Consider the following 270458-nt stretch of genomic DNA (forward strand, 5'->3'; position numbering starts at 1 on the left):
GGGAGACTCCTGAATCTCACGTGGCTCTCCCAGATACCTGAGTGAAATGGGCGGTCTGGTTGGTTGATGACGCAATTTGCAGGGGCAGTCAAAAAGTTGGGCAGAAGAGTGTTATTTATAATGCTAGAAAATAGTAAACGTATTTTTAATGTGCAGTCACACCTATGTTAAAAGATCTCAGATTAGTGAGCTCATTGGCTACAGAGCACACTTATTGGCCACCTGTGCAGGCTCTTTCTGTGACCATTGCAGATTTTTTACGCTTAGTTGGCAAAACTTTGTATGCAGCCACTACTGCATATCTGTTCACCTCTGAATCAGGCCCAAAGTCATATATTTCCAAGTACCCTTCCTTTAGCATACAAAGGTGTCAGCAGTCCTTTAGTGTTCGTCACATGATGGAAGATTCTGTGGCATGAACAAAAAGACATGCGCCCAATAGTGTAGTACTTATAACATGAAGGTGACAAGTGCTCACGTACAAAACTTGAAAATAAATCAGGCTTATTTGTTTTGTGATGGCGTGTGTGGATGCCGTCAATTTACTGGTCCTGGATACTGTTTGGAGAAGGGACCTGGTATGCTAATGATATGCAAGTAGAGATGAGCAGTCTGGGTCAATTTGAATCCAGACCGCTCTGAACTTGTTAAACAAAGCCGCATCCTAGTCCTGGCTCAGGGTTTCCCGCCAGGCTTGGATGTCAGATCGAGGTTGAACATCATCCTCCCGGCATCAAATTCTTGCAGGTTTTGGATTCCATATAAGGAGACGTGGGCAGCACCATTTCACTCCAGTCCAGTCAAGCTTCTGCTTGCTGCGCTCTGCTATGGAGTCTAATTCGATCACAGCAGTACTGCACTGACTCTGCATTGCCTCACCCACTGCATTCACAGTGTGACTCCATATTTGTCAGCAAAAAGTTTAAAAAATAAAAATAAAAAAATAAAAGTTTAAAAAATAAAAATTGTATTAGTACTTTTCAGAGCACGGCACCTCAGTACGTTGTAGTGCTCCAGAGCGTGTGCGTAAAAGTGGTCTACCTCCACACAGTGTGAGCCAAGCTGATAGTTTAAAAAAATAAAAATTGTTGTATTTGTTTGTACTGTGCACTGCACCCCAGTATGCTGTAGTGCCGCAGAACGTGTGCTATAAACTGGCGTGTGTTTGTGCCGCTGTTCTGTCGCTTAATAACCAGCCAGCTCGCTGCAGCCTTTGGCCAATAATGGTAAAAACAATATTGTGAGCTGTGAGGTGGTCAAAATTTAAGGAAAATTAGTGGAAATTAATGTTATTGAGGTTAATAATACTCTTAAGAACAAAAAAGGCCAAAATTATGTGATTTGAGCTTTTTTTGGTCAATTTAAAAAAAAAATGCAATTCAAAATCCCAAACCAGTCACAACGGTTTGGCAAATGAAAATACAAAGCCGGATGACAAATCAGAGCCAAATCCAAATCCAGCAAAAATGTTCCAGCGCACATCTCTATATACAGAGGATACCAAGAGTGTAATACTGTAAAATCACATACTGTATGTGCTGAACTATGTTACTGCTTTTATTACTCACTCTGCGCATAGGTGTTGTTCTTGTAGTCTCCCTGAAATACTTCTTCATACTGCATGTAGGCAAGTACATGATGTGTTTATTGCATAAGGTTTACTGGGAATTATTTTTTTTTTCCTCCCCCAGATGAAATACTTTCAGTGTTTATTCCCTGCTTTCTAGCTATGACTCACAATTCATGTCTGCTCAGTCTGTAGTCATGCCTTTGAAATTGTGCTTACTTTGGCATCGACTTGCATGCAGGAAGTAATAATAAACTGGGCACAAAACAGAGGAAATAAAAGTCACATGTATTGGAAAATATTAGTGATGAGCGGGTTCGGTTCCTCGGAAACCGAACCCCCCCGAACTTCACCCATTTTACACGGGTCCGAGGCATACTCGGATTCTCCCGTATGGCTCGGTTAACCCGAGCACGCCCGAACGTCAACATCCCGCTGTCGGATTCTCGCGAGATTCGGATTCTATATAAGCAGCCGCGCGTTGCCGCCATTTTCACTCGTGCATTGGAAATGTTAGGGAGAGGACGTGGCTGGCGTCCTCTCCGTTTATTAATCTTGATGCAAAAATATTTGTGCTTATTCCTTAATTGGGGGACTGGGGAGCAGCTGTATTATATAGGAGGAGTACAGTGCAGAGTTTTGCTGACAGTGACCACCAGTATACGTTGTCTGCCTGAAAAACACTCCATATCTGTGCTCAGTGTGCTGCATATATCTGTGCTCACACTGCTTAATTGTGGGGACTGGGGAGCAGCTGTATTATATAGGAGGAGTACAGTGCAGAGTTTTGCTGACAGTGACCACCAGTATATGTTGTCTGCCTGAAAAACACTCCATATCTGTGCTCAGTGTGCTGCATATATCTGTGCTCACACTGCTTTATTGTGGGCACTGGGGAGCAGCTGTATTATATAGGAGGAGTACAGTGCAGAGTTTTGCTGACAGTGACCACCAGTATATGTTGTCTGCCTGAAAAACACTCCATATCTGTGCTCAGTGTGCTGCATATATCTGTGCTCACACTGCTTTATTGTGGGCACTGGGGACCACCAGTATATTATATTGGAGGAGTACAGTGCAGAGTTTTGCTGACCAGTGACCACCAGTATACGTTGTCTGCCTGAAAAACACTCCATATCTGTGCTCAGTGTGCTGCATATATCTGTGCTCACACTGCTTTATTGTGGGCACTGGGGACCACCAGTATATTATATAGGAGGAGTACAGTGCAGAGTTTTGCTGACAGTGACCACCAGTATACGTTGTCTGCCTGAAAAACACTCCATATCTGTGCTCAGTGAGCTGCATATATCTGTGCTCACACTGCTTTATTGTGGGCACTGGGGACCACCAGTATATTATAAAGGAGGAGTACAGTGCAGAGTTTTGCTGACCAGTGACCACCAGTATACGTTGTCTGCCTGAAAAACACTCCATATCTGTGCTCAGTGTGCTGCATATATCTGGGCTCACACTGCTTTATTGTGGGCACTGGGGACCACCAGTATATTATATAGGAGGAGTACAGTGCAGAGTTTTGCTGACCAGTGACCACCAGTATACGTTGTCTGCCTGAAAAACACTCCATATCTGTGCTCAGTGTGCTGCATATATCTGTGCTCACACTGCTTTATTGTGGGCACTGGGGACCACCAGTATATTATATAGGAGGAGTACAGTGCAGAGTTTTGCTGACCAGTGACCACCAGTATACGTTGTATGCCTTAAAAACACTCCATATCTGTGCTCAGTGTGCTACATATATCTGTGCTCACACTGCTTTATTGTGGGCACTGGGGACCACCAGTATATTATATAGGAGGAGTACAGTGCAGAGTTTTGCTGACAGTGACCACCAGTATACGTTGTCTGCCTGAAAAACACTCCATATCTGTGCTCAGTGTGCTGCATATATCTGTGCTCACACTGCTTAATTGTGGGGACTGGGTAGCAGCTGTATTATATAGGAGGAGTACAGTGCAGAGTTTTGCTGACAGTGACCACCAGTATACATTGTCTGCCTGAAAAACACTCCATATCTGTGCTCAGTGTGCTGCATATATCTGTGCTCACACTGCTTTATTGTGGGCACAGGGGACCACCAGTATATTATATAGGAGGAGTACAGTGCAGAGTTTTGCTGACCAGTGACCACCAGTATACGTTGTCTGCCTGAAAAACACTCCATATCTGTGCTCAGTGTGCTGCATATATCTGTGCTTACACTGCTTTATTGTGGGCACTGGGGACTACCAGTATATTATATTAGAGATGAGCGGGTTCGGTTTCTCTGAATCCGAACCCGCCAGAACTTCATGTTTTTTTTCACGGGTCCGAGCGACTCGGATCTTCCCGCCTTGCTCGGTTAACCCGAGCGCGCCCGAACGTCACCATGACGCTGTCGGATTCTCGCGAGGCTCGGATTCTATCGCGAGACTCGGATTCTATATAAGGAGCCGCGCGTCGCCGCCATTTTCACACGTGCATTGAGATTGATAGGGAGAGGACGTGGCTGGCGTCCTCTCCATTTAGATTATAAGAGACTGAGAGAGATTTACTGGAGCTGACTAGGAGGAGTACTGTTACTGTAGAAGTGTAGAGACTGAGTGGAGAGAGTTTACTAGTGAGGACAGTGCAGTTTACTTTATAATCCGTTCTCTGCCTGAAAAAAGCGATACACAGCACACAGTGACTCAGTCACATACCATATCTGTGTGCACTGCTCAGGCTCAGGCCAGTGTGCTGCATCATCTATTATCTATATATAATATTATATATATCTGTCTGACTGCTCAGCTCACACAGCTTATAATTGTGGGGGAGACTGGGGAGCACTACTGCAGTGCCAGTTATAGGTTATAGCAGGAGCCAGGAGTACATAATATATTATATAGTGAGTGACCACCAGACACACAGTGCAGTTTATTTAATATATCCGTTCTCTGCCTGAAAAAAGCGATACACACAGTGACTCAGTCAGTCACATACCATATCTGTGTGCACTGCTCAGGCTCAGGCCAGTGTGCTGCATCATCTATTATCTATATATAATATTATATATATCTGTCTGACTGCTCAGCTCACACAGCTTATAATTGTGGGGGAGACTGGGGAGCACTACTGCAGTGCCAGTTATAGGTTATAGCAGGAGCCAGGAGTACATAATATATTATATAGTGAGTGACCACCAGACACACAGTGCAGTTTATTTAATATATCCGTTCTCTGCCTGAAAAAAGCGATACACACAGTGACTCAGTCAGTCACATACCATATCTGTGTGCACTGCTCAGGCTCAGGCCAGTGTGCTGCATCATCTATTATCTATATATAATATTATATATATCTGTCTGACTGCTCAGCTCACACAGCTTATAATTGTGGGGGAGACTGGGGAGCACTACTGCAGTGCCAGTTATAGGTTATAGCAGGAGCCAGGAGTACATAATATATTATATAGTGAGTGACCACCAGACACACAGTGCAGTTTATTTAATATATCCGTTCTCTGCCTGAAAAAAGCGATACACACAGTGACTCAGTCAGTCACATACCATATCTGTGTGCACTGCTCAGGCTCAGGCCAGTGTGCTGCATCATCTATATATATTATATATCTGTCTGACTGCTCAGCTCACACAGCTTATAATTGTGGGGGAGACTGGGGAGCACTACTGCAGTGCCAGTTATAGGTTATAGCAGGAGCCAGGAGTACATATTATATTAAAATTAAACAGTGCACACTTTTGCTGCAGGAGTGCCACTGCCAGTGTGACTGACCAGTGACCTGACCACACTGACCACCAGTATAGTTAGTAGTATACTTATATTGTGATTGCCTGAAAAAGTTAAACACTCGTCGTGTGACTTCACTTGTGTGTTTTTTTTTTTTTTTATTCTATAAAAATAAAACTCATTCTGCTGACAGACAGTGTCCAGCAGGTCCGTCATTATATAATATATAATATATACCTGTCCGGCTGCAGTAGTGATATATATATATTTTTTATATCATTTATCATCCAGTCGCAGCAGACACAGTACGGTAGTTCTGTGTCTCTGCACTCGGCAGGCAGTCCGTCCATAATTGTAATACCACCTAACCGTGGATTTTTTTCATTCCTCTTTATACATACATAGTTACATAGACATCTTCTCTTTATCAACCAGTCTATATTAGCTGCAGACACAGTACAGTACGGTAGTTCACGGCTGTGGCTACCTCTGTGTCTGCACTCGGCAGGCAGTCCGTCCATAATTGTATACCACCTAACCGTGGTTTTTTTTCATTCTTCTTTATACATACATAGTTACATAGACATCTTCTCTTTATCAACCAGTCTATATTAGCTGCAGACACAGTACAGTACGGTAGTTCACGGCTGTGGCTACCTCTGTGTCTGCACTCGGCAGGCAGTCCGTCCATAATTGTATACCACCTAACCGTGGATTTTTTTCAGTCTTCTTTATACATACATAGTTACATAGACATCTTCTCTTTATCAACCAGTCTATATTAGCTGCAGACACAGTACAGTACGGTAGTTCACGGCTGTGGCTACCTCTGTGTCTGCAGTCGGCAGGCAGTCCATAATTGTATACTAGTATCCATCTCCATTGTTTACCTGAGGTGCCTTTTAGTTGTGCCTATTAAAATATGGAGAACAAAAATGTTGAGGTTCCAAAATTAGGGAAAGATCAAGATCCACTTCCACCTCGTGCTGAAGCTGCTGCCACTAGTCATGGCCGAGACGATGAAATGCCAGCAACGTCGTCTGCCAAGGCCGATGCCCAATGTCATAGTACAGAGCATGTCAAATCCAAAACACCAAATATCAGAAAAAAAAGGACTCCAAAACCTAAAATAAAATTGTCGGAGGAGAAGCGTAAACTTGCCAATATGCCATTTACCACACGGAGTGGCAAGGAACGGCTGAGGCCCTGGCCTATGTTCATGGCTAGTGGTTCAGCTTCACATGAGGATGGAAGCACTCAGCCTCTCGCTAGAAAAATGAAAAGACTCAAGCTGGCAAAAGCAGCACAGCAAAGAACTGTGCATTCTTCGAAATCCCAAATCCACAAGGAGAGTCCAATTGTGTCGGTTGCGATGCCTGACCTTCCCAACACTGGACGTGAAGAGCATGCGCCTTCCACCATTTGCACGCCCCCTGCAAGTGCTGGAAGGAGCACCCGCAGTCCAGTTCCTGATAGTCAGATTGAAGATGTCAGTGTTGAAGTACACCAGGATGAGGAGGATATGGGTGTTGCTGGCGCTGGGGAGGAAATTGACCAGGAGGATTCTGATGGTGAGGTGGTTTGTTTAAGTCAGGCACCCGGGGAGACACCTGTTGTCCGTGGGAGGAATATGGCCGTTGACATGCCAGGTGAAAATACCAAAAAAATCAGCTCTTCGGTGTGGAGGTATTTCACCAGAAATGCGGACAACAGGTGTCAAGCCGTGTTTTCCCTTTGTCAAGCTGTAATAAGTAGGGGTAAGGACGTTAACCACCTCGGAACATCCTCCCTTATACGTCACCTGCAGCGCATTCATAATAAGTCAGTGACAAGTTCAAAAACTTTGGGTGACAGCGGAAGCAGTCCACTGACCAGTAAATCCCTTCCTCTTGTAACCAAGCTCACGCAAACCACCCCACCAACTCCCTCAGTGTCAATTTCCTCCTTCCCCAGGAATGCCAATAGTCCTGCAGGCCATGTCACTGGCAATTCTGACGAGTCCTCTCCTGCCTGGGATTCCTCCGATGCATCCTTGCGTGTAACGCCTACTGCTGCTGGCGCTGCTGTTGTTGCCGCTGGGAGTCGATGGTCATCCCAGAGGGGAAGTCGTAAGCCCACTTGTACTACTTCCAGTAAGCAATTGACTGTTCAACAGTCCTTTGCGAGGAAGATGAAATATCACAGCAGTCATCCTACTGCAAAGCGGATAACTGAGGCCTTGACAACTATGTTGGTGTTAGACGTGCGTCCGGTATCCGCCGTTAGTTCACAGGGAACTAGACAATTTATTGAGGCAGTGTGCCCCCGTTACCAAATACCATCTAGGTTCCACTTCTCTAGGCAGGCGATACCGAGAATGTACACGGACGTCAGAAAAAGACTCACCAGTGTCCTAAAAAATGCAGTTGTACCCAATGTCCACTTAACCACGGACATGTGGACAAGTGGAGCAGGGCAGGGTCAGGACTATATGACTGTGACAGCCCACTGGGTAGATGTATGGACTCCCGCCGCAAGAACAGCAGCGGCGGCACCAGTAGCAGCATCTCGCAAACGCCAACTCTTTCCTAGGCAGGCTACGCTTTGTATCACCGCTTTCCAGAATACGCACACAGCTGAAAACCTCTTACGGCAACTGAGGAAGATCATCGCGGAATGGCTTACCCCAATTGGACTCTCCTGTGGATTTGTGGCATCGGACAACGCCAGCAATATTGTGTGTGCATTAAATATGGGCAAATTCCAGCACGTCCCATGTTTTGCACATACCTTGAATTTGGTGGTGCAGAATTTTTTTAAAAAACGACAGGGGCGTGCAAGAGATGCTGTCGGTGGCCAGAAGAATTGCGGGACACTTTCGGCGTACAGGCACCACGTACAGAAGACTGGAGCACCACCAAAAACTACTGAACCTGCCCTGCCATCATCTGAAGCAAGAAGTGGTAACGAGGTGGAATTCAACCCTCTATATGCTTCAGAGGTTGGAGGAGCAGCAAAAGGCCATTCAAGCCTATACAATTGAGCACGATATAGGAGGTGGAATGCACCTGTCTCAAGTGCAGTGGAGAATGATTTCAACGTTGTGCAAGGTTCTGATGCCCTTTGAACTTGCCACACGTGAAGTCAGTTCAGACACTGCCAGCCTGAGTCAGGTCATTCCCCTCATCAGGCTTTTGCAGAAGAAGCTGGAGGCATTGAAGAAGGAGCTAAAAGGGAGCGATTCCGCTAGGCATGTGGGACTTGTGGATGCAGCCCTTAATTCGCTTAACAAGGATTCACGGGTGGTCAATCTGTTGAAATCAGAGCACTACATTTTGGCCACCGTGCTCGATCCTAGATTTAAAGCCTACCTTGGATCTCTCTTTCCGGCAGACACAAGTCTGCTGGGGTGCAAAGACCTGCTGGTGACAAAATTGTCAAGTCAAGCGGAACGCGACCTGTCAACATCTCCTCCTTCACATTCTCCCGCAACTGGGGGTGCGAGGAAAAGGCTCAGAATTCCGAGCCCACCCGCTGGCGGTGATGCAGGGCAGTCTGGAGCGACTGCTGATGCTGACATCTGGTCCGGACTGAAGGACCTGACAACGATTACTGACATGTCGTCTACTGTCACTGCATATGATTCTCTCAACATTGATAGAATGGTGGAGGATTATATGAGTGACCGCATCCAAGTAGGCACGTCACACAGTCCGTACTTATACTGGCAGGAAAAAGAGGCAATTTGGAGGCCCTTGCACAAACTGGCTTTATTCTACCTAAGTTGCCCTCCCACAAGTGTGTACTCCGAAAGAGTGTTTAGTGCCGCCGCTCACCTTGTCAGCAATCGGCGTACGAGGTTACATCCAGAAAATGTGGAGAAGATGATGTTCATTAAAATGAATTATAATCAGTTCCTCCGCGGAGACATTGACCAGCAGCAATTGCCTCCACAAAGTACACAGGGAGCTGAGATGGTGGATTCCAGTGGGGACGAATTGATAATCTGTGAGGAGGGGGATGTACACGGTGATATATCGGAGGGTGAAGATGAGGTGGACATCTTGCCTCTGTAGAGCCAGTTTGTGCAAGGAGAGATTAATTGCTTCTTTTTTGGGGGGGGTCCAAACCAACCCGTCATATCAGTCACAGTCGTGTGGCAGACCCTGTCACTGAAATGATGGGTTGGTTAAAGTGTGCATGTCCTGTTTTGTTTATACAACATAAGGGTGGGTGGGAGGGCCCAAGGACAATTCCATCTTGCACCTCTTTTTTCTTTTCTTTTTCTTTGCATCATGTGCTGATTGGGGAGGGTTTTTTGGAAGGGACATCCTGCGTGACACTGCAGTGCCACTCCTAGATGGGCCCGGTGTTTGTGTCGGCCACTAGGGTCGCTAATCTTACTCACACAGCTACCTCATTGCGCCTCTTTTTTTCTTTGCGTCATGTGCTGTTTGGGGAGGGTTTTTTGGAAGGGACATCCTGCGTGACACTGCAGTGCCACTCCTAGATGGGCCCGGTGTTTGTGTCGGCCACTAGGGTCGCTAATCTTACTCACACAGCTACCTCATTGCGCCTCTTTTTTTCTTTGCGTCATGTGCTGTTTGGGGAGGGTTTTTTGGAAGGGCCATCCTGCGTGACACTGCAGTGCCACTCCTAGATGGGCCCGGTGTTTGTGTCGGCCACTAGGGTCGCTAATCTTACTCACACAGCTACCTCATTGCGCCTCTTTTTTTCTTTGCGTCATGTGCTGTTTGGGGAGGGTTTTTTGGAAGGGACATCCTGCGTGACACTGCAGTGCCACTCCTAGATGGGCCCGGTGTTTGTGTCGGCCACTAGGGTCGCTTATCTTACTCACACAGCGACCTCGGTGCAAATTTTAGGACTAAAAATAATATTGTGAGGTGTGAGGTATTCAGAATAGACTGAAAATGAGTGTAAATTATGGTTTTTGAGGTTAATAATACTTTGGGATCAAAATGACCCCCAAATTCTATGATTTAAGCTGTTTTTTAGTGTTTTTTGAAAAAAACACCCGAATCCAAAACACACCCGAATCCGACAAAAAAAATTCGGTGAGGTTTTGCCAAAACGCGTTCGAACCCAAAACACGGCCGCGGAACCGAACCCAAAACCAAAACACAAAACCCGAAAAATTTCAGGCGCTCATCTCTATATTAAATAGGAGGAGTACAGTGCAGAGTTTTGCTGACCAGTGACCACCAGTATACGTTGTATGCCTGAAAAACACTCCATATCTGTGCTCAGTGTGCTGCATATATCTGTGCTCACACTGCTTTATTGTGGGCACTGGGGACCACCAGTATATTATATAGGAGGAGTACAGTGCAGAGTTTTGCTGACAGTGACCACCAGTATACGTTGCCTGCCTGAAAAACACTCTATATCTGTGCTCAGTGTGCTGCATATATCTGTGCTCACACTGCTTAATTGTGGGGACTGGGGAGCAGCTGTATTATATAGGAGGAGTACAGTGCAGAGTTTTGCTGACAGTGACCACCAGTATACGTTGTCTGCCTGAAAAACACTCCATATCTGTGCTCAGTGTGCTGCATATATCTGTGCTCACACTGCTTTATTGTGGGCACTGGGGACCACCAGTATATTATATAGGAGGAGTACAGTGCAGAGTTTTGCTGACCAGTGACCATCAGTATACGTTGTCTGCCTGAAAAACACTCCATATCTGTGCTCAGTGTGCTGCATATATCTGTGCTCACACTGCTTTATTGTGGGGACTGGGGACCACCAGTATATTATATAGGAGGAGTACAGTGCAGAGTTTTGCTGACAGTGACCACCAGTATACGTTGTCTGCCTGAAAAACACTCCATATCTGTGCTCAGTGTGTTGCATATATCTGTGCTCACACTGCTTAATTGTGGGGACTGGGGAGCAGCTGTATTATATAGGAGGAGTACAGTGCAGAGTTTTGCTGACAGTGACCACCAGTATACGTTGTCTGCCTGAAAAACACTCCATATCTGTGCTCAGTGTGCTGCATATATTTGTGCTCACACTGCTTTATTGTGGGCACTGGGGACCACCAGTATATTATATAGGAGGAGTACAGTGCAGAGTTTTGCTGACCAGTGACCACCAGTATACGTTGTCTGCCTGAAAAACACTCCATATCTGTGCTCAGTGTGCTGCATATATCTGTGCTCACACTGCTTTATTGTGGGCACTGGGGACCACCAGTATATTATATAGGAGGAGTACAGTGCAGAGTTTTGCTGACAGTGACCACCAGTATACGTTGTCTGCCTGAAAAACACTCCATATCTGTGCTCAGTGTGCTGCATATATCTGTGCTCACACTGCTTAATTGTGGGGACTGGGTAGCAGCTGTATTATATAGGAGGAGTACAGTGCAGAGTTTTGCTGACAGTGACCACCAGTATACATTGTCTGCCTGAAAAACACTCCATATCTGTGCTCAGTGTGCTGCATATATCTGTGCTCACACTGCTTTATTGTGGGCACTGGGGACCACCAGTATATTATATAGGAGGAGTACAGTGCAGAGTTTTGCTGACCAGTGACCACCAGTATACGTTGTCTGCCTGAAAAACACTCCATATCTGTGCTCAGTGTGCTGCATATATCTGTGCTTACACTGCTTTATTGTGGGCACTGGGGACCACCAGTATATTATATAGGAGGAGTACAGTGCAGAGTTTTGCTGACCAGTGACCACCAGTATACGTTGTCTGCCTGAAAAACACTCCATATCTGTGCTCAGTGTGCTGCATATATCTGTGCTCACACTGCTTTATTGTGGGCACTGGGAACCACCAGTATATTATATAGGAGGAGTACAGTGCAGAGTTTTGCTGACAGTGACCACCAGTATACGTTGTCTGCCTGAAAAACACTCTATATCTGTGCTCAGTGTGCTGCATATATCTGTGCTCACACTGCTTAATTGTGGGGACTGGGGAGCAGCTGTATTATATAGGAGGAGTACAGTGCAGAGTTTTGCTGACAGTGACCACCAGTATACGTTGTCTGCCTGAAAAACACTCCATATCTGTGCTCAGTGTGCTGCATATATCTGTGCTCACACTGCTTTATTGTGGGCACTGGGGACCACCAGTATATTATATAGGAGGAGTACAGTGCAGAGTTTTGCTGACCAGTGACCATCAGTATACGTTGTCTGCCTGAAAAACACTCCATATCTGTGCTCAGTGTGCTGCATATATCTGTGCTCACACTGCTTTATTGTGGGCACTGGGGACCACCAGTATATTATATAGGAGGAGTACAGTGCAGAGATTTGCTGACCAGTGACCACCAGTATACGTTGTCTGCCTGAAAAACACTCCATATCTGTGCTCAGTGTGTTGCATATATCTGTGCTCACACTGCTTAATTGTGGGGACTGGGGAGCAGCTGTATTATATAGGAGGAGTACAGTGCAGAGTTTTGCTGACAGTGACCACCAGTATACGTTGTCTGCCTGAAAAACACTCCATATCTGTGCTCAGTGTGCTGCATATATCTGTGCTCACACTGCTTTATTGTGGGCACTGGGGACCACCAGTATATTATATAGGAGGAGTACAGTGCAGAGTTTTGCTGACCAGTGACCACCAGTATACGTTGTCTGCCTGAAAAACACTCCATATCTGTGCTCAGTGTGCTGCATATATCTGTGCTCACACTGCTTTATTGTGGGCACTGGGGACCACCAGTATATTATATAGGAGGAGTACAGTGCAGAGTTTTGCTGACAGTGACCACCAGTATACGTTGTCTGCCTGAAAAACATTCCATATCTGTGCTCAGTGTGCTGCATATATCTGTGCTCACACTGCTTAATTGTGGGGACTGGGGAGCAGCTGTATTATATAGGAGGAGTACAGTGCAGAGTTTTGCTGACAGTGACCACCAGTATACGTTGTCTGCCTGAAAAACACTCCATATCTGTGCTCAGTGTGCTGCATATATCTGTGCTCACACTGCTTTATTGTGGGCACTGGGAACCACCAGTATATTATATAGGAGGAGTACAGTGCAGAGTTTTGCTGACCAGTGACCACCAGTATACGTTGTCTGCCTGAAAAACACTCCATATCTGTGCTCAGTGTGCTGCATATATCTGTGCTCACACTGCTTTATTGTGGGCACTGGGGACCACCAGTATATTATATAGGAGGAGTACAGTGCAGAGTTTTGCTGACAGTGACCACCAGTATACGTTGTCTGCCTGAAAAACACTCCATATCTGTGCTCAGTGTGCTGCATATATCTGTGCTCACACTGCTTAATTGTGGGGACTGGGGAGCAGCTGTATTATATAGGAGGAGTACAGTGCAGAGTTTTGCTGACAGTGACCACCAGTATACGTTGTCTGCCTGAAAAACACTCCATATCTGTGCTCAGTGTGCTGCATATATCTGTGCTCACACTGCTTTATTGTGGGCACTGGGGACCACCAGTATATTATATAGGAGGAGTACAGTGCAGAGTTTTGCTGACCAGTGACCACCAGTATACGTTGTCTGCCTGAAAAACACTCCATATCTGTGCTCAGTGTGCTGCATATATCTGTGCTCACACTGCTTTATTGTGGGCACTGGGGACCACCAGTATATTATATAGGAGGAGTACAGTGCAGAGTTTTGCTGACAGTGACCACCAGTATATATAGCAGTACGGTACGGAAGGCCACTGCTCTACCTACCTCTGTGTCGTCAAGTATACTATCCATCCATACCTGTGGTGCATTTCAGTTGTGCGCAGTATATATAGTAGTAGGCCATTGCTATTGATACTGGCATATAATTCCACACATTTAAAAATGGAGAACAAAAATGTGGAGGTTAAAATAGGGAAAGATCAAGATCCACTTCCACCTCGTGCTGAAGCTGCTGCCACTAGTCATGGCTGAGACGATGAAATGCCATCAACATCATCTGCCAAGGCCGATGCCCAATGTCATAGTAGAGAGCATGTAAAATCAAAAAAACAAAAGTTCAGTAAAATGACCCAAAAATCAAAATTGAAAGCGTCTGATGAGAAGCGTAAACTTGCCAATATGCCATTTACGACACGGAGTGGCAAGGAACGGCTGAGGCCCTGGCCTATGTTCATGGCTAGTGGTTCAGATTCACATGAGGATGGAAGCACTCATCCTCTCGCTAGAAAAATGAAAAGACTTAAAAGCTGGCAAAAGCACAACAAAGAACTGTGCGTTCTTCTAAATCACAAATCCCCAAGGAGAGTCCAATTGTGTCGGTTGCGATGCCTGACCTTCCCAACACTGGAGGGGAAGAGCTTGCGCCTTCCACCATTTGCACGCCCCCTGTAAGTGCTGGAAGGAGCACCCGCAGTCCAGTTCCTGATAGTCAAATTGAAGATGTCACTGTTGAAGTACACCAGGATGAGGATATGGGTGTTGCTGGCGCTGGGGAGGAAATTGACAAGGAGGATTCTGATGGTGAGGTGGTTTGTTTAAGTCAGGCACCCAGGGAGACACCTGTTGTCCGTGGGACGAATATGGCCATTGACATGCCTGGTCAAAATGCAAAAAAAATCACCTCTTCGGTGAGGAATTATTTCAACAGAAATGCTGACAACAGGTGTCAAGCCGTGTGTTGCCTTTGTCAAGCTGTAATAAGTAGGGGTAAGGACGTTAACCACCTAGGAACATCCTCCCTTATTCGTCACCTGCAGCGCATTCATCATAAGTCAGTGACAAGTTCAAAAACTTTGGATGACAGCGGAAGCAGTCCACTGACCACTAAATCCCTTCCTCTTGTAACCAAGCTCCTGCAAACCACAGCACCAACTCCCTCAGTGTCAATTTCCACCTTACACAGAAAAGCCAATAGTCCTGCAGGCCATGTCACTGGCAAGTCTGACGAGTCCTCTCCTGCCTGGGATTCCTCCGATGCATCCTTGAGTGTAACGCCTACTGCTGCTGGCGCTGCTGTTGTTGCTGCTGGGAGTCGATCGGCATCCCAGAGGGGAAGTCGGAAGACCACTTGTACTACTTCCAGTAAGCAATTGACTGTCCAACAGTCCTTTGCGAGGAAGATGAAATATCACAGCAGTAATCCTGCTGCAAAGCGGATAACTCAGGTCTTGTCAGCCTGGGTGGTGAGAAACGTGGTTCCGGTATCCGGTGTCCTGGTATCACAAGTGCTTGGACACACAGCACAGTATACTAGTGGCACAAAAACATTGAGCCTCTTGACTGAATCTGATTTCCTGATTATCACATGCTGGTTTTTTAAGATTGATCAGGTTGGAAGTTACTTGAATTTTCTATCGATTTTGAATCCATAAATACCATATATTTACATCTTCTTAAATCTCCTGATTGACCAGGCACTATTGGATATTTGCCCATAGTGGGTGATCCACTTTAATGATGTTAGTACCTTAGAGCAATTGCATCTACTGACTTTTAAGATTAACTACGCAAATAAGCCTAAAGCCCAGGTGGATATCAGAAGAATTCAATAGAAACATTTTCCTTCAAGTTAAAGTCTCATTATATGCCTTCAACCCATTGACACATTGTGAGTGTGGTGTATATATAAAAAACCTTTTGGTGTTTTTGAATTGGATGTCTGCACTATTGTGTTATTATTTTTTACAGTTCAGACAATTCAATATATGGTGGTACCCGAGAAGTTATTGTCCTTCCCATAAAGAAACAAAAGGAAAGTAACGCTCTTTTATTTTATGTAATCATTTAGGACAGAATTTGCGCAATCTGTACACCAATTTATTTGTAAACAGTCGTGTGGCAGACCCTGTCGCTGAAATGATGGGTTTGTTAAAGTGTGCATGTCCTGTTTATACAACATAAGGGTGGGTGGGAGAGCCCAAGGACAATTCCATCTTGCACCTATTTTTCTTTCATTTTTCTTTGCATCATGTGCTGTTTGGGGACAATTTTTTTGAAGTGCCATCCTGCCTGACACTGCAGTGCCACTCCTATATGGGCCAGGTGTGTGTGTCGGCCACTTGTGTCGCTTAGCTTAGTCACACAGCGATCTTGGTGCGCCTCTTTTTTCTTTGCATCATGTGCTGTTTGGGGACAATTTTTTTGAAGTGCCATCCTGCCTGGCACTGCAGTGCCACTCCTAGATGGGCCAGGTGTTTGTGTCGGCCACTTGGGTCGCTTAGCTTACCCATCCAGCGACCTTGGTGCACCTCTTTTTTTCTTTGCATCATGTGCTGTTTGGGGACAATTTTTTTGAAGTGCCATCCTGCCTGACACTGCAGTGCCACTCCTAGATGGGCCAGGTGTGTGTGTCGGCCACTTGTGTCGCTTAGCTTAGTCACACAGCGATCTTGGTGCGCCTCTTTTTTCTTTGCATCATGTGCTGTTTGGGGACAATTTTTTTGAAGTGCCATCCTGCCTGACACTGCAGTGCCACTCCTAGATGGGCCAGGTGTTTGTGTCGGCCACTTGGGTCGCTTAGCTTAGTCACACAGCGACCTTGGTGTGCCTCTTTTATTCTTTGCATCATGTGCTGTTTGGGGACTATTTTTTTGAAGTGCCATCCTGCCTGACACTGCAGTGCCACTCCTAGATGGGCCAGGTGTTTGTGTCGGCCACTTGTGTCGCTTAGCTTAGCCATCCAGCGACCACAGTGCACCTCTTTTTTTCTTTGCATTATGTGCTGTTTGGGGACTATTTTTTTGAAGTGCCATCCTGTCTGACACTGCAGTGCCACTCCTAGATGGGCCAGGTGTTTGTGTCGGCCACTTGTGTCGCTTAGCTTAGCCATCCAGCGACCTCGGTGCAAATTTTAGGACTAAAAATAATATTGTGAGGTGTGAGGTGTTCAGAATAGACTGAAAATGAGTGGAAATTATGGTTATTGAGGTTAATAATACTATGGGATCAAAATGACCCCTAATATCTATGATTTAAGCTGTTTTTGAGGGGTTTTTTTTTTTTTAAAACACCCGAATCCAAAACACACCCGAATCCGAGAAAAGATTTTCAGGGAGGTTTTGCCAAAACGCGTCCGAATCCAAAACCAGGCCGCGGACCCGAATCCACAACCAAAACACAAAACCCGAAAAATTTCCGGTGCACATCACTAGAAAATATGAAAGCATGATGTACCCATAATAAAAATGCAATCTTAGGGTACATCAGATGTCCGATGGTCCGCATAATGTTCCCGATGTTGATCTCCTGCTATGTCTTTGGACGCATGAAACAAATCTGAGAAGTCGATAGTGCCAGCCTCATTTTAAAAGACGCCATCGGCTGCATTTACATAACTTCTCAGATCCGCTGCTACCGATCCCTCTTGTGTCCACCCTCTTAATTAACCCCATTGTCCTTTACTGGGAAAGACTGAAGCATTGAATGGTCTGATCGCTGTTCTAAACATGTCCACCCAGACAATGGGCCTATTTCGGTGATTTACGCAAACCCAATGGTTTGCATACAACATCGATTGTGAAAGATCTATGCATGTCCCTCATTTGAAGTTCACTCGATCAGGATTTTCACCCCCTTCTCTCTGCGTGTTGCAGCTATCTATCGCCCTCCTGGGCAACCTAAACAACAATTTCTAGAAGATTTCTCTGCCTGGCTCCCACACTTCTTATCCTCTGACATCTCCACCATCATTATGGGCGATTTCAATATGGCTCTTGACAGTCCACAATCTGTTCATGCATCCAAACTCCTCTCTCTAACCTCCTCTCTTTACCTAACCCAATGGTCCGACTCCTCTACTCACCATGAGGGCCACTGCCTTGATCTTGTGTTCACCAGGCTCTGCTCAGTTTCCGAATTCACTAACACTCCTTTCCCTCTCTCTGATCACAACCTGATCACCTTCACAATCTCTTCTATTACTTTAAATTCTAGGACACTAAAACCAAGCAAGCCTCCTCTAACCCGCAGAAATACTAACAATATACATTTTCAACAACTTTCCACTTCTCTGCAACAACTGCTCTCACCAATCTCTACATTTACTACATCTGACACTGCTGTATCACACCTGCACCAGACCCTAGAGAGTGCCCTTGATGAAGTGGCTCCAGCTACCCATCACACTCCACGTAGGCTTAGATGCCAACCATGGCACTCTAAATCAACAAGACACACGTAAAGTAGAACGTCAGTGGCGGAAATTTCAGAATCCAAGTGACTTTCTCACATATAAGACTACCTACCACTCTTATCGTCAGGCCCTGGACACTGCCAAACAAACATATTTCCAATCTCTCATCTCTTATCATGCCAACAACCCCAAACGACTTTTTAATACATTTAAATCCCTTCTTTACCCTCCCTCACCTCCCCCACTAGCTACTATCAGTGCACAAGAATTTGCTTCCTACTTCAAGGATAAGATTGATAAAATCCGAGATGAAATGGTATGCTCTAACTCAGCCAGTGACCTGCTCAATTCCCTACCTGAACCCTCTGGCACTTTCTCTTCATTTGATCCCACAAGTGAAGATGAAGTATCAACACTCTTTTCATCCTCCTACTCCACTACCTCTCCTCTTGATCCTATACCCTCACAGGTCAGTAAAACTTTGTCTCCTGTGCTTATCCCAACCTCAACTAAAATCTGTAATCTCTCTCTCTCTACTGGTATCTTTCCCTCTCTGTTTAAACATGCAGTCATTACTCCCATTCTAAAAAAACACAACTCTGACCCAAACACACTCTCTAACTAACGTCCCATTTCTCAGCTACCCAGTCCCTCCAAGCTACTTGAGAGGCTTGCCTACACTTGCCTTACACACTTTCTTAACTCGCACAACTTATTGGATCCACTTCAGTCAGGCTTTCGTGCCCAACACTCCACAGAGACGGCACTGACCAAAGTAGTGAATGATCTAGTCACTGCTAGATCAAAAGGCCATTACACACTACTTATTCTTCTAGATCTCTCTGCTGCTTTTGACACTGTTGACCACTCTCTTCTCATACAAACACTACAATCCCTAGGTCTTCTGGACACAGCCCTTTCTTGGTTCTCATCCTACCTATCTAATCGCTCTTTCAGTGTTCACTTCTCTGACTCTACCTCCTCTTCTCTACCTCTATCAGTTGGAGTACCGCAAGGCTCAGTCTTAGGTCCTCTGCTTTTCTCAATCTATACCTCCTCTCTTGGTAAACTAATCAGCTCCTTTGGATTTCAGTATCATTTGTATGCTGATGATACTCAAATCTACCTATCCTCCCCAGATTTGTCACCACCAGTATTGGCTCGTGTCACTGGATGCCTGTCTGCCATTTCATCTTGGATGTCATCTCGCCACCTCAAACTCAACATTTCCAAAACCGAATTAATTATTTTCCCACCAGCTAAGAGTAGTTACCAACCTGATATCTCTCTAACTGTTGACAATGCAACTATCCACCCCACCCCACAAGCTCGTTGCCTAGGTGTCACCCTTGAGTCTGAACTGTCCTTTGTTCCACACATTCAATCTGTCTCTAAATCAAGTTACATGCACCTTAAAAACATATCCAAAATACGCCCTTATCTTACACAAGACACTGCAAAAACTCTAATCCATGCACTCATCATCTCCCGCATTGATTATTGTAATAGTCTCCTTACTGGTCTTCCCAAACATAGGCTATCACCACTTCAATCCATTTTAAATGCAGCTGCGAGGCTAATCTTCCTCGCCAGACGTTCTTCATCTGCTGATCCGCTCTGTCAGTCCCTCCATTGGTTACCGGTATTCTACCGTGTCAAATATAAAATACTTTTACTTACATACAAGGCTATTAACCAAACTGCACCATCATACATCTCCTCACTCATCTCAAAATATCTCCCCACCAGACCTCTCCGCTCTGCACAAGATCTGCGTCTCTCATCCACATGTATTACCTGTTCCCACTCAAAATTACAGGACTTTACCCGGGCTTCACCCACTCTGTGGAATGCACTCCCACGCACAATAAGACTCTCCTCTAGTCTCCAAACCTTTAAACGTTCTCTGAAAACTCATCTCTTCAGACAAGCCTACCAAATTTCAGACCCACACACATAACCTTCACAGCTTCCCTATCAAGTTACATCCCCTCTGTACAGTCCACATAAACTCACATTTTGTCTTCCAACATTGCTGGGTGATCATATCATATACAACCCATTAAGAACCTAGCAACCTGGGGAACCATTATGTAACAGGTAGCATCTATCCTTGTGTATCACTATCAATGCCTATTTCCCTATAGATTGTAAGCTTGCGAGCAGGGCCTTCCTACCTCTGTCTGTCTGTCTTTGCCCAGTTTTGTTCTATAATTGTTGTTCCAAATTGTAAAGCGCAACGGAATATGCTGCGCTATATAAGAAACTGCTAATAAATAAATAATAAAATAAATAATGTCCCCAGCCTGGACTTTTACTAGGGGCCTTTTTATTTCTAGAGCTGGCATAGGCAGTTTAGGTAAATGCCTAGGGACATCTGGAAAAGTCTAGGGGCACCTGGGCAGGCTGGACATCTAAGCTCAGCTGCGCTGGCTCCAGAGGGGCTGTCCTCCAATGGGATGTACAGGCTTTCCGTAACTGTTGTGCCGTTGCCTGTCATGTTATATGACATGCAGCAGAGCAGTAGCAGCAACAGAATGTCTGTACAGGCCGACTCTGATCATACAGCTTCTACAGCTTCCATCAGTGAGAAGCTGATGTGACCTAAGGTGAAAGGCTGAGGGAAGAAATTATGAGAGCTTGTTAAAGAGATAGGTAGGGGATTGGATTGCAGGAGCCAAACAAAAGGAAGATGATGGCTAGAGACACAAGGTGGAGGGAGACTTGATGGCTGGAGACACACCAAGCGGAATGTCTTGATGGCTGGAGACACAAAGACAAGATATTTATGGCTGGAGACACTGATACCATCATATCACTAGGTAACTGTGGAACTACCGCTCCCAGTAAACTCTATTGCATTTGTTTAATAGCATAGATTGAATAGCAGAACTACATATCATTACGTAACTGTGGAATTATTGTTATAAGCAGACTTTAGCCATTTTTATTGTAAGTTAATTGGGAATCTGTGATGTTACCCTCCCCTCTCACCATTTGTTTGTTTTAGATCATTTTATTGCTCTCTTCCTAAAGGGTGATGGGAATAGGGGTGTGGGTCCATCAATGTGCTTACAAACTTTGGTTGTAGGTTTAATTATTAGTGTTTAGTAAGGCTGATTAAGCCTTGGCTAATTGAATTGGGGCAAAGTTATCAAAGAGTGAAGTTTTAAAGGGTGACGCCTGGACTTAGACTGGACAAAAACTGAAAGAAAACAACAAACAAATGAGGAAAAACATCCTACAACTACATCAGCACTTGGACTGCTTCAAAACTACAAATGTATTTTCATTTCTAACATCCTCCAATCCTCATTGTATGTAAACACTATATAACCAATTTCTGTAGACAACATTAGAAATGCAATATTTTGCTTGACATTGTAAATACCTGGGATACAATTATGGTCTGAGAATCATAGTTAATGAACAAACAAACACTGCAATTTTTCATCCTTCATCAGCTAACATTTGCCTTACTGTTAACCTGTGTACATTGGGCCTAATTCAGACCTGATCGCTAGGCTGCGTTTTTGTACAGCCTGTGATCAGGTCTGAACTGCGCATGCACCGCAATGCGCAGGTGCGTCGGTCTGCAGCGTTGGGGATCAGCGGGCAGCGACGGAGTGGTGTGAGAAAAGCTGAGGAAAATTACTACCACCTTTACGCGCTATCCAAAACAATACATTAAATATACAATAATAGAGTGTACAAACAATGTGATTATGATGATAAATGGAGAGGCGTGAAAAGTCAATATTCCGAATAGTGTAAAAAGGTGGAATCCTGTGAGGTGGATGATCAAAGAGAATGTCCTTGAAAACAAGAAAACGTTCCACGAGGTACACACCGTACTCACGTTGAAGTGGAGTGACCAATGCTCATAAAGGTTTCTTTTCCAGTCAGGATCTCGTTGAGTCGATGTCTGTTGAATGAGACCTCTTCAAACTAGTTGCATCCTCCCATATGGAACCGGAAATATAAACCGTAAAGAGACCAATGGTGTAGTATGTCCCAACCAGTGTGTAAGAAATAGGTGGTGGAGGAATACTTGGGACTATATAGGCAGTTGAAATATTCCCAATGTACCAAAGTTACGTAGGCATGTGTGTGGAACCTTATATAAAGGTATCTTTAACAGGTGAAAGAAGATAAGGAGAGTAGAAAGGGATCTCTCTAAGTGAAGCGTACCCAACTCACGTTAGGAGGGTGATCGACAATGCTCATAAAGGTATCTTTCAATCTCCTCTTCCTTGTGGATTCTATTCATCCAGAACCAGCACTGGCTATCTAGCAGGGTATCTCGTTCCAGTGGTCCCCTCCTTACAGCTTTTTCTCGTGATGACCACAAAAGCAAGCAGAAAATTGGAACCAATGGTAAAGTATACACTGGCCAGTGTCGGGTTACAAGGTGAATGGAGGTTAATTTCCCTCCTTCCCTCCCAAATATACCCTTTAAATCTCAGGTAAGAAAATCAGGAAGGGGTAATCCAAAAATATGTGAAAAAAAATGAATTTTAATAATACAGACAATTAAAACACATCCAAAGTGATGTATGGTAAAAAGGGAGACACATGCAACTTTGGGGGGCAGATGAAATAAAACAGAACCTGGATAGTGGTAAGGTCCGGACTGCCACGCTCCTAGGGACTTAACCCCCAAGAAATCAAGTGTCCTCCAAGTATAAAACCAACACGTTTCGACATGCAGTCTTTATCAAGGTGAGTGTCCATTGTAGATAATGTCGTCCTTATATACCTTAAGCTCTCAGTCCACCCCCTTGATGGGCGGGGGAAGGTAATTGATTCAAATTAAAGATGTGTGTATCCCTTGTACCGGGATATCACTGGTATTAATATAATATATCCATAAAGAAAGTAATGCTGTATAATTACACTTACTGTACCTAACATTAAACCATACAGTGATCTCAAACAACATTAATCGGTGGTTTGCGTTCCAGCCCTTTGGAACGCAGACCATTTCCGGCGGATATCCGGTCCTGATCTTATAAGGTCCCGGAAGTGACCGGACGTGTGGCTATGGTGCTTAGTTTTAACCGCAGACGCAGGAAGAAGCCTGCGTTACATAAAGGGGAAGGGAGGGCCATCATGTACGTCACAGACCCGTGACGTGAGAGGAGGTGGGAGGGTGCCGTGCTAGGCGCTACATCCCGCACGTCCTATCTATGTGACGTGGGGCGCGCAGCGGGACGGATGACGTGTGCGTTCCATGAACCCGGAAGTACCTCGTTGAAAATGGTGCTTGCGTTCAACCCACATAGCAAGAACATAAACAATGACATGGTGAAAAATAAACTAACAACCAGGAGTATATAAAAGAATGCATAAAAAAGCTCTGGTGGAGAGACTTGGGTGTAATTGGATTATGTATGGGGAAGAGGTAATATCTACACTCCACGGGCGCATCCTGTGAAGATGGCGCTTGGCATTCCACATCTATTACTCGACAAAAAGACATGGGCGGCCTTGAAGGGTATTAATGAAAAAATATTATAAGCAGACTAGAATGCAATATAGATGTGGTAAATAATGTATAAATAGTATTACACTCAAGGGTAATATTACACCTATAATCAAGGACATGAAAACAGATGTACAAATTATGAGGCCTGGGTTAAGAAAATTACCGGTGAACCCAAAGAGTCTAAAGATGGAAAAAAGGTTTTTTTTGGTGGAGATCCAAACTCTGGGGGGTATATGATGTAATTAGAAAAAGATCCTTATAAGGGAGATTTAGATTGGTTTCAAAGTCTAAATTTAGACTAGAGATGTGCACCGGAAATTTTTCGGTTTTATGTTTTGGTTTTGGATTCGGTTCCGCGGACGTATTTTGGATTCGGACGCGTTTTGGCAAAACCTCCCTGAAAGTTTTTTGGCGGATTCGGGTGTGTTTTGGATTCGGGTGTTTTTTTACAAAAAACCCTCAAAAACAGCTTAAATCATAGAATTTGGGGCTCATTTTGATGCCATAGTATTATTAACCTCAATATCCATAATTTCCACTCATTTCCAGTCTATTCTGAACACCTCACAATATTATTTTTAATCCTAAAATTTGCACCGAAGTTGCTGGATAGCTAAGCTAAGCGACCCAAGTGGCCGATACAAACACCTGACCCATCTAGGAGTGGCACTGCAGTGTCAGACAGGATGGCAGATTTAAAAAATAGTCCCCAAACAGCACATGATGCAAAGAAAAAAAGAGGTGCACCAAGGTCGCTGTGTGACTAAGCTAAGCGACCCAAGTGGCCGACACAAACACCTGGCCCATCTAGGAGTGGCACTGCAGTGTAAGACAGGATGGCAGATTAAAAAAATAGTCCCCAAACAGCACATGATGCAAAGAAAAAAAGAGGTGCACCAAGGTCGCTGTGTGACTAAGCTAAGCGACCCAAGTGGCCGACACAAACACCTGGCCCATCTAGGAGTGGCACTGCAGTGTCAGAAAGGATGGCAGATTTAAAAAATAGTCCCCAAACAGCACATGATTCAAAGATAAATTAAAGAAAAAAGAGGTGCAAGATAGAATTGTCCTTGGGCCCTCCCACCCACCCTTATGTTGTATAAACAAGACATGCACACTTTAACAAACCCATCATTTCAGCGACAGGGTCTGCCACACGACTGTGACTGAAATGACTGGTTGGTTTGGGCCCCTACCAAAAAAAGAAGCAATCAATCTCTCCTTGCACAAACTGGCTCTACAGAGGCAAGATGTCCACCTCCTCCTCATCATTCGATTCCTCACCCCTTTCACTGTTTACATCCTCCTCCTCACAGATTATTAATTCGTCCCCACTGGAATCCACCATCTCAGGTCCCTGTGTACTTTCTGGAGGCAATTGCTGCTGGTGAATGTCTCCACGGAGGAATTGATTATAATTAATTTTGATGAACATCATCTTCTCCACATTTTGTGGAAGTAACCTCGTACGCCGATTGCTGACAAGGTGACCGGCTGCACTAAACACTCTTTCGGAGTACACACTGGAGGAGGGGCAACATAGGTAAAATCAAGCCAGTTTGTGCAAGGGCCTTCAAATTGCCTCTTTTTCCTGCCAGTATACGTACGGACTGTCTGACGTGCCTACTTGGATGCGGTCACTCATATAATCCTCCACCATTCTTTCAATGGTGACAATCATATGCAGTGACAGTAGACTACATGTCAGTAATCGTTGGCAGGTCCTTCAGTCCGGACCAGATGTCAGCACTCGCTCCAGACTGCCCTGCATCACCGCCAGCGGGTGGGCTCGGAATTCTTAACCTTTTCCTCGCAGCCCCAGTTGCGGGAGAATGTGAAGGAGGAGCTGTTGACGGGTCACGTTCCGCTTGACTTGACAATTTTCTCACCAGCAGGTCTTTGAACCTCTGCAGACTTGTGTCTGCCGGAAAGAGAGATACAACGTAGGTTTTAAATCTAGGATCGAGCACGGTGGCCAAAATGTAGTGCTCTGATTTCAACAGATTGACCACCCGTGAATCCTGGTTAAGCGAATTAAGGGCTCCATCCACAAGTCCCACATGCCTAGCGGAATCGCTCCATTTTAGCTCCTCCTTCAATCCCTCCAGCTTCTTCTGCAAAAGCCTGATGAGGGGAATGACCTGACTCAGGCTGGCAGTGTCTGAACTGACTTCACGTGTGGCAAGTTCAAAGGGTTGCAGAACCTTGCACAACGTTGAAATCATTCTCCACTGCACTTGAGTCAGGTGCATTCCCCCTCCTTTGCCTATATCGTAGGTAGCTGTATAGGCTTGAATGGCCTTTTTCTGCTCCTCCATCCTCTGAAGCATATAGAGGGTTGAATTCCACCTTGTTACCACCTCTTGCTTCAGATGATGGCGGGGCAGGTTCAGGAGTGTTTGCTGGTGCTCCAGTCTTCGGCACGCGGTGGCTGAATGCCGAAAGTGGCCCGCAATTCTTTGGGCCACCGACAGCATCTCTTGCACGCCCCTGTCGTTTTTTAAATAATTTTGCACCACCAAATTCAATGTATGTGCAAAACATGGGACGTGCTGGAATTTGCCCACATGTAATGCACGCACAATATTGGTGGCGTTGTCCGATGTCACAAATCCCCAGGAGAGTCCAATTGGGGTAAGCCATTCTGCGATGATGTTCCTCAGTTTCCGTAAGAGGTTGTCAGCTGTGTGCCTCTTATGGAAAGCGGTGATACAAAGCGTAGCCTGCCTAGGAATGAGTTGGCGTTTGCGAGATGCTGCTGCTGGTGCTGCCGCTGCTGTTCTTACTGCGGGAGGCAATACATCTACCCAGTGGGCTGTCACAGTCATATAGTCCTGAGTCTGCCCTGCTCCACTTGTCCACATGTCCGTGGTTAAGTGGACATTGGGTACAACTGCATTTTTTAGGACACTGGTGACTCTTTTTCTAACATCTGTGTACATTCTCGGTATCGCCTGCCTAGAGAAATGAAACCTAGATGGTATTTGGTACCAGGGACACACTACCTCAAGAAATTCTCTAGTTCCCTGTGAATTAACGCTGGATACCGGACACACGATTAACACCACCGAAGCTGCCAAGACCTGAGTTATCCGCTTTGCAGCAGGATGACTGCTGTGATATTTCGTCTTCCTTGCAAAGGACTGTTGGACAGTCAATTGCTTACTGGAAGTAGTACAAGTGGTCTTCCGACTTCCCCTCTGGGATGACGATCGACTCCCAGCAGCAACAACAGCAGCGCCAGCAGCAATAGGCGTTACACTCAAGGATGCATCGGAGGAATCCCAGGCAGGAGAGGACTCGTCAGACTTGCCAGTGACATGGCCTGCAGGACTATTGGCTTTCCTGTCTAAGGAGGAAATTAACACTGAGGGAGTTGGTGGTGTGGTTTGCAGGAGCTTGGTTACAAGAGGAAGGGATTTAGTTGTCAGTGGACTGCTTCCGCTGTCACCCAAAGTTTTTGAACTTGTCAATGACTTCTGATGAATGCGCTCCAGGTGATGTATAAGGGAGGATGTTCCTAGGTGGTTATCGTCCTTACCCCTACTTATTACAGCTTGACAAAGGCAACACACGGCTTGACACCTGTTGTCCGCATTTCTGTTAAAATAATTCCACACCGAAGAGGTGATTTTTTTTTTGTAATTTGACCAGGCATGTCAATGGCCATATTCGTCCCATGGACAACAGGTGTCTCCCCGGGTGCCTGACTTAAACAAACCACCTCACCATCAGAATCCTCCTTGTCAATTTCCTCCTCAGCGCCAGGAACACCCATATCCTCATCCTGGTGTACTTCAACAGTGACATCTTCAATTTGACTATCAGGAACTGGACTGCGGGTGCTCCTTCCAGCACTTGCAGGGGGCGTGCAAATGGTGGAAGGCGCCACCTCTTCCCGTCCAGTGTTGGGAAGGTCAGGCATCGCAACCGACACAATTGGACTCTCCTTGGGGATTTGTGATTTAGAAGAACGCACAGTTCTTTGCTGTGCTTTTGACAGCTTAAGTCTTTTCATTTTTCTAGCGAGAGGATGAGTGCTTCTATCCTCATGTGAAGCTGAACCACTAGCCATGAACATAGGACAGGGCCTCAGCCGTTCCTTGCCACTCCGTGTCGTAAATGGCATATTGGCAAGTTTACGCTTCTCATCAGACGCTTTTAATTTTTATTTTTGGGTCATTTTACTGAACTTTTGTTTTTTTGGATTTTACATGCTCTCTACTATGACATTGGGCATCGGCCTTGGCAGACGACGTTGATTGCATTTCATCGTCTCAGCAATGACTAGTGGCAGCAGCTTCAGCACGAGGTGGAAGTGGATCTTGATCTTTCCCTATTTTACCCTCCACATTTTTGTTCTCCATTTTTTAATGTGTGGAATTATATGCCAGCAATATATCAATAGCAATGGCCTACTGTACCGTACTGCTATATATTATATACTGGTGGTCAGCAAAATTATGCACTGTCCTCCTACTATATATACTGTGCACAACTAAAATGCACCACAGGTATGGATGGATAGTATACTTGACGACACAGAGGTAGGTAGAGCAGTGGCCTACTGTACCGTACTGCTATATATTATATACTGGTGGTCAGCAAAATTATGCACTGTACTCCTACTATATATACTGCGCACAACTAAAATGCACCACAGGTATGGATGGATAGTATACTTGACGACACAGAGGTAGGTAGAGCAGTGGCCTACTGTACTGTACTTCTATATATTATATACTGGTGGTCAGCAAAATTATGCACTGTACTCCTACTATATATACTGTGCAGAACTAAAATGCACCACAGGTATGGATGGATAGTATACTTGACGACACAGAGGTAGGTAGAGCAGTGGCCTACTGTACTGTACTGCTATATAATATATACTGGTGGTCAGCAAAATTATGCACTGTACTCCTACTATATATACTGCGCACAACTAAAATGCACCACAGGTATGGATGGATAGTATACTTGACAACACAGAGGTAGTTAGAGCAGTGGACTACTGTACCGTACTGCTATATATTATGTACTGATGGTCAGCAAAATTATGCACTGTACTCCTACTATATATACTGCGCACAACTAAAATGCACCACAGGTATGGATGGATAGTATACTTGACGACACAGAGGTAGGTAGATCAGTGGCCTACTGTACTGTACTGCTATATATTATATACTGGTGGCCAGCAAAATTATGCACTGTACTCCTACTATATATACTGCGCACAACTAAAATGCACCACAGGTATGGATGGATAGTATACTTGATGACACAGAGGTAGGTAGAGCAGTGGCCTACTGTACCGTACTGCTATATATTATATACTGGTGGTCAGCAAAATTATGCACTGTACTCCTACTATATATACTGCGCACAACTAAAATGCACCACAAGTATGGATGGATAGTATACTTAACGACACAGAGGTAGGTAGAGAAGTGGCCTACTGTACCGTACTGCTATATATTATATACTGGTGGTCAGCAAAATTCTGCACTGTCCTCCTACTATATATACTGCGCACAACAACTAAAATGCACCACAGGTATGGATGGATAGTATACTTGACGACACAGAGGTAGGTAGAGCAGTGGACTACTGTACCGTACTGATATAATACTGGTGGTCACTGGTCAGCAAAATTCTGCACTGTCCTCCTACTATATACTACAATGCAGCACAGCTATGGAGCGTTTTTCAGGTAGAGAACGTATAATACTGGTGGTCACTGGTCAGCAAAACTCCGCACTGTCCTCCTACTATAAAATACTGGTGGTCCCCAGTCCCCACAATAAAGCACACTGAGCACAGATATTTGCAGCACACTGAGCACAGATATGGAGCGTTTTTCAGGCAGAGAACGTAGATATTTTCAGCACACTGAGAACAGATATTTGCAAGCACACTGAGCACAGATATTTGCAGCACACATCTCCAATGCACGAGTGAAAATGGCGGCGACGCGCGGCTCCTTATATAGAATACGAATCTCGCTGTCACAACTGAGGGCCTGAGCTGACGGGAGGCAGCCTCAGTTGTAGGGGCTGAGGTGTAGTGGAAACCTGGAAGGTTGTATCAGACCCCTGGACATGTAAGTACACGTAGAAGAATTGCCCGAAGGCGTGACCACGACAACCAGAATAAAAGTCAATGATGTTTATTATGACAAACTCCGTATCACAGCAGCAATAAAATGAAAACATAAAATCAGCAGTGAAATAATATAGTTCCTGGGTACTACAGGGTGGCAAGGGCCACAGGGCTCTGGTAGTATGAGACAGTTCTTATTATCTTCTAGTTGGAAAGTCCTTACCAGGCCCGACTGTAGCAATGGAGATAGCCCAGGATCGTACCAGCTGGTGTTCCAGGAAAAGCTGGGCTGCTGTGGGTAAAATGGCTGCTGTGGGTACTGGCTGGAACCAGACTGATGAATACACGGAGTGGGTTGCTGGATAGAACCAGCCAAATAATAAATTAAGCTTGAGAGCGATGAAATATGATGAATATATGGAGCTTGAGAGCGGTGAAATAATAGTACCGGTGGTGAGTGGTAATCTGCAGAAATGATACCGGCACTTTAAGAAAAGCTGAACTCTGCTGGAAGCTAGGCTGGAAGCAGGTAATTCTGTAACTGGAAACAGATGAGTCCCAGAGGACTGGAGAGTCAGGCTGCACCGCAGATGGTAAACTGGAGCGGGTCTCTTTAGTGGAGGTTTGGAGATGGTAACTGGAACCTGGAAAACAACCACAGGAGAGAGAGACAAACTGGAACTAGGTTTGACAACCAAAGCACTGACGCCTTCCTTGCTCAGGCACAGAATACTTATACCTACAGCAAGGAAGGGATTGGCTAGGCAATTATGCAGATTACAATGCAAACAACGGATTGGTGGAATTAAGCAGGTGACAGAATCCAACATGGCTGCGCCCATGCAGACACTTGGAGGGAAGATTGGTTTGTAATCCATGTGGGAACTTTAACAGTAATGGCGGCGCCAGCCACAGTAAACAGGAGACGCCAGACTGATGAGTGCACATTTGAACCACGCGGGCACAGCGGAGGCCGCGGCTGACGTAAGCGCCACTCTGACATCCTGCATGCAGAAACTCAGGGACGGTGGCGGAGGCCGCAGGAGACGCCATTCCGGATGTAACATGGCGCCGCTGTGACAGCGTCTCAGAGTGACAGGATAGGAGGCAGGAATGTGGACATCAGTATAACAGATGGGATCCGGTCCTGGAACGCTGAGCCAGCCTTAGGAGGCATCTGAAAGGTAAGTAATGGCGTCCAGATACCCGGATCGTGACAGCACCCCCCCCTTTAGGAGTGGCCCCAGGACACTTCTTTGGCTTTTGAGGAAACTTAGAATGGAAATTCCGGACCAAGGCAGGAGCATGGACATCAGAAGCATTGGTCCATGAGCATTCCTCAGGGCCGTAACCCTTCCAGTCAATGAGATACTGTAATTGACCGTAACGGTGACGTGAGTCCAGAATCTTGGCCACTTCATACTCAACGCCTCGTTGAGTTTGGACTTTCGGAGCTGGAGGAAGTGTAGAATGAAACCGATTCAGGATCAGCGGTATCAACAGGGAAACATGGAATGTCCTGGGTATTTTTAAGAAGGGAGGTAACTGGAGTCTGTAAGCAACAGGATTGATGACTTGTTCAATTTTGAAAGGACCGATGTAACGAGGTGCAAACTTCATGCTGGGAACTCTTAACCTCAAATTCTTCGTGGACAACCACACCCGATCACCCACCTTGAGAGCAGGAACCGCTCTACGCTTCTTATCAGCAAACTTCTTGTACCTGAACGATGCTTTGAGCAGAGCCGCTCGTACAGTCTTCCAGATGTTTGCAAACTGATGCAAGGTGATATCCACTGCTGGAACAGAAGTTGCTGGAAGCGGTTGAAATTCAGGAACTTTAGGGTGGAATCCATAGTTAGTGAAGAATGGTGTTGAAGAAGATGAGGAATGATATTGGTTGTTATGACAAAACTCGGCCCAGGGAAGTAGTTGAACCCAGTCATCTTGAGAGGAAGACACGTAGATACGGAAAAAGGCCTCCAAGTCCTGATTCACCCTCTCAGTTTGACCATTGGTCTGAGGATGGTAAGCCGTGGAAAACTTTAGTTTGACTTGGAGGACTTGACATAAACTTCGCCAGAATTTGGCTGTGAATTGGACTCCTCGATCTGAGATAATTTCTTCAGGAAGACCATGGAGTCGGAAGATCTCTTGTATGAACACTTGAGCCAACTTGGAAGCTGACGGAAGACCGGTGAGAGGAATGAAGTGTGCCATCTTGGTGAACTGGTCAACTACCACCCAGATGGTATTGAACTTGTTGCACATAGGCAAGTCCGTAACAAAGTCCATTGATAAATGGGTCCATGGTCGACGGGGAACGGATAATGGAACCAGTTGCCCCGCAGGCGACTGGCGGGATACTTTGTGTTGGGCACACTTTGGGCAAGATGCGATAAACTCCATAACGTCCTTTTTCAGAGTTGGCCACCAATAGGACCTAGAGATAAACTCCAGGGTTTTTTGGATACCTGTATGTCCGGCAAAACGGGAAGCATGGGCCCAATGCATGAGCTTCTTCCTTAGCACCGGCTTCACAAAACTTTTCCCTGGTGGGGGCGTAGAGTCCATCCCTACCGTGGAGAATGCCAACGGATTAATAATAGGATGCTTGTCTGAAGACTCTGACTCATTCTCTTGCTCCCATGAGCGGGAAAGGGCATCGGCCTTGCGATTCTGAGAGCCCGGACAGAACTGGAGTTTAAAGTCGAACCTGGAAAAGTGCCCATCTGGCTTGACGAGGGTTAAGACATTGTGCGCTTTTCAGATATAAAAGATTCTTGTGGTCGGTAAGGATAGTGATTGAATGAGAAGCTCCCTCCAACAGATATCTCCACTCCTCTAGAGCGAGCTTGATAGCTAGCAACTCCTGGTCGCCAATGGCATAGTTGCGCTCAGCTGGGGAGAACTTCTGGGAGAAGAAACTGCAAGGATGTAGATGGCCATCTTTAGCTCTCTGAGATAACACCGCTCATACTCCAACGGAGGAGGCATCCACCTCTAAGATGAAAGGAGAGTCGATGTCGGGCTGTTTCAGAACTGGTGCAGAGATGAACCGTTGTTTTAGGAGATGAAAAGCTTGCGTAGCTTCTTCAGACCACTTGGATGGGTTAGAACCCTTCTTGGTTAATGCAGTGATAGGCGCCACAATGGTGGAAAAGTCTCGTATAAACTTTCTGTAGTAATTGGCGAACCATAAGAACCTCTGGACCCCTTTGAGGGTTAAGGGTATCGGCCAATTCTGGATTGCTTGTAGTTTCTCAGGATCCATCTCTAGTCCGGAACCGGACACAATGTAACCTAGAAACGGAATGGATTTGACTTCAAAGACACATTTCTCTAATTTGCAATAGAGATGATTGACACGGAGACGGGACAGAACCTCCTTTACCCAGAAACGATGTTCCTCTAGATTATTGGCAAAGATGTGGATATCATCTAGATAGACCACGACATGGCGGTATAAAATGTCTCTGAAGATCTCATTCACGAAATGCTGGAAGACAGCTGGAGCGTTGCTCAATCCGAAGGGCATGACGAGGTACTCATAATGTCCGTCACGGGTGTTAAAGGCGGTCTTCCACTCGTCACCCTCACGGATACGGATGAGATTGTATGCACCCCTCAAGTCCAACTTTGTAAAGATGGTGGCTCCGCTAACTCTATCAAAGAGCTCAGTAATCAGGGGTAAAGGATAGCGGTTCTTGATGGTATTGTCGTTCAAACCTCTGTAGTCGATGCACGGCCGCAGACCACCATCTTTTTTCTTTACGAAAAAGAAGCCTGCGCCGGCTGGAGAAGAGGAAGGTCGGATGAACCCCTTCGCTAGGTTCTCTTTAATGTATTCCTCCATAGAATGCGTCTCAGGCAGAGACAACGGATAAGTTCGGCCTCGAGGTGGAACCTTCCCTGGAACGAGATCAATAGGGCAGTCCCATTCTCTATGAGGAGGAAGGATATCCGCAGAAGCTTTACAGAACACATCCGTGAAATCTTGATATGGAGGAGGTGGAACATCAGACGACCTGGAGGAGGAAGAACAAACAGGCAATACTTTAAACAAACATGTCTCAGCACAGAAGGGACCCCATGCCAGAATTTGCGTAGTCGTCCAGTAAATTGATGGATTGTGGAGACGGAGCCATGGAAGGCCCAGAACCACTGGATGTGTGGCTCTTGGAATCACTAGAAAAGAGATAAGTTCAGAATGAAGAACTCCCACTTTCAGACGAACTGGTAGAGTCCTTAGAGAAATAACTGCATCAAAAATCTTGCTGCCATCCACGGCAGTTAAGGAGATGGATGAAGGAAGTCTCTCGGTGGGTAGGGACCACCGTTTAACATAGGCTTCAGTTATAAAGTTCCCAGCTGCTCCGGAATCAAGGAGGGCAATGACGTTCCTGTAACATTGAGCAATTTGGAGCGAGACTGGGAGATTACAATCATGAGGAGATGGAGAGGAGATCATTACTCCTAGCCGGCCTTCTCCTTGGCAAGCTAGGATTTGGAGTTCCGAACGTTTGGGACAGGCATTGATGGTGTGAGACGGAGCTGCACAGTAAAGACAGAGAGACTCAGAGAGACGTCTTCGGCGCTCAGCAGGAGTTAGACGGGAACGACCAATTTGCATGGGCTCATCTTTGGATGGTGACAGTTGGCGAGGAGGAGGAGCAGAAGATTTTGGAGCAGATGATCTTCCACGCTCAGTTGCTCTTTCTCTGAAACGTAAATCAACTTTCGTGCAGAGTGAGATTAGCTCATCTAACTTAGAAGGCAAGTCTCTGGTAGCTAACTTATCCTTTATACGCTCAGATAAGCCATGCCAGAATGCAGCATACAGGGCCTCGTCGTTTCATGCCAGTTCGGATGCCAGGATCTGGAACTGTATAAGATACTGTCCTACAGTACGCAATCCCTGGCGTAAACGGAGAATCTCAGATGAAGCTGAAGTTACCCGGCCTGGCTCGTCGAAGATACGCCTGAATGTTGACACAAATTCAGTGTAGGAGGATAGCAGGGTATCAGACCTCTCCCATAACGGTGATGCCCAATCAAGGGCTGAGCCACTGAAAAGAGAAATAATGTAGGCAATTTTAGTACGGTCACTGGGAAAATTGCCAGGTTGTAGCTCAAAATGAATTTCACACTGGTTGAGAAATCCCCTGCAGAATCTTGGAGATCCGTCAAATTTTGCTGGCGTTGGAAGATGAAGACGTGGAGCAGAAATGGGTAAGGTGGGTGGGGTTATAGCTGGAGTCACTGTGGGTGACGCACCGGACACGCCTGATCCACGGAGGGTTGTCTGAATCCCATCCAGCCGAGTAGAGAGATCCTGGAGACAGCGGATGATGTGGCCCTGTGCAGCCTCCTGATGTTCAAGTCGGGCTGCCAGTTCTTGCATCGGCCTAGCCGCTTGATCCTGGTCTCCGGCTGGATTCATATGGTCAGTGCTTACTGTCACAACTGAGGGCCTGAGCTGACGGGAGGCAGCCTCAGTTGTAGGGGCTGAGGTGTAGTGGAAACCTGGAAGGTTGTATCAGACCCCTGGACATGTAAGTACACGTAGAAGAATTGCCCGAAGGCGTGACCACGACAACCAGAATAAAAGTCAATGATGTTTATTATGACAAACTCCGTATCACAGCAGCAATAAAATGAAAACATAAAATCAGCAGTGAAATAATATAGTTCCTGGGTACTACAGGGTGGCAAGGGCCACAGGGCTCTGGTAGTATGAGACAGTTCTTATTATCTTCTAGTTGGAAAGTCCTTACCAGGCCCGACTGTAGCAATGGAGATAGCCCAGGATCGTACCAGCTGGTGTTCCAGGAAAAGCTGGGCTGCTGTGGGTAAAATGGCTGCTGTGGGTACTGGCTGGAACCAGACTGATGAATACATGGAGTGGGTTGCTGGATAGAACCAGCCAAATAATAAATTAAGCTTGAGAGCGATGAAATATGATGAATATATGGAGCTTGAGAGCGGTGAAATAATAGTACCGGTGGTGAGTGGTAATCTGCAGAAATGATACCGGCACTTTAAGAAAAGCTGAACTCTGCTGGAAGCTAGGCTGGAAGCAGGTAATTCTGTAACTGGAAACAGATGAGTCCCAGAGGACTGGAGAGTCAGGCTGCACCGCAGATTGTAAACTGGAGCGGGTCTCTTTAGTGGAGGTTTGGAGATGGTAACTGGAACCTGGAAAACAACCACAGGAGAGAGAGACAAACTGGAACTAGGTTTGACAACCAAAGCACTGACGCCTTCCTTGCTCAGGCACAGAATACTTATACCTGCAGCAAGGAAGGGATTGGCTAGGCAATTATGCAGATTACAATGCAAACAACGGATTGGTGGAATTAAGCAGGTGACAGAATCCAACATGGCTGCGCCCATGCAGACACTTGGAGGGAAGATTGGTTTGTAATCCATGTGGGAACTTTAACAGTAATGGCGGCGCCGGCCACAGTAAACAGGAGACGCCAGACTGATGAGTGCACATTTGAACCACGCGGGCACAGCGGAGGCCGCGGCTGACGTAAGCGCCACTCTGACATCCTGCATGCAGAAACTCAGGGACGGCGGCGGAGGCCGCGGGAGACGCCATTCCGGATGTAACATGGCGCCGCTGTGACAGCGTCTCAAAGTGACAGGAGAGGAGGCAGGAAGGTGGACATCAGTATAACAGATGGGATCCGGTCCTGGAACGCTGAGCCAGCCTTAGGAGGCATCTGAAAGGTAAGTAATGGCGTCCAGATACCCGGATCATGACACTCGCGAGAATACGACAGCGGGATGATGACGTTCGGGCGCGCTCGGGTTAACCGAGCAAGGCGGGAGGATCCGAGTCTGCCTCGGGACCGTGTAAAATGTGTGAAGTTCGGGGGGGGGGGTTTGGATCCCGAGGAACGGAACCCGCTCATCTCTAATTTAGACCTTTGGGGACCAAAGTGCTTAGGTTGAAGATGGTTTGCATTTCTTTGCGTGCTAATCTTTCTTCGGAGTCGTTCTTTCTCCAGTTGTTTTGAATGGAGTGGATCCCACAAAAAGAGATTAAATTGGTAATGTTACATTCATGTTCATTCTTGAAGTGGGCTGACAATCCTTGTGCGACGAGTCCCTTCTTTATATTCCGCACATGTTCACCCATCCTCTCTTTTAGTTTGCATGCGGTCCTACCCACGTATTGTTTTTTGCATACGCATTCTAGCAGATAGACCACATTTCTACTGTCGCAAGTAATGAAGTCTTTGATGGGGAATTCCTTATGGTTGGTGGTAGACGTATATTTAGTGATAGCGGAATTGGTTCCCTTACAGTTTCTGCACATTTGACAAGAACCGCACCGATAGAATCCTTTGGATTTACTGGGGTTCTTTTTCTTCCCAGTATCCAACATACTAGTGACCACCCGTGACAGTATATTATTGGCTTTCCGGTAGACAAATCTTGGTTTCTCCATGATATATTCTCGCAAGATGGGATCTTGTAACAGCACATTCCAATGTCTCTTTATAATGGATTTGAGATCTTTATATTGACTGTTATATTTGGTGATAAACATAATTCCAGGTTTCTCTTTGCTCGGCCTTGTCTCCTTATTTGCTATGGGGCCCATGTTGGTATTTGTGGTGGTCATGTTGGTGTTTGTGATGATCATATCTTCCCTATTGATCTTTTCATATTGTTCAAAAGGTTCATCTAAAGGTTATCTCTTGATAACATTTATTAAGGAATTGTCTTTTGAGTATTGATCCCTGTACTTGGTAGTCCTCCATTCTTGAACAATTCTTTCTGACTCTGTAGAACTGGCTTTTGGGGACCAATGCTAACCAATTGGGATGATGGTTGCTAGAGAATGGAATAAAAGAATTGTAATCGGTGGGTTTCACATATGTCTTTGTCTCCATTTTACCATCCTTGATAAAAATGGTCTAGGAAGTTGATTTGTTCTTGACTTTGGATGAAAGTAAGTTTAATGTTCTTAATATTGGCATTAAGACATTCACAAAACTCATCTAGTGAGGTATGGTCTCCTCTCCAAATAAATAGGACATCGTCAATATACCTGACCCATAGTACCAGGCTTGCCTCCAAGTCATGGCCCCCATGGACGGACAGTTCCTCCCAGTGGGCCATGAACAAGTTGGCATAACTGGGGGCAAACCTGGTACCCATGGCTGTCCCGTGTAGTTGTAAATAAAAGGTGTCGTCAAAGCTGAAAAAATTATTCGTGAGTATTAATTCAATACCCTCTGTGATGAAAGTTTTCAGATCTTTGTTAAGATTTTCACGATTTAAAAAGAAAGAGGTTGCTTTGACACCATGTTTGTGATTGATGGCTGTATATAATGAGGTCACATCTACAGTTACCAAAATAAAGTCTGTCTCCCATTGTACCATGTTGAGTTGTTGAATCACTAAGGTGGAATCCTTTAAGTGAGATTTGGTATTTTGGACTAGTGGTTGTAACAGATGATCAATGTACTGGGATAAATTTGAAGTGATGGAATCAGTACCTGCAATTATGGGTCTCCCTGGTGGGTGTTCCTCATCTTTGTGAATTTTAGGGAGGGTATATATTACTGGAATGGATGGATGCATGATGTCCATGTATTTCCGTTAATTTTCTGTTATAACTTTCTTCCGTTCATATTTCTCCAATAGATGGTTGAGTTTCTTTTTCACCCCCTCTGTGGGGTTCTCTCGTAGTTTTTTGTATGTTCTACAATCATTAAGTTGTCTCTCGATTTCTGTTTTATAATCCTCCACGTTTTGTATAACCACAGATCCTCCCTTATCTGCTGGTTTTATGATGATAAGTTTATTATTCCGTAGATCCTTAAGGGCTTCCCTTTCTTTATGATTGAGATTTTGTTTCTGTACGTCTCTAAACGGTCTGTTTTCAATTTCACCCTTTACGATTTTTTCGAAGGTTTCGATGAAACAGCCTTTCTTGTGTGCTGGATAGAACACCAACTTTGGTTTGAATTTAGTAGAGGTGATGTTCTCTGGTTCAGTAGTTGATGGTTGGTCGTGGAAGAACTGAGCTTCCTAATGAACTTTTGGAGGTCCACATATGCTCCTTCTGGCTTGACGATATTTAAGTCCTTTCTTCAGCACGTTTTCTTCATCTTCTGTTAGTACATGGTGGCTTAAATTGAAGATTTTTATATATTCCATACGTACTTCCTCTACTGGGGCCTTGGGATCAATGTTTTCTTTTTAGAGAGCTATTCTGTTACGTTTCTCTCTTCTTTTCCTCGTCTGATATATTTTGCGGTGAGCTTTAAAACTAAGCCCCATAGCCACACGTCCGGTCACTTCCGGGACCTTATAAGGTCAGGACCGGATATCCGCCGGAAATGGTCTTTGTTCCAAAGGGCTGGAAAGCAAACCAATTACTGTTGTTTGAGATCACTGTATGGTTTAATGTTAGGTACAGTAAGTGTAATTATACAGCATTAATTTCACTATGGATATATTATATTAATACCAGTGATATCCCGGTACAAGGGATACACACATCTTTAATTTGAATCAATTACCTTCCCCCGCCCATCAAGGGGGTGGACTGAGAGCTTAAAGTATATAAGGACATTATCTACAATGGACACTCACCTTGATAAAGACTGCATGTCGAAACGCGTTGGTTTTATACTTGGAGGACACTTGATTTCTTGGGGGTTAAGTCCCTAGGAGCGTGGCAGTCCGGACCTTACCACTATCCAGGTTCTGTTTCATTTCATCTGCCCCCCAAGTTGCATGTGTCTCCCTTTTTACCATAAATCACTTTGGATGTGTTTTAATTGTCTGTATTATTTACATTTTTTTTTCCACATATTTTTGGATTACCCCTTCCTGATTTTCTTACTTGAGATTTAAAGGGTATATTTGGGAGGGAAGGAGGGAAATTAACCTCCATTCACCTTGTAACCCGACACTGGCCAGTGTATACTATACCATTGGTTCCTTTTTTCTGCTTGCTTTTGTGGTCATCACGAGAAAAAGCTGTAAGGAGGGGACCACTGGAACAAGATACCCTGCTAGATAGCCAGTGCTGGTTCTGGACGAATAGAATCCACAAGGGAGAGGAGATTGAAAGATACCTTTATGAGCATTGTCGATCACCCTCCTAACGTGAGTTGGGTACGCTTCACTTAGAGATCCCTTTCTACTCTCCTTATCTTCTTTCACCTGTTAAATATACCTTTATATAAGGTTCCACACACGTACCTACGTAAGTTTGGTACGTTGGGAATATTTCAACTGCCTATATAGTCCCAAGTATTCCTCCACCACCTATTTCTTACACACTGATTGGGACATACTACACCATTGGTCTCTTTACGGTTTATATTTCTGGTTCCATATGGGAGGATGCAACTAGTATGAAGAGGTCTCATTCAACAGACATCGACTCAATGAGATCCTGACTGGAAAAGAAACCTTTATGAGCATTGGTCACTCCACTTCAACGTGAGTACGGTGTGTACCTCGTGGAACATTTTCTTGTTTTCAAGGACATTCTCTTTGATCATCCACCTCACATGATTCCATCTTTTTACACTATTTGGAATATTGACTTTTCACACCTCTCCATTTATCATCATAATCACATTGTTTGAACACTCTATCATTGTATATTTAATGTATTGTGTTGGATAGCGCGTAAAGGTGGTAGTAATTTTCCTCTGCATATGTTCTTTTGGAGATTGTATGACATCTCCCTCTACACACCCATCGCAGCAATCCGGGGGGCGCGGTAGGATTTTCTCCATCTTTTGTACCACTGGTGTGAGAAAAGCGATCACATGGGCGATCGTAAAGGTGACTAACAGGAAGAGGCCATTTGTGGGTGGTAACTGACCGTTTTTATGGAGTGTCCAGAGAAACGCAGGAGGGACCAGGCGTTTAAAGGGAGTGTTTCTGAAGCCAGCCTCCGGTCCCCATCATCACACTGGAAGAGTAAGTCCTGGTCTGTGCAGAGACTGCACAAACTTTTGTTTGTGCATCTCTCCTGCACATGCGATTGCACACCTGCACAGCGATTTCCCCCTCCCCCTGTAGGCGGCGGCTACCTTATCGCAGGGATGCAAAAAACGCACCCTAGCGATCAGGTCTGAATTAGGCACATTATCCACAGCTTATATACTTGCAAACTGTGTCTGAATTACCTTGGTATTACTATCTCCTGCAAGTCTGAAATTCTACTGCTCTGTCTCTCATTCTGTCACCACTCCTTTTTTCAATTTACTTCCCCTATTTACCTCATCCACACTATGTCCAGGCTGACAACACCCCCCATCCCCCCCTCAACACTCCTTGTCTACCTAATCCTTTATTTTGCCCCCTGGTACCACTAACCCTATTATTCTAGTCTCCTACTTCTCATCCTCTCCTCTGTCTCCCATCCTCCCCTCTGCTTCACTTCCCCTCTTCTCCTGTTACCCCACTGTCATTCACTGCTGCCCCATCATTGGCACTCTACCCCACCATCCATCCCTTCTGTCTCCCTCCTCTCACTGTCAACTCTCCTCCACCAGTATCATACTGCACTCCTTCCATGCCCCACTCCTGCAGTTTCCCTTCCTAGCCCAGGACCCAGCACCATCACTACACCCTCTATATCCCTTTCTTCCAAATTCATCTCACCTCATCGCTACAGCAACCCTGATAATCTCATTCACATCACCTCCTCAGACTATCTCCCTCTCTCCTGTATCCTCTGGAATGCCAAATCTTTCTGTAGCAAACTGGTTCCAACCCATGACCTCTTCATCTCCAATTCCCTGCATCTCCTAACCATCAATGAAACCTGGATTATTGCGTGATACTGCCCTCTCCTGGCTGTCCCCCTACCTCTCTGACCATTCCTTCTCTCTCATCTCATGACTCCCCCCCCCCCACACACACACACACTTCCACTAACTGTAGGTGTCCCCCAAGGTTCTGATCTTGGTCCTCTCCTTTTCTCTCTCTATACGTCCTCTGTAGGTGAACTCAATAGCTCTTTTAACATCCAATATCATATCTATGCTGAAGATACTCAAATCTACCGTTCCTCCCCTGATTTCATCCCTGCTCTCCTCACTCATATATCCAACTGTCTCTCTGCTATCTCTTTTTGGATGTCCCAGTGCTTTCTTAAACTTAACCTGTTGTCAAAGTCAAAAATATTACATTCACACAACATGTAAACTCCAAACAGAGTGGCCTCTGTGCGAGCGCGTTACCGCCATGCGTACGCATACTCGCAAGTTACGTACACAGGTTCGTCATGCATTTTAATGCATGGCAAGAGTATATACGGTAGCAAACGCACTCGCACAGAAAAGCCACAAAGACATATTCACTACTTTATTCACATAGTGCATAATTCACACATAGTCTCCATACACATTGTCAGCAAGTTGTATACACTTTAAAGGTAAAACAACAGAGCTATTTATCTTTACATGGTGTGAGGGGATGGAGCAGTGTTAGGACTTAGTGGGTGAGATTCAAATGAGAGATCACGCCCAATTTCCTTTCTAAAATGATCTCCGTTATCGTGCATATTGCGCCCATAGTAATCAGGTTTAGCTGTGTAAAGGGTTGGGTGCCTCGCTACTCTGGGGGTAGCGAGCTGAAATAATGATACAACATCCCTGAGGGCAGAAACAGAACGAGTGTGGAAAGGGGTGAAAATAATTGAATTCCGCCCACTGTTTATTATTCAGATCTGCAGTATTTTGTGATCCACATTCCGGTGGCTATTTACAGTTTATCGCATGTTTCTGCGTGTAGCTATATGCAGAAATGTAATATTCGCAAACTGCTATTGTACTGTAGTTATGATATTCGGCAGGAAACTAAAGGCTAATATCTGCAAGTGCACCCTGGACCAAAACATCACCCATTTATTCAAGCCAACCTATGACCCCTCATGTACTGTAAATGACTTGCCCCCTGACCTATGAAAGAAAAGCTTACATTCACCTTTGTACTCTATTTGGACAAATTGTATAAAAGAGAGGCCTCCTAACCAGGCTCAGATCCTATTCTCTGAAGTCAACTTGCCAAGACTGACTGAGGCCTGGATCCAGGATCGCTCGCATTTAAAGATATGTATTATTGGTTGTAGCTCTTCTCTGTATATTGTTGTACCTTTTTATCTGTATATTCTTAAGTAAATACTTTTGATGCGTTGGACCACAACATTACATTTAACTACTGGTGTCGCATTCCATTCTTGTTTGGGGTAAAGCGTATTCAGCCACACTTGTCACTATATCATGTGCATAACGTGTCGGCGTGTATACGCAACGTATATGCACAATTTAGCTGTTGTATGTATTTGATTAGCGGCCGCAGCGGCTCAATCCACAGTGTGCGTATGTAATGCTTTTCTTTGTAAGTTAAACGAACTTAACAGTTGGGGGCTCATCCGTTTCACCTCACACTCACGGACTTGCAGGGCCTTACAGACTTTGGTCTAACAACAAAGGGTGGAGGACGCTTCTAAAGTAAAACTATTTTGTTTTGTGCTAAAACTACCTAATGTTGTTAAACCACATCTGTCCTGTATAGTCTCAGAGGTGCTGGTGCGAACCGATGGACAAAAAAAAGCTATTTTTGTTTGGGTCTGTTGGCGCGAAAATACGCACAAGCGTACAGATATTTTGCGTATATTCTCATACATTGTTGCCATAGGTTGTAGTAGTCATTATAGATCTGTACAAAATTGGATACGTTGCCTGTTTCCAAAGTGTTTAAAATTGATAAAGTGTTTAAAGTGTTATTGTTAATGTAAATTCGCTAAATATTTGCATTTTATAAGGGAAGCTATGTTCCTGCCTAAAAGTTTAGGTAGCTTGAAGCGGAAGTTGTCCGGCAGGGGACTTCCGGTGCTCGAAGGGAACGTGGAAGCATTTATCTAACTGCTACAATACAAGTACAGTGTTATTGTTGTATTACTAGAGTTGGGTAAGAGAGTGTGGTAAACCACGTGCAAAGGTACGCAGCGATACACACTTGCATATGAAAGTATACACGTGTCATAGTAAAATAGTATGTGGACGCGTATACAGCGACACACGGGTACACATGTGGATGCACAGAAGGCGGGAAACGTGAGTGCATATTTACGCAAGCGGAAGTTAGCCGCATAATAGAAATTGATTGTTAAGGTGGGATAAAACATACAGTAACAGGTAGCTATCCGATTTTAGAAAGATTACTCAAAAATCTTATTATAAGTGTACTACCTCTGGGGCAAGTTACCAATCAAAGGGAGTGATTTTTTTACTGTACAGAAAATCTAAAAGTGTAGATTGTTGAAAAGTAAGTGTGAGTGGATTGAACCCCGAAAAGCGGGATCTCGTCGGTGAGGCACTGAGTAAGCAGAGGCTTGGTGGCGTGGAGGTTAGCGACCTCCCGTATTTATTGGTATTGAGGCATGTAGTGTGTGTGTTTTTAAAGGTAAAAGGTGTGGAGGAGCGTGATTTTTTGGTGTTACGCTTCGGCTGTGGAGCGCAGCTAGTGAATTTGACTCCCGTGATCGTAGGGCGTATAGATAACAAGTATCTATAAGCCGTGCGAATGGACCGCACATGTGTGTATGATACGCGGCGCAACGTGATACCATTTGCATAATTTCGCGCAATTGCGGCATCATACGCGCTGTGATAGCATACGCAGACGTGATTTGTGTAAAGAGAAGGAATTTTCGCTGACTCTCTCAGGAAATATTCCTGGTGGAACTCCATAGGAAGGCTTGGTGACGTCTCCCAAGCAGAATTCCTGTGGAAAGAAACCAAAAAGATCAGGCTTTTAACCTCCACTGAAAAAGGTGGGGTATTAATTTATTGCTGTTAATACTTCATACTTCCAGTGCTGAGGGATCTGGTAGGGTCCTCACTGGGTACGCAGGGAAATCACTACTGGAGTGGACCGTGGTACTGTCCAGAGGAGACGGAGCGGGTGAAAAGCGCTCAGAGGACTTTTCACCGTCGTCTTGCGTTGGCCACTTAGTGCTTGTGTTTAAAAAGTCCACAATGGGAGCTAAGTGTGCATGTGAGAGGCGTTCAGAAGCCAGGGTTCAGGCTGAGGAACAGGGGGCGAAAGGGTCCGCTGGTTATATTATGTGTAGTGAAGTATGGTCCTTACACAGAGGCTTTTTGTGATGAATGGGCATGAATGACTGTTGAAGATAGGGCATCATTTCCTAGGGTTTGTAGTTTTGACCCAGAGGTGCTGCAAAATGTTAGAAATAGAATATGTCTGATCAAATCCAAGAAACGGAGGATCAGACATAACAACTGTTTAAACTTATGGCAACAGGAAGGAGAAACGCAAAGAGAACCAGACAGGAATGTGAATGTGAGTGCACCACCACCGCCATATGTCGATGGAGAGAAGGCTGCTACAACCAATAGCATACTAGGAAATTATAAAAATGAGACTGTAAAATGTATTAACCCTAACCCTTGCAAATTGTACCCTGTCCTAAGTTCTTTCAAGGATCATAGTTCAGAGGAGGAGGATGAACCTAGCCTGATCTCAGCCCTCTCCCAGGCGGCAACCATGCAGGAAACCCAGGTGGGCACAGCCCAACCGGTAAGAGCGGTGGCTGTGTCTTCCACAGGAGGGATGGGTGAGATCATAGCCACTGGTAAGTATGGGACTGTTCAATACGCAGAGACAGTAGCTCCCCACAGTGAGTCAAATAGGAATGGAGTGGTTGGGTTACACCCTGTCTGAGTAATAGCAGTTCCCAATTGGAGAACTGATAGCCAGGGAGAAACCCCTATCAGGAATATTGCAATGTATTGCCCATGGAGCAGATCGTAACTGCAGTCAATTATTTCAGAATTCCCCAATCCCAGGAGAGATTTAGCCGGGGGCCAGAAGTTTATTAAAGATCTGGGTAATGCCCATGAACCCACAAACAAAGATTGGCGGACAGTGTTAAGCGCGTGCCTACCCCCTAATATTGACACCCAAAAAATTTGTAACGGATTGTAAGATAGAGGCAGACAGTCCTCTGACTGATGAATACAACCAGGAGAACGGAAAACAAATCAATATACAACTAGGATTGTATTTCCCCACAGTTATAAAATGGAATAAAATTTTCACTATCAAACAGAAAGAAAGTGAACTGGCATCCGAATATTTTCATAGAGCTTTACAAGATATGGCTAAATACACTGGGATAAGGGATATAAAGAATGATGTGAACCACAGGGAGGTGGCTGTCTCTGTGCTGATTGACGGACTCAAAGAGGCATTGAAAGTCAGGGTACAGACTTCTTTGCCTAATTGGAGAGGGGTCACTGTAGATGCTCTGAAAGAGTCTGCTATTGAGCATGACAAGAATATCTTTAAACATAAAGAATTGCAGAAGGAGAGGTTGATGATGGTGAGTATACAGGCTCTGGAAGGTCAAACTACACAACCTATTCCCCAGGTATTTGAAGAACCGAGAAGGAGAGTAAACAGGTGTTACACTTGTGGAAGGGAGGGACATTTCTCCAGGGACTGTACACAGAAAAGACAACAAGCCCATAGACACGAGCCATGTACACAAAACTACACAACACATAAACGGGACCAAGGGACATATAGGAGGGATTTCGAGCCACATAGAGGGGAAACACATAGATTTCCCCCAAGGAGGGATCGGCAGACCTCCAACTCATCACAGTTACTTCCATCACGATAGCTGCCAACACCTTCCAGGGAAACCAACAATACAGGCAATAGGAAGGGGGTCACACCTGCATTCTGCAGCCAGTAAGACTGACCAGTAGCCTCAGAGATGAACCTGAAGTCATGGTCAATGTAGCTGGTACAAGACAACCTTTCCTTGATCTGCATTGACCTCTTCGACAGGAATAATGACCACGGGTAAAACTATTTCGGCAATGGGAGTAATGGGAAAAGTGCAGCAGTATCCTTTGACTAGACCTACAGAGGTTATGATAGGGCCATTGCATACCAAACATTCTTTCTTGTTGGCTGCATCGGCTCAGACTAATCTACTTGGCAGAGACTTATTATGTAAGATGCGGTGTGTTATATATTGTACCCCTGAGGGTGTGTTTTTAGATATCCCTGAAAACCATGCACAGGAAGTACAAGATATGTTAGACACCCCTCATAGGCTAATATTGCACTCTACCGTTCTAGACACATGTCCATCGCAGGTAGAGGAAATGATCTCGCAAATACCGGGTTCCCTATGGACTAAAGATGGACAGGACACTGGATTGATGGCAAATGTAGCCCCAGTAGTTGTGCAAATAAAAGATGGCAGGATAGCTCCAAAAGTCCCCAGTACCCTCTGAAGCCAGTGGTGGAATTAGGAGTATACCCTGTCATAAAATGGCTGCTACAGCAGGACATCCTAGTCAGGACATCCAGCACAGCCAATACTCCCATCTTCCCTGTGAAAAAGAGTGGGGGGGAGGGATTACAGGCTAGTGCAGGATTTAAGGGGAATAAACAAAATAGTCGAGAGTCAATTCCCCGTAGTGCCAAATCCAGCTGTCATTCTCATGCAGATACCCTCTACCTCTACTCACTTCACTGTAATTGACCTCTGCTCGGCTTTCTTTTCTGTTCCTCTTCACCCCGACAGCCAGTACCTCTTTGCTTTCTCTTACAGGGGAGTACATTATACCTGGACCCGCCTTCCCCAAGGTTTCATTGACAGCCCAAGTATTTTCTCCCAAGACCTACATGACTGTTTGCAATCATTTCAGCCTGAGAATGGGTCGGTGCTGATACAATATGTTGATGACTTGTTGTTATGCTCTGATTAATTTGAGTCATCCCTGGCAGATACTAAACAGCTTTTGTTTCACCTCTCCCAGACAGGACACAAGGTTTCTAAGGATAAATTACAGTTGTGCCGGACAAGGGTTAAATACTTGGGACACTGCTTGACACAAGGACTAAGACACTTGACCACAGACAGGATCCAGGCTATCCGTAACATGACTCTGCCGCAGACTCAGCAACAAATTCGCACATTTCTAGGAATATGTGGATATTGTCAAAATTGGATTCCGGGTTTCTCTATTTTGGCACTACCACTGCAAGAAATGGTCTCTTCAAGTAAACCAGAACGGGTAGTCCGAACTGGCGTTTGAGAGACTGAAAGAGTGCTTGTCAAAAGCACCAGCATTGGGGATGCCAGATTATGAGAAGCCTTTTGAATTATATGGTACCGAAAGTGCTGGGTGTGCGGCAGGGGTCCTAACACAAAAACATGGTGATACCAGCAGACCGATAGCCTACTACAGTGCACAGTTGGACACTGTAGCCCGGTCTCTCCCCACTTGCCTACGAAGTGTTGCAGCAATAGCTTTGTTGGTAAGTAAGAGTGAAGACGTAGTGCTAGGGCATAACCTGACAGTCCATACACCTCATGCAGTATCAGCCTTGCAAAACTCCACCCAAACCAGACATGTCTCATCCACCTGGTTTACAAGATGGGAACTGTCACTGATGGCCCCTGTAAACATCACCATAAAAAGGTGTAACACCCTAAATCCTGCAACGTATTTGCCAAGTGTGCCTGGACAGGCACAAAGGGTGGAGGATGAGAATGATGGTGAAAGAGGATTTATTACAGACACTGATACGCGTGACTGTATGGAATACTTGAATCAGACCTTCACCTGACATCAGTGACAATCCACTAGAAGACGTAGACCTTACCTTTTACACGGACGGTAGTTGTCACAGACGGATTCAGGAGACCTGTGCACCGGATACACACTGGTAGATGACGAAGGTATTATAGAAGCTGAACCCCTTGGCCCACCTAACTCAGCACAAGTCGCTGAGCTGGTAGCACTGACCAGAGCATGTGAGTTGGCAAAGGGTAAGTCAGCTAATATATATATACGGACTCTAGATATGCTTTCGGAGTAGTGCATGATTTCGGGGCCCTGTGGCACCTCAGAGATTTCATGACGGCAGCTGGCACACCTGTGGCGCATGCGTCACACATCAAAAGACTGCTGATGGCCATACAGGAACCTGACAGAGTGGCTGTTATCAAGTGTAAAGCACACAGTTACAACCAAGACCCAATTTCACTTGGTAACAGCCGGCGGATGAAGCTGCGAAATTGGCAGCAAGCACCACTACACAAAGTGCCACCACACAACTGATGACATTCAGTACAGTAAACACACAACAGTTAACTCAAATTCAAGAATTGTGTTCCCTACAGGAGAAGGCGGTCTGGAAGGCGAAGAGGTATGGTCAGGAGTCTTCAGGACTATGGAGAGATGGACAAGGTAAGCCAGTAGCCCCCATGGCGTATCTCCTAAGCCTAGCTGGTCTGACTCATCTGGTCAAGGAAGGTATGTGCAAATTGGTAAGAGCTTACTGGAGCGTACCAGGGTTCTCTTATCACACAGGCAAGAAAGCAATGACATGTCTTACTTGCTTGAGGAAGAACATTGGTAAGACAATACCGATGGAGCTATCCCATATCTCTCCTACAGACGGACATTTCCAGGTAATACAAATTGATTTTATACGGCTACCACCCTGTAGGAATTTGAAGTATGTATTGGTATGCACTGATGTTATCTCAAACTGGGTAGAGTCATTTCCTGCCGCCACATATACGGCTGTGTTTACCACAAAGAAAATTGTGCAAGAATTTGTGTGTAGGTATGGTATCCCTAAGATTATTGAGAGTGATAGGGGTACCCATTTTACAGGTGAAGTCTTTCAGGTTATGTGCAAACTTATGGGTATTAATAGCAAACTTCATACTCCCTTCCGACCACAGGCCAGTGCGAAGGTGGAGAGAATGAAAAGCTCTATTAAAAACAAGCTGAGCAAAGTGAAGCTGAAACTGGATTGTTGTGGACGGAAGCACTGCCACTAGTGTTGTACAGCATCAGAACCACTACCACATCACTGCTTAACCTATCACCCTTTGAAATTCTTTTTGGACGACAGCCCCATGTAATGATAGATCCCCAGGATGATCTGAAATGCAATAATGAAATAACTGTGCAATACTTGGTTAGAATAAGCCAGCAATTGAGAAATCAGCAAAGGAATCTGAAACTGGCAATTCCTGACCTAACAAACAGAAACTGTCATGAAATTGAACCTGGGGACTATGTGATGATTCAACATTTTCTACGCTCAAGTTGCCTAATAGACAGGTGGGAAGGATTGTATCAAGTTTTGTTGACGAGCACGACATCACTGAAGGTTGCCGAGAGACTTGGGTCCATTCATCCCATTGCAAGAAAGTCGCTAACCCGGAGAAAGCTCGTGAGAAAGAGAAAGGTGAAGAAAACCTGATATCACTGGAGAATCTGTTCCAGGAAAGCTGAAAGGCAGCACTGTCGAACTGTACCTGAGCGTGGTGAATAACAAGATCAACAACTGTTGTCTTATTATTATTTTTTTCATCTCCTCTCCAACACCCCCTCCCTTTTTCAAAATGGATTTGCATCGAGATACCGTGTTATCCCTATTCCGGATTTTGATTGTGACTCTATTTTTGATCAGGACAATTTGTTTTTGCAAGGGCCCCCGAGAAGTTGAGCAAGGATCTGGAATGGGTTCTGATGAAGAGGATGAATTCGTAGGATCCCAGGATCAGTCCATCACTTTGGTCAAAGCTGGTATAAGTAAGAGATCTGGTAGTCACGGAGCTCGGAGACAAGGTGAGGGGTTGTTGTCTGATGAAACTGCATATATAAGTACTGCGATCCCTTAATTGAAGATGAGTGCATCCAGAGATGTCAGTCAAACAATAATATCGATATTGACGGACATCCTTTGAGTGATTATCACTCACTAGTGGGTACGGTCTTAAACCAAACAGAATGCTGGGTGTGCTCACAAGTACCTCAAGGACAGAGTAAATCGGGATTAGTGCCGTACCCATTAACAGTAAATGAGGTACTCAAATTGCATGAGGGGAGACCGGTGGACAGAAAATACAATATATCTAGACCCCTAGCCTAAAGCTCAACCAGTACCACGTAGACAGATCCCTACTGTGTTTCAACGTAACCAATTTTCAAAAACCAGGAAACTGGGAAGTGACTTGGAATAATCAGACAATGACCTTCTCACACATAGCTGATGAGGAGCCCATCAACTCTGAACTTGTACGTGGGATAGCCACAAGTGGGAGGTACTTCCGATACAGGTATACACGTGGTACCAAAACCATGTGGGCTGGAAAAGTGTCACAGGGATATTGTGCGCACATCATCCAGCCAGATACATGTGTCAAGCAGATGGAGAAACTGGGGACAGGTTTCTCTGTGATAATTATCTGTGACATGATATTAATGCATTTTGTCCCCTATGTTCTCCCAGATGACGCTTATTTTATATGCGTACAAGTGGCTCACTCTGAGCTCTGAAGGGTTTACGTGACATAGGCAGAGTACTACCAGAAATCATGACCATTGCACATGACCAAATGAAGGACATTCACCGCAGCGCACCGCCTCCTTATACTCACACCCACTACGAACACGTTTTTAAGAGACACCTCATAGACAGGGGAGAGCCAGCGGCCTCAAATTTGATTCATGAATCCACCGGAATTCAGATTCTTCTTGCATTAGACATCACCCATACTGCCAGAGGAATCATAAATTATAGGTATATCCATGCACTAGCGAACTTGATAGACAATATCACTGAGATGTATGACAACATCTTCAGATGTACGGGTAGGGAACTACAGGCCTACAAAACGGAACTGGTACAACACAGATTGATCTTGAATTACATCACGGCTGTGATGCATTTTAACGCATGGCAAGAGTATATACGGTAGCAAGCGCACTCGCACAGAAAAGCCACAAAGACATATTCACTACTTTATTCACATAGTGCATAATTCACACATAGTCCCCATACACATTGTCAGCAACTTGTATACACTTTAAAGGTAAAACAACTGATCTATTCATCTTTACATGTTGTGAGGGGATGGAGCAGCATTAGGACTTAGTGTTTGTTATCCAGATGTGCAGTATTTTGTGATCCACATTCCGGTGGCTATTTCGTTTATTGCATGTTTCTGCGTGTAGATATATGCAGAAATGTAATATTCGCAAACTGCTATTGTACTGTACTTATGATATCCGGCTGGAAACTAGAGGCTAACATCTGCAAGTGCACCCTGGACCAAGCATCGCCCATTTATTCAAGCCAACCTATGACCCCTCATGTACTGTAAATGACTTGTCACTATATCGTGTGCATAACGTGTTGGCGTGTATACGCAACTTATATGCACAATTTAGCTGTTGTATGTATTTGATTAGCGGCCGCAGCGGCTCAAACCACAGTGTGCGTATGTATTGCTTTTCTTTGTAAGTTCAACGAACTTTACACTGTCTAAGACTGAGACAATCACCTTCCCACCCTCCTGCACAACCTCACCTCCCACAATTTCATTATCTATTGATGGCACAACTATCTCCTCTAGTCCCCAAGTGCACTTGGAGTAATCAATGACTCCTCCCTCTCCTTTAAACCACACATTCAGCACCTCTCACAAACCTGCCATTTTCATCTCAAAAATATTTCTCACATAGGATGCTACTAATTATCCACTCACTGGACATTTCCAGACTGGACTGCAATAATTTCCTTCTAACTGGCATCCCTTACAAATGCATCTCTCCACTCCAATCTATCCTCAATGCTGCAGCCTGGGTCATTATCATCTCACTGGACATTTCCAGACTGGACTGCTATAATTTCCTTCTAACTGGCATCCCTTACAAATGCATCTTTCCACTCCAATCTATCCTCAATGCTGCAGCCTGGTTCATCTTCCTCACCAAATGCACTACATTCACCTCACCTACAAGTAATTTACTGGCTTCCCTTCCCTTTCAGAATCCAATTCAAACTTCTCAGACTCACTTTCAAAGTCCTCACACACTCCTCTCCCATTTACATCTCTAACCTCTTCTCCCTCCACACTCCCACTCATTCTCTTCACTCCACTAATGCACGCTGCTCTCATGCTTACTGATTACTTCCTTCCACTCCCACCATCAAGGTTTCTCACATGCTGCTCCCTTTCTCTGGAACTCTCCACCTCTTCCCCTCAGTCTCTCCACCCCTCTACAAAACTTTAAACTGGCTCTGAAGACCCACTTCTTCACCAAACCCAGACTAATCTCATCCTAACCATCTGGTCCTTGCTCACCGTCTAGCCCATCTGTGTCACCCCTGTCTGCCTGCCCCTCCCATTTAAAATGTAGGCTCATGAGCAGGGCCCTCAACCCCTCATGTGCTTATCCTTCTCTTACTTGAGCTATTTTTGAGTGCACCCTGAAACGTATGTCACTGTTGTCTGCTGCTGTAGTTATGTTTATTTAACTTGTACTTGTCCTATATTGTCTTCAACTTTGATTATTTTGTTTATGTACTCTGTAATTGGGCGCTGCGGATCCCTTGTGGCGCCATATAAATAAAGATTAATAATAATACCCCCTGCCTCCCCAGTCACCCACTGTCATAAAGTCTTGCCCCATTCTCGGCTGCCTTCGCGTTAGGAACCTTGGACTCACTTGACATCAAGACTTTAGGACTTGCCTAGAATTGTGGTTTTGGACTTGATGAGTGATGAACCACTTGGACTTGATAAGTGTGCTGATGCTTGGCCTTGCAGAATGTTGCGTGGAACTCCAGACCTATTGGGGTGAGACTACTAGAGCCCTCAAGAGTGTCTTCCACCAAAAACAACCCCCCCACTGTTCCCTTAGTACTGGACACATACACCGGTACTTAGGGGGCCATCTGGACTTAATACCTCCAGCCATAGGAGCTCACCCAATACTCTGAAGACCCAAAGCTGTACTGAATGACTGCTGAGGATGAGGCACACTACTGCCAAGGTATGAGATGGATAAGCCTCCGTCTATGGTTGACAGATGGTAACACCTCACGAGACCAGGGTTAAGCAGGCAGAGCAGGATACTGGACACTGACAGACAGGGATTCTGGAAGAGTATTCACAGAACAATGACCAAAACAGAAACAGGAAGCAACAGTTTAGACAGCAAAGGTAAACTATAACCAGCAAGGAAGGAGTGGCCAGCAGGGTATATAAAGGGTATCCTGAACAATCTGCAAGCAGGCAGTGAGTGAGCAGTGATTAGTAATGACATGCAGCTGCACATCCACTCAACCCGGCTGAGGGCCGGAAGTTATATGTGGGCCGTTACCTAGTAACCAGGAACGCCGCCTGCATCTGGCGTCCCAGTTGGCAGGCACCCGGCGGCTCCCAACAGGCATTGCGGCCGCCGTGTTGCTAGGCGCCGGGCAGGGGCTGTCAGGCCAGGCAGTCGGAAGACCCAGCATCCCAGGCACCTGGCAATAACCGGTTCCTGCATCTAGCACAGCCCACCTGGTGAGCTGCAACACTTTGGCGTGTGCAAAGGGTCCAAACCTTTGTTTCTACGCCTCTTCAAGTTTTTCTCATATATCATTGGCTGGTCTAAAATAATCCTTTAACATAGCTTGTTTTTTTTTTGTGCTTGCAATGATGGCCTTTTTGTGATTTCATACAATGCCTGCAGCATGAGCCACCACACTCATGCTGAAGCTTCACTGTGAACTTCACTGACAAATGCAATCCTTGCATTTTTTTAAGGACAATAAACAGAAGTATTGGAGACTGGCTATTTTATTTTATTGCTTTTACCATTGAACGTTTGGCTAAATGTAGTGTGAGCCATACATCTACCCATCAATTCCCCAACGCCAATCAGCGGACTCCGATGATCAGCAATTTGTCTGGGAATTGGCAAATACAGTATGTTAAAAAACCTCTGTCTTGCCAATTCTGATAATTTTTGGGTCGGAATTGGTGAATCAAGAATTACCAACTTGTTGGATTTTTGCAATGACTAGATGCAGCCATCAGCAAAAGGGAGAACTGCCCCAGTTGATTGTAGATGTATGGGCCCCATACGATTATGTTTACCTGTGTTACCTGTTCTGTGACATGTATACCTGTGTGAATCATTACAAGTTTTCACCACCTAGGAATAAACACTTGAGTCTTAATATAGTCTTAATAAGGGCCATGATAAGAAAGGCAGAAAGGTGTCGCACTACCAGATCACCTCACCAACCCTGAAAAATATTTTCAGGTGTGGGCGGGTCTGCAGCTGCAGTTCCGACTTCCAAGTTCCATCAACCCACACCCCGGCATTTGCATCAGAGCAAGCATGGGGTATGGGGAAGTGCATGTAAAGTGAAGTGCCAAATTAGACCTTGTGCATGGGGTGCCAAAGAAGTGTCACTACACGCACAGGAGTGTGCACAGTTCAAAATCAGCAAGGAATGATTTTCAGTCAGCTTCTCAGAATAAAATGCTAACTTTAGCCATGTTGGCACAGTAATCTGTGGACTAGTTTTATAAATTACCGTTACTGGGATGGATCCACTTTTTTTTACAGCAAATAGTGACTCGGGTTGGTCTGCACCATATTTTCTTATTTACATGAAAAAACATTTTTAATTCCCAGCCTGGCTTCCAAAAATTAAGGGGCACACATTTTTTTGGGGGTCCCCTTAGTACTTATTGTCTTGTGAACATTGGTCAATGTCACCCTACAATACGGAATTATCAACCCGATAAAAACACCTGTAACAGTGGGGGCACCCATATTTGAAAGAGGGGAACAAACTTTTTGAAATGGTTCCTCTCTAGTAGCTATTGTTTGGGGACTCCAGGCAATATTACCTTGTGCTGTCTGCCCTACTGTATGTATCCACCCATAGTTACACCTGTAAAGGTGGGGGCATCCACATATGAAAGAGGGGAGTGCCCACTTTAAAATTATGTGGCCCCTTAGCAGAAGTTGGTGATCACCAAACAAAATCACCAAGCCCTACGATAAAAAAATGGTTTTCCATAGATAGGGGAAGGGCACAATGTGCCCTATATTTCCCATATTGACTCAAACACACACACACATGGCATGGTTTGTAAGAGGCAAGTCTCCTTAGTAGTTATTGGGGGTCATTCTGAGTTAATCGCAGCCAGCAACTTTTTACTGTTGGTGCGATCAACTAATCCCCGCCTATGGGGGAGTGTATTTTAGCTTAGCAGGGCTGCATTAGCTTATGCAGCCCTGCTTAGCTAAAAAAATTTGAGCTGTTGAAGAGCAAGCCTGGAGCTACTTACCCTGTGTGACGGATCCAGCGACGTTCCTCCCGGCTTTGACGTCAGACATCCTCCCTCCGTTTGCCTGGACACGCCGGCGTTCGGACGACCACTCCTCGAAAACGCCATTCAACGGTGAGTATCCGCCCCCCGGAATGCCTCTCTGCTGTCAATCTTCTTGCGATTGGTGCTGCGTCTTCTTTTTTCGCTGTGCAGGTGCGCCGCACATGCGCAGTTCCGACCCGTTCGCACCGCAGCGAAGAACCGCTGCGTGCGAATAGGTCATAATGACCCCCATTGTCTGGTGATCACTAAACAATGAGATCAAGCCAATTAGGTGTGGGTTGTTCTGCGAGCCGGTCTCACAGCGAACTCGCACTGCAAATTAGATTTACAGAGTAAATGTATGTTTTGTTTTGTGCAAACCCCTCATGCAGGTGAAAAGGTAAGGAAAAAATGTCGGGACACAGTACTGAACTTCTGGTACTCTCCTAATTAATAATCACACACTTGAAGGACAGATTTAAAGAGCATATGGCCAAATTCAGAGTTGTATGCTAATGCCATAGCATTTTTCTAGGCTACAGAACGGCTAATATGAGCAAGTGAAGCTGCCACTCAGAAATGAAAAGAGCCGCCCACCAGAGCAATCGCAAACCCATATGCAACTGCGCACACATTTGCAGCATACACGCAACAACGAGGAGCATCGACTGCTGGAGTAGGACTATGGTTACGAAGACTGGCCACAGCAGTAGCGACACAGGCACCATGTATCTCTGCAAACATGATTGCAGCTGATGTAAGATACACGCCCCGAAAACAGCCGTGACACATCTGTGTTTTTGCCGTCACTCCCCGTTAACACCTCCAGTCACTTCCAGTCAATCACTCTGCAAAAAAATCCTCCCTGCCAGCCAAATTGCAAAGACACTTTACACATGCACAGTGCGATCACGGCACATGTGCAGTCTGACGATAATCACTCAATTGCAAAAACATCAGCCTAGCATACAACTCTGAATTAGACCCACGATTTGGCCAATAAAGTAGGGGCATCACTATGGTCTGTGACACCCAGTACGGAGTAAATATCCCAGCATGTCTGTGTGCAGGCAAAAAGAGGGATTGACCTCTCAGGAAGGGGCATGGCGTCATGGCCTGCCCCCGTTTCCATTACTCTAGGGGTCTCGGAGATGCTGGGCTGACCCCAGAAACTATATACGCACAGTGACAGCTCCTACACTGTGGAGAAGCCAGCATTTTGGTGTCTCTCCTCCCCTAAACACCCGCCCCCCCACCCCCTGTGACTCCACTGAATAAAGACATGTTCAGTTTTCAGGCAAATTTCCCTAAAAAGCCCAATAATGGGTTAAATTAGGGATGGCCATAGGTGTTGTTGCCATCGATGGCGATATGGCAAGGAACCATCAATGGCAGACAACTATGCAGTGGATGACCATCGATGGCTTCCACAACCGATGGTCTTCCCTGTTCTTTCACTGACTGTCACTGACAATCAGAACACGGGGGTGGGGCTTCGCAGGTGTCAGGGTCCAGACCTATGGGGGTAAATCAGACCTGATCGCTAGGGTGCGTTTTTTGCATCCCTGCGATCAGGTAGTCGACGCCTACAGGGGGAGGGAATGGTGTGTGTGCAGGTGTGCGTTCGCTTTTGCTGCAGAGCTACACAAACATAAGTTTGTGCAGTCTTTGCACTGACCAGGGCTCACTCAGCCGCTGTGATGATTGGGGCCGAGCTGACGTAAGAAACCTTCCTTCAAAACACCGGGTCATTCCTGCGTTTTCCCGTACACTCCTACAAAATGGTCAATTGCCACCCACAAACGCCCTCTTCCTGTCATTCTCCTTGCGATCGCCAGTGTGTTCGGAATTTTCGCACCATCCCGTTGCTGCGGTCCATCACGCCTGCGTATTGCGGTGCATAAGCATGCGTAGTTCAGATCTGATTGCAGGCTGCGAGAAAACGCAGCCTAGCTATCAGGTCTGAATCGGCCCCTATGCTCCGTGTCCCAGCACATCATAAAAATAATAGGATTTTAATACCTACCGGTAAATCTTTTTCTCTTAGTCCGTAGAGGATGCTGGGGTCACATCAAGAACCATGGGGAATAGGCGGGATCCGCAGGAGACATGGGCACTTTAAGACTTTCAAAGGGGTGTGAACTGGCTCCTCCCTCTATGCCCCTCTTCCAGACTCCAGTTATAGGAACTGTGCCCAGGGAGACGGACATTTTGAGGAAAAGGATTTACATTTTTAACTAAGGTGAGATACATACCAGCTCACACCTCAAGCACGCCGTAAAACATGGCATTCAACACAACGCAAGTCAACGGCATGAACAACATCAGCAACAGGCTGACTATAAACGTAACACAACATGTGTGTAACCACAACTAATAACTGCAGATACAGTACGCACTGGGACGGGCGCCCAGCATCCTCTACGGACTAAGAGAAAAGGATTTACCGGTAGGTATTAAAATCCTATTTTCTCAAACGTCCTAGAGGATGCTGGGGTCACATCAAGAACCATAGGGTTATACCAAAGCTCTAGAACGGGCAGGAGAGTGCGAACGACTCTGCAGCACCGATTGACCAAACATGAGGTCTTCCTCGGCCAGGGTATCAAACTTGTAAAACTTCTCAAAGGTATTTGAACCCGACCAAGTAGCTGCTCGGCAAAGTTGTAATGCCGAGACCCCCCGGGCAGCCTCCCAGGACGAACTCACTTTCCTGGTAGAATGGGCCTTCACTAAATTCGGTAACGGTAATCCAGCCGTAGAATGGGCATGCTGAATCGTATTACAGATCCAGCGCGCAATAGTCTGCTTGGAAGCAGGAGCCCCAATCTTGTTGGGAGCAAACAGGACAAACAGAGCCTCCGTTTTCCTAATCTGAGCCGTTCTGGCGACATAAATTTTCAAACCTCTGACTACATCGAGAGACTTTGATTCCACTAAGGCGCCAGTAGCCACTGGCACCACAATAGGTTGGTTCATGTGGAATGATGGAACCACTTTCGGCAGAAATTGCTGACGAGTCCTCAACTCCGCTCTATCTTCATGGAAAATCAAATAGAGGCTCTTGTGAGACAAAGCCGCTAATTCAGACACCCGCCTCACGGATGCCAAGGCCAACAACATGACCACTTTCCAAGTGACGAATTTCAACTCTATCTTCTGCAAAGGTTCAAACCAATGTGAGTGAAGGAACTGCAACACCACAGTAAGATCCCATGGAGCTACTGGGGGCACAAAGGGAGGTTGGATGTGCAACATGCCTTTCACGAAAGTCTGAACTTCTGGAAGGGAGGCCAATTGTTTTTGAAAGAAAACTGATAAGGCTGAAATTTGTACTTTAATTGAGCCCAACTTTAGGCCCGCATCGACACCTGCTTGTAGAAAATGGAGAAAACGTCCTAAGTGAAACTCTTCCGTAGGAGCCTTCTTGGATTCACACCAAGACACATATTTCCTCCAAATACGGTGGTAATGTTTAGACGTTACCCTTTTTCTAGCCTGAAGAAGTGTGGGGATGACTTAACAGGGGATACCCTTTCGGGCTAGGATCCGGCGCTCAACCGCCAAGCCATCACATGTAGCCGTTGTAAGTCTTGATACACGCACGGCCCCTGCTGTAACAGATCCTCTCGCAGAGGAAGACGCCAGGGATCTCCTATGAGTAATTCCTGAAGATCTGGATACCTGTCACACTCGCGGCGCTGCGGCTGCCGCGCTTACCGCTCCGGGTGCGCTGGGTCTCCCAGCGGCCGTCGCCCCCGGTGGGCTCCGGGTCATCGCGTCTTGCTGGCGCTGCCTCCGGCGGGTTCCCGGGGTGTGGGCGCCGCCATTGCGCCCAGCATCCACGAGAGCGTGGTGAGTGGGTGACGTCATCGGCCCCTTCCGCCAATCGGGAGAGGGCGGGAAGTTCAAAGACAGATGCCGTACAGAGCCCCGGCGCCTGAGTATCATATTTCCAATGATCACCAGTGCTAGCAGCGTTCAGCGTGTTCACAAGCTGAACGTCTCCTGTGTTCCAGCGTTGCAGAGTATCTTTCAGTGGGACATTTCCTGTGCTACAAGCATTACAGAGTATCTCTCAGTGGGACATTCCCTGTGCTACCAGCATTACAGTGTATCACTCAGTGGAACATTCCCCGTGCTACCAGCGTTACAGTGTATCACTCAGTGGAACCTTCCCCGTGCTACCAGCGTTACAGTGTATCACTCAGTGGAACCTTCCCCGTGCTATCAGCATTACAGTGTATCACTCAGTGGAACCTTCCCCGTGCTACCAGCGTTACAGTGTATCACTCAGTGGAACCCTCCCCGTGCTACCAGCGTTACAGTGTATCACTCAGTGGGACATTCTCTGCGTTACCAGCGTTACAGTGTATCTCTCAGAGGGACACCTCCTGTGCTTCCAGTACTACAGGGTATCCCTAAGTGGAACGCCCCTCAAACTTCCAGAGTTACACTGAATCTCAAATCCTCATTTATTTCTTCAGCATCACTCACAAGTTCTTCATTATTCTGTGTGCTTCAACATCGTTCTCAAATCTTCATTCATTTCTTCAGCATCGCTCACAAGTTCTTCATTCTTCTGCGTGCTTCAACATCATTCTCAAATCTTCATTCATTTCTTCAACCTTCTGTGTACTTCAGCATCGCCCCCAAGCCTTGGCCACAACTAATTCTTTAGCATTACACGTCGGTTACAACAACTAAGTTCTGCATGAGGAAAACCTACATCCGGCCATCCCTGCTCCGGTATAGCTGTGGTTCCTCTTCCCTATCATCGGAAGAACCCCCGAATTCTCAACACTCCCAACCCAGGTCAGTGACAGTATACTCAGGCCACATGGACCCGGGGGATCGGAACCCAGAGTCAAGCGCCATCCAAAACTTGGCTTCCCGAGTTCAGAGTCAGGAGGCGGCACAGAGCCAGGTGATGCAGTATCTCCAGGAATTATCCGGCCGGCTGGATCAAATTCAGGCCTCACTGGCTTCAGTAGTTCCGGCTCCTGCTCCAGTACCCGCTCCAGTAGTCGTCTCCAGTAATGTTCAATCCTCGTCTGGAACCAGGTCACGCCTTCAGCTTCCCACTCCCTCTCGCTATAATGGGAATCCAAAGAATTGCCGTGGTTTTCTCAACCAATGCGAGGTGCATTTTGAACTTCTCTCACACAATTTCCCCACGGATCGGTCCAAAGTGGCATACATTATTTCCTTGCTTGAAGGTTCAGCGTTGGATTGGGTGAACGATCTGACCCACTGGTTTCCAGTTACACTAATTTCATCGCGTCATTCCAAAGGATTTTTGATGAGCCCGGCAGAACGACCACTGCTTCCTCGGACCTGCTCCGAGTCCGTCAAGGCTCCCGTTCTGTGGGACAGTATGTGGTTCACTTCCAGACCATTGCCTCAGTACTACGCTGGAATAATGATGCTCTCAGGGCCGCTTTCTGGAACGGGCTCTCTGACCGTCTGAAGGACGAGCTGGTCACTAAGGATCTGCCGGATCCTTTAGAAGAGTTGATCTCATTCTGTGTCAAGGTGGATCTTCGCATGCAGGAATGAGGTGGCGAACGTAGTCGGTCGGATCGAACCAGATTCCGGCTTCTCCCACCTAAGCAAACAGTTACCCCGAGTCCGGACGAACCCATGCAAATCAACTGATCCTGGCTGTCCCCGGAGGAACGACAGCGTCGTCGTGAGCGTAAACTCTGCCTCTACTGTGGAGCCGCGGATCACTTTATCAAGTTCTGCAAGTCCCGTCCGGGAAACGTGCAGGCCTAGCTTGTTCCGGAGGAGTCAAGTTAGGGGTAACATCTAAATCTTCTCCGACAGTGGATTGTTTACTCTCCGTGTCTCTGTTTTCTGAGTCTATAGCCAAACCTGTTAAGGCCCTGCTGGACTCTGGGGCTGCAGGGAATTTTGTTTCTCTTTCTTGTGTTCAGAGTCTGGGTTTACAGTTACAGTCTGTCAAACAACCTATAACGTTGACTGCCATCAATGGTACCAAAATATCTAATGGTCTTATTACAAGTCGCACAGAGCCAATCAAGCTGCAGGTCGGCGCTCTGCATCAAGAACATTTGGAGTTTCTAGTAATTCCGGAGATGCCTCACGATCTTGTTCTTGGTCTACCTTGGCTTAAAATTCACAACCCTCACGTCGACTGGAAGTCGTCACAAATATTGTCCTGGAGTTCGTTTTGTCACTCTAGTTGTCTCACTCCTGTTTACCCGCTCCGTGCATCTTCCAAGTCGGATGAGGAGCTCATTCCGGAGGCCTATCGGGAGTTCACAGATGTGATCTCGGAACAGGCGGCCGATCAGTTACCACCCCATAGACCCTGGGACTGTCCCATTGAGCTTATCCCAGGGAAAATGCCACCCCGGGGACGCACATATCCCTTGTCATTACCCGAGACCCAAGCTATGTCGGACTATATCAAATCTAATCTACTGAAAGGATTCATTTGTCCCTCTACCTCCCCGGCTGGAGCAGGTTTCTTTTTCGTGAAGAAGGATGGGGGGTTAAGACCATGTATTGATTATCGTGGCTTAAACGATATCACCGTTAAGAACACATACCCTTTGCCGCTAATTACTGAGCTATTTGATAGGGTCCGTGGAGCCCACGTCTTCACTAAGCTCGATTTAAGAGGAGCCTATAATCTGATACGTATCCGACAGGGGGACGAATGGAAGATGGCCTTCAATACCAGGGACGGGCATTACGAATATCTGGTAATGCCGTTTGGCCTCAGCAATGCCCCTGCCGTTTTTCAGGGATTTGTAAATGAAATCTTCCGAGATATGTTATACCAAAGCGTAGTGGTGTACTTGGATGACATTCTGATATTTTCTAAGAATCTTGCAGAGCACAGAGTACAGGTCAAAGAAGTACTTCTTCGCTTACGAAGGAATCGTCTCTACGGCAAGATTTCCAAATGTATCTTTGAGGTCCCTTCGATTCCTTTCCTCAGTTATGTCATCTCGGGTACGGAGCTTCGCATGGATCCGGAAAAACTCACTGCCATTCGGGACTGGAATCAGCCTCTCTCCTTGAAAGCGGTACAAAGATTCCTGGGTTTGCAAATTACTATCGGAAATTCATTAAGGGATTTTCTACCATCGTTGCACCCATTACTGCCCTAACCAAAAAAGGGTCTGACCCAAGTCTCTGGTCTTCCGAAGCTGGAGAAGCGTTTGCCCGGTTGAAATCAGGCTTTATGTCTGCTCCGGTACTCCAACAACCGAATTTCTCGAAACCATTCTTCTTGGAAGTCGATGCTTCCTCAGTAGGCATCGGTGCCGTCCTTTCACAGTACTCTTCTGATGGGAAGTTGCATCCATGTGGTTTCCATTCTCGTAAGTTTTCTCCTGCTGAACGAAACTACACCATTGGAGATCAGGAACTTTTAGCAATAAAATCTGCCCTAGAAGAATGGAGGTACTTATTGGAAGGTGCTAAACACCTAATTACTATTTACACCGATCACAAGAACTTGTTGTATATCAAGACGGCCCAGTGCTTGAATCCCCGTCAAGCTAGATGGGCGCTCTTCTTCACTCGGTTCTCGTTCGTTATTAAGTACCGGGCCGGGACTCTTAACGCTAAGGCTGATGCTCTGTCTCGTTCTTTAATGGCCTCGGATGAGGAGAATTCCTTTGAAAAGAGTTTAATTCTCAGTCCAGTCTCTATTTCAGCAGCTCCCACCTCTCTGGGTCCTCCTCCTGGGAGAATGTCTGTACCAGTTGAATTTCGACCAAAGTTACTGCAGTGGGCTCATATCTCCAAGTTTTCCGGTCATCCTGGAGTTCAAAAAATGTGTGAATTTCTACAAAGGTCATATTGGTGGGACACCATGAAGAAGGATATACAAGATTGTCAATTCATGTCCTCAATGTGCTCAGCACAAAACTCTTCGTCTGCCTCCTGCGGGGTTGCGTCGTCCACTGTCCATTCCTAAGAAACCCTGGACCCATATTTCTATGGCCTTTATTACCAAATTTCCCCTCTCCAAGGGTTACAATACCATCTGGGTGATTGTTGACCGCTTTTCAAAAATGGCACATTTTGTTCAGTTGACCGGTTTACCAACGGCTCCCAAGTTGGCTTTACTATTTATTCGTGAACACTTCCGCCTGCACGGGTTACCTCGGGAGATAGTCTCTGATCGAGGGGTACAGATCACTACAAGATTTTGGAGGGCCCTCTGCTCAGTCTTACAAATAAAACTCAAGTTCTCATCTGCTTACCATCCACAAACAAATGGTCAAACTGAACGTGCCAATCAAGATTTAGAGACTTTTCTCCGCGTTTATCTCTCTCCTTCACAGGACGATTGGGTGGAACTGTTACCCTGGGCCGAGTTTGCCCATAATCATCTGTACCACTCTTCCACTGGTGAGTCCCCATTCTTCATTAATTACGGATTCTATCCACAAATCCCAGAATTACCAATTTTTCCTTCGGAGGATGTTCCTGCTGCAGCTTCCACTCTCCGGTACTTCAGTCAAATCTGGAGTAGGGTTCATGCTAATCTCAAGAAAATCTCTTGCCGCTACAAATTCTTTGCGGATAGAAAACGGCGAGCAGCTCCTCAATACAAAGTGGGTGACAGGGTATGGCTCTCTACCCGCAATCTTCGTTTACGAGTACCCGCTATGAAGTTTGCTCCGAGGTTCATCGGTCCTTTCCCCGTTTTGCAAGTCCTGAACCCTGTTGTCTGCAAATTGGGATTGCCTTCCCACTTTCGGGTACCAAATTCTTTCCATGTTTCTCTCCTTCGTCCCCTCATTTTAAATCGGTTTCATTCGGAGTCTTCTAGCCCAACCTCGGTAGAGACTGACGCTGGAACAGAATTTGAAATCAAAACTATTCTTGACTCTCGTTATCTTCACAAGAATTTACAGTATCTGGTAGAATGCAAAGGTTATGGTCCTGAGGAGAGGAGCTGGGTCAAAGCTTCTGAAGTCACTGCTCCCCGACTAGTTTGGATCTTTCATTCTAAACATCCAACGAAACCAGGAAATGGTCCAGGGGCCACTCCTAGAGGAGGGGGTACTGTCACACTTGCGGCGCTGCGGCTGCCGCGCTTACCGCTCCGGGTGCGCTGGGTCTCCCGGCTGTCGTCGCCCCCGGTGGGTTCCGGGTCGTCGCATCTTGCTGGCGCTGCCTCCGGCGGGTTCCCGGGGTGTGGGCGCCACCATTGCGCCCGGCATCCACGAGAGCGTGGTGAGCGGGTGACATCATCGCCCCCTTCCGCCAATCGGGAGAGGGCGGGAAGTTCAAAGACAGACGCCGTACAGAGCCCCGGCGCCTGAGTATCATCTTTCCAATGATCACCAGTGCTAGCAGCGTTCAGCGTGTTCTCAAGCTGAACGTCTCCTGTGTTCCAGCGTTGCAGAGTATCTTTCAGTAGGACATTTCCTGTGCTACCAGCGTTACAGAGTATCTCTCAGTGGGACATTCCCTGTGCTACCAGCGTTACAGTGTATCACTCAGTGGAACCTTCCCCGTGCTTCCAGCGTTACAGTGTATCACTCAGTGGAACCTTCCCCGTGCTACCAGCGTTACAGTGTATCACTCAGTGGAACCTTCCCCATGCTACCAGCGTTACAGTGTATCACTCAGTGGAACCCTCATCGTGCTACCAGCGTTACAGTGTATCACTCAGTGGAACCTTCCCTGTGCTACCAGCGTTACAGTGTATCACTCAGTGGGACATTCTCTGCATTACCAGCGTTACAGTGTATCTCTCAGAGGGACACCTCCTGTGCTTCCAGTATTACAGGGTATCCCTAAGTGGAACGCCTCTCAAACTTCCAGAGTTACACTGAATCTCAAATCCTCATTCATTTCTTCAGCATCACTCACAAGTTCTTCATTCTTCTGTGTGCTTCAACATCGTTCTCAAATCTTCATTCATTTCTTCAGCATCACTCACAAGTTCTTCATTCTTCTGTGTGCTTCAACATCGTTCTCAAATCTTCATTCATCTCTTCAGCATCGCTCACAAGTTCTTCATTCTTCTGTGTGCTTCAACATCGTTCTCAAATCTTCATTCATTTCTTCAACATCGCTCACAAGTTCTTCAATCTTCTGTGTACTTCAGCATCGCCCCCAAGCCTTGGCGACAACTAATTCTTTAGCATTACACGTCGGTTACAACGGCTAAGTTCTGCATGAGGAAAACCTACATCCGGCCATCCCTGCTCCGGTCCAGCTGTGGTTCCTCTTTTCCCTATCATCGGAAGAACCCCCGAGTTCTCAACACTCCCAACCCAGGTCAGTGACAATACCAAGCCCTGATAGGCCAATCTGGAACAATGAGGATCGCCTGAACCTTTGTTCTTCTTATGATCTTTAGCACTTTTGGAATGAGAGGAAGCGGAGGGAATACATACACCGACTGAAACACCCATGCTGTTACTAGTGCGTCCACTGCTATTGCTTGAGGGTTCCTCGACCTGGAACAATATCTCTGCAGTTTCTTGTTGAGACGAGATGCCATCATGTCTATTTGAGGAATTCCCCAACGACTTGCCACTTCTGTGAAGACCTCTTGATGAAGACCCAACTCCCCTGGGCCAATATTTACTAAGAATTCGAGTTTGTCCGATTTGTGTTTTTTTTTCTAAGTCCCAATCCGGGAATTCACTAAGCACCAATCTCGGCAGTGTCTGGTCTATTCGTAATGGTTTGAATGACAACGTCCCGAAATACGAATGAATAGACCATCGGTCAAACACGGTTGTTATTTCATACAATACGGGCATTCACTATTCATTCGTATTTGGGTGTTAGTTTCTGGGTGCTCAAGTGCGGGTCTGTTTTTTTTCGAATCGTTAAAAAAAGCAGCAAAAAAATAGACCTGCTTTTTCCAGTCGAGTTTGGATAACCATGCACGGATCAGTGAGATCTGTGCATGGTTATCTATGGGAAAGGGTCTGTTTAGTGAAAAATCAGAAACATTTTTTGCGTGGGGTCCCCCCTCCTAAGCATAACCAGCCTCTGGCTCTTTGAGCCGGTCCTGGTTGAAAAAATATGGGGGGGAAAATGACAGGGGTTCCCCCATATTTAATCAACCAATGTGTGTCATGTTTTTATTGGGGTATTTTTTTAGTAGTAGTACTACAGGTACCAGCGGGCCCGGTTTTCCACCGCTTGCTGGTACTTGTGGTTCTCCAAGTACCAGCTTGCGGGGGAGGCTTGCTGGGACTTGTAGTACTGCTACTAAAAACAATATTCATTTTTTTACAAAACGGCTATCAGCCTCCCATCCGCAGCCCTTGGATGGGGGGACAGCCTCGGGCTTCACCCCTGGTCCTTGGGTGGCTGGGGGGGGGGGGCCCTTGATTGAAGGGGTCCCCACTCCTCCAGGGTACCCCAGCCAGGGGTGACTAGTTGGTTATGTAATGCCAGGGCTGCCGGGACCTATATAAAAGTGTCCCCCGGCTGTGGCATTATGTATCTGTTATGTATCTGGCTAGTGGAGCCCGGTGCTGGTTTCAGAAATACGGGGGACCCCTACGCTTTTTGTCCCCCGTATTTTTGGAACCAGGACCAGGCGCAGAGCCCGGTGCTGGTTGTTTAAATATGGGGGAACCCCTATCATTTCCCCCCCCATATTTTTGCAACCAGGACCGGCTCAAAGAGCCCGAGGCTGGTTATGCTTAGGAGGGGGGACCCCACGCAATTTTTTTTTTGAATTTAACACTGATTTAATTTTTTACAAAGGTTCACAATGAAGCCCAGCACGGATCTCTCAGATCCGTCCGAGATTCATTGTATTAAAGTCGGCAGTGTTTTACAAGTCACTCACGTAAAACACTGCCAAAAAAAACGAATGACATCGACATCGGTAAATCCGAAAATGCAGAATACGACAGCTTAGTAAATTAGTCGTACTAAATTCAAAAAGTTGCAACTTTACGCTTTCGATGTCATTCGTGATTGAACTTTGACCTCAAACGGGAAATTACGAATTTTAGTAAATATACCCCTATGTGTACATTGTGCACTATTTGGATTAAATATGTAATGTGTTCTGATGGCTCTCCATGCGTACACAAACTCTGCCGTAAATACCCATACCACGCGCCGATGCGCAGGTCCGTGGGAGCGACCATACGCAAATTGCGGATATGTGCACGCACGTCAGAACAAGTGCACGCGCAGTGGGCATGTGTGTGCAGTTTTACGTGATGTGTGTTCTGTAATATTTTTCGACTTTGACAGTCACCAATAACTGCCACTATCTAATCACTAAACAGAAAAATATCAATACAATATCTACAGACGATTGGATGGTCGGAGGAGAGTTGTAGGTGGGAAATGTATGACCTAGTGGGATAGTAAAAAGCATGTATGTATGAATCCATGTCTGAGGGGCATGTATCATCGTGCCGTATATGTTCTAAATAAGCTTCGAGGTATTGCGAAGTATACATTAAGTCCTTCTTATCCCGTATTAAGGGTCTGTAAGTGGGCAGACAAACACTACCGAGCTCTTTTCGGCTTCTTGTTCCAACAAATGGGGTGCACATTTAGTTGATGATACATGGAGGGGGAACATATGTGAGTGCTAGTATATGTGGATATCACCTGTTGACTATGTGTGTCATTAACTGAAGGTTGTAGAGATGAAGATAAGACACATATCTAAAATACATTCACATAACATTTTCATAAACATTCTTGGGTAGGGCTGATGTCTTTTCCGGATGGGTGTATCTGGGCAGAGGGGGAGACAAAGGAAAAACGGGTGAAAGAAACAGGTCATGGAATTCATTTGCAATCCTTATCATAACACTGTCTCTATGGATGGGTCGTAAATTAAATCTGCTGCTATAACAATGCCCTCGCTCCTTAAACTCATCAAATTTGTGCCGTGCTTGCGCCGTGTCAGAATTTGAACACACCTAAATATCAAGCCAATAATTATGACGACTCCCAGGATACAAAGGAGAAACTTCCCTACACTCATAATAACATTTTGAGCCCACTCTCCTAACACTGAGAACCAATTTCGTGGGTTCAACCATGAGACCCAGCCGGTCAGCTCATTACCCACAGCGGTTAGGGTAAGGTTGTGTCTCCTCCGGAACTCCCACTTCAACTGCATTATATCATCCATCTTTTGATCGATAATCTCTGTGGGGTCGTCAGTGCTGTTTGTAATATACGTACAGCACTTCACACCATACTGAGTTGCCAAAGTGACACAGTACCCACCCGTCACGGCTGTGATATAATTAAGGACCATCCTGTGCTGGATCAGTTCCGTCTTGTAAGCTTGTAACTCCCTTCCCGTATACCTGAAGGTGTCGTCATACATCTCAGTGATATTATCTATCAAGTTCGCTAGCGCATGGATATACCTATAATTTATAATTCCTCTGGCAGTACGGGTGATGTCTAATGCGAGAAGGAATTGAATCCCGGTGGATTCGTGGATCAAATCAGAGGCTACGTGCTCTGTCCTCTCTATGAGGTGTCTCTTGACGATGTGTTCATAGTGAGTATGAGTATAAGGAGCCTGAGCACTGCGGTGAACATCTTTCATCTTATCATGGGTTATGGTCATGACCTCTGGCAACACTCTTCCAACATAACACAATCCCTCTGAGTTCGGGGCAAGCCACTTATACGCCTTCCTCCCACATATGAAATAGGCATCATCGGGGAGAACATAGGGGACAGAATATGACATTACCATATTACAAACTTTCCAAGTGAAAAACCCAATCCCGCGTCCTCCCATCTGCTCAGCACAAGTATCAGGCTGGATGATATGAGCACAGTACCCTGATGATACTTCTCCAACCCACATGGTCTTGCTTCCTCGAGTATACCTATACCGAAAATACCTTCCACTGTTGGCTATTTGGCGTACAAGTTCAGAGTCTATGGGTATCAGCTCTGTGCGAAAAGGCCATTGTCTGGTTATTCCACGTCACTTCCCAATTTCCCGGTTTTCGGTAATTGGAAATATTGAAACATAATAAGGATCTATCTACATGATACTGGTGGAGCTTCAAACTAGGGGGCCTAGAAATATTGAATTTCTTGTCCACCGGTCTCCCACCCCGTAATTCGAGTACCTCATCTATTGCTAAAGGGTACGGTACTAATCCTGACTTGCTCTGACCTTGAGGTACTTGTGAGCACACCCAACATTCTGTCTGGTTTAAGACCTTACCCACTAGTGAGTGGTAATCACTCAATGGATGACGGTCCATGTTGATATTAAGGCTGGACTGACATCTCTGGATGCACCCATCCTCGACTATGTTCTCACAATTCCTACAAATGCAATTTTCCGCAGCCAATAATCCTTCACAGTGCCTCTGAGCTCCCTGACTACCAGATCGCTTTCTGATACTCGCCTTTGCTCGAGTGATGTGTTGCTCTTGAGATTCTACAAATCCATCCTCGCCATCAGAACCCACTCCAGATCCCTTCTCGGCCCCTCTGGGACCCTCACCGAAACAGACTGTCCTGGTCAACATCAGGATTAACAGGAAAACCCGGAACGCAGTCTCTTGGAATAAGTCCATCTTGTTAAGGAAAGAGAAGGGAAACAATAAGGGGGAGAAAGAGAAGGAGAGAAGGAGGGTAGTGGGTGATGGAGAAAAAAAACAAAAACAAAAAAAACTGGTGCGACAACCGCCTCTGGTCTTGGTGTTCTCTGCGCTCAGGTGCCGTCTCAACAGTACTGCCTCTCAACCTTCCCGGAACAGACACTCCAGTGATACGATGTTCTCTATACTCTGCTCTTTGTCACGGGTTCTCTCTGGGTCAGCGACCTTTCTGTAGGGAACATAAATCTTGCATTTCAATGTGTTTAACTGTTGTGTATTATCAGTTGTGTGAAGTAGACCATCTGTGGACAGTGAAAAGAGAGGGGAAATAATAAAAGAAAATTTGTCAGATTTGCGTTCACCATCAGGCTGTCACACCATCATGTATATCGGTATCTATGCACAGTCTCCCTTCACCAGTATTCCCATTCTCCACCCTTTGTGCATGGCCAGGCACACTGATACTGGTGTCCCTATGCTGGTGAGATATACTGGGTTTGGGCAGAACTCTGAAAAGACCGAGTAGGCATGTGACGTTTGAACTGTAATCCTGTCAGTGAACGTAAGAAATGAAGAGGAAACTTTGAAGACAAATCACAGAGTTTAGTAACAGGTAAGTTTGTAAAGGCAAAGAAGATTTTACAAAGTTTGACATCTGGATTGGGCACTACGGGGAATGATTCCCTAATCGGTCTGTTCCCCTTAAAAAAAAAATCTATGTGTGTTATATCTCTACTGGGACTATCCCAGCCATCAATCCAGTGTCTTGTCCATTCTAAGTTCATAGGGAACCCGGTATCTTTGAGATAATTTCCTCTACCTGTGATGGACATGCATCTAAAACAGTGAAATGCAACATTAGTCTTCGTGGGTATCTAACATATTTTGTGCTTCCTGGGTGGGAGCACTCAATATGTTTACCATCTCTAACAAAACTCCTGTTAAGTTACTTAGAGTTCACTTCTGCTAGAGAGAGAAGCAGAAGTTTAGAGGCCTCCTCCTAACCCCAGCAAGTTCTGTCAAAAGGGTAAAGTTGCATTTATTCTGTTCTTCCCATTAACCGAATCTGTGTTTTTCTATACTGTATCGTGATTCCTTACTATATGTCCCTTGATCCCGTCTATGTGTTTAATAACGTGGCTTGTTTTCTCTGTCTAGGGGTCTATATTGACTATGTGTTCTACTATACCTACAATCTCTGGCAAAATGCCCTTCCTTCCTACAAATGTAGCATGTTCTCGGCCTTTTCCAAACAGCAGGGGTCTGGGGTTTAGGCGGATGAGACTTTGGTGTAAGAGCCTGTATACTTTCAATCCTCAGCCTCTCCTCCTGTTGTTTTCTACGCCTAACAATATTTTTGTGGTGTACAATTGCGCACTCTCTAAGGCAAGCTACTATGACCCCTCTCCAATTAGGCAAAGATGTTTGTACTCTGTCCCTTACTGTCTTATCGAGTCTGTCCATTAGCACAGAGACAGCCACCTCCCTGTAATTCGTATCGTTCCCTGTATCCGATACCCCCATGTATCTATCCATTATTTGCAGGGCCCGATGGAAATATTCAGATGTCATTTCATTTTCCTCCTGTTTTATGGAGAAAATTCTTCTCCACTTAACAGTTGTGGGGAAATACAACTCTAGTTGCCTGTTAATTTGCTCTAAGTTCTCCTGATTGTGTTTGTCAGTCATAAGACTATCCGACTCTAATCTACAATCAGTGATACATTTTTGGGTGTCAATATTAGGGGATAGGCACGCTTTCAAAAGTATCCGCCAGTGTTTGTTTGTCGGTTCATACGCATTACCCAGATCTCTGATAAATTTCTGACATCTAGCTAAATCCTTCCGAGGGTCGGGGAATTCTGAAATGATTGATCGCAGCTCATCTCTGGGCCACGGGCAATACATTGCATTATTCCTGGTGAGGACTACTCCCTGACTATCAGTTCCCCCATTGGGAGTTACTGTTCTCAAGACAGGGTGTAATTCTACCATTCCGTTCCTGATTTGTTTACTGTGAGGTGTTGTTGTCTCTATGCAATGAGCTGTCTCACACTTACCAGTAGCTGTGACCTCACCAGTTCTTTCATTGGGGAATATTGTTACTGCACTACCTGGTTGGACAGACCCCACCTGATTGTCCTGCAAAGTGACTGCTTGGAGGAGAGCTGCGATTTGGCTGGATCTTTCATCTTCCTGTGACCTATAACCTGGAAAAGACTTCAAAACAGGATACATCTTGCAAAAATTAGGGTTAATACATTGTTTTTGCATACTACTATCGTTTACGGATATATCATTGACTGTAGCCATCTCTTCCCCTACGACCTGTGTCGACACTGGTGTGTTTGTGTTCTCATTCCCGCTAGGTTTTGAACCTGCTTTGCGAATTTGTTCTCTTTGCATATCCCCCTCCTGTTGCCATAATTTTAAACAATCATTATGTCTAATCCTTTGTTTTCTGGATTTCTGAAGACATATTTTACTGCTTACATTCTGCAGTACCTCTGGTTCAAAGCTGCCCACCTTAGGGAATGGTTCCCTATCTTTGTCAGTCACACGTTCCCATTCAGACAAAAAGTCTTCAATACTTTTTCCTTTAAACTCCGCTGACCCCATGGGCCGCGGCTCTACAACCTGAACCCTGGTTAAATGTCCCTTACTTGAGCAACTGGCTCCCATAATTGTGGGCCTTTTCCCACAAACACCAAAATACTCAATATAAGGTAATGGTGAAAGTTCTCCGAGTGCTCTTCACCCGCTCACCGTCCACATTGGCCAGTACTACCATACACTGTCGATAGCGAAGGCAATGTACCCAACTTAGGGCCCTATGTGACCTATATTTACTGGAAGTTTTTAGGAATAACTTACCCTTTCCAGCAAAGTATCGGCCGTTGGAGATTTTCCTGAGAGAGACCAGCGAAACTCCCTATGCACTTTATTATACACAAATCACGTTTGCGTATGTTCTATACAGCGCTGATGATACCACGATTTTACGCAAAAGCTCGTAAAAAAAAGGATATCACGTTGCGCTATATATCGCACCCACAAACGCGCGGTCCAATCGCACAGTGTATAGGTACTTGTTACTTATCTGCCGTACGACCACTGGAATCGATTTTCAGGCTGCGAAACCTCAGCCGGAGCGTATAAAAAAAAAACTATATGGGTCACAACACTTCACAATTCCCTACCACGCTCCTGTGTAAGTCTCCTCACGACTTACGTATTAAACCTTATACAGGTTGAGTATCCCTTATCCAAAATGCTTGGGACCAGAGGAATTTTGGATATCGGATTTTTCCGTATTTTGGAATAATTGCATACCATAATGAGATATTATGGTGATGGGACCTAAATCTAAGCACAGAATGCATTTATGTTTCATATACACCTTATACACACAGCCTGAAGGTCATTTTAGCCAATATTTTTTATAACTTTGTGCATTAAACAAAGTGTGTGTACATTCACATAATTCATTTATGTTTCATATACAGCTTAATGTACACAGCCTGAAGGTCATTCAATACAATATTTTTAATAACTTTGAGAATTAAACAAAGTTTGTGTACATTGAGCCATCAAAAAACAAAGGTTTCACTATCTCAGTCTCACTCAAAAAAGTCCGTATTTCGGAATATTCCGTATTTCGGAATATTTGGATATGGGATACTCAACCTGTATTAACGTGAGTCAGCCGCCTCACGCCACCAAGTCTCCACTCACTTGATGTACCACACACTGAGATTCCAAATTCCGTGGTTCAAATTTCCACTCGCTCCTGCGTTCGCTCACTCAATTACACTTTGTTTTTTCTGTACAGAAAATTATCATTCATTCAGACAAGCAGCTTTACTCCCAGAGGCAATACAGTAAATAAGGGTTTTATACTAAACTTTGGAAGCTGGGCAATCTTGTGTTATTGTAGCGTGGCTACTGTCTCACCTTTAAACGAAACGAACTATTGTGTAATTTGTACTTAGCGACCGTATTCTTACGCAATTTGCGTAAACACGCGACCGTGCTTACGCCGCGTGTGCAGTTCCGTACCTTGTCCGAGACACGTGTACAAAACTGTACGTCCGCAATAGCACAAATCATACAATTTCTATAAATGTGAGCAATATTAACTATAATTGCTCACTTAACACGCCACACAGTTTCTTTTCTGTATAAACCTTTATAACTAGGCCAGACTGCGTTTGTGTTTTACACTTACTTCCTTTGTTTAGATTACGAATCTAGTAATCTGAATGTTATGGCAACAATGTGGGAGAGTATGCACAGAGTATGGGTGAACGCCTTTGTTGTGTACGCATTTGGCGCCAAAAATAAATTCACAGATTTTAAATAGCTTTTTTCCTGCTTACCTTACGAGTTCTTACCAGCATCCCTACAAACCATACAGAGCAGACACCATCTAATCAGCAATTAAGTAAGGTTTTCAGTGTATCCACCGACCAAGAAAAGGATACGTAGGATACCTTCTGTCCACCCTTATGCTGATAGATTATGTCTGCTTGTGACCTGTTAAGCAGTAAAAAATAAGATTTTACTTACCGGTAAATCTATTTCTCGTAGTCCGTAGTGGATGCTGGGGACTCCGTAAGGACCATGGGGATAGACGGGCTCCGCAGGAGACATGGGCACTTTAAGAAAGAATTTAGGTTCTGGTGTGCACTGGCTCCTCCCTCTATGCCCCTCCTCCAGACCTCCGTTAGAGAAACTGTGCCCAGAAGAGCTGACAGTACAAGGAAAGGATTTTGGTAATCCAGGGCAAGATTCATACCAGCCACACCAATCACACCGTATAACATGTGATAACAACCAGTTAACAGTATGACAAATAACAGCATCAGGTCAAACCCTGATGCAACCATAACTTAACCCTTATTGAAGCAATAACTATATACAAGTATTGCAGAAGAAGTCCGCACTTGGGACGGGCGCCCAGCATCCACTACGGACTACGAGAAATAGATTTATCGGTAAGTAAAATCTTATTTTCTCTAACGTCCTAGTGGATGCTGGGGACTCCGTAAGGACCATGGGGATTATACCAAAGCTCCCAAACGGGCGGGAGAGTGCGGATGACTCTGCAGCACCGATTGAGCAAACACAAGGTCCTCCACAGCCAGGGTATCAAACTTGTAGAACTTTGCAAAAGTGTTTGAACCTGACCAAGTAGCCGCTCGGCAAAGCTGTAATGCCGAGACCCCTCGGGCAGCCGCCCAAGAAGAGCCCACCTTCCTAGTGGAATGGGCCTTAACTGATTTTGGCAGCGGCAATCCAGCCGCAGAATGAGCCTGCTGAGTCGTGTTACAGATCCAGCGAGCAATAGTTTGCTTTGAAGCAGGAGCACCAAGCTTGTTGGAAGCATACAGGATAAACAAAGACTCTGTTTTCCTGATCCTAGCCGTTCTGGCTACATAAACCTTCAAAGCCCTGACCACATCAAGTAACTCGGAATCCTCCAAGTCAGTAGTAGCCACAGGCACCACAATAGGTTGGTTTATATGAAAGGATGAAACCACTTTCGGCAGAAATTGTGGACGGGTCCGCAATTCTGTTCTATCCGCATGGAAAACCAGATAGGGGCTTTTATGGGACAAAGCCGCCAACTCTGACACACGCCTAGCCGAAGCCAAGGCTAATAGCATGACCACCTTCCACGTGAGATATTTCAACTCCACCGTTTTGAGTGGTTCAAACCAGTGGGATTTCAGGAAACTCAACACCACGTTAAGATCCCAAGGTGCCACTGGAGGCACAAAAGGGGGCTGAATATGCAGCACTCCCTTTACAAACGTCTGAACTTCAGGCAGAGAAGCCAACTCCTTTTGAAAGAAAATGGATAGGGCCGAAATCTGGACCTTAATGGAACCCAATTTTAGGCCCAAATTCACTCAGGACTGTAGGAAGTGAAGGAAACGGCCCAGCTGGAATTCCTCCGTAGGAGCATTCCTGGCCTCACATCAAGCAACATATTCTCGCCATATACGGTGATAATGTTGAGCTGTCACGTCCTTCCTAGCCTTTATCAGCGTAGGAATGACCTCATCCGGAATGCCTTTCTCTGCTAGGATGCGGCGTTCAACCGCCATACCGTCAAACGCAGCCGCGGTAAGTCTTGGAACAGACAGGGCCCCTGTTGCAACAAGTCCTGTCTTAGAGGAAGAGGCCACGGGTCCTCTGTGAGCATTTCTTGCAGATCTGGATACCAAGTCCTTTGTGGCCAATGAGTATTGTTCTCACTCCTCTTTTTCTTATTATCCTCAGCACCTTGGGTATGAGAGGAAGAGGAGGAAATATATAGACCGACTGGAACACCCACGGTGTCACCAGGGCGTCTACAGCTATCGCCTGAGGGTCTCTTGACCTGGCGCAATACCTCTGTAGCTTTTTGTTGAGACGGGATGCCATCATGTCCACCTGTGGCAGTTCCCACCAACTTGTAATCTGTGCGAAGACTTCCTGATGAAGTCCTCACTCTCCCGGGTGGAGGTCGTGTCTGCTGAGGAAGTCTGCTTCCCAGTTGTCCACCCCCGGGATGAACACTGCTGACAGTGCGGTTACGTGATTCTCCGCCCAGCAAAGAATTCTGGTGGCTTCCGCCATCGCCACTCTGCTCCTTGTGCCGCCTTGGCGGTTTACATGAGCCACTGCGGTGATGTTGTCTGACTGAATCAGAACCGGTTGGTCGCGAAGCAGGGTCTCCGCTTGACGTAGGGCGTTGTATATGGCCCTTAGTTCCAGGATGTTGATGTGAAGGCAAGTCTCTTGACTTGACCACAGACCTTGGAAATTTCTTCCCTGTGTGACTGCACCCCTACCTCGGAGGCTTGCGTCCGTGGTCACCAGGACCCAGTCCTGAATGCCGAATCTGCGGCCCTCGAGAAGGTGAGCGCTCTGCAGCCACCACAGGAGTGACACCCTGGCCCTGGGGGATAGGGTGATTAACCGATGCATCTGAAGATGTGATCCGGACCACTTGTCCAGTAAGTCCCATTGAAAAGTCCTCGCATGGAACCTGCCGAAGGGAATGGCGTCGTATGATGCCACCATCTTTCCCAGGACACGAGTGCAGTGATGCACTGACACCTGTTTTGGTTTTAATAAGTTCCTGACCAGTGTCATGAGTTCCTGAGCTTTCTCCATTGGGAGATAAACCCTTTTCTGGTCTGTGTCTAGAATCACGCCCAGGAAAGGCAGACGAGTCGTAGGAACCAACGGCGACTTTGGAATATTTAGAATCCAGCCGTGTTGCCGTAACACTTCCAGAGAAAGTGCTACGCTGATCAGCAACTGCTTTCTTGATCTCGCTTTTATGAGGAGATCGTCCAAGTATGGGATAATTGTGACTCCTTGCTTCCGCAGGAGTACCATCATTTCCGCCATTACCTTGGTAAATATTCTCGGTGCCGTGGAGAGACCAAACGGCAACAATCCTGTACCACAAATCTGAGGTACGCCTGATAAGGTGGATAAATGGGGACATGAAGGTATGCATCCTTTATGTCCAGAGACACCATAAAATCCCCCCCTTCCAGGCTTGCGATGACCGCTCTCAGCGATTCCATCTTGAACTTGAACCTTTTCAGGTATATGTTCAGGGATTTTAAATTCAATATGGGTCTGACCGAACCGTCCGGTTTCGGGACTACAAACATGGTCGAATAATAACCCCTTCCTTGTTGAAGGAGGGGAACCTTGACCATACCTCCCAACTGTCCCGATTTTCGCGGGACAGTCCCGTTTTTTGGGGACTGTCCCGCTGTCCCACCGCGGGTCGCAGTGTCCCGCAGTGGGGGGGGGACAGTTGGGAGGCTCTGTCTCTCGCTGCCCTGCTTAGCAGAGCAGCGGTGAATAGACGCTGTGCGCAGCGTCTATTCAGTGCAGACAGTGGGAGAGGAGGCATGCCAGCGGCTCAAGGAGCGCTGGGCATGCCCCCTCAGTGACAAAATCGGGGGGCGTGGCTCGCGATCGCGGGTCCTCCCGCGAAACCACGCCCATTTCCATAGGCCACGCCCCTTTTTCGGGAGCGCGCGGCTTCGCCGCGCATGTGTCCCTCTTTAAAGCAGCACAAAGTTAGGAGGTATGCCTTGACCACCACCTGTTGAAGATACAATTTGTGAATTGCAGTTAGCACTATTTCCCTCTCGTGGGGGGAAGCTGGCAGGGCCGATTTGAGGTATCGGTGAGGGGGCATCTCCTCGAATTCCAGCTTGTTTCCCTGAGACACAATATCTATTGCCCAGGGATCCAACTGGGAGTGAACCCACTTGTGGCTGAAATTTCGAAGACGTGCCCCCACCGGGCCTAGCTCCGCCTGTGGAGCCCCAGCGTCATGCGGTAGATTTTGTAGAGGCCGGGGAGGACTTCTGTTCCTGGGAACTAGCTGTGTTGTGCAGCTTCTTTCCTCTGCCCCTGCCTCTGGCAAGAAAGGACGCACCTCGGACTTTCTTGTTTTTCTGTGATCGAAAGGACTGCATTTGATAATATGGTGCTCTCTTAGGCTGTGAGGAAACATATGGCAAAAAATTTGACTTTCCAGCAGTAGCTGTGGAGACCAGGTCCGAGAGACCCTCCCCAAACAATTCCTCACCCTTGTAAGGTAAAACCTCCATATGCCTTTTTGAGTCGGCATCACCTGTCCATTGCCGAGTCCACGGGACCCTTCTGGCAGAAATTGACATAGCATTTATTCTAGAACCCAGTAGACTAATGTCTCTTTGAGTATTTCTCATATATAGGACAGCGTCTTTAATATGCCCCAAGGTCAACAATATAGTATCCTTGTCTAAGGTATCAATTTCCTCAGACACGGTATCCGTCCATGCTGCTACAGCACTACACACCCAGGCCGACGCGATTGCCGGCCTCAGTAAGGTACCTGAATGTGTATAAATGGACTTCAGGGTAACCTCCTGTTTGCGATCCGCAGCATCTTTGAGGGTAGCCGTATCCTGTGACGGCAGGGCTACCTTCTTGGATAAGCGTGTTAAAGCTTTGTCCACCTTAGGGGAGGATTCCCAGCGTAACCTGTCCGTTGGCGGGAAAGGATACGCCATAAGAATCCTTTTGGAAATCTGCAGTTTTTTATCTGGAGATTCCCAAGCCTTTTCACATAACTCATTTAGCTTGTGTGAGGGGGGAAAGGTTACCTCCGGCTTCTTTTCCCCATACATATGTACCCTCTTATCAGGGACTGGGATTTCCTCTGTGATGTGCAACACATCCTTAATTGCTATAATCATATAACGGATGGATTTAGCCAATTTTGGCTGTAACTTTGCATTATCGTAATCGACACTGGAGTCAGAATCCATGTCGGTATCTGTGTCAACAATTTGGGATAGTGGGCGCTTCTGTAACCCTGGCGGCCTCTGCGACATAGGATCAGGCACGGGTTGGGACCCTGACTGTCCTGAGGCTTCAGCTTTTTCTAAACTTTTATGCAAGGAATTAACATTATCATTTAAAACCTTCCACATATCCATCCAATCAGGTGTCGGCGCCGTCGGCGGAGACACCATATTCATTTGCTCCCGCTCTACTTCCACATAGCCTTCCTCATCAGACATGTCGACACAAGCGTACCGACACACCACACACACAGGGAATGCCCTTTTTGAAGACAGTTCCCCCACAAGGCCCTTAGGAGAGACAGAGAGAGAGTATGCCAGCACACACTCCAGCGCTATAAACCCAGGAATAACACAGTAACTTAATGTTAACCCAGTAGCTGCTGTTTATATATTGTTTTTTGCGCCTAATTATGTGCCCCCCTCTCTTTTTACCCTCTTCTACCGTGTATCTGCAGGGGAGAGCCTGGGGAGCTTCCTCTCAGCGGAGCTGTGGAGAAAAAATGGCGCTGGTGAGTGCTGAGGAAGAAGCTCCGCCCCCTCGGAGGCGGGCTTCTGTCCCGCTTAAATATGCAATTTTTAACGGGGGCTCATACATATATACAGTGCCCAGCTGTATATATGTTTAACTTTTGCCAAAAGAGGTCCCAAATGCTGCCCAGGGCGCCCCCCTCCCTGCGCCCTTACAGTGACCGGAGTATGTGAGGTGTGTGGGAGCAATGGCGCACAGCTGCAGTGCTGTGTGTTACCTCAGTGAAGAACGGAGTCTTCTGCCGCCTGTGAAGTCTTCTTTGCTTCTCATACTCAACCGGCTTCTGTCTTCCGGCTCTGCGAGGGGGACGGCGGCGTGGCTCTGGGATCGGACGGCGAGGGTGAGATCCTGCGTACGATCCCTCTGGAGCTAATGGTGTCCAGTAGCCTAAGAAGCAGGACCTATCTTCAGAGAGTAGGGCTGCTTCTCTCCCCTCAGTCCCACGATGCAGGGAGTCTGTTGCCAGCAGAGCTCCCTCAAAATAAAAAACCTAACAAAATACTTTCTCTCAGCAAACTCAGGAGAGCTCACTGAAAAGCACCCAGCTCGTCTGGGCACAGTATCAAACTGAGGTCTGGAGGAGGGGCATAGAGGGAGGAGCCAGTGCACACCAGAACCTAAATTCTTTCTTAAAGTGCCCATGTCTCCTGCGAAGCCCGTCTATCCCCATGGTCCTTACGGAGTCCCCAGCATCCACTAGGACGTTAGAGAAATGTGGAAAATCGGACGATGCCCCCAATTGATAAAGCTGATTATCTTTATAGAAATGAAAGCTATACCTTAAACACACCTTAAACCTTTAGCCGCTGTGGCCGCTATACTTAATTCACACTACGCACCTTTTACGCTATCAGCGTAAAAGGGTTCCGTAGTGTACGGACTTTGCGTACACACGCTGTGCTGACGGTACAAAGTACTCGCAGCGCATACACACCCAGAGATATACTTAAAACCTTCTACAGCAATGCAATGCAATAATAATAATAATACACTTTAAACCTTAGCAGGGCAATGAGCACACGACACCAATTGTGATTAACCGCTGGGTTCCGACACCACAGTGAATTATTTCTGAAAGGGGGTTTACAATACAAATTATACACTACAATACAAGACAATATATATAACAGAATAATGGCTACAGTCAATGTACATACGTGAGAAGATTCGCATGCGCTTCCTGGTCCAGTCCTCCGTAATCAAATAGATAACGTTGTGAGTCTTGTGTGTGGCCGGGCTGCAGCAGGCTTTTTTTTATACAAGTCTTCCAAAAGCAATACAATGGATACTGTAATCCCTTTGTCCATTGGACACAGGAATGCACTTTTACAGTACAGGAGAGGTCATAGGTTGATTTGAAAAGGTAGGCGATGTCTTTCTCAACTGCTCTTGTGGGTGGTCCCCTCTGGATTCCCGCCGCATACATAATATACAGTAAACACAGTTTATATCTATATTCTGCTTCTGCACATAACTATCCGCAGGAACATGCAATCTTCCGCAGACCAACACCGGAATGTTACCCTTAAAATACCCTACAGCTGGATACCAAATATCACCTTATAACCTTAGTCTGTCCCCTCCTATCCTGTAAAGGTGAATCCCTTAGTTCTGCAACCATTTAAACAGCTATAACTTTCTGATGTGGTGCAAGGAGACTGTGTACATTGTGCACTATTTGGATTAAATATATAACGTGTTCTGATGGCTCTCCATGCGTACACAAACTCTGCCGTAAATACCCATACCATGCGCCGGTCCGTGGGAGCGACCATACGCAAATTGCGGATATGTGCACGCACGTCAGAACAAGTGCACGCGCAGTGGGCATGTGTGTGCAGTTTGTACGTGATGTGTGTTCTGTAATATTTTTCGACTTTGACAGTGCGATCCGGCTCCCATTTACACTGCACAGTTTGCCGAGTTGAACATGTGTTCAACCCTGCAAACTACCCAAGTTGGAATACCGGGTCACTCGACCCGGATTATTCCAACTCTGCCCTTTACACAGAGCAGCAACACAGGTTATGCACACTCATGTGCAATAACCCATGTTATATGCTGGCGGTGTAAAAGGGGTATTAGACGCTCCACCTAAACTTCAAACGGGCTCTCAAGACCCACTTCTTTACCAAACCCAGCCAAATCTCATCCTAACCCTGTTCCACACTCTGTTTACCCCGTGTCACCCCTGTCTGTCTACCCCTCCCTTTTAAAATGTAAGCGCTCACGAATAGGGTCCTTAAAATAAAAAAAGGGATAAGCACGAGGGAAAAGGGCCCTACTCGTGAAAGCTTACATTCTAAAGGGGAGGGGTAGACAGACAGGGGTGACACAGTTCCCTCATGTGCTTATTCTTTTTCTTATTTTAATAATGTTCATCTGCACCAAATCCATCAGTCTTCTGCCACCTGATACTTATTTTAGTGTCATCTGTTGATGTTGCTATGTTTATTTACCCAGTATTTTCTTCAACTGTAAGTTGTGTTTTCCTGTTTTGATGATTTGTTTATGTACTCTGTAATTGGGCGCTGCGGAACCCCTGTGGCGCCCTATAAAAAAAAAGAATAATAACGTTGATAAAACTTTAAAAACCAAAATAAGTGTCGACTAATGTCATGTCGACCACATAGAGTCGAACTATTGACTGCCAGCCAATACATTGTCAATCAATCATCCAGACACCCAGCAGCAGCACACAGCAGTCACAGAAGCACAAGGACGCGGAAGCACGCTCTCTCTCCGAATCCTCCAGCTCCAGGTCGGACCGCGCCAGGCAGACACACACGCTTCACGTGTCCACCCAGCAGGGTTTACGTAATATTTGATTAGCACGCCCTTCAGCCACTCACAACGCAGTGAGCGCCGTTACTCCGGGTGACTCACTCACTTCTCAACTCAGGCCGTTCCAGCCAATAGTATGCTCTACGGACTTTGGCCAATACCCAGCAGCTTTGCGTGATAGACAGTTTGTTTGTCCAATAGAGTGAAAGAGACAGCGGCAGCTGGGTTGACAGGGAAGTAACTGTTGTCAAGGGACTGAGAGGTGGAAGGTGCTGAGCTTGGGCGGCAGTGGTAGCAGCAGCAGCAGTAGCCTGGTGTGTGGATGTCGGTTTCTACTACTGATGGGGCAGCAGTGAGGTGAGAGGGTCGCCGCTCCGGCCTGCTGGCCATGCAGTGTGCATACATGATGTGTGTTGTTATGAGATGTCCTGTGTGACGCCGCCTCGCTCACTGTAGGTGCGATTATAAGGTGGATTTGACTCAACTGTTGCAGGTTCAATGTTTCCACGCAGCTCAGACAATGCAGAGCAGTGTGGGCAGCAGCATGCTCCTGTCAGTGTCACATTACTAGGAAGCAGACTGAACAATGGAGGTTTCCAAATGATTCTGCCTCCTTGTATCAAGCAGCCTCCTTGTATGTGTGCTGGGCCGCTTGTTGCCCATCACTGAGGTGTAAGGTAACTGTGGGGCGGAATGGCATGTGGTCACCAGGTAGCTGTACATCTGTTGTGATATGTCAAATCAAACCTGACTCTGTCAGGATGATTCTGCCCCCAGGAGATTGGCAGGAGTGAGACAGGGCGGGTAAAGCCACACTGAGTATTACTGAGCTTCTGACATGTTTATTACTGGCTGTGTCTGTCATTCTTATTGTCTCGCACTTACCTGGAGCTGGTTACTGCTTTAGGTTGCCTTCTCCACGCTGTGACAAGTTTGCATACTTATTAAGCAGAAATATATATCAGGTGTGATTGCAAGGAGAGTGGGGGACTGACTCCATCACAGCGCCATTTAGGTTTGCTTTAAATCTGGCGATGTTCAGCCTATTATACCAGGCAAGTATGTGCGCAGCTGAACATCACACCTGTAACTACATCGGTCCCATGCTAGCTAAGGGGGTAGTTCAGTTACTGTTGCTGATGTTTTACGACCTCCAGCATCCTACGTAACTCATTCGTGGCGGAGAATTCAATTGTTTTACACTCGGCGTTAATTAATTGGTGTCCAGTGGAGCATTTCAATTCAGTTGCTCTGGTCGGGCGCGAATGTTGAAGGCGCACACATTCCTGCTTGCAGCCTCCTGAGGTGGTGAGCAGAAACGTGTGAAAAGTCTGCGGGGAACTTCAGTAGGGTTTGGCCGTGAAAGCGCGGTAATTAATGGGTTTTCCCAAATCAATTGATTTGCTCCTTTGGACCCCCGTTAATTGAAGCTTATGTTGTGCAACTTTCCTTGCAACCAATAGTAGTGCGCAGGAAAATGCACAATATTAGGCTACCATGGGAATGTGTGCACTTCTCATTTCCTGTACCTCATGCCAGAACATGCATTGTAAGATTACATGTTATTGAATTGACCCCTATGTTTCTGGCATTGAAAGTGATTTTGAGCAGCAGAGGGTGAGATTTTCAATAAAACTGCATTTGCCATTGAGGGAGCGGGGTCACATAACCAGCAGGGTGGAAAGGGTGAGCTGAGTTCATGTAATCGGGAGGGTTTACAGAAGCAACCTGAGGTGAAGGAAAGCAAAGCACACTCCTTCAACAAAAAGTGTTGATCCACCCCTGCAGGGCCGAATGATTTCAGTCTCCGCTTTTTGAGTTTTAAAGGCAATACCAAGTGTCCTAAAACTAAAATAAGAGCTTCTCCTACTGAGTTAGAACTATGATATAAAATAAATTTAGTGTAGAAAAATTACCTTTTGTGGTTTTAGTGGCCCTTTAAGTGTTAACATTCAAATTAGTGGAGAATTGAAACCTTTCTGTTGTTGTTATTTCATACTAATTTGAAGTTCCTGAATTATGCTTATGTTGGGACAAACCTATGAGAATGCTCGTGTTTATCCGGGTATGGGTCGTTGGGTAGACACAACGTAGGTCGACATGGTCATTAGGTCGACATGTTCTAGGTCAACAGGTCAAAAGGACGACGTGGTTTTTTTTAAAAACTTTTTTTGGTGTCGTTTTCTTCGTAAAGTGACGGGGGACCCCAATTAGTGCACCGTGTCCCCTCGCTTCGCTCGCCGTGCTTCGGGCAAGGTGCCTCGCTCTGCTACTGCTTCACTCGGCACAGGTTACCGTTCCAATCGTAGTCCACGTGGATCGTTACGTATGAAAAAAATCCAAAAAATAAAATGTGCAAAACTCATGTCAACCTAATGACCATGTCGACCTTTTGCATGTCGACCTTCAGTTGTCGACCTAAGCTGTGTCGACCTAACGACCGTATCCCGTTTATCCTGTATATAGACCTACTCCCATCAGCTTGTTAGAACAATATTACAGTATTTTAAATAACTTTTTAACCTTCAGTTAATTTTAGTTCTCAACTATTGGATATATGATCAGTTTGCAAACCCTCTCTTTATGCCCAATTTATCAGGAACCCCATTTTCTACTAATTCATGATTTGTGTCCTATTTGCTTGGTAATTATAGATTTGATGGTATGCTTTAACCTTGTATGGGAGTTTGTTATATTTTTATATATGACTAAACACAATGTACAGTAATCCATGACTCATAGGAGGGATCTTGTGTACTATAGTTATCTGCTGCTGCGAACTTCTAGTCTGTTGCCTAATGTATTTGTCACATTAAATCATCTGTAGTGACACTACTAGAGCTATATAGAGAGAGACAGAGGAGAGTGTGTTTGTGGTTATATGAAAATGACTTTGGGAAAGCAACCAAAGAGGAACTTTGTTTTGTTTTTTTGCAGCAGGTTTTGTTAACCATAATATTTGTATTTGTCTTTGCCACAACACCACACTACTGTCTACAGCATTCATCCATGAATTAAAAATAGAAGTAAACCTTACCACATAGACATGCTGTATAGAATATCTTAGCAATTGAGATCCATGTTGACCATCGGTCTCCACGTTCTTATTCTTAACAAGTCAATATATGAGCTTTTTTCCAGATTTAGGACCGTGTTTTGTGTATCCTAAGCATGTTTCAATGCTTCATATTTTCTTTTAGAAGACTATTGCACCTGTCTGCTACACCTTTGTTATAGTAATTGTTGAAGTAAAGGTTCTTGAGCCAGGAAGCAGTTAGCATACCGCTACTCAGGATCCCGACTGTCAGAATACCGATGCCGGGATCCTGATTCGCGGTGAAATGCAGGCGCCTGAATACCGCCGGCACAGCATTTTAGCCCTCTATGGGTTTCCACGACACCCATAGAGGGAGAATATAACCTATGCCGAGTCCCGCTCGCTCTGCTGCCGGCATACTGGTGGCTGGGATGCCGATGTCTGCATACTGGCGGCCGTCATCTTGGTCACTGGTAATTCGTATGTATTCCCTTGAGCCTTGGGCAGAGGTAAGTAAAAAGTTGCAGAACATTTCAATAAATAACCAAATAAAATCACATTTACCTGTAAGATTTCTTTACCAGTGTGACAGTCAGATGATGGTTTATCAAGGTATATAAATGATTAGTTTTGCTACTATTATTTCCATAGGTAATGTTGGTTTCAGCAACCATTCCTCACACCAGGTTTCTAACATTAGAGTAGGTTTCATGTTTCTTGCTAGCGGTGTTGCATAACTCTATACTTATTGCTATGTCATTGTGGACTCTCAGTCCCATGCTATGCCCAGAGGACTACTTGCCTGTTGTTACCACAGGTATACATAAACACATCTCATACATGGCTTGTCTGCTTGACTGACAAGAAAGAGGAATAAAAGACTTTGATGCCTCTCTATCATCTGCAGCAGTTTTGCCTCAGAAAGCCCCTTTGTAACCTATTGCTCATCTAAAATCCATACTTTCTTTGCTGAAAGCCCTTCATCTGGTGCCATTGGCAACATGTACGAATGACATAGAGGTAATATTATAACTTTCCTTTATTTATATGGTACCACATGGTACCACTTTGCTTTACAGAGTCTATAAGTAGAAACAGTGCAAACAAAACTATAAGAAAAAATAATGCTAGACTTACAGAACATGGGATACATCCTATGTAATCGTTGTGTCATACATAGTCATACCCACAGAAGCATCGCCTGCTGTTGACCCCATACGCTTGGTGCCACTGTGAGCAGTGGGGAGAAGATGATGATATAAGTGAGTGAGGGTAAGCCACAAGAGGGTAGAGGGCCCTGCCCGTGAGAGCTTAAAGCCTAAAGGGGGTTAGACAGGGTTGGCATAGAGGGCAGAGAGAGTGAATGAGGGAGACGTCTTTAACAAACAAGTGACAAAGAGGTGTCAGATTTATCAACCAATCTACTTTAAGACTAAAAATAAATATCACCAGTGCTGCTTTCTCTACATGAATAAGGCGCTTGCGTCAAGCTGAAAAAATATTATTTATAAAATTATGTTCTTCGGCATACAGTAATTTTAAATGTGGAGTTCAGGTACAAAACTGAGAACTGGGTGTGAGAAGTTAGTGCGTACATTTGTTTCTATGCTTAGGCTAGTGTACTATATTGGCATAGCCAATCTCCCGCATAACCTCACCTCCCACAATTTCATGATCTATTGGCAGCACCACCATCTCTTCTAGCCCCCAAGTGCGCTGTCTCTGAGTTATCCTTGACTCCTTCCTCTCCTTCAAACCACACATTAATTACCTTTTGCAGTCCTGCTGTCTCCATCTCAGAAATATTTCTAGGATCAGACACTCTCTCACCCATGATGATACAAGACCCTCATCCACTCACTGGTCATCTCTAGATTGGACTACTGTAATCTCCTCCGTTTTGGCTTCCCTGACTTCCACCTCTCTCCACTCCAATCTGTTTTCAGTGCGGCTGGCCGACTCATCTTCCTCTTTAAACTTACTACATCTGCCTCACATCTCCTGTAAGCCCTACACTGCTCTCCTTCCCCTTTTGAACCCAATTCAAGCTTCTCACACCAACAAACCCTCATCCAGTCCTCTCCCATTTACTGTACATCTGACTTTATCTCCCTCCACACTCCCGCCTGCCCTCTTTGCTCCACAAATGAATGCAGCCTCTCTGTTGCCGACTGATTACTTTCTCTTACGCCCGCCTCTGAGATTTTGTCTGTACTGCTTCCTACTTTTGTAACTCTCTCCCTCTCCTTATCAGACTCTCCACCTTTCTTCAGACTGTCTCTCAAGACCCATTTCTTCATCAAACCCAGTCATCTCTCATCTTAATTCCCTGTTCCATGCTTACTGTCTAACCCAGTAATGGGGAACCTTGGCACTCCAGCTGTTGTTGAACTACACATCCCAGCATGCCCTGCTACAGTTTTAGCATGGCCAATTAGCAAAACTGTAGCAGGGCATGCTGGGATGTGTAGTTCAACAACAGCTGGAGTGCCAAGGTTCCCCATTACTGGACTCTAACCCATCTCTGTCACCCCTATCTGTCTGCCCCTCCACTTTAGAATGTTAGCTCTCTCAAGCTGGGCCCTCTTCCCTCATGGTGCTTTTCCTTCCCTTACTACTGTATCATCTACTCCTTAAAACTGCACCTAACTTTTGGTTTCTGCCACCCTGCTGCTTATTTGTTTATGACCGCTGATTCAGCAATGTTTATAAGCCATGTACTTGCCCTGCAGTGTCTTGTACTGTAAGTCATTGTTTTCTTGTTTTGCGCACATGTTTATGTACTTTGGGGGTAATTCCAAGTTGATCGCAGCAGGAACTTTGTTAGCAGTTGGCCAAAACCATGTGCACTGCAGGGGGGGCAGATATAACATGTGCAGAGAGAGTTAGATTTGGGTGGGGTGTGTTCAATCTGCAATCTAAATTGCAGTGTAAAAATAAAGCAGCCAGTATTTACCCTGCACAGAAACAAAATAACCCACCCAAATCTAACTCTCTCTGCACATGTTATATCTGCCCCCCTGCAGTGCACCTGGTTTCGCCCAACTGCTAAAAAATTTCCTGCTGCGATCAACTTGGAATTACCCCCTTTGTTAGGCATTGCAGAACCCTTGTGATGCCATATAAATAAAGGAGGAGGAGGATGAAGTGCAGCTTATCAGACTCCCAAGCAGGTAATTCTGCAGCAAAGGCACTAACCTTCCTGCAAGGACTGTGGGGACAGGGATGTAGTCAATATCCCGATGGTCAGAATCCTGGCACCAGAAAAGGTAAATAATGGGGTTAGGCACTATGGGGATTGTTAGGGTTAGGCTGCGTGAGAGTACGGCCAGGGTTAGGCTACAGGAGGGGATGGTTACAATTTAGAATAGGGTTACAATACTTGCCAAAATCCGTTGGTATTTTGAACAGCTGTATTCTGCTGCCAGGATTCTGACCATCAGCATGCTGAGCGCTAGGGATATTGTACCCAACCTGTGGGGACATGATGGGGTGATGCAAAGATGTGATGACAAAATTAGCATCATCCTGTATTTTGTCCTACTGGCCTGTTTACAGTATACTTCCCCGCAAATTCTGGTAGAGCTGTATGAAACGTAGGCAAGTATGCTCTATAGCTGGGCACAAATCAAAACTACAAGTTCATGAACATGTAGACATCCTATAATACTTACTGTATGAGCACTTCTATATCAGATTTGCATATTTTGTGTATCTCTTCTATGGTCCTAACCACAAGCTATTCTTAGTTGTTATTAGCTAGGAGAGGCTCACGACTGGCTCCTTCCCCCCCCCCCCCCCCCCCTCCCCAACCTGGTTTACACAGGGAAAGAAAAAACCTTCGGAATTACTGCAAACTTTTCAACTTTTTATTTCTGATGTTTACCAGACGCTTAGCAATCCAGTAAATGGCAATCACATTCTTCCAGGATTGTATCTATACTTGTACTAGTACTCCTCCTCATGATGCTTCGTTAAGGGTTCATATACATTAGGTGAAACGGTGGCATTCTACGTGCAGTGCAGTTAGCAATGTTTACGGCTGGTTGAACCCAGCTAGCACACCTGTTGTACAGCCAGCAATAATTGAAAAAAATAATTATACACTGCTTGGGTAGATGTTACCTTTTATTTTCTGTAATTTTTTTTTTTAAATTAAATTCCCATTTTAAAAGACCACAGTAAGTATCTCTAGTGGTATAGATGTTTATATTCCAAATCCGCATGTCTTTCTATTTTTACAGTTTGCAGATTGGTTTTCATTAAAATGATTAGTGCCTCACCAGTGATGAATGTATCAATACACCTTTCATTCTTTGTTCTTTTTGAACCCCAACTGCTCCTGCGTCATTCACATATTTTGTTTTAGCTTATTCCTCTGCAAACTGTATGTTATCTCTACTTCCACATTCTTTTCCTTTTGTAAATATTGACCACTTGTGTTTCCTGTGCAGCCTATTACTCTATGTTCTGCTGCACCTATTATTCTTTATATTTTAAATTCTCCACTACTTTGAGGAATACTTTCTAGTTTAGACCTTTTATTTTCAAGTGACATGGGATATTTCTTGTTTTGAGGTTTAGGGCTGTTTTTAAACGTTATGAATGTTCCTAGATTTCCTGTAACCTGTATGAGTAGCATTGTCCCAAAAACGTATGTGTATAAAACCGTATTCACACTGAATATTGTGGTGGGTAGAACTATGGCGTAACATCGGTCGGATGGCTTGCTTCTAACTGCAACAGATTCTGTAATGCAGTGCAGAGCATTTTCTTGGTACCAGGGCTATGTCGGAGACCATTTTGCCTGGAATTTGTGTCCATAGAAATCTTCAAAATAAAGACTTATCAATGTCAGTGATGCAGTCAGTGCATGTACAGGCGTCTATAACTCATAATACCTCCAGTCCAGTCTCGTGCGTCTCTCATTGTCTTGCAGAAAGTAAACGCTAAATGGCAGAAGGATAAATAACATGACCAAGGTTCAATAAGCAGCACTCAAATAGACAATAAGATAAATTATAAACATACAGCTGCTATAAAATAGATTTAATACAATTTGAAAAATGGCTTTCAAATAAAGTAGATATCATCTTAGACCATAGGTTTTCAGGGGATCAGTACTAAATGCCGCCGGCCGGAAACCCGGCGGTCGAAATACCGACGCTGGAATCCCGACCACACAATCCCGACAGGGGTGGCGAGCGGAACGCAGCCCCTTGCGGGCTCGCTTCGCTCACCACGCTGCGGGCACGGTGCCTCGCTATGCTCGGCACACTATTATATTCTCCCTCTATGGGTGTCGTGGACACCCACGGAGGGAGAATATGTCGGGATTGTGGCGGTCGGTATTTCGACCGCCGGGATTCCGGCCGGCGGCATCTTGACCGCATCCCGTTTTCAGACTCTGTCCTCAGGACCCCAAACAGTTCATGTTGTTCAGCTCTCCTCACAGAGTCACAAGTGACGTAACTAGGTCCACATGTGTCAGTGAGTAATAAGTACACCTGTGCACCTGCGGGGTGACCTGGTAAACGTCAAGTGCTTGGGGGCTGAGGACTGAGTTTGTGAACCACTGTATTAGACCAATATTACACATTCAATTCAATAAGTGCAAAAAATAAAGCACCTACAATACTTTGCCATTTGTAAAGACAGAGGGGGTGATTCAGTTGTTATGCAGGAACTTAGCACCTAGGCTATTCAATTCCTGCGAGAATGCAAAAAATCAGCCGTGTTAAGCATCTTCTCCCATGGTAAGTGCATGACCAGATCTACTTAGTGTGGATTTATGTTCGCACCTCACGATAGATGCAAGAAGAATTAATTGAATAGTTCCCGGGCACTTAATTGAATCACCCTCAGAGTGTCCCCAGCTCTATTTAATGTCTGATTCCCAATTGATATAATATGAACCCAAAATGGGAAAATAAAAAACTTGTCCGAAGTGAACATCTTTATGATGTAACATTTTCTGTTGTCATGGGAGGGCTGTCTTCATACTTGAAGACACAGAGGGGGTAATTCTGAGTTGATCGCAGCAGCAAATTTGTTAGCAGTTGGGCAAAACCATGTGCACTGCAGGGGGGACAGATATAACATGTGCAGAGAGAGTTAGATTTGGGTGGGTTATTTTGTTTCTGTGCAGAGTAAATACTGGCTTCTTTATTTTTACACTGCAATTTAGATTTCAGTTTGAACACACCCCACCCAAATATAACTCTCTCTGCACATGTTATATCTGTCCCCCCTGCAGTGCACATGGTTTTGCCAAACTGCTAACAAATTTGCTGCTGCGATCAACTCAGAATTAGGCCCAGAGCACGTGTGTTTGCCCTTCGAAACAAAGCCACCTCATTGTTTCCATGGGTCAACCTTTTTTGTGTCTTTCAGGCACATTTTATATGGAGAAGTGCACTGTAGTACATTTACTCCAGTATAATAAAAACATTGACATGTATGACAATAATCATGTAATGAAAACATTCCCCATGGAAGACCTAAATAAGATTTAAGTGTTTAGGGAAAAACTGACAAAATTACATGAATGATGGTCTGGCAGTAGGTTAGATTAGGCCTGGCCAACTTGTAGCTTTCCAGCTGTTGTGAAACTACAAGTCTCAGCATGCTTTACAGCTGGCTGATGGGAGAGTATGTTTGAACTTGTAGTTTCACAACAGCTGGAGAGTTGGCCAGACCTGCTCTAGACTATAAAAGTGCTGTCTTAACTCTTTTCAGAATGGTCATTTCATTTATTTTTCTCTGACGTCCTAGTGGATGCTGGGTACTCCGTAAGGACCATGGGGAATAGATGGGCTCCGCAGGAGACTGTGCACTCTTTAAAGAAAGATTAGGTACTACATCTGGTGTGCACTGGCTCCTCCCTCTATGCCCCTCCTCCAGACCTCAGTTAGAATCTGTGCCCGGCCAGAGCTGGATGCACTTAGTGGGCTCTCCTGAGTTCACTAAAAAGAAAGTATTTGTTAGGTTTTTTATTTTCAGCGAGATCTGCTGGCAACAGACTCACTGCTACGTGGGACTTAGGGGAGAGAAGCAAACCTACCTGCTTGCAGCTAGCTGGACACCATTAGCTCCAGAGGGATCGAACACAGGGCCCGACCTCGATCGTCCGTTCCCGGAGCCGCGCCGCCGTCCCCCTTGCAGAGCCAGAAGACGGAAGATTCCGGAGAAAATCGGCGGCTGAAGACTCCGGTCTTCAATAAGGTAGCGCACAGCACTGCAGCTGTGCGCCATTGCTCCCACAGCACACCACACGCTCCGGTCACTGGTGGGTGCAGGGCGCTGGGGGGGGGGGGGGGGGCCCTGGGCTGCAATTAGTATACCTTAAGTGGCAAAATGCACATAATACAGTTCAAAACTGTATATGTGCCTAATCCCCAGCCATAATTATTATTAAAAAAGCGGGAGAAGCCCGCCGCTGAAGGGTGTGTCGACATGTTTGATGAGGACGCTTACGTGGAGGCGGAGCAGGAGCCGATAAGTGTGATGTCGCCCCCTGCGGGGCCGACACCAGAGTGGATGGATATGTGGAAGGTATTAACCGACAGTGTCAACTCCTTGCATAAAAGGTTCGATGACGTAACAGCTTTGGGACAGCCGGCATCTCAGCCCGCGTCTGCCCAAGCGTCTCAGAGGCCATCAGGGGCTCAAAAACGCCCGCTACCTCAGATGGCAGACACAGATGTCGACACGGAGTCTGACTCCAGTGTCGACGAGGATGAGACAAATGTACAATCCACAAGGGCCATCCGATGCATGATTACGGCAATGAAAAATGTGTTGCACATTTCTGACATTAACCCGGTTACTACAAAAAAAGGTATTATGTTTGGGGAGAAAAAGCAGCCAGTGACTTTTCCCCCATCTGATGAGTTAAATGAATTGTGTGAAGAAGCGTGGTGTTCCCCAGATAAGAAGCTAGTGATTTCTAAGCGGTTACTAATGGCGTACCCTTTCCCGCCAACGGATAGGTTACGCTGGGAGACATCCCCTAGGGTGGACAAGGCGCTCACACGCTTATCAAAAAAGGTGGCACTGCCGTCTCAGGATACGGCCGCCTTAAAGGAGCCTGCAGATAGAAAGCAGGAGGCTATCCTGAAGTCTGTGTATACACACTCAGGTACTATACTGCGACCTGCTATTGCTTCAGCATGGATGTGTAGTGCTGCAGCAGCATGGTCTGATTCCCTGTCAGATAACATTAATTCTCTTGACAAGGATACTATTTTGCTAACCCTAGAGCATATTAAAGACGTAGTCTTATATATGAGGGATGCACAGAGGGACATTTGCCGGCTGGCATCTAGAATTAATGCAATGTCCATTTCTGCCAGGAGAGTATTATGGACTCGGCAGTGGACAGGTGATGCTGATTCTAAAAGGCACATGGAAGTTTTGCCTTATAAGGGTGAGGAATTGTTTGGGGACGGTCTCTCGGACCTCGTGTCCACAGCAACAGCTGGGAAGTCGACCTTTTTACCTCAGGTTCCCTCACAGCCTAAGAAAGCACCGTATTATCAAGTACAGTCCTTTCGGACCCAGAAAGGCAAGCGGGTCAGAGGCGCGTCCTTTCTGCCCAGAGGCAGGGGTAGAGGGAAAAAGCTGCACCAGTCAGCCAGTTCCCAGGAACAAAAATCCTCCCCTGCTTCCACTAAGTCCACAGCATGACGCTGGGGCTCCACAGGTGGAGCCAGGTGCGGTGGGGGCCCGTCTCCGGAACTTCAGCGACCAGTGGGTTCGCTCACAGGTGGATCTCTGGGTTCTACAAGTGGTATCTCAGGGATACAAGCTGGAATTCGAGACGTCTCCCCCTCGCCGTTACCTCAAATCAGCCTTGCCAGCTACTCCCAAGGAAAGGGAGGTAGTACTGGCGGCAATTCACAAGCTGTACCTCCAGCAGGTGATAATCAAAGTTCCCCTCCTTCAACAGGGACGGGGTTACTATTCCACAATGTTTGTGGTACCGAAACCAGACGGTTCGGTGAGACCCATTCTAAATTTGAAATCCTTGAACACTTCTATAAGGAAGTTCAAGTTCAAAATGGAATCGCTAAGGGCGGTTATTGCAAGCCTGGAAGAGGGGGATTTTATGGTATCACTGGACATCAAGGATGCTTACCTACATGTCCCCATTTACCCACCTCACCAGGAGTACCTCTGATTTGTGGTACAGGACTGCCATTACCAATTCCAGACGTTGCCGTTTGGTCTGTCCACGGCACCGAGGGTTTACCAAGGTAATGGCCGAAATGATGATACTCCTTCGAAAGAAGGGTGTTATAATTATCCCGTACTTGGACGATCTCCTTATAAAGGCGAGGTCCATGGAGCAATTGTTGGTTGGAGTAGCATTATCTCAGGAAGTGCTACAACAGCACGGCTGGATTCTGAATATCCCAAAGTCGCAGCTGGTTCCTACGACGCGTCTGCTGTTCTTTGGTATGATTCTGGACACAGAACAGAAGAAGGTGTTTCTCCCGGAGGAGAAGGCCAAGGAGTTGTCATCTCTGGTCAGAGACCTCCTGAAACCAAAACAGGTGTCGGTGCATCACTGCACGCGAGTCCTGGGAAAGATGGTAGCTTCTTACGAAGCGATTCCCTTCGGCAGGTTCCATGCAAGGATCTTTCAGTGGGATCTGTTAGACAAGTGGTCCGGATCGCTTCTTCAGATGCATCGGTTGATCACCCTGTCCCCGAGGGCCAGGGTGTCTCTGCTGTGGTGGCTGCAGAGTGCTCATCTTCTCGAGGGCCGCAGATTCGGCATTCAGGACTGGGTCCTGGTGACCACGGATGCAAGCCTCCGAGGTTGGGGGGCAGTCATTCAGGGAAGAAACATCCAAGGACAATGGTCGAGTCAGGAGACTTCCCTACACATAAATATTCTGGAACTAAGGGCCATTTACAATGCCCTAAGTCAAGCAAAACCCCTGCTTCAAAACCAGCCGGTGCTGATTCAGTCAGACAACATCACGGCGGTCGCCCATGTAAACAGACAGGGCGGCACAAGAAGCAGGATGGCAATGGCAGAAGCCACAAAGATTCTCCGATGGGCGGAGAATCACGTGATAGCACTGTCAGCAGTGTTCATTCCGGGAGTGGACAACTGGGAAGCAGACTTCCTCAGCAGGCACGACCTCCACCCGGGAGAGTGGGGACTTCATCCAGAAGTCTTCCAGCTGATAGTAAATCGTTGGGAAAGGCCACAGGTGGACATGATGGCGTCCCGCCTCAACAAAAAGCGAAAAAAATATTGCGCCAGGTCAAGGGACCCTCAGGCGATAGCTGTGGACGCTCTAGTGACACCGTGGGTGTGCCAGTCGGTTTATGTGTTCCCTCCTCTTCCTCTCGTACCAAAGGTACTGAGGATAATAAGAAAGAGAGGAGTAAGAACTATACTCATCGTTCCGGATTGGCCAAGAAGAACTTGGTACCCGGAACTACAAGAAATGATCTCGGAGGACCCTTGGCCTCTGCCGCTCCGACAGGACCTGCTACAGCAGGGGCCCTGTCTGTTCCAAGACTTACCGCGGCTGCGTTTGACGGCATGGCGGTTGAACGCCGGATCCTGATGGAAAAGGGCATTCCGGTGGAAGCCATTCCTACGCTGATAAAAGCTAGGAAGGATGTGACAGCAAAACATTATCACCGCATATGGCGAAAATATGTTGCTTGGTGTGAGGCTATGAAGGCCCCAACAGAGGAATTTCAGCTGGGTCGATTTCTGCACTTCCTACAGTCAGGAGTGACTATGGGCCTAAAATTGGGAACCATAAAAGTCCAGATTTCGGCCCTGTCTATTTTCTTTCAAAAAGAACTGGCTTCACTGCCTGAAGTTCAGACGTTTGTTAAGGGAGTGCTGCATATTCAGCCCCCTTTTGTGCCTCCAGTGGCACCTTGGGATCTCAACGTAGTGTTGGATTTCCTAAAATCACATTGGTTTGAGCCACTTCAGACCTGGAGTTGAAGTATCTCACGTGGAAAGTGGTCATGCTTTTGGCCTTGGGTTCGGCTAGGCGTGTGTCAGAATTGGCGGCTTTGTCATGTAAAAGCCCTTATCTGATCTTCCATATGGACAGGGCAGAATTGAGGACTCGTCCCCAATTTCTCCCTAAGGTGGTATCAGCGTTTCATTTGAACCAACCTATTATGGTGCCTGCGGCTACTCGGGACTTGGAGGATTCCAAGTTGCTGGACGTAGTCCGGGCCATGAAAATCTATATTTCCAGGACGGCTAGAGTCAGAAAAACTGACTCGCTGTTTATCCTGCATGCACCCAACAAGCTGGGTGCTCCTGCTTCTAAGCAGACTATTGCTCGCTGGATCTGTAGCACGATTCAACTTGCACATTCTGCGGCTGGACTGCCGCATCCTAAAACAGTAAAAGCCCATTCCACGAGGAAGGTGGGCTCTTCTTGGGCGGCTGCCCGAGGGGTCTCGGCTTTACAACTTTGCCGAGCTGCTACCTGGTCGGGATCAAACACGTTTGCAAAATTCTACAAGTTTGATACCCTGGCTGAGGAGGACCTTGAGTTTGCTCATTCGGTGCTGCAGAGTCATCCGCACTCTCCCGCCCGTTTGGGAGCTTTGGTATAATCCCCATGGTCCTTACGGAAAACCCAGCATCCACTAGGACGTCAGAAAATAAGAATTTACTCACCGGTAATTCTATTTCTCGTAGTCCGTAGTGGATGCTGGGAGCCCGTCCCAAGTGCGGACTTCTGCAATACTTGTATATAGTTATTGCTTATTATAGGGTTATTGTTCTGAGCCATCTGTTGAATGAGGCTCAGCTATTGTTCATACTGTTAACTGGGTATAGTTATCACAAGTTGTACGGTGTGATTGGTGTGGCTGGTATGAGTCTTACCCTGGATTCCAAATCCTTTCCTAGTAATGTCAGCTCTTCCGGGCACAGTTTCCCTAACTGAGGTCTGGAGGAGGGGCATAGAGGGAGGAGCCAGTGCACACCAGATGTAGTACCTAATCTTTCTTTAAAGAGTGCCCAGTCTCCTGCGGAGCCCGTCTATTCCCCATGGTCCTTACGGAGTACCCAGCATCCACTATGGACTACGAGAAATAGAATTACCGGTGAGTAAATTCTTATTTAATGCAATAACAAGACTGCAAGTAAGTAGAACACTAACTGCTGCTCGGACAATACCAGTCTGCTAAAAGTCAGTTAGCATTTTTTGTAAAAAATTTTTTTAAAGGATGTTTTCAAATGAAAGTTTTACTTATGAATTGAAGGCTCTTGTCAATAAAACATTGTAAGTTATATTATAACAGTGTTATTTCCAGTCCTATTATCATTTGTGACCAGCTGTTATACAGTATGTTGGAGGTTTTGGCCATAGGTTATTTCTTCCTTTGATTATAAAGCGAACCTGCCAACAGTTGCAGTTGTAAAGTGTAATCTTATCTGTGCTGGACTGCCTGATTTGTAAATAGAGCTTGGTACATCACATATCTGAAGGTGCTATTGCCTGTGATCACTAGTGTCTCACCTTGCAGGTACAGATAAGACGGCTCACTTACAGCTAGAGCATACAGTATTGCTCTTCTACATTACATCTTGCTGTGCTGCGTATCATGTGATTTTTTTATTTATTTTTTCATTAAAACTTTTTCGACCTAGAGGTACAGATACAACTACAGCAGGGGTGGGCAATTATTTCAGCTGGGGGGCCGCTTAACACTTCCAGCGAATATTCGAGGGCCACACACAAAATACTCAAAGAGTCCCCTTTTTACACATTACGGCAGACAGCGTGCCCTTTTTTACACAATACGGCAGACAGCGTCCCTCTTTTTACACATTACGGTAGACAGCGTCCCTCTTTTTACACATTACGGCAGACAGCGTGCCCTTTTTTACACATTACGGCAGACAGCGTCCCTCTTTTTACACATTACGGCAGACAGCGTGCCCTTTTTTACACATTACGGCAGACAGCGTCCCTCTTTTTACACATTACGGCAGACAGCGTGCCCTTTTTTACACATTACGGCAGACAGCGTCCCTCTTTTTACACATTACGGCAGACAGCGTCCCTCTTTTTACACAGTACGGCAGACAGCGTCCCTCTTTTTACACATTACGGCAGACAGCGTCCCTCTTTTTACACATTACGGCAGACAGCGTGCCCTTTTTTACACATTACGGCAGACAGCGTCCCTCTTTTTACACATTACGGCAGACAGCGTCCCTCTTTTTACACATTACGGCAGACAGCGTCCCCTTTTTACACATTACGGCAGACAGTGTGCTCTTTTTACACATTACGGCAGACATCGTCCCCCTTTTTTACACATTACGGCAGACAGCATCCCCTTTTTACACATTACGGCAGACAGCATCCCCCATTTTTACACATTAAGGCAGACAGTCCCTACCCCCCTTTCCTCCCCTCCCCTAAACCCATATTGCAGTTTTTAACTCCCCTCCCTCCCCACCCCTAAACCTATATGGCAGCTTAAGCACTGATCCAGGGGTTGGCTGGACAGGGGGTTTACCTGTTTGTCACCGTGGCAAACGATCCCCGCTGTCCGAAGATAGGCGCTGCTGCTGGCCGGAGTCACCACTGATGTGGCCTCTCCTGCTCCGGCTCGCTGCCCGCCGCTTCTCCTCACTGGCCACCGCTTAATCTCCTCCTCACAGGCCGCCGCTCCTGGTCACTGCAGTGCCCGCTCCCCGTGCCGCCCAGCTAACAGAGGAAATCCCGGTCAGCTGACTCTGTGACGTGACTGGGATTTCCTCAGCGGCGCCGCGTCTGAGAGTAGTGCAATGACAAGCGGCCTGTCGGGCCGCTTGTCATTGCACTCTGGTGGGGCACAGCGGGCCAGTCAGGATCGGTCCGCGGGCCGCCCGCGGGCCGCCTGTTGCCCACCCCTAAACTACAGGGTACATTTTTCCTGTATACATACTGGGAATATCAACTTAAAAGATTGAACTCTGAATAAACAAAGTGACTCAGTTATGTGACTGGTTCCAAATGGGTACATTCTTCAGTTTGTTGGTTCAGTACAAAAAATGGCTGCATCCCTTGTGTCTAGTAAACAGGTGTACTTTAATAATTATTGTACCAAGAATGTGTCATTAGCATTCTCCTAAAGCTGGACCAGACATCTCAAAAACACTGGAGTTATGGTCTTGATCCCGGAGCAGCCAGGTGATTGTTTATAGACCTAGTGGCTTCAAACGTCTCCTGGACTTCCTCGGCGCTCTGTATTATTATTTTTCTACTACTATTAACTTCTTTACTAAATACCCTTCTATAGAACATTGCTATGTTCCAATACATGTTGCCTAACACATTACTGATATGTGCTGTTTATCTGCAAGTTTTCTCCAGAACTATAGTCCTATAGAACTATAGTCCTTGCACTAATGGCTAAATGCCTGGCTGGTTTCACGGTGGCTACAGACTTTCACTAATAGCAATCCTTATTGTGGGTGTAACGCTGTGTTTTCAGGTATGGTAACGCCACAAAATAGGTGCATAGCGACAACACAGTGCAATTTAGAAAATTAAAGCAAGCTTCTAATTGCTGTTACATTACATATCGCTGAGTGCCAGTTCATATATGCTTCAGATTGTTTTAGAAGTAATGATACAATAACATGATTTTATAGAACACTTAAGTCACATCACATACATCATTGAATCTTTTAAATGTGTCATGAGCAATAACGTTGATAGTCCTAGTTCAATTCAGATTTGGCTAAATAAAACAGACAGGTATTCAGCAACCAAGTATCCTTGTCTGGGGGCTTTGTCAGATATAATATCCTATTTATATCATCATTACCCTCAATAGATTGGGCAAACTCCAGTCGAAGGAAAATAGTTCAGTGGTCTGCTTTCATCGGTCCTGTGGAACTTACAATACAGAATCTAGGACAGAATTTTCTAAGCTTTGAATGGGTATAGTCTTATGTAGTATGTATCATAAGTACATGGTCAGGAGGGAAACATTTTCTGGTCTACAGAATTTATTATTATCCATTCTCTTGCAGCCACTAGATGCAGAGCCCCGTCCTATCCATACTGCCCCCACCATATCTCTCTCTCTCTCTCTCTCTCTCTCTCTCTCTCTCTCTCTCTCTCTCTCTCTCTCTCTCTCTCTCTCTCTCTCTCTCTCTCTCTCTCTCTCTCTCTCTCTCTCTCTCTCTCTCTCTCTCTCCTTTTTACTGAAGTATTTTTATTGAAATGGAAATTTATACGTTACCGAGCTTTTGAGTCAATATAAAAATACAAATACACATTGTCATGCTGACATCTGATTTATAACAGTATTAATATTAACAGGAAGGGAAAGAGGGGAAATGACCACTATACGTTGTAGTAATATCAATCAGTCGATGAGTCTGCACCTGCCTTTAGAACACACATCCATAAACCCATGGGAGTGGTCCAGAGAGCAATTAAGAGGAGCGAACTTGAAACCCCCGTGGACCATCAGGAGTAGCAGCCAAAAGAGCGATAGGAATCTAGAGGAAGGGTACACAACTATCGAATTTCGGGGAGTATCACGGGACTATGAGTAGTGTAATAATTCGACCAGGCTCACACCTTTTCTCTCTTAATATGTACACGGCTTTGGTATGCTTAAAATCAGGACCGCAGGCATATAATATTTGATGGCGGTGGGGGAATTTGTAGGCTCACAAAACCTCAATTACAATTGTCTCTAGAACTACGTTATGTTTATGGGGATATTTTGTTTATTCACAACTAAGCCTTGATTTGTTTGTTTTTGTTTTTTTTACATTTCTGTAAAGAACTTTTATAAAGTCTGTATGTAATTGTTTAAAGCTTAGATGGCTTAACATATGAAGCAGCCTGCCTCTAAATGTAATACACAGTTGATTGTTTTCTCCAGTGTGACCAATTTGATGACGGTTTGATTTGTTTGTTTTGTCTTGAGACTGGGTTTCACTCGCAACTGGGTTTTTTTTTTGCAGAACTGTTGCAATTAGTAGCTTTAGGGAAATCAACCTGTTACTGATGCACCAGATATGTGACATTCTCATGGCTTAGCTGGTCCTTTATGGTGCTAGTTATATTCTCCTGTAACTAATCCCACACAATCATAACTAAAATTAGCTAGTATAGGCCTATTCTTAACCTTGTGCATTGTAAGCATTTGGTGCTTTCAGGGTCACCTCCTGTTGGTTTCAAAAGTCTTTCTGGTATGTTTTGCTTAGCCTGTGTCAGTAATAACATTTTGGTGATTTTTCTGACTTCTAGACGCACTATGTTTAAAATGTTTGCATTTGTCACATACCTTTCTTATGCTGAATGACAGAACACAGAGAAGGCAAGTAGCTGTATCTGATAAAGAAAGCTTGTTTGCTGAATTTAAAGAGAAACTACTATAAAGTGAAGTCACTTAAGGCTTACTGAGCTACATCGTCTAATGTGTATGGACCTTAAGTTACCTTTTTCTCATCTTAATTACCTATATGCTGTGTACATTTTTTTTAATACATATTTCTCTATCGTCCTAGTGGATGCTGGGGTTCCTGAAAGGACCATGGGGAATAGCGGCTCCGCAGGAGACAGGGCACAAAAAGTAAAGCTTTAGGATCAGGTGGTGTGCACTGGCTCCTCCCCCTATGACCCTCCTCCAAGCCTCAGTTAGTTAGATTTTTGTGCCCGGCCGAGAAGGGTGCAATCTAGGTGGCTCTCCTAAAGAGCTGCTTAGAAAAGTTTAGCTTAGGTTTTTTTATTTTACAGTGAGTCCTGCTGGCAACAGGATCACTGCAACGAGGGACTTAGGGGAGAAGAAGTGAACTCACCTGCGTGCAGGATGGATTGGCTTCTTTGGCTACTGGACATTAGCTCCAGAGGGACGATCACAGGTACAGCCTGGCTGAAACGAGAAGAGGTCCAGAATCGGCGGCAGAAGACTCCTCAGTCTTCTTAAGGTAGCGCACAGCACTGCAGCTGTGCGCCATTTCCTCTCAGCACACTTCACACGGCAGTCACTGAGGGTGCAGGGCGCTTGGAGGGGGGCGCCCTGGGAGGCAAATGAAAACCTTTTTTGGCTAAAAATACCTCACATATAGCCTCCGGGGGCTATATGGAGATATTTAACCCCTGCCAGAATCCATTAAAGAGCGGGAGACGAGCCCGCCGAAAAAGGGGCGGGGCCTATCTCCTCAGCACACAGAGCCATTTTCCCTCACAGAAAGGCTGGAGGGAAGGCTCCCAGGCTCTCCCCTGCACTGCACTACAGAAACAGGGTTAAACAGAGAGGGGGGGCACTAATTTGGCGTTAGAAATATATAAAAGATGCTATAAGGGAAAACACTTATATAAGGTTGTCCCTATATAATTATAGCGTTTTTGGTGTGTGCTGGCAAACTCTCCCTCTGTCTCTCCAAAGGGCTAGTGGGTCCTGTCCTCTATCAGAGCATTCCCTGTGTGTGCTGTGTGTCGGTACGTGTGTGTCGACATGTATGAGGACGATGTTGGTGAGGAGGCGGAGCAATTGCCTGTAATGGTGATGTCACTCTCTAGGGAGTCGACACCGGAATGGATGGCTTATTTAGGGAATTACGTGATAATGTCAACACGCTGCAAGGTCGGTTGACGACATGAGACGGCCGACAAACAATTAGTACCGGTCCAGACGTCTCAGAAACACCGTCAGGGGTTTTAAAACGCCCGTTTACTTTAGTCTGTCGACACAGACACGGACACTGAATCCAGTGTCGACGGTGAATAAACAAACGTATTCCTTATTAGGGCCACACGTTAAGGGCAATGAAGGAGGTGTTACATATTTCTGATACTACAAGTACCACAAAAGAGGGTATTATGTGGGATGTGAAAAAACTACCGTAGTTTTTCCTGAATCAGATAAATTAAATGAAGTGTGTGATGATGCGTGGGTTCCCCCCGATAGAAAATTATGGGCGGTATACCCTTTCCCGCCAGAAGTTAGGGCGCGTTGGGAAACACCCCTTAGGGTGGATAAGGCGCTCACACGCTTATCAAAACAAGTGGCGGTACCGTCTATAGATAGGGCCGTCCTCAAGGAGCCAGCTGACAGGAGGCTGGAAAATATCATAAAAAGTATATACACACATACTGGTGTTATACTGCGACCAGCGATCGCCTCAGCCTGGATGTGCAGAGCTGGGGTGGCTTGGTCGGATTCCCTGACTAAAAATATTGATACCCTTGACAGGGACAGTATTTTATTGACTATAGAGCATTTAAAGGATGCATTTTCTATATATGCGAGATGCACAGAGGGATATTTGCACTCTGGCATCAAGAGTAAGTGCGATGTCCGTATCTGCCAGAAGATGTTTATAGACACGACAGTGGTCAGGTGATGCAGATTCCAAACGGCACAAAGGTGTATTGCCGTATAAAGGAAGAGGAGTTATTTGGGGTCGGTCCATCGGACCTGGTGGCCACGGCAACTGCTGGAAAATCCACCGTTTTTACCCTAAGTCTCATCTCTGCAGAAAAAGACACCGTCTTTTCAGCCTCAGTCCTTTCGTCCCTATAAGAGTCATATCTGCCCAGGGATAGAGGAAAGGGAAGAAGACTGCAGCAGGCAGCCCATTCCCAGGAACAGAAGCGTTCCACCGCTTCTGCCAAGCTCTCAGCATGACGCTGGGACCGTACAGGACCCCTGGATCCTACATGTAGTATCCCAGGGGTACAGATTGGAATGTCGAGACGTTTCCCCTTCGCAGGCTCCTGAAGTCTGATTTACCAAGGTCTCCCTCCGACAAGGAGGCAGTATGGGAAACAATTCACAAGCTGTATTCCCTGCAGGTGATAATCAAATTACCCCTCCTACAACAAGAAAAGGGGTATTATTCCACATTATATTGTGGTACTGAAGCCAGAAGGCTAGGTGAGACCTATTCTAAATCTAAAAAAATTTGAACACTTACAAAGGTTCAAATCAAGATGGAGTCACTCAGAGCAGTGATAACGAACCAGGAAGAAGGGGACTATATAGTGTCCCGAGACATCAGGGATGCTTACCTCCATGTCCAAAATTTGCCCTTCTCACTAAGGGTACCTCAGGTTCGTGGTACAGAACTGTCACTATCAGTTTCAGACGCTGCCGTTTGGATTGTCCACGGCACCCCGGGTCTTTACCAAGGTAATGGCCGAAATGATGATTCTTCTTCGAAGAAAAGGCGTCTTAATTATCCCTTACTTGGACGATCTCCTGATAAGGGCAAAGTCCAGGGAACAGTTGGAGATCGGAGTAGCACTATCTCGGATACTGCTACAACAGCACGGGTGGATTCTAAATACTCCAAAATCGCAGCTGATCCCGACGACAAGTCTGCTGTGCCTAGGGATGATTCTGGACACAGTCCAGAAAAAGGTGTTTCTCCCGGAAGAGAAAGCCAGGGAGTTATCCGAGCTAGTCAGGAACCTCCTAAAATCAGTGCATCATTGCACAAGGGTCCTGGTAAAGATGGTGACTTCCTACGAAGCAATTCCATTCGGCAGATTTCACGCAAAAAATTTTCAGTGGGATCTGCTGGACAAATGGTCCGGATCGCATCTTCAGATGCATCAGCGGATAACCCTATATCCAAGGACAAGGGTGTCTCTCCTGTGGTGGTTACAGAGTGCTCATCTTCTAGAGGGCCGCAGATTCGGCATTCAGGATTGGATGCAGGTGACCACGGAGGCCAGCCCGAGAGGCTGGGGAGCAGTCACACAAGGAAAAAATTTCCAGGGAGTGTGATCAAGTCTGGAGACTTTTCTCCACATAAATATACTGGAGCTAAGGGTAAATTTATAATACTCTAAGCTTAGCAAGACCTCTGCTTCAAGGTCAGCCGGTATTGATCCAGTGGAAAAACATCACGGCAGTCGCCCACGTAAATAGACAGGGCGACACAAGAAGCAGGAGGGCAATGGCAAAAACTGCAAGGACTTTTCGCTGGGCGGAAAATCATGTGATAGCACTGTCAGCAGTGTTTCATTCCGGGAATGGAAACTGGGAAGCAGACTTCCTCAGCAGGCACGACCTCCACCCGGCAGAGTGGAAACTTCATCGGGAAGTTTTCCACATGATTGTAAACCGTTGGGAAATACCAAAGGTGGACATGATGGCGTCCCGTCTGAACAAAAAACGGGACAGGTATTGCGCCAGGTTAAGAGACCCTCAGGCAATAGCTGTGGACGTTCTGGTAACACCATGGATGTACCAGTCGGTGTATGTGTTCCATCCTCTGCTTCTCATACCTAAGGTACTGAGACTTATAAGACGTAGAGGAGTAAGAACTATACTCATGGCTCCGGATTGGCCAAGAAGGACTTGGTACCCGGAACTTTAAGAGATGCTCACAGAGGACTTATGGCCTCTGCCGCTAAGAAGGGACTTGTTTCAGCAAGTACCATGTCTGTTCCAAGACTTACCGCAGCTGCGTTTGACGGCATGGCGGTGGAACGCCGGATCCTAAGGGAAAAAGGCATTCCGGAAGAGGTCATTCCTACCCTGGTCAAAGCCAGAAAGGAGGTGACCGCACAACATTATCACCACATGTGGCAAAAATATGTTGCGTGGTGTGAGGCCAGAAAGGCCCCACGAAGAAATTTCAACTCGGTCGATTCCTGCATTTCCTGCAAACAGGAGTGTCTATGGGCCTCAAAGTGGGGTCCATTAAGGTTCAAATTTCGGCCCTGTCGATTTTCTTCCAGAAAGAAGTGGCTTCAGTTCCTGAAGTCCAGAAGTTTGTCAAGGGAGTATTGCATATACAACCCCCTTTTGTGCCTCCAGTGGCACTGTGGGATCTCAACGTAGTTCTGGGATTCCTCAAATCACATTGGTTTAAAACCAGTCAAATCTGTGGATTTGAAGCATCTCACATGAAAAGTGACCATGCTCTTGGCCCTGGCCTGGACCAGGCGAGTGTCAAATTGGTGGTTTTTTTCTCAAAAAAGCCCATATCTGGTTGTCCATTTGGACAGGGCAGAGCTGCGGACTCGTCCCCAGTTCTCTCCCTAAGGTGGTGTCAGTGTTTCACCTGAACCAGCTTATTTTGGTGCCTTGCGCCTACTAGGGACTTGGAGGACTCCAGGTTGCTAGATGTTGTCAGGGCCCTGTAAATATAGGTTCCAGGACGGCTGGAGTCAGGAAAACTGACTTGCTGTTATCCTGTATGCACCCAACAAACTGGGTGCTCTTGCTTCTAAGCAGACTATTGCTAGTTGGATGTGTAATACAATTCAGCTTGCACATTCTGTGGCAGGCCTGCCACAGCCAAAATATGTAAATGCCCATTCCACAAGGAAGGTGGGCTTATCTTGGGCGGCTGCCCGAGGGGTCTCGGCTTTACAACTTTGCCGAGCGGCTATTTAGTCAGGGGCAAACACGTTGGTAAAATCCTACAAATTTGATACCCTGGCTAAGGAGGACCTGGAGTTCTCTCATTCGGTGCTGCAGAGTCATCCGCACTCTCCCGCCCGTTTGGGAGCTTTGGTATTATCCCCATGGTCCTTTCAGGAACCCCAGCATCCACTAGGACGATAGAGAAAATAAGAATTTACTTACCGATAATTCTATTTCTCGGAGTCCGTAGTGGATGCTGGGCGCCCATCCCAAGTGCGGATTATCTGCAATACTTGTACATAGTTACAAAAATCGGGTTATTATTGTCGTGAGCCATCTTTTCAGAGGCTCCGCTGTTATCATACTGTTAACTGGGTTCAGATCACAGGTTGTACAGTGTGATTGGTGTGGCTGGTATGAGTCTTACCCGGGATTCAAAATCCTTCCTTATTGTGTACGCTCGTCCGGGCACAGTATCCTAACTGAGGCTTGGAGGAGGGTCATAGGGGGAGGAGCCAGTGCACACCACCTGATCCTAAAGCTTTACTTTTTGTGCCCTGTCTCCTGCGGAGCCGCTATTCCCCATGGTCCTTTCAGGAACCCCAGCATCCACTACGGACTCCGAGAAATAGAATTATCGGTAAGTAAATTCTTATTTTTTTCCCCACTTCTAGAATAAATTGACTTTATCACTGTGAGCCTTCTCTTTCATTGTGTTCAACTAAAAGTCTAAAGAACTTCTGTTTGAAAGATCTTCTGAAACCGGTAAGATTGTACCTTGAATGTGAATGTTGATTTCATTATGAGTTTTTTTACATCCGGTGTAATGTACAGTACTTTTGTAATTTTTTTTCCGATTAGTTATTTTTAGATATTTCCAAGCTTCTCTCCTATTTTAGTAATTTATATATTATACATAGACATTTAGCTCTGAATGATATTAATAAATAAAATTTGGGTAATGGTGGACCCATCTCCGAGAACATAACAAAATAAATATATTTTTAAAACATTCACTTTTATTTTAAACTTGAAAAAATAAATAAAAGACTGGTTATACATATATTTATATGTATCTTAGGATGCTTTTGAAAAACAACCAAAAAAACCCTTTTGTGTTATAATTTACTTTTTAAACAGGGTATTGTGAGTTCCTGGGGTGTAGTAGGGTATGCCGGCAGCCGGGCTCCCGGCGACCAGCATAACGGCGCCGGAATCCCGACCGCCAGCATACCAACAGCCGGGCGAGTGCAAATGAGCCTCTTGTGGGCTTACTGCGCTCGCCACGCTGCGGCAATGGTGGCGCGCGCCACGCTATCTATTCTCCCTCCAGGGGGGGTCATGGACCCCCAAGAGGGAGAAAAAGTGTCGGGATTCCAGCGCTGGTATACTGTGCGCCGGGATCCCGACAGCCGGCAAACTGAAGACCACCCGAATTCTTCGTGTTACCTTTTATTAACCATTTAAAAGGCGCTTGACCTATTTGCTTGTCATAACCATGGTGGTCATTCCGAGTTGATCGCAGCCAGCAACTTTTTGCTGCTGCTGCGATCAATAGTCCACGCCTATGTGGGAGTGTATTTTAGCATAGCAGGTCTGCGATCGCTTGTGCAGCCCTGCTAAGCTAAAAAAATTTCAAACAAAACTAGACCAGCCCTGGACATACTTACCCTGTGCGATGGATCCCACGATGATGGGCCCGGCTTTGACGTTACTCCTCCACCCTCCGTTGTCCTGGACACGCCTGTGTTTTACTCGCCACTCCCCGAAAACTGCTCCAAACCGTACGGATCCGCCCATCCACGCCTCCTTCCTGTCAATCTTCTTAGCGGTCGCCAGAGCGACCGCTTCCGTCTGTAGCAGTGACGTAACGGTCGCCGGGCAACGTCACGCACTGCGCATGCGCATTCTGCACCCGTTCGCACCGCATCGAAAAACCGCTGCATGCGAATGGGTCGGAATGACCCCCCATGTGTTCTGACAAATCCTCCAAAACAGCGTGTGTCGAATATGGAAACACTGCTGTCAGATGCTGCAACACACCTTTTCAGTCTTCCAGCATCTGTGAGAATGTCTTCGTCACTATTAAGAATCATGCATTGTCTGTTTACATTTATAGCTCCTGATTAAACACACTGGTTAATCACAAAGCTAACTGAGTTACCACTACTACTGCAGAGCCTTACACTGTATTGATCTTTCTCTATCGTCCTAGTGGATGCTGGGGTTCCTGAAAGGACCATGGGGAATAGCGGCTCCGCAGGAGACAGGGCACAAAAAGTAAAGCTTTTCCAGATCAGGTGGTGTGCACTGGCTCCTCCCCCTATGACCCTCCTCCAGACTCCAGTTAGATTTTTGTGCCCGGCCGAGAAGGGTGCAATCTAGGTGGCTCTCCTAAAGAGCTGCTTAGAAAAAGTTTAGCTAGGTTTTTTATTTTACAGTGATTCCTGCTGGCAACAGGATCACTGCAGCGAGGGACTGAGGGGAGAAGGAGTCAACTCACCTGCGTGCAGGATGGATTGGCTTCTTGGCTACTGGACATCAAGCTCCAGAGGGACGATCACAGGTACAGCCTGGATGGTCACCGGAGCCGCGCCGCCGGCCCCCTTGCAGATGCTGAAGTCAGAAGAGGTCCAGAATCGGCGGCTGAAGACTCCTGCAGTCTTCTAAAGGTAGCGCACAGCACTGCAGCTGTGCGCCATTTTCCTCTCGGCACACTTCACACGCGGTCACTGAGGGTGCAGGGCGCTGGGGGGGGGCGCCCTGGGAGGCAAATGTAACCTATATAAAGGCTAAAAATACCTCACATATAGCCCCTAGAGGCTATATGGAGATATTTAACCCCTGCCTGATTTCTCTAAATAGCGGGAGACGAGCCCGCCAGAAAAGGGGCGGGGCCTATCTCCTCAGCACACGGCGCCATTTCCTCTCACAGCTCCGCTGGTCAGGACGGCTCCCAAGTCTCTCCCCTGCACTGCACTACAGAAACAGGGTAAAACAGAGAGGGGGGGGCAAATTTATGGCGATATTTTGATATAACAAAGCAGCTATAAGGGAGCACTTATTATAAGGCTATCCCTGATATATATATAGCGCTTTTGGTGTGTGCTGGCAAACTCTCCCTCTGTCTCCCCAAAGGGCTAGTGGGTCCTGTCTTCGTTAGGAGCATTCCCTGTGTGTCTGCTGTGTGTCGGTACGTGTGTGTCGACATGTATGAGGACGATATTGGTGTGGAGGCGGAGCAATTGCCAAATATGAGGATGTCACCCCCTAGGGAGTCGACACCAGAATGGATGCCTTTATTTATGGAACTACGGGATAGTGTCAACACGCTAAAGCAGTCGTTTGACGACATGAGGCGGCCGGACAATCAATTAGTGCCTGTCCAGGCGACTCAAACACCGTCAGGGGCTGTGAAACGCCCTTTGCCTCAGTCGGTCGACACAGACCCAGACGCAGGCACTGACTCCAGTGGTGACGGTGACGAATCAACCGTATTTTCCAGTAGGGCCACACGTTATATGATTTTGGCAATGAAGGAGGCGTTACATTTAGCTGATACTACAGGTACCACTAAACAGGGTATTATGTGGGGTGTGAAAAAACTACCTATAGTTTTTCCTGAATCAGAAGAATTAAATGACGTGTGTAATGAAGCGTGGGTTGCCCCTGATAAAAAGCTGATAATTTCAAAGAAATTATTGGCATTATACCCTTTCCCGCCAGAGGTTAGGGAGCGCTGGGAAACACCTCCTAGGGTGGACAAGGCGCTAACACGCTTATCTAAACAAGTGGCGTTACCCTCTCCTGAGACGGCCGCACTTAAAGATCCATCAGATAGGAGGATGGAAAATATCCAAAAAAGTATATACACACATGCAGGTGTTATACTACGACCAGCTGTAGCGACTGCCTGGATGGGCAGTGCTGGGGTAGTTTGGTCAGAGTCCCTGATTGAAAATATTGATACCCTGGACAGGGACAATATTTTACTGTCGTTAGAACAAATAAAGGATGCATTTCTTTATATGCGTGATGCACAGAGGGATATCTGCACACTGGCATCACGGGTAAGTGCTATGTCCATTTCGGCCAGAAGAGCTTTATGGACGCGACAGTGGACAGGCGATGCGGATTCAAAACGGCATATGGAAGTTTTGCCGTATAAAGGGGAGGAGTTATTTGGAGTCGGTCTATCAGATTTGGTGGCCACGGCTACAGCCGGGAAATCCACCTTTCTACCTCAAGTCACTCCCCAACAGAAAAAGGCACCGACTTTTCAACCGCAGCCCTTTCGTTCCTTTAAAAATAAGAGAGCAAAGGGCTATTCATATCTGCCACGAGGCAGAGGTCGAGGGAAGAGACAGCAACCCGCAGCTCCTTCCCAGGAACAGAAGCCCTCCCCGGCTTCTACAAAAGCCTCAGCATGACGCTGGGGCTTCTCAAGCGGACTCGGGGACGGTGGGCGGTCGTCTCAAAAATTACAGCGCGCAGTGGGCTCACTCGCAGGTAGATCCCTGGATCCTGCAGATAATATCTCAAGGGTACAGGTTGGAATTAGAGACAGATCCACCTCGCCGTTTCCTGAAGTCTGCTTTACCAACGTCCCCCTCCGAAAGGGAGACGGTTTTGGAAGCCATTCACAAGCTGTACTCTCAGCAGGTGATAGTCAAGGTACCTCTTCTACAACAAGGGAAGGGGTATTATTCCACTCTTTTTGTGGTACCGAAGCCGGATGGCTCGGTAAGGCCTATTCTAAATCTGAAGTCCTTGAACCTGTACATAAAGAAGTTCAAGTTCAAGATGGAGTCACTCAGAGCAGTGATAGCGAACCTGGAAGAGGGGGACTTTATGGTATCCTTGGACATCAAGGATGCGTATCTCCACGTTCCAATTTACCCCTCACACCAGGGGTACCTCAGGTTCGTTGTACAAAACTGTCACTATCAGTTTCAGACGCTGCCGTTCGGATTGTCCACGGCACCTCGGATCTTTACAAAGGTAATGGCCGAGATGATGATTCTTCTTCGAAGAAAAGGCATATTAATTATCCCATACTTGGACGATCTCCTAATAAGGGCAAGGTTCAGAGAACAGCTAGAGATGGGATTAGCACTGTCTCAAGAAGTGCTAAAACAGCACGGGTGGATTCTGAATATTCCAAAATCCCAGTTAATGCCGACAACTCGTCTGCTGTTCCTAGGGATGATTCTGGACACGGTTCAGAAAAAGGTTTTTCTCCCGGAGGAAAAAGCCAAGGAGTTATCCGAGCTTGTCAGGAACCTCCTAAAACCAGGAAAGGTGTCTGTACATCAATGCACAAGAGTCCTGGGAAAAATGGTGGCTTCTTACGAAGCAATTCCATTCGGCAGATTCCACGCAAGAATTTTCCAAAGGGATCTGTTGGACAAATGGTCAGGGTCGCATCTTCAGATGCACCTACGGATAACCCTGTCTCCAAGGACAAGGGTGTCTCTTCTGTGGTGGTTGCAGAGTCCTCATCTATTGGAGGGCCGCAGATTCGGCATACAGGATTGGATCCTGGTGACCACGGACGCCAGCCTGAGAGGCTGGGGAGCAGTCACACAAGGAAGAAACTTCCAGGGAGTATGGACGAGTCTGGAAACGTCTCTTCACATAAACATTCTGGAACTAAGAGCAATATACAATGCTCTAAGCCAGGCAGAACCTCTGCTTCAGGGAAAACCGGTGTTGATCCAGTCGGACAACATCACGGCAGTCGCCCATGTGAACAGACAGGGCGGCACAAGAAGCAGGAGTGCAATGGCAGAAGCTGCAAGGATTCTTCGCTGGGCAGAGAATCATGTGATGGCACTGTCAGCAGTGTTCATCCCGGGAGTGGACAACTGGGAAGCAGACTTCCTCAGCAGACACGATCTTCACCCGGGAGAGTGGGGACTTCATCCAGAAGTCTTCCACATGCTGGTAACCCGTTGGGAAAGACCAATGGTGGACATGATGGCGTCTCGCCTCAACAAAAAACTGGACAGGTATTGCGCCAGGTCAAGAGATCCGCAGGCAATAGCTGTGGACGCGCTGGTAACGCCTTGGGTGTACCAGTCGGTGTATGTGTTTCCTCCTCTGCCTCTCATACCAAAAGTATTGAGAATTATACGGCAAAGAGGCGTAAGAACGATACTAGTGGTTCCGGATTGGCCAAGAAGGACTTGGTACCCGGAACTTCAAGAGATGATCACGGAAGATCCGTGGCCTCTACCTCTAAGGAGGGACTTGCTTCAGCAGGGTCCCTGTCTGTTTCAAGACTTACCGCGGCTGCGTTTGACGGCATGGCGGTTGAACGCCGGATCCTAAAGGAAAAAGGCATGCCGGAAGAAGTCATTCCTACTTTGATTAAAGCAAGGAAGGAAGTAACCGTGCAACATTATCACCGAATTTGGCGAAAATATGTTGCGTGGTGCGAAGATCGGAGTGCTCCGACGGAGGAATTTCAACTGGGTCGATTCCTACATTTCCTGCAATCAGGATTGTCTATGGGTCTCAAATTGGGATCTATTAAGGTTCAAATTTCGGCCCTGTCGATTTTCTTTCAAAAAGAATTGGCTTCAGTCCCTGAAGTCCAGACCTTTGTTAAGGGAGTGCTGCATATACAGCCTCCTGTGGTGCCTCCAGTGGCACCGTGGGATCTCAATGTGGTTTTTGACTTTCTAAAATCTCATTGGTTTGAACCACTAAATAAGGTGGATTTGAAATATCTCACTTGGAAAGTGACCATGCTTCTAGCCCTGGCTTCTGCCAGGAGAGTATCAGAATTGGCAGCTTTATCTTACAAAAGCCCTTATCTGATTTTCCATTCGGACAGGGCAGAACTGCGGACTCGTCCGCATTTTCTCCCTGAGGTGGTGTCAGCATTTCATCTGAACCAGCCTATTGTAGTGCCTGCGGCTACAAGTGACTTGGAGGACTCCAAGTTACTGGACGTTGTCAGAGCATTAAAAATATATATTGCAAGGACAGCTGGAGTCAGAAAATCTGACTCGTTGTTTATATTGTATGCACCCAACAAGATGGGTGCTCCTGCGTCTAAGCAGACGATTGCTCGTTGGATCTGTAGCACAATCCAACTTGCACATTCTGTGGCAGGCCTGCCACAGCCTAAATCTGTAAAGGCCCACTCCACAAGGAAGGTGGGCTCATCTTGGGCGGCTGCCCGAGGGGTCTCGGCATTACAACTTTGCCGAGCAGCTACGTGGTCAGGGGAGAACACGTTTGTAAAATTTTACAAATTTGATACTCTGGCTAAGGAGGACCTGGAGTTCTCTCATTCGGTGCTGCAGAGTCATCCGCACTCTCCCGCCCGTTTGGGAGCTTTGGTATAATCCCCATGGTCCTTTCAGGAACCCCAGCATCCACTAGGACGATAGAGAAAATAAGATTTTACTTACCGATAAATCTATTTCTCGGAGTCCGTAGTGGATGCTGGGCGCCCATCCCAAGTGCGGATTATCTGCATAAATTGTACATAGTTATTGTTAACTAATTCGGGTTATTGTTGAAGGAAGCCATCTTTCAGAGGCTCCGCTGTTATCATACTGTTAACTGGGTTTAGATCACAGGTTGTACGGTGTGATTGGTGTGGCTGGTATGAGTCTTACCCGGGATTCAAAATCCTCCCTTATTGTGTACGCTCGTCCGGGCACAGTACCTAACTGGAGTCTGGAGGAGGGTCATAGGGGGAGGAGCCAGTGCACACCACCTGATCTGGAAAAGCTTTACTTTTTGTGCCCTGTCTCCTGCGGAGCCGCTATTCCCCATGGTCCTTTCAGGAACCCCAGCATCCACTACGGACTCCGAGAAATAGATTTATCGGTAAGTAAAATCTTATTTTTTATTGTTTTCTATTTTTTCCAGTCAAGATGAGTGCAATGTTGGAAACCCCCGAGATGCCCGCCGTCTTTGACGGGATGAAGCTGGCGGCTGTTGCGGCTGCTCTCTATGTCATTGTACGCTGCTTGAACTTAAAAAGTCCAACTGCTCCACCTGATCTCGTTTTCCAAGACACTGCTCTAGCACGCTTCCTGTTAAAGTCATGTCCCTTGCTGACCAAAGAGTGAGTCATCCACTTCTGCCGCCTGGCTGCATGCTATCTGCTTTACTGCAGTGATGGCATAGAGAATTGCAGTAGTCCATAGTTAATGTTTAAATCGTTAATGTGATTCTTAATTGTTAATAATTTACCAGAATCTAAGCTGCTTGCTGTACCTCTTGTATTTTGTATGTATTGAGCAGTTTGCTGTACCTCTTATTATATTAACATTAGTCCTGGCTCTGGTTGCACAACTCGGCCAGTCAGTCTTTTTTTTTTTTTTTTTTTTTTTGGGCTAAAAATGTTTTATACACGCATTATATTACTGCTATTTCCTCAATATAAAGTATATCATTTGAATGGGTGTGGGTGGGGGGGGATTACATTCTGCATGTTGTGTGAGGCTGCGTATGTATCAGCCAGTTATGATGGACCAGTCATCCATATCGGTGGAAACAAACAAAGAATAGTGCATTACATGTAAGAGCTGTCTTTCCTTACTGAATTATTCACTTAAACACCTTCATTTCTGTTACATCCTAATGGATACTGGGGAATTGTATTTCTCTGACGTCCTAGTGGATGCTGGGGACTCCGTCAGGACCATGGGGATATAGCGGCTCCGCAGGAGACAGGGCACAATAATAAAAGCTTTAGGATCAGGTGGTGTGCACTGGCTCCTCCCCCTATGACCCTCCTCCAAGCCTCAGTTAGATTTTTGTGCCCGACGAGAAGGGTGCAATCTAGGTGGCTCTCCTGAGCTGCTTAGAATAAAAGTTTAAGTTAGGTTTTTTTATTTTCAGTGAGTCCTGCTGGCAACAGGCTCACTGCTACGAGGGACTTAGGGGAGAGAAGAAAACTCACCTGCGTGCAGGATGGATTTGCTTCTTAGGCTACTGGACACCATTAGCTCCAGAGGGAGTCGGAACACAGGTCTCACCCTGGGGTTCGTCCCGGAGCCGTGCCGCCGACCCCCCTTGCAGATGCCGAAGTTGAAGAGGTCCAGAGATCCAGAAACAGGCGGCAGAAGACTTTCAGTCTTCATAAGGTAGCGCACAGCACTGCAGCTGTGCGCCATTGTTGTCAGCACACTTCACCAACAGTCACCAACTGTCACTGAGGGTGCAGGGCGCTGGGGGGGGCGCCCTGGGCAGCAATGTATAATACCTTTTTATGGCTAAAATACATCACATATAGCCCTTGAGGCTATATGGATGTATTTAACCCCTGCCAGATCTCACAAACTCCGGGAGAAGAGCCCGCCGAAAAGGGGGCGGGGCCTATTCTCCTCAGCACACGGCGCCATTTTCCTGCTCAGCTCTGCTGTGAGGAAGGCTCCCAGGCTCTCCCCTGCACTGCACTACAGAAACAGGGTTAAAACAGAGAGGGGGGCACTTATTTGGCGATATGATTACATATATAAAAATGCTATAAGGGAAAACACTTGTATAAGGGGTTGTCCCTGTATAATTATAGCGTTTTTGGTGTGTGCTGGCAAACTCTCCCTCTGTCTCCCCAAAGGGCTAGTGGGGTCCTGTCCTCTGTCAGAGCATTCCCTGTGTGTGTGCTGTGTGTCGGTACGTGTGTGTCGACATGTAGGAGGACGATGTTGGTGAGGAGGCGGAGCAAATTGCCTGTATTGGTGATGTCACTCTCTAGGGAGTCGACACTGGAATGGATGGCTTATTTAGGAATTACGTGATAATGTCAACACGCTGCAAGGTCGGTTGACGACATGAGACGGCCGGCAAACAAATTAGTACCTGTCCAGGCGTCTCAGACACCGTCAGGGGCTTGTAAAAACGCCCATTTACCTCAGTCGGTCGACACAGACACGGACACTGACTCCAGTGTCGACGGTGAAGAAACAAACGTATATTCCTTTAGGGCCACACGTTTCATGTTAAGGGCAATGAAGGAGGTGTTACATATTTCTGATACTACAAGTACCACAAATAAGGGTATTATGTAGGGTGTGAATAAACTACTTGTAGTTTTTCCTGAATCAGATAAATTAAATGAAGTGTGTGATGATACGTGGGTTTCCTCCGATAGAAAATTATTGGCGGTATACCCTTTCCCGCCAGAAGTTAGGGCGAGTTGGGAAACACACCTTAGGGTGAATAAGGCGCTCACACGCTTATAAAAACAAGTGGCGTTACCGTCTCCAGATACGGCAGCCCTCAAGGAGCCAGCTGATAGGAAGCTGAAAAATATCCTAAAAGTATATACACATATACTGGTGTTATACTACGACCAGCAATCGCCTCAGCCTGGATGTGCAGCGCTGAGGGGGCTTGGTCGGATTTCCTGACTGAAAATATTGATACCCTTGACAGGGACAAGATTTTATTGACTATAGAGCATTTTAAGGATGCATTTCTATATATGCGAGATGCGCAGAGGGATATTTGCATTCTGGCATCAAGAGTAAATGTGATGTCCATATCTGCCAGACGACAGTGGTCAGGTGATGCAGATTCCAGACGGCACATGGAAGTATTGCCGTATAAAGGGGCGGTCCATCGGACCTGGTGGCCATGGCAACAGCTGAAAAATCCACCTTTTGTTACCCCAAGTCACATCTCAGCAGAAAAGGACACAGTCTTTTCAGTCTCAGTCCTTTCGTCCCCATAAGGGCAGGCGGGCAAAAGGGCCAGTCATATCTGCCCAGGGGTAGAGGAAAGGGAAGAAGACTGCAGCAGGCAGCCCATTCCCAGGAACAGAAGCCCTCCACAGCTTCTGCCAAGTCCGCAGCATGACGCTGGGGCCGTACAAGCGGACTCAGGTGCGGTAGGGGGTCATCTCAAGAGTTTCAGCACGCAGTGGGCTCACTCACAAGTGGACTCCCGGATCCTACACGTAGTATCCCAGGTGTACATTGGAAATTCGAGACGTCTCCCCCTCACAAGTTCCTGAAGTCTGATTTACCAACGTCTCCCTCCGACAGGGAGGCAGTATTGGGAACAATTCACAGGCTGTATTCCCAGCAGGTGATAATCAAAGTACCCCTTCTACAACAAGGGAAGGGGTATTATTCCACACTATATTGTGGTACTGAAGCCAGACGGCTAGGTGAGATCTGAAATATTTGAACACTTACATACAAGCGTTCAAATCAAGATGGAGTCACTCAGAGCAGTGATAGCGAACCAGGAAGAAGGGGACGATATGGTGTCACTGGATATCAGGGACGCTTACCTACATGTCCAAATTTGCCCTTCTCACCAAGGGTGCCTCAGGTTCGTGGTACAGAACTGTCACTATCAGTTCAGACGCTGCCGTTTGGATTGTCCACGGCACCCCGGGTCTTTACCAAGGTAATGGCCGAAATGATGATTCTTCTTAAAAGAAATATGGACGCTTTCCTGATAAGGGCAAGGTCCAGAGAACAGTTGGAGGTCGGAGTAGCACTATCTTAAGTAGTTCTACGACAGCACGAGTGGATTCTAAATATTCCAAAATCGCAGTTTTTTCCGACGACACGTCTACTGTTCCTAGGGATGATTCTGGACACAGTCCAGAAAAGGATGTTTTCTCCCGGAGAAGAAAGCCAGGGAGTTATCCGAGCTAGTCAGGAACCTCCTAAAACCAGGAAAAGTATCAGTGCATCATTGCACAAGGATCCTGTGAAAAATGATGGTTTCTTACAAAGCGATCCCATTCGGTAGATTTCACGCAAGAACCTTTACGTGGGATCTGCTGGAAAAATGGTCCGGATCGCATCTTCAGATGCATCAGCGGATAACCCTGTCTCCAAGGACAAGGGTGTTTCTTCTGCGGTAGCTGCAGAGTGCTCATCTATGAAAGGGCCGCAGATTCGGCATTCAGGACTGGGTCCTGGTGACCACGGATGCCAGCCTGAGTGGCTGGGGAGCAGTCACACAAGGAAAAAATTTCCAGAGAGTGTGATCGAGTCTGGAGACTTCTCTCCACATAAATATACTGGAGCTAAGGGCAATTTACAATGCTCTAAGCTTAGCAAGACCTCTGCTTCAAGGTCAGCCGGTATTGATCCAGTGGGACAACATCACGGCAGTCGCCCACGTAAACAGACAGGGCGGCACAAGAAGCAGGAGGGAAATGGCAGAAACTGCAAGGATTCTTCGCTGGGCGAAAAATCATGTGATAACACTCTCAGCAGTGTTCATTCCGGGAGTGGAAAACTGGGAAGCAGACTTCCTCAGCAGGCATGACCTCCACCCGGGAGAGTGGGGACTTCATCGGGAAGTCTTCCACATGATTGTAAACCGTTGTGAAAAACCAAAGGTGGACATGATGGCGTCCCGCCTGAACAAAAAACTAGATATTGCGCCAGGTCAAGGGACCCTCAGGCAATAGAGGTGGACGCTCTGGTAACACTGTGGATGTACCAGTCAGAGTATGTGTTCCCTCCTATGCCTCTCATACAAAAAGTACTGAGAATCATAAGAGGGAGATGAGTAAGAATGATACTCGTGGTTCTGGATTGGCCAAGAAGGACTTGGTACCCGAAACTTCAAGAGATGTTCACGGAAGACCCATGGCCTCTACCTTTAAGAAAGGACCTGCTCCAGCAGGGGCCTTGTCTGTTCCAAGACTTACCGCGGCCGCGTTTGACGGCATGGCGGTTGAACGCCGGATCCTGAAAGGGCATTCCAGATGAAGTCATCCCTACCCTGGTCGAAGACAGGAAGGATGTAACCGCAAAACATTTTCACCGCATTTGGCGAAGATATGTTGCGTGGTGTGGGGCCAAGAAGGCCCCTACAGAGGAATTCCAACTGGGTCGTTTCCTACATTTCCTGAAAACAGGACTGTCTATGGGCCTAAAATTAGGGTCCATTAAGGTTCAAATTTCGGCCCTGTCGAATTTCTTCCAGAAAGAACTGGCTTTAGTGCCTGACGTTCAGATGTTTGTAAAAGGGGTACTGCATATACAGCCTCCTTTTGTGCCCCAGTGGCACCTTGGGATCTCAATGTTGTTTTGAGTTTCCTAAAGTCACATTGGTTTGAACCACTCACCACTGTGGACTTAAAATATCTCATATGGAAGGTGACGATGCTATTAGCCCTGGCTTCAGCCAGGCGTGTGTCAGAATTGGCGGCTTTATCATATATAAAGCCCTTACTTAATTTTTCATTCTGACAGGGCAGAATTGAGGACTCGTCCTCAATTTCTCCTTAAGGTGTTTTCTGTTTTTCACATGAACCAACCTATTGTGGTACCTGCGGGTACTAGGGACTTGGAGGACTCCAAGTTACTTGACGTTGTCAGGGCCCTGAAAAATATGTTTCCAGGAAGGCTGGAGTCAGAAAATCTGACTCGCTGTTTAGCCTGTATGCACCCAACAAGATGGGTGCTCCTGCTTCTAAGCAGACGATTGCTCGCTGGATTTGTAATACAATTCAGTTTACACATTCTGTGGCAGGCCTGCCACAGCCAAAATCGGTAAAAGCCCATTCCAAAAGGAAGGGGGCTCATCTTGGGCGACTGCCCGAGGGGTCTCTGCTTTACAACTTTGCCGAGCAGTTACTTGGTCAGGGGAAAACACGTTTGCTAAATTCTACAAATTTGATACCCTGGCTGAGGAGGACATGGAGTTCTCTCATTCGGTGCTGCAGGGTCATCCGCACTCTCCCGCCCGTTTGGGAGCTTTGGTATAATCCCCATGGTCCTGACGGAGTCCCCAGCATCCACTAGGACGTCAGAGAAAATAAGATTTTACTTACCGATAAATCTATTTCTCGTAGTCCGTAGTGGATGCTGGGCGCCCATCCCAAGTGCGGATTGTCTGCAATACTTGTACATAGTTATTGTTACAAAAATCGGGTTATTCTTGTTGTGAGCCATCTTTTCAGAGGCTCCTTCGTTGTTATCATACTGTTAACTGGGTTCAGATCACAGGTTGTACGGTGTGATTGGTGTGGCTGGTATGAGTCTTACCCGGGATTCAATATCCTTCCTTATTATGCACGCTCGTCCGGGCACAGTATCCTAACTGAGGCTTGGAGGAGGGTCATAGGGGGAGGAGCCAGTGCACACCACCTGATCCTAAAGCTTTTATTATTGTGCCCTGTCTCCTGCGGAGCCGCTATATCCCCATGGTCCTGACGGAGTCCCCAGCATCCACTACGGACTACGAGAAATAGATTTATCGGTAAGTAAAATCTTATTATTACCATGGAGTATAGATCGGGTCCACTGGAGCCTGGCACGCTAAGAAATTAATAATGTGTGCTGGCTCCTCCCCTCTATTCCCCTCCTAGCAGACTCCATTTAGAAAATGTGCCCAAGGAGCCGGGTGCATTCTGTTGCTCTCAAGAGTTTTTTCTTCACAAATTTATTTTAGTTTATTATTTTCAGGCACACTGTTTGGCAACCAGTCTGCCTGCGCCATGGGACTTCAGGGTGGGACCAAACCAACTTCCTCAGAGTTAATGGTTCGTAATCACAGCTGACAGGACACTGAGTTCCTGGGGTGGTGATTCTCACACTCCCAGAGTGTGAGCCCACGCCGACAGCATGCCGCGACCCCTTAACAGATGCTGAAGACGGTGCAAGATGGTGGCATGAAGGGACTGTGATCACCCGGCTACTGGCCGTGGTGCCCACCGTGTACCCAGACTGGCAATAGAGTAAATGGGGGCTGCGGGCTCTTGCTTTACAATGTAAATGGAGAAAACCTGTATAAAAATCTACAGGGGCCGTGCGCCATTAAGCGGGCGGGGCTTCCCGGAGAGTGGGACCAGAGACAAAACGGCGCCATTTCCTTCTGCTGCTGATAACAGGCTGCACGTGGAGACTGCTCCTCCACAGTACCCACTGAATCACCACTGTAAATGGTACCAGGGGGTTATAGTGTAGGGGGGAGTGCAATATCAGTGGTTAGACCGCTGTGGGAATATTTACACATAGAAGACACTCAGCGGGGCGCTGCTCGGTCTCTGGTTCCATTCTGCTCTGTGTCACTCCATTCAGGGTCAGCTGGGATAAGTGTGCATAGCTCACTAAAACTACACTGTGTTATATTACTAACTGTGTTTTTCTGCTCTGCATGTCTGCAAATAAGTCTGTGTGTACTTTATGCAAGGCTAGGTTTACACCTTCCTCACAGGGATCACTCGTGTACCCAATGCTTCATTTCTTCACAAGCTAGTAATGTGCGGGATCCTGATTGGATGGAATCATTTAAAACTACGGTTTCCAGTATTAAGTCAGAGTTCGCTATGTCTAAGCAGGAAAGATAAGCCCTGAAACAAACTATGGACACGTTTATGGTTGTTGCTGGTGACCACAGGCAGGCTCTTCAGCGCCCCCCGTTGGTCTCTTATTGCAATCTGACGATGATTCTGAACGAACAGAGTTTGCGGAAGGAGAGGCTGAGGTGGACAAGGATAATTCACTGTCCCCGGGTGTTGAGGCCCTCATTTATGCCATTAGAGAGGTGCTCCACATCCCTGATGAGGAGGATGAACAGGCAGAGGAATCGTATTTTAATGTGAAACCAAAATCCTCTGCAACCTTCCTGGGTTCTAAAGAATTAGATTCCCTGGCCATAGCAGCATGGCTACATCCTGACAAAAAATTTATTAGCCCCAAACGGATGTTAAATTCTTTCCCTTTCCCTGTAGAGGATAGGAAAGTCTCGGAAACCCTACCAGCAGTAGATACGTCTGTGTGCAGACTGTCACGTAAGATTGTTTTACCTGTTCCTGGGGCTGTTTCTCTTAAAGACCCAGCTGATCGCAAAATTGAAACCACTCTTAAATCAATTTACACTGCAGCGGGTGTAGCCCACCGTCCTACCATTGTATGCGGCTGGATTTCTAGAGCCATGGTAAAATGGTTTGACATTTTGAAAGGATTGCTTACACTACCTCAAGAAGAGATGGTTACATTGCTACAACACATCCAAGATAGTGCAAACTTAGAGTGAGGGCGTTAAGGAACTTAGTATCATTAATGGCCGTACCACTGCTATGGCAGTATCTGCTCGTAGAGCCCTGGGGCTACGTCAATGGTCAGCAGATGCTGATTCCAAAAAAGGGGTTGAAAATCTTCCTTTTGCAGGTGATTCCTTGTTTGGGGAAGACCTAAACAAGTGGATATCTCAGGCAACTGCAGGTAAATCTACATATCTGACGTCTGCCCCCCCACCTGCCAGGCCTATCCTATCCGGGACCCTCCCTGCAGTCCTTTTGGGTGGCCAGATTCAGAGGCAAAGCCAGAGGTGCCTCCAGTGCTGCTAGAGGAACTTGTGGTAAGTCCCGTAAACCAGCAGCTGCTGGGCCTGCGGACCAGGCCTCAGGATCCTCTTCCACAAAGCCCTCCGCATGACGGTTGGCCCCAGTAGCAAGGCGACTTTCAGGTATGTGCTCGCCTTCAACACTTCGCCCACATATGGGCAGAGTCCTGCCGGAATCCTTGGGTGAGGGACCTCATATCCTAAGGATACCGTCTGGAATTTCAGGAACTCCCTCCTCTGACATTCTTCAGGTCAGGCTTACCAGCTTCACAGGAAGCCAGAGTTTCCTTACAGCAAGCAGTGCAAAAGCTGCTTTCTACAGGAGTTACTGTTCCAGTGCTTCCTCAGCTGCACACAAAGGGGTTTTACTCAAGTCTCTTTGTGATTCCGAAATCGGATGGCTCGGTGAGACCGATCTTGAACCTCAAATCCCTGAACCCATATCTTCGGGTGTTCAAATTCAAGATGTAATCTCTAAGAGCAGTGATAGCGAATTCGGAGGAGGGGGAGTTTCTGGTGTCCCTGGATATAAAGGACGCATACCTACATATCCTAATTTGGCCTCCTCATCAGGCGTTCCTCAGGTTCGCGATTCTGGACCAGCATTTCCAGTTTCAGGCCTTACCCTTCGATCTCTCCACAGCCCCAAGGGTGTTCACAAAGGTCATGGCGGAAATGATGCTACAACTGCGCATGAGGGGTGTCCAAATAATTCCGTACCTGGACGATCTCCTCATACTGCACAGTGTCGACTTAACTTCCCGTGTGCTTACGGATCACGATTGGATCCTCACTTTCCAGAAGTCTCACTTGGAACCGTCTCGGAGAATTCAGTTCCAGGGGATGATTCTGGATACGGTGTCTCAGAAGGTTTACCTTCCTATGGACAAGGGGGGGTCATTCCGAGTTGATCGTAGCTGTGCTAAATTTAGCACAGCTACGATCATGTTCCCTGACATGCGGGGGGACGCCCCGCATGTCAGTCTGCCCCCCCACCCCCTGCACAAATACAAACGCATCGCACAGTGGCGATGCCTTTGTATTTGAGGAGTAACTCCCGGCTTGCTCGTCGTTCCCGCTGGCCGCAGTGGCTGCGTGAGACGTCGCGCAGCCGTCGCGGCCCGCCTCCCCCCTAACGGTCCGGCCACGCCTGCATTGGTCGGACCGCTCCCCTTAAACGGCGGCTTAACGTCGTCGTTCAGCCCCTCTCGCCTAGCGACCGCCTCTGTCTCAGAGGCGATCGCTAGGTAATGAAAGCTGCCATGCGCCGGTGCACTGCAGCGAGCAGTCGGGTCGGAATGATCCCCTAGGCTTCAACTATTCAGTCTATGGTTCGGTCGGTGCTGAAACTTTGCAAGGTCTCGATTTACCTTTGCATCCGCTTGCTGGGCAAGATGGTGGCCTCCTATGAGGCAATACAGTATGGCAGGTTCCATGCGCGACTGTTTCAACTGGATTTGTTGGACACATGGTCGGGCTCTCACCTACACGTGCATCAGCATATAACCCTATCACCGAAAGCACGGATCTCTCTGCTATGGTGGCTACAAGTTTCCCATCTGGTGGAGGGTCGGAGTTTCAACACCCAGTCATGGACGTTGTTGACAACGGATGCCAGCCTCCGGGGGTTGGGGGGCTGTGAGTCAGGGAGCGCAGTTCCAGGGGACGTGGTCCTTTCAGGAATCTACTCTTCCAATCAACATCCTGGAACTCAGGGCTATTTACAATGCTCTGATACAGGCCTCATACCTTTTTCAGAATCAGGCCATCCAGGTGCAGTCCGACAATGCCACGGCAGTAGCGTACATTAACTGACAGGGAGGAACCAGAAACAGCCGCAATGCAAGAGGTGTCAAGAATACTCCTCTGGGTGGAAGCCAACGCAAGAGCCATCTCAGCCATTTACATTCCAGGAGTGGACACCTGGGAAGCGGACTTCCTAACCAGGCACGACCTCCATCTGGGGGGAATGGGGCCTCCACCCTCAGGTGTTTCAACAACTTGTTCACCGGTGGGGTTGTCCACAGATAGACCTGATGGCTTCTCGGCTCAACAAGAAGCTCCGTCGTTGCTGTTCCAGAACGAGGGACCCGCAAGCGTTGGCGGTGGACGCTCTGACGACGCCATGGACTTACCAGTTTGTTTACCGGTTTCTCCAATTCCTCTAATACCAAGAGTTCTCAAAAGACTCTAAAAGGAAAGGGTTCAGGCAAATCTCATTGCCCCAGATGGGCCTCGACGAGCCTGGTAGACGGACCTCATGACCCTGTCGTTGGAGGAATCCCCTGCCGCTTCGCGAGGACCTTCTTCAGCAAGGACCATTCATCTATCCAGACTTACAGCTGCTACGTTTGACGGCCTGGAAGTTGAGAGAGAAATTTTGAGCAGGAAGGGTCTTCCATCCAATGTGGTTTCCACTATGGTTCAGGCCAGTAAGATGGTTACCTCCAAACATTACCACCGTATTTGGAAGAAATATGTTTCTTGGTGTGAGGGTCGAAAATGTTCTCCTGTGGAATTTCGTCTGGGCCGGTTTCTGCTGTTCCTGCAAGCTGGAGTGGACAAGGGCCTACGATTAGGCTCCCTCAAGGCAAGATCTCGGCTCTCTCAATCTTCTTCCAGAAACTACCTGAAGTACAGACTTTTTTTAAGGGGATGTTGCACATTCAGCCACCCTTTGTTCCTCCCACGGCTCTGTGGGACCTCCAATGTGGTGTTGACCTTTCTCCAATTGGATTGGTTCAAACCCTTGCATAAGGTTGACTTTAATACCTGACGTGGAGGACAGTTATGTTACTTGCTTTGGCTCCGGCTCAGCAAATGTCGGAATTGGGGGCCTTGTCCTGCAAGAGCCCATACTTAGTGTTTCAGGAGGATAAGGCGGCGCTCAGAACTCGCAATTTTTGCTGAAAGTGGTATCAGCGTTTCATGTAAATCAACCAATCGTGGTTCCTGTCTTATCCGACACTTCGGTTGCTCCAAGTCCCTGGATGTGGTGAGAGCTTTGAGGATTTACATCAAAAAGACAGCTCGTCACAGGAAATCTGACTTGCTTTTCGTCCTTTATGATGCTAAGAAAATTGGTCGTCCTGCCTCCAAGCAGTCCATTGCTCGTTGGCTCACACTGACTTTCCAACAGGCTTATACTTCGGCGGCCCTGCCGCTGCCGAGCTCTGTCAGGCCCACTCCATAAGGTTGGTGGGTTCTTCCTGGGTGGCTGCTCTCGACATTACAGTTGTGCCGTGCAGCAACTTGGTCTGGTGTGAACACCTTTGTTAAGTTCTACAGGTTTGACACCTTGGCCAAAGATGACCTTCAGTTTGGTCAGATGGTTTTGCAGTGGTCTCAGCACTCTCCCACCCGTTCTGGGAGCTTTGGGACGTCCCCATGGTAATATACTATTCCCCAGTATCCACTAGGATGTAAGAGAAATAGGAATTTAATACTTAATTCCTTTTCACGTAGTCTATAGTGGATACTGGGGAATAGTATATTACTATGGAGCCTGGCACTTTAAGAAATGAATAGTGTGTTTTGGCTCCTCTTATCTATGCACCTCCTAGCAGACTCGGTCTAGGAAACTGTGCCAGAGGAGACGGACATACTTTGAGAGAAGGATATAACACAAAGCGGTGAGGTAAAGAATCAAACACAACAATAAGAAAGCAGAGCTAACCATAACAGAGGAAAGAAACACTAACAATAAGAAAGGTAGCAACATTAACCAAACATGGAAAAGGAAAGCAACGCTAACTATATAAGGATAGCAACGCTAACCACACATGTAATAGCGAAAGCAACAGCAAACCCAACCATAACACGTACAACTAGGTAAGCAGGAAAACGAAGCACTGAGGCGGATGCCCAGTATCTACTACAGACTATGAGAAAAGGAATTACCGGTAGGTATTAAATTCCTATTTTCGCATACGTCCTAGAGGATGCTGGGGTCACATCAAGAACCATGGGGTATAGTCGGGATCCGCAGGAGACCAGGGCAGTTTAAGACTTTCAAAGAGTGTGAACTGGCTCCTCCCTCTATGCCCCTCCTCCAGACTCTTGTTTAGAATCTGTGCCCAGTGAGACTGGATGCACTCTGAGGAGCTCTACTGAGTTTCTCTGAAAAAGACTTACGTTAGGTTTTTTATTTTCAGGGAGTACTGTTGGCAACAGTCTCCCTGCTTCGTGGGACTTAGGGGAGAGAAGTCAGAACTACTTCTGTGAGTTTCAAGGCTCTGCTTCTTTGGCTACAGGACACCATTAGCTCCTGAGGGTCTGATCGCTAGGTACGCCTAGATGCTCGTTCCCAGAGCCCGCCGTCACCCCCCTTGCAGAGCCAGAAGTCAGAAGACAGGTGAGTAGAAGAAGAAAAGAAGACTTCAGTGACTGCTTCTGAGGTACGGTACCGCAGCGCTCGCACGCAGCGCGCCATGCTCCCACACACAGCGGCACTACAGGGTGCGGGGGAACGCCCTGGGTAGCATATATGACCTCTATAAGTAACTGGCAAGAGCGGACATAGTGCCAGGGCACTGTCCGGACCCCCGCCAGTATAAAAATGTATTTAAAAAGAGCGGGTCTGAAGCGCGCCATTACGGGGGCAGAGCTTAGCCCTCACAGCACACAGCCCGGCGCCATTTTCTCTACACAAGGCTGCAGAGACGCTGGTCCTTCCTCACACTGCTACATAAGTATCGGGTGAAAAACGGGGGGGGGGGGACAGTTATTTTGGTGCATTATATGTTAATTATAAAAGCGCTGCAGGTCTGGGACATTGTGGGTGTGAGCTGGCAATAACTCCCTCGGTGTCTCTCTGACAGGCTTTGCTGTGGGTCTGTCCCCTATAGGCCCAGTGTGTCTGTGTGTGTGTTGGGTGCACGTGTGTCGGCATGTCTGAGGCGGAGTGCTCTTCCCAGGAGGAGACTATGTTAGGGACACAAACGGCTGTGGGAGTGACCCTGTCGGCACCGCCGACACCTGATTGGGTGAATGTTTAGAGTGCTTCGAATGCTAATGAGGCTCTGATAAATAAGAGTTTGGATAAATCTGAGTCTCAGATTCAGGCATGGAAGAAATCCGTAGAGGATGTGTTGTTACAAGTCCAGACCCCCTCGGGGTCACAAAAACGTTCATTTGCCCAGCTGGCAGACACGGATACCGACACGGACACTGACTCAAGTGTCGACTATAGTGATGCCAGATTAGATCCAAAACTGGCAAAGAGCATTCAGTACATGATTGTGGCAATAAAAGACTTATTACATATCACTGAGGACCCTACTGTTCCTGATACTAGGGTCTGTATGTATAAAGGAAAGAAACCTGAGGTAACGTTTCCTCCCTCTCATGAACTGAACACGCTTTGTGAATAGGTTTGGGAAAATCCTGACAAAAAGTTTCAGATTCCCAAAAGGATTCCAGTGGCGTATCCGTTTCCCTCTGGGGATAGGAAAAAATGGGAGTCACCCCCCATTGTGGACAAAGCTCTATCACAGCTGTCCAAAAAGGTGACTCTTCCGTCCCCTGACATGGCAGCCCTAAAGGATCCTGCGGATCGTAGGCAGGAAAATACATTGAAATCCATTTATGTCACCACGGGTACGGTACTCAGACCAGCCATTGCATCTGCGAGGGTGAGTAGCGCTATCGAAAAATGGGCAGATAACTTGTCATCTGAAATAGATACCCTGGATAGGGATAGCATTCTTTTGACACTAGGTTATATCAGGGACGCTGCAGTCTACCTAAAGGAAGCTGCAAGGGATATTGGCCTCTTGGGATCAAGGGCCAATGCCATGGTAGTCTCAGCTAGGAGAGCATTGTGGATTCATCAATGGAATGCTGATGCTGACTCTAAGAAAACTATGGAGTCTCTACCGTATAAAGGTGGTGTATTGTTTGGTAACGGCCTCGCTGATTTGGTATCTACAGCTACCGCGGGTAAGTCATCATTTTTACCTTATGTGCCTGCAGCACAAAAGAAAGCACACCACTATCAGATGCAGTCCTTTCGGCCCAATAAATACAGAAAAGGCAGAGGGTCTCCCTTCCTTGCTACTAGAGGAAAGGGAAAAGGTAAACGATCACCGGCCGTGGCCGGTTCCCAGGAGCAGAAGTCCTCCCCGGCTTCTGCCAAATCCACCGCATGACGTGGGGGAACGTCTCAAGCTCTTCAGTCAGTTCTGGGCTCATTCGGCCCTGGACCCATGGGTTTTAGAAATAGTGTCCCAGGGGTACAAACTGGAGTTTCAAGACGTTCCCCCTCACCGAATTTTCAAATCGGCCTTACCAGCTTCTCTTCCGGACAGGGACGTGGTATGCGCCGCAATACAAAAACTGTGTCACAATCAAGTCATTGTCAGGGTTCCCCCGTCGCATCAGGGAGAAGGCTTTTATTCGAGCCTGTTCGTGGTCCCGAAGCCAGACGGCTCAGTCAGATCAATCCTGGACCTCAAATCCTTCAATTTCTACCTAAGAAAATTCAAATTCAAGATGGAATCTCTCCGGGCAGTGATCTCCAGTCTGGAGGAGGGGGATTTTATGGTGTTGGTAGACATAAAGGATGCCTACTTACATGTTCCCATTTATCCTCCACATCAGGCTTACCTGAGGTTTGCAGTTCAGGATTGTCATTACCAATTTCAGACGTTGCCGTTTGGTCTGTCCACTGCTCCGAGGGTTTTCACCAAAGTAATGGCCGAAATGATGGTCACAATTATCCCGTACTTGGACGATCTCCTGATAAAGGCGAGATCCAGGGACCAATTACTGCAGAACATTACACTCTCCCTGACAATTCTGCAGCAACATGGTTGGCTCCTAAACTTCCCAAAATCACAGTGGGTTCTGACGAGACAGCTGTCGTTTTTGGGAATTATTCTGGACACAGAATTACAGAGCGTTTTTTTCCAGTGGAAAAGGCTTGGGAAATTCAGAACCTGGTCCAACAAATTCTGAAACCAGCAAGAGTATCGATCCATAAATGCACTCAGTTGCTGGGGAAGATGGTGGCGGCCTACAAGCCATTCAGTTTGGCAGATTCCATGCCAGAGTGTTTCAGTGGGACCTGTTGGACAAGTGGTCCGGGTCCCATCTGCACATGCACCGAAGGATGATCCTGTCTTCCAAGACCAGAATCTCACTCCTGTGGTGGCTGCACAGCTCTCACCTCCTAGAGCAGTGTTTTTCAACCACTGTGCCGTGGCACACTAGCGTGCCCTGAGCAGTATTCCAGGTGTTCCGCCATAGAAGCAGAGCCAAACCCATCAGTGTTTTGCCGCTACTGAGGCCCTGGAACGATCAATATTGGTGGGTTTAGTGGTTGCAGAGCCAGTTCTAATTTTGGTCCTGGGAAGTGTTGGGCTCTTCTGACTTTCTCAAGCATTACCTTTGGAGAAGCTACGATATGACCTCCTAGGACACGCAACTGCACCATGCATCACCATTATATTTGAGTGTGCCTTGGCAATATTTTAATCTTGTTCAGTGTGCCGCGAGTTGAAAAAGGTTGAAAATCTCTGTCCTAAAGGGACGCAGGTTCGGGATCCAGGACTGGATCTTAGTGACCACGGATGCGAGTCTCCGAGGCTGGGGAGCAGTCACACAGGGAGAAAGCTTCCAGAGAAGATGGTCAAGCCAGGAAATTTGTCTACACATAAACGTTCTGGAGTTAAGGGCCATTTACAACGGCCTTCTGCAAGGGGAACATCTTCTTCGCAATCGTCCTGTCTTGATTCAGTCGGACAACATAACAGCAGTAGCGTACATAAACCGCCAGGGCGGAACAAAGAGCAGAGCGGCAATGGCAGAGGCCACAAAGGTTCTCCGCTGGGCGGAAAGGCATACAAGCGCTCTGTCAGCGATCTTCATTCCAGGAGTGGACAACTTGGAAGCAGACTTCCTCAGCAGACACGATCTCCATCCAGGAGAGTGGGATCTTCATCAAGAGGTCTTTGCAGAAGTGACAAGTCTTTGAGGAATTCCTCAAATAGACATGATGACGTCTCACCTCAACAAGAAACTTCAGAGATATTGTTCCAGGTCGAGAGACCCTCAAGCAATAGCAGTGGACGCCCTAGTGACACCGTGGGTGTTTCAGTCTGTGTATGTGTTTCCTCCACTTCCACTCGTTCCAAAAGTGATAAAGATCATAAGAAGAACAAAGGTTCAAGCAATCCTCATTGTTCCAGAAAGGCCAAGGAGGGCTTGGTATCCAGATCTTCAGGAATTACTCATAGGATATCCCTGGCCTCTTCCTCTGAGGGAGGATCTGTGTGTGTTCCAAGACTTACCGCGACTTCGCTTGGCGGTTGAACGCCAGATCCTAGCCCGAAAGGGTATTCCCAAGGAAGTCATCCCCACTCTTATTCAGGCCAGGAAAGGAGTAACGACTAAACATTACCACCGTATTTGGAGAAAATACGTGTCTTGGTGTGAATCCAGAAGGCTCCTACGGAAGAATTTCAGTTAGGACGTTTTCTCCAGTTTCTACAAGCTGGTGTTTATGCGGGCCTAAAGTTGGGCTCAATTAAAGTACAAATTTCAGCCTTATCGGTTTTCTTCCAAAAACAATTGGCCTCACTTTCAGAAGTTCAGACTTTCGTGAAAGGCGTGTTGCACATCCAACCTCCCTTTGTGCCCCCAGTGGCACCGTGGGATCTTAACGTGGTGTGGCAATTCCTTCAATCTCATTGGTTTGAACCTTTACAGAAGGTAGAGTTGAAATTCCTCCCTTGGAAAGTGGTCATGCTGTTGGCCTTGGCATCCGCAAGGCGGGTGTCTGAATTAGCAGCCTTGTCTCACAAGAGCCCTTATTTGATCTTCCATGAAGATAGAGCAGAGTTGAGGACTCGTCTGCAATTTCTGCCGAAAGTGGTTTCGTCGTTCCACTTAAACCAACCTATTGTGGTGCCAGTGGCTACTGACGCCTTGCTGGAATCTAAGTTTCTCGATGTGGTCAGAGCTTTCAAAATTTATGTCCCCAGAACAGCTCAGTTTAGGAAAACTGAGGCTCTGTTTGTCGTGTATGCTCACAACAAGATTGGTGCTCCTGCTTCCAAGCAGGCTATTACGCGCTGGATCTGTCATACGATTTAGCATGCTCATTCTACGGCTGGATTGCCGTTACCGAAATCGGTGAAGGCCCATTCTACCAGAAAGGTGAGCTCGTCCTGGGCGGCTACCCGGCGGGTCTCGGCATTACAACTTTGCCGAGCGGCAACTTGGTCGGGTTCAAACACCTTTGCGAAGTTCTACAAGTTTGATACCCTGGCTGATGAGGACCTCATGTTTGGTCAATCGGTGCTGCAGAGTCATCCGCACTCTCTCGCCCTTTCTAGAGCTTTGGTATAACCCCATGGTTCTTGATGTGACCCCAGCATCCTCTAGGATGTATGAGACAATAGGATTTTAATACCTACAGTACCGGTAAATCCTTTTCTCTTAGTCCGTAGAGGATGCTGGGCGCCCGTCCCAGTACGTACTGTATCTGCAGTTTTTTGTTACGTTTCAACACATGTTGTGTTACGTTTTTAGTCAGCCTGTTGCTGACGTTGTTCATGCCGTTGACTTGCGTTATGTTGAATGCCATGTCGTACGGCGTGCTTGAGGTGTGAGCTGGTATGTATCTCACCTTAGTTTAACAATAAATCCTTTTCCTCGAAATGGCCGTCTCCCTGGGCACAATTCCTATAACTGGAGTCTGGAGGAGGGGCATAGAGGGAGGAGCCAGTTCACACCCTTTGAAAGTCTTAAAGTGCCCATGTCTCCTGCGGATCCCGTCTTTACCCCATGGTTCTTGATGTGACCCCAGCATCCTCTACGGACTAAAAGAAAAGGATTTACCGGTAGGTATTAAAATCCTATTTTTTTTTCTATTTTTATTGTTCCTTTTTAAAGTTTGCTTTCAAACTTGACAAATGCTAACTCTAACGTTTAAAGTGTAGTCACAGCAGAGCTAGTTGCCCAACTCTGCATGGTAAATATAGATTTAAAGTGTTGATTACACGCCTGAGTGGTTGCTTTCCCAAAACCGTGTGGGTTGGACTACAAACAGCCAAGCCTCTAGTACACTTTTTATTTCCTAAAAAAAAAACCAAAAAAACGTATGTTTACCATTTTATTCATTGAAATGTTGACTTAATGTTTTACATTTATTAGGTACATTCCACCTCTTATATGGGGAAAAAGTGGACATATCCAAACAGCGCTATATGGAAAGATGGGGAGAGTCAGCTCACCAAATCCCCATGGACTGCGCAAGTACCTTAACATGTCTGATGGGGCAACTGCAACGTTTGACCTCTTTGAGCCACTAGCTGAACACTGCACTGGAGGTTAGTAAATAGAGAACAACTTTGTTAAGGTCATCTGTCATATATCATAGGGATGTCTGAAGAGAGTAATGGAGTACATGTGGCAGCTGAAGACATATGGTGAGTAGAATGTGTGAGGGACATTTTGGTACATTCTGTATTTTTGGGTGTGACATGTACAGAGGAGAGAGCGAAATAAGTTGTGTGAGATTTAATGTATAGTTTTTAACTGCTTCCTGTGATTGTCTTCTAGCCCCAAAGTGCGCTGTCTTGGAGTAATCCTTGGTTCCTCCTTCTCCTTCAAACCACACATTCAGCACCTCTCGCAAACCTGCCGTTTTCATCTAAAAAATATTTCCAGGATCAGACCCTTTCTGACCCAGGATGCTACTAAGACTCTTATCCACTCACTGGTCATCTCCAGACTGGACTACTGTAATCTCCTCCTGACAAATACGTCTCTCCACTCCAATCTATCCTCAATGCTGCTGCCCGGCTCATTTTCATCACCAAACCCACTACGTCCACCTCTCCTCTCTTGCAAGACCTTCACTGGCTCCCCTTCCCTTTCAGAATCCATTTCAAGCTTCTCACACTCACAAAGCCCTCACCCACTCCTCTCCCATCTACATCTTTGACCTTACACTCCCACCTGTCCTCTTCGCTCTGCTAATGCACGCCGACTCTCTTGCCTACTGATTACTGCCTCCCACACCTACCTCCAAGATTTTTCATGTGCTGCTCCGTTTCTCTGGAATTCCCTACCTCTCCGCCTCAGACTCTCCACCTCTCTATAAAACTTCAAACGGGTTCTCAAGACTCACTTCTTCACCAAACCCAGACAAATCTCATCCTAACCCTCTGTTCCACGCTCTCGATGTACCCAGTCTGTGTCACCCCTGTCGGTCTACCCCTCCCCTTTAGAATGTAAGCTTGCACGATTAGGGCCCTCTTCACTTATGTTCTTATCCTTTTTCTTACTTTAATAATCTTCTACTGCACCAAATCCAGCAGTCTTCTGATACTAATACCAGTGTCATCTGCTGATGTAGCTATGTTTATTTACCCTGTACTTGTCCTATATTGACGTCAACTGTAAATCGCTGTTTTCCTGTTTTGATTATTTGTTTATGTACTCTGTAATTGAGCGCTGTGGAACCCTTGTGGCGCCATATAAATAAAGGATAATAATAATTGTGATTCATCGCCATTTTTAATGTAACATAACCTAATGGACAGTAAAATCCTGCTTCTCTCCCTTTTATAAATGTCAGTCCTTGTCAATGGACACAGTTTTACAAGATTTCTCTGACGTCCTAAGTGGATGCTGGGACTCCGTAAGGACCATGGGGAATAGCGGCTCCGCAGGAGACTGGGCACAACTAAAGAAAGCTTTAGGACTACCTGTTGTGCACTGGCTCCTCCCACTATGACCCTCCTCCAGACCTCAGTTAGAATCTTGTGCCCGGCTGAGCTGGATGCACACTAGGGGCTCTCCTGAGCTCCTAGAAAGAAAGTATATTTAGGTTTTTTATTTTACAGTGAGATCTGCTGGCAACAGACTCACTGCAGCGAGGGACTAAGGGGAGAAGAAGCGAACCTACCTAACAGGTGGTAGTTTGGGCTTCTTAGGCTACTGGACACCATTAGCTCCAGAGGGATCGACCGCAGGACCCGACCTTGGTGTTCGTTCCCGGAGCCGCGCCGCCGGCCCCCTTACAGAGCCAGAAGCAAGAAGTGTTCGGGAAAATCGGCGGCAGAAGACTTCTGTCTTCAACAAGGTAGCGCACAGCACTGCAGCTGTGCGCCATTGCTCCTCATGCACACCTCACACCCCGGTCACTGATGGGTGCAGGGCGCTGGGGGGGGGGGCGCCCTGAGGGCAATATAAGACACCTTGGCTGGCAAATCATCACAATATATAGTCCCAGGGCTATATATGTGATAAATTACCCCTGCCAGAATCCATAAAAAAGCGGGAGAAAAGTCCGCCGAAAAAGGGGCGGGGCTATCTCCCTCAACACACTGGCGCCATTTTTTCTTCACAGTGCAGCTGGAAGACAGCTCCCCAGGCTCTCCCCTGTAGTTTTCAGGCTCAAAGGGTTAAAAAGAGAGGGTGGGCACTAAATTTAGGCGCAATATATGTATACAAGCAGCTATTGGGGGAAAAATCACTCAGTTATAGTGTTAATCCCTGCATTATATAGCGCTCTGGTGTGTGCTGGCATACTCTCTCTCTCTGTCTCCCCAAAGGACTTTGTGGGGTCCTGTCCTCAATCAGAGCATTCCCTGTGTGTGTGCGGTGTGTCGGTACGGCTGTGTCGACATGTTGGATGAGGAAGGTTACGTGGAGGCGGAGTAGAGGCCGATAAATGGGATGTCGTCCCCTGTGGGGCCGACACCAGAGTGGATGGATAGGTGGAAGGTATTAACCGACAATGTCAACTCCTTACATAAAAGGCTGGATGACGTAACAGCTGTGGGACAGCCGGCTTCTCAGCCCGCGCCTGCCCAGGCGTCTCAAAGGCTATCAGGGGCTCAAAAAACGCCCGTTACCTCAGATGGCAGACACAGATGTCGGCACGGAGTCTGACTCCAGTGTCGACGAGGTTGAGATATATACACAATCCACTAGGAACATCCGTTACATGATCTCGGCAATGAAAAATGTGTTACACATTTCTGACATGAACCCAAGTACCACATAAAAGGGGTTTTATTTTTGGGGAGAAAAAGCAGCCAGTGTTTTGTTCCCCCATCAGATGAATGAATGAAGTGTGTAAAGAAGCGTGGGTTCCCCCGATAAGAAACTGGTAATTTCTAAAAAGTTACTGATGGCGTACCCTTTCCCGCCAGAGGACCACGTTGGGAGATATCCCCTAGGGTGGATAAGGCGCTCACACGTTTGTCAAAAAAGGTGGCACTGCCGTCTTAGGATACGGCCACCTTGAAGGAGCCTGCTGATAAAAAGCAGGAGGCTATCCTGAAGTCTGTATATACACACTCAGGTTCTATACTGAGACCTGCAATTGCCTCAGCATAAATAGTGCTGCTGCAGCGTGGTCTGATACCCTGTCAGATAATATTAATACCCTAGACAGGGATAATATTTTGCTAACATAGAGCATATTAAAGACGTCGTCTTATATATGAAGGATGCACAGAGGGATATTTGCCGGCTGGCATCCAGAATTAATGCAATGTCCATTCTGCCAGGAGGGTATTAGAAACCCGGCAGTGGACAGGTGATGCTGCCTTTAAGGGCACATGGACATTCTGCCTTATAAGGGTGAGGAATTGTTTGGGGATGGTCTCTGGGACCTCGTATCCACAGCAACAGCTGGGAAGAAAATTTTTTACCTCAGGTTTCCTCACAGCCTAAGAAAGCACCGTATTTTCAGGTACAGTCCTTTCGGCTTCAGAAGAGCAAGCGGGTCAAAGACGCTTCCTTTCTGCACAGAGGCAAGGGAAGAAGGAAAAAGCTGCACCAGACAGCCAGTTCGCAGGATCAAAAATCTTCCCCCGCTTCCTCTGAGTCCACCGCATGACGCTGGGGCTCCACAGGTGGAGACAGGTGCGGTGGGGGCGCGTCTCGGGAACTTCAGGGACCAGTGGGCTTACCCACAGGTGGATCCCTAGGTTCTGCAAGTAGTATCACAGGGATACAGGCTGGAGTTCGAGGCGACTCCCCCTCGCCGTTACCTCGCATCAGCCTTGCCTGCTGCCCTCGGAGAAAGGGAGGTAGTACTGGCGGCAATTCACAAGCTGTACTTCCAGCAGGTGAAATCAAGGTACTCCTCCTTCAACAAGGCCGGGGTTACTATTCCAAAATGTTGTGGTACCGAAACCAGACGGTTCGGTGAGACCCATTCTAAAATTGAAATCCTTGAACACTTATATACGAAGGTTCAAGTTCAAAATGGAATCGCTCAGGGCGATTATTGCAAGCCTGGAGAATTTCATGGTATCACTGGACATCAAGGATGCTTACTTGCATGTCCCTATTTACCCTCTTCACCAGGAGTACCTCAAAATTGTGGTACAGGTTTGTCATTACCAATTCCAGACGTTGCCATTGGTCTGTCCCCGGCACAGAGGTATTTACCAAGGTAATGGCCGAAATAATTATCCCGTACTTGGACGATCTCCTTATAAAGGCGAGGTAAAGGGAGCAGTTGTTCGTCGGAGTAGCACTTTCTCGGGAAGTGCTACAACAGCACGGCTGGTTTCTGAATATTCCAAAGTCGCAGCTGGTTCCTACGACGCGTCTACTGTTCCTGGGTATGGTTCTGGACACAGAACAGGATAAGAAGGGTTTCTCCCGGAGGAGAAGTCCAAGGAGTTGTCGTCTCTAGACAGAGACCTCCTAATACAAATACAGGTGTCGGTGCATCAATGCACGCGAGCCCTGGGAAAGATGGTAGCTTCTTACGAAGAAATTCCATTCGCCAGGTCCCATGCAAGGATCTTCCAGTGGGATCTGTGGGACAAGTGGTCCGGGTCGCATCTTCAGATGCATCGGCGGATAACCCTGTCTCCAAGGGCCAGGGTGTCGCTGTTGTGGTGGCTGCAGAGTGCTCATCTTCTAGGGGGCCACAGATTCGGCATACAGGACTGGGTCCTGGTGACCACGGATGCCAGCCTTCGAGGCTGGGGGGCAGTCACACAGGGAAGAAACTTCCAAGGCTATGGAAAAGTCAGGAGACTTCCCTACACATAAATATTCTGGAACTAAGGGCCATTTACAATGCTCTAAGTCAGGCTAGACCCCTGCTTCAACACCGGCCGGTGCTGATCCAGTCAGACAACATCACGGCGGTCGCTCATGTAAACCGACAGTGCGGCACAAGAAGCAGGATGGCGATGGCAGAAGCCACAAGGATTCTCCGATGGGCGGAAAATCATGTGTTAGCACTGTCAGCAGTGTTCATTCCCGGAGTGGACAACTGAGAAGCAGACTTTCTCAGAAGACACTACCTCCACCCGGGAGAGTGGGGACTTCATCCAGAAGTCTTCCAAATTATTGTACACCGTTGGGAAAGGCCACAGGTGGACATAATGGCGTTCCGCCTCAACAAACAGCTACAAAGATATTGCGCCAGGTCAAGGGACCCTCAGGCGATAGCTGTGGACGCTCTGGTAACACCGTGGGTGTACCAGTCGGTGTATGTGTTCCCTCCTCTGCCTCTCTTACCCAGGGTAATGAGAATAATAAGAAGGAGAGGAGTAAGAACTATACTCATTGTTCCGGGTTGGCCAAGAAGAGCTTGGTACCCAGAACTCCAAGAAATGATCTCAGAGGACCCATGGCCTCTGCCGCTCAGACAGGACCTGCTGCAACAGGGGGCCTGTCTGTTCCAGGACGTACCGCGGCTGCGTTTGACGGCCTGGCGGTTGAACGCCGGATCCTGAAGCAAAAGGGCATTCCGGAGGAAGTTATCCCTACGCTATTTAAAGCTAGGACAGACGTGAACGCAAACCATTATCACCGCATATGGCGGAAATATGTTGCGTGCTGTGAGGCCAGGAAGGCCCCAAAGGAGAAATTTCAGCTAGGTCGATTTCTGCACTTCCTACAGTCAGAGGTGACTATGGGCCTAAAAGTGGGTCCCATTAAGGTCCAGATTTCGGCTCTATCTATTTTCTTCCAAAATAGAACTGGCTTCACTGCCTGAAGTTCAGACTTTTGTTAAGGGAGTGCTGCATAGTCGGCCCCCGTTTGTGCCTCAAGTGGCACCGTGGGATCTCAACGTGGTGTTGGATTTCCTGAAGTCGCATTGGGTTGAGCCACTTAAATCCGTGGAGCTACAATACCTCACGTGGAAAGTGGTCATGCTGTGGGCCTTGGCGTCGGCCAGGCGTGTATCAGAATTGGCAGCTTTGTCATAAAAAAGCCCTTATCTGTATTTTATATGGATAAGGCGGAATTGAGGACTCGTTCCCAATTCCTTCCTAAGGTGGTATCAGTTTTTCATGTGAACCAACCTATTGTGGTGCCTGTGGCTACTTGGGACTTGGAGGATTCCAAGTTACTGGACGTAGTCAAGGCCCTGAAAAGTATGTTTCCAGGACGGCTGGAGTCAGGAAAACTGACTCGCTATTTATCCTGTATGCACCCAACAAGCTGGGTGCTTCTGCTTCTAAGCAGACTATTGCTCGCTGGATCTGTAGCACGATTCAACTTGCACATGCTGCGGCTGGACTGCCGCACCCTAAATCTGTAAAAGCCCATTCCACGAGGAAAGTGGGCTCTTCTTGGGCAGCTGCCCGAGGGGTCTCGGCTTTACAACTTTGCCGAGCTGTTACTTGGTCGGGTTCAAACATTTTTGCAAGGGTCTACAAGTTTGATACCCTGGCTGAGGAGGACCTAGAGTTTGCTCATTCGGTGCTGCAGAGTCATCCGCACTCTCCCGCCCGTTTGGGAGCTTTGGTATAATCCCCATGGTCCTTACGGAGTCCCAGCATCCACTTAGGACGTCAGAGAAAATAAGATTTTACTCACCGGTAAATCTATTTCTCGTAGTCCGTAGTGGATGCTGGGCGCCCATCCCAAGTGCGGATTGTCTGCAATACTTTATAGTTATTGCTTAACTAAAGGGTTATTGTTGAGCCATCTGTTGAGAGGCTCAGTTGTATTTCATACTGTTAACTGGGTATAGCATCACGAGTTATACGGTGTGATTGGTGTGGCTGGTATGAGTCTTACCCGGGATTCAAAATCCTTCCTTATTGTGTCAGCTCTTCCGGGCACAGTATCCTAACTGAGGTCTGGAGGAGGGTCATAGTGGGAGGAGCCAGTGCACACCAGGTAGTCCTAAATCTTTCTTTAGTTGTGCCCAGTCTCCTGCGGAGCCGCTATTCCCCATGGTCCTTACGGAGTCCCAGCATCCACTACGGACTACGAGAAATAGATTTACCGGTGAGTAAAATCTTATTTTTTTTTTTTTTTATTCCTATGCAGAAAATGTCACAATGGTCATATGTCCTGGAATAGCCAATCACAGTGAAAAGCAGTATATTCGGACCTTTGTGGATTATGCCCAGAAGAATGGATATAGATGTGCTGTGCTAAATCACCTTGGAGCCTTGCCAAACATCGAGCTGACATCTCCACGCATGTTCACTTACGGTATGTACTTTTTAAGAAGTATTTGGTTAACACTTTACAGTGTTCATAGCCTGCTTATCTTATGTACCCACATCAGATAATTTGAATATCCACAGGTGGTCACAGGATTTCAGTGTCTTGTGAAGTATGTACTTGCATAATTTATACTGGAGGGAGCTTGGTTTTATGTCACAGAATTTGTGCCATTAAAGTGAGAAAGGCATTGGAGGCAAGTGGTAAGGTACAGACTAGTTGTTAGATATTGGTAGGAGCAGTATACTTCAAGTAATGATGCGAGGCTGTTGGCACGCTAATTATCTGCACTTACTGGAAATGCCTTGTTCTTTGAAGTACTTATTAATACCTTTTTCTTTCCAACTTTTGATGTCACTGAACACCATCTACTTCAGTGTACTTCTATTGTATATTAAAAATATATATATAAATAATTTGAAAAAATGTAATAATTGTATGGGAGTTCCCCCTCAAATTTTTAACCAGTGCTAGTGTTTCATCCTAATGCTGGTTAATCCAAAATCAAAGGAAAACTTGCTTAAGGTGCCCCCTGATTCTATACTAACCAGCATTAGACTTTGCTAGCCGGGCCTGGTGGAGCCATAGAGGGAGACCTGCAGTGTGGTCGAAGTAACACCCAATGTTCAGCAAGGGCTGGGACTTGCACCCCTTCCCCAGCCCTAGTTCCAGTAGTACCAGGACTCTTCCCTTACCTGATGCCGGGTGGGTATAGGGTAATAAGTGGTTTGTTCCAGAAGCAGCTGCCGGGAATGCCTGCACTTGGAGAACCACAAGTGCAGCTTGCCCAAGCACTCAGTCACCTGTCTTGTGCCAGTGAAAAGTGCAAATAAAAACAGGACAGAGGTTGGGAGAAAAACTTTAATAAATAAAAACACAAAGTTAATCCTAGTAAGTAACCATTTTCTATTACACTTCTATCTTCTGTCTTCACCTAATAATCCAAAGGTAAATTTGAACAAACAGGAGGAGATAGAGCTTGCTTCTTTACAAGCTCCTGCTATTCGGCCCTTTAAAAAAATGTCATAGAAATCAAATGATCTGATCCATGCATGCGGAGAAAATGATTGTGACAACTGAGGCAGGGTATCAGATATCTGATGAAAAAGATGCTAGTGTATGGAGTCAACTTTATGATCATTTTGTTGGGCAGGTAATCTTTCATTTAGCTGATAAGATGAAAAAGTTGGGAGTGTTATTATATGGCCTGCTTTCCTTTCCAGCAAGATTCTGTTACCTGTATTCTCTTTCTATGCTGCCAGATCTGTAAGATCAGCAAAGCTCTTGTTCTGCGTGTCATTAAGCAATTAATAAATGTCCCAAGACAGTGGATGTTGGCCTTATGACAAATGTTTGTTATAATATCATGTGTCAACTTAACTTGCAAACATTATTTTGCAGATTGTCGTCTCATTAGTACAGCAATCAAAAAGGGACTTGTCTAATTATTAACTTGTGTGTAGTTTTGTTATTTAAGAGTATATTTTGTATTGTATAGCTGTGTCCTCTTTCACATTCTTGTTTTTATAAGGTGTGAGAGGCTGATGTGATACACATCATCACAGGTAGTGAACCTTTTCCTGAGGTTTGTGACAAACTTGCTCACTGTGTGCCAGGAACATTAGATTAGTACTTTTGTTGCAAGGCAGTTGTTGTAAAGTTGCTGCGATGGCACAGGTCACCTGTATCAGATGTCTTTTACCTTTTCCCCAGATTAGCGATTCAGTGTCACACATAAGTACATGAAAGGCCAACATCAGTAGTCATGGTACCCCTACAGTTTGAACACACCCCACCCAAATCTAACTCTCTCTGCACATGTTCTAATCCCCCCCCCCCCCCCCCCCCCCCGTAGTGCACATGGGGGGTAATTCAGACCTGATCGCAGGGCTGCATTTTTTGCTGCCCTGCAATCAGATAGTCGCCGCCTAAAGGGGAGGGGAAAATGCTGTGCAAGTGTGCATTCGCTTCATGAGCAGAGCTGCACAAACATCAGTTTGTGCAGTCTCTGCTCAGCCCAGGACTTACTCTTCCAGTGTGATTGTTTGCTGCTGATCGGGCCGGAGCGGACGTTTTTCCGGACACTCCTGTAAAACGGTCAGTCGCCACCCACGAATGGCCTCTTCCTGTCAATCACCTTGCTATCGCCCATGCCTTTTTTCTCTGACGTCCTAGTGGATGCTGGGACTCCGTCAGGACCATGGGGGATAGCGGCTCCGCAGGAGACAGGGCACAAAATTTAAAAGTTTGACCACTAGGTGGTGTGTACTGGCTCCTCCCCCTATGACCCTCCTCCAAGCCTCAGTTAGGTTTTTGTGCCCGTCCGAGCAGGGTGCAATCTAGGTGGCTCTCCTAAAGAGCTGCTTAGAAAAAGTTTGTTAGGTTTTTTTATTTTCAGTGAGTCCTGCTGGCAACAGGCTCACTGCAACGAGGGACTTAGGGGAGAAGAAGTGAACTCACCTGCGTGCAGGATGGATTTGCTTCTTAGGCTACTGGACACTAGCTCCAGAGGGACGATCACAGGTACAGCCTGGATGGGTCACCGGAGCCGCGCCGCCGACCCCCTTGCAGATGCCGAATAGAGAAGAGGTCCAGAAACCGGCGGCAGAAGACGTCTCAGTCTTCATGAGGTAGCGCACAGCACTGCAGCTGTGCGCCATTGCTCTCCGCACACTTCACACCAGCGGTCACTGAGGGTGCAGGGCGCTGGGGGGGGGCGCCCTGGGCAGCAATGTAATATACCTATTCTGGCTAAAATATATCACATATAGCCCCTGGGGCTATATGGATGTATTTAACCCCTGCCAGGTTCCAAAAAAACCGGGAGAAGAAGCCCGCCGAAAAGGGGGCGGGGCCTATTCTCCTCAGCACACAGCGCCATTTTCCTGCCCAGCTCCGCTGCGAGGAAGGCTCCCAGGACTCTCCCCTGCACTGCACTACAGAAACAGGGTAAAAACAGAGAGGGGGGGCACTTATTGGCGATATTTATAATATTTGAGCTGCTATAAAGGGAACACACTTATTAAGGTTGTCCCTATATATATTTATAGCGCTTGGGTGTGTGCTGGCAAACTCTCCCTCTGTCTCCCCAAAGGGCTAGTGGGGTACTGTCTTCTATCAGAGCATTCCCTGTGTGTCTGCTGTGTGTCGGTACGTGTGTGTCGACATGTATGAGGACGATGTTGGCGTGGAGGCGGAGCAATTGCCTGTAATGGTGATGTCACCCCCTAGGGAGTCGACACCAGAATGGATGGCTTTGTTTATGGAATTACGGGATAGTGTCAGCACGCTACAAAAGTCGGTTGACGACATGAGACAGCCGGCAAACCAGTTAGTACCTGTCCAGGCGTCTCAAACACCGTCAGGGGCTGTAAAACGCCCTTTACCTCAGTCGGTCGACACAGACCCAGACACTGACACTGAATCCAGTGTCGACGGTGAAGAAACAAACGTATTTTCCAGTAGGGCCACACGTTATATGATCACGGCAATGAAGGAGGCTTTGCATATCTCTGATACTGCAAGTACCAAAAAAAAAGGGGTATTATGTGGGGTGTGAAAAAACTACCGATAGTTTTTCCTGAATCAGAGGAACTGAATGAAGTGTGTGATGAAGCGTGGGTTACTCCAGATAGAAAACTACTAATTTCAAAGAAGTTATTGGCATTATACCCTTTCCCGCCAGAGGTTAGGGCGCGCTGGGAAACACCTCCTAGGGTGGATAAGGCGCTCACACGCTTATCAAAGCAAGTGGCGTTACCGTCTCCTGATACGGCCGTCCTCAAGGATCCAGCTGATAGGAGGCTGGAGAATACATTAAAAAGTATATACACACATACTGGTGTTATACTGAGACCAGCAATCGCCTCAGCCTGGATGTGCAGTGCTGGCGTGGCTTGGTCGGAGTCACTGTCTGAAAATATTGACACCCTGGATAGGGACAGTATTTTACTGACTATAGAGCAGTTAAAGGATGCATTTCTTTATATGCGAGATGCACAGAGAGATATTTGCACTCTGGCATCAAGAGTAAGTGCGATGTCCATATCTGCCAGAAGAAGTTTATGGACGCGCCAGTGGTCAGGTGATGCGGATTCCAAACGACATATGGAAGTATTGCCGTATAAGGGGGAGGAAATATTTGGGGTCGGTCTATCGGATCTGGTGGCCACGGCAACGGCCGGAAAATCCACCTTTTTACCCCAGGTCACCTCCCAGCAGAAAAAGCCGCAGGCTTTTCAGCCGCAGTCCTTTCGTTCCTATAAGAACAAACGAGCAAAAGGACATTCCTATTTGCCCCGAGGCAAAGGAAAGGGTAAGAGACTGCAACAAGCAGCTCCTTCCCAGGAGCAGAAGCCCTCCCCGGCTTCTACAAAGGCTTCAGCATGACGCTGGGACCTTACAAGCAGACTCAGGGGCGGTGGGGGGTCGCCTCAAACATTTCAGCGCACAGTGGGCTCACTCGCAGGTGGACCCCTGGATCCTGCAGGTAGTATCTCAGGGTTACAGGTTGGAATTCGAGAAGTCTCCTCCTCGCCGTTTCCTAAAGTCTGCTTTGCCAACGTCTCCCTCCGACAGGGCGACGGTATTGGAGGCCATTCACAAGCTGTATTCTCAGCAGGTGATAGTCAAGGTACCCCTCCTACAACAGGCCAAGGGTACCTCAGGTTCGTGGTACAAAACTGTCATTATCAGTTTCAGACGCTGCCGTTTGGATTGTCCACGGCACCCCGGGTCTTTACCAAGGTAATGGCCGAAATGATGATCCTTCTTCGAAGAGAAGGCGTCTTAATTATCCCTTACTTGGACGATCTCCTGATAAGGGCAAGATCCAGAGAACAGCTGGAGGTCGGAGTAGCACTAACCCAAGTAGTGCTCCAACAACACGGGTGGATTCTGAATTTTCCAAAATCCCAACTGATCCCGACGACACGTCTGTTGTTCCTAGGGATGATTCTGGACACTGTTCAGAAAAAGGTATTTCTTCCGGAGGAGAAAGCCAGGGAGTTATCCGATCTAGTCAGGAACCTCCTAAAACCAGGAAAAGTATCTGTGCATCAATGCACAAGAGTCCTGGGAAAAATGGTAGCTTCTTACGAAGCGATTCCATTCGGCAGATTCCATGCACGAACTTTTCAGTGGGATCTGCTGGACAAATGGTCCGGATCGCATCTGCAGATGCATCAGCGGATAAAATTGTCCACAAGGACAAGAGTGTCTCTGCTATGGTGGTTGCAGAGTGCTCATCTGTTAGAGGGCCGCAGATTCGGCATACAGAACTGGGTCCTAGTGACCACGGATGCCAGCCTGAGAGGCTGGGGAGCGGTCACACAGGGAAGAAACTTCCAGGGCGTGTGGTCAAGCCTGGAGACGTCTCTTCACATAAATATACTGGAGCTAAGAGCAATCTACAATGCTCTAAGCCTGGAAAAACCTCTGCTTCAGGGTCAGCCGGTGTTGATTCAGTCGGACAACATCACGGCAGTCGCCCACGTAAACAGACAGGGCGGCACAAGAAGCAGGAGGGCAATGGCAGAAGCTGCAAGGATTCTTCGCTGGGCGGAAAATCATGTGTTAGCACTGTCAGCTGTGTTCATCCCGGGAGTGGACAACTGGGAAGCAGACTTCCTCAGCAGACACGATCTGCACCCGAGTGGGGACTTCATCCAGAAGTCTTCCACATGATTGTGGTCCATTGGGAAAGACCAATGGTGGACATGATGGCGTCCCGCCTCAACAAAAAACTGGACAGGTATTGCGCCAGGTCAAGAGACCCTCAGGCAATAGCTGTAGACGCTCTGGTAACACCATGGGTGTACCAGTCAGTGTATGTGTTTCCTCCTCTGCCTCTCATACCAAAAGTACTGAGAATTATACGGCAAAGGGGAGTAAGAACGATACTCGTGGCTCCGGATTGGCCAAGAAGAACTTGGTACCCGGAACTTCAGGAGATGCTCACGGAAGATCCGTGGCCTCTACCTCTAAGACGGGACCTGCTTCAGCAGGGACCGTGTCTATTCCAAGACTTACCGCGGCTGCGTTTGACGGCATGGCGGTTGAACGCCGAATCCTAAGGGAAAAAGGCATTCCGGAAGAGGTCATCCCTACCCTGGTAAAAGCCAGGAAGGAGGTGACTGCACAACATTATCACCGCATTTGGAGAAAATTATGTTGCGTGGTGTGAGGCCAGGAAGGCCCCGACGGAGGAATTTCAACTGGGTCGATTCCTACATTTCCTGCAAACAGGATTGTCTATGGGCCTCAAATTAGGGTCCATTAAGGTTCAAATTTCGGCCCTGTCGATTTTCTTCCAGAAAGAATTGGCTTCAGTTCCTGAAGTCCAGACTTTTGTAAAAGGAGTACTACATATACAGCCCCCGGTTGTGCCCCCAGTGGCACCGTGGGATCTTAATGTAGTTTTGGATTTTCTCAAATCCCATTGGTTTGAGCCACTCAAATCGGTGGATTTGAAATATCTTACATGGAAAGTAACCATGCTACTGGCCCTGGCTTCAGCCAGGAGAGTGTCAGAATTGGCGGCTTTATCGTATAAAAGCCCATATCTGATTTTCCATTCGGACAGGGCAGAACTGCGGACGCGTCCTCAGTTTCTGCCTAAGGTGGTTTCAGCGTTTCACCTGAACCAGCCTATTGTGGTGCCTGCGGCTACTAGCGATTTGGAGGATTCCAAGTTGCTGGACGTTGTCAGAGCATTGAAAATATATATTTCAAGGACGGCTGGAGTCAGAAAATCTGACTCGCTTTTTATACTGTATGCACCCAACAAGCTGGGTGCTCCTGCTTCTAAGCAGACGATTGCTCGTTGGATTTGTAGCACAATTCAACTTGCACATTCTGTGGCAGGCCTGCCACAGCCTAAATCTGTCAAGGCCCATTCCACAAGGAAGGTGGGCTCATCTTGGGCGGCTGCCCGAGGGGACTCGGCATTACAACTCTGCCGAGCAGCTACGTGGTCAGGGGAGAACACGTTTGTAAAATTCTACAAATTTGATACCCTGGCTAAGGAGGACCTGGAGTTCTCTCATTCGGTGCTGCAGAGTCATCCGCACTCTCCCGCCCGTTTGGGAGCTTTGGTATAATCCCCATGGTCCTGACGGAGTCCCAGCATCCATTAGGACGTCAGAGAAAATAAGATTTTACTTACCGATAAATCTATTTCTCGTAGTCCGTAGTGGATGCTGGGCGCCCATCCCAAGTGCGGATTGTCTGCAATACTTGTACATAGTTTATTGTTACTAAAAAATCGGGTTGTTATTGTTGTGAGCAGTCTGTTCAGAGGCTCCTACGTTTGTCATACTGTTAACTGGGTTCAGATCACAAGTTGTACGGTGTGATTGGTGTGGCTGGTATGAGTCTTACCCGGGATTCAAAATCCTTCCTTATTGTGTACGCTCGTCCGGGCACAGTATCCTAACTGAGGCTTGGAGGAGGGTCATAGGGGGAGGAGCCAGTACACACCACCTAGTGGTCAAACTTTTAAATTTTGTGCCCTGTCTCCTGCGGAGCCGCTATCCCCCATGGTCCTGACGGAGTCCCAGCATCCACTACGGACTACGAGAAATAGATTTATCGGTAAGTAAAATCTTATTTTCGCACCATCCCGTTGCTAGGCACCAATGCCTGGTGCAGTCATCCATCGCACTGGCGCATTGCGGTGCATATGCATGCACAGTTGAGATCTGATTGCTAAAACGCACAGCAGCAATCAGGTCTGAATTACTCCATGGTTTTGCTCATTAGAGAATAAATTTGCTGCTGCAATCAGGTCTGAATTAGGCCCTTAGTCAAGATGCTTTGCTCTGTTTAGTCGCAAAGTCTGTGGTGCGCCATATAGAGTTATTTGTATGATTTGTGCAGAGGTGTATGTTGTCACTTCTGTATGCACTGTGACACATTCTGTGACTCCTATCTCTCACAGTATGGTGGGAATTCAATGATGTGATATCAGGCAGACACATTACTGCTTATTGTAGATAATCTCATTTTACTGCATGCCTGTATGGTTGAAGCTACTTTGTCATGGAGTGCCTTCACAAATCTTTTGGAGACCCATCACAGAGCATAGACTCTTTCCCTTTGGGTTTTAACTTTTTCCTCCAAATAGACACTTCTCCTCTGAAATGTGTTTTGTTAGCTACAGATGGAGCCTCCCTCATCGTTGCTGTTTCTCCGCCTAAACAGATGATTAGTCACGCCTAAGCGATTATTATTATTATCCTTTATTTATATGGCGCCACAAGGGTTCCGCAGCGCCCAATTACAGAGTACATAAACAAATAATCAAACAGGAAAAAAGCAACTTACAGTTGATGACAGTATAGGACAAGTACAGGGTAAATAAACATAGTTACATCAGCAGATGACACTGGAATAAGTATCAGGTGGCAAAAGACTGCTGGAGTTGATGCAGTTGAAGATTATTAAAGTAAGAAAGGATAAGCACATGAGGGAAGAGGGCCCTGCTCGTGAGAGCTTACATTCTAAAGGGGAGGGGTAGACAGACAGGGGTGACACAGATGGGGTACATAGAGAGTGTAGAACAGAGGGTTAGGATGAGATTTGGCTGGGTTTGGTGAAGAAGTGGGTCTTGAGAGCCGGTTTGAAGTTTTGTAGAGAGGTGGAGAGTCTGAGGGGGAGAGGTAGGGAATTCCAGAGAAGTGGTGCAGCACGCGAAAAATCTTGGAGATAGGAGTGGGAGGAGGTAATCCGTAGGCAGGAAAGTCGTCGTGCATTAGCAGAGCGAAGAGGACGTGTGGGAATGTAAAGGGAGATAAGATCAGAGATGTAGATGGGAGAGGAGTGGGTGAGGGCTTTGTAAGCGAGTGTGAGAAGCTTGAAATGGATTCTGAAAGGGAAGGGGAGCCAGTGAAGGTCTAGTAAGAGAGGAGAGGTAGACGTAGTGCGTTTGGTGAGGAAAATGAGCCGGGCAGCAGCATTGAGGATAGATTGGAGTGGAGAGAGGTGTTTGTCAGGAATGCCAGTCAGGAGGACATTACAGTAATCCAGTCTGGAGATGACCAGTGAGTGGATAAGAGTCTTAGTAGCATCCTGGGTCAGAAAGGGTCTGATCCTGGAAATATATTTTAGATGAAAACGGCAGGTTTGTGAGAGGTGCTGAATGTGTGGTTTGAAGGAGAGGGAGGAGTCCAGGATAACTCCAAGACAGCGCACTTGGGGGCTAGAGGAGATAGTAGTGCCATCAACAGATAATGAGATTGTAGGAGGTGAGGTTATGCGGGAGGGAGGAAAGATGATCAGTTCGGTCTTAGACATGTTAAGTTTAAGAAAGCGCTGGGACATCCAGGAAGAGGTAGTAGAGAGACAGTTGGAGATACGAGTGAGGAGAGCAGGGGAGAGGTCTGGAGAGGAAAGATAGATTTGGGTGTCATCAGCATAGAGATGATATTGGAAACCAAAAGAACTAATGAGCTTACCTAGTGAGGATGTATAGAGAGAGAAGAGGAGAGGACCAAGCACAGAACCTTGGGGTACACCTACAGTTAGTGGAAGTGAGGGGGAGGTTGAGTCATGAGAAGAGACAGAGAATGAACGGTCAGAGAGGTAGGAAGACAGCCAAGAGAGGGCAGTGTCGCGCAGACCAATGGAGTGAAGGATTTGCAGTAGGAGAGGATGGTCCACAGTGTCAAAAGCAGCAGAGAGATCAAGTAGAATAAGTAGAGTAGGGTCCCTTAGATTTAGCAGCATGGAGGTCATTGCATACTTTTGTAAGGGCAGTTTCAGTGGAGTGGAGAGGACGGAAGCCAGACTGGAATGGGTCAAGTAGTGAGTGTGCGGAAAGAAAGGAAGTAAGGCGGTTGTAGACAATACGCTCAAGGAGTTTGGAGGCAAAAGGGAGGAGAGAGATGGGTCGGTAGTTGGAGAGAGTGTTTGGATCAAGGGTAGGTTTTTTAAGAATAGGAGATATGGGTGCATGCTTGAAGGCAGAGGGGACAGTGCCTGATGAGAGGGAGAGATTGAGAAGGTGGGAAAGATGGGAACAAGCAGAAGGAGAGAGGTAGCGGAGGAGGCTGGAGGGGATAGGGTCAAGTAGGGAGGTGGTGAGGGGACAGGAACGAATGAGGGCCATGACTTCCTCTCCAGTTGCATGGGAGAAAGAGGTCAGAGTAGGTGGGAGGGATGGGGGAAAGCTGGTTACTGATGGTCTGGTGTGATGTGATGTCCTTACGTATGGAGTCAATTTTGGATGTGAAGTAAGTGGCAAAGTCAAGAGCAGAGAGTGAGGAAGGGAGACGAGGCGGAGGCGGGCAGAGGAGTGAGTTGAGAGGGGGAAAGAGGCGCCGGGGGTTGGAAGACTGGGAGGAGATGAGGTTCTTGAAGTATGACTGTTTAGCAAGAGAAAGGGCAGCACTGAAGGATGAGAGCATAAGTTTGAAATGGAGGAAGTCTGCCTTAGAGCGTGATTTCCTCCAGTGTCGCTCAGCAGTATGTGAGCATTTTTGCAGATATCTGGTGAATAGTGGTTGGTGGAGCAACAGAGTCAAGAGCAGAAGTAAGGGATGCATTGTATATGGAAGTGGCTTGTTCAGGGCATGAAAGAGAGAGAATAGGAGAGAGAAGTGAGTCAAACAGGGAGGAAAGGAATGTGGTGTCAATAGCCTCAATGTTACGCTTATTGATGGTAGCCTTGGGAGGTAGAGATGGGGAAGTCGAGAGAGATGGGTTAAAGGAGAGCAGGTGGTGGTCAGAGAGGGGAAATGGGGAATTGGAAAAATCAGAAATATCACAGAGGTGAGTGAAGACCAGATCCAGTGAGCTCCCATTCACATGGGAGGGTGAGGAGGTCCACTGGGAGAGAACAAGTGAAGAGGTGAGGTTAAGGAGTTTAGAGGCAGGGGATTGTGTGGGGATGTCAATAGGGATGTTGAAATCGCCTAGGATAATGGAAGGAATGTCAGAAGAGAGGAAGTGAGGAAGCAAAGTTGTCGATGAATTTGGAAGCAACGCCAGGGGGGGGCAGTAAATGACAGCTACTCTAAGATGGACTGGTTGGAAGAGGCGTATAGTATGGACCTCAAATGTAGAGAATGTAAGGGATGGTTCTGGTGGTATGAGTTGGTAGGAGTAACTAGAAGGTAAAAGGACCCCAACACCACCCCCATGGCGACCCCCCAGGTCGGGGTGTGTGTGTGAATGTGAGGCCCCCAGCAGAGAGAGCAGCAGGAGAAGTAGTGTTAGGGCGTAATCCAAGTTTCAGTAATGGCTAGTAGGTGTAGGGAGTTGGAAATGAAAAGGTCATGAGTGGGGACCAGTTTGTTACAAACAGATCTGGCATTCCACAGGGCACAGGATAGGGGGTATGAGTTTGTGGGAGAGATGTGAATGAGATTATCAGGGTTGCTGTAGCGATGAGGAGAGATTAACTTTGAGGGCAGGGTATGATTAGAGAGTAGTGATGGTGCGGGTGCCAGAGCTAGGAGGGGAAACTGCAGGAGGTTGGCAGGGAGGGAGGTCAGTGTGATGTGGATGGGGGTGTGGGGAGGTGACAGGGAAGGGAGAGAGGAAGCAGGGCTGAGTTGTGGGGTAGCAGGACCATGGGGTAGACGTGAGTGAAAGTGGGGTAACAGGAAAGGAGGGGAAAGAATACAGAGAGATGGAGGGGAGACAGAGGAGGGGAGGGAGGAGGTGGTGTAGGAGACTAGGGGGATAGCTCAGGTGTTCAGTTGTTGCATGGACAGGCGCGTTGAGGCATGACTACATACACAGCATGCAATACACATCTTCACCACTGGGTGGCTAATGCGCCACTAATCCAGTACTGTAGAGCGAATAGCGGTGGATTGAGCTACAAGCTCTGGCAAATGGTCAGTGATGACTGCAATGTTACTGTATACTGTACACAAAGACCAATGGTCAGACAGAGAGTCAATTAAAAAAAAAAAATCAATAAATTGAATCAATAAATAAAGAATTCATAAATAATAATAAATAAATAAAATTAGTGTATACAGACGCAAGCGAATGTGCTAAAGCAATGGTCCATTGACGGGTTATGTGAGCGTCCATGTCCCGTAGACTACAATAAAAAAACAACAACAATGTATACAGTCGCAAGCGAACGTGTTAAAGCAATGGTCCATTGACGTTAGGCATACAGTACTGTATAGGAGCGTCCAAGTCTCGAAGCCAATACAGCAAAACCCATGGGAAGGGATCACTGCTTACATTTACACATGAGCTTGTGTCTCTGTCACCAGGCGTCATGGCCAAGCAGTGAAGTGTCCTGCACCCCATGCTCAGAGTCCCGGGTTCGATTCCCAAAGTGCGAATGTCTTTTTTTTTTTTTTCCTTGACACTTTATAATTTATTTCTTTTTTTCAAAACATTCATATATTTAAGAACCTTACATTCAATAGAATTATGCACACAGGAAAAGACCTGTTTCCATAACTAACTGTTGGGGCGTCTGACACACAAATCCGTAGCACAGTACTGTACTGTTTAATGTACATTCATTCTGGCCCTCTCTAGTCCTTTCCCCCAACCAAAGCGACTGTAGTATCAGCCCTTCATTTACATACTGTGTTGGCCTCTTTGTCTGGAAAGATCAGTCTCTCAGGGGAGGGTAAAGGGTGAGGGGGGAGGTGGAGAGTTCAGAAACCCTGTTGAAAATATTCATTCTCTGTCAGGACCCAAAAAAAAGAAACCAGTAAATCAATACATAATACAATAATAATACAATACAATACAATACAATAATAATAATAATAATAATACAATACAAAAATAGTGTATACGGACACAAACGGATGTGTTAAAGCAATGGTCCATTGACATTAGGTTTATGTGAGATATTAAATGAAATTAAATAAAAATGGGCTTAAAGATTAATGTCTCCATTCCTGGGGGTCCAATCAGCTCAGAACCGGGTTGGTATGGAAGGGGAGACAATTAGCTACCAGATGATACCGGCCCCAAGTTTCTATGATCTCCACAAGGTTAACAGCAAGCATCGGAACCCATGGTGGATCTGAATTAATGGGCACATTATAATCTATGGGAAAATGGGTCCATTTTGTGCCCCGATATCTCCTGTTCTGGATGTCTCAGAGACTCGAGACTGGTACCATACGAAAGAGGAGACTCTTGGCTTTCAGAGCAGACCACTAGTAAATAAAAAAAAAAATTAAATTAGCTTTTAATTTGTTTTAAAATGCTATGCTTTGTGCGACATATAGAAGTTAAATACTAAATAAATAATACTATACTAGAATACTATATAATATATTATACATACTATAATACTTCTAACATTTATTTAGTATTTAACTTCTATATGTCGCACAAAGCCTAGGATTTTAAAACAAATTAATGAAAAGCTAATTTTTAAAAACAATTAATTTACAAGTGTGCCCCAAAAAAGGCATATAGTCTCTATCTCTTTTTTATTTTATTTTTTTTAACCTTTGTAAAACCCCTTTTTTGTACAGTAGTTGTTGACTAATTATCTGGGAGCACCACCAACCTAGTGCCATAAAGAAATGATATCTTGACACAGTCTATATGTTGGTTTACAATATCAATTTATTATACACAAGGTCCAGTGCGATTTAAAAACTTTTTTGTTTCACGGGGTGCGGGTAGTCTGGCTAAATAGAAAATACTGTACAGAGAGCTAAGCACTGTGTTTTGGCATCCAGGAACTTAGGGAGGAGCTTTTATCTCTACCCATACTTATAAAGATAACACTTGCTGCTGTAGCCTTTAGAGCAGAGTATGTTACGAGCTGTTTGTGCTACTTAGTACTCAAATAGAAAATACTGTACAGAGATTCACAGAAACTTGGGGTCGGTATCCTCTGGTAGCTAATAGTCTCCCCTTCCATACCAACCTGGTTCTGAGCCAATTGGACCCCCAGAACTGGAGATATTAAGCTTTAAGCCCATTTTAATTTCATTTAATAGCTCACATAAAGCGAACGTCAATGGACCATTGCTTTAATACGTTTGTTTGCGTATGCATACACTATTTTTATTTATTGGTTTGTCTATGGGACTTCATTGACGCAGTGTATTTCTCTGACGTCCTAGTGGATGCTGGGACTCCGTAAGGACCATGGGGAATAGCGGCTCCGCAGGAGACAGGGCACAAGAATAAAAGCTTTAGGATCAGGTGGTGTGCACTGGCTCCTCCCCCTATGACCCTCCTCCAAGCCTCAGTTAGATTTTTGTGCCCGAACGAGAAGGGTGCAGGCTAGGTGGCTCTCCTGAGCTGCTTAGAATAAAAGTGTATTTTAGGTTTTTTATTTTCAGTGAGTCCTGCTGGCAACAGGCTCACTGCATCGTGGGACTAAGGGGAGAAGAAACGGACTCACCTGCGTGCAGAGTGGATTGGGTTTCTTAGGCTACTGGACATTAGCTCCAGAGGGACGATCACAGGTTCAGCCTGGATGGGTCCCGGAGCCGCACCGCCGGCCCCCTTACAGAGCCAGAAGAGCGAAGAGGTCCGGTGAAATCGGCGGCAGAAGACGATCCTGTCTTCAGACTAAGGTAGCGCACAGCACCGCAGCTGTGCGCCATTGCTCTCAGCACACTTCACACTCCGGTCACTGAGGGTGCAGGGCGCTGGGGGGGAGCGCCCTGAGACGCAATATAACAGATAATACCTTAGGTTGGCAAAAGAATACATCACATATAGCTCTTGGGCTATATGGATGTATTTTAACCCCTGCCATTTTTACAGAAAAGAGCGGGAGATAAGGACGTCGTGAAGGGGCGGAGCCTATCTCCTCAGCACACAAGCGCCATTTTCCCTCACAGCTCCGCTGGAAGGACGGCTCCCTGACTCTCCCCTGCAGACTTGCTACAGAATCAGGGTAAAAAAGAGAAGGGGGGGCACTATTGGCAGCTAAAAATGATATAAACAGCAGCTATAAGGGAATAACACTTATATAAGGTTATCCCTGTATATGTATGTGTATGTATATATATATATATATATATATATATATATATATATATATATAGCGCTTGGTGTGTGCTGGCAGACTCTCCCTCTGTCTCTCCAAAGGGCTTGTGGGGTCCTGTCCTCTATCAGAGCATTCCCGGTGTGTGTGCTGTGTGTCGGTACGTGTGTGTCGACATGTATGAGGAGGAAAATGATGTGGAGGCGGAGCAATTGCCTGGGTTAGTGATGTCACCCCCTAGGGTGTCGACACCTGACTGGATGATCGTATTTAAAGAATTAAGTGATAATGTCAGCACTTTGCAAAGAACGGTTGATGACATGAGACAGCCGGCAAATCAATTAGTGCCTGTCCAGGCGTCTCAGACACCGTCAGGGGCCCTAAAACGCCCGTTACCTCAGTGGGTCGACACAGACCCAGACACAGATACTGAGTCTAGTGTCGACGGTGAGGAGACAAACGTAATGTCCAGTAGGGCCACACGTTACATGATCACGGCAATGAAGGAGGCATTGAACATTTCTGACACTACAAGTACCACAAAGAAGGGTATTATGTGGGGTGTGAAAAAACTACCAATAGTTTTCCCTGAGTCAGATGAGTTAAATGAGGTGTGTGATAAAGCGTGGGTTTCCCCCGACAAAAAACTGCTAATTTCTAAAAAATTATTGGCACTATATCCTTTCCCGTCAGAGGTTAGGACGCGTTGGGAAACACCCCCTAGGGTAGATAAGGCGCTCACACGTTTATCTAAACAAGTAGCGTTACCGTCTCCTGATACGGCCACCCTCAAGGAACCAGCAGATAGAAGGCTGGAAAATATTCTTAAAAGTATATACACACATACTGGTGTTATACTGCTACCAGCAATCGCTTCAGCCTGGATGTGCAGTGCTGGAGTCGCGTGGTCGGATTCCCTGACTGAAAATATTGATACCCTGGATAGGGACAATATACTGTTAACTATAGAGCATTTGAAGGATGCATTACTATATATGCGTGATGCACAGAGGGATATCTGCACCCTGGCATCAAGAGTAAGTGCTATGTCCATTTCTGCCAGAAGAGCGTTATGGACGCGACAGTGGTCAGGCGATGCGGATTCCAAACGACATATGGAAGTATTGCCGTATAAAGGGGAGGAGTTATTTGGGGCTGGTCTATCGGACCTGGTGGCCACGGCAACGGCTGGAAAATCCACCTTTTTACCCCAGGTCACTTCACATCAGCAGAAAAAGACACCGTCTTTTCAAACTCAGTCCTTTCGTTCCCATAAGTACAAGCGAGCTAAAGGCCATTCCTTCCTGCCCTGGGGCAGAAGAAGGGGAAAAAGACTGCACCATGCAGCCGCTTCCCAGGAGCAGAAGCCCTCCCCTGCTTCTGCCAAGTCTTCAGCATGACGCTGGGGCTTTACAAGCAGACTCAGACATGGTGGGGGCCCATCTCAAGAATTTCAACGCGCAGTGGGCTCACTCGCAAGTGGACCCCTGGATTCTACAGGTAGTATCGCAGGGGTACAAACTGGAATTCGAGGCGTTTCCCCCTCGCCGGTTCCTGAAGTCTGCTCTACCAAAGTCTCCCTCCGACAGGGAGGCAGTTTTGGAAGCCATTCACAAGCTGTAGTCCCAGCAGGTGATAATCAAGGTACCCCTCCTACAACAGGGAAAGGGGTATTATTCCACGCTGTTTGTGGTACCGAAGCCGGACGGCTCGGTGAGACCAATTTTAAATCTGAAATCCTTGAACACTTACATAAAGAGGTTCAAATTCAAGATGGAATCACTCAGAGCGGTGATAGCAAACCTGGAAGAAGGGGACTATATGGTGTCTCTGGACATCAAGGATGCTTATCTCCACGTCCCAATCTACCCGTCTCACCAAGGGTACCTCAGGTTTGTAGTACAAAACTGTCATTATCAGTTTCAGACGCTGCCGTTTGGGTTGTCCACGGCACCTCGGGTCTTTACCAAGGTAATGGCCGAAATGATGATTCTTCTTCGAAGAAAAGGCATCTTAATTATCCCTTACTTGGGACGATCTCCTGATAAGGGCAAGGTCCAGGGAACAGTTAGAAGTCGGAGTAGCACTATCTCAGGTAGTGTTACGTCAGCACGGGTGGATCCTAAATATTCCAAAATCGCAGCTGATTCCTACGACACGTCTACTGTTCCTAGGAATGATTCTGGACACAGTCCAGAAAAAGGTGTTTCTCCCGGAGGAGAAGGCCAGGGAGTTATCCGAGCTAGTCAGGAACCTCCTAAAACCAGGCCAGGTGTCAGTGCATCAGTGCACGAGGGTCCTGAGAAAAATGGTGGCTTCTTACGAAGCGATTCCATTCGGAAGATTCCATGCAAGAACTTTTCAGTGGGATCTACTGGACAAATGGTCCGGATCGCATCTTCAGATGCATCAGCGGATAACCCTGTCGCCAAGGACAAGGGTGTCTCTTCTTTGGTGGCTGCAGAGTGCTCATCTACTAGAGGGCCGCAGATTTGGCATTCAGGATTGGATCCTGGTGACCACGGATGCAAGCCTGAGAGGCTGGGGAGCAGTCACACAGGGAAGAAATTTCCAGGGCTTGTGGTCAAGCATGGAAGCATCTCTTCATATAAACATTCTGGAACTAAGGGCCATTTACAATGCCCTAAGTCAAGCGAAACCCCTGCTTCAGGGTCAGGCGGTATTGATCCAATCGGACAACATCACGTCAGTCGCCCACGTAAACAGACAGGGCGGCACGAGAAGAAGGAGGGCAATGGCAGAAGCTGCAAGGATTCTTCGCTGGGTGGAAAATCATGTGATAGCACTGTCAGCAGTGTTCATTCCGGGAGTGGACAACTGGGAAGCAGACTTCCTCAGCAGACACGACCTCCACCCGGGAGAGTGGGGACTTCACCCAGAAGTCTTCCACCTGATAGTAAACCGTTGGGAAGAACCAAAGGTGGACATGATGGCGTCCCGTCTAAACAAAAAACTAGACAGATATTGCGCCAGGTCAAGGGACCCTCAGGCAATAGCGGTGGACGCCCTGGTAACGCCGTGGGTGTACCAGTCAGTGTATGTGTTCCCTCCTCTGCCTCTCATACCAAAGGTACTGAGAATCATAAGAAGGAGAGGAGTAAGAACTATACTCGTGGCTCCGGATTGGCCAAGAAGGACTTGGTACCCGGAACTTCAAGAGATGCTCACGGACGACCCGTGGCCTCTACCTCTGAGAAAGGACCTGCTCCAGCAGGGGCCTTGTCTGTTCCAAGACTTACCGCGGCTGCGTTTGACGGCATGGCGGTTGAACGCCGGATCCTGAGGGAAAAAGGCATTCCAGATGAAGTCATCCCTACCCTGGTCAAGGCCAGGAAGGACGTAACCGCAAAACATTATCACCGCATTTGGCGAAAATATGTTGCGTGGTGTGAGGCCAAGAAGGCCCCTACAGAGGAATTTCAACTGGGTCGTTTCCTCCATTTCCTGCAAACAGGACTATCTATGGGCCTAAAATTAGGGTCCATTAAGGTTCAAATTTCGGCCCTGTCGATTTTCTTCCAGAAAGAACTGGCTTCAATGCCTGAAGTTCAGACATTTGTAAAATGGGTACTGCATATACAGCCTCCTTTTGTGCCTCCAGTGGCACCTTGGGATCTCAATGTTGTGTTGAGTTTTCTAAAGTCACATTGGTTTGAACCACTCACCACTGTGGACTTCAAATATCTCACATGGAAGGTGACGATGCTGTTAGCCCTGGCTTCAGCCAGGCGTGTGTCAGAATTGGCGGCTTTATCATATAAAAGTCCTTACTTAATTTTTCATTCTGACAGGGCAGAATTGAGGACTCGTCCTCAATTTCTACCTAAGGTGGTTTCTGCATTTCACATGAACCAACCTATTGTGGTACCTGCGGCTACTAGGGACTTGGAGGACTCCAAGTTGCTTGACGTTGTCAGGGCCCTGAAAATATATGTTTCCAGGACGGCTGGAGTCAGAAAATCTGACTCGCTGTTTATCCTGTATGCACCCAACAAGCTGGGTGCTCCTGCTTCTAAGCAGACGATTGCTCGTTGGATTTGTAGTACAATTCAGCTTGCACATTCTGTGGCAGGCCTGCCACAGCCAAAATCGGTAAAAGCCCATTCCACAAAGAAAGTGGGCTCCTCTTGGGCGGCTGCCCGAGGGGTCTCGGCTTTACAACTTTGCCGAGCAGCTACTTGGTCAGGGGCAAACACGTTTGCTAAATTCTACAAATTTGATACCCTGGCTGAGGAGGACCTGGAGTTCTCTCATTCGGTGCTGCAGAGTCATCCGCACTCTCCCGCCCGTTTGGGAGCTTTGGTATAATCCCCATGGTCCTTACGGAGTCCCAGCATCCACTAGGACGTCAGAGAAAATAAGATTTTACTTACCGATAAATCTATTTCTCGTAGTCCGTAGTGGATGCTGGGCGCCCATCCCAAGTGCGGATTGTCTGCAATACTTGTATATAGTTATTGTTACAAAAATTCGGGTTATTATTGTTGTGAGCCATCTTTTCAGAGGCTCCTTTTCGTTTTATCATACTGTTAACTGGGTTCAGATCACAAGTTGTACGGTGTGATTGGTGTGGCTGGTATGAGTCTTACCCGGGATTCAATATCCTTCCTTATTATGTACGCTCGTCCGGGCACAGTATCCTAACTGAGGCTTGGAGGAGGGTCATAGGGGGAGGAGCCAGTGCACACCACCTGATCCTAAAGCTTTTATTCTTGTGCCCTGTCTCCTGCGGAGCCGCTATTCCCCATGGTCCTTACGGAGTCCCAGCATCCACTACGGACTACGAGAAATAGATTTATCGGTAAGTAAAATCTTATTTTTAAATAGCGGAATGATATGCGTGTACAGCATTGCTCATATAGTGTAAAGTTAAGGAGTTCTTTCGCTATAGTGTAGTGTATTTCAATGGAGACCACACGCATGTGCAATGGTGATTTTAAAAAGCGACATCTGGTGGATAGAAGTACAGCAGTTATAAGCCTCCCTAACACACTCAGCGCAAAGAAAAGGAGAAATATAAATACGTTCCTTAATGGTTATGTATTAATACAGATGTTCCTGTCCAGATTCTTCAGGTGGGTATTGTTCAACATATACGCTCCAAATATGAAAAGTAAAGCGAAAAAGACAACCAATGTGTAGTATATCTTAATAATCTCAAGAAATGTCTCTAAGGTAGAGTTGTAGACGTCAAATTCCAGCGTACCCCACTCACTCAATTATAGGTGGATATGTGCCCATCAAGGTATCTTTTCACGCCCTCAGATACCTTGATGGGCACATATCCACCTATAATTGACATTTCTTGAGATTATTAAGATATACTACACATTGGTTGTCTTTTTTGCTTTACTTTTCATATTTGGAGCGTATATGTTGAACAATACCCACCTGAAGAATCTGGACAGGAACATCTGAATCAATACATAACCATTAAGGAACGTATTTAGATTTCTCCTTTTTTTGGCGCTGAGTGTGTTAGGGAGGCTTATAACTGCTGTACTTCTATTTTGTGTTTTAAATGTGGTGACATTTATCTTTAAGCTTTTTACACCTTGGCTGCATTGCGCCACTTGGTACACTTTCCTAATCCCACTATTTGACATCTGGTGGATGATCGCACGTATTACACTCACTGGTGTAACCCCATATGCCATGATAAGCTCTTTGAGCCTCCCTACAACTAGGCACGCCACCTTGCGCCCAGGCACACTGCGACTCCGTGATCGGGACTAACGCCATACACAGCATAGATGAGCGAGGCTCCATCTGTATAGTGTTTCTCATATACATGTGTTTTTTGCTGCTGAATTTGCAGTGATTGTTTCTACCACAGTACTGTTTATAGTTCTTTCCAATGATCCACACCTGTAGGGAGGGAACAGCAAACATCAGGGGGTGTTAGAGAAAAATGCATGCCTGATAACAGATGGTTCAGAATTCTTTGTATAATTCTTAGTATGGCCTTGACCCAGCATTTCTGGAGTCCAGATTATTTGCCATCTTGTCTGTGTGTAAATGCTGCATAGACCCGGACCCAGTATGGTCAGATTGGTATAGGCACAAGAAGTGTGTGCACAGGCTGCGTCTTATCCTGTGACTATACTTCTGAGAGAAGGAGAGCTGGTGTGTGATCACTAAGCCCAGAATTCTTGGGTTTAACGTATTCTAATCCTTTCCCATTACACTCAAAATTTCAGTTTCCTTTTATGTTTTATACGCTAGGGAATAACATACTTAAATTGTGCAGGACTAAAATGACCTTATCTGGGTGTTAGTACCTAAAAATGCCTATTTTGACTGTTAGAACCTAAAAAACCTAATTCTGGAGCAGATGTATTAAGCATGGAGAAGTGATAAAGTAGTGATAAGTGAAAGGTGATAATGCACCAGGCAATCATCACGGGTTTGAAAAATGACCGCTAGGAGCTGATTAGCTGGTTCGTTATCACCTTCCACTTATTACTGCTTTATCACTTCTCTAGGCTTAATACAGCTGCTCCTCTATTACTTGTGTTGAAACTATATAAAGTTACCGTGGAATTGGAATGAGTAGTTTTCATATGTAATTCATGTATACTGTACAGATGTGTTTTGTTACAGCCTTTCTGCATAGCGTACGCAACGCAACTGACGGTTCCCCGGATTCGCAGTCCATTCATTTTTATGGGATAGCCGCTGCTGCAAATGGAATGCAGCCTCCCGTGGTATAGCACATCGTGGGAGCAAACACTGCAAGGAAGTAGCAGGACACAACTGTAATAAAGGCACAGCCTATCAAATATAATGATACACTATATGGAAAAAAGTATTCGAAGGCCTGATCATTACACCAACAAGGACTGTAATGGCATTGTATTCAAATACATATACAGTATTTTAATATGGAGTTGGTCCCCCTTTTGCAGCTATAACAGCTCCACTCTTCTTGGAAGGCTTTCCACAAAATGGATTGTTTCTGTAGGAATTTGTGCTCATTCTGTAGACAATTTATGAGGTCAGGCACTGATGTTGGATGAGTAGGCCTTACTCGCAATCTCCATTCCAGTTCATTCCAAAGGTGATTGATTGGGTTGAGGTCAGGCTCTGTGTGGGCCAGTCACATTCTTACACACCAAACTCCTCAAACCATGGCCCTCATTCCGAGTTGTTCGCTCGGTATTTTTCATCGCATCGCAGTGAAAATCCGCTTAGTACGCATGCGCAATGTTCGCACTGCGACTGCGCCAAGTAACTTTACTATGATGAAAGTATTTTTACTCACGGCTTTTTCTTCGCTCCGGCGATCGTAATGTGATTGACAGGAAATGGGTGTTACTGGGCGGAAACACGGCGTTTCAGGGGCGTGTGGCTGAAAACGCTACCGTTTCCGGAAAAAACGCAGGAGTGGCCGGGGAAACGGTGGGAGTGCCTGGGCGAACGCTGGGTGTGTTTGTGACGTCAACCAGGAACGACAAGCACTGAAATGATCGCACAGGCAGAGTAAGTCTGGAGCTACTCTGAAACTGCTAAGTAGTTAGTAATCGCAATATTGCGAATACATCGGTCGCAATTTTAAGAAGCTAAGATTCACTCCCAGTAGGCGGCGGCTTAGCGTGTGTAACTCTGCTAAAATCGCCTTGCGACCGATCAACTCGGAATGAGGGCCCATGTCTTTATAGTCCTGCTTTGTGCACTGGGGCACAGTCATGTTGGAATAGAAAAGGGCCTTCCCCAAACTGTTGCCACAAAGTTGGAACCATAGCATTGTCAAAAATGTCTTGGAATACTTGAAGCATTAGGATTGCCCTTCACTGCAGATAAGTGGCTTAGCCCTGGCCCAAACCCTGAGAACCAGCCCCATACCATTATCCATCCTCCACCTAACTTCACAGTTGGCATAATGCAGTCAGACAGGTAACATTCTCCCAGCATCCACCAAACCCAGACTCGCCCATCTGACTGCTAAAAGGAGAAGTGTGATTCATCATTCCACAGAACACGTTTCCACTGTTCCACAGTGCAGTGTCGGTGTGCTTTTACACTACTCCATCCGACGCTTGGCATTGGACTTGGTGATGTGAGGCTTGCATACAGCTGCCCGGCCATGGAAACCCATTCCATTAAGTTCCCGCCACACAGTTTTTATGGTTACATTAATGCCAGTGGAAGATTGGAACTCTTCAGCTATGGAATCAGCAGAGCGTTGGTGACTTTTACGCACCATGCGCCGTAGGAGTCGTCGACCCCGCTCTGATTTTACGTAGTTTTCCGCTTCGTGGCTGAGTTGCTGTTCCTAAACGCTTCCACTTTCTAATAATATCACTTACAGTTGACCGTGGACTATCCAGCAGGAATGAAATTTCATGAACAGTCTTATTGTAAAGGTGGTATCCTGTCACAGTGCCACGCTTGAAGTTACTGAGCTCTTCAGAACAACTCGTTTTGCAAGTGTTTGACAAGTGTTTGCAAATGGGGACTGCATGACTAGGTGCTTGATTTTATACACCTATGGCAACGAGTCTGGTTAAAACACCTGAATTCAATAATTAACAGCTGTGGCCAGATACTTTTGTCCATCTAGTGTATGTTGCGTGGTTTTGTTTTTATTTTCGTATAACGTAGAACTTCCTAAACTGGCATTTTTAAAACCTAAAATCCTAAAACATGGATTGAAAAAAAATCTAATTTTAGCTTTTTAGATCCTAAAAATCTGGTACCTAGTGACCACTCTGTTCTGTGTCTGTACTGGGCACACAAACCACAGAGGACTATTTTGGGGTATATCTCCCTCTCCATCCACTTGATGGCAGTCAGAATTCATGGTATTTATTGTTCTTGGGTCAGTTTTGTAGGTTGGGGAGTAGACCAGATAACCTGTGAAACCCTGTCTGATTTGTGTAACCATTTCGCCAATGAATGTTGCCAATTGATTGATGCTTACAGGTACAGTGCGCTTCCAGCAATGAATAAACAATTAATTTAGAGGATTTCTGCTGGATTATATTTCAGCAACAGCTGCCTTTCTCATAACGGTCAGCCGAGGGTTGTTTCCATAATCTTTGCCTAGAATGGGTTGTCTTAATTACACATACAGTACATTCAGCAGTCTCTAAGATGTACTGGGTGAGAAAACCTTGCAGTATTTTATTTGGATTGTTATTAAGTTCAAATTGATGGTAAGTGCAAGAAATAGCTGTTCTCAGACCTAATCCTTCCCCTACTATGTAGAAGCTTTTTCCAGGATGTTCAATACAGGAATTGTGCAGACCCGTTTACTAAAGCAGGTGATGTAGCTGGAATGCCGGTAATCCGCTTTCAGCACATTTCCACCGGAGGTTTAGTGAGAGCTGTACTTAACCATTGTTTTCTTCTATAGAATGTAGGGGAAATGTTTCCAGCACAGAAGCAAGTGTCACACTATTTTAGAAGAGGCGTTGCATGCATTTGGAGAGCAGTCGCATTCTTACACACTTTATTGTAGACAAAGTGGCTCTAATAGCTACAGTAGTTTACCAATTAATTAGATCTGTTGTGAAAGACCGCTCTGGGAAAAAAAAAGGTTTAAATATAGTGTTACAATTCAGGGTTAACAAATAATAAAAAGGAAAAAAAAAAAGTATATCAAACTCATCCACTACTGTATAACCTGTTCTAGTAAGCTCACATATTTACTAAACCTGTACCCTAGAAAACTATCTGAAGCATGAGGTAAACCTGTGGTTCTCAAACTCGGTTCTCATGACCCCACACACATTTTCCAGGTCTCCTCACAGAATCACAAACGAAATAACCTGCTCCACCTGTGTATTTTTTAAAATATGTCAGTGAGCAATGAGTACACCTGTGCTCCTGTTAGGTGATCTTGAAACGTGAACTGCTTGGGGTCCTGAGGACAGAGTTTGAGAACCACTAATGGTTTGGTCAGATGTGCATAAAAGTAACACTGAGAAAATTTCTGAGGCAATCTGATTTTCTTGTATACGGCTACAGTAAAATATATAGATATTTTATCGCAATGTACTTTGAAAGAAAAATATATAGCAATATGTGACACAGTAGCCTGTGATGTTCATGCTGTTCAAGATTTTCTGCGAGTCTGCCTGTATTTTTATAGTGCCAGTCATTTTACAAGGAAAAACCAGTTTGGTTTTGTCTTGTATATGATTGCTGCTCTAAAATTACGGTCAGACTCACAGAAAATCACGAGCAATCTGCACGCAACAGGCTATTTCATATTGCCCCATGATATTTTTTGAGAGCCCAGTGTGTAGCAAGTGTACATAGATTTGGTCATTAAGGTACAGAATGCCTCTGTCAATTAGTGATAAGTATAAAGTATTCAGTGCTGTTACTAATATTCAGGCCCAGATTTATCACACCTTGGAAAATGATAAATTGCACAGTGATAGAGTACCAGCCAATCAGCTCCCAACTGCCAATGACAGGAGCTGATTGCACGGTGATATAGTACCAACCAATTTATCACTCTCCAAAGCTTGATAGATCTGGGCCACTGTGACATGTGTTAGCAGTAAGACCTACTCCTCTATTACAAGGGGTAATATGTGTGCCTTGTTTTAGTTAATTTGTGTAATCCATGTTTGCTATACTCAGCAAGACTTTTATACAGTGAAATCTGTTACCTGATTATAATTTGTGATTTATAATAGTATGTTTAAATTCTTTGTTTTGTTAATAATGCATATTTTATTGTGTTGCAAAGTATATATTTAGTTCAGTCAGGATTTGTGGGGTTATTAAGAGATGAACACAGATCGCTGCATTCGCAGACAGATCTGCGTTCATCTCTGTACATGCTGAGGCCCTCCCAGCACAGGTCAACGCCGCCCAGCATGTGTAAGGCCGCCTCCCGATGCAATTGTGGATGCATAGGAACTAAGGTTGACCCCTGGCTGCGCTGTTAGGCGGTCAACAGGCATTTTTTTTCTCTTACGTCCTAGAGGATGCTGGGGACTCCGTAAGGACCATGGGGTATAGACGGGCTCCGCAGGAGATAGGGCACCTAAAAAGTACTTTGACTATGGGTGTGCACTGGCTCCTCCCTCTATGCCCCTCCTCCAGACCCCAGTTAGATCTTGTGCCCAGAGGAGAAAGGGTACAATGCAGAGAGCTCTCCAGAGTTTTCTGTTTTAAAGAATTTTGTTAGGTTTTTTATTTTCAGGGAGTCCTGTTGGCAACAGGCTCCCTGCATCGTGGGACTGAGGAGAGAGAAACAGAGCTGGCTTGTCAAGTTGGGCACTGTTTCTAAGGCTACTGGACACCATTAGCTTCAGAGGGAGTCGGAACACAGGTCTCACCTGGGGTTCGTCCCGGAGCCGCGCCGCCGTCCTCCTCACAGATCCCGAAGATAGAAGCCAGGTGAGTATGAGAAGTCAAGAAGACATCAGGCGGCAGAAGACATCAGATCTTCATGAGGTAAGCGCGCAGCGGTAAGCTGCGCGCCATTGCTCCCAGTACTCACACACAAGCAGGCACTGAAGGGCGCAGGGGGGCGCCCTGGGCAGCAATATTCCTCATTTGGTGGCAATATAAGCAGGATTAGGCTGTGGCACGGTAAATCCACAAATCCCCCGCCATTTTTTGTATAGTTTACTGGGACCGAAGCCCGCCGTCGGGTGGGCGGGGCTTGATCCTCAGCACTAACCAGCGCCATTTTCTCCACAGAAACTGCATGAGGAAAAGCTGGCTCCCTGATCTCTCCCCTGCTGAACCTTCACAGGCTGGAAAAAAGAGGAGGGGGGCACTTTGGAACGCAGTGAATGGGAATTAAGGCTATATATATAAAAAGCGCTATCTGGTATATATATTCCAGTGGTTTTAAGCGCTGGTGTATGCTGGCATACTCTCTCTCTGTCTCTCCTAAGGGCCTGGTTGGGGTTTTGTCCCCTTATAGGTTAATCCCTGTGTGTGTGGGGTGTCTGTACGTGTGTGTCGACATGTCTGAGGCGGAAGGCTTCTCCAAGGAGGCGGTGGAGCAAATGAGTGGTGTGTCCCCGTTGGTTGTGCCGACTCCGGATTGGATGGACATGTGGCATATGTTGAATGCAAGTGTGGCATCTTTACATAAAAGGCTTGATAAGGCTGAATTAGGGGGGACATCAGGGGGTCAATCCTCGGATTGGACCGACTCACAGGGCCCGTCGGGGTCTCAAAAGCGTCCCTTAACACAAGACACTACTACAGACACGGATTCTGATTCCAGTGTCGACTATGACGAAGTAAAATTGCACCCTAGGGTGACTAAAACCATTCAGTGTATGATTGTGGCAATAAGGGATGTGTTGCATATTGAGGATGAACCCTCGGTCCCCGACACAAGGGTACACATGTTTAAGGAAAAGAAACAGATTATTAATTTTCCCACATCTCATGAATTAAATGATTTCTTTGGAAAAGCTTGGGAGACTCCGGAAAAGAGACCGCAGATCCCCAAAAGAATTTATATGGCATACCCCTTCCCTAAGCAGGACAGGGAGATTTGGGAATCACCCCCCACTGTGGACAAGGCACTGACGCGCTTGTCCAAGAAAGTGGCGCTACTGTCTCCTGACACAGCGGCCCTTAAGGACCCTGCAGATCGCAGGCAAGAAACTACCTTAAAGTGTATTTATTCTCATACGGGGGCTGTGCTAAGACAGACAATTGCGTCGGCATGGGTGTGTAGCGCAATTGCAGCTTGGACAGATGAGCTGACAGATCAATTTGATGATAAGGATACTATATTCTTAACTCTAGCCCATATAAAAGACGCAGTCTTATTTATGAGGGATGCTCAAAGGGACATTGGATTGCTGGCTTCTAGGGCCAATGCCATATCTATCTCAGCGAGAAGATCCTTATGGACTCGCCAATGGACGGGTGATGCGGATTCCAAAAAACATATGGAAGTACTACCCTATATAAGGGTGATGTATTGTTTGGGGATGGGCTGACGGACCTAGTTTCCACAGCTACAGCAGGTAAATCAATTTTTTTACCATAAATTCCCCAACAGCAAAAGAAAGTAACACCCTATCAGATGCAGTCCTTTCGGTCGCACAAGTCCAAAAGTGGTCGGGGATCCTCTTTCCTCGTCAGAGGTAAGGGCAAAGGAGCACCTGCTTCGGCAGGTGCCCAGGAACAAAAGTCCTCTCCGGCTGCTCCAAAACCCACAGCATGACGCTGGGGCTCCCCTGAGGGAGTCCGCACCGGTGGGGGCACGTCTTCGACTTTTCAGTCAGGCCTGGGTCAGATCAGACCTGAATCCCTGGGTGGTGGAAATAGTTTCCCAGGGGTACAAACTGGAATTCGAAGAGGTGCCCCCGCGCCGATTTTTCAAATCGGCCCTACCAGCTTCCACATCGGGAAGGGATGTAGTGTTAGCTGCAATTCAAACGCTGTGTATACAGCAAGTGATAATCAAGGTTCCCCTGCACCAGCAGGGAAAAGGTTACTACTCAACCCTATTTGTGGTCCCGAAACAGGACGGTTCGGTCAGACCTATTTTAAATCTGAAATTCCTAAACCTGTACATAAAAAGATTCAAATTCAAAATGGAATCACTCAGAGCGATAATAGCCAACATGGAGGAGGGGGAGTTTATGGTGTCTCTGGACATAAAGGATGCGTACCTTCATGTCCCCATATATGTCCCCCATCAGGAATACCTGAGATTCGCTGTACAGGATTGTCATTACCAATTTCAGACGTTGCCGTTTGGACTTTCCACGGCCCCGAGGATTTTCACCAAGATAATGGCGGAAATGATGGTGGTCCTGCGCAAGCATGGAGTCACAATTATCCCATACTTGGACGATCTCCTGATAAAAGCGAGATCAAGGGAAAAATTGCTGAGCAGTGTGGCACTCTCTCTGAGAGTGCTCCAGCAACATGGTTGGATTTTAAATCTACCGAAGTCACAGTTGATTCCGACAACTCGACTACCGTTCCTAGGTATGATATTGGATACGGAACAAATGAAGGTCTTCCTCCCAATAGAGAAAGCCCAGGACATCCAGAACATGGTCAGAGACCTGCTAAAACCGAAAAGGGTGTCAGTTCACCAATGCACTCGAGTTCTGGGAAAAATGGTGGCGGCCTACGAGGCCATTCCCTTCGGAAGGTTCCATGCAAGGACTTTTCAATGGGACCTTCTGGACAAGTGGTCCGGGTCCTATCTGCACTTACATCGGAAAATAACTCAGGGGCCAGAGTGTCTCTCCTGTGGTGGTTGCAAAGTGCTCACCTGCTGGAGGGTCGCCGGTTCGGGATTCAGGACTGGATCCTGGTTACCACGGACGCGAGCCTCCGAGGATGGGGAGCGGTCACACAGGGAAAAAACTTTCAGGGACTTTGGTCAGACCAGGAGTCCTGTCTACACATCAATGTGTTGGAACTCAGGGCCATTTACAACGGCCTTCGACAAGCTGAGAGTCTTCTTCGATACCTACCGGTTCTGATTTAATCAGACAATGTCACAGCAGTGGCTCATGTGAACCGCCAAGGCGGGACAAGAAGCAGAGTCGCGATGGCGGAAGCCACCAGGATTCTTCGCTAGGCGGAAAATCATGTAAGCGCTCTGTCGGCTGTGTTAATTCCGGGAGTGGACAACTGGGAAGCAGACTTCCTCAGCAGACACAATCTCCATCCAGGTGAGTGGGGACTTCATCAAGAAGTCTTTGCAGACATAACACGTCTTTGGGGAACTCCTCAAATAGACATGATGGCGTCACGCCTCAACAAAAAGCTTCAGAGGTATTGTGCCAGGTCTCGGGACCCTCAGGAAGTGGCAGTAGACGCTCTGATAACACCGTGGGTGTTCAAATCGGTCTACGTGTTTCCTCCTCTTCCTCTCATCACAAAAGTGTTGAGGATCATAAGGCAAAGAAGAGTACAGACGATACTCGTTGTCCCAGACTGGCCTCGAAGGTCCTGGTACTCAGATCTACAAGAGATGCTCACAGGAGATCCCTGGCCTCTTCCTCTGAGGGAAGACCTGTTGCAACAGGGGCCCTGTGTATTTCAGGACTTACCGCGGTTACGTTTGATGGCATCCTAGCGAAAAAGGGGATTCCGGAAGAGGTCATCCCTACTTTAATAAAGGCTAGGAAGGAGGAGACGGTTAAGCATTATCACCGTATCTGGCGAAAGTATGTGTCTTGGTGTGAGACCAAGAATGCACCTACGGAAGATTTTCATCTGGGTCGTTTTCTCCACTTCCTACAGACAGGAGTGGATATGGGCCTGAAATTAGGCTCTGTTAAGGTTCAGATTTCGGCCCTCTCGATTTTCTTTCAGAAGGAATTGGCTTCTCTTCCAGAAGTCCAGACGTTTGTAAAGGGAGTGCTACACATTCAGCCTCCTTTTGTGCCTCCAGTGCCACTGTGGGACCTCAACGTGGTGTTGCAGTTCCTAAAATCACACTGGTTTGAACCGCTTAACAAGGTTGAGTTGAAATTTCTTACTTGGAAGGTGGTCATGTTGTTGGCCTTGGCATCAGCAAGGCGAGTATCAGAATTGGCGGCTTTGTCACACAAAAGCCCCTACTTGATTTTTCATGTGGATCGAGCTGAATTGAGAACACGTCCGCAATTTTTGCCTAAGGTGGTTTCTTCATTCCATGTGAATCAACCTATTGTGGTGCCTGTGACTACAAGTAACCTGGAGGGTTCCAGATCCCTGGACGTAGTCAGGGCTTTAAAGATTTATGTAGCCAGGACGGCTAAAATTAGGAAAACAGAGGCTCTGTTTGTCCTGTATGCGGCCAATAAGATTGGCGCACCTGCTTCGAAGCAGACTATTGCTCGCTGGATCTGTAATACGATTCAGCAGGCTCACTCTACGGCTGGATTGCCGGTACCAAATTCGGTTAAGGCCCATTCCACTAGGAAGGTGGGCTCTTCTTGGGCGGCTGCCCGAGGCGTCTCGGCATTACAACTTTGCCGAGCGGCGACTTGGTCGGGGTCAAACACTTTTGCTAAATTCTACAAGTTTGATACCCTGGCTGATGAGGACCTAGCGTTTGCTCAGTCGGTGCTGCAGTCATACGCACTCTCCCGCCCGATTGGATGCTTTGGTATAAACCCCATGGTCCTTACGGAGTCCCCAGCATCCTCTAGGACGTAAGAGAAAATAAGATTTTAAACCTACCGGTAAATCTATTTCTCCTAGTCCGTAGAGGATGCTGGGCGCCCGTCCCAGTGCGGAAACTCTGCAAGACTTGTATATAGTTGTTGCTTACATAAGGGTTATGTTACAGTTGAAATTGGTTTTGGACCGTTACTGAAGTTGTTAATATGGTTAACTGGTTATGTATAATCCAGGTTACATGGTATGATTGGTGTGGGCTGGTATGAATCTTGCCCTTGGATTGCTAAATCCTGCCTTGTATTGTCCATCTCCTCTGGGCACAGTTCTCTAGCTGGGGTCTGGAGGAGGGGCATAGAGGGAGGAGCCAGTGCACACCCATAGTCAAAGTTCTTTTTAGGTGCCCTATCTCCTGCGGAGCCCGTCTATACCCCATGGTCCTTACGGAGTCCCCAGCATCCTCTACGGACTAGGAGAAATAGATTTACCGGTAGGTTTAAAATCTTATTTTTATGGAGTGGCTGCGTGTGACGTTGCGCAGCTGGCATGAAAACGGTCCTGTCCCCGTTTTTCCGATGCTGTCCCCGTAACCCCGCCACCGCAACACCGTCGCCTGCGTCCGCAATGTTTATGTCCAGGCAGCTGCTGTGTGCCCACTGCACATGCGCAGTTTGCTGCCACCGGCAAACTGCGCTGCGGGCAGCTGTTGCGGCCAGGTCTGAATGACCCCTTTGTACCTTGATCTACTCCTAGTTGTATTCATTATCTCTGTAGGTTATAGAGGGTTCACTATGGTATGCCGGCGGTCGGGCTCCCGACGACCAGCATCCCGGCGCCGGGAGCCCGACCGCCGGCTTACCGACAGTGTGGCGAGCGCAAATGAGCCCCTTGCGGGCACTGTGGCACGCTATGCGCGTCACGCTATTTTATTCTCCCTCCAGGGGGGTCGTGGACCCCCACGAGGGAGAATAAGTGTCGGTATGCCGGCTGTCGGGATCCCGGCGCCGGTATACTGTGCGCCGGGATCCCGTCAGTCGGCATACTGAAGACCACCCGGTTATAGAAGATGGTGAGGAATACAGCCGCATGTTTAATCTGAAAAGTTATTATTAAACCTATTCATTGGCAAAATATATTTTTATATAGATACATTGGTGAACTAGGAGTGTCTGTTATAACATGACTAATGGAATCGCAATGCTTTGTGGCTCACCATTAAGCTTTGTACAAGAGCACACAGCGTTCTTTCTCAGCACTTCACCCACAGCTGTGTTTCCATCCCAAGCACACTTCTTGTCTCTTCTCATTTGACACTCCTGTGGTGAGGGTTTTTTCTTCATTTTGTTATTGTTTCGATTTGTGTGGGTTTTATTTTGACGTATTGTAAACATTTGTAAAAGTGCATGTCAAATGGATTTGATGTGCTTTTTTACCAATGCTGGAAGGCTATTGTAGTCATAACCCAGGCTTCTACGTATTGCAAATGCAAAAACATTTTAACAAAATGCAATGCTAATGCGAGTAGAAATGCTAGTAGGCATGGTGACATAAAAATCATGGCTTGTAGCACCTGCCAAATGTTTCAAAGGATTTAACTTATTTGCTGTGAAAGACCAGCCTGACTCAGCCTCCCGACGTTGTACCTTAAATCTGCAGAGAACGAGTTAGACTCATCCTCCACAGCGGTAACTTGAGCAAAATAAAAAAACTTTTTCTCTGACGTCCTAGTGGATGCTGGGAACTCCGTAAGGACCATGGGGAATAGCGGCTCCGCAGGAGACTGGGCACAAAAGTAAAGCTTTAGGACTACCTGGTGTGCACTGGCTCCTCCCCCTATGACCCTCCTCCAAGCCTCAGTTAGATTTTTGTGCCCGGCCGAGAAGGGTGCACACTAGGGGCTCTCCTGAGCTTCTTAGTGAAAGTTTAGTTTTAGGTTTTTTATTTTCAGTGAGACCTGCTGGCAACAGGCTCACTGCATCGAGGGACTAAGGGGAGAAGAAGCGAACCTGCCTGCTTGCAGCCAGCTTGGGCTTCTTAGGCTACTGGACACCATTAGCTCCAGAGGGACCGAACACAGGCCCAGCCTCGGAGCTCGGTCCCAGAGCCGCGCCGCCGGCCCCCTTACAGAGCCAGAAGCAAGAAGAGGTCCGGAAAAATCGGCGGCAGAAGACATCAGTCTTCAACAAGGTAGCGCACAGCACTACAGCTGTGCGCCATTGTTACTCAGGCACACTTCACACTTCGGTCACTGAGGGTGCAGGGCGCTAGGGGGGGGCGCCCTGAGCAGCAATGTAAACACCTTGGCTGGCATAAATACACCACATATAACCCCCAGGGCTATATGGATGTATTTTAACCCCTGCCAGAACTCACCAAAAAGCGGGAGAAAAGGCAGCCGAGAAGGGGGCGGAGCCTATCTCCTCAGCACACGGGCGCCATTTTCCATCACAGCTCCGCTGGAAGGACGTCTCCCTGACTCTCCCCTGCAGTCCTGCACTACAGAAAAGGGTAAAAAAAGAGAGGGGGGCACTAATTTGGCGCAGTTTTAATACTAACAGCAGCTATAAAGGGAAAAGCACATTTTATAGTGGTATTCCTGTCTATATATAGCGCTCTGGTGTGTGCTGGCATACTCTCCCTCTGTCTCCCCAAAGGGCTAGTGGGGTCCTGTCCTCTATCAGAGCATTCCCTGTGTGTGTGCGGTGTGTCGGTACGATTGTGTCGACATGTTTGAGGAGGAAAATGAGATGGAGGCGGAGCAATTGCCTATTATAGAGTTGTCACCCCCTAGGGAGTCGACACCTGAGTGGATGAGCTTATGGAAGGAATTGCGTGACAGTGTCAGCTCTTTACGACAGACAGTTGACGACATGAGACAGCCGGCTACTCAGCTTGTGCCTGTCCAGGGTCTCAAACGCCATCAGGGGCTTTAAAACGCCCGTTACCTCAAATGGCAGACACAGACACGGATACTGACTCCAGTGTCGATGATGAGGAGACAAACGTGACTTCCACTAGGGCCACACGTTACATGATTGAAGCAATGAAAAATTTATTGCATATCTCTGATAATACAAGTACCACTAAAAAGGGTATTATGTTTGGTGAGAAAAAACTGCCTGTAGTTTTTCCTGTATCCGAGGAATTAAATGAAGTGTGTGATGAGGCGTGGGTTTCCCCCGATAAAAAACTGATAATTCCTAAAAGGTTATTGGCATCGTACCCTTTCCCGCCAGAGGATAGGGCACGTTGGGAAACACCCCCTAGGGTGGATAAAGCGCTCACACGCTTGTCTAAACAGGTAGCACTACCCTCTCCTGATACGGCCGCCCTAAAGGAACCTGCCGATAGAAAGCTGGAGAATATCCTAAAATGTATATACACTCACACGGGTGTTATACTGCGACCAGCAATCGCCTCAGCCTGGATGTGCAGTGCGGGCCTGGCGTGGTCGGATTCCCTGACTGAAAATATTGATACCCTAGATAGGGACAGTATATTACTGACGATAGAGCATTTGAAGGATGCATTTCTATATATGCGTGATGCACAGAGGGATATTTGCCGACTGGCATCAAGAGTTAGCGCGCTGTCCATTTCTGCAAGAAGAGGTTTATGGACGCGGCAGTGGTCAGGTGATGCGGATTCTAAAAGGCACATGGAAGTATTGCCTTATAAGGGGGAGGAGTTATTTGGGGTAGGTCTATCAGACCTGGTAGCCACGGCAACTGCTGGAAAATCCACATTTTTACCCCAGGTAGCTTCTCAACCTAAGAAGACGCCTTATTATCAGGCGCAGTCCTTTCGGCCCCATAAGGGCAAGCGGGCAAAAGGCGCCTCATTTCTGCCCCGTGGTAGAGGGAGAGGAAAAAGGCTGCAACAAACAGCCAGTTCCCAGGAACAAAAGCCCTCTCCCGCCTCCGCAAAGTCCTCAGCATGACGCTGGGGCTTTACAAGCGGACTCAGGCACGGTGGGGGCCCGTCTCAAGAAGTTCAGTGCGCAGTGGGCCCACTCGCAAGTGGACCCCTGGATACTTCAGGTGGTATCTCAGGGGTACAAATTGGAATTCGAGACGTCTCCCCCTCGCCGTTTTCTAAAGTCTGCTTTACCGACGTCTCCCTCAGACAGGGAGGCAGTATTGGAAGCCATTCACAAGCTGTATTCCCAGCAGGTGATAATCAAGGTACCCCTCCTACAACAGGGAAAGGGGTACTATTCCACACTATTTGTGGTACCGAAGCCGGACGGCTTGGTGAGACCAATTTTAAACCTAAAATCCTTGAACACTTACATACAAAGGTTCAAATTCAAGATGGAGTCACTCAGAGCAGTGATTGCAAACCTGGAAGAAGGGGACTTCTATGGTGTCTCTGGACATCAAAGATGCTTACCTACATGTCCCCATTTTCCCTTCTCACCAAGGGTACCTCAGGTTTGTGGTACATAACTGTCACTATCAGTTTCAGACGCTGCCGTTTGGATTGTCCACGGCACCCCGGGTCTTTACCAAGGTAATGGCCGAAATGATGATACTCCTTCGAAGGAAGGGAGTTTTAGTTATCCCTTACTTGGACGATCTCCTGATAAGGGCAAGATCCAGGGAACAGTTGGAAGTCGGGGTAGCACTATCTCAGATAGTGCTGCGCCAGCACGGTTCGATTCTCAATATTCCAAAATCGCAGCTGATCCCGACGACACGACTTCTATTCCTAGGGATGATCCTGGACACAGTCCAGAAAAAGGTGTTTCTCCCGGAGGAGAAAGCCAGGGAGTTATCCGAACTAGTCAGAAATCTCCTAAAACCAGGCCAAGTCTCAGTGCATCAATGCACAAGGGTTCTGGGAAAGATGGTGGCTTCTTACGAAGCAATCCCATTCGGCAGATTCCACGCAAGAACCTTCCAGTGGGATCTGCTAGACAAATGGTCCGGGTCGCATCTTCAGATGCATCAGCGGATAATCTGGTCACCAAGGACAAGGGTGTCTCTCCTGTGGTGGTTGCAGAGTGCTCATCTTCTAGAGGGCCGCAGATTCGGCATTCAGGACTGGGTCCTGGTGACCACGGATGCCAGCCTGAGAAGCTGGGGAGCAGTCACACAGGGAAGAAATTTCCAGGGCTTGTGGTCAAGCCTGCAGACATCACTTCACATAAATATCCTGGAGCTAAGGGCCATCTACAATGCTCTAAGCCTAGCAAGACCTCTGCTTCAAGGTCAGCCGGTGCTGATCCAGTCAGACAACATCACGGCAGTCGCCCACGTAAACAGACAGGGCGGCACAAGAAGCAGGAGGGCAATGGCAGAAGTTGCAAGGATTCTTCGCTGGGCGGAAAATCATGTGATAGCACTGTCAGCAGTGTTCATTCCGGGAGTGGACAACTGGGAAGCAGACTTCCTCAGCAGACACGACCTCCACCCGGGAGAGTGGGGACTTCACCCAGAAGTCTTCCACATGATTGTGAACCGTTGGGAAAAACCAAAGGTGGACATGATGGCGTCCCGCCTCAACAAAAAACTAGACAGGTATTGCGCCAGGTCAAGGGACCCTCAGGCAATAGCTGTGGACGCTCTGGTAACACCGTGGGTGTACCAGTCAGTGTATGTGTTCCCTCCTCTGCCTCTCATACCCAAGGTACTGAGAATCATAAGAAGGAGAGGAGTAAGGACTATACTCGTGGCTCCGGATTGGCCAAGAAGGACTTGGTACCCGGAACTTCAAGAGATGCTCACAGAGGACCCGTGGCCTCTACCTCTAAGAAGGGACCTGCTCCAGCAGGGACCCTGTCTGTTCCAAGACTTACCGCGGCTGCGTTTGACGGCATGGCGGTTGAACGCCGGATCCTGAAGGAAAAAGGCATTCCGGATGAAGTCATCCCTACCCTGATCAAAGCCAGGAAGGATGTAACCATACAGCATTATCACCGTATTTGGCGTAAATATGTTGCGTGGTGCGAGGCCAGGAAGGCCCCTACAGAGGAATTTCAACTGGGTCGTTTCCTGCATTTCCTGCAAACAGGACTGTCTATGGGCCTAAAATTAGGGTCCATTAAGGTTCAAATTTCGGCCCTGTCGATTTTCTTCCAGAAAGAACTGGCTTCAGTTCCTGAAGTTCAGACGTTTGTCAAGGGGGTGCTGCATATACAGCCTCCTTTTGTGCCTCCAGTGGCACCTTGGGATCTCAATGTAGTTTTGGGGTTCCTAAAATCACATTGGTTTGAACCACTCACCACTGTGGACTTAAAATATCTCACATGGAAAGTGGTAATGCTGTTGGCCCTGGCTTCAGCCAGGCGTGTCTCAGAATTGGCGGCTTTATCCTATAAAAGCCCTCACCTAATTTTTCATACGGACAGGGCAGAATTGAGGACTCGTCCTCAATTTCTCCCTAAGGTGGTTTCAGCGTTTCACTTGAACCAGCCTATTGTGGTACCTGCGGCTACTAGGGACTTGGAGGACTCCAAGTTGCTGGACGTAGTCAGGGCCCTGAAAATATATGTTTCCAGGACGGCTGGAGTCAGAAAATCTGACTCGCTGTTTATCCTGTATGCACCCAACAAGCTGGGTGCTCCTGCTTCTAAGCAGACTATTGCTCATTGGATTTGTAGTACAATTCAGCTTGCACATTCTGTGGCAGGCCTGCCACAGTCAAAATCTGTAAAAGCCCATTCCACAAGGAAGGTGGGCTCATCTTGGGCGGCTGCCCGAGGGGTCTCGGCTTTACAACTTTGCCGAGCAGCTACTTGGTCAGGGGCAAACACGTTTGCTAAATTCTACAAATTTGATACCCTGGCTGAGGAGGACCTGGAGTTCTCTCATTCGGTGCTGCAGAATCATCCGCACTCTCCCGCCCGTTTGGGAGCTTTGGTATAATCCCCATGGTCCTTACGGAGTTCCCAGCATCCACTAGGACGTCAGAGAAAATAAGAATTTACTTACCGATAATTCTATTTCTCGTAGTCCGTAGTGGATGCTGGGCGCCCATCCCAAGTGCGGATTGTCTGCAATACTTGTACATAGTTATTGTTACAAAAATCGGGTTATTATTGTTGTGAGCCATCTTTTCAGAGGCTCCTCTGTTATCATGCTGTTAACTGGGTTCAGATCACAGGTTGTACAGTGTGATTGGTGTGGCTGGTATGAGTCTTACCCGGGATTCAAAATCCTTCCTTATTGTGTACGCTCGTCCGGGCACAGTATCCTAACTGAGGCTTGGAGGAGGGTCATAGGGGGAGGAGCCAGTGCACACCAGGTAGTCCTAAAGCTTTACTTTTGTGCCCAGTCTCCTGCGGAGCCGCTATTCCCCATGGTCCTTACGGAGTTCCCAGCATCCACTACGGACTACGAGAAATAGAATTATCGGTAAGTAAATTCTTATTTTTGTCTTGGCAGATGCTAATACTATATGGGAAGTGACGCCAACTCGCACTTGTGTGTAGACGTAACTTTTGTGGGGCAAGTAGGAAGATGGTAGAATCTCATTTGAAAGGGTCAAATCCCCTCTTTCAAATGAGGTGCTCCCGTAAAAGCTAATGTCTATTGATCTCTGTGAAATATCATGGAATCCAGGGATGAGGGAAGATCTGCCTCAGCCTGGCATGCAATAGCTAAGAGGCACCAACTTAAAGAAGAGAGGTCCCCTCTGTTTGTTAAATGATTGGGCTCCAAAGTGCTTATTGTCTAGTGATCTGTGTTCCCCAGATAATTACAACATCATCATCATCATCATCATCATCCAGCACTACAGAAAAATGTTTTACATAAATGGTAGGAGTGCACATTGTGCCCTAACTCTCCCATACATACCCACACACATGGTAGTACCCCTTAGAATTTATTGCCCAGATCTCAACCCAGATTGAATTGAATAATAATAAAAGGATCCCTTATTTAATGCGGAAGGTTTCCTAGTTTTTAAAAAATTGTATACCTTGTTTGGCGTATTATTTCTACACATGATTCGAAGTTAAAATTAGAGTAAAGATTTGCAAAACAAATTAAGAACACTTACTTTCAATTGCAGATCCTTCTTTTTTTTTTTTTTTTTTTTGAGAAATTATTTCCGGAAAATGTTTTCCAAGTGACAACTAGGTTATAGAAGTTCAGTTATTGATTGAGATGGTGATTACAGTACTAGTCAAAATTTGGACACACTTTCTCATTCAATTGAATGAGAAAGTGTGTCCAAACTTTTGACAGTGTACTGTGAGTACAGTACAACTTTCATATACAACAATAAGATCCATTCTTTTATTAGTGCCACTCCCACAAGAGAAGAAATAAGGACTTTGGGCCTGATTTGGAGAGGCCCAAAACCATTGGGTTTATGTACATCTCTGATAGTTGGGTGCATGTCCAGGACCCTTTCTGCGTGGGCGTATGCAGTGCCCCCAAGTCGCAGCCTGTTGACAGGCTGTAGGCATTTGGGGGCAAGAGTGGGCTAAACTGTAAACCGGGATATGTTGACCCCATTTCCAGGGAGTGGTGAAACTAGGGTCTGCGTCCTTGTACGCATATTTCATAGCCTTTGCAGCGTGAACAGCCCAACCATACGGAAGTCATTTTGAGGGTTTGTCAGACGGCCGATGTCCATGCAAGTGATCTAATCTGCACCATCAGATGCAGCAGCAGATCACACAAGCATGTAGCAGGCATCTATTTACTCAAGATGCCTCTATCAGCTTTTGTATATTTTTGTACAGCATCTACACCCATCTCTGTACAGCATCTCGCCGGAATTCCCGCACAGCCTGCATCTCGCTGGATATTGCATAAGCCCCATGGTGTCAAATGTAATAGATTGTGAGTTGCTGCAAGTGCCTGGGATCTCTGCATTTTAGCCACCAATATCTTTAGAAAAAAACTTTTCTCTGACGTCCTAAGTGGATGCTGGGGACTCCGTCAGGACCATGGGGATTAGCGGCTCCGCAGGAGACAGGGCACAAAAGTAAAAGCTTTAGGATCAGGTGGTGTGCACTGGCTCCTCCCCCTATGACCCTCCTCCAAGCCTCAGTTAGATTTTTGTGCCCGGCCGAGAAGGGTGCAATCTAGGTGGCTCTCCTAAAGAGCTGCTTAGAGTAAAAGTTTGTTAGGTTTTTTATTTTCAGTGAGTCCTGCTGGCAACAGGCTCACTGCTACGAGGGACTTAGGGGAGAGAAGTGAACTCACCTGCGTGCAGGATGGATTGGCTTCTTAGGCTACTGGACACCATTAGCTCCAGAGGGAGTCGGAACACAGGTCTCACCCTGGGGTTCGTCCCGGAGCCGCGCCGCCGACCCCCCTTGCAGATGCCGAAAAGTGAAGGTCCAGAAACGGCGGCAGAAGACTCTTCAGTCTTCATAAGGTAGCGCACAGCACTGCAGCTGTGCGCCATTGTTGTCAGCACACTTCATAGCAGCGGTCACTGAGGGTGCAGGGCGCTGGGGGGGGGCGCCCTGGGCAGCAATGATAGTACCTTATTCTGGCTAAAAATACATCACATATAGCCCCTGGGGGCTATATGGATGTATTTAACCCCTGCCAGGTCTCAGAAAAACGGGAGAAGAAGCCCGCCGAAAAGGGGGCGGGGCCTATTCTCCTCAGCACACAGCGCCATTTTCCCTCACAGAAATGCTGGTGGGAAGGCTCCCAGGCTCTCCCCTGCACTGCACTACAGAAACAGGGTTAAAACAGAGAGGGGGGGCACTTATTTGGCGATATGTATATATATATTAAAATGCTATAAGGGAAAAACACTTATATAAAGGTTGTCCCTGTATAATTATAGCGTTTTTGGTGTGTGCTGGCAAACTCTCCCTCTGTCTCCCCAAAGGGCTAGTGGGGTCCTGTCCTCTATCAGAGCATTCCCTGTGTGTGTGCTGTGTGTCGGTACGTGTGTGTCGACATGTATGAGGACGATGTTGGTGAGGAGGCGGAGCAATTGCCTGAAATGGTGATGTCACTCTCTAGGGAGTCGACACCGGAATGGATGGCTTATTTAAGGAATTACGTGATAATGTCAACATGCTGCAAGGTCGGTTGACGACATGAGACGGCCGGCAAACAAATTAGTACCTGTCCAGGCGTCTCAAACACCGTCAGGGGCTGTAAAACGCTCATTTACCTCAGTCGGTCGACACAGACACTGACTCCAGTGTCGACGGTGAAGAAACAAACGTATTTTCCTTTAGGGCCACACGTTACATGTTAAGGGCAATGAAGGAGGTGTTACATATTTCTGATACTACAAGTACCACAAGAAGGGTATTATGTGGGGTGTGAAAAAACTACCTGTAGTTTTTCCTGAATCAGATAAATTAAATGAAGTGTGTGATGATGCGTGGGTTTCCCCCGATAGAAAATTATTGGCGGTATACCCTTTCCCGCCAGAAGTTAGGGCGCGTTGGGAAACACCCTTTAGGGTGGATAAGGCGCTCACACGCTTATCAAAACAAGTGGCGGTACCGTCTCCAGATAGGGCCGCCCTCAAGGAGCCAGCTGAGAGGCTGGAAAATATCCTAAAAAGGTATATACACACATACTGGTGTTATACTGCGACCAGCGATCGCCTCAGCCTGGATGTGCAGCGCTGGGGTGGCTTGGTCGGATTCCCTGACTGAAAATATTGATACCCTTGACAGGGACAGTATTTTATTGACTAGAGAGCATTTAAAGGATGCATTTCTATATATGCGAGATGCACAGAGGGATATTTGCACTCTGGCATCAAGAGTAAGTGCGATGTCCATATCTGCCAGAAGAAGTTTATGGACACGACAGTGGTCAGGTGATGCAGATTCCAAACGGCACATGGAAGTATTGCCGTATAAAGGGGAGGAGTTATTTGGGGTCGGTCCATCGGACCTGGTGGCCTCGGCAACAGCTGGAAAATCCACCTTTTTTACCCCAAATCACATCTCAGCAGAAAAAGACACCGTCTTTTCAGCCTCAGTCCTTTCGTCCCCATAAGGGCAAGCGGGCAAAAGGCCAGTCATATCTGCCCAGGGATAGAGGAAAGGGAAGAAGACTGCAGCAGGCAGCCCATTCCCAGGAACAGAAGCCCTCCACAGCTTCTGCCAAGTCCTCAGCATGACGCTGGGGCCGTACAAGCGGACTCAAGTGCGGTGGGGGGTCGTCTCAAGAGTTTCAGCGCGTAGTGATCTCACTCGCAAGTGGACCCCTGGATCCTACAAGTAGTATCCCAGGGGTACAGACTGGAGATTCGAGACGTCTCCCCCTCGCAGGCTCCTGATGTCTGCTTTACCAACGTCTTCCTCCGACAGGGAGGCAGTATTGGAAACAATTCACAAGCTGTATTCCCAGCAGGTGATAATCAAAGTACCCCTCCTACAACAAGGAAAGGGGTATTATTCCACACTATATTGTGGTACTGAAGCCAGACGGCTCGGTGAGACCTATTCTAAATGGGAAATCTTTGAACACTTACATACAAAGGTTCAAATCAAGATGGAGTCACTTAGAGCAGTGATAGCGAACCAGGAAGAAGGGGACTATATGGTGTCCCTGGACATCAAGGATGCTTACCTCCATGTCCCAAATTGCCCTTCTCACCAAGGGTACCTCAGGTTCGTGGTACGGAACTGTCACTATCAGTTTCAGACGCTGCCGTTTGGATTGTCCACGGCACCCCGTGTCTTTACCAAAGTAATGGCCGAAATGATGATTCTTCTTCAAAGAAAAGGCGTTTTAATTATCCCTTACTTGGACGATCTCCTGATAAGGGCAAGGTCCAGAGAACAGTTGGAAGTCGGAGTAGCACTATCTCAAGTAGTTCTACGACAGCACGGGTGGATTCTAAATATCCAAAATCGCAGCCGTTTCCGACGACACGTCTGCTGTTCCTAGGGATGGTTCTGGACACAGTCCAGAAAAAGGTGTTTCTCCCGGAGGAGAAAGCCAGGGAGTTATCCGAGCTAGTCAGGAACCTCCTAAAACCAGGAAAAGTGTCAGTGCATCATTGCACAAGAGTCCTGGGAAAAATGGTGGCTTATTACGAAGCGATTCCATTCGGCAGATTCCACGCAAGAACTTTTCAGTGGGATCTGCTGGACAAATGGTCCGGATCGCATTTTCAGATGCATCAGCGGATAACCCTATCTCCAAGGCCAAGGGTGTCTCTCCTGTGGTGGTTACAGAGTGCTCATCTTCTAGAGGGCCGCAGATTCGGCATTCAGGATTGGATGCTGGTGACCACGAAGGCCAGCCTGAGAGGCTGGGGAGCAGTCACACAGGGAAAAAATTTCCAGGGAGTGTGATCAAGTCTGGAGATTTTTCTCCACATAAATATACTGGAGCTAAGGGCAATTTACAATGCTCTAAGCTTAGCAAGACCTCTGCTTCAAGGTCAGCCGGTATTGATCCAGTGGGACAACATCACGGCAGTCGCCCACGTAAACAGACAGGGCGGCACAAGAAGCAGGAGGGCAATGGCAGAAACTGCAAGGATTTTTCGCTGGGCGGAAAATCATGTGATAGCACTGTCAGCAGTGTTCATTCCGGGAGTGGACAACTGGGAAGCAGACTTCCTCAGCAGGCACAACCTCCACCCGGGAGAGTGGGGACTTCATCGGGAAGTCTTCCACATGATTGTGAACCGTTGGAAACCAAAGGTGGACATGATGGCGTCCCGCCTGAACAAAAAACTGGACAAGTATTGCGCCAGGTCAAAAGACCCTCAGGCAATAGCTGTGGACGTTCTGGTAACACCGTGGGTGTACCAGTCGGTGTATGTCTTCCCTCCTCTGCTTCTCATACCCAAGGTATTGAGAATTATAAGACGTAGAGGAGTAAGAACTATACTCGTGGCTCCGGATTGGCCAAGAAGGACTTGGTACCCGGAACTTCAAGAGATGCTCACAGAGGACTCATGGCCTCTGCCGCTAAGAAGGGACTTGCTTCAGCAAGTACCATGTCTGTTCCAAGACTTACCGCGGCTGCGTTTGACGGCATGGCGGTTGAACGCCGGATCCTAAGGGAAAAAGGCATTCCGGAAGAGGTCATTCCTACCCTGGTCAAAGCCAGGAAGGAGGTGACCGCACAACATTATCACCACATGTGGCGAAAATATGTTGCGTGGTGTGAGGCCAGGAAGGCCCCATGAAGAAATTTCAACTCGGTCGTTTCCTGCATTTCCTGCAAACAGGAGTGTCTATGGGCCTCAAATTGGGGTCCATTAAGGTTCAAATTTCGGCCCTGTCGATTTTCTTCCAGAAAGAATTGGCTTCAGTTCCTGAAGTCCAGAAGTTTGTCAAGGGAGTACTGCATATACAACCCCCTTTTGTGCCTCCAGTGGCACTGTGGGATCTCAACGTAGTTCTGGGATTCCTAAAATCACATTGGTTTAAACCGCTCAAATCTGTGGATTTGAAATATCTCACAGGGAAAGTGACCATGCTGTTGGCCCTGGCCTCGGCCAGGCGAGTGTCAGAATTGGCGGCGTTTGTCTCAAAAAAGCCCATATCTGATTGTCCATTCGGACAGGGCAGAGCTGCGGACTCATCCCCAGTTTCTCCCTAAGGTGGTGTCAGTGTTTCACCCGAACCAGCTTATTGTGGTACCTGCGGCTACTAGGGACTTGGAGGACTCCAAGTTGCTAGATGTTGTCAGGGCCCTGAAAATATAGTTTCCAGGACGGCTGGAGTCAGGAAAACTGACTTGCTGTTATCCTGTATGCACCCAACAAACTGGGTGCTCTTGCTTCTAAGCAGACGATTGCTAGTTGGATGTGTAGTACAATTCAGCTTGCACATTCTGTGGCAGGCTTGCCACAGCCAAAATATGTAAATGCCCATTCCACAAGGAAGGTGGGCTCATCTTGGGCGGCTGCCCGAGGGGTCTCGGCTTTACAACTTTGCCGAGCTGATACTTGGTCAGGGGCACACCCTGACTGAGGAGGACCTGGAGTTCTCTCATTCGGTGCTGCAGAGTCATCCGCACTCTCCCGCCCGTTTGGGAGCTTTGGTATAATCCCCATGGTCCTGACGGAGTCCCCAGCATCCACTTAGGACGTCAGAGAAAATAAGAATTTACTTACCGATAATTCTATTTCTCGTAGTCCGTAGTGGATGCTGGGCGCCCATCCCAAGTGCGGATTGTCTGCAATACTTGTACATAGTTATTGTTACAAAAATCGGGTTATTATTGTTGTGAGCCATCTTTTCAGATGCTCCGTTGTTATCATGCTGTTAACTGGGTTCAGATCACAGGTTGTACAGTGTGATTGGTGTGGCTGGTATGAGTCTTACCCGGGATTCAAAATCCTTCCTTATTGTGTACGCTCGTCCGGGCACAGTATCCTAACTGAGGCTTGGAGGAGGGTCATAGGGGGAGGAGCCAGTGCACACCACCTGATCCTAAAGCTTTTACTTTTGTGCCCTGTCTCCTGCGGAGCCGCTAATCCCCATGGTCCTGACGGAGTCCCCAGCATCCACTACGGACTACGAGAAATAGAATTATCGGTAAGTAAATTCTTATTTTTGCCTTTTTTCAAAAATTCTGTTTTTAATTAATTTTTCACAATAAAAGACAATTAAGAATACCCAACAAACAATAAGTTACACAAGGTAATGAGTATATGAACCAGTAATGCAGGTCAAGAAATGTCTGAGAGAAAAGAAACCGCAACAAGATCAGCAAGATGAACAGAGAATAGGTGTGAAGTACCGAGTATGCCTAAAGCAAAGCAGATATGTGTAGAAAGGCTGTAAAGCATGGACAGTCAGAGATATAGGCCCAGATGTATTAAGCATTAATGAGATAAAGAGAGATAAAGTACCAGCCAATTAGCTTCCTAACTGCCATGTCACAGGCTGTGTTTAAAAAATGTCAGTTAGGAGCTGGTTGGCTGGCACTTCATCACTCCTTATCCGTCTTCCCTTTATCTCTTAGTAAAGTTTAATACATTTGGGCCATAATTGTCATATATCAATCTCTGCTGAACTACTTTGCGATGTAAAGACCACTCCGTTGTTTCAATAGAGTTTACATATACGGTCCTGGTCAGTTGGGTCGATTCGCTCAATATATAGCCCCTCATTTTATAATAAATTATTCTACTTCACTCTCAAATTTTGGGAGAGACCTCCTATCAAAATAGAGTAATTGTAGCATCTTTCGTTTAACCTCGTTGATAGTAAGAGTGGATCTATAGGTCCAATGGAAAAGGATATATATTTTTAGCTACAGTGACCAAGATCGTAAGCAGAGGGATGTAATTTTATTTAACTGGGCCCAGGGACCAATTATATAGCAGAAACAAGCCAAGGGTTGTAAACGATGAGAGAAAAGAACATTAATGAATCCCACAAGTATATCCCAGAACCTTTTATGGTGCCACATTCTCAAAAGCAATGTATAAAGCTTGTATTAGAAGAATGACATTTACAACAGAACTCCAGATTCTGTAAAATCCACATGTTTACGTTGCAGCGATGACATAGGCTCTGTGAATTGTTCTAATGTGAACTTCCTGTAAATATGTAGAATGTACAAATTTCAGCATGGAGTCACTGTTTCAATAAATCCGTACTGCAATGAATTGTGGGAATGTCTTTCTCCCATGACAACACAAGTTTATTCATGGAAGAGAGAGACGACATATTGGTAAAATCAGGATATACAGTGCATCCGGAAAGTATTCACAGCTCTTCACTTTTTCCCCACATTTTGTTATGTTAAAGCCTTATTCCAAACTGGAATAAATTCCTTTTTTCCCCTTAAAATTCTACACACAATACCCCATAATGACAACGTGAAAAGAGTTTTTTGGAGATTTTTGCAAATTTATTAAAAATAAAAAAATCACATGTACATAAGTATTCACAGCCTTTGCCATGAAGCTCAAAATTGAGCTCAGCCGCATCCTGTTTCCACTGATTGTCCTTGAGATGTTCCTACAGCTTTTTTCAATTGGAGTCCACCTGTGGTAAATTCAGTTGATTGGACATGATTTGGAAAGGCAAACACCTGTCTATATAAGGTCCCACACTTGACCGTGCATGTCTGCGCACAAACCAAGCATGAAGTCAAAGGAATTGTCTGTAGACCTCCGAGACAGGATTGTCTTGAGGCATCAATCTGGGGAAGGGTACAGAAAAATATCTGCTGCTTTGAAGGTTCCAATGAGCACAGTGGCCCCCATCATCCGTAAATGGAAGAAGTTCTGAACCACCAGGACTCTTCCTAGAGCTGGCCGGCCGTCTAAACTGAGTTGATGGGGGAGAAGGGCCATAGTCAGGGAGGTGACCAAGAACCAGATGGTCACTCTGTCAGAGCTACAGCATTCCTCTGTGTAGAGAGGAGAACCTTCCAGAAGGACAACCATCTCTGCAGCAATCCACCAATCAGGCCTGTATGGTAGAGTGGCCAGACGGAAGCCACTCCTTAGTAAAAGCACATGGCAGCCCGCCTGGGGGGTAAATTTACTAAGGTTGGAGATTTTTAGAACTGATGATGTTGCCCATGGCAACCAATCTGATTCTACTTACCATTTATCTAGCTGCTTCTAGCAGATAATAGATATAATCTGATTGGTTGCTATGGGCAACATCACCAGTTTTAAAAATCTCCCACCTTAGAAATTTACCCCCTGGAGTTTGCCAAACTGCACCTCAGGGACTCTTAGACCATGAGAAACAAAATTCTCTAGTTTGATGAGACAAAGATTGAACTCTTTGGCATGAATGCCAGGAGTCATGTTTGGAGGAAACCAGGCACCGCTCATCATCAGGCAAATGCCATCCCTACAGTGAAGCATGGTGGTTGCAGCATCATACTGTGGGGATGTTTATCAGCGGCAAGAACTGGGAGACTAGTCAGGATAGAGGGAAAGATGAATGCAGCAATGTACAGAGACATCCTGGATGAATACCTGCTCCAGACACTCTTGACCTCAGACTTGGTCGACGGTTCATCTTTCAGCAGGACAACCACCCTAAGCACACAGCCAAGATATCAAAGGAGTGGCTTCAGGACAACTCTGTGAATGTCCTTGAGTGGCCCAACCAGAGCCCAGACTTGAATCCGATTGAACATCTCTGGAGAGATCTGAAAATGGCTGTGCACCTACGCTTCCCATCCAACCTGATGGAGCTTGAGAGGTGCTGCAAAGAGGAATGGGCGAAACTGCCCAATGATAAGTGTGCCAAGCTTGTGGCATCATATTCAAAAAGACTTGAAGCTGTAATTGCTGCCAATGGTGCATCAACAAAGTATTCAGTAAAGGCTGTGAATACTTATGTACAGGTGATTTCTTAGTTTTTCATTTTAATAAAATTTGCAAAAATCTAAAAAACAACAACACTTTTTTCACTTTGTCATTATGGGGTATTGCGTGTAGAATTTTGAGGGGTAAAAATGAATTTATTCCATTTTGGAATAAGGCTGTAGCATAACAAAATGTGGAAAAAGTGAAGTGCTGTGAATACTTTCCGGATGCACTATAAATATTTTTAAAGTTTTAAAAGGATTAACGATGGCAATTTTTAGCAAATAAAGTATGTGAATGTGTTTTGAGAAGAGGGGAAGGGAGAGAGGAAATTAAGTGTCTAGTCTGTAAATACATTCAAAAAAATCACGGTGTGGTAGGCCATACGTCTGCTGTAAGGATGAAAATAAAAGCAATGAGCCTCCCGGGTTGAAGACCTTTGATAGTATAATAGTTAGCATTACTGCCTCACAGCACTGAGATCACAGGTTTGATTCCCACCATAGCCCTAATTGTGCGGAGTTTGTATATTCTCCTGGTGTTTGAGTGTGTTTCCTCCGGGTACCCCAGTTTTCTCCCACAATCCAAAAATATACTGGTAGGTTAATTGGCTCAAGCCAATAAAAATTAACCCTAGTGTGTGTACATGTGTTTAGGGCAGACTAGATGGGCCAAGTTGTACTTACCTGCCATCAAATTCTATGTTTCAAATTCTCTGTCATTCTTAAGGCCCATACACACTAGCCGAGCCCCCGCAGACGCCATTATTGGCGGCGGTGGGGTGCCGACATTGGCAAGTGCATACACACTTGCCGATGCCAGCAGGGAAGGGATCGACGGTGGGGTGGAGGGGGGGAGCGGCAGGGGGAACGACACCCGTGCTGCATCTGCAGCTTGGCTGTCGTTAATGAGGACCTCCCTCGTATGTACATGCTCAGACGAGGGAGGGGGGCATTAACAATGCGCGGGAGCGTGCATCGTTACGACATGGACGTGTACACACTGGACGAGATTATAAAATCTCTCAGATCGGCCCTTCTGAGCAAAATTGTTTACTCTCTCGTCTAGTGTGTATGGGGCTTAAGACCTTTATCTTGCCACATCAGGTATGTTGCATTGTGCATACAATACACAATCCAGGTCCCAGTCAGTGTAAGAACTCTTTTCTAACTTTTCTAAATAGCAAAAGAAAACAGATGGAGAATAAGAGGTCAGGTCAGGGACCCCAGTCCCTCCCGACTGACGGGTAAGGCAATGTTAGGTTTTTCAGCTTTGAAAACAACAGTACCTCTCCTACCTGTTGCTATTTTGCCCACATGGGCGAATAGGTTTCACCCACTTAATCCCCACATCAGTTCCCACTGTGATAACTTGGACTATACAAATTTTGTATTGTCCGACTCATTTTCTCACAACTTCTCCCTGCAACTGTCCTTTGCTTTACTTCTGTACTAGTTTTACACTCTGCCAGCAGCAACCTGCACAGTGTGCTGCATAGACAGGATGTACTACATACAGGGTATTCCATGCTACACATGTCAATTGTTTCCATATATACCTAGGGTATGGCTCATCTCACACAGCGTAACCTTCGTAGTGCACCCAACATGGCTGCCTCACCTGGTACGCTCGTGGATGGGATGAAAAATACATGGGCCTGTTGATTATGGGCCTAATTCACTAAGGATTGCAATTGCAAAGCTGTTTGCAATTGCAATCCTTAGCAGTGCAAGTGCAGGAGGAGGTGCATACCACCTCCTCCCTGCATTTGCGATGCAATTGCTTCTGAGATGACCATTGTGACCATCGATCAGGATGTTCATCTGCGATGGTAGGCTGAGTGATTTTCAGCTTTTTCAGCCTTGCCTTTGCAGGGTGGCTTCACAAGCCACGGAAATTGCGTCTCGTGGCGCAGTCCTTATCCTCACCACTCTCTGAGAAGGGGGATGACATGCCCCCATTTTCCCAAATGCCAGCTGCCTCCACCCCTCCCCGCGAATGCCTCTACCTGTCAATCAGACAGAGGCGTTCGCATTCCTGCGCTGAGATTAAAGGGACCCGACCATCAGGGTAAATGCAGTAAGGATCGCATCAGAGATCCTTACTGAATCACCTCCTATGCTAGGACCCTACTGCTAGCTTTAGGCTACTGCCACCACCCATTTTGTGTAGTCGCTTCTAGGCGTGACCTATCCCACCCAGGGTAATCCAACGTAGTGTGCCCAACATGGCTGCCTCACTTGGTACTTTTCATGGGAGGAAGGGGAGAATATATAACCTGTGGAATTTATTGCCCAAAATGACTGCTCCAAACATGTATTTTTTGGTGCTTTTTTTTTTATTGCTTAATAGCATATCAATTTATATTTGAAGGGATTATCTACTTGGTTTGTCTATTTAGGAGCCACAAGTATTATTTAATCGTTTTTTTAAAAGTTGGAAGGGGTGTGAAATGGTTAAAAATCCTGAAAAAAATGCGTCGGGTGCCCTCTCCTAAGCGTAACCAGCCTCTGGCTCTTTGAGCCAGTCCTGGTTGTAAAAATACCGCGAGGTTATGTGGGGTCACGCTTGTGGTGGATTACACACAAAGAAGAGGAACGATCTACAGTGGATTGTTGTGAGTATCATTTTATGTACAGGTACCCCGTGGATTCTACGTGGAGAAGGGGACCGACTCTTCGTGTCAACATAGGTAAGTATGTATGTATGTTGGTGTGCATGTATGTAATAAAGTTATACTGTCACGGTGTGTGTGTATTGTTTTTATTTTGGTATTTTTTTGTAGTAGAACTACAGGCACCAGCGGGCCAATTCCCCCCCCCCCCCCTGCATGCTGGTGCTTGTGGTTCTCCAAGTACCAGCTTGCGGGGAGGCTTGCTGGTACTTGTAGTTCTGCTACAAAAAACAATATTCTTTCATTTTACACTCTGGCTATCAGCCCCCCCATCTGCCGCCCTTGGATGGGGGGGACAGCCTCGGGCTTCACCCCTAGCCCTTGGGTGGCTTGAGGGGGGACCTCTTGATTTAAGGGGTCCCCACTCCTCCAGGGTACCCCGGCCAGAGGTGACTAGTTGGGGATTTAATGCCACGGCCGCAGGGACCAATATAAAAGTGTCCCCCGGCTGTGGCATTATCTCTCTGGCTAGTGGAGCCCGGTGCTGGTGTGAAAAATACGGGGGACCCCTACGTCTTTTGTCCCCCGTATTTTTGGCACCAGGACCGGACGCAGAGCCCGGTGCTGGTTGTTAAAATACGGGGGAACCCCTGTAATTTTTTCCCCCCGGATTTTTTCAACCAGGACCGTCTCAAAGAGCCCAAGGCTGGTTATGCTTAGGAGGGGGCACCCCACGCATTTTTTTCAGGATTTTTTTAAACACTTTTGTGCCGTCCATGAAGTCGAATCCAGGCCGCCCACTATTCGTCAATTGGTCCGTTTTTCGTCAGCGGGACTGTCTAATCCGTTATTTATTGAATATGCCGAATTCGGGTCCCGGCGGGAGGGTTTCGACTGTCAAATTGTGTCGAATCCAAAATTGGTCGAATTCCGGCCGGAATTCGACCGCAATGGCATATACCCCTATGTGTATTTTTTTTTCTCCTTTTTGTTCAGACTTTCAGATGACACAATCAGCTGTCAGAATTGTAGCTGTCACGATCATACTTCGATAGACGGTGCATGTATTTGTTGGAACATATAGATTTTGGACATGGTTAACTTGCATGTAAAAGGAACAAGTGATTGTTTTATATTCCATGTGTTAAAAATGAAACAAGGTGTTTACATGCCAATAAACAAACTCTCTTGAATAACATGTTATAGGCTGCTTGATTTTAAATTAGTTTTATCCTGTCGTATCTCAGGCTGCACTTGGGAATTTACAGCTATGGTGAACTACATCAAGAAGACATTTCCTCAGACCAGACTGATCGTTGTGGGGTTCAGCCTTGGAGGGAACATTGTGTGTAAATTCCTTGGAGAGGCTGCTGCCAATCAGGAAAGAGTCCTGTGCTGTGCCAGCATCTGTCAGGGGTACAGTGCTTCCCGGTAAGTGATATTTCATTTTTGTAAGCAATATCTTCAAATTGGGTATTTCTTGAAGGGTTCTCCTCTTCCTTTATAATAATAATAATAATATTATTATTATTATTATTATTATTATCCTTTATTTATATGGCACCACAAGGGTTCCGCAGCACCCAATTACAGAGTACATAAACAAATAATCAAAACAGGAAAACATTGACTTACAGTTGATGACAATATAGGACAAGTACAGGGTAAATAAACATAACTACAGCAGCAGATGACACTGAAATAAGTATCAGGGTGGCAGAAAACCGTGGAATTTTGTGCAGTCGAAAACTATTACACTAAGAAAAGGATAAGCACATGAGGAAGGCGGGCCCTACTCATGAGCGCTTACATTCTAAAGGGGAGGGGCAGACAGACAGGGGTGACACAGATGTGGTCAACAGTGAGCATGGAGCAGGGGGTTAGGATGAGATTTGACTGGGTTTGGTGAAGAAGTGGGTCTTGAGAGCCCATTTGAAGTTTTGTAGAGGTGGAGAGTCTGAGGGGCAGAGGTAGGGAATTCCAGAGAAAAGGAGCAGCACGTGAAAAATCTTGAAGGTAGGAGTGGGAGGAAGTAATCAGTAGGCAGGAGAGTTGGCGAGCATTAGCAGAGCGAAGAGTACAGGTGGAAGTGTAAAGGGAGATAAGGTCAGAGATGTAACTGGAGAGGAGTGGGTGAGGGCTTTATAGGCGAGTGTGAGAAGCTTGAATTGGATTCTGAAAGGGAAGCCAGTAAAGAGTTTGTAGGAGAGGGGAGGTGGACGCAGTGCGTTTGGTGAGGAAGATGAGCCGGGCTGCATCATTGAGGATAGATTGGAGTAGAGAGAGGCATTTGTCAGGGATGCCAGTCAGAAGGAGATTACAGTAGTTTAGTCTGGAGATGACCAGTGAGTGAATAAGGGTCTTGGTAGCATCCTAGGTGAGAGAGGGTCTTATCCTGGAAGTATTTTTTTAGGTGAAAACGGCAGGTTTGCGGGAGGTGCTGAATGAGTGGTTTGAAGGAGAGGGAGGAGTCGAGGATTACTCCAAGACAGCGCACTTTGGGGCTAGAGGAGATAGTTGTGCCATTAAAAGATAATTAAATTATGGGAGGTGAGGTTGTGCGGGAGAGTAGGAAGATGATCAGATCAGTCTTAGACATGTTAAGTTTAAGAAAGCGCCTGGACATCTAAGAAGAAATAGCAGAGAGACAGTTAGAGATAAGAGTGAGGGAGAGGTCTGGGGAGGAAAGGTAGATTTGATTATCTTCAGCAAAGAGATGATATTGGAAGTCAAAAGAACTAATGAGTTCTCCTAAAGAGGACGTATAGAGAGAGAAAAGGAGAGGACCAAGAACAGAACCTTGTGGAACGCCTACAGGTAGTGGAAGGTGGGAGGGGAGGTGGAGTCATGAGAGGAGACAGAGAAGGAACTGTCGGAGAGGTAGGAAGACAGCCAAGAGAGGGCAGTATCATGCAGACCAATGAAGTGAAGGATTTGCAGAAGGAGAGGGTGGTCCACAGTGTCAAAAGCAGCATAGAGGTCAAGAAGAATAAGCAGAATAGTGGCCCTTAGATTTGGCAGCATGGAGGTCATTGCAGACTTTTGTGAGGGCAGTTTCAGTGGAGTGGAGAGAACGAAAGCCAGACTGGAATAGGTCAAGCAGTGAGTGTGAGGGGAAAAAATGGGAACAGGCAGAAGGAGAGCGGTAGCGGAGGAGGCAGAAGGGAATAGGGTCAAGAGGAGAGGGGAGGGGGGAACAGATGAGGGTAATGACTTCCTCACCAGATACAGGGGAGAAGGATGCCAGAGTTTGTGAGAGGTATAGGGGGGCGGGGGGGTGTAAGGGATTGGAGGTGGCTGGTTGCTGATGGTCTGGTGTGATGTGATATCCTGACATATGGAGTCAATTTGGGATGTGAAGTAAGTGGCAAAGTCAAGAGCAGACAGTGAGGTGGGCAGAGGAGTGAGTTGAGAGTGGCAAAGAGGTGTCGGAAGACTGGGATGAGGTGCTTGAAGTATGACTGTCTGGGGAAGGAAAAGGCAGCACTGAAGGTCGATAAGACAAGTTTGAAATAGAGGAAGTCTGCCTTATTCTAGTAAATCTCAATTTCTCTGACGTCCTAGTGGATGCTGGGAACTCCGTAAGGACCATGGGGAATAGACGGGCTCCGCAGGAGACTGGGCACTCTAAAAGAAAGATTAGGTACTATCTGGTGTGCACTGGCTCCTCCCTCTATGCCCCTCCTCCAGACCTCAGTTAGAATCTGTGCCCGGCCAGAGCTGGGTGCTCCTAGTGGGCTCTCCTGAGCTTGCTAGAAATAAAGTATGTTAGGTTTTTTATTTTCAGTAAGATCTGCTGGCAACAGACTCACTGCTACGAGGGACTGAAGCAAATCTACCTGCGTGCAGCGAGCTTGTGCTTCTTAGGCTACTGGACACCATTAGCTCCAGAGGGTTCGAACACAGGGCCTGACCTCGATCGTCCGTTCCCGGAGCCGCGCCGCCGTCCCCCTTGCAGAGCCAGAAGACAGAAGAGAAGGAGATGAAATCGGCAGCAGAAGACTCCGGTCTTCATTAAGGTAGCACACAGCACTGCAGCTGTGCGCCATTGCTCCCACTGCACACCACACACTCCGGTCACTGTAGGGTGCAGGGCGCTGGGGGGGGGGGCGCCCTGGGCAGCAATAAGAATTCCTTTTGGCACAAAACACACATAATACAGTCTGAAAAACTGTATATGTGTAAAAAAAACCGCCATTAAGCTATACAAAACGCGGGAGAAGCCCGCCGCTGAGGGGGCGGGGCCTTCTTCACAGCTCCGCTGGAAGGACGCTCCCCAGGCTCTCCCCTGCAGTATCCTGTACAAGAAGGGTAAAAAAGAGAGGGGGGGGCACATAAATTTAGGCGCAAATAAGATGATAAGCAGCTATTGGGAAAAATCACTCATTACAGTGTAAATCCCTGTGTTATATAGCGCTGTGGTGTGTGCTGGCATACTCTCTCTCTGTCTCCCCAAAGGACTTTGTGGGGTCCTGTCCTCATTCAGAGCATTCCCTGTGTGTGTGTGCGGTGTGTCGGTACGGCTGTGTCGACATGTTTGATGAGGAGGGTTACGTGGAGGCGGAGCAAGGGCAGATAAGTGTGGTGTCGCCGCCGACGGGGCCGACACCTGATTGGATGGATATGTGGAAGGTCTTAACCGACAGTGTCAACTCCTTACATAAAAGGTTCGATGACGCAGCAGCCTTGGGACAGCCGGGATCTCAGCCCGCGCCTGCCCAGGCGTCTGAGGCCATCAGGGGCTCATAAACGCCCGCTAGCTCAGATGGTAGACACAGATGTCGACACGGAGTCTGACTCCAGTGTAGATGAGGATGAGACAAATGCACAGTCTACAAAAGCCATCCGATGCATGATTACTGCAATGAAAAATGTATTGCACATTTCTGATGTTAACCCGGTTACTACCAAGAAGGGTATTATGTTTGGGGAGAAAAAGCAGCCAGTGACTTTTCCCCCATCTGATGAATTAAATGAATTGTGTGAGGAAGCGTGGAGTTCCCCCGATAAGAAACTAGTGATTTCTAAGAGGTTACTGATGGCGTACCCTTTCCCGCCTACGGACAGGTTACGTTGAGAAACATCCCCTAGGGTGGACAAGGCGCTCACACGCTTATCAAAAAAGGTGGCACTGCCGTCTCAGGATACGGCCGCCCTAAAGGAGCCTGCGGATAGAAAGCAGAAAGCTATCCTGAAGTCTGTGTATACACACTCAGGTACTATACTGATACCTGCTATTGCTTCAGCATGGATGTGTAGTGCTGTTGCCCGCATGGTCTGATTCCCTGTCAGACAACATTGATTCCCTCGACAGGGATACTATTTTGCTAACCATAGAACATATAAAAGACGTCGTCTTATATATGCGGGATGCACAGAGGGACATTTGCCTGCTGGCATATAGAATTAATGCAATGTCCATTTCTGCCACGAGAGTATTATGGACTCGGCAGTGGACAGGTGACGCTGATTCTAAAAGACACATGGAGGTTTTGCCTTATAAGGGTGAGGATTGTTTGGGGATGGTCTCTCGAATCTCGTATCCATGGCAACAGCCGGGAAGTCAACTTTTTTTACCTCAGGTTCCCTCACAGCCTAAGAAAGCACCGTATTATCATGTACAGTCCTTTCGGCCTCAGAAAGGCAAGCGGATCAGAGGCGCATCCTTTCTGCCCAGAGGCAGGGGTAGAGGAAAGAAGCTGCACCAGGCAGCCAGTTCCCAGGAACAAAAATCCTCCCCCACTTCCTCTAAGTCCACCGCATGACGCTGGGGCTCCACGGGCGGAGCCGGGTGCGGTGGGGGCGCGTCTCCGGAACTTCAGCAACCAGTGGGTTCACTCACAAGTGGATCTCTGGGCTGTACAAATTGTATCTCAGGGATACAAGCTGGAGTTCGAGGCGACTCCCCCTCGCCGTTACCTCAAATCAGCCTTGCCAGTTGCTCCCAGGGAAAGGGAGGTAGTGCTGGCGGCAATTCACAAGCTGTACCTTCAGCAGGTGATAATCAAGGTTCCCCTCCTTCAACAGGGACGGGGTTACTATTCCACAATGTTTGTGGTACCGAAACCAGACGGTTCGGTGAGACCCATTCTAAATTTAAAATCCTTGAACACTGATATAAGGAAGTTCAAGTTCAAAATGGAATCACTCAGGGCGGTTATTGCAAGCCTGGAAGAGAGGGATTTTATGGTGTCGCTGGACATCAAGGATGCTTACTTGCATGTTCCCATTTACCCAAAGCTGCTTTACCAATTAGCTCTCTGCGCTATTTATTATGGTATGGCTGATGTTCAAATGATCAAACTACAAATTTTACTATATTTCATATGTTTTAATACACATAAAAATTAGACCGGTCTAAAATATCATAAACAATGTAAAACAATAATAATCAGTATTATCAAAAATACTATAGACTTAACACAAGGAGGTGGAGCCAAGCTACTATATGCCCAGTTCTCGTAATGGACAAATAGTTTTGACTATACTTCAGTCCGCATATTAAACTTATTAAAATGCACATTCATTTATTTCTGTAACCCATGTAGGGATATGAGTTCCTTAAGTGCTTTTTAAAGATGAACAATGTTCCATATTCAACTGCTCGTCAGCAAAGACAGAAATAAAGCATGAAAATGCGCTCCTGGACGGAGCCTTACGTGTAATAACCGTCCGTGCTGTGTATCGCAAATTGAAGCCCCCAAAGGTCTGTGTCGCGGTCCCGGTTTCAGGGGATCAAGCGTCTGCAATGACGCCCGCTGATGACGAGGGTATCCAGCCACAGGGATCAACGAGACCGCACCGTTTTGGTGCTGCTTGCAAGCACCCAGGTCCCGGTCTCTCTCCTCTCAATTGCTGACGGGCTATTGTTGGTGGCGATGAACAGCAATATTGGTAGGTTCAAGAAGAATATATGGGTCCAAAATCCACACTTCTGACGCGTTTCGCTCCTTTTACAGAAGCTTTATCCAAGAATAATCTCCAGAGAATCCAGGACCCTTTTTAAAGAACAACTCTCCAACTCCATTGGTGCAGATAATGATGAATAATTATCACCTGTTGTCACACCTGCTCAACTACACCTCCTGCTCAAACCTCCTTATAATTACTTATGTTAGGTAGAAACTGTTTAGATTTCTTTTATTCCTAAATGAATTCTAATGTATAATCATAAACATATTATTATCAAATCCATCCATATTTAAAAAACAAATAAAAAACAGAAAAAGACATATATGTATAAATAAATAAATAAAACCCTATTGTCCGCTTGTCCATAAAATTCTCCTCTTTCAACTCTAATATATCCACAACTATTTACCAGATTATATTCATAATCTTTATCCCTAAGAGTAAAACCATACCCAATATACTAACAACATTATGAAATATAAATTTAAAACATTTTGGTTTGCTTAAATATACCACTATAATATCACCCCTTCATGTGATTCGAACACCTAGTTTCACCCATCCTAATCCTTTTCTCTACCGTTCCTCCACCACTGGATTCATATCAAACATAGAAACATGTTCTTTACTAATTTATCCATTTAACGAAATATATACATATGTGTACTGAACTCAGTAATCAAACCGACACTTATCCAGATTATCCTATTTGCCCTCTACCATTGTGTTTACACATATAAACTAAACTAATAATATATATAAATAATAAAAATGTTATTGCAAAATGTTTTATCATATTATCAATATTGAATATTCTCCTCTTGTGATTCATACACCACCCTTCCTTCCTCCCAACCCGTATCACTGTTGTTACTCCATCTCTGGATCTATACCCAATACCCAAAAACCACATCCCCCAACTGCCCTATTATTTAATCCCCTCCCCAACACATAACTAATTGAGATTGACATACACTCCTATTGACTAAGTTAAGTGTTTATACCCGAAACACCCAAAACCAATGATGCTTGGCATAGCCAAAAAACAGCTGTACCAACATCTTCTCCTTTTTTACAAACCAGGGGGTCAGTCCACTGATTTTCCAAAACAGACTCCTAAGCGAAAGATTCAAATTCAATACTTTCGTTGAATCCCTGAGGTGACAGCGTTTTTAAACGAAACATCCATAATGCCTCTTTTTTACATAGACTCCGAAATCGATCCCCCCCTCTTGTAGTCCCCTTCACATGATGGACCCCTATACAACTCAGCCCTTTTGGATTTGATTGATGTACCATAAGAAAATGGTGGGAGACGCTATGCTTGACGAATCCTTTGAGAATGTTCAATCGATGCTCCCTAAACCGGGCTTTTAATGACCGGGTGGTCCTACCCACGTACTGCAGGCCACAAGGGCACTGCAGCACGTAGACACAATAAACCGTGTCACAATTGATAAACTCACGTATAGTGAATTTCTCTTTTGTGACATATGATTCAATTTCTGTGGATTTATTAGCCATGAAACCACACGTTATACATTTTCCTTTTCCACACCTATAACACCCCACAATCGGATTTCCTAGCCAAGATGAGCTGCTTGATTGAGAGGTCTCCTTGGGTGGTTTCTTTAACATACTGGGGGCTAACAAGGTTTTAAGATTCCTATTCTTTTTAAAGATAATCTGAGGTTCCGCCAGAATAGCAGTCTGTAATATGTTATCCTGTTGTAATATCCTAAAATTTTCTTTCACCACTCTTTTGATTTCTAAGGACTGATTATTATATTTGGTTATGAACCTCTTACGTGTTGGAGTTTCCGTATTATTTATCCCACATACATTGACCTTTTTCTTTGTGGTCAATAGAGTATTCCTATCACATTTTTCTATTCTATCTTGCGCTGCAGATACTAAATCTTTAGGGTAGCCTCTGGCGACAAAATCACAAGTCATTCCTTTAGTTTGTTCTCTATAATCTTTTAAATTAGAACAGTTCCTACGCAACCTGCCAAATTGACTGTGGGGCACATTGCGTAGCCATGGTTTATAATGATTGCTGGAGAAATGTAGGAAGTTATTAGTATCAACTTCCTTTTTATAGTTTTTTGTACCTATAACCCCTTCATCAGAGAAGATAGTCAGATCCAAATAATTAATACACACCTTACTATAAGTGTGAGTGAATTTTAAATTAAAATTGTTTTTATTCAAATAAGTGACAAACTCAAGTGCTGATTGCGAATCCCCATCCCAAATGAACAATAAATCATCTATATAACGGCCATAGAATACCAGATTCACGCCGAATGGTCCACTCCAAATGTATATAGTAAGGTGTGTATTAATTATTTGGATCTGACTATCTTCTCTGATGAAGGGGTTATATGTACAAAAAACTATAAAAAGGAAGTTGATACTAATAACTTCCTACATTTCTCCAGCAATCATTATAAACCATGGCTACGCAATGTGCCCCACAGTCAATTTGGCAGGTTGCGTAGGAACTGTTCTAATTTAAAAGATTATAGAGAACAAGCTAAAGGAATGACTTGTGATTTTGTCGCCAGAGGCTACCCTAAAGATTTAGTATCTGCAGCGCAAGATAGAATAGAAAAATGTGATAGGAATACTCTATTGACCACAAAGAAAAAGGTCAATGTATGTGGGATAAATAATACGGAAACTCCAACACGTATGAGGTTCATAACCAAATATAATAATCAGTCCTTAGAAATCAAAAGAGTGGTGAAAGAAAATTTTAGGATATTACAACAGGATAACATATTACAGACTGCTATTCTGGCGGAACCTCAGATTATCTTTAAAAAGAATAGGAATCTTAAAACCTTGTTAGCCCCCAGTATGTTAAAGAAACCACCCAAGGAGACCTCTCAATCAAGCAGCTCATCTTGGCTAGGAAATCCGATTGTGGGGTGTTATAGGTGTGGAAAAGGAAAATGTATAACGTGTGGTTTCATGGCTAATAAATCCACAGAAATTGAATCATATGTCACAAAAGAGAAATTCACTATACGTGAGTTTATCAATTGTGACACGGTTTATTGTGTCTACGTGCTGCAGTGCCCTTGTGGCCTGCAGTACGTGGGTAGGACCACCCGGTCATTAAAAGCCCGGTTTAGGGAGCATCGATTGAACATTCTCAAAGGATTCGTCAAGCATAGCGTCTCCCACCATTTTCTTATGGTACATCAATCAAATCCAAAAGGGCTGAGTTGTATAGGGGTCCATCATGTGAAGGGGACTACAAGAGGGGGGGATCGATTTCGGAGTCTATGTAAAAAAGAGGCATTATGGATGTTTCGTTTAAAAACGCTGTCACCTCAGGGATTCAACGAAAGTATTGAATTTGAATCTTTCGCTTAGGAGTCTGTTTTGGAAAATCAGTGGACTGACCCCCTGGTTTGTAAAAAAGGAGAAGATGTTGGTACAGCTGTTTTTTGGCTATGCCAAGCATCATTGGTTTTGGGTGTTTCGGGTATAAACACTTAACTTAGTCAATAGGAGTGTATGTTAATCTCAATTAGTTATGTGTTGGGGAGGGGATTAAATAATAGGGCAGTTGGGGGATGTGGTTTTTGGGTATTGGGTATAGATCCAGAGATGGAGTAACAACAGTGATATGGGTTGGGAGGAAGGAAGGGTGGTGTATGAATCACAAGAGGAGAATATTCAATATTGATAATATGATAAAACATTTTGCAATAACATTTTTATTTTTATTATTTATATATATTATTAGTTTAGTTTATATGTGTAAACACAATGGTAGAGGGCAAATAGGATAATCTGGATAAGTGTCGGTTTGATTACTGAGTTCAGTACACATATGTATATATTTCGTTAAATGGATAAATTAGTAAAGAACATGTTTCTATGTTTGATATGAACCCAGTGGTGGAGGAACGGTAGAGAAAAGGATTAGGATGGGTGAAACTAGGTGTTCGAATCACATGAAGGGGTGATATTATAGTGGTATATTTAAGCAAACCAAAATGTTTTAAATTTATATTTCATAATGTTGTTAGTATATTGGGTATGGTTTTACTCTTAGGGATAAAGATTATGAATATAATCTGGTAAATAGTTGTGGATATATTAGAGTTGAAAGAGGAGAATTTTATGGACAAGCGGACAATAGGGTTTTATTTATTTATTTATACATATGTCTTTTTCTGTTTTTTATTTGTTTTTTAAATATGGATGGATTTGATAATAATATGTTTATGATTATACATTAGAATTCATTTAGGAATAAAAGAAATCTAAACAGTTTCTACCTAACATAAGTAATTATAAGGAGGTTGGAGCAGGAGGTGTAGTTGAGCAGGTGTGACAACAGGTGATAATTATTCATCATTATCTGCACCAATGGAGTTGGAGAGTTGTTCTTTAAAAAGGGTCCTGGATTCTCTGGAGATTATTCTTGGATAAAGCTTCTGTAAAAGGAGCGAAACGCGTCAGAAGTGTGGATTTTGGACCCATATATTCTTCTTGAACCTACCAATATTGCTGTTCATCGCCACCAACAATAGCCCGTCAGCAATTGAGAGGAGAGAGACCGGGACCTGGGTGCTTGCAAGCAGCACCAAAACGGTGCGGTCTCGTTGATCCCTGTGGCTGGATACCCTCGTCATCAGCGGGCGTCATTGCAGACGCTTGATCCCCTGAAACCGGGACCGCGACACAGACCTTTGGGGGCTTCAATTTGCGATACACAGCACGGACGGTTATTACACGTAAGGCTCCGTCCAGGAGCGCATTTTCATGCTTTATTTCTGTCTTTGCTGACGAGCAGTTGAATATGGAACATTGTTCATCTTTAAAAAGCACTTAAGGAACTCATATCCCTACATGGGTTACAGAAATAAATGAATGTGCATTTTAATAAGTTTAATATGCGGACTGAAGTATAGTCAAAACTATTTGTCCATTACGAGAACTGGGCATATAGTAGCTTGGCTCCACCTCCTTGTGTTAAGTCTATAGTATTTTTGATAATACGGATTATTATTGTTTTACATTGTTTATGATATTTTAGACCGGTCTAATTTTTATGTGTATTAAAACATATGAAATATAGTAAAATTTGTAGTTTGATCATTTGAACATCAGCCATACCATAATAAATAGCGCAGAGAGCTAATTGGTAAAGCAGCTTTGGGAATCAGCACAGGGACCACCTGTGCTAATTATTCTGACTTGAAGACCCCAAGTCAGTAGCTCTGTATTGCAGCTTGAGAATAATTAATTGATGATATATTAATTAAATTCAATTAAGCGCCTGGTTGCAGTTTGTGTGTTGTTCCCATTTACCCACCTCACCAGGAGTACCTCAGATTTGTGGTACAGGATTGTCATTACCAATTCCAGACGTTGCCGTTTGGTCTGTCCACGGCACCGAGAGTATTTACCAAGGTAATGGCCGAAATGATGATACTCCTTCGGAAGAAGGGAGTTATAATTATCCCGTACTTGGACGATCTCCTTATAAAGGCGAGGTCCATAGAGCAGTTGTTAGTCAGCGTAGCACTCTCTCGGGAAGTGTTGCAACAACACGGCTGGATTCTGAATATCCCAAAGTCGCAGCTGATTCCTGCGACGCGTCTGCTTTTCCTGGGCATGATTCTGGACACAGAACAGAAGAAGGTGTTTCTCCCGGTGGAGAAGGCCCAGGAATTGTCCTCTCTGGTCAGGGACCTCCTGAAACCAAAACAGGTGTCGGTGCATCACTGCACGCTAGTCTTGAGAAAGATGGTGGCTTCTTACGAAGCAATTCCCTTCGGCAGGTTCCATGCAAGGATCTTTCAGTGGGATCTGTTAGACAAATGGTCCGGATCGCATCTTCAGATGCATCGGTTGATCACCCTGTCCCCAAGGGCCAGGGTGTCTCTGCTGTGGTGGCTGCAGAGTGCTCATCTTCTCGAGGGCCGCAGATTCGGCATACAGGACTGGGTCCTGGTGACCACGGATGCAAGCCTCCGAGGATGGGGGGCAGTCACTCAGGGAAGGAACTTCCAAGGACAGTGTGAAGTCAGGAGACTTCACTACACATAAATATACTGGAACTAAGGGCCATTTACAACGCCCTGAGTAAGGCAGAGCCCCTGCTTCAAAACCAACCAGTGCTGATTCAATCAGACAACATCACGGCGGTCGCCCATGTAAACCGCCAGGGCGGCACAAGAAGCAGGATGGCGATGGCAGAATCCACAAGGATTCTTCGATGGGCGGAGAATCACGTGTTAGCACTGTCAGCAGTGTTCATTCCGGGAGTGGACAACTGGGAAGCAGATTTCCTCAGCAGGCACGACCTCCACTCGAGAGAGTGGGGACTTCATCCAGAAGTCTTCACGCAGATTGTAAACCGTTGGGAACGGCCACAGGTGGACATGATGGCGTCCCGCCTCAACAAAAAGCTAAAAAAAATATTGCGCCAGGTCACGGGACCCTCAGGCGATAGCTGTGGACGCACTAGTGACACTGTGGGTGTACCAGTCGGTTTATGTGTTCCCTCCTCTTCCTCTCATACCCAAGGTACTGAGGATAGTAAGAAAGAGAGGAGTAAGAACTATACTCATCGTTCCGGATTGGCCAAGAAGAACTTGGTACCCAGAACTACAAGAAATGATCTCAGAGGACCCATGGCCTCTGCCTCTCAGACAGGACCTGTTACAGCAGGGGCCCTGTCTGTTCCAAGACTTACCGCGGCTGCGTTTGACGGCATGGCGGTTGAACGCCGGATCCTAACGGAAAAGGGCATTCCAGATGAAGTGATTCCTACGCTGATAAAAGCTAGGAAGGATGTGACAGCAAATCATTATCACCGCATATGGCGGAAATATGTTGCTTGGTGTGAGGCCAGGAAGGCCCCAACAGAGGAATTCCAGCTGGGGCGATTTCTGCACTTCCTACAGTCGGGAGTGACTATGGGCCTAAAATTGGGGTCCATAAAGGTCCAGATTTCGGCCCTATCTATTTTCTTTCAAAAAGAACTGGCTTCACTGCCTGAAGTTCAGACGTTTGTTAAGCGAGTGCTGCATATTCAGCCCCCGTTTGTGCCTCCAGTGGCACCTTGGGATCTTAACGTTGTGTTGGATTTCCTGAAATCCCACTGGTTTGAGCCACTTAAGACCGTGGAGCTAAAATATCTCACGTGGAAAGTGGTCATGCTATTGGTCTTAGCTTCGGCTAGGCGTGTGTCAGAATTGGCGGCTTTGTCATGTAAAAGCCCTTATCTGATTTTCCATATGGACAGGGCAGAATTGAGGACTCGTCCCCAATTTCTCCCTAAGGTGGTATCAGCGTTTCATTTGAACCAACCTATTGTGGTGCCTGCGGCTACTTGGGACTTGGAGGACTCCAAGTTACTGGATGTAGTCAGGGCTTTGAAAATCTATGTAGCCAGGACGGCTGGAGTCAGGAAAACTGACTCGCTGTTTATCCTGCATGCACCCAACAAGCTGGGTGCTCCTGCTTCAAAGCAAACTATTGCACGCTGGATCTGTAACACGATTCAGCAAGCTCATTCTGCGGCAGGGTTGCCGCATCCTAAATCGGTAAAAGCCCATTCCACAAGGAAGGTGGGCTCTTCTTGGGCGGCTGCCCGAGGGGTCTCTGCTTTACAGCTTTGCCGAGCTGCTACTTGGTCGGGTTCAAACACATTTACAAGTTTGATACCCTGGCTGAGGAGGACCTTGCCTTTGCTCATTCGGTGCTGCAGAGTCATCCGCACTCTCCCGCCCGTTTGGGAGCTTTGGTATAATCCCCATGGTCCTTACGGAGTTCCCAGCATCCACTAGGACGTCAGAGAAAATAAGAATTTACTCACCGGTAATTCTATTTTTCGTAGTCCGTAGTGGATGCTGGGCGCCCGTCCCAAGTGCGGACTCTCTGCAATACATGTATATAGTTATTGCTTAACTTTATTGTTATGAGCCATCTGTTACTGAGGCTTAGTTGTTATTCGTACTGTTAACTGGGTATGGTTATCACAAGTTGTACAGTGTGATTGGTGTGGCTGGTATGAGTCTTACCCTGGATTCCAAATCCTTTCCTTGTTGTGTCAGCTCTTCCGGGCACAGTTTCCTTAACTGAGGTCTGGAGGAGGGGCATAGAGGGAGGAGCCAGTGCACACCAGATAGTACCTAATCTTTCTTTTAGAGTGCCCAGTCTCCTGCGGAGCCCGTCTATTCCCCATGGTCCTTACAGAGTTCCCAGCATCCACTACGGACTACGAGAAATAGAATTACCGGTGAGTAAATTCTTATTTTTTTTTTTATTAATCTGGTGGGTAAAGCATCTTTTTTTAAAGGTGTAAAACAGTCACAGTTACAATGCATTACTAGCATGTTTATGTCCAGTTTAACACTCTATTGTGCTTGTCGTCATTCTTAGTGTCATAAAGCTACAGTAGCTGTGAAAGGTTTATAAGTATAGTTCTTGTGACATTGAAACTCTTTGGAGTGTTCACACACAATCCTGTTGAAAGCAGAAGACAGCTCTACGTTACACAGAAGCAGATTTAAAAAGGCAAATTACATTAGTTGATTTTAGCTGGATTAAAACAAAATAATGTATTCATCCTTATCTGAGGGTGTTGTATTTAGAGTAAACTCTGTGTCTCATCTACTCCCCCTAGTGGTCTTTCAGTACTTTTGATTATTAAAGCTGGGGGTTTGTTTTATTTTTTTCTTTGACCTTCCTTAAATTATTTATTAAATTATGTACAGTATATGTATTAGTAAACTTGTGAATTTAAAAAAAAGCAAGTTACAAGTCATTGACTTATCCACAGGCTCATTTTAAGATGAATGTCCACTTAATGATCTTTGTATCATCCTGAACCTATTTAACTAGTTGGCAGATAAATCTGAATAAGTGCAGAATGATACTGTAAAAACATATCAAAGTACAGCCTACCAGTTTAGGAACCCTTTATAATCCTTTATATCAAGGAGTGTTCTTGAGTTGTTTTGTTTCCTACTGCTTAGTTTGGCTTCACTTATGACTTAAAAATAATCCTGAGAATTATGGGTCATTAGACTGTCCTTATTGCACGTGGTTCTGTAGAGATGTGTTTTCCCAGAGAACCAGTCTATTCTCTCTCCTGAAAGGTATCAGACACCTCTGAGAGTACATTTTTATCTGATTGAAATAATCCATTCCTACAAAAGAAAATATTGTTTTGCACTTTAAAGAAGAAGTGAGAGCACATGTGCACCTGAAGTTTGTCTATGTCCTCCCCTTGGCCACAACTAACCTCACACACCACCATCTTGGTCCACAGGATCATGGGCTTCCTCAGAACCTAAGCCCCTTGCGGGCTTGCTATGCTCGCCACAGGTTCTATTACTGTGGATGTCGTGGACACCACGAGTGGGAATAGTCCCTGTTTGTCGGCATGCCGACTGGCGGGATTTCGTGCAGGATGTATTGGTCGGTATTGTGACCGCCGATCACATAATTACATACCCCCTATATACCCTATGACATAGTCTATCTTACAGATTCCAGTGCAGGGATTGCACAAGATTGGCAAGAATATAAGACGACATTGACTTTTTTTTTCCTCATGTGCCTTTCCTTTTCTTACTTACACCTTCTTATTTTCCTTACTCCCGTTGATGGCACCTAACCCCGGGTTTTCTATACCTGTCCTATATTGTATTGAACTGTAAGTGCTGTTTTCTTGTTTGATCATTTGATTATGTACTGTGTAATGGGCGCTGCGGATCCCTTGTGGCGCCATATAAATAAAGGATAATAATAATAAGTGTTGTACATAGGAATCGTTCATAAAATAAGTCTGTTTGAACCAGAAGATATTGGTAAGCAATTTATTGGAAGCTATATAAATTGCTCTGAAATACGGTCATAAATCAGGTGCATTTTCCTTCGTAACCCTCAATTGGCTATGGTCCGTGCTCCACAATTGTTCTTAACCAAATGTTTTTGTTGCAGCTTTTTAAGTGCCCAAGAGCTATGTACCCCCAGGGCTCTCCTCCTTGTAACACGCCATTGATTCCTTGTGATGTGTGGCTTTCTTGCAGTGCACAGGAAACCTTTTTACAGTGGGACCAATGCAGACGGTTTTACAACTTCCTCATGGCGGATAATATGAAGAAAATCATCCTGTCTCATAGGTAATTCATTTACTAAGGATATATGAACCGTGAAACAGCACAATGTCTGCTCAGATCCAGAGAGCTAGTAAATTGTATGCACATGTATGATTGTTTAACGCTTAAACTTTCCAGTAGGACACAGAATATGCCTGTTACAGTACCTGTACCAACCATCCTGTATATAAATCTATCTGGCCCAGAGGTAAAATTCTCTGTCTGTATCATATGCACCTGGACTTAAGATCCTTTTTTTTAGTGATTATTCTGTCACTTTAGGTATTTGCTTGTTGTTCTGTGTCCTCACATCAAAGAGAAGTTGCAGGATTTGAGAGAGATTGCACCTCTCCGATTTGCTGGCTTATATACTCTCAAGTGGTGTGCTATATGCATTGCTTTTATTCGCCGCATACTTAGATCTAGTATAAAGGAAATAAAGTAGCTCTTCTTATTCAGAGTATTGTATGGTCCGCATTGGGGAACTGACTGAAAAGCCAAGAAATAAGCTAAAATTAAGTTTGCATATGGCTGAAAAGCCATAATCATACTTTAAAGCAGGGATAGACAACCCGTGGCACTCAAACTGCTGTGGAACTACACATCCCAGCATGCCCTGCCACAGTTTTAGCGTACCCTAACAGCAAACCTGTGGGTGCCTTCCCCTGCTTTAGAGCAGGCCATTAAATGTAATTTCAAAAGTTCTTGTTTGTTGATGTACAGTATAAATGGCTTTTTAGTTTGTGGCAAGTGGCAGCAATAATTCTAAAAGATGGTTCTCTGCTTGACCGTTCCTGCTCGTTATAATATGCCTTCCCCCAATATAGCAAATAATGTATCACCTGATGCCAGATCCCAGCTCTCACCTATTCTATGCCCTGAGGAAATAACTTCAACCCATCCGTACCTCATCAGTGGAGTTCAGTCCATAGATGAATTTACCAGAGCACAGCTACTAATAAGTGGGGTTTTCGGGGTGAGGGGTGTGGGCTGTATTGACAATGTTGAAACACTGAGCTAGTCACTACACATGTTGGAGCAGGATGAATCCCCTTTCATACAGACCCGTTACTTCTGCTTACTGTGTATTTCGAAAAGGCGCCGTTTCATCTCAGTAGGGTGGCGTCTGGCCACATTATCGGCACTTGTGCGATCTATTTCTGTCCGACTGATTTGTTTACAGACAGTTGAATAGTTCTTTGTCTTCTATAAATAAAGAATAAAAGTGCTGCTATATTAAGACATAAGTTTTAAATCTGTATTCTACAGACTATCAGCCTTGTTAATACCCACCAATTGAAACCATTGCTGTGAGACTAGTCTTTTGATATTTTCTCCTTTTTTGTTACATTTTTACCTAACGTATTTTTTTTACCCTAACTCATATGTTGAATGCATAGTAGTGTGTCAAAGGCTTTGTACAGTCATTCCCCACCTTATGCTACATTCGGGTCATCATTTGTTAAGGATGTGCTGACCTATGTTTGAGACTAGTGAAGTGTGTGGTATCCTACCGAATACCAACAAAAGTCACACACTAGCCCACGCTACAGGCCGCTGCATCAGAATGTTTCTGCAGCTTTGTCCTTAGCATGGGGGATAGTGTAAATTGGGGAGGCACAATGACCATAAGGACCAGGGATCCCTAGGTCACCAAGGGGTTTGCAAGTGGAAGACATGAGCCATTGTATCTCATCCACATCACATATTAAACAGATACAGGAACAAGCTCCAATAGCTAATATGTAATCCCAAATGTAGCAAGATGCTTTACATTAATTTGGATGTAGCTAGAAGTACACATACAGAAATAGTTGTGGTAGTAACTGGGACATCAAGAAATACAATTTTAGAATTAATCCCCCCCCCCCCTTTTTTTTCTCTATAGTAATATAGCCGGGATAAGTGTGAAGTGAAGCAGAGTACAGGTCAAGAAAGTGCTTTCTATGCCATAAACCACATATCATTAGCAATTTTATTTATGTTTCCTATTACTGACAGTCACAGTTATCTGAAGTTTTCTAGTAACATTCAACTTTCTGTTGGAAACACTGTTTCCCTGTCACACAGCATTCTGAATGTAGTCTAATAACATAGCAATTTTCCCTGTGCCCAGCGGTGTTCACGGGGGCTGAAGCATCAGCGCTCACCGTTCATCTCCCGGCCATACACACTGGCCGAGTTTGAGCTCAAAGTAGCTCAAAACGCCAAAAGTGATCTACGTTGAGCTCAAAACCAGCAAGTGTGTATGTACCTTTACTGCTGGAAACACTGTTTCCCTGTCACACAGCATTCTGAATGTAGTCTAATAACGTACATCTTACTGTTGGAAACACTGTTTCCCTGTCACACAGCATTCTGAATGTAGTCTAATAACGTACATCTTACTGTTGGAAACACTGTTTCCCTGTCACACTGCAAGCTGAAGGTATTCTAGTGACGTACATCTTTATGATGGAAACACTAGAACTGACCAACTATCCTCCAACCATCCAAATGACCTACTTGTCTGTCCAACTAAAACAATGCTCCACACATCTAACCATCTTTTCCATCAGACATGCAGACTAGCCAACTTCTCTCCAACTTGCGATGTCAACTTGTGATGGTGGATTTCTAACATGAAACATTATCTCAGGTGACGCGTTTAGAGCTTGTGTGACCTTTGCTTTTACAAGCACTCTGTCTGCACTATAAATATTGACTGTTCTACAGTTGGTGGCAGCAAAAAAAAGAATGTCAGCGTGTCTTGACAATTACCTTTACCATAGAAATCCATCACCTTATATTATATCTGTCCAAGCTGTTCACCATGCACTGAGCGAAGTCCACATGTGAGCAAAACACTGACAATACTTTGTATGTAACCTAAGCCAGATATGAAATCAGTGCGTTAGTTTATACCACACAATATAAATGTGTCCTTAGAAGTGTAATATAATTGTAGGCATTAACTGTACTACTTTGTTGTTGCTTTATAATAAAATATATACTAAAATAATAATTGCAAGAGACGCTTCCATTGATGACCTAGTTTATTTTTACCCTACAGTCACCTACGTTATTTGGGCAATGTCATTACAGTTTAGGTTAGATTTTTTGTTTGATTATGGTAGCAATACATTTTAATTACTGTTGCATTGCAGTGGAGGAACGTCTCAAACTGCCAAATATGGTTTTATAGAATGAAGTACTACTTTGTATTCACTCTTTCTTTTACCCTAATGTATGCATTACAGTAAGTTGTGCTTTTAGTTGGAGTGTTATAACGCATACATTTATTGCTCTTAGACAAGCTCTCTTTGGAGACAGCAAAGTGAATAAAATCTTCGAGGATTCAGTCCTGAGCCGATTGTACACTGCTACATCTCTCATGCAGATCGATGATACTATAATGAGGTAAGCATTGTAAGGCATGTCCTTCAAAGTCTTCCAAGTGATTATGTTCTCCTTTATCCTGTGACAACAAGAAAGATCAGAGCTCACACAGAACCATGAGGAGAACTCAAAGCAGATTGTGGGTTTCAGGATGGGACAGGGGACATGTCCTCGGCTCTTTATCCTGTGAGCCACGGCAAACTTTAAACCAGTTCTAGTGGATTACATTTCCAGTATTTGTATACATTGGGAACAGTGTTAAGCAATATGGCGGTTGCTCAGATGGTATGTTGTGCATATAGGTTCTGTGTAGTAGAGAATGCAGTTGGTCTGCATTCGTTTTTCTGCATGATCTCTAACCAATGTTTACAATTTTATATTTTTACAGTATATATTTTGGGGGAAAAACAAAAGCTTAAAGTGGAGTGCACAGTAAACCAGAGTTTCATAACTCCATCATGACAGTCCAGGTTTTAAGGATAGCCATTGATTGACTCCAGATGATTAAATCAAATTGACCTGACGTACTAATAAGTCACCTGTGCTCAAGCATGGATCTACTTAAAACCTGGACTGTGATGGCGGAGATTGGAAACTCTGCAGTACACAGTGGGCTCCATGTACTAAGGGGAAATAAGGGGGCAGAACGAAAAACACAGAGAAAATCCCTGTACATAGGATTTCTCGATATGTTCTAAAGGGATTTCTCTGCCTGCCTTCAGCCTGCATGTAATAACAGCAGGCTAGAATATAGGCACTAGGGTGGCCAATTGTCCAGAATTCAATCCCGGTATTGGAGCTTCCAATCATGGGGATTTCAGGATTGGACAGCAACCTAGTTTTTTATATGCCGGGCAGGGTTGAGTGTCCTCAGGACGCTCAGACGCTGCCCGGCTCCTCCTGCTCACTTCCCCCGTGTCTCCGGCTGGGCACACTGCACAGCGTGATGTGAAGTCAGAGGTCACGCTGCGCAGCCAGCCGCCTGCCCACCCGCCGGAAATCTCTCCAGCCCTGCACTGGCCGGCCGCCGGATCGCCCAGGATGTGTCCCACCAGCCCTCCCGTCCAGATTGCTGTAAGTTATCTGGGCTGGGCAGGGGGGGTGGGACACATTGAAATGCAGCCAATCCCAAGTATCCAAGGAATCCCGGGATTTATCATTTTTAAATCCCGATTCCCGGGATTGAAAAAATGGCCTGAGAATGGCCACCCGAATAGGCGCCTATGGTGAAATTAAGTTACCGATCTATTACCAAAGAGAGAAGTCACCTACTGTCAGCTGTATTCTCCAGTACCGGCTTCATCACCTCTAGCTGCCGATATCTGCTTTCCTTTACGTGAAAACTAGTTAGAAGCAGGAAGTGAGCCCGGTCACATTTGTCTGGTTGTCCAATAAAGATTGGGGCAAAAAAAAAAAATCTTAATTCTTCCTGCTGAATCTGCATGGGACAATCAGGTTAATCAGGACACGGAATATGTCTCTGCTAACATCACTGAGGGGGGTGACTTAACGTTCACTCTTTTTACAGGGGTGATTTTAGTAAACATTGCATAAGTGGATAGTTAGTACATGGAGCCCAATGTTCTTATCTTTGTGCGATCAGCTGAAGAATCCTTCACAGAGCAGATAGTGGACCTGATTCCGATTTGTATGCAGTGCCAATATTTACGCAGCTAAGCGATTCTTGGAAGATTGCACACATGCCAAGGTAGCTTTGTGATGCTGCTCGCAGTGAGGGTTTAGTCTCAGAGTAATTGACAGTCAGAAACCGTTTGGGGGAGTGATGAGACAGTCATGTCACGTTTTCAGGCCGTGTCTCCGTCTACATCTGCAGTTACATATGCAGAAAACATGACGCCAGTGTGGCTGCTGTTGCAGCACTTCTGTGAATCGATAGACTCACTCAGGGGTTCGATGTCCTCGGATTTGCGTCAATGCTACAAATGTATATGCAGTTGCTGATATGTAGCAAGGGCTCCGGTGGGCATCTCTATTCATTTTTGGATGAATGCCTCAACTGCGTTGTTTCTCCAGTCTGTTGGCTTAATTAGGCTTTAGCCTGCATACTGGAATCAGGCCCTGTGCCCAGACAAATGACTTCTATGTCCTGGTGTCTTTTAGTGTGTAGTTAATGTTGAAGTAAAGAGTTTTGGTTATACTATGTTTTGATTTCTTTGGCATTTTAGAAAGTTCCATGGCTATAAGTCTCTTAAGGAGTACTATGAAGCGGAAAGCTGTGTTCGGTATTTGCACAACGTAAGTTCGCTTTAGATCTTTGTTATATTTTTAGAGTTTGATGCACTAATGGAATACTGTTGTTTGCTAATTGGAAGTTATTCTGTTTATTTTTCTCCATAGATTCATGTTCCCCTCATGTTGGTGAACTCTGTGGATGACCCACTAGTACACGAGAGTTTGCTATCCATTCCGAAATCCCTAGCTGGTTAGTTTCTCATGTAGCATAACTCCGTACATCACCTCTGGTCACAGCCTAGTAAAGTAGCTGCTGCTTTTTGTTCTGTGAATAGTCTCAGTCTGTGTGATTCTTTATTCTGCTAACTGCCTTCTTTGTCCTACCTTGTCTCATATTCAGCAAAGAAAGAAAATGTGGTGGTGGTTTTGTCACGTCACGGAGGACATCTGGGCTTCTTTGAGGGTGCTGTGCTTTTTCCAGAGCCTTTGACCTGGATGGACAAACTACTGGTGCAGTACTCCAATGCCATGTGCCAGTGGGAGAGAAATAAGCCTCAGTGCTCTGATGCGAAGCACGCAGAGACGGAGCACAAGTAAACTACGCACTTCCCAAAGACTTGCCTACAGAATCATCATTTTTTTTTTATGCATTTATAATTCTACAGTTCTGTATTTCTTTGTTTTTCTTTTTGCTACTATTCTTCATTAATTGGGTCTGCCCAAGCTATCTTTGCAGTAAAATACCAGGGAAGAGGCCATGACTCCACTGTGAGCCTGTACAGTTCCTGCTCTCCCATTTTGATAATTTACTGCAGTGCTTTACGTAGTATTTATGTATTCTATTTATTGCTGTTTGGAACAGCAAGGCCATCATATTTGTATCTATATATTGTCAAATATTAGCGTGAAACAGATTAATGGCAAATCCAGACACCTGTCGTTGAATGGGTGAGACTTTCAATGCTAAACATACATTCCGATTTGCAGTAGAAAAATTGACATCTGCGATCTGTGAGGGTGATTCAGATCTGATCGTAGATGTGCTAAATGTAGCACATCTATGATCAGTTACTCAGACATGCGGGGGGACGCCCAGCACAGGGCTAGTCCGCGACGCATGTCTGGCCCTCCCTCCCGCATGGGTGTAAAAGCATCGCACTACAATGCTGTCAATCAGGCAGAGGCAATCGCAGCCCTGAGATGCTTTCGCATCTCACTGGGCTTCACGGGGAGCGCAAGCGCAGTGTGTCCGCTGTGTGAGCGCACTCCCCAAAGGGCTTCAGACTGCGATCGCTGCAGCGATCCAGTCTGAGTGACCTCTTATATCCTCTGTGATAGCAGTCATTTGCTGCATTAAGGGAATCTTTCCAATCCGTGGGGCAAACAGCATGGCTGGACAAGCTCAAGGGGCTCCTGTATCCTAAGAACATACTACGGTGGCCACATTTTCGGTGATTTAAGCAGGTTTATTTGAAATACAGGCAGTCCTCTGAATTTGTCTGATGTTTATTTCAAAATGATCTTGTCCAGTCATGTGCTGGAATAATAAAAATCAAACAAGTTACACGTATTATCTTCCAGAAGTACAGTAATGGAAGTGCAGGCCTCATCTTGTAGATTTGAGTCAAAATTTGTCATTTAAAGTTTACCTGCTGCCTACACTAACTGGAGACAGGCGTTTGTGGGCTGAGCTAGTATAATTAGGAACTGGTGACATGACTGAGCCATGATGGAGAAGAGATTGGGTCCGGCCCTGATACTATGGAGGGTATTGCCCCAGAGAGGACTGTGATTGTGCCCCCAATAACACAGTACTCCATGCTTTTGTTTGGTCACTAGCTCCTAAGGAATTGATAGGCTGTATCCCCATGAACAGTGCTTCAGTCCACTGAATGGCTGCCTTCATTCTAAGTGAGGGAGTGTTGCATTTAAGCTCTTTAGGCATTGAAAGGTTATACTAGAATGATTACACTGTTTGTGTCTGTCTGACTTAACTAAAAGGGAACATGAAGCAGAGTTTATTATTGTTTTCTACAAGTGGACTTGCACAGCTTTGGCTTCCTTATGTTATTTCCACATTTCGAACTGCACTTAATTTTTTTTTTGGAGGGGGAAATGGGGTTGTTTAATTTTAACAAAGCCATTTAGTTTGATTTGGAGACGTTATTATTGGTTTGTTAGTTTTCACAGTGTGAATTGTGATGGATTAGTTTATGTTGGTTATGGTCCATTGCAGCAGCAGTTAACACCTGGTGACTCCTGGAAATGATTTAAGTTTGGAGTGTACACAGGTATAACAGTGTGTCTGATTGTAGGCCTTCTCTGCTCCCTAACACCCCGTCTCTGATCTGACACACTGCTTTAGTTGCTATCTTCTCCGCATATGGCCTTGTAATCCCCAAAGATAGGAGTTTCAGATCCATGCACTTGATGATCCTGGCCGCATCAGTACAATGAATGAGTACTGAGTATACTTCCTTTCCTCTCTGAGCAGCACTTTTCCGTTCCTTGTAAAACAGGGTCTTTACTAGCTGGGCTTGAAAACATGGCCTCTTCTGTTTGTGTCTGTAACTGTTTGTCTTTATGTGTATATATTTTGTCTTGTGCATATGTTTTTTTTCTGTACGACTGGTTTGATTTGGGAGAGAAGAGGTAACATTTCTGGTGTGAGAGTATGCTTGAAATGAATGTAGTAGTTCATGCAGTTCTGTGAGTATGAAGCTGTCTGGCAGACTGAGTCTCTTACATGGCTGACTCTCCCCACAGCAATGCTAAGGCTAGCACAGAGGTTCCCAAACGCGGTCCTCAGGGCACCGCTTCCTTGGCCCAGGTTTTAAATGTATCCATGTTTAGCCACAGGTGACTTAATTAGCACCTAAGTCAATTTGATTTAATCATTTGTGTTGAGCCATGGATATACCTAAGACCTGGACTGTTGGGGTGCCTTGAGGACCGCGTTTGGGAACCTCTGGGCTTGCAGATCTGCTACATTGGACAACCAACACGGCCTAATTCAGACCAGATTACAGCAGCAAATTTGTTAGCAAATGGGCAAAACCATGTGCACTGCAGGAGGGGCAGATATAACGTGCAGAGAGAGTTTGATTTGGGTGAGGTGTGTTCAAACTGAAATCTGATTTGCAGTGTAAAAATAAAGCTGCCAGCATTTACCCTTCACAGAAACAATATAACATGTGCAGAGAGAGTTAGATTTGGGTGGGTTATTTTGTTTCTGTGCATGGTAAATACTGGCTGCTTTATTTTTACACTGCAATTTAGATTTCAGTTTGAACGCAACCCACCCAAATCTAACTCTTTCTGCACGTTATATCTGCCCCACCTGCACTGCACATGGTTTTGCCCATTTGCCAACAAATTTGCTGCTGCGATCAGATCTGAATTAGGCCCACAGAGCGCTGATTTCCTCATGTGCCGCTGGCAGCTAAAAAACTTCCATGTGTGACATTCTATCTGTGGAGTTTCATGGCTTTATGCTAGTGTTACATGAGGCCTGGTTTCCTGATGCGGTTATGGACACGCAGGATGTAGTGCAGCAATTCACAGTTCAGTTGTTATACCCTCTTTTCCTTGTACCTCGCAGTTTCATTTGGTATAAATCACTCTGAATCTGCTCATCTACAGTACCTTGCAGAGCAGTCGGCCTGATGCATTTGTTTGATTTTGGCCTTTACTAAAAATTGACCCAAATAGTATGGCTCATCTTCTCAATGAGAAATATTTATTATACAACACTTTTATCGCAAGGTGTCTAATTTCCTGTGTATCTAGCAATTTGTTCCATGTCATCCTTTCATCACAGTGGTTTGCATGGGAATAAAATGGTAGTACTATGTGTGTGTGTGTGTGTGTGTGTGTGTGTGTGTGTGTGTATAGAGAGAGAGCGAGAGAAAATGAATCTCATTTGAAACCAACTGTTTCTAGTTATTATATATAGTTTAATCCCCATAGGTTTGCTATAATTCTAGTAACTTCTAGCACTGACCTTTTTTCCATCTTCAGCTGCGGTCCCATTTGCGTCCTCATGTACTGTGGTCACTTTTGCATTAGCACTTTATACCCTGAGTTTGTCTATAAGGCACTTCTTCTGTATACAAAGTCAAGTAGTAATTGCTGCTGAGCATTGCACAGGACCGCAGTAACTATGATAGTAAATTGTGCACAGATTTATACGGTACTAACCATATCCTTATGATTCATTCATTTTTGCCTTAAACCTCCTTTTTGGACCTCCTCACTAAACCTCCTTACTAACTACAATGTGCGGGTCTATAGTAGATGCAATGAACATAAAGACAAAAGCTGTATGTGTAACATATATAGTAAGTGACGCAGCTGCTGTGACCATGTGCATGCAGGGACAAAACATTATTCAAGTAAACTTTGCCTTTATAAAATGCAACTAGAATATATTACATTAGCCCTTATGTGTATAACTGTCAAGTTATATATTTATACTTCCATGTTCAGCTGCTCTGAGGCTCTTTCTAGCTCGCTGATAAGAAATCACCGTAAGCGTCTAGTGTGGGAGTAGACTGTTTACGCTATTATAGACCTTCTATGAGAAGATATGACAGAATATTTTTGTAAATGTAGAGTACATGGACAGTTGTAATCTTTCTATTGATATTACTGTATGGTAGTTTTTATTTTATTTTATTGTGCATCACCTTAAATTATGTTTGAAGGTAACCATTTTGTTTGCTTCAGTATTGCAGTGTGTGTATTGGAGTCTTATTTTGTCTGTGTTTTGCATGCATGTTTTTTGTGGTTTAACACTCAGGGATAGAACTACTGCCACACACCAAAGTGTTATCCGTTGAGCTAAGAGAATGGTCATCACAAGGAGTTAACATGCGAGCACAAGAGAGACAGTTGATTCTGTTTTTCCCTTTGGGTTGTGCTGCCGTGTGGCCAGGTCACTAAACAAGTTTAAAACTTTGTTATTCAAAATGTGTAAAATGTACATTTTATCTACACAGGGCTGTGGCAGCCATTATTATTCTCCTTTTTCAGCCATGAGGCATGAAGTGTCTCATGACCTCAGTGATGTCAATAGTTCCTTAAGAGTAAGCAATCATTACTTGTTCAGCTCACATACTGGCTGCTTTCCCTGTCTAGATGGCAGGTGCACTTACAGTGCAAAGTCTAACTTAAATCAAGACTTTGTCTATATTGTATTCCTACTTTGCAACAGCTTTCAGGTTGAGTTATGGAGAGAGCTCAGTATATTTGAATATTGTAAGCTACAATGTTAAAAAAGTAAGCTTGCTCAAGCTACTACAGTAATTCCATCCATTTGTATAGTTAGCTGTGTTTTATAGAAAACAAATGCTTTGTCTCGAGCTTGTTAGTGACACACTTAATCTTGTTATTGAGTGTTTTAAAAAGTTTGACGTTTTTGACAAAGACATACACAGGAAATCCACAATAGTCCTCAAGGTGCTTCCAGTGCGTTCTGAAACAACTTGGTCAGTAGTTTTTTTTGTTTGATTTCTTTCCACAAATTTCAGGAATAACTGGACTTTTATTTTGTATCTGAAGACCTTCAGTCTCTTGCTGATTATCAGATGATTCCAATGAAGTGATTCATAGTGACAGTCTAGTCTTGGTCACATAACACTGCAAAGCATCTCTTATCAATGATTTCCTGAGCTTCAGCTGAAACACAACCTTCTCAGATCAAATGTACAGGAATGTTGCTGAAACTAGTGCCACATACTGTAATCCAATATTTTGTTTCATTTTATAAAATAACTTAAAATAATAACAACTCGCATGTAATCTACATATCATAATATTAGCAAGTTTTGGTTTTATATCTCTCAGTACATTTGTGGACATCTTTGATATCAGTAAGTAGGGTTAAGCATTGATATACTGGGTTACCTGAGTAAGTAGCTGTCTGCCATTGACCAATGTATCAGATATGAACATTGCTAATGTGTTGCCACAAGGTATCAACAGCAAATATCTCCGATGTTACTCACAATAACCCCAGCCTTTTCTACACAACCAATTTTCAGCCCCGTTTAAGGGTGATTCAGTTCCTAGCGATGTGTTCGGTGTGCCTCCGGCACAGTCAGGAGAAGGCATTCCATGACCAATATCTTCTCTCCTTTTTCATTGCACTCCATAGAAGTGCTCTGGAAAATTAGCGAAGATTGACAATCTTATTTTTCGGACATAGACTAGAATTTAATTTGCTCCTTTTAAATGTACTTAAATTGTACCTCTTACGCAGCAGAGGCAGCCATTTTCGTAAGCAAATCTGTATGAGAACACAGCCTATCAATTCATTAGAGCCTCATTCCTTCGTAGTGTCAATGGTTTCTAATAAATTGATAGGCTGTTTTGCAGATATCCGTTTAGACTGCAAAATGTCTGCTGCCCTTGTTTTGGCCATAGGGATCTGGTAGGTAAACTGTACTGTATTAAATTGTAACAATGTGATTTAAATAAGCTCTTTATTTTCTTTGCTGGTTAAATCAAATCACACTCATTTTCAATAGGGCAGCATTTATGGCAGTTAACATGACAGCTATTAACTGAAAATTCCAAAGATCCTTAGCCATTTTAGCGCCCGGTCTATTACATTTGAGAATTTTCAGTCAACCGTTACCATTAAAATGGAATTGACTTGAAATCAGCAGGATCAAGATCCAGATTTACTGTGTGCGAGTGTCCCTCTTGTACCTTGTCATTGACTTTGCAAGAGCCTGTGATCTATATTGCAACATATTTTTTTGTATAACTGGTAGGAAAAATATATTTGCAATCAAAAATGGACATATAAGGATATAAAGCCTTTGGAGCAAGCCATATATCTACAGAATATAGTTTCTGTCAGGGGGAGCAGTCTTTGTGGTCTGCAAAGCCTAACATGGCAAATAACTTTCTCCAGCTCAAAGAATGTACTCCGACTTTTTCAAATCCATTACACAAAATGTTGAGGAGTCTTTTTAGCTTTGAAATGTTTATTGATAGTATTACAAATCTGCTTGTTTTTGTGTCCCTGCCCCCAAACACAACTGCCTTAATAAGCAGGGCAAATGGTGATGAAGACAAGAGCTGGTATATTAGAATGCAGTTATTTGTAATGCTTTCACTGTATTCTTCAGTTAAGTTGGCTTGCTCCTAACATTAGCAAAATTATTGAAAGTTGTATTATTATGGAACCTTAAATGCTGCCCTAGAATGGATTCGTTCAGGAGCTGGCAACCTGTAACTGGTGATCCTCAGGTTGTCCATGCCTTGGTTACGTTTGTGAACACCTAGCCTAGAAACGACTGTGGTCTTAATAAGGGGTCAGTTACTTCTAGCGATTTGCAACTAGCAATGCAATTTTATATATACCTGTACACCCTGTTTAAAACAGTGTCTTTTTTCTTTTTATTTGAGAATTTTGTGATGTATAACAGAGTTCACTGCAATGAGAATTCCTTTTTTGTTACCTTTTGGACTTATTGGAACTGAATATGTTAAAAATAAAATAAAAAAAATATGATTCATGTATTTGCGTGTGGTTTACTTATTAGCTCATAATGGTACATGATAAATGCATAGATTAAATAATTGCTACGAATCATGTTAGCTGATCTCAAAGCTTCCTTGCAATGTGTATAGCAATATGTATGAACCCCCCCCCCCCTTTCCACTGTATTGACATACGTATGTAACCCCCATAGCCAGTTTAAGGGGGGGGTGCATGGCATACTGTACTCCGGGCCCCCCTTTGTGAAGGGGCCCCCCCAGCCAGGGTACACTGACATCACTAGCTTTCCCTCTTGTGCAGCAGCCAGAATGTGAGTAGGACAATATGCATTGCAGGCAGAGACAAAGGAGTATCAGGTTTCAAGAGATACCGACGAGGCTTCCTGACCAGAGGAGAGATAGCAGAGGGGATAAAGCTGTAAGTGACTTAGGGATCCCAGCTTCTCCTCCTCCCGCCTGGGTGTCAGGGTCCTGTGTAACCTGTTATCTAATGGGAGCGTTCCTGTCTAGAGAGAGACTCTCACAGAGCATCCTCCTGAGTCCTGTCCCAGTATGTTAGTACAGTAGTACAGAGGCTGCTGCTGTTGCAAGAAAAATTATAGATTTTTTCTCTTACGTCCTAGAGGATGCTGGGGACTCCAAAAGGACCATGGGGTATAGACGGGATCCGCAGGAGACATGGGCACACTATAAGACTTTGAATGGGTGTGAACTGGCTCCTCCCTCTATGCTCCTCCTCCAGACCTCAGTTAGATTCTGTGCCCAGAGAGACTGGACACACACTAGGGGAGCTCTCCTGAGTTTCTCTGAAAAGACTTTGTTAGGTTTTTTATTTTCAGAAAAACCTGCTGGCTACAGGCTCTTTGCTTCGTGGGAGTGAGGGGAGAGAAGTCAGACCTACTTCTTCTGAGTTAAGGGCTCTGCTTCTTAAGCTACTGGACACCATTAGCTCCAGAGGGTTCGATCACTTGGTGCGCCTAGCTACTTGTTCCCAGAGCCGCGCCGTCAACCCCCTCACAGAAGACAGAAGCCGGGTGAGTATACAGAAGACTTCAGTGACGGCAGAAGACTTCAGTAACGGAGGTACAGCGCAGCGGTCGCGCTGCACTCCATGCTCCCACACACACACCAACGGCACTCGCAGGGCGCTGGGGGGGGCGCCCTGGGCAGCAGGTTACTGGAGTTTTTACACTGGCAAAGAGCATGTTATCAGTGCCTAGGCACTACATATAAGACCCCCGCCAGTATAATTATTTGAATTTGAGCAGGACTACAGCGTGCCGGGTGGGGGCGTGGCTTAGCCCGCACAGCTTACCAGCGCCATTTTCTCTCTTCACAGAGCATGCAGAGACGCTGGCCCGGACCTCCACCCTCCTTAGCAAGTACAGGGAGCAAAACGGAGGGGGGGCAAAGTCAATTGGTGCTATATATATATATATATATATATATATATATATATATATAAAACAGCGCAGTGATCATATATTATTTTTTTAGTAGTATATGGGCGCTGGGGTGTGAGCTGGTATACTCCCTCTGTGTTCTCTCTAACAGGCTTCCCTGTCGGTCTGTCCCCTATTGCCAGTGTGTGTGTGTCGGTACAGTGTGTCGACATGTCTGAGGCTGAGTGCTCCTCCCCGGAGGAAGTTACTGGGGGCGCAGAGAAGGATTTGGGAGTGACTCTGTTGGCACCGCCGACTGCTGATTGGGTGAATATGTTGAGTACATTGAATGCAAATGTGGCGTTATTGTCTAAGAGGCTGGATAAATCTGATTCTCAGACACAAACGTGGAGAAAATCCATGGAGGACGCCTTGTCTCAGGTACAGGCCCCCTCAGGGTCACAGAAACGTTCATTTACCCAGATGGCAGATACGGATACCGACACGGACTCTGATTCCAGTGTCGACTTTAGTGAGGCCAGTTTACATCCAAATTTGGTTAAGAGTATTCAGTACATGATTGTGGCAATTAGAGATGTTTTGCATATTTCTGAAGTGCCTGCTGTTCCAGATATTTGTTTGTATAAGGGAAAAAAGCCTGAGGTGACGTTTCCCCCCTCTCATGAACTGAACGCTCTTTGTGAAAAAGCTTGGGAATCGCCTGATAAAAGATGGCAGATTCCCAAGAGAATTTTTATGGCATATCCTTTCCCCTCTGACGACAGGGAAAAGTGGGAGTCCTCTCCCAATGTGGACAAGGCTCTGTCCCGGCTGTCCAAGAAAGTGGCGCTTCCGTCTCCTGACACTGCTGCCCTCAAGGATCCTGCGGATTGTAAGCAGGAAACGACATGAAAGGCCATTTATGTCACTACGGGTGCACTACTCAGACCTGCCGTGGCGTCGGCATGGGTGAGTAGTGCTATTGCTAAGTGGGCTGATAATTTGGCATCTGTCATGGATACCCTAGATAGGGATAACATTCTTTTGACTCTCGGTTATATCAGGGACGCTGCAGCTTACCTAAAGGATGCAGCGAGGGATATTGGCCTCTTGGGATCAAGGGCCAATGCCATGGCAGTCTCGGCCAGGAGAGCGCTGTGGATTCATCAATGGAATGCTGATGCCGACTCCAAGAAAGCTATGGAAGCTCTCCCTTATATAAAGGTAGTGTCTTGTTTGGTGACGGCCTCGCTGACCTGGTGTCTACCGCTACAGCGGGTAAGTCATCTTTTCTTCCTTATGTTTTCCTGCACAACAGAAAGAGGCACCCCATTATCAGATGTAGTCCTTTCGGCCTAATAAATACAAAAAAGGAAGGGGCTCGTCCTTCCTTGCTTCAAAAGGTAGAGGAAGGGGAAAAAGGTTGCCTGCTGTGTCTGGCGCCCAGGACCAAAAGTCCTCCCCGGCCTCTGCTAAGTCCACCGCATAACGCTGGGGCTTCCCTACGGGAGTCCATGCCGGTGGGGGCCCGTCTCCGACTCTTCAGTCAGGTCTGGTTCCAATCGGGCCTAGATCCTTGGGTCTTGGACATAGTGTCCTAAGGGTACAGACTGGAGTTTCAGGAGATGCCCCCCACCACCACCACCACCACCGATTTTTCAAATCAGCCTTGCCAGTTTCTATCCCAGAAAGGGAAGTAGTGAATACAAAAGCTGTGTCAACAGAGTGTCATTGTCCCGGTTCCCCCGTCCCAACGGGGAGAAGGGTTCTATTCGAGCCTCTTTGTCGTGCCAAAGCCGGACGGCTCGGTCAGACCGATCCTGAATCTAAAATCCCTCAATCTACATTTGAAAACTTTCAAGTTCAAGATGGAATCTCTTCGAGCAGTGATTTCCAGTCTAGAAGGGGGGGATTTTATGGCGTCAGTCGACATAAAAGATGCCTACTTACACGTCCCGATATATCCTCCACATCAAGCTTTCCTGAGATTTGCGGTGCAGGATTCTCATTACCAATTTCAGATGTTGCCGTTTGGGCTTTCCACGGCCCCGAGGGTCTTCACCAAAGTCATGGCGGAAATTATGGTACTCCTACGCAAGCAGGGTGTCACAATTATCCCGTGCTTGGATGGTCTCCTGATAAAGGCGAGATCGAAGGAGCAGTTGCTAAGAAATGTGGAGCTCTCCCTGACGGTTCTGCAACATCATGGTTGGATTCTAAATTTGCCAAAGTCTCAGTTGATTCCGACAACTCGGCTGCCTTTCTTGGGCATGATCCTGGACACGGAACTGCAGAGAGTGTTTCTTCCGGCGGAAAAAGCTCTGGAAATCCAACGCATGGTCAAAGAGATTCTGAAACCGGCAAGAGTGTTGATTCATCAATGCACTCGAGTGCTAGGGAAGATGGTTGCGGCTTACGAAGCCATTCCGTTTGGCAGCTTTCATGCCTGGGTGTTTCAGTGGGACCTGCTGGACAAATGGTCCGGGTCTCACCTACACATGCACCGGAAAATAAGTCTATCTTCCAGGTCCAGAATTTCTCTTCTGTGGTGGCTGCAAAGGTCTCACCTTCTAGAGGGACGCAGGTTCGGGATCCAGGATTGGGTCCTGCTGACCACGGATGCGAGTCTCCGAGGCTGGGGAGCAGTCACACAAGGAAGAAGTTTCCAGGGAAAATGGTCAAGCCAGGAATCTGGTCTCCACATAAATGTTCTGGAGTTAAGATCCATTTACAATGGCCTTCTGCAAGCGGAAAACCTTCTTCGTGGTCTACCTGTCCTGATTCAGTCGGACAACGTAACAGTGGGGGCGTACGTAAACCGCCAGGGCGGAACAAAGAGCAGAGCGGCGATGGCGGAGGCCACAAGAGTTCTCCGCTGAGCGGAAAAGCACGTGAGCGCTCTGGCAGCAGTCTTCCTTCCGGGCGTGGACAACTGGGAAGCAGACTTCCTCAGCAGACACGATCTCCACCCAGGAGAGTGGGCTCTTCATCAAGAGGTATTTGCAGAAGTGACAAGGTGTTGGGGAATTCCTCAAATAGACATGATGGTGTCTCGCCTCAACAAGAAACTTCCGAGGTATTGTTCCCGGTCAAGGGACCCCCAAGCCTGTGCAGTGGACGCCCTGGTAACTCCGTGGGTGTTTCAGTCGGTGTATGTGTTCCCTCCACTTCCTCTCATTCCAAAAGTGTTGAGGATCATAAGAAGAACAAGGGTTCCGGCAGTACTCGTCGTCCCAGATTGACCACGGAGAGCCTGGTATCCGGATCTTCAGGAATTGCTCGTAGAAGATTCTTGGCCGCCTCCTCTCAGGGAGGACCTGTTACTGCAGGGGCCGTGCGTATTTCAAGACTTACCGCGGCTGCGTTTGACGGCGTGGAGGTTGAATGCCAAATCCTAGCTCGAAAGGGTATTCCCGGGGAAGTCATCCCTACTGTACTTAAGGCTAGGAAGGAGGTCACGGCGAAGCATTATCACTGTATTTGGAGAAAATATGTGTCATGGTGTGAAGCCAAGAAAGCTCCTATGGAGGAGTTTCACCTGGGTCGTTTCCTCCATTTTTTACAGGCAGGCGTGGATGCAGGCCTGAAATTGGGTTCCATCAAAGTGCAAATTTCGGCTTTATCTATTTTCTTTCAGAAAGAATTGTCCGCCCTTCCTGAGGTTCAGACTTTTGTGAAGGGAGTACTGCATATCCATCCTCCGTTTGTGCCACCCGTGGCACCGTGGGATCTCGACGTGGTCTTACAATTTCTTATGTCTCACTGGTTTGAACCTTTGCGGAAGGTTGAGTTGAAATTTCTCACTTGGAAAGTGGTCATGCTTTTGGCCTTGGCGTCCGCTAGATGGGTGTCGAATTGGCGGCTCTGTCTCACAAGAGCCCATATTTGATTTTCCATGTGGATAGAGCGGAATTGCGGACTCGTCAACAATTTCTGCCGATGATGGTGTCTTCGTTTCACATAAATCAACCTATTGTGGTGCCTGTGGCTACGGATGCCCTGACGGTGCCAAAATCTCTAGATGTCGTGAGAGCTTTGAAACTTTGTCGCCAGAACGGCTCTTGTTAGAAAAACGGAGGCTCTGTTTGTCCTGTACGCTTCCAACAAGATTGGAAATCCTGCTTCCAAGCAAACTATTGCAGGCTGGATTTGTAATACGATTCAGCATGCTCATTCTACGGCCGGATTGCCGTTGCAGAAGTCAGTGAAGGCCCATTCTACCAGGAAGGTGGGCTCATCTTGGGCGGCTGCCCGAGGGGTCTCGGCACTTCAATTTTGCAGAGCAGCTACGTGGTCGGGTTCAAACACTTTTGCTAAGTTCTACAAGTTTGATACCCTAGCTGAGGAGGACCTTATGTTTGCTCAATCAGTGCTGCAGAGTCGTCCGCACTCTCCCGCCCGGTCTGGAGCTTTGGTATAGACCCCATGGTCCTTTTGGAGTCCCCAGCATCCTCCAGGACGTAAGAGAAAATAGGATTTTAATACCTACCGGTAAATCCTTTTCTCTAACGTCCTAGTGGATGCTAGGGACTCCGTAAGGACCATGGGGAATAGACGGGCTCAGCAGGAGACATGGGCACTTTAAGAAAGAACTTGGATTCTGGTGTGCTCTGGCTCCTCCCTCTATGTCCCTCCTCCAGACCTCAGTTTGAATCTGTGCCCGGACGAGCTGGGTGCTGATTAGTGAGCTCTCCTGAGCTTGCTATAAGAAAGTATTTTGTTAGGTTTTTTATTTTCAGGGAGCTCTGCTGGCAACAGACTTCCTGCATCGTGGGACTGAGGGGAGAGAAGCAGCCCTACTCTCTGAAGATAGGTCCTGCTTCTTAGGCTACTGGACACAACAAAAAGGAACAGGGGAAAAGGGAAAACACTTCTGCACTAGTCAAAAGGTCAGTGTATATTCATTTTTTAAGAAAGAGAAAGACCCCATTAATATATGTATTATGGTATTGATTCACTATTATATATTGGGGGTGCCGCCATAGACAATAAGATTGAAGACACAAAAAGGAAAAAGGGAAAGATTGTCTCTTTGTTGGCGCACAAAAGGAGAAAGAATGATTTGATCTAAAATGTAACTTTTAATAGTAATTACTTAAAATAGATGTGAAATATAGCTGAAAGAATATTTTATTAATAAAGGTATTATATCAATTAAAAATATTCACTGTGTCACTTGTTTTATTTCCATTTGTTAATTCTGAGGATCCAGATCACTCGTAACCTATATGTCATCAAGTAATATAATTTTTAAATGGTGTGTCACCTTGCAGGGGACAGAGGAGGGGACAAATGTGGGATGGGTCTACAATACCCCTACTTTAAGCTTAATATATTGTCTAGAAATCTTCTTTCCACAGTGCTAGTATATTACAGAAAAGGTATCCCACCATATAATGCACTTTTTATACCATCCCCTATTCTGTGCTCTTTCATGCGGATAATTGTTTTCCTGTTCTTAATACTATACCAAGTTATTGGAACAGGACACTGTCATGATTGGAGTCATACAGTGTTGCGATCCCCTTTTAAACTGACACAATATTGTCCCATATGTTACTTGCCTATGACAAGGAGTTCCTATACTAAGGAAAGTCTTAAATCTGATGGGGTAAAATGATGTATGGTGTGTTTACATTCAATATCATACACCTGTTTTATTACAGTTCCATCCCACCATGATATTGGCTGGAAATCATTAAGAAATAGTCACAATATTATATATCATATGACAGTTTTGCATGTATGTCATGTCCTTATTGTGTACCAATTATGCAGTATAGTAGTTAGTGATTTGATACGTTTCTCATCTGTGTCTTCGAAGAGTGTCACAGTATGTGGAGGCAGGGGGTCACTAAGACCTGTGCAATAAATAACATCTCCCTTTATTTGGTTATGCAACTTTTTATATATAGAACACCCAGAGTGTCTCCACAGCAATGATTTAATTTCTCTATTACTGGGCAAGAAAGCAGCACCACTGGAATATATATGCTGTACTGATTCTACTCCTATACACGCAACCGCACGCAATTTAGGTTATCATCAGCGTGTCGTTCCAATAGCTATGTTTATAGTGATGGCAGTCTGTACCGGTTCCCCCAATTTGTTACTGAGAGGATCGGTGTTTCTTCGTTACGGACATTATGCTTTAGCCATCATTAACAATGTTATTGTAGGTATTACATTTAATTGTGACGGCTGTTTCAGTTATACGTATGATCTTACTTATTACAGAGAGTGTCACAACCTTGACTAGTGTATTTGACGATCACCGTCTGCACCTCCCTATAACGGTTATAAATAGATTTGCAGCGTCCGTATGTTTGAGAATCAGAAATCCATTGCTAGTGGTGCCCCTATATATTGATTCTATTGCATAACCGTGTTTTATCAAATTAAAGCATACATCACTATTTACAGCTATTGCTGACTGTGATATTTATTGTGTTCATTCACACTGTTCCATTACTGGCGTTGCATATTCATGTTACCCGGCTACCTGCACTTGGGTTATCTTAATGATTCCCTCTAATCCCTCCTTGTCTGGCTAAATACTGGTACGAGTGATCCTGTATTTCCTCTATCAATTGGCTACATTACATTACATTGATACAAGTGATTGAAACATTTTTAGTGAATATAGCGGACAAATTTTATGCCGCTCTGAAACGCCACCAACGTGCACGTTTCACATCAGCTTCCTCAGGGCAAACACGATTGTCCTAACGAGGATGGTTATAAAGAGAAGATCAGCCAATCAATTCAAATTTGCGTGACGTGTCACATACTCACACGGCGCGTCATTTCTACCCGTACTATTACTGACTCCTAGGTTCAGGGTACGTAATCACTTTACACTGATCATATAGATATCCAATGGAGTACTCTTATTATCCAAGAAAACCTGACAGAGGTGAAAGTAATCACCTGCCATAAATTTGAAAATATGCTGCTCTAATAATTAGCTGAATTACTTCAAAGGATTCATTGTGAGAGTGCAAACATTTTATTCCCGTGATTAATCTAGTATTCCTCATAATAAAAATAAATATAAAAATAAAAGGAATAGAAGATGGGCAATAATATCTATGGATAAACTTTTCTTGCTTTTATCAGTAAAATATTTTTAAACAAAATCTTATATTTTATTTCTCAGTCAGTTGTTGATGTCAATTATCAATATAATATAAGATGTATATAATTGACTTAAATCATACGTGACAGGGTTGATGCCTCGTGAAGTGTTTGTGTAATGTGTGAAAAATTGTTTATGATGAATATAATAAAAAATTTTTACAATAATATGTAGGTGATGTGATATAGACATAATTATATGCATAAAAATGTGAAAAGTGACAAAAATAAAAAACCGTGAAGCAAACGTGCTGTGAAAAATTAAATAAAACCACTTAAGAAAAAAACCACACGTATTAAGTGGAGTGAACAATTTATCCACAACATATATGTGTGAAGAACGTGAAATCAAATATAATGTATGAATTAATAAATGAATTATATATGTAACAATTATATATTAACTGATGATTATAATATTCTGAGGGTTACTTTATACAGGGTCTCTACTTCCATTCATGTACTAAGTAGTACATACTTGCCATACTCCTATTATTTTTGGGATATACCGGATTTATGATATACAATGAAGATGTACAATGTTTTTAATACTATCATCTCTTCACTGCCCATTTTGTAAGTAACTTTATCAGGATCTTTCAAATTTCTATACTATATCTATTTATCCATCTGATCTATCCTTGATCAGGTGGGTAAATATTTCAATGTATAAAGCTGTTTCCTCATCCTTAAGGATTGTATATACTTTCTATCTCATAATATTCTCTTTCTTAAAAAATGAATATACACTGACCTTTTGACTAGTGCAGAAGTGTTTTCCCTTTTCCCCTGTTCCTTTTTGTTGAAACCATTGAACAAGTTGGTTATCCAACCTCCAATCTTCTAGCACAGCAAAACAGCAATAAAAGCATTAGATTACAAGATAATCACTTACTATTTAATAAACACGATTAAAACCTTTCATTAAGGATGGCAACATTTAATTTAACTAAAGATTTGGTTGACAGACGAGATAGACTCATCTCTGGGGTAGATATGTTAATGAATGAGGATGTAACATCAAATGATCCATTACACAAGGATTGGACAGAGGACCTCTATATACTAAAACAGACTCTGATCAAACAGAGTAAAACGTGGTGGAACAAAACCACTTTTGATAACTATCTCAAAAATAATGTAACTCCTCGTGGCTTAAGACCAAGGGTTTTTCCGGCCTTTGAATTGGCCAATTTGGATCTACAAAAAGAATGGGAAGCTGTTCTTACACAATGTTCGAAAGAACTGATTAGGATTCTCATCAAACATGATGAGATCCTACTTAACAAATATACACAAGAAATTACAGATTTGGGGGATAGATTAAAGAGGTTTGAGACAGTGGAAAAATTTCAGTTAACCTATAATAAATACAAAAAAGAGGTTGAGGAAGTGGAGAAAATTATTATCGAGAGAAAGCGTAGAAAACTACACAGAGACATAACTGATTTTGCACAAAATAAAGCATATAAATGGAAATCTCATGCAGCGAGAGAAAGAACGAACAGTGTATCCAATTACACAACCTCTGATGTTGATTCATCAGAAGGGGAAGGTACCATCAGTATGTTCAATAAAGAACGTGGCAGATACCATCATTTTTTAGAGAGAACCCCGCAGGAACTCCGGGAGGGCATAGGTCGAGGAAGTATAAGATCAGGAGGGGGAAGGGGAGAAAGAAGAAAACGAGATACGTGGGATTGGAGAGAAGAGCCCAGAGAACAGAGAAAATACAGGAAGTAGCAGATGAGGACCTACGTATAATAAATCTGACAGAGAGAACACTAACATCCAATCAGATCTCTCTTCTATCCAAAGGCCTCTCCTTCTCCCCTGTAACAAAGCCTGATCGTTTTGAATGTGAGAAGGATCTCCATCTTTTCACCCGCAAGATACTACTAAAGAAATTCTTCAAAAACAGGGATTTTTTCCCTGGACAAATCAATTCCTCGCAAGAACCCCCATCTACCACGACATTATCCGCTGAAGATCAATCTATACTAAGGATGTTAGAAGAACTCCAGACAGAAGAACTTCAGACTGAAAACGAACCAGACTCTCATGGACCACAGCCATATGATGCATCCAAAATTAAAAAGAAATCAACCTTTTTCCCGGATGTTAAAATCTGTCCACCAGTCAAAGTATATTTAGACTTGGTATCTAAAGATCTAGATAAGCTGTTTAAAGAACATAATTTCCATCAAGTGCGAAATGATAATCTCACAAGGGATGAAAGGTCTGCCCTAAAAGACATTTCCGAGTGGCATGACACCATCATTAAACCTTCGGATAAAGGGGGGAATGTGGTCCTTTGGCCCAGAACCCTTTATGTCAAAGAACTGAATAAACAATTGAGAGACCGCTCCTGCTATCAACCTCTAACCTTTAACCCAACATCAAATTTCCAGATTCAGTATAATAATATCATTACACAAGCATTAACCCAAGGAGTTATCCCTAAAAAAGATTTTGAATTTTTGAAGACAGAGAAACCTACTGTTCCAACCCTATACCTACTCCCTAAAGTTCATAAGAATGAGGTCAACCCCCCTGGGAGACCAATTGTCTCTGGCATGGGAAGTTTGACCGAAAAGGCCAGCATTTATGTGGACCAGTATCTACGACACTTTGTTTTGGCCTTACCTTCCTATGTCAGGGACACTATGGATGTTCTCAATCGAATTCAGAACATCACTGTGACCCCGGGTACGTGGCTAGCGACATATGATGTCGAGAGCCTATACACCAGCATAGATCACATGAAAGGTATCAGTGCAATAAAAATTTTTCTTGATATGAACATACAACATGAGCTGAATGCTTTTCTCCTCTCCCTACTGGAGTTCATATTAACGAAAAATTATTTTACATGCAATGAACGATACTATCTCCAGGTTAGAGGCACAGCTATGGGGACGGCTTGTGCCCCCACTTATGCTGGCCTCTACCTGGGATGGTGGGAGAGAGAGATGGTCTTTCAGGATCATTACGCAAAATACACAGATCACCTTCTATTGTATCTTAGATACATAGATGACGTCCTCATCCTCTGGGATGGGGACCAGAATCTATTGGAAGAATTCATAATTAGACTTAACACCAATGATCTGAACCTGAAACTTACAGGTGTAATGAGTCAAGAAACCATAAACTTCTTGGACCTCACTATTAACATCAATAATGATGGCTCAATTTCCACTGATACTTTCAGAAAAAAACGGCTACTAATAGTATCCTCCATGCGGATAGCTCACATCTACCCACAACCATCAAAGGAATACCAAAGGGTGAACTATTACGCATTAAGAGGAATTGCTCAGAACCAACCAATTTTGCCATCAGAGAACAACAGCTGGTTGACAGATTGAAACAGAGGGGATACAGTAATAGAGCCTTAAAAACAGCCAAAAGAGACATTAAAACATACTCCAGAGAATCTCTACTCGTCCCTAAACCCAAAACCACAAAAGATGAGCCAGTCCGATTTATAGGCACCTTCAATAACAAATGGCGTGAAATAAACACCATCCTACAGAACCACTGGTCAGTCTTAAAAACAGATGATGATTTGAATGAGATCTTACCGGATAAGGTCCAAATCAGTTGGAGAAGATCACGCAATTTGAAGGATCATCTAGTGAGAAGCCATCTACCATCGTTAAAGAAACCCCTACATCAAAAGAAAGGATCCTATTGTTGTCGACAATGCAGAGCTTGCCAATATATGATCCCTAAAACAGACTATAGGGACAAGTATGGCAAAAAATGGGAGATCAACAGTTACATCGATTGTACTACAACAGGGGTGGTATACGAACTGATATGCCCCTGCAACCTAATATACATCGGAAAAACAATCAGACCCCTAAAGGTGAGACTGCTGGAGCACATTGGCAGTATTAGGAATGCCAGACAGGATAAATTAAAATTTAAGACTCTAACTCCAGTAGCCAGTCATTTCTTACAATCTCACAATGGGATCCCAAAGGGCCTCCAGGCCTTTGGCATGAGACATTTCGAATTAAATATTCGAGGGGGTGATATTGATGGAGATCTTCTCAGATTTGAGAGTAAAATGATCTTTTTGATGGGCTGCCAATACCCAAAGGGATTAAATGAGAACAATAGTTATCTACCTTTCCTGTAAAAATGGGAATAATAAAAGTGTCATATCACAATATCTGTACTATACTTACCTGTGGAACTTACCCAGATGCATATCCAAGACCATCTGGAATTTTTATTGTGAGAGAAGCAATCACACACCCATGGAATTTACCGGTACATATATCCAAGATTATCAGGAATCTCTGAGATGAAAATGTGAATACCTATCCTTTTTATTTACATGTAAGCACACTCAATTCCGATCCAAAATGTGCATACAAAAAGTCATAGTAGATAGCATATTAGAGGTCAAAATATTATGAGATAGAAAGTATATACAATCCTTAAGGATGAGGAAACAGCTTTATACATTGAAATATTTACCCACCTGATCAAGGATAGATCAGATGGATAAATAGATATAGTATAGAAATTTGAAAGATCCTGATAAAGTTACTTACAAAATGGGCAGTGAAGAGATGATAGTATTAAAAACATTGTACATCTTCATTGTATATCATAAATCCGGTATATCCCAAAAATAATAGGAGTATGGCAAGTATGTACTACTTAGTACATGAATGGAAGTAGAGACCCTGTATAAAGTAACCCTCAGAATATTATAATCATCAGTTAATATATAATTGTTACATATATAATTAATTTATTAATTCATACATTATATTTGATTTCACGTTCTTCACACATATATGTTGTGGATAAATTGTTCACTCCACTTAATACGTGTGGTTTTTTTCTTAAGTGGTTTTATTTAATTTTTCACAGCACGTTTGCTTCACGGTTTTTTATTTTTGGCACTTTTCACATTTTTATGCATATAATTATGTCTATATCACATCACCTACATATTATTGTAAAAATTTTTTATTATATTCATCATAAACAATTTTTCACACATTACACAAACACTTCACGAGGCATCAACCCTGTCACGTATGATTTAAGTCAATTATATACATCTTATATTATATTGATAATTGACATCAACAACTGACTGAGAAATAAAATATAAGATTTTGTTTAAAAATATTTTACTGATAAAAGCAAGAAAAGTTTATCCATAGATATTATTGCCCATCTTCTATTCCTTTTATTTTTATATTTATTTTTATTATGAGGAATACTAGATTAATCACGGGAATAAAATGTTTGCACTCTCACAATGAATCCTTTGAAGTAATTCAGCTAATTATTAGAGCAGCATATTTTCAAATTTATGGCAGGTGATTACTTTCACCTCTGTCAGGTTTTCTTGGATAATAAGAGTACTCCATTGGATATCTATATGATCAGTGTAAAGTGATTACGTACCCTGAACCTAGGAGTCAGTAATAGTACGGGTAGAAATGACGCGCCGTGTGAGTATGTGACACGTCACGCAAATTTGAATTGATTGGCTGATCTTCTCTTTATAACCATCCTCGTTAGGACAATCGTGTTTGCCCTGAGGAAGCTGATGTGAAACGTGCACGTTGGTGGCGTTTCAGAGCGGCATAAAATTTGTCCGCTATATTCACTAAAAATGTTTCAATCACTTGTATCAATGTAATGTAATGTAGCCAATTGATAGAGGAAATACAGGATCACTCGTACCAGTATTTAGCCAGACAAGGAGGGATTAGAGGGAATCATTAAGATAACCCAAGTGCAGGTAGCCGGGTAACATGAATATGCAACGCCAGTAATGGAACAGTGTGAATGAACACAATAAATATCACACAGTCAGCAATAGCTGTAAATAGTGATGTATGCTTTAATTTGATAAAACACGGTTATGCAATAGAATCAATATATAGGGGCACCACTAGCAATGGATTTCTGATTCTCAAACATACGGACGCTGCAAATCTATTTATAACCGTTATAGGGAGGTGCAGACGGTGATCGTCAAATACACTAGTCAAGGTTGTGACACTCTCTGTAATAAGTAAGATCATACGTATAACTGAAACAGCCGTCACAATTAAATGTAATACCTACAATAACATTGTTAATGATGGCTAAAGCATAATGTCCGTAACGAAGAAACACCGATCCTCTCAGTAACAAATTGGGGGAACCGGTACAGACTGCCATCACTATAAACATAGCTATTGGAACGACACGCTGATGATAACCTAAATTGCGTGCGGTTGCGTGTATAGGAGTAGAATCAGTACAGCATATATATTCCAGTGGTGCTGCTTTCTTGCCCAGTAATAGAGAAATTAAATCATTTCTGTGGAGACACTCTGGGTGTTCTATATATAAAAAGTTGCATAACCAAATAAAGGGAGATGTTATTTATTGCACAGGTCTTAGTGACCCCCTGCCTCCACATACTGTGACACTCTTCGAAGACACAGATGAGAAACGTATCAAATCACTAACTACTATACTGCATAATTGGTACACAATAAGGACATGACATACATGCAAAACTGTCATATGATATATAATATTGTGACTATTTCTTAATGATTTCCAGCCAATATCATGGTGGGATGGAACTGTAATAAAACAGGTGTATGATATTGAATGTAAACACACCATACATCATTTTACCCCATCAGATTTAAGACTTTCCTTAGTATAGGAACTCCTTGTCATAGGCAAGTAACATATGGGACAATATTGTGTCAGTTTAAAAGGGGATCGCAACACTGTATGACTCCAATCATGACAGTGTCCTGTTCCAATAACTTGGTATAGTATTAAGAACAGGAAAACAATTATCCGCATGAAAGAGCACAGAATAGGGGATGGTATAAAAAGTGCATTATATGGTGGGATACCTTTTCTGTAATATACTAGCACTGTGGAAAGAAGATTTCTAGACAATATATTAAGCTTAAAGTAGGGGTATTGTAGACCCATCCCACATTTGTCCCCTCCTCTGTCCCCTGCAAGGTGACACACCATTTAAAAATTATATTACTTGATGACATATAGGTTACGAGTGATCTGGATCCTCAGAATTAACAAATGGAAATAAAACAAGTGACACAGTGAATATTTTTAATTGATATAATACCTTTATTAATAAAATATTCTTTCAGATATATTTCACATCTATTTTAAGTAATTACTATTAAAAGTTACATTTTAGATCAAATCATTCTTTCTCCTTTTGTGCGCCAACAAAGAGACAATCTTTCCCTTTTTCCTTTTTAGGCTACTGGACACCATTAGCTCCAGAGGGATCGTACACAGGATCTCACCCTTTGTCGTCCGATCCCGGAGCCGCGCCGCCGTCCCCCTCGCAGAGCCAGAAGGCAGAAGCCGGGTGAAAGAAGCAAGAAGACTTCGAAATCGGCGGCAGAAGACTCCAGTCTTCACTGAGGTAGCGCACAGCACTGCAGCTCTGCGCCATTGCTCCCACACTACACCCACATACTCCGGTCACTGTAGGGCGCAGGGGGGGGCACCCTGGGCAGCAATTAGGACCTCTTGGCAAAACTTAGACATATATACAGTTGGGCAAAAAACAAATACTCAAAATAGGCGCTGAGTGTGGTTTCATACAGTCAAAGAAATTCAATACTTAAAGTCCATATGTACGATAATGGAAAGAAGAGTCCAACTTCAATAAGAACCTCCTGTAGAGATGCTGTTGAATCTTCTAATCCACAGATAACTCACGATGATATGCAATGGAAAAACAAATGAAAAATCATGGTGTAGTATGTCCAATACCACTTCAATATTCTTTCAGACAATTAAGCCAAAGGGTGCAGAACAGGTAGCATCACATATATTTAACACTTGGGAGTGTAGTTGTGCATTACATCTGGCTGGGATTGCCGTTTTCGGCCGGCGGCTTAATACTGGCTTTGTCACCTCTACCCCTGAGTTGTTATATGTGTGGTCTCCTGTTTATTTTGTTGTTTTTATTCCTATTTTAATAAACAAGTTTTTATTAATACTCCATTTGTGCATGATTGGATCAGAACATCTAAAGAAACCATTATGGGAGGATCCAAACCATATTCTGAGTGAGTAATGGTACGCTTTCAATGTTATTGAATATCTCCATTATCCAGTCTAAAAAGATACCTTTATGTGTGGAGTCATACTCTTTCCATTGTGAGTGGGGTACGCCACCCTTGAATATTTGGCTTAATTGTCTGAAAGAATATTGAAGTGGTATTGGACATACTACACCATGATTTTTCATTTGTTTTTCCATTGCATATCATCGTGAGTTATCTGTGGATTAGAAGATTCAACAGCATCTCTACAGGAGGTTCTTATTGAAGTTGGACTCTTCTTTCCATTATCGTACATATGGACTTTAAGTATTGAATTTCTTTGACTGTATGAAACCACACTCAGCGCCTATTTTGAGTATTTGTTTTTTGTATTATTGTTTATAAGGGTAAGGTGGCCCTTGTTTCCTCAAGTGGCTGCACAAGTGTTTTTGCGCCTTGGGTTTCTGGTTATTTGTTTTTGGTATATATACAGTTGGGCACTGTATATATGTATGAGCCCCCGCCATAATATTGTACATAAACGCGGGACAGAAGCCCGCCGCTGAGGGGGCGGGGCTTCTTCCTCAGCACTCACCAGCGCCATTTTTTCTAAACGGCTCCGCTGAGAGGAAGCTCCCCAGGCTCTCCCCTGCAGATTCACGGTAGAAGAGGGTAAAAAGAGAGGGGGGGCACATAAATTAGGCGCAAAAACAATATACAGCAGCTACTGGGTTAACACTAAGTTAGTGTGTGATTCCTGGGACATATAGCGCTGGGGTGTGTGCTGGCATACTCTCTATCTCTCCAAAGGGCCTTGTGGGGGAACTGTCTTCAAATAGAGCATCCCCTGTGTGTGTGGTGTGTCGGTACGCTTGTGTCGACATTTGACGAGGAAGGCTATGTGGAAGCAGAGCGGGAGCAAATGAATGTGGTGTCTCCGCCGACGGCGCCGACACCTGATTGGATGGATATGTGGAAGGTTTTAAATGATAATGTTAATTCCTTGCATAAAAGGTTGGATAAAGCTGAAACCTTAGGACAGTCGGGGTCTCAGCTCATGCCTGATCCTATGTCGCAGAGGCCGTCAGGGTCTCAGAAGCGCCCACTATCCCAAATTGTTGACACAGATACCGACATTGATTCTGACTCCAGTGTCGATTACGATGATGCAAAGTTACAGCCTAAATTGGCTAAATCCATCCGTTATATGATTATAGCAATTAAGGATGTGTTGCACATCACAGAGGAAACCCCAGTCCTTGACAAGAGGGTTCATATGTATGGGGAGAAAAGGCAGGTGGTGACCTTTCCCCCTTCACATGAGCTAAATGAGTTATGTGAAAAGGCTTGGGAATCTCCAGATAAAAAACTGCAGATTTCCAAACGGATGCTTATGGCATATCCTTTCCCGCCAACGGACAGGTTACGCTGGGAATCCTCCCCTAGGGTGGACAAAGCTTTAACACGCTTATCCAAGAGGGTAGCCCTGCCGTCACAGGATACGGCCACCCTAAAAGATGCTGCGGATAGAAAGCAAGAGGGTACCCTGAGGTCCATTTATACACATTCAGGTACCTTACTAAGGCCGGCAATTGCGTCGGCCTGGGTGTGTAGTGCTGTAGCAGCATGGACGGGTACCTTATCTGAGGAACTTGATACCTTAGACAAGGATACTATATTAATGACCCTGGGGCATATAAAAGACGCTGTCCTATATATGAGAGATGCTCAAAGAGACATTAGCCTACTGGGCTCTAGAATAAATGCAATGTCGATTTCTGCCAGAAGGGTCCTGTGGACTCTGCAATAGACAGGTGATGCCGACTCAAAAAGGCACATGGAGGTTTTACCTTACAAGGGTGAGGAATTGTTTGGGGAGGGTCTCTCGGACCTGGTCTCCACAGCTACTGCTGGAAAGTTAAATTTTTTGCCATATGTTCCCTCACAATCTAAGAGAGCACCGTATTACCAAATGCAGTCCTTTCGATCACAAAAAGGCAAGAAAGTCCGAGGTGCATCCTTTCTTGCCAGAGGCAGGGGCAGAGAAAAGAAGCTGCACAACACAGCTAGTTCCCAGGAACAGAAGTCCTCCCCGGCTTCCACTAAATCCACCGCATGACGCTGGGGCTCCACAGGTGGAGCTGGGCCCGGTGGGGGCGCGTCTCTGAAATTTCAGCCACAAGTGGGTTCACTCCCAGGTGGATCCCTGGGCGATAGAGATTGTGTCTCAGGGATACAAGCTGGAATTCGAAGAGATGCCCCCTCACCGATACCTCAAATCGGCCCTGCCAGCTTCCCCCTTAGAGAGGGAAATAGTGTTAGCTGCAATTCACAAATTGTATCTTCAGCAGGTGGTGGTCAAGGTTCCCCTCCTTCAACAAGGAAAGGGTTATTATTCGACCATGTTTGTGGTACCGAAACCGGACGGTTCGGTCAGACCCATATTGAATTTAAAATCCCTGAACATATACCTGAAAAGGTTCAAGTTTAAGATGGAATCGCTCAGAGCGGTCATCGCAAGCCTGGAAGGGGGGGATTTTATGGTGTCTCTGGACATAAAGGATGCATACCTTCATGTCCCCATTTACCCACCTCATCAGGCGTACCTCAGATTCGTGGTACAGGATTGTCATTACCAATTTCAGACGTTGCCGTTTGGTCTCTCCACGGCACCGAGAATATTTACCAAGGTAATGGCGGAAATGATGGTGCTCCTGCGGAAGCAAGGGGTCACAATTATCCCATACTTGGACGATCTCCTCATAAAGGCGAGGTCCAGAGAGCAGTTGCTGATCAGTGTGGCACGCTCTCGGGAAGTGTTACAACAGCACGGCTGGATTCTAAATATTCCAAAGTCGCAGTTGATTCCTACGAATCGTCTGTCTTTCCTGGGCATGATTCTGGACACAGACCAGAAGAGGGTTTATCTCCCGTTGGAGAAGGCTCAGGAGCTCATGACACTGGTCAGAGACCTATTAAAACCAAAACAGTTGTCGGTGCATCACTGCACGCGAGTCCTGGGAAAGATGGTGGCATCATACGAGGCCATTCCCTTCGGCAGGTTCCATGCGAGGACCTTTCAATGGGATCTGTTGGACAAGTGGTCCGGATCACATCTTCAGATGCATCGGTTGATCACCCTATCCCCCTGGGCCAGGGTGTCTCTCCTGTGGTGGCTGCAGAGTGCTCACCTTCTCGAAGGTCGCAGATTCGGCATTCAGGACTGGGTCCTAGTGACCACGGATGCAAGCCTCCGAGGGTGGGGAGCAGTCACACAGGGAAGACATTTCCAAGGGCTGTGGTCAAGTCAGGAGACTTGCCTTCACATCCACATCCTGGAACTAAGGGCCATATACAACGCCCTACGTCAAGTGGAGTCCCTGCTTCGCGACCAACCGGTCCTGATACAGTCAGACAACATCACCGCAGTGGCTCATGTAAACCGCCAAGGCGGCACACGGAGCAGGGTGGCGATGGTAGAAGCCACCAGAATTCTTCGCTGGGCGGAGAATCACGTAAGCGCACTGTCAGCAGTGTTCATTCCGGGAGTGGACAACTGGGAAGCAGACTTCCTCAGCAGGCACGACCTCCACCCGGGAGAGTGGGGACTTCATCAAGAAGTCTTCACGCAGATTGCAAGTCGGTGGGAACTGCCACAGGTGGACATGATGGCATCCCGCCTCAACAAAAAGCTACAGAGATATTGCGCCAGGTCAAAGGACCCTCAGGCGATAGCTGTGGACGCACTGGTGACACCATGGGTGTTCCAGTCAGTCTATGTATTTCCTCCTCTTCCTTTCATACCCAAGTTGCTGAGAATCATAAGAAAAAGAGGAGTGAGAACAATACTCATTGTTCCGGATTGGCCAAGAAGGACTTGGTATCCAGATCTGCAAGAAATGCTCACAGAGGACCCGTGGCCTCTGCCTCTAAGACAGGACTTGTTGCAACAGGGGCCCTGTCTGTTCCAAGACTTACCGCGGCTGCGTTTGACGGCATGGCGGTTGAACGCCGGATCCTAGCAGAAAAAGGCATTCCGGATGAAGTTATTCCTACGCTGATAAAGGCTAGGAAGGATGTGACAGCTCAACATTATCACCGTATATGGCGAAAATATGTGGCTTGGTGTGAGGCCAGGAATGCCCCTATGGAGGAATTCCAGCTGGGCCGTTTCCTTCACTTCCTACAGGCGGGAGTGACTTTGGGCCTAAAGTTGGGTTCCATTAAGGTTCAGATTTCGGCCTTATCCATTTTCTTTCAAAAAGAACTGGCTTCTCTGCCTGAAGTTCAGACGTTTGTAAAGGGAGTGCTGCATATTCAGCCCCCTTTCGTGCCTCCAGTGGCACCTTGGGATCTTAACGTGGTGTTGAGTTTCCTGAAATCACACTGGTTTGAACCACTCAAAACGGTGGAATTGAAATATCTCACGTGGAAGGTGGTCATGCTATTAGCCTTGGCTTCGGCTAGGCGTGTGTCAGAATTGGCGGCTTTGTCACATAAAAGCCCTTATCTGGTTTTCCATGCGGATAGAGCAGAATTGCGGACCCGCCCACAATTTCTGCCAAAAGTGGTTTCATCCTTTCATATAAACCAACCTATCGTGGTGCCTGTGGCTACTACTGACTTGGAGGATTCCGAGTCGCTGGATGTGGTCAGGGCTTTGAAGGTTTATGTAGCCAGAACGGCTAAGGTCAGGAAAACAGAATCTTTGTTTCTCTAACGTCCTAGTGGATGCTGGGGACTCCGTAAGGACCATGGGGAATAGCGGCTCCGCAGGAGACTGGGCACAGCTAAGAAAGAATTATGACTACCTGGTGTGCACTGGCTCCTCCCACTATGACCCTCCTCCAGACTTCAGTTAGAATCCTGTGCCCGGCCGAGCTGGATGCTTCAAAGCAAACTATTGCTCGCTGGATCTGTAACACGATTCAGCAGGCTCATTCTGCGGCAGGGTTGCCGCTGTCTAAATCAGTTAAGGCCCATTCCACAAGGAAGGTGGGCTCTTCTTGGGCGGCTGCCCGAGGGGTCTCGGCATTACAGCTTTGCCGAGCGGCTACTTGGTCAGGTACAAACACCTTTGCAAAGTTCTACAAGTTTGATACCCTGGCTGAGGAGGACCTTGTGTTGCTCATTCGGTGCTGCAGAGTCATCTGCACTCTCCCGCCCGTTTGGGAGCTTTGGTATAATCCCCATGGTCCTTACGGAGTCCCCAGCATCCACTAGGACGTTAGAGAAAATAAGATTTTACTTACCGGTAAATCTATTTCTCGCAGTCCGTAGTGGATGCTGGGCGCCCGTCCCAAGTGCGGACTTGTTCTGCAATGCTTGTATATAGTTATTGCTTAAATAAGGGTTATGTATAGTTGCATCAGGGTTGATCTGATGCTCTGTTGTTGTTCATACTGTTAACTGGGTAAAGTTATCACAAGTTATACGGTGTGATTGGTGTGGCTGGTATGAGTCTTACCCTGGATTCCCAAAATCCTTTCCTTGTACTGTCAGCTCTTCCGGGCACAGTTTCTCTAACTGAGGTCTGGAGGAGGGACATAGAGGGAGGAGCCAGAGCACACCAGAATCCAAATTCTTTCTTAAAGTGCACGTCTCCTGCGGAGCCCATCTATTCCCCATGGTCCTTACGGAGTCCCCAGCATCCACTACGGACTACGAGAAATAGATTTACCGGTAAGTAAAATCTTATTTCTCTGACGTCCTAGGACCATGGGGAATAGCGGCTCCGCAGGAGACTGGGCACAAAAGTAAAAGCTTTCTGACTAGCTGGTGTGCACTGGCTCCTCCCCCTATGACCCTCCTCCAAGCCCCAGTTAGATTTTTGTGCCCGGCCGAGAAGGGTGCATGCTAGGTAGCTCTCCAGAGCTGCTTAGAGTAAAAGTTTTAAATAGGTTTTTTTATTTTCAGTGAGACCTGCTGGCAACAGGCTCACTGCATTGTGGGACTAAGGGGAGAAGAAGCGAACTCACCTGAATGCAGAGTGGATTGGGCTTCTTGGCTACTGGACATTAGCTCCAGAGGGACGATCACAGGTTCAGCCTGGATGGGTCCCGGAGCCGCGCCGCCGGCCCCCTTACAGAGCCAGAAGAGCGAAGAGGTCCGGAAAAATCGGCGGCAGAAGACGTTCCTGTCTTCAATAAGGTAGCGCACAGCACTGCAGCTGTGCGCCATTGCTCTCAGCACACTTCACACTCCGGTCACTGAGGGTGCAGGGCGCTGGGGGGGAGCGCCCTGAGACGCAATAAAACATGTTTTAAACCTTATATGGCTAAAGAAATGCATCACATATAGCTCCTGGGCTATATGGATGCATTTAACCCCTGCCAGTTTTCCTAAAAAAAGCGGGAGAAAAGGCTGCCGAAAAGGGGGCGGAGCCTATCTCCTCCGCACACAAGCGCCATTTTCCCTCACAGCTCCGCTGGAAGGACGGCTCCCTGTCTCTCCCCTGCAGTCCTGCTACAGAATCAGGGTAAAACAAGAGAGGGGGGGCACTAATTGGCAGAAAATACATATACAGCAGCTATAAAAGGGAGAAACACTTATATAAGGTTATCCCTGCATATATATAGCGCTCTGGTGTGTGCTGGCAAACTCTCCCTCTGTCTCCCCAAAGGGCTCGTGGGGTCCTGTCCTCTATCAGAGCATTCCCTGTGTGTGTGCTGTGTGTCGGTACGATTGTGTTGACATGTATGAGGAAAATGATGTGGAGGCGGAGCAATTGCCTGTAATAGTGATGTCACCCCCTAGGGAGTCGACACCTGACTGGATGGTAGGATGGAAGGAATTACGTGACAGTGTCAGCACTTTGCAAAAAACTGACGACATGAGACAGCCGGCAAATCAGTGCCTGTCCAGGCGTCTCAAACACCGTCAGGGGCTCTAAAGCGCCCGTTACCTCAGATGGTCGACACAGACCCAGACACGGATACTGACTCCAGTGTCGACGGTGACGAGACAAACGTAATGTCCAGTAGGGCCACACGTTACATGATCACGGCAATGAAGGAGGCTTTGAACATTTCTGATACTACAAGTACCACAAAAAGGGGTATTATGTGGGGTGTGAAAAAACTACCCATAGTTTTTCCTGAATCAGATGAATTAAATGAGGTGTGTGACAAAGCGTGGGTTTCCCCCGATAAAAAACTGCTGATTTCTAATAAATTATTGGCATTATACCCTTTCCCGCCAGAAGTTAGGGCGCGTTGGGAAACATCCCCTAGGGTAGATAAGGCGCTCACACGCTTATCAAAACAAGTGGCGTTACCGTCTCCTGATACGGCCGCCCTCAAGGAACCAGCTGATAGAAAGCTGGAAAATATCCTAAAAGGTATATACACACACATACTGGTGTTATACTACGACCAGCAATCGCCTCAGCCTGGATGTGCAGCGCTGGAGTGGCTTGGTCGGATTCCCTGACTGAAAATATTGATACCCTGGATAGGGACAGTATATTATTGACTATAGAGCATTTAAAGGATGCATTACTATATATGCGAGATGCACAGAGGGATATTTGCACCCTGGCATCAAGAGTAAGTGCGTTGTCCATTTCTGCCAGAAGAAGTTTATGGACACGACAGTGGTCAGGTGATGCGGATTCCAAACGGCATATGGAAGTTTTGCCGTATAAAGGGGAGGAGTTATTTGGGGTCGGTCTGTCAGACCTGGTGGCCACGGCGACGGCTGGGAAATCCACCTTTTTACCCCAGGTCACCTCTCAGCAGAAAACTTTTCAAACTCAGTCCTTTCGTCCCCATAAGGGCAAGCGGGCAAAAGGCCACTCATTTCTGCCCCGGGGCAGAGGAAGGGGAAAAAGACTGCAACAGGCAGCCTCTTCCCAGGATCAGAAGCCCTCCCCCGCTTCTGCCAAGTCTTCAGCATGACGCTGGGGCTTTACAAGCGGACTCAGGCACGGTGGGGGTCCGTCTCAAAAATTTCAACGCGCAGTGGGCTCACTCGCAAGTGGACCCCTGGATCCTGCAGGTAGTATCACAGGGGTACAAATTGGAATTCGAGACGTCTCCCCCTCGCCGGTTCCTGAAGTCTGCTCTACCAACGTCTCCCTCCGACAGGGAGGCAGTATTGGAAGCTATTCACAAGCTGTATTCCCAGCAGGTGATAATCAAGGTACCCCTCCTACAACAGGGAAAGGGGTATTATTCCACGCTGTTTGTGGTACCGAAGCCGGACGGCTCGGTGAGACCGATTTTAAATCTGAAATCATTGAACACTTACATAAAACTGTCATTATCAGTTTCAGACGCTGCCGTTTGGATTGTCCACGGCACCACGGGTCTTTACCAAGGTAATGGCCGAAATGATGATTCTTCTTCGAAGAAAAGGCGTCTTAATTATCCCTTACTTGGACGATCTGATAAGGGCAAGATCCAGGGAACAGTTAGAGGTCGGAGTAGCACTATCTCAGGTGGTGCTACGTCAGCATGGGTGGATTCTAAATATTCCAAAATCGCAGCTGATTCCAACAACACGTCTACTGTTCCTAGGGATGATTCTGGACACAGTCCAGAAAAAGGTGTTTCTCCCGGAGGAGAAGGCCAGGGAGTTATCCGAGCTAGTCAGGAACCTCCTAAAACCAGGACAAGTGTCAGTGCATCAATGCGCAAGAGTCCTGGGAAAGATGGTGGCTTCTTACGAAGCAATTCCATTCGGAAGATTCCATGCAAGGACTTTTCAGTGGGATCTGCTGGACAAATGGTCCGGATCGCATCTTCAGATGCATCAGCGGATAACCCTATCTCCAAGGACAAGGGTGTCTCTCCTGTGGTGGTTGCAGAGTGCTCATCTTCTAGAGGGCCGCAGATTCGGCATTCAGGACTGGATTCTGGTGACCACGGATGCCAGCCTGAGAGGCTGGGGAGCAGTCACACAGGGAAGAAATTTCCAGGGCTTGTGGTCAAGCATGGAAACGTCTCTTCACATAAATATCCTGGAACTAAGGGCAATTTACAATGCCCTAAGCCAAGCAAGGCCCCTGCTTCAGGGTCAGCCGGTATTGATCCAATCGGACAACATCACGGCAGTCGCCCATGTAAACAGACAGGGCGGCACAAGAAGCAGGAGGGCAATGGCAGAAGCTGCAAGGATTCTTCGCTGGGCGGAATCATGTGATAGCACTGTCAGCAGTGTTCATTCCGGGAGTGGACAACTGGGAAGCAGACTTCCTCAGCAGACACGACCTCCACCCGGGAGAGTGGGGACTTCATCCAGAAGTCTTCCACATGATTGTAAACCGTTGGGAAAAACCAAAGGTGGACATGATGGCGTCCCGCCTCAACAAAAAACTAGACAGGTATTGCGCCAGGTCAAGGGACCCTCAGGCAATAGCTGTGGACGCTCTGGTAACACCGTGGGTGTACCAGTCAGTGTATGTGTTCCCTCCTCTGCCTCTCATACCCAAGGTATTGAGAATTATAAGACGGAGAGGAGTAAGAACTATACTCGTGGCTCCGGATTGGCCAAGAAGGACTTGGTACCCGGAACTTCAAGAGATGCTCACGGAGGACCCGTGGCCTCTACCTCTAAGGAAGGACCTGCTCCAGCAGGGACCTTGTCTGTTCCAAGACTTACCGCGGCTGCGTTTGACGGCATGGAGGTTGAACGCCGGATCCTGAAGGAAAAAGGCATTCCAGATGAAGTCATCCCTACCCTGGTCAAGGCCAGGAAGGATGTAACCGCAAAACATTATCACCGCATTTGGCGAAAATATGTTGCGTGGTGTGAGGCCAAGAAGGCCCCTACAGAGGAATTTCAACTGGGTCGTTTCCTGCATTTCCTGCAAACAGGACTATCTATGGGCCTAAAATTAGGGTCCATTAAGGTTCAAATTTCGGCCCTGTCGATCTTCTTCCAAAAAGAACTGGCTTCAGTGCCTGAAGTTCAGACGTTTGTCAAAGGGGTACTGCATATACAGCCTCCTTTTGTGCCTCCAGTGGCACCGTGGGATCTCAATGTAGTGTTGAGTCTCCTAAAATCACATTGGTTTGAACCACTCACCACTGTGGAATTGAAATATCTCACATGGAAAGTGGTCATGCTGTTAGCCCTGGCTTCAGCCAGGCGTGTCTCAGAATTGGCGGCTTTGTCATATAAAAGCCCTTACCTAATTTTTCATTCAGACAGGGCAGAACTGAGGACTCGCCCTCAATTTCTCCCTAAGGTGGTTTCAGCGTTTCACATGAACCAGCCTATTGTGGTGCCTGCGGCTACTAGGGACTTGGATGACTCCAAGTTGCTGGACGTAGTCAGGGCCCTGAAAATATATGTTTCCAGGACGGCTGGAGTCAGAAAATCTGACTCGCTGTTTATCCTGTATGCACCCAACAAGCTGGGTGCTCCTGCTTCTAAGCAGACGATTGCTCGTTGGATTTGTAGTACAATTCAGCTTGCACATTCTGTGGCAGGCCTGCCACAGCCAAAATCTGTAAAAGCCCATTCCACAAGGAAAGTGGGCTCATCTTGGGCGGCTGCCCGAGGGGTCTCGGCTTTACAACTTTGCCGAGCAGCTACTTGGTCAGGGGCAAACACGTTTGCTAAATTCTACAAATTTGATACCCTGGCTGAGGAGGACCTGGAGTTCTCTCATTCGGTGCTGCAGAGTCATCCGCACTCTCCCGCCCGTTTGGGAGCTTTGGTATAATCCCCATGGTCCTTACGGAGTTCCCAGCATCCACTAGGACGTCGGAGAAAATAAGAATTTACTTACCGATAATTCTATTTCTCATAGTCCGTAGTGGATGCTGGGCGCCCATCCCAAGTGCGGATTGTCTGCAATACTTGTATATAGTTATTGTTACAAAAATCGGGTTGTTTATTGTTGTGAGCCATCTTTTCAGAGGCTCCTACGTTTATCATACTGTTAACTGGGTTCAGATCACAAGTTGTACGGTGTGATTGGTGTGGCTGGTATGAGTCTTACCCGGGATTCAAGATCCTTCCTTATTATGTACGCTCGTCCGGGCACAGTATCCTAACTGAGGCTTGGAGGAGGGTCATAGGGGGAGGAGCCAGTGCACACCAGCTAGTCAGAAAGCTTTTACTTTTGTGCCCAGTCTCCTGCGGAGCCGCTATTCCCCATGGTCCTTACGGAGTTCCCAGCATCCACTACGGACTATGAGAAATAGAATTATCGGTAAGTAAATTCTTATTTTTCTCCTAGTCCGTAGAGGATGCTGGGCGCCCATCCCAGTGCGGACTGTTACTTGCAGTTGTATTGTTAGTTGTGGTTTCGGTTACACAAAGGTTGTGTATTGGTTATGTTCAGCTTATTGCTGTGTTTCATTCATACTGTATCTGGTATTCCTGATAATCCAGTTGTACGGTGTGTTTTGTGGTGTGAGCTGGTATGTATCTCACCCTTAGTGTAACAGAAATCCTTTTCCCCGAAATGTCCGTCTCCCTGGGCACAGTTCCTATAACTGAGGTCTGGAGGAGGGGCATAGAGGGAGGAGCCAGTTCACACCCAGTAAAAGTCTTATAGTGTGCCCATGTCTCCTGCGGATCCCGTCTATACCCCATGGTCCTTTTGGAGTCCCCAGCATCCTCTACGGACTAGGAGAAAAGGATTTACCGGTAGGTATTAAAATCCTATTTTCTCATGGTGATGTAAAATTAAAAAGTGGTTCTACCATTTGTGTTTGGGTGAGTGCCCTGTTTTTTGGAAACAGGACTGCATGTGGTCACCGTTGGATTTGGTGACATTACAGGTTAGCACCCTTTCTGATGAGACTGTGGGAGAAATGCATATTGCTTTAATTAACTTTTATATAAGCGTGCATTTTACCCTGAAATTAGGATAGAAAAACTTGCTTTTATAAACCAAGAGGGTCTCGGGAGATGCACCAATCATTGTCTGCCTGTGACTGTGGCCAATCTCTATCACCCCACGACACACTGCAGCTTATACTAACATGCTGCTCTATGCTATGGCGATAGGTTTCCGCCACATCCCCCCCCCCCCTCCCCTCTGTAGCTGCCAGTAGGTCAGGCTGCAGAGGCGTCGGGCATTTATGCTTTTCAGTCTCTTCACATCATCTGTGCGAGGGATCGGCATTGACATCAAAAAAGGAGAAAAGGCGTCCACCTCTAGCATGTGCACAACATCTATTCACCTAAGCAGAACAGCGAGTGACAGAAGCCTCCCAACTGCCCCCCACCGCGGGACACTGTGGGACAGTCTCAAAAATACGGGACTGTCCCGCGAAAATAGGGACAGTTGGGAGGTATGCTATATGCTGGTTCACCTCAGTCTTCCCCCTGTTCTACCCTGTGCAGACGACACCCTCTCTCTAACCCCACCTCCTCTATCCACCATTCCTGATATATCTTCTCAGTACAGCTAATATTAAAAAAAAGTAAAGTCTTTCTTTTTTACATACAGAAAAATTTAACATTTATGACATCACTATGCAACCTGTAGCTTCTTTCGTTGAGAGGTTTCATATTTACGTCATCACTAAGCATTATTTTTTATATTTCGGTCATGTTCACAAGAGATGTTTCCCTTTGTTCATTACACTATTGATATAAGTGAAGAAGGGAGGGAGATTGAGGTTTTTCAAGGTAGGCGCTAGTCACACACCACATGGCACAGGTAACACCCCCCATGCAGACCACACCCTCACAACATCAACCACACACCCCCACAGCATTTTCACATCCCCTGCGGCAGCATAAAATAGACCCTTCATAAATTTCAGCTCCGGGCCAATGTGGACCTTAATTTGGCACTGTGTGCTTTGATCTGGTGCTGTGCTGCTATGTAAGTGTGTACTGTTTAATACACTTCCGATCATTGCTCTCAGCGGCAGCTCTGGCTGTCATTGGCGTAAGGGAAGGCTACTCTCACCCAGCTAGACACTGAGCTCCGCCAAGCTTTCACACACTGATGTAGCTCTGCCCAACATTACATGTGAGAGCCCAGCTCACAGGCACTGGCTCCAGCCGATGGTCGCTCCTCCTTTTCCGTGTCACCCATGGGCAGGCAGTCCACACTGGTACCGCTGTCAAGGATGCCACTCCGCTTCCCTGTCTGGCCGGCGCTGCTACAGGCAGGCTTTACCTGCTTCCTGCTCCTGGCTGCCTGCAGCATTTACAGCTCAGAGGCAGCTGACAGCTCAGGAAGAGGGGAGCTTAGCTTGGGAGAAAGACTTTCAGCGGCAGCTAGCAGTGATGCCCCAGCTACTGTACCTCCTACTGGGTGATTGACAACTAGGATCGCGAGGACGTCCAGAACCTTCCTCACAGCACTGACCACCACTGTGTACTTTAATAAATTTACTTCACACAACTGTTTATATATAGCACCTCTATGTATATATAGCACCTTTTATATACAGTACAATGTCATACTGTACAGTGTGAAACATACAGTATATGTAGGTCCTGACACACGCCCTCTCAAAATGACATGCAAATAAATTGAGATTTTAGTAATTGCCTACCCTGTATTAGTTGAATAGTATAATTTGATGTGTAAATATATGTATTTATCATATTTTTCCCTCACAATCTACCTATATCCATTTTTATATGTCTCCTTAACCCTAACCATGGTTACACGTATATATACACTTTTTCATACATAGCTTTTTGTTTCTTTCTTAACACTCCTTAGTTTTTCACTGTTGACTGGCTCTCGCCGTGTTGTTAGGGTCCGGATTCAAACTTAGTGTTAGGGACCTACCAGAGACGAGGTCATCTAGACGCTGGTTGGTGGGGTAATATTTTTTGGCCAAAAAGTATACCAAGAACCTAGAATCTGCACTATCTTAAATTGCAGAGTTTATTGTAATTATTTTGACTAGCAGTTCTTGGTATTGTGGAGTGTGAAACGGCATTGTATTTTCTTTCTTTGTGGAACTACAAGTCCCAGCATGGTAGCACCTCCCACTATGTAATTAGGGTGTGAAGTGCAGGATCTCCCTCCCCCATACACTTTAAAATTCATAATATATAGGTTGATACCTAGGTTACAGTTACTGTAACGGGCATAACGCGTCTTGTACAGAGTAAAAACACTTTCCAGGAGATAAAACTACTGAATACTTTGAAAATAAACACCTCATAGCTAATAGACTAAAGCCATTCTCTTTTCTCTGCTTCATCCAGATCTAGTATTTATTATTTATGGGCAACAAGTACCCAACAATACCAGATAAAACATGTTATCCAACCTAAAAAATGCTCCGCTCTGGTTATGCTGAAAAAAGTGTGTTACGTGTGTTCTGGATATTCGATTTTGCTGGAAAATTATTTGACTGAGTAACATCTTCCCCATTTGTTATCTAGGACAAGGCTGGCCTACAACGCCATCAATTTGTTCTGCTGACCGAGCCATTAGTGGTGAGAATATAATCTAATCCAAAACTCAGGCATTTAAGCAAAGACAACCGTAAACAAAATTGGTATATTGTAATCGGAAGTTGATCTCTTTTATGCACCAGATTCGCCTCATCACTCCCTAAACTCCCCAATGTCTTCACTTGTAGACTTCACTTTTTTTATTTACAGTACAACGTTCAGACTCTTATTTGCATTTCAGATGAGTCAAAATAATAATATACCATTTTAAACAGACACTACCATGAAACAATTAAATAACACCTGACCCTAACCCTCTAAAACCATGGAATTCCTTGTTTGTAAAGCTGTTTTGCGCAAGCTATAATTGTAGAGTTTACTTTTTTTTTTTACAGCATTTTGTTTGTCCTTTTATGCATTTTTATATACAGTGAAAGAAAATGCATTGGAGTGTTTTAGTTAAATTACATTGGAAGTAAAGTAGGTAAAAAAAATTGACACAAAGGTGCATATTCTGCGTCTAACTGAAAATGCAATGCAAATATAGTATATCTATACTTCCATATTTTATTTACAGACCTGCAGAAAGAGAGGATTAAATTGTCATTCAACCAATGGCCTGAAACTGTTTTGTGTTATTTACCAATATGACTGTGTTCATTCCAATATTATTTCAAGAATCAACCTGTAAATAAACTGAATGCATTTCTTTTGTAAACAATCCTTCATTATATCATATCCATTAGAGAATTGTACACTCTATACATCTCACAATGACTTACTGTACTCTTATCTTCCAAATAATTTTATTCCTTGAAAAGAAGGTTTGTGAGACAGTTGCAAAACCCAGCAGCTGTTTCTCTTTCAGATCCTTGTTCAGTTAACCATTGAAAGCTATTTGTTCTGCGTATATCAGCAGATTGGGGAATTCCTGAGATGCCACAGCATTAAGTGCCTGAATGGTCATTCTGTCAGGAAGGGTAACAGGAAAGTTAAGACTGAAAGAATGTTGATATGACAATCCACAGTGTCTAATTCTGAGTCGCGCACAAGGCCGAATGCGGCCTCAACTACTGATTTTTCTATGCCAAGTGCGCATGCCTTGCAGGCTGCATGCGTATTTTTACAGAATCACTAGATCCATTCAGAAGCATACGCATACCTCCTAATGTCCCGATTTTTTGGGACTGTCCCACCCGTTGGCTGCAGTGGGGCGGGGGCAATTGGGAGCCTCCTGTCACTTAGCAGAGCAGCGGTGAATATACGCTGTGCGCATGCGCACAGCGTATGTTCACTGGAGACGGAGAGGAGGCATGCCAGCAGATCACAGGGCGCTGGGCATCCCCCCTCAGTGACGAAAACAGGATGTGGCTCGCGATCGTGGGCCCTCCCACATAGCCATGCCCCCTTTCCCATAGGCCACACCCCCTTTTCAGGTGGGCACTCGTAGGTGTATCTCTCCCTCCCTTTAAAATGTTGGGAGGTATGCATACGCATCTCTGCCCTTTCTCTGAGACCATTAAATGGGAATTTCTGGGTGGCAACAATGCAAATGCAGGCAAGGAAACCATTTTGTGGGTTTATCATGGGCGTGTAGCCAGAGTTAATTGCTATTCTGAGTCATGCATATCAAAATTCAGACGGATCTCTGGAGCTAGCATCGGGGAGGTGTAAGTGCCAATGACAACAATGACTGCTACTCTCACAGATGGGAAAGGGGGGCACCATATGAATAAAGTATAATAATTGATGATCATAATGTAAGAATAAAAACCAGTCCAAATTACATGACTTTGGCAGTTTGTATCAATCTTTAAAGAATTCCAAAACAAAAACATTTGAGGATGATTTTACCAAAACATGATGATTTAGAACCAAAATGGGGGCTGTGCACATCTCTAGTATTTACCCCACATGCAAACAAATGTATGCATTTGCACCCCTTGCGTTGCAACATGGTTTGTCCAGGTGACCAGTTACTTGCTCTTGCTTTTTATTCCCAACTATATATATTGGCCCCTGTAGTGGCAAAATAGTGTGTAACAGATGCAGAAAAGGAGGAAAAAATAGCTCAGAATAGGCTGTTAACGCATACTTGCCTACTTTTGAAAAAGCATTTCAGGGAGATTGTGAAAGTAACACCTATCAGCACGGACGTGTACTGCTACATCTGAGAGGCGTGTCATGAAAATGACTTACATCCAAATGGAAATTAGCCCCAAAGTTAGTAAGATCTATGTGTTGAAGAAAAGACACATGATATTTTGCAGGATTTGTTCGTGTACTGTATTCTACAAGAGGTTCCATATATTGTAAGTGGCCATGAGAAACAAATGCATGTAGCCATAGGGATCATTGTGCCTTTTAACCAATGCAGGGAAATGGCACTGATGAGCCCATTCGAATGTATGTATCTCTGATTTCTTTTATTTCTCCAAGAATGTAATAGCTACATAATGGAGGTCAGGTGCAATCAGGGAGATTGCTGGATTATTCAGGGAGTAAGGGAGATTGCTGCTATTTCAGGGAGTCTCCTGCAGAATGAGGGAGGGTAGGCAACTATGTGTTAACGTTTAATTATTTTTGATGAATAAATGTAACTGGATTGCAGTGCAGGTGAATAAAATTGTTAAAATGTTTCTGTCAGAAATGTGTATGTCTGTCAGCTGCTTTTCTGTCATTAGTCTGAGTAATGCTATTGTTTATACATGTGGAGCGATACTGCTGTGGCACTGTGATGAGGTCTTGGTGACAGTTGGAAGTAGTTCAGGCATGTGGTTATGCTGGGAGGTGTGCGGTCATTGGGGAAAAATGCAGTCATGTTAGTGGGATATTTGTCAAAGTTACCCTGCTACTATGGTATTTATATCCATTGAACAGCTCTACTGAATATTTGTAATTCCTTAAAATAAATAAATAATGATAAATGCTCTTCTCATAATTCCTGCCAGTGTCGGACTGGGGCATGTAGGGCCCACCGGGGGAATGCAGTGGTAGGGGCCCATGTTTAGGGGTGTAGCCAGTATGCTGAGGGGGTGTGGCCTGCCATCTCATTGGTTTGACTAACTATTAGAGAGTGCAACATCTGGGCCCCTTCATAAATATATACAGTAACTGCACCTGCTACATGCATGATAATGTACCAGATTAATAACAGCAATGCATGTAGAAAATACACCATAGTCCAGTATAAGGTAATTTATGTATAATTTAAGTGCACAGTCTAGAACCTGATCTTTAGAGCAGGAGGTGGGCCCCCAGGCAGTGGGGCCCACCGGTGGTTTACCCTGGACCCCTGTGGGCCAGTCCAAGCCTGATTCCTGCTATCTGGTAACTATTGCAGTCAACTCCTACAACTTACAGCCGGAGAATTTAGTGATTAATTGAAAGAAATTAATAGTATTATTTATTATTATTATTATTATTATTATTATTATTATGTTTCCTATATTGTGCAGTATATTCTGTTGTGCAATAACAGACTGACACAGGGCGATATCCTTTTTAGCCAGATGGTATTATCAGGCTATCCAATTATAGCCCATATTTACCATACGGTAAATGACCCATTTTCGGGTGGTAACACATGGGATCTGGGATAAGTTCCTGGACCCATGTGTTATCACGGTAAAAATGGCCTCTATGGGCTGCTTTTTGGGGGTTCTGATTCAAGTGCCTGAGGTACGTGAAGCATAATCTCCAATAAGTGCTGGCAGTCATAGCTAATTGGATAGCCTCCGGGGGATCCATTAGCCGCGGGAATTTACAGCTGCTAATAAGATACCCCAAAATAGAGGTAGGAATATAAATTATTCATGATATCTTTTTGGATTGGCTCATGTTATACACTGCCACTATGTGCTACTAAAATGTTATTACCAAAACACAGGAGCTCCATGTTACTGGGCTTGTATAACTATGAGCGACAATGTCAGGTGCGGTTATAGTATACGCTGTGCCACTTATAACCCTGCTGCTTTCTTAGGGAAAGGGTTTTACATGTGCGATTTACGATGTCATTGTGGCCAACTCAGCCTAAGCCCCTTAGTTATTCTTTTGTCTTTGCTCCAGGTTTATGGTCTCCTTGTTGCATGGTGTCACTGTATTATAGCATGTACTTCGCACCCACCATGCAGCGAGCGTGGCACACTCCTCCCCACATTATGTGCTGTGCTTTTCAGACTAACATCATTTTTCCATCATTTGTAGAAGTGCTTGCACAGAACTTCATAAATTGCTGCAGAGGCTTATTTTCTGGTAGAACTGGCTATGGTAATCTTGTTCAGTTCAAAGTTGCAGATTATATGAAATAGGCTTAGTCTCCAGGCTCTCATTCTAATGTGCGTTCCATTCCTCTGTGATGTGATTTTCTAAATAACTCACTGTATGCCATTCAGAGCCTCTAAAGATCTGGTAACACAGAACGGCTTCTCTCCGCTCACCTTCTACCTCCCTTCTCCGTGACCACATGGCAGACATCCTGTTTGATTTGATATTAAGCCAGATGATGGATGGATGAATAATACTTTACTTGTGTGCTCAGGCTGTTCATATCAATGCACAGACTGCCATCTACTCATCTCATATATGGTATGCTGCCAGTAATGCAAACCGTACATGGTCATAGGATTACAGGGAATGTATGTTTTCATTTCCAGACAGTGTCTCCCTCATTCCAAGTGTATATAAGCTTTATTAAATGGGTTGTACCAGCCTCTCTGCAGAAATAATTGTCATTTATCAGTAATAGGGGTGTATTCAATTCAAGTCGGATTTCCTGACTTGTCGGATAAACGGGAGTTTAAGGTCAAATCCAGAGTCGACCTATTCAATCATACTCCCATTTATCCGTCAAGTCAAAAAATTCGACTTGTCGGAAAGCACGTGGAACCACGTGTTTTGTCAGATTCACGGCCAAATCCGACAGGTTTTAGCCCCATTTCCGACAATGTCAATCCGATTTTTTAAAAAGTCGGATTAGCATTGTCGGGAATGGCTAAATCCTGTCGGATTTGGCCGCTAATTGAATACTGAAATGTCGGATCCTTTCCGTTGTTAAGGATCCAACATCAATTGAATACACCCAATAGTAGCTAATCACATTTATTGCTTTAACTAGAATGAAGTATCTGATGACAGGACTGTAGGGATGGGTGTGTGAGTGGTGCCGTTGCCAAGGGTGTGGGACCCTGGGGGTAGCGCTGTTGCTGCATGTCTGCTAGTATGGAATGGCAGCCAGTAGTGCTGCTGCAGTACCGCACACTGCAGTGTGTCATTACCATTATTATTATTATTATTATTATCCTTTATTTATATGACACCACATGGGATCTGCAGCGCCCAATTACAGAGTACATAAACAAATAAGCAAAATAAGAAACCAGTGTCTTACAGTTCAAGATAATATAGGACAAGTACAGGGTATATAGACATAGCTGCGCCAGCAAACAAGACTAAAATAATCATCAGAGCGGCAGAAAACCGAGGGATTTGGTGCCATCGAAGGGAGCATTGAAAAGTCAGAGATGGTAAAGCACATGAGGGAAGAGGGCCCTGCTCATGAAAGCTTACATTCTAAAGGGTTCAGCCACCCAGAGCTTCCTGGCAGCTCTGCATTTTCTCCTGTCGTTAGCCCCGCCCCCTCACATGACACCACATTGGGCGGGTACACCACAGGGTGGCAACGAGCCCTGCTTCTGTGTTGTCTGGTGAAATGTCATTTTATGCAAATTAAACAAAACAAAATTTTTTAATTTTTGTAGATTCACATATTGCTTTTTATTGCTTTTATGGCTACATAGCAAAAAGATTCATGACAACTGTCCAGTTCCGAGTTGGGGTGTTTCATATCCTCTTACTATTTTCACTAGCAAACAATATTATTTTATTATTTATTTATGTAGAACCAGCATATTCCATTATGCTTTGCAATTGGGAACAAAAAAGTAATATAACAAGACAGGGTATTAACCGAAAAACTCTGCATTTATTTTTATTTCATTAAAGTTTGGGGAGGCAAGATCAGCAGTCTTTCAGGGCAAGTTTAAATTAGCCCCTTGAGCTTAATAGCTGATGTTAAAATGTTATTTTTTCATTATTTTTTATATAATCTGGGAGTGCCAATGTTACCATGCTCAGAGGGAAATGTCATGTTCATCTGCCATCATGCAGGAGTGGGTATGGTGCTAGAATAGGAAGCACAGTGTGGCTGGATAATACTGGGCCCGATTCAGAGGTGGACACAGTTTAGATCCGGTCACAAATGGCAGATGTTTGTGGTCTGTGCATGTGCCTGAGCATATGTACCGTGATACAGATGCAGTGCCAATCACAGTGTGGTGTTAGTTGCAGTGCCAGTCACAGTGTGGTGTTAGTTGCAGTGCCAGTCACAGTGTGTTATTAGTTGCAGTGACAGTCACAGTGTGGTGTTAGTTGCAGTGCCAGTCACAGTGTGGTGTTAGTTGCAGTGCCAGTCACAGTGTGTTGTTAGTTGCAGTGCCAGTCACAGTGTGGTGTTAGTTGCAGTGCCAGTCACAGTGTGTTGTTAGTTGCAGTGCCAGTCACAGTGTGTTGTTAGTTTCAGTGCCAGTCACAGTGTGGTGTTAGTTGCAGTGCCAGTCACAGTGTGGTGTTAGTTGCAGTGCCAGTCACAGTGTGGTGTTAGTTGCAGTGCCAGTCACAGTGTGGTGTTAGTTGCAGTGCCAGTCACAGTGTGGTGTTAGTCACAGTTTCATTAAGTAGGGTGTTTTAGACTTATATTGGTTATGCTATGTTGTATTTTGTTTTCTTTTATACGTCATGATAAAAATATGTAATCAGTGAGAGCGCAAAGGCTGAATTACTTACATTTATCTGCATTTATAGAAGTTAAGAGGAAAGCTTATTTCTCTGACGTCCTAGTGGATGCTGGGAACTCCGTAAGGACCATGGGGAATAGACGGGCTCCGCAGGAGACTGGGCACTCTAAAAGAAAGATTAGGTACTATCTGGTGTGCACTGGCTCCTCCCACCATGACCCTCCTCCAGACCTCAGTTAGATTTCTGTGCCCGGCTGAGCTGGATGCACACTAGGGGCTCTACTGAGCTCCTAGAAAGAAAGTTTATTTTAGGTTTTTTATTTTACAGTGAGACCTGCTGGCAACAGGCTCACTGCATCGAGGGACTAAGGGGAGAAGAAGCGAACCTACCTGCTTGCAGCTAGCTTGGGCTTCTTAGGCTACTGGACACCATTAGCTCCAGAGGGATCGACCGCATGGAACTGGCCTTGGTGTTCGTTCCCGGAGCCGCGCCGCCGTCCCCCTTACAGAGCCAGAAGCAAGAAGAGGTCCGGAAAATCGGCGGCAGAAGACTTCGGTCTTCACCAAGGTAGCGCACAGCACTGCAGCTGTGCGCCATTGCTCCTCATGCACACTTCACACTCCGGTCACTGAGGGTGCAGGGCGCTAGGGGGGGCGCCCTGAGGGCAATATATGACACCTTGGCTGGCAAATCTACATCATATATAGTCCTAGAGGCTATATAGATGTAAAATTACCCCTGCCAGTATTCCAGAAAAAGCGGGAGAAAGTCAGTTGAAAAAGGGGCGAGGCTTCTCCCTCAGCACACTGGCGCCATTTTCTCTTCACAGTGCAGCTAGAAGACAGCTCCCCAGGCTCTCCCCTGTAGTTTTCAGGCTCAAAGGGTTAAAAAGAGAGGGGGGGGGGGGCACAAAATTTAGGCGCAATATTGTATATACAAGCAGCTATTGGGAAAAATTCACTCAATATAGTGTTAATCCCAAGATTATATAGTGCTCTGGTGTGTGCGGGCATAATCTCTCTCTGTCTCCCCAAAGGGCTGTGTGGGGTCCTGTCCTCAGTCAGAGCATTCCCTGTGTGTGTGCGGTGTGTCGGTACGGCTGTGTCGACACGTTTGATGAGGAGGCTTATGTGATGGCAGAGCAGATGCCGATAAATGTGATGTTGCCCCCTGTGGGGCCGACACCAGAGTGGATGGATAGGTGGAAGGTATAAACCGACAGTGTCAACTCCTTACATAAAAGGCTGGATGACGTAACAGCTATGGGACAGCCGGCTTCTCAGCCCGCGCCTGCCCAGGCGTCTCAAAGGCCATCAGGGGCTCAAAAACGCCCGCTCCCTCAGATGGCAGACACAGATGTCGACACGGAGTCTGACTCCAGTGTCGACGAGGTTGAGACATATACACAATCCACTAGGAACATCCGTTACATGATCCCGGCAATAAAAAATGTGTTACACATTTCTGACATTAACCCAAGTACCACTAAAAAAGGGTTTTATGTTTGGGGAGAAAAAGCAGGCAGTGTTTTGTTCCCCCATCAAATGAGTGAATGAAGTGTGAAAAAGTGTGGGTTCCCCCGATAAGAAACTGGTAATTTCTAAAAAGTAACTGATGGCGTACCCTTTCCCGCCAGAGGATAAGTTACGCTGGGAGATATCCCCTAGGGTGGATAAGGCGCTCACACGTTTGTCAAAAAAGGTGGCACTGCCGTCTTAGGATACGGCCACTTTGAAGGTACCTGCTGATAAAAAGCAGGAGGCTATCCTGAAGTCTGTATTTACACACTCAGGTACTAGACTGAGACCTGCAGATAGTGCTGCTGCAGCGTGGTCTGTAACCCTGTCAAACAGGGATACTATTTTGCGAACATAAGACGTCGTCTTTTATATGAGGGATGCACAGAGGGATATTTTGCCGGCTGGCATCCAGAATTAATGCAATGTCCATTCTGTCAGGAGGGTATTAGAGACCCGACACTGGACAGGTGATGCTGACTTTAAAAGGCACATAGAGCCTTATAAGGGTGAGGAATTGTTTGGGGATGGTCTCTGGGACCTCGTATCCACAGCAACAGCTGGGAAGAAAATGTTTTACCTCAGGTTTCCTCACAGCCTAAGAAAGCACTGTATTATCAGGTACAGTCCTTTCGGCTTCAGAAAAGCAAGCGGGTCAAAGGCGCTTCCTTTCTGCACAGAGACGAGGGAAGAGGGAAAAAGCTGCACCAGTCAGCCAGTTCCCAGAATCAATATTCTTCCCCCGCTTCCTCTGAGTCCACCGCATGACGCGGGGGCTCCACAGGCGTAGCCAGGTACGGTGGGGGGCCGCCTCAAAAATTTCAGCGATCAGTGGGCTCGCTCACAGGTGGATCCCTGGATCCTTCAAGTAGTATCTCAGGGGTACAAGCTGGAATTCGAGGCGTCTCCCCCCCGCCGTTTCCTCAAATCTGCCTTGCCGACAACTCCCTCAGGCAGGGAGGCTGTGCTAGAGGCAATTCACAAGCTGTATTCCCAGCAGGTGATAGTCAAGGTGCCCCTACTTCAACAAGGACGGGGTTACTATTCCACACTGTTTGTGGTACCGAAACCGGACGGTTCGGTGAGAGCCATTTTAAATTTGAAATCCTTGAACACATACATACAAAAATTCAAGTTCAAGATGGAATCGCTCAGGGCGGTTATTGCAAGCCTGGAGGAGGGGGATTACATGGTATCCCTGGACATCAAGGATGCTTACCTACATGTCCCCATTTACCATCCTCACCAGGAGTACCTCAGATTTGTGGTACAGGATTGCCATTACCAATTCCAAACACTGCCGTTTGGACTGTCCACGGCACCGAGGGTCTTTACCAAGGTAATGGCAGAAATTATGATACTCCTTCGAAAAAAAAGGGAGTTTTAATTATCCCGTACTTGGACGATCTCCTTATAAAGGCGAGGTCCAAGGAGCAGTTGTTGGTCGGAGTAGCACTATCTCGGGAAGTGCTACAACAGCACGGATGGATTCTATACATTCCAAAGTCACAGCTGGTTCCTACCACATGCCTACTGTTCCTGGAGATGGTTCTGGACACAGAACAGAAAAAAGTGTTTCTCCCGCAGGAGAAAGCCAAGGAGCTGTCATCTCTAGTCAGAGACCTCCTGAAACCAAAACAGGTATCGGTGCATCACTGCACACGAGTCCTGGGAAAAATGGTAGCTTCTTACGAAGCAAAATTCCATTCGGCAGGTTCCATGCAAGAAACTTTCAGTGGGACCTCTTGGACAAGTGGTCGGGATCGCATCTTCAGATGCATCGGCTGATAACCCTGTCTCCAAGGACCAGGGTATCTCTACTGTGGTGGCTGCAGAGTGCTCATCTTCAAGAGGGCCGCAGATTCGGCATACAGGACTGGGTCCTGGTAACCACGGATGCCAGCCTTCGAGGCTGGGGGGCAGTCACAAAGGGAAGAAATTTCCAAGGACTTTGGTCAAGTCAGGAGTCGTCCCTACACATAAATATTCTGGAACTGAGGGCCATTTACAATGCCCTAAGTCTGGCAAGGCCTCTGCTTCAAAACCAGCCGGTACTGATCCAATCAGACAACATCACGGCAGTCGCCCATGTAAACCGACAGGGCGGCACAAGAAGCAGGATGGCGATGGCAGAAGCCACAAGGATTCTCCGATGGGCGGAAAATCACGTCTTAGCACTGTCAGCAGTGTTCATTCCGGGAGTGGACAACTGGGAAGCAGACTTCCTCAGCAGACACGACCTACACCCGGGAGAGTGGGGACTTCATCCAGAAGTCTTCCAACTGTTGGTAAACCGTTGGGAAAGGCCACAGGTGGACATGATGGCGTCCCGCCTAAACAAAAAACTAGATATTGCGCCAGGTCAAGGGACCCTCAGGCAATAGCTGTGGACGCTCTAGTGACACCGTGGGTGTACCAGTCGGTTTATGTATTCCCTCCTCTGCCTCTCATACCAAAGGTACTGAGAATAATAAGAAAACGAGGAGTAAGAACGATACTCGTGGTTCCGGATGGGCCAAGAAGAGCTTGGTACCCAGAACTTCAAGAAATGATATCAGAGGACCCATGGCCTCTACCGCTCAGACAGGATCTGCTACAGCAGGGGCCCTGTCTGTTCCAAGACTTACCGTGGCTGCATTTGACGGCATGGCGGTTGAATTCCGGATCCTAAAGGAAAAGGGCATTCCGGAAGAAGTCATTCCTACGCTGATAAAAGCCAGGAAAGAAGTAACCGCAAACCATTATCACCGTATTTGGCGAAAATATGTTGCGTGGTGTGAGGCCAGGAAGACAGAGGAATTTCAGCTGGGTCGTTTTCTGCACTTCCTACAGTCAGGGGTGACTATGGGCCTAAAATTGGGTTCCATTAAGGTCCAGATTTCGGCTCTGTCGATTTTCTTCCAGAAAGAACTGGCTTCACTGCCTGGAGTTCAGACATTTGTAAAGGGAGTGCTACATATTCAGCCCCCTTTTGTGCCTCCTGTGGCACCTTGGGATCTCAACGTGGTGTTGAGTTTCTTAAAATCACATTGGTTTGAGCCACTTAAAACTGTGGATTTGAAATATCTCACGTGGAAAGTGGTCATGTTATTGGCCTTGGCTTCGGTCAGGCGTGTGTCAGAATTGGCGGCTTTGTCATGTAAAAGCCCTTATCTGATTTTCCATATGGATAGGGCAGAATTGAGGACTCGTCCCCAGTTTCTCCCTAAGGTGGTATCAGCTTTTCACTTGAACCAACCTATTGTAGTGCCTGCGGCTACTAGGGACTTGGAAGATTCCAAGTTACTGGACGTAGTCAGGGCCTTAAAAATTTATATTTCCAGGACGGCTGGAGTCAGGATAACTGACTCGCTTTTTATCCTGTAGGCACCCAACAAAATAGGTGCTCCTGCTTCTAAGCAAACTATTGCTCGCTGAATTTGTAGCACAATTCAGCTGGAGCATTCTGCGGCTGGATTGCCGCATCCTAAATCAGTAAGAGCCCGAGGAAAGTGGGCTCATCTTGGGCGGCTGCCCGAGGGGTCTCGGCTTTACAATTTTGCCGAGCTGCAACTTGGTCAGGGGCAAACACGTTTGCTAAATTCTACAAAATTGATACCCTGGCTGAGGAGGACCTTGAGTTCTCTCATTCGGTGCTGCAGAGTCATCCGCACTCTCCCGCCCGTTTGGGAGCTTTGGTATAATCCCCATGGTCCTTACGGAGTTCCCAGCATCCACTAGGACGTCAGAGAAAATAAGATTTTACTCACCGGTAAATCTATTTCTCGTAGTCCGTAGTGGATGCTGGGCGCCCATCCCAAGTGCGGATTGTCTGCAATACTTGTATGTAGTTATTGTCTAACTAAGGGTTATTGTTGAGCCATCTGTTGAGAGGCTCAGTTATATTTCATACTGTTAACTGGGTGTAGTATCACGAGTTATACGGTGTGATTGGTGTGGCTGGTATGAGTCTTACCCGGGATTCAAAATCCTTCCTTATTGTGTCAGCTCTTCCGGGCACAGTATCCTAACTGAGGTCAGGAGGAGGGTCATGGTGGGAGGAGCCAGTGCACACCAGATAGTACCTAATCTTTCTTTTAGAGTGCCCAGTCTCCTGCGGAGCCCGTCTATTCCCCATGGTCCTTACGGAGTTCCCAGCATCCACTACGGACTACGAGAAATAGATTTACCGGTGAGTAAAATCTTATTTTTTGTTTCAGTCAGGGGTGCACTTGTTTGATTAACTACTCATCCACTTTCCTGTTCTGAGTCGTAGTTTGATGGATGGACAGTAGGTGTTTTGGAGGTGGTAACGGGGAATGTTTTCAAAAATAGAGGCCAGCAGCTGTGTTTTCAGATGTAGTTTCACTGGCCTGGCAGCTTAGTTGTGGCAGACCATCTGAGCAACCTTAGGGTAGCTCCAATGTCCGATGGTCCGCGTGATGTTCCCAATGTTTCTGCTATGCTGTGTCTTTAGTCGCATGCAGTGGATCTGAGCCATCTGCAGCATTTGCATGACTTCAACCGAAAATGCAACACTGACATAACTTGCGTCCACCACTGAATCAGGCCCATTGTGAGGATGAGAAGAATAACAAAGAAAAATGATGAAAGGGGGGCAAATGGTAGAATGATGAAAGCTAAAGGGTTAATACTTGGCACACAAAACACAAGGTTATCCAGCAACATCCATATTCCATTCTATTGCACATTGTTCCCATCCCCCAGCTTGTGGTCTTGTTTAACCTTTACTTTTTTGACCATATGTTCATACTTTACAGACAGTTGCTTTAAATTATCTCATGATTTAAAGATCAGGAACACCTGGAATTTTGCAATGTTATGGTTTAACGTTCAAGTGTCGAAAGTTTTCCAAGAAATATGTTTCAAATTCACTATCTCAATAAACTAGCACTGGACTTTTTTCCTATACAGTACAGAAGTAGCCATCCTCTTTCCCACTCCCATTGGATAAGCTCCAGATGTATATTGTTATAAATACTTGTGTGTAGATATTGGTTCAGGAAAATTGCAACTTTTAATAGTACTCAAAATTATTTTTCATAAATTACACAGAAAAATTTGAAGAACCAGTATACAATTTTTCCCACAAAAGTAGATTGTCTTATTGTATGTGTGCACAACCCTGTCCTTTCCTTATACTGACATTCCAATGTTTCACTGTTCCATTGTCCGACACATGGAATGGTATGTCATCCAAAGTGCATAGGCTATAATGAAAAATCCTGATTTTCTACTAAGGCTAACCCTTTTGTTGTGATCGTACTCTTGTATTTTCTTGCTTCATTAGCCCTTATTACTGCTAGACTGTAATTCCATGCAGGGAGGGTTCTCACCACCGACCAACTGCTTATGCTGGAGGTAGGACTCTGCACTGGAAAGCTTATTTGGGTGGTTAAGAGTTATCTTTTCTAGTTCTCTTGCAAAATAGTTATTTAGAGCAAATTATCTTTATTGTTTTAATGCCAGAGGAACCCCCCCCCCCCCCAAAAAAAAAAAAAAAAACGAACAGGAAGTGCAAAAAACAATGCATATGTAGTATGCAATATATTGCAAGAAATGGCAAATACAACTGGTAATGCAATAATCAAAGCATACTGTGAGAAATTACTATAGGACAAGTATAGTTACTCTTCCATAGGCAAGCTTACAAGTACAGCTAGGAGCAACTCAAGCCAAATCCCCAAAACACTAAAAGATCCAGGTCAGGGGCTCAGAGTCTAATTCAGTGCCAGGGGGCTGAAGACCCAGAGAACCAAGATCAGTATATTGGGGGCCTAAGGGGAGGTAGGGGTGACAGCATCTTTGAAGGTCCAGCCATCGGAACCAAGTGTTCTTAAAGGCCTCATAGTCGCTACTCGCCATCTTCAGAATTTAATACATCATTCATCTCGATAAAGAAATCTATCTTAGCAAACCAGTTAGAAACCATTGGAGGAAAGGGGGATCGCCAACGCACTGGAATAGCTGCATTAGCATCATTATTCAACTGACACAGTAAAGATTTCTTGTATTTTGAGAGGGGTAGTGGGGACAAATGGAAGTGCTAAAACACAGGGTCCATTGGGACAGCTTCCCCTAGGATCTTATCAGAAAAATTAACCACCTTATTCCAGAAGGCGTGGAGGCTTGGGCATTGCCACCATATGCAAAATGGGGTATCAGGAGCATTAGAACAACACCAGCATATGTTGGGAACACCAGTCCCCCTCTTAGAGAGCATCTGAGCATCTTTACCATCGGGATAGCAGCTTGTATTGAGTCTCCACCACACAAACACAGGTATTAGGTGAACTAGCATGAGGTAAGTGGAATATTTTTTTCCCACTTATCTTCTCTCAAATCTTCATCAATCTCTCATTCCCAGGTTTTAGTAAATTGTGGTAGTGTTATATTGGCATCTGCTGACAGGAGGCACTAGGGCTTAGGAGCAGTCCAAAAGCACCAGTGGTACTGAGACATTGGAGGAAATGGTGGACCTGCAGATATTTCCTTCTTTCACCCCAAGGTAAGTTCCACTTTCAAAATAGTTATTTAAAACCTTTTCATGAGGTCTGGAATAACCACGGTCAGTTATGATCAGTTATCTAAAACTAGAGTATACAATATTGTTATTAAACAGGGAACTACCAATGTGCTCAGGGGATGCAACAAGTTACCCGTATCTTTAAATAAGCCTCTTAGGTCCCCTAAACCTGTTGTAAAGTTTTGTAATGATTATCACATGAGAATGTTTGCTTATAGTTGGAAATAAAAAAGAATGAATGCCTGTACCATTAAGAACTGATAGCATGTAGTATTATCTGGAAACCAAAATGAGCCGTGTGTGGTTACTTTCTCCCAGATAGTGGAGGAAGGACATTTCAACTAGGGTGAATAGCCAGGATACCAACATGCTTAACAATATTACACCATGGCATGAAAACAGGAAGGGGGATTATTTTATGCACCATAATAAAACATTATTTGAAATCACTATTTGAAGCAATGATGAGTCCACATTGCAACACATAAAATATGCATCCTGAAACACACCAGAGATTTACAGTATAAAGATTACAGTACAACAACAATTACAGTACATGAAATATTTTACTTCAGGAATGAGACAATAAAAATATAGAATTCTAGGTAAATATCAATCTACATAAAACAAATAACACTGCTAAATTATATATGATGTGTTTATTTGTACTAATAATTCTGCAAAATGTGATAATATTCCCCTCATAGGGGCTTAATTATTCTGTTATGAAAAAGGTAGTGACGTGCAATATAAGAAAGAAACCTCACATTTAAGGATTTAAAAAAAACAAAAACATCCAGTTCTCTCTCAGGGAGATGTATTAAATTTGGAGAGAGATAAAGTGGAGAAGTTGCCAAAAGTGACTGTCACTTCAAAGACTGTGCTAGATAAATGACAAAGGCAGATAGATTACTTCGTGCGACTACTCCCCTTTATCACTCTCCAAGACTTGGTTCATCTCACCGTCTATATCGAAGTTGTTTTTACATGTAATCCGAATCTGATCAAGACTAAAATGCTCAAGCTAAAATATACATTAATTTGCCTCATGGTCACTTCTGAAGCTGCAGATAAAGCTTCAAAGGATAACAACACCTATAGCAACCTTTATCTAAAACACATGCTCTTCATGGTAATGTTCATTTAGGGAATGCCCTACCTGACTTCTTTCCTTTAAACTCAGAAGGCCGCCAAACATCAGTGAGTTTCAAACTCCCTATTCTTACTGGGATTTGACATTGGATGAATGACCCACAACAGCAATAGGAAAAGTTTTTCCGGACCCAAACAATAAACTAATAGGTGCCTGTTAGATAATGGAAAGCACATCTTCTACATGAAAGAAACCAGGTACAGAATTCTGCTTGACAAGAGGAACATTAGCAATTGTCCTTGTTTATGAAATAAAGTATTACATGCAAAATAATTCTTTAACAATCAATGGGTCTTTTTTTATTAATGGTGGATGGAATTTGTTAATGTGTTTATCTCCTTAAGCAACTACAGTCATTGCCAGGTCAAGGTGTTTTCCTGCCCTCAACACAGATGGCAGACTACACTTATCTCTCTCTGGCCTGACATCTGCACTTGGAAAATCATAAGGCCTCAACATTACTGTAGAGAAGGCTTATTTCTATTGTGTATGGCAATATGTAACTATAGCAAAGGGTGGATAATCAGAATCTAAAGATCTACCACATTGCTCATGTGGCTCTGTTCCAACAAAACGTGGACAGGTGACCTTGTGCCTTCATGTGCCCAAAGCAGCGTATTCATCTCTTTACCTCATCCTTGTCTTCAGTTGAGTCCTAGGTCTTATGAGTCATACAATAATGTCATCACTGCTTTTATCTAGTGGCTTCCTGACTGACATCATGAGAAATTGTATATACATTTTTATTAAATGCTGGTGTAGACACTTCTAAAATTAAGCTGAATAAAATAACCTGTTCAAGGCACAATTATAATAATCTGTAGGAACACTGCTATCCATCTAAGTACCCAGTACTTAGTCCTGTATATTCTGATCCCCATTGATGAAAGTATTGCAAATGAAAACCAGAATCTAATATCTGCTATAGAATGCGTATGGAAGGAATTAGGAACTCCAGCT

General features: G+C 45.8%; 1 protein-coding gene across 1 annotated transcript; it reads left to right on the top strand.

The window, feature by feature from the left end:
- The first annotated feature begins 83492 nt into the window (after positions 1 to 83492).
- On the top strand, positions 83493 to 216856 carry ABHD2 (abhydrolase domain containing 2, acylglycerol lipase). Its single transcript, XM_063925781.1, has 11 exons — positions 83493 to 83812; positions 108515 to 108605; positions 115731 to 115929; positions 134292 to 134467; positions 141408 to 141575; positions 193681 to 193864; positions 209419 to 209511; positions 212779 to 212886; positions 215052 to 215121; positions 215224 to 215308; positions 215459 to 216856. The coding sequence occupies exons 3-11, from the start codon at positions 115736 to 115738 to the stop codon at positions 215653 to 215655; spliced, it is 1275 nt and encodes a 424-aa protein (XP_063781851.1). The 5' UTR covers positions 83493 to 83812; positions 108515 to 108605; positions 115731 to 115735; the 3' UTR covers positions 215656 to 216856.
- The last annotated feature ends 53602 nt before the right edge of the window (positions 216857 to 270458 follow it).

Source organism: Pseudophryne corroboree, chromosome 6, assembly GCF_028390025.1.
Source record: "Pseudophryne corroboree isolate aPseCor3 chromosome 6, aPseCor3.hap2, whole genome shotgun sequence".
NCBI classification, from domain to species: domain Eukaryota; kingdom Metazoa; phylum Chordata; class Amphibia; order Anura; family Myobatrachidae; genus Pseudophryne; species Pseudophryne corroboree.

Coding starts and splice junctions, on each gene's coding strand:
- ABHD2 (XM_063925781.1), top strand. CDS start 115,736: ATGAGTGCAATGTTGGAAACCCCCGAGATGCCCGCCGTCTTTGACGGG. Junction 209,512..212,778: donor AAAATCATCCTGTCTCATAG/GTAATTCATTTA, acceptor TATTGCTCTTAG/ACAAGCTCTCTTTGGAGACA. Junction 212,887..215,051: donor ATCGATGATACTATAATGAG/GTAAGCATTGTA, acceptor TTGGCATTTTAG/AAAGTTCCATGGCTATAAGT.